We start from the raw sequence: 288,358 nt of genomic DNA, 5'->3' as shown, positions 1-288,358 counted from the left end.
GATGAATGTACTTGCATTTTATCTTGTAATATAAGGAACTATAATTATAAAAGTATATAAAACTTGTTTTTATTCTATTCCCTACACAAATAGGAATAAGTTTGGCTACTTTTTATCATGCTCTTAGTAAGTGGATTTCTATCTGACTAAATACTGTAGTTTTCACTATTTTGTACAATGCACAGGAAGTTTGGTGTTCAGGCACAAGCAGGCTTTGTATCAGTTTATGGCTTAATTGACAATTAGAGCTAGAACAAAGGGAAAGTTCTTCCTGCCAAACAACATGGGAGAGGTTGGAGGGAAGAAATTTTAGGAAGAGAGGAAACAGCATGAAAAGAAAACACAATTAGGCAGAAAAGAAGGCACTGAACAACAAAGGGTAGTCCTCAAGGGTTAGCATTTATAAAGAAAATTGTGCATGGAAGCACAAAGCATCACCACGATTGGTTCACCCAGGTGCCCTGGATGCATGGCGCTGGTACCTTTTCCCTATGCTGTCTCTACAGCTGAGCTCCAAACAACCATTCTTGCATCCATTTTTCTAGGCTGCTTGTCAATATATGGTAGAAGCTTGAGAAGGCAAGGCTCCCTTGTGTATCAGAACCTGCCAGTAGCTTTGTATTCCCTAGGAAATTTCAGTGTGACAGGCATGCTTTGCTATGATTTGCATCTCTTACGTCGAAATTATAACCTACTGATCATAGCAACTAACAACTGATGGCATAAATCAGTTCCTTCCAGATAAAAGGATCATGACAGCTGCTGATGTAATATATCTGAAACCTAACAAAGCTTATTCTAGGATTATTCCACAAGCATTAATGGGAAGACTTCTGAGACATCCTTTGGTTCAATATTTTGCAAGAATTTAAGGGTCTTCTTAATGGACTTAATACCACGGACTCTGAAGCAGCTTTGTACAAAAAGCTATTGCACACAATGAGAAATTGAGAAGTGGAATTTCTGGGTACAGTAAAGGTTGACAGAAAGAGCAGGTACAACCAAGAGAGGAGCAACATGTATCATGAAGAGCAGAGCCACTACCTGTCTGCACTATATGCCAAGGAACATCCACCAGTGCTCATATCTGCAGAAACATTCACGCCTTTTTAGTATGCTGATTTGTATTAGCATTGACTATGACTATGCACTGTTGGCTGCTGGGGACCACTCACAGCTGGGGCATCTTTTCACACCCCAGTGACTGCAGAATGTGGATCTGCCAGGGTGGAATGATATTTTCAGGGAAGACCATTGAGTCCCATCTCCTTGGAGCCAGAGAGGGTCACTGGCAGTCTGAGGGGTTTGTGGCAACTTTGTGTGACACCGTGTGCTTTGGGTCTGTGCCTGCTGTGGCCTGCTGGACAGCCCGGAGCAGTCAAGGCTCTGGTTGCTGCTCGGAGCCACTGCTCAGCCCGGGGGGTCCTGTTCTCCTCCTCCAAGGTAGCTCCTGAAAGGGCGGCGCTCAGAGTATCCGGTTGTTCAGTCTCGTTGCCTTTTATGAGTCTGTGTTTGGATTGTGCACAAATGCACAACACAGTTCTCTAGAATTTCATTTTTATGTCCCTGGATAAATGAAGCTTATATTGGTGACTTTTATCCCCCAGTATTTTGAATGCTTTTATAACCAGCACTTCTGTTCTTTCATTGCTTACTAGCATTTTCCATTGAAAAACAGTATCTGCGAATCTTCCACTCACTGAATTTTTGTGAAATCTACCTTTTACAGTAACCTTCCTTTGCTGGATGATTGGCTAGGTTGCAAAAAATGGAGTCACTAATCAGTGATAATTGTTGATGTTCCTGTAACTTAGTTTTATTACTCAAGTGTGCAGCCCCTGGTGAAGGTTTCAGCTAGGAGCTAGCTCTCTGAAAAGAGAAGGTGACTTCACCATTCCTGTCCTTAGATAATGCAGGGCTACTAGCAAGATAACAAGGTGAGGCCTTAAATTAGTCTTTGAAAGAATTATTCTTTAAAAAAGAAAAATCAGAAGCCTTTGCAATACTACCATTTTTCCATGACTTTCCTAGATAGGGGCCCTAGGTTCATTTCCTCCTTCCTGAATCACTGCAAATCTCCAAACCCCTGTTTTCAAATATGTTGCATTTTAACTTCCTAAAATAATAATCTGTAACATGAAATAACTTATTTAAAAGAGCTAAGCACATCAAAAAGTTATTCAAACAGTTGCAATAATATATTTTGAAAACATGGTGGTAAGATTGAAACATCAAGTGCTGAAAAATTTTGAAAGAGCCCAAAATTCAGGGTTTTCTGACAATGTTATCTGGGCAGCAGAGTATATCCTGTAGACCTTCTGATAAAAATATTTAATATTTACATTTGACATTGAAAAAGGGAATTAAAGCTTTGCTTTTGTCTTCTTCTTCCCAAATATTAGCAAGTTAACAATGGAGGTGCACAAATTATGACTGGAATATCTTTACTTCCAAAGGCTGTTTTTGTTTGTTTGTTTGTTTATATTATTTGTACTGATTTTTGTAGAAAATGGTTCTGGGGTAGTCTTTTTATTTCCTAGGAAAAAAATCACAGACATAAGAAATTTTTAGAGCTAGTCAGATTGGGGATTTTAGAAATATTGCCAATTTTGGCAGAAAAACATGTATTCCATGAATTGGAGCTATCTGTTAGGAGGAACATAAACACTTCACAGTTTCTAGTGGCATTTTATCAGAACTTTTGGGAAACCTTGAATAAGAGTTGAGTTAGTATTTAAACTAGGTACATCTCCTTTGAAACTATGTATTTTGAAAAAAAATTTTTGAGTGTTACTAATATGCAGATTGGTGGGAAAAGGTATATCTTATATTGTATATTGTGGGCCATCTATTGAGATCCTTTAAACTATCAGTTTCTTCATATATTTTAAGCTTTTTTTAGTGAGCTATTTTGCATGTTAGCTTCATAGTATGTATGATTTATTTCTCTGATGCAGTTATTAAGAGCAGAATTGTCTGGAATGACTCGGCGCATCTCATGAGTTATGTCGGAAAGGGACTGTAAATTCTTTCACAGTCCTTCACCCAACTCAAAAGATATATTTTTAAAACTTCTTTGAAGAATACTAAGTTGAAAATGAGCACAGAAATCACAAATATTTTTAGAAGTTAAATCAAACACAGATTTTTGGGTTAATGAAGATTAACGAAGAAGCACTAATGCCCACACAGAAAAGAGAATTCAAAGGGTACCTATCTTCCTTCCGATGAGTAATATTGCATGTGCCAGTTCACATTGTATCTATGAGCATATAATTAAAAAAATAGACTCTAAAAGAGTAAAAGATAATAAGTATGCAGGTGATCCAACCAAGGTAACCTGAGATGAGTAACTGATTTTCCATCTGTTAGTCTTACAAATGATAAAATTGTCCTTACAGATAAGTCTGAGGGTGCACGTGTGCAATCTGGCGTATTACTAACGGCACATAGCCCTCTGTTGTATCTTTGATGTTCAGTGACTGCAAGCAGTGATATTTGCCTTCTGACGAGTAGGGAGGGGTGTAACTTTGTGCAATTGCCATCGTGTGAGTCAAAGGTTTAAAGAAGCTGAGATATTGAACTTTGCACATGTTTACTGCTGTTTCCCAGCCTTGGAGTTGCAGTTTGGAAAGGGAATAATTGGAACATTGGCCTATTTTACAGAAGCAGCATGCCTCCATTGCAGTAAGTAATAACCACAGAAATAATCATTCCCCTACCAGGTTAGAATGGTTTTCTGCTAGGTTTGATGCCTCAGATTCTAAACTGATTCTGAATTCTAGATTGATTTAGACTGTGTTTATATTGCTAAATAAAACAGGGACAGAGAGCAGGAATGAGCACCGATCTGCACCACCGATGGTCCAGATTGCTTAGCTGATAGCAAGCACCGCAGTGTAGTTTTGGCCTGCGCCAGCTAGGCAGTTGGCACTCACGGCTTAACAGATAGCATGCACCAAGACCACTCTCAGTAGGTAGTACGGAAATGACTACACTGCGTTGCCCTCAACACTCTCCCAGCATCTTCAGACACTCCTGCATGCTCTCGTGCCATACCCATCCAGCACATCCCTTCCGCTTCCCGTTATGGAAACACCACTCTGACAAGCTGCAAAACAGCCCTTACATTACTTCAGGCACTTTGGCTTAAAAATAATAGTAATAATGCTTCAGGACACCATCATATAGGGCTTAGAAGGACCATTTGGGCTGGTATGTGCTCTTGTCTCAGTGCAGGGTATGATCCCTGGCCTTGTTTTGTTTGGTGATGTAGTAGTCTCTTAGTCTGGTTTCCCCTTGGACCAAAGATCCAGAATGTGATTCTGGATATGTCTGTGAGTTTGGCAGTTGTTGGCTTCTCTGACATATCCCTGTGTGCTGACCATCCAGGATCAGTACTGAGAGGTCACTTCTGCAACAGGGAACTGCACTGCTCTGCCAGGGCCACTACTACCTCCTGGGAATGTCTCCACCTGACCAGACCACGGCTGATCACTGTAATCATCCAGAATGTTCAATACATCACAATAAGTAAATAAAAGTACTTGCATTAAGAGTATTCACACCAGCTGACTTCTGTGCAATTTGTGGCACCTAACATTAGCAACCTTTATTTCCTATATATTTGCAATGGACAGAGGCACTGGTAGAAAGCAGTTTGGATAACATCTGCTAAAAGCTTAAATTAAGAGGATTTAGCTACCTGCTGTTGTTTGTAGGTGGTAAACACTGAAGAACATATTTTCAAGTGTGCCTGCTAAGGCTGAAATTAAATTGTTTACCTAGAAGTCAAAAATGGTAACATAGACATTTATGGGAAAGAGCCGATGTACTCCTCATTTTCTCATTAGCTATTGTCATAGATTTGCTGAGGAGAATTCACTTAGGGATGTCTCCATGCCAGTCAGTTGTAGTCTGTAGCTCATCATTTGGGATTTAACGCTTCTGTGAGCCTAACTGTCTCCCACTTTCTAAGACCTGCACTGCACTTTTCATGGCACAAGTTATCTCATTGTTATGTGGGTATGTACGACTAAAGGCATACAAATGATGGTTCCAGGAATCCAGATGGAATAGAGACTGGAATATGTATGAGGAATGGATTTTATCCTCACCTGCTAGACAATTCAGAAGTTAGACAGGCATCTTTCCCCATCTCAACAAGACTGCAGGAGGTCACTGTAATATTCCTCTTTCCTTCTAGGCTGGCCCTTCTGGCTCATTCTTTGCATGTGTGTGACTATTTATAGTTTTATCTGCAAGCCAAAATTGCCAAAATTATCTGTATTGCTATGAAAAAACTCTTTCCAGAATGAGATGAATCTAAGAGGAAGAAAAAAATTAGCAAGTCTGCAGTGTAAGAAATTCAAGTCTAGCACAAGGCCCAGTACAACTCAATGAAAAACATTTGTTTTATTCTCTTTAGACATTTTTAATGCTGTATGTAGTTTGATTCTCTAAGATTTTAATTAAAGATTCTTTAAATATTTGCACAATCTTGTAACTAGAGAACAACACATGAAGGATGATATAGGACACCTGGAAAGAAATAAAAATCCTGCAAACATTTAATTGCCATAACATTTATAAAAGGTTCACAATATCAGACTACTTTAACAAGAAGACTGAGCAAAATGGGTTCATAAAGTAGATAATTGCCCATGTGCCCAGTTGTAATACATTTACAAAATTAGTAGATGCAAGGTGCATGACCTTTTTCCTTAAGCAAGTCAATATATTTGTTATAGCTTAAAATTTTCAGAAGTGCTCAAGGGACAGATTTTTATAGAAATTTAATTGCTAAAGCTATAAATGTTTGTAAAGTATTTATTTATATCCTCAGGCAACTAAAAGAGTCTTACATTGATTGCCTTAGACTGATGAGATACACAGCTAACACGCTGCTGCAAATGTGACTTGGGTGGTGCAAGTCCTTTGCACATATGTTTGTAGGGGCTGTGGTGCAACTGTCCTCATGAAATCTGGCTGAAGATAAGTAAGCAAAAGATGGAGCTGAACGGCAGGCTAGAAAATGAGTGCAGCATGCCTGCAGCCTGCAGCGATGACACAAAGATCAGAAGGAAGGGTCTGTCTTAGTATCCATTTTCATTTATCATTTGAGCGTGGGTGTGCGGTGAGTCACTGAAATAGAGGGGAAGTAGTAATAACAGCTTATAGGTTTATAATTCTTTTGTTGGATCTAGTTCTGTGTTCAGGTGATTAGCACATCCTTGTCAAAACCTAAGGCACTTGCCAAGGTACATGCTTTCTTATTGATCAAGGGCATTATTGCAATTCACTTGGTACTGTTTTAAAAGCTTCCTGCTTTGCACCCTTTAAGGCTTTTACTAGTGAAGTATCAAAGAATACAGTGTTTTTATTTTGTTCTGCGAAGGTTCCCAGCAGAATATAAATTGCAAATGATCTTTTATGGCAACCAGAGTATCGCTCTCAAATGGATATCATTGCAGAATTGCTATAAGTCAAATTATACTGCATTTTTAATAGTAATTTTACTAGTTATTTTGATTTATTAAAACTCTTTGGAATTTAGTTCTGCAAACTGCAATGTTGTAAACTGTTTTTGTTTCTTTAAAGATTGCCATGTCAGATACAATAATCTATTCATGCAGAAGAGCATAAATCTCTCAGTAATAAGTGTTATGATAAGAGTTTGGGATAAGTAACAATTCTGAAATCTGCAGAAGACAGAGGAACTTTCTTGAGCATCCTACAGCTAGCCAAAATTTACAAGTCCAGCTATATAAAACCAGGTTAACACATTGTTAAAATTAGTTTTTTACTTCTAGAAGTTGTTGAAATCAAATCAGAGCTGTGATGAAACTACGTCTAATGAGCAGCTGGTCTGCACAAAACAGATGAGAAGAGTGTGTGGTCCATAGCACAGTTAGAACTGTAGAAATATGGAATAATTGAGGTTCAAAGGAACTGTCTAGTCTAGCTCCTGCTCACTTTGAAGTTAGGTCAGGACACTCAGGGCCTTGTCCAGGAGTGCTCCAGAAATCTAAGGTGGACAGTAGTCGTACAGCCTCCTGGGCACCTGTTCTGTGCTTAACTACCCTTACCATAAAAGGTTTTATTTCCTGATATCTAGTCAGAATTTCCTTTGCAGCAGTTTGTGCCCATTGCTTCTTGGCTTTCTGCTGTGTACGTCTGAGAGGAGCCTGGCTTTGTCTTGTTCAACCAAGTTCAACTTGTGCACTGGGACTCACAGGTCCTTTTCTGCATTGCTGCTTCCCAGCTAGTCAGTCCCCAGCCTGCATGAGTTATTCTGCCCCAGGCCAAGACTTTCCATTTGTCTATGTTGAACTTCATGAGGCTTCTGTTAGCCCACTCCTCCAGCCTGCCAAGATCCGTCTGAGTGGCAGTGCTGCTGTGCAGTGCATGGACCACTCCCCACAATTTGGCATTCTCCCCAAGCCTGACAAGGGTGCGTTTCATCCCATGCTCCAGGTTATTGATGACAATGTTAAACAGTATTGGGCCTAGTATCAGCCCCAGGGCAGCAGCACTCATGACCAGCTGCCAGTTAGACTACAAAGTGTTGAACACCACACTTTGAGCCCAAAAGTAGGTTTTTCACCCATGCAACCCCTGTCTCCTCAGTTAGGATACAAGGTTATTACAGGAGACGATGTTGCCTTGCTAAAGCCAAATGACATTACATCCACCGCTCTCCCCTCACCCCTAGGGCCAGTCATTTCATCCTAGAGGGCAATCAAGTTGGTCACGGGGGTTTTGCCTTTGGTAAATGCACGCCAGTGAACCAAGGACCATTTCCATATTTACGGTTTCAAAAGTAAAATGTTATTGTTTTTTATTGATGAAAAACAGACAGGATTTTGAATATGATTTTGATTTAATGCTCTTAAGGGTATAGTTTCACAAGTGGCTTAAGCTGAAGCTTAAGCTTTTTTAGCAGGATGAGTCCCCTGATGCAGCTGACTGTGGAGCCACCTGAGGATTGCTGCCAGCCCAAGGGAATGTAGAAACTCCCTTTTTGGTGGAAGTACACTCGGATCTGGTTAAACAAGGTTTGCACCACATCCTGAGTATTCATTTCTGCTCTGCTAGTTGTAGCTTTTGTAATTGTGTTTACTAGTGTACTGAGCAAACATAATTCAGATTTTGTTAATAAGATTTCTGAATAGGCTTTTGGAAGGCAGGCATTCAGTGTGGAAAAGAGTAAAGTTCCAAACCACATACTGTTAGAGTTATGCATGGATTTTTGTGGACTTTCTCACCTAGCCTCAGATGCTCTGTCACCTTCTCATACACTTCCAGTTACAATTTTTTCAAAGGTACCGGTTGTGATTCTGCCTGTGAAGTATGGGATGTATGGTAGCCCAAATGTTTGAACTTTCCCAAAGTTTTCTGTTTGTAACATTAAACAAACCTTTGAATTAAGTTATTACATGTTTGGAAAATCATGCCCTGTATTGAAATGAGCAGTCTTAAACACATGAGTAAGGCCTGAACAGGAACTCAAAAAAAGCAAGAGTTGCAATATGAAAGCCATGTTCATTTTTAATGTCTTTGAACTTTAGAACTCAAATATCTGATTTTTTCTTCAGACTGGGTCTTTCTAAACAAGCTGCTGGGAACAAAGGCAGGAACATCTCAGTAGCTACCTTTTTGTCTTCCATATGACCTACAGTTGAATTCCCTAGTTACTCTGTTTTAATTTGTGTTTTGAAAAAGCAAGAATCTGAGGGGAACAGAGAAGATACTTTTTCTGCAGCTTAATGTGCAACTTGAAAATAAACACAGCTATTCAATATTGTAAAGAGAGAAACAGCTCATTTGGCGAATAACAAAAAACCTTAGCCATTAGCTGACATCTCTGGATACTAGTAGTCTTCACAGATCTGTTAGTCCATTGTTTTCTTTGAAAGCATATAATGTAAAATATTGTATTTTTCTGGCTTTTAACTTTTTGAGAAAGCATTCCAAAAGTTTCTATAACATAATCACATACAGTGAAAGCATTCTCAATTCAAGACTGTTTGTGCCTCCTTCTCTTCCAGGAATAATTAAACAATACCTCTTTGGCAATCAATTTTACAGAGATCTAGTACAGCAGAGAAACACTATACTTTATGTCTTACTACAGTTCTAGAGGCAACTGGATGATATCAACTTCTACTTGATCCTAACTACTTTAACCATCAGGAGCTCCATGTGGTTAAAAATGTGGAAGCCACTGCATAGTGAACTCAAACAGTTTCTCTTCCTGCAGTTAAACTGTAAAAATAAAAATACCATCTTTGCATATTTCAGTTGGAATATGCTTCTGTAGTCAAGCTGTGGCCATTGCAAAATTAGGCTGGACCTTGGATCAGTCTCAAGAGGAAAGGTTATAGGGTTATGTAAGATATCAACTTCAGCAAAGCTAAGTGCAAAAAGGCAGCAGATTTTTTCATTGACTCCCTTTGTAGTATTTAATGAACTAACAGGATTTTCATTTTAATATGGAGTGGATTAGTTCCTGCTTTGCAGTTCTAAATCACCACCACTGAAAACAAACATTCATTTTTATTTTGTAGAAAGAAATTTGCCTGTCTTTTCTCACCCCAAGTCTGTGTATCGGCAAATGGCAATAAATCTCAAAAGGAAAGCCTCAAGAAAGCTGTTCTGCTGAATGGAAAGGGGAGCTGACGGTCGAATGTTTTGTTCTGCACTGGATTTTTGTTTTTGGTGTGCTCTCCCATTTAAAGTTTTCATACCTGTAACATTTCCTTTTCATACAGTTTAAGAACAGCTATACTGAATTGGACCAGGGTATCCTGGTCTCCAGGAGCGGTCAGTGGTAAATGCTTAGAGAGAGTGTAAGAAAAGTGCAGGTATAGACTGATCTTTCCACTGCTGTGTCTCCTGGCTTTCTGCAGTCAGTGGATTCAAGATGTACTGAGCTGGAGTCCACACCACCACTTTCAGTGATTAGGGGTAGATGTATATTCCTTGAATTGGTCCGATCCCTTTGGCCTCCTTAGCATGCTGTGGTAGTGATTTCCATCAGTTAATTTACTGTAGATCAAAATATATTTCCTCAGCCTGTCTCAGTCTTCCTTCAGAGAGAACCCTTAATAACTTCTATTTTAAGAAATATTCAATAGTCATTCTCCATTACACTCTACATACACTATACACTATTTTAACTGACCTCTGTCATGTTGTGACTCCCGTAAAAAATCTTCAAAGTTTTTGTGAGGGAAATAAGTGGCAGAAACAGGTCCTAATGATGTCTTGTTAACTACCAGGTAGCTAAGGCTTGAGTTAAGACAGGTCTTATTAAATATGCTTGTTATGGAGCTCAGTTCATGCTTCATGCCATGCCATCTTACCTAGCAGATAATCATTTAATCATTTAATGCCCTTTAGCCTTGGCTGTTGCAAAGGGATAATGCAACTGCAGTTCTGTCATTATCCAGGTAGCTGCAAATGTTTTAGTTACTCTTGTCCTTTCCCTTTTTAGAACAGATTTTAATTTTCAAAGCAAATTCTTGGTATTTTTCTTCTAGACTGTAACTGGTCACTCTGTTTCTGTGCCCCTGCTATTGTTTTGCATTTCCATGGCCAGCTGACTGTTCCAAATCTGCCATGTCCCATGCTCCTTCATTTCTGCCACTCCCAGCCCTGGTGGTACTACTGCCTTGAAGAACCTACGCAAATCCCATCCCCTATGTTTGCATGGCTACTGCGCAGACCATTCACCAATTTCTCTCTAGCTATTCCTCCCTTCCACTTTTCTTAATTGGGTGGCTCTCAGCTGCTCCTTTTGCTTAGTCCATTTTCATGCATTCAGTGTCATAAAATTCTCTATTTCATAAATATGCTGCAAAAAAGTTCTTTGAGAATATGAAGTTCTTTTTCCTTTGTTGTCCTGTATTGTCTTTTGTGGTATTGTGGTATTGAGAAAACTTGCCTACAAACAATCTGGTTTGTGGCTAATGATGACCTCTCTAATTGTATTTGTTCATGTGTGGGGGCATTTGTTTTCTTTGTGACTTCTGGAATTTGTCTGCAGACTGGTTTTGTATATTGGATAGACAGGGGAAGGAAGTGGGCCCATCCCCCAAAATACTTCTGAGAGTTCAATGCATGGTTTCCATTAACTTACATACATTCAGAAATATGGGATGAATAAAGAAAATGTTGAGCACAATACAGTGGTGCTGTTAAAGATCAGAAAGTAGGCCAACTTGTACCATGCAGGAGAAGAAAAAAGGTAAAACAAAGCAAATTGATACAGTAGGGAGGATGGCAGTGAAAAGAATGTTTAAACCATGTCTGTTCCAAAATGTATGCGCTCAGTAAAGCATTACCTGCTACTGTTTTGATTAGTAGTGAACAGACCTTGGGTATTCACATGCACAGAGCTTTTTCTCTGATGGCAGCGGGTAGGCTGTAGCTTTGAGCTGTACCACTTTGGCAGGCACAGCTATTGTGAACCCTTGAATCAAATCAAAACCAGTTGTATCACACCTCAAAGATAATGTAGTTGATGATAACTTCAGCACATTTTGTTATCCCTTGTGTTAAATTCCACTTCTTTCCATACAGTTGCCTGAGCCCCTTCACCATCCTCTTTCCAGGGCAGTGCCTACAATATGCTTAGATATGACCAGTGATCTGTGTTGCCTTGTCAAACAGTAGCCACATCTTATGTAATAAGAGAGCATTTTCTGAGGCCCTGGGGGACCTGCAGGCGCTGAGCTCTAGGGAGCACGTCTGGGGCATGGGGTAAGCTCGTTGTCTAGATTCCCATGTCTTTTAATGATCTGAACTTGGGACATTTGTGCCCCATGCTCAGTCTGTGGTAAGCTGGTGTTCTCAGTCCAGTGTCTGATGGATGCACTGTGTCAGTGGAGCAGGTCTTATTAAGGCAGAAGGTGGGTTATGCCTGCAGAGAACAACCGCGTTTTTCTGCTTTGGAAGGCAGGGCTCCTGCTTGCCGGGAACAGACAGTACTGTACGTGCTAGACTCTGCTTGCAGCTACATCACTTTTGCAACATATTAATCCTATGTGCGTGTGAAAATGCAATGTCTTTGTGCTTAATGAGGACAATGATAAATAAGTGCCTTAGCTGCTGGCCACTTCTGTCCCAAGAGGATAGAGTGTATTGTAGCCACCACATCTAATATGTATTGAGGAATTTTCTTTGGGGCTGTTTATTTTACAAACACAGTAAAACAAATTAGCAATACTGTATGTGTAAATCTGGGGATAGATCCCCCAAAAGAAGCTTAAGCACTGCAGTGCTTGACTTTACTACACTTCACATGGCTTGAGGAGTCCAGTATGATGGAGATCCATGCAAATTTTAGGATACATCTTTGTTCAGCCTTTTTTCATATGCTGTACTCAGATATCATTTTGCGATCTCCATTTAGGATGTGGAATTCAAAATCTTCTCCTGAAAACAGAAGTTTACAACTGTTCTTTCCAAGGGGAGCAAGGATTACTCTTTTCAAATGCAGGGGGCGATAGTTTTCCCTCTGCAAGAGGGCTGAGACCCTTCTCAGGCTTCTAGAGAAGTCTCTAGGTTCAGATCCCTTTTCCAAAAGACCAAAGCAAGTAACGGGAACTGAGAGCCTCTTCCTTCATATTCCTACAGAAGTCCAGTGTCTGTCGCATAAACCAAACTTCCCCAGTCATCTTTTAGAGGGCTGCCGATCCTTTATCTAAATTTGCTGGCCCTTATCCCCTGGATCTGAGAGTAGCACAGAGTGGGCTAATTGAAGGTTACCTGACTACTGAGGTGGTGGATCAGCATCTTCCAGCAAAGATATTCTTGTGTTTCTTGCCTGAAAAAAACAAATAGAAAAGGCTAATGTGGCAGCCTAATGACAGAGCTGTATTCAGGTCCTAGTGTAGCTGCTCACTGCCTGAGTTATGCAGGAAAGCCCATCTTCTACTAATGGTGCTGCATGTGCTGGGTCGATAAACAGAACTGTTAATCTATTTTGACAGAAAAGGGTATGAGTCATATGAGATTTAGCTTTCTCAAACACTTATATAAATGTGCCGTTTTAAAAAATTTTCTATTGGTAACAGAATTGGGTGCCTGAACTGAATTTTCAGCTCGCACAGGCAGGCAGCAGCAGTTATTGCTAATATCTGTTTTCTAGAAAACCTCATCTGAAGAATGACCCATTATGGCCAAAGTCAAGATTTCTGAAGAAATCTGCATTTACATCAGGCAGGAAGATGCTTTCTTCAGCATGTTTTTTTCAGAACTGTGGAAAAGACAACACAGGAAAACAATTGGAATAGATTTTCTGTTTCCTTCTGAATTGAAGTTTAACTCTTCCCCCAGTTGTTGCAGTGTGTATGTCCTTTTCATTGTAACCAAGAATAGTACAGTTAGAAGTGCTGTTTATGGATAGAATATGTATTCTTTTCCCCCATGTCAGAAGTGCTGAGCAGCTCTTGTCAGGATCTGAGCTAAATAAAAAAAATCTGTCTTAATGATGTTTCCTGCCCAGTGGCTTTCATAATCCTGTGTTATGTGGTACTGACTTCCCTTTCATCAGGCCTAGAAATGCTCTTTTCAGAGCTGCTCCAATTATTGTTCAGTCTTGTTAACACCAGTCTTGTGCTGCAGGGCTGTGGGCTAAAATTTATACACCATGTTGTTCTTAACTTTTGTTGGAAAGATTGAGAGAAGAGCTGAAAGGTTGAGAGAAAAGATGGCCAGTGTCTTGATTACACTGTAATTATGCCACAACACCTGTTCTTATACTTTCTTAATCTTGCTCTGAAATGAGTTTAGGGTATTTTGGTGTCTTTTTATTTCCTTTTTCCAGTTTTTTATATTGTGTTTCTCTTTAGATGTTTATCCACTTGCTTTACTCATCTATAGTTCTCTGTTGAGTCAGGTATTTATCTCATTTATGTATGTATAAATCATCAATAACTTTTTTAATCCATGGCAAACCCCTGCGGATTTATGCCAGTGTAACTGAAATTCGAATCTGAACCCGTGATCTCATTGGTGTTACTGCTTACTTAGTGCAAATGGAATCAAATTTCAGTTTGTTATTTGGTCACAATTCTGCACATTCATGTGTTGTACTTTAAATCTGTTATATTTGTACCTGTTGTGCTGATTCTTGCTTGTCTAGAGCACGCAGAAAGAGCATTAGGAAAAAGAAATGTTCCTGTTCCCTTCCCCGCATTCAAATGTCTATAAGAATCTATAAGTGTCTAAGCTGATCCTGGCTTAGGGCTAGGACAACGATGGCTAACCTGAGAGGTCTACACTGCAATGGGGAGGTGGCTACGATTTGTAGATAATATTGGCTACACCTTATGTCAATGCTTGTTCTCCTTACTCTTTGTTTCCGACTGGTCACCCTACTCAGCTTCCAAGCGTGCTGACCTTCCCCTCAGATAAAATTTTTCACTTATTGTTTGTTCTACAATAGTTCTGACCGTGTTGATCTCAGTTTCACAGCAAATATTTTTCAAGAGAAAATGGTCTAATGAAAATCAGAAAACATCTCCATATAATTTTTTAATGAAAGCTGGAGAGTCTTTTCCTTTTTTTTCTTTTAAACTATTTTTAAATCCAAAATATCACCCATCTTTTACCATTAAAAATGATTTTCAATTAGCATTTATTTTATTTATAATCAGAAGGAAGTTTGGGGTGGCTGTAATAATGAATGTTGCATGTTGCCAGTAAATACTTTGTTGGCTTTGTCTTTCACTTATAATGTGCCTTTGGAATTTCCTAACAAAAATGTTGTAATTCAACACAAAGTTCAGATTAAAAGTGAAACAATATTTAAATAGGGTTTGTAGTTATGTGAGTATCATAATTTCCTCTACTCTGGGTGGGAAAAGTTGGCTTGAGGAAACTGATTTAAATTAAGGGTAAAGATATCTTCCAAAATTCTTGTTTAATAACATGGCTGGATATTATGTCACATGTCTAAAAAAGTATCTCTGAAAAATCTAGAAGTGTTCACTTGCAGGGACATTGCTCTAAATTAGATGTTAAAGCATATTTAAGCATGATTCAGTTGAGACTATAAAAGATTTCATGGAACTGACATGGAATTTGAGAGAGTCATGCCCTTTCAGAGCAGCATCTGGAAGCTAGATGAGATACCCACGGTATCTAAAATCAACACTACAACCTATCCTGGGGAGTGATATCTCTCTCTTTGTCTGCAGTTAAAACAGATGGTGCATTTCATGTCTAGTAAATTTAGTGCAAAAGGATGTATGAAGTGGAATAATACAAATGTATGTCATAGCCCCCAGAATAAAATACCTGTGTTGATGTCACTAGAATTGAAGAAGTCATCGTTACCTACTGTAACATATTGTTCAGTAACAAATAGCTTTCTCTAAGGCCTTTGCGAAGGAGGAGCAATTATTTATGTAGTTAGTGTGCCTCAAATCACATGTTCAGGAGGTAGCTCTCTAAAGCTACCTATTGTAGAAACTTCACCAATACATGATAGTCTTTTCCCTTGGGTGCCTTAACCACAACTGTGGTGAGGTGCCTTTTTCTTCTGAGTGTCTACAGCCTGGCTCCTCTCCTAAAACTGGACTTCTGCAGGGTTTGCTCTTCTAACACACACCAACTATTTTAGACTCTAATCTAATCTCATGTAGTTTAGAGATTGTAATAATGTTGTTCATAAACTCAATTATTAATATATAATTCAGATATATTTTACAGATATCATAAAAGTTTAAAAACAATATTCTAATAGTTGAGATCCCTAGGGGAAAAATTAGTCTAATTTCAATTGATTTGCAGCATATACAGGTAAGTAGATTATACTTTTTTGCAGCAAAATATCTTCAAAATTTGAAGCAAAACCAGTTTAGGCTTGTCCGTGAGCATGTTGGTTTTGCTACTGTAACTTTGTTGGCTCATAGTCACTTGAACTTTACTGAAATCCACATTGTTATGCTACATTACCATAATTCACATCCAGTTGTAACGAATACTTCCTGCATATTCGGCAGTACCTCTAGCTATAGGAGCCACCTCTGTACTATATTAATTGAATCCACAACAGAAGTTTCTTTCCGAGTCGGATGGCAGGTGAGCAGAGCTCAAGATCACGGTTTGGGATGTAGACTCCTAATATCCACTTCTGTCCGTTTTGACACCCACATCCATTCAAACCACGGTCCCAGCCAAACAGAGCCGTGCAGAACCTGAAAAGGTGAGGATGGAAAAGATCAGCACCAGACCTTCCAGGGGGAAGCACGCAGCAACAGCTTTTGTTCTGCCTGGTAGGACTGACCTGACTTAACGATATGAAGGCAAAAACCTCTTTCTATCCAACTCTAATACATGTGAGGAGATGTGAGGGTAACTTCCCTGAAGAAATGAGCTGAAGTAATTGAAAGTCATTGAGAATTTTCATTTTGAATTTCACAGTCTATGAAAATCTTTATTATTGTGTTAAACTGTCATCACTTTTCTCTAAAGTACTTCATATACCCACCAGTTCTCTGTCATTTGTGACTGGCACAAATAAACCTGTTTCAATACAAAGAGATGAGCTTAATGTGTCTGGGCAGACAGAAAACATGAAAAAAGTGGAATCTGAATTACTTAATTTTCAACAGCACATTACCCTGCATTTTTCCATCCAGCCCCTAAGCTGAAATGGTTCCAAACTGTTAACTGAAAAATAGGCATAAAAAAAGGGATTGGCTTTGGTTTAGTTTTTATTCCTAATTTTGATTTTAGAGATAAGCGTAAATGGACTATTACCATTAAAAAAACTGAAAACTTCTGTCATTTTATATTCAGCTAAAAAATTTATTTTAAAATTATGATATGATATGATACATCATATCTGCACTTACAGTGCATTCTGGGTAGATGACAGTATCTTCTTAAACTGGAACCAGACATTTTTTTCTGATTAATTACTTTTTGGCCTTAACAGAAAAATCACTTAGAAAATTTTTTGAAAAGTAGGTTATTTTATAAATAATGGTCATATTTTTCAGAATATTATTCTGACTAATTTTTTTCCTGGCATCCAAGTAGGTATCAATGTATCCGCACTGACAAGCTTTGACTAAATGAGAATTTAAGAATTTTTATCCTATTCTTATTAGAGCAAATATATTAATCAATACCTTTGAAAATACCATGTGAGGGAACGGAATGGAGAGAAAGAGATGAATGCTACTAATATTCAGCAAATTCTAATCTGATATTTCAGAGCTAATTAACAGAGTCTGATTAATACTGGGTGGAGAATGACTCTCCCCCTGCACACCTGGTAAAGTAAGCTTTTTGTGCGTTTAAGGTCTTTGGATTGTGAGCCGTTATTTTACTAGAAGTGTAGATTGTCTACTCTGAAAAAGCTGGAATACACTCACCGGGAGTTCAGCTTCAGTAAACCATATCTCATGTCCTTGATGAATGTGACCACTTCTCTTAATTTACAGTAATTTTAAGAAGCCATTAAGATCCTTCATCTAACCAGCTAATTGAAACAGGAAGTGTCCATCATATAGAATCACATAACTGTGGAAAACAAAGACAGAAAGATTTTACTAAAGGCCTTTACTAAAGTTGGGTTTTTTTTAGAGGAATAAGCAGACAGATAAGAGACAACAATAAAGAGACACCAGATACAGTGTCACTACTACCTTAGACCTGAAGAAAAAAGACAGAAGAGAGAAAGCAGCTGGGTTGCAGCATGCTGTTTAAGCAAAGCATACCCGAGATCTTTTCCCTGGGCTGACGTTGGTTGTGTTCTGTTCAGGAACCAGGACTTTATGACAAAGGTGATTGCCACCAATTTCTCCTGCTAATAGTAATAAACAGCACTGAATAGTGTGTTAGAGCTAGGTTCAGAAGGGGTAACCATGCAATTTTACTTGTTCTATTTTCTGTCATAACAAATGAAAGCCAGGCAGATTTAGACAAAATAGCTGACAACCACGTCTAACACCAGTGAAGGATGAATGGCAAGTTTCCTATTGGCATTAGGGGAAATCTGCAGGATCTAATTCTGCAGCACGTTGCGCATCAAAGGGGGCAGAAGTAAAGGATGAGAAAGCTCCACACTCCAAGCAAATTGCTTTAAATCTTTCTGGATACAGACTCAAGAGCTTATACCTGTGTATTTAATTTACATTCAGCTCCCCTCTGATACTTACCAGCTCCTCTCTGGAAGGGAAGTGGGTGTGGAAGCAAGTGTCTCAGGGCACAGCTCCATTTCTGAATGCCGGAGTTACACCACGTGGATGCAATTATTTACCTTAAAATGTCAGGAAAAAGGTTCTTATGACAGTTAAAGACTTGGGTTTAATCATTTAAAAAACCTCCTGCAAACAGTTTGCTCAGTGTCAGGTTTGACTTTCTCATTTGGAGAATATTTTTCTTTAACTGTGCACAAAAATCTACACAAAAGCATTTGATATTTAAGTCAATGTCAAAAAACTTCAGATGAGATCTATAAAAGACAAGCAACCACAAGTCAATACAAATGAAGAATTTATGTATTTATGATATATGAACTGCTAATATCGGGAAGCAACAGTAATTTTGTCCGTGCGGCTGAAGATGCAATATTATGCTAACACCAGGAATGAGTCAGATAATTCTTGATCATTTGGTAATTTGTTCATATTGCTGGGAGACAAAGGTAGGGGTTCAGCTCTTATCAGGCAATATTCCATTTAAATGTGTTTCATCACACACAAGTCCTAGACTAATAAGGCTGACATTTTCCTTTATAGAGATCTATTTACTAGTATAGTCCTCAGCAATAATTTGTGCAACGAGATGATAACTACCCACTCCATGCTTTAAAAACTTCAAATAACAGAGAATCCACTACATATACAGGTTAATTATCACAGCACATGAGAAGGATCACCTCTTTTAGTTGAAATCCCTCTCTTTTAGACCCAGTCAGTCTTCTAATCGTTCAATTCTATTATAATTTTCTGTGCTTGATGAAGGAACTGTTTGGGATCAGAATCTCCTTATGTATGTCCTTGTAGACCACTTTGTCTTGTCTAGGTGAAATAAAGGAATGGATCTCAGGATTGTTTTTAGACTTTTTTTCTGAATGACTTTGAGTTCAGCATCTCTTTTTCAATTGTAGAGCAAAAATTACATGCAGTCTTGCAGGAAAAGACCCACTAGGTAATGCTATTAATACCTAGGTAACAGACCCAGCACAGGTAATATTATTGCTCTACTCTTACATGATTTCTGCCAGGAGTGGGGTAACTGGCAAGCATATAGGCAGTGTAGCCAAGTGTGTCTGGGGCCAGGGGAGACCTCCATGCCAACCTACAGCAATACATGGCAGGGTGAGTCCTGAGAGCTCACTGCGCAAAATATTTTCCTTACTTCTCTTAACCAGGGCCATGCCAATCATACTACAGTGCTCAGGGAGATAGAGGCGTAGAATAAATTGGATGCTGTTTTCAAATCGTTAGTATGCAGAAAGATTATACAAATAATCAAATTTCTTTTCTAACCGAATTATACAGTACAAAGAAAACACAATCATTTCTATCTCAAGCACAAATGTATTAGTGCTAATGAAAACTCCAGGGCAGCTTTTAACAATTTCATTATACACTACCTTGGAACATGGTAGTTCAATTAATCTCTGCAGTGCCGCATTGCATTCTTAACTTCTTCAGAAATAAGTTTCATTGAAAGAATTGTGTTTGATCTGTAGTCTTTAGGGACTTTAAACAGGAAAAGAACATTGTAAGACTCTAAATGGCTAAAAAAATAGATTTAAAATACCAATTTTCAAGGTCTGTTACAGTACATTTCTGAAAAAGATTCCAGTTATGAATTTGAATATGTCTAAAAGATCATGAAAATCATCAGGGGATTATTTTATACTTTTTTTTACTACAGTCCACTCAAAGAAATATTTAGCCTTGGCTTTGCATAAGAAATAAAACTTGTATAGGCCACACACATGCAGCATTTGAAGGACGGTACAAAAGGAGAAAACAGCTTAAAAGTAACAATAGAATTTTTTGTCAGTCATTATGTTTCCGATGAAGAAACATAGGGCTCATCATGTCCTATATGACCAAGGGCACATCGAATGCCATTCTTCACTATGAATTCCTAGTCTGATATTTCAAATCCCTTTTCTTGCTCTTTAGGGGTTTGCTTTTGTTTTCTCTACTAGCCAGTTTCTAATATATGTTTGGTGTGTGCTATCATCATTTTTATCCAGATACTTTACTACTGCCATCACCACTACCAGTTTTGGAAGAGTCTTTTGGGGAAACAATCTTATGCTTGTTATCCTGAGTAGCTATACTGGGAAGATTTTTTTTCCTGGTCTGATTGTGGGGTTTTTAATGATTTTTGCCGTTTAGTGGGACTTACCCATTTGTATTTACCTGCAGCTTCCCTGTTTTATCATTATAGCTGGAGAAAATAAATATTATTTTTAGCCGGTCAAGCTAGATTATTAAACTCTTTCAAGATTCTTCCGTACGGTTTTCTAGATAACACTGATTTGTTCTAGCCATTTCTTTTTCTGACATCACCATTTTGTAGCTGTTTTTGTTTGGAAGCTCTTTCACTACAGCTATCTTTCAGGTATGCTTTGTGATGAAAAATGCTGCAAACAAAATATTCTTAGGCTACTTATATAACTCCCTTTCCAGTGTGGTTTATTAGCTCAAGAGTCCCTCTGCAATGCTGGAGTGTGCTCCTGCCTATACAGTGAACACCAGGCAACCTGCAGGACTCTTGCCCTGTGTAATATTGCTGACCACCGAAAGGGATGCTGTGGCACTCTCACAGCCAAAATAAGACTCAGCAAACAAGGCACAGAGACATCGTATTCCTGCCATCCCTCCCTCCCTTCCGGCCCGTGGCATATCCTATTGCCGCTGTAGTGCCTTGTTTCTCGGTCTGCTGCTGTGTGTGTATGAAACTCATGAAGACATTTCCAGAGGGTCCATTTCTTTATTCTAATTAGCGTTGAGTTTCTGAGCAGTTTTTTCTTTTGTAAGTTGCCACAGGTCTGGAGGAAAAGTCCTTTTGAAGACCGAAGGCTGGTTAAAGGATAGGAAGTAAAGGATAGAGCTTAATGATCACTTTTCAGGGTGGAGAAGAATCAGCAGTGGGGTCCCGTAGGGATCAGTGCTGAGACAGGTTTTATTCAACATTTTTGTCGATGACCTGGAGAGGGGAGGGCACAGGGAAGTCTGAAATTGTCCTAAAATAGTCTGGATTTTATTCTTGCAGAGCCTTTTCAGATTTTTGTTTGAATTTAACTTAACAATAGTAGGTGTTCTGGCTTCTGTTTCTCTTCTCAAGAATATTGGTCAGGACCAAGTTGAATCTCCTCTGCTGCTGTGGTTCCCCAGCTGTCTGCACTGGGAGGTAGTGCTGGCCGTGAACATGTGTTTTCAGATGGACCGAGGGCAAAATATCATCACTGAAGTAAACTCATACCATGATCTTTGACTGACAGTTAAAGAATGAAAGTGAAAAACTTGAGGACACTTAACGTGGCTGCTGAAATGGCTCTGAGGTGGAAGTGTACCTTGTGGAAATCGTTGTCAGTACAGTTTGGTTGTGCTGCTAAGATCAGATTTAGTTATTGCTACGCAGAGACGAGGAAGATTTATCTCTCTGTGGTAAAGAAGCTGACAGCCTTCACACTGGATAGTTTGACAGTTACCCATCAGCAACAATTTCTGCTTATCATTTCTGATTGTTACTTAATGAGGGAGTTCTGAGCATAAAGAACAATCTTTTCTGCAGTAGAAATCTAAACATTTACAATTAATTTTTCTCTTTTGGATTATAATATTTAGTGTCATTCAGATCAGTTATTTACAGGAAAGGATAACACTGAGCTATGAAATACAGAATTATTCCAGTCCAGATGAATTACAAATAAAATAGGGTGGAATTATGTTTCAGTGTCAGGCAATTTCAACTATTTAAAGATAACTGCGTTCTATGCATCCTAAATAAATGAAATGAAGCTATGTAATTATCATCCTCAAAAAGCCAGAGACTGCTCTACTTTGGAAGCTGTCAGATACAATGCTGTAAAACTGTTTTAAGCCTCAGCTGACCCTTTCCATGCAAATGAGCTCACTGTCTCTCACCAGACAGTGAAAACTTTGTCCCTAGTGTTTATTTTGAAAGATTAACTTGAATCCTAAAACAGAGAGCTGACAACAGGGCATACCGATCGATCTTCAAGTGGAGATGGAATTTCTTGTCTTCTTGTTTTGTTGCAACACATTACATTGAATATTTGAGCCTAAATAGTTATCTAAGCTAAAAATATAGCAATTTCTCCTTTTCCCTTTCCCTTTTCCTTTCCCTTTTTCCTTTTTCCCTTTTCCCTTTCCTTTTTGTCTTTTCCTTTTTCCTTTTTCCTTTTCTGTTTTATAAGGTATTAATTTGTCTAGGAATGTTGTCATTCACATCACATAACAATGTTTCAGAGTGTACTCTGGCACAAAACGGATTAAGAAATAAATGTTCTAATGGTCTTCAGTTCTTTCAAATCTGAGTGAAGTGGTTAGACAGGGCTACCATCTTTGCACATGTTAAATATTACTGCTTTATGAATAGCTTTATTGATGTTATGGACAACTTGTACAAATTATCTCTGTTTTTTTTACAGCTTTATGCTTGCATCAGGCCTGACAAACATCTTAGCACATGAATGACCTCATGACAGCCTGTGTGATTTTGATGTACTTGATATTTTAAGTTTTGCTGGACTGGGACCATACATAAAAACTTTGTACCTCAGGGATTCTGTATCCTGTTGTTCACCACAACAAACGCAAACCAGAGTGCCAATGCTAATCTACTCCAGGCAGACACGTTCCTTTACTGAAGGTAGATTCCCAGTTCCACCCTATAAACAAATATAAAACAAACATAAAAACACAGTGGAAAAAAAAGTGAGGCTGAAAAACAAAATTAGAGCTCTAATGATCCCTTCTGAAAAATCATGCCTGCAAACTGTAAATTCAAGGGCCAGAACTCATTTGAAATAAATACGGAGGTTCTGTTGTTTAAAAAAGATGACTTTGCACCTGCTTGTTAATTTTATGATGTTATGGTTCTGTTCATAATTACATGGACATCTTTAAAGGGAGAAGAGCTGCTCACGAAAGGGCAGATTCTGGACTTCGTGAGCTCTAAAAAAAGGTAGGAAATAAATGCTGCATTTCTTGTTTGATTAGTTATAAAGTCTTCATTGGGATGGTGCTTCTGCATTTAGGCACCCAGTATATCTGTTTCAGACAATCAGCACAGAAGATGATTCTGAAAAATAAGAAGAATCACACTGTGTATAATAAATTCAAAATCAAAAACTATTTATGTAATTCAAGAAAATGCATATATTCAAGAAATAAAGAGCACTCTAAATCTTTGAGTGCATTAAAATTGATGATTTGGAATGTACTTTCATTTGTACAGGTCTGGGAAACACTGAGTCATTTATAGTAATTATTTGATATTCTTTATAAAGACATAATTAAACGGTATCAGTGTTCACAGACACAGGTCTGACTGGATAGTTTTGGAAAGAATTCCTATTCTTTCCTAAATTAGTCAACATAGTTTCTAAATATGAATTATGCCTACCAAAAGGAATCCAAACAATCTTTATTAAACTCTGTTTCAGAAACTAATCATTATGGGAAGAGCTGGCAGAAGAAAGGATATAGCTAACTATTCGGTTCTCCCTTTCAACCCAGTTGCTTATGAATGAAACAACTCAACCGACCTTTCTCGTTGGCAGCAGTTTCTGAACGGCCCGGCCAGACTGACAGCATCAGCAGGAGAGAGGGAGTGGAAACATCCAAGGAAATTCAGGCGATGGGATCATGTGTGCTGGTAAGGTTAGATTCTTTATGAAGACATGACATTTACATTCATGCATTCATGTATATATTTTTATATTTATGAATATAATTATATTTTTAAAATACAATTTCTTTCAGATCAGCCTGATTTTTAAAGTGCTTTGCTGAAGAGCCATTATATGTATAGTTTTATTTTGACAAAGCAAGGAACTTTATATATACTAGGCAAAATGTTAAATCTAACTTCCTGTTTGAAAATAAGTAAAAATCAGTCTTCCAAAATTTTGAGATTGGGTTTCTAATGGTACAGTTCATTATGAAATATTAAATACAACAGAGGAGGGAATCTAGCTGGCTGCCTGACAAGAGAATGCAAGTCTGCCTCAAAAGGACTAGAAGAGTTTGCAAAAATGACACAGTTGAAGATTTTCTTTCAGGGATCAAATTCAAAAATAAACACCTTATTGTGTGCTTATACTGACAGCAGGAGAGGTACACGGAGGAACAGAGTTCCTCACAGACAAATTCGGGGAACTCGCTGTTCTACATGTTGATGGCTTCTTTCTCACTAAATCTGGAAGATATAATCTTGCTGTTCCTAGCTTATAATTCTGCCATTCCATTTTTTGCCTCCATGTGATCCCTGCACCCACCAAGGCAACAAAGGGAGGGAGAGACTCTTTTTCCAGCATGTCTCAGTTTACAGTCTTTGCCAGAAGATGGATGAGAAGATCTGCTGGCCCAGTTAGAGTCTGGATATAATCATAGTTCACCTGTAACAAAGTATTATCAAGCATGACCAAGTGGGCCACTGAGGAGATCAACTGCCATCTCAATTGCAGCCTCCTTGCTTGAAAACACCGATGGTCTCACAAACACTTGACTGCAAAACTGCTAAATAAGCCTTCTCAGAGAATTCTTTCATTAAAGAACATTCCCCTTCACCCTTCAGCACAGTGAAATTAATCTCATTGCTATAGATAGAAATAATATAACCTGCTCTTTCAAGCCAGTAGAGATTTCTTTGATTTCAAATTCCTTTAGAGTTGCTGCTTCATTCCAGTGTGATTTTATAATGTCTGGAAGATATATGGAACAGACAGACAATGAAAAGGAGATGGAAATCCAGTGTCATGAAATAAAAAACACGGGTAGGAACTTCTCTGTAGTACTGAGAATTTTATGTGTCCATGGTAGTCAGGAATACTTTTTATTTTATTTTCTTGTTCCTTTCCTTATCTAATTTAAATTAAAGGACATTTGTTACTATTAAAAAAGTAGTTAGTAGTGATTTGGGGCTGTATTGCATATTAAGTATTGTGCTTTTATATCTGCAGTTACTATTTGTGAGGCTTATATTGTCAGTTTTTTCCACTGTAACTCTTAAATACATTATTTTTATTGCCAGTGTACTCAATCACAGAGTCTAATAAAGAGGCCTAATTCAAAACTCATTGAAGTTAATGGTAAAAACTCCTACTGACTTCAGTAGACTTTAGCCTGGAATACATTAGATGAAAGACAGAGTGCAGTCTGGATGCCTGACTTTAAGTATTTATATGATCGTCATCCCACTGCCCACGAACTGATCGGTATTCTATTTTTTTGGTTGTTTTGTCTCCCACGACTGTTAGAATCTCTCTTTGTTTCTGTTAGGAACTCTGAATGGTAGTCACCTTGCTGCCTAAGCAAAGCGTATGCTCGCAAGAGTTCTTCCATTAAATTTTATTCCAAAATGTTATTCTAGACTCACATCTCATGCATTCTTTTCTCTCAGACTTGTCTTACTTAATTTCAGCTGCGTCTCAAGTCTGAGGCCACAATTTATTTCCTTCTGTTTTGCTCTCTTCTGCTGTTGCTCATTTTAGGGCTCATTTTAGCTGGCTGTGGGTGAGTAAAGAAGATCAGATTAATCCCAGAGTATGTATACAAGTGTCCATGTTGCCTGTCTACCTTTCAAGGATCAGGCACTTCTTAAAAATCTCTTACTAAGAGTTGTATCTTTTTTTTGCGATCTTCAGTTTGACATTTGTGAATACATCTAATTTTCAGTCCTCCCAGCTGTCAACCTTGACTGTTGTGATGCAGCAAAACTATTGTTTTTTATATGAGCTGTATTAATTGAATGAGTATGAGAAAAAGGATGAGAGAGCAGAACCTCGATCAGCTTACTGAGATAAAAGGGCATTTTGCCTTAGTACAGAAAGGCAAAGGAAAATAACTAAAATTGATTACCCTGTTTATCACTGACTCAATTTGTTGGTTCCCTTGGCAACTGGCGTTGAAGTAGATGAAGTTACTAGTAGCCTGAAGGAGATCAACCCGTAACATTTCTATTCCTATCAGCTACATTAAGCATTTTTTGATTGTTGAAAGTATGGAGAGAAAAGTGCAGCTTTAGTGGAGGAATTAGACTGCTGTGACTCCAAAAGTAGCTAGTCTGGCCTAATTATTTTTTGAAATATTTGAATCATGAGCTGTCAAAAAAGGGGAGAATATTGCATTGCAGTACTGTATCATTTGCATTTACTTTTTTGTTGCCTGATCAAGAGGGTAAGCAAAGTGAAGCTTAATCAGTGTTTTGTGTGAGAAACCTCTAAGAAAAACCCCTCTCTCTAATGTTTCAGTGAGATGTGATAGTCTCTGTTTCTATGTGTTCTGCACTCTGCTAGACATTTGATCTGAAGCTCTTGCATTTGAGTTGTGCGATTCAATCTTCGTTGTGGAAAGTGCTCAGGAATCCTATGGAAATCAGAAATGCTGCTCTGCAAGAATAGCAATCTTTTTCTAGGCCAGGCAGTTCACAAATCTGTTGGACAGGAAGAAACACTGTACTTAATAGCTATAGGTTCCCAATGACAAAGATACCGATTTTCCACAGTCTTGGCAGCCTGTTTGGACGTAGTTATCTTTCTTCATTTTATTTGTATTTCTGAATGCTCTCTCCTCTTAGCTTACAGAAGGAATGGCTGGGAAATTATGTTGTTTCTTCTGCTTATAGGACAATGGATGTTGTTCAAGAGCTATACTGCAGGATTTCCTCAGAAATGTTTGTTCTCATGTGCTGTATTTCACTGTCAGAGGTTTTCTCTTCTACCTCAGTCCCACACCTCATTTAGGCCCTCATTTCTTTTAACAGATTGATCCATGAGGATATGAGGGCTGAGATCTGAAGCCTTTTCATGTCAGAATTCACATTTCTCTGTTCCTTGAAGACAGCTCTTAAGAAAAAGCAAATGATGGTGAAACCTTCTCGCCCTGTTTCCAGACTGTTTTGGACAACTGGAGCGTGAAAACCAGAGAACTGGGGAGCCAGGCCCTGGCTCCCTGTGGCTATGTCCGTACTGTGGGACCTGGGAAACCTTCCCAGTTTTCAGACCTGGGCGCATGCCCCGAGCACATGCTGGCACCCTTTAGGACAAAACCTGTTTGGGCACATTTCTGTCAATGCACACACATATGCTCTGGTTTCTATGGAGAAAATCTGGGCATGTAGGCCAGAGAGGAGACCTAGCATGTTCCCACAGTGTACCTGATCTGGATTGTCTGGGCCTGCCACAAAGTCCATTTAGGATGCACTCTAGACATATTTAAAATGACTCTTTTTTTGATTGTTTCCTCTGAGTTTTAAGTGAATGCATCTACCTCCTCATTGGTACCAATAACCAATATATACATGTCTAAAAAACTTCTGACGTTTTAAGGAAAAGGAAATAATTATTTCTGAGAGCTTTCTGTGCTGCTCTGATTTTTAAAGCATCTCCAGTTAATATATGTCAAGAGGACAGGGTTCTTAAACACTGAATGGACAGCATTTATTTGCCTGTAAAAAACATATGCACTGCTGGCAGCAATACAGCAGCAACTGTAGCCATCTTTGGCAGACTCAGAATTTCTTGTGTAGAAATATTTTCTCGTTAAAGAAATTTCCTCTTCTGTTTCCATCTGCTGTCAAATATGGGTCTGAGTTTGTAGACTTCATGGTTGGCTCTCCTGCCTACAGATTTTAAATGTGCTGCCTAAGGAGCTGCCTCCAAATAATAAAACTAGCAGAATAAAATCAAAGAATTAATACCAATTTTCTCTTTTGGTGCTTATTTGTTTTTTGATGTTTAAATGAATAAATTGCCTTGGAGCTTTTCTCTGCATTCAGTACTGAGTGCTTACATATTAACAGCTGCACACAGAGTAACCTTTTAAAATAGGGTTTTATTTAATTAAGCCATATGCTAGCAACAAATCCTAACCCGCCCAATTGTAAATTGTCACAGTTCTGCAGTGCACTTTCTCTTGCTGAAATCTTATTTGCTTGGTTTTCTGCCATAGGGCATATATCTGGAACAAACCAAATTCTCAAGGTTAATGAGAAAGAAACTAAAGGACTCTGAGTGCCTATTTTGTTTGCTAGTTTGAGCTAATCAGCAACATCAGGAGTTTGCCGAGAGAGCTCGGACAGAGAGCAGTCACAGAGGACCTTTAAAGCCTGCTGGGACGCAGGCGCTGGATCTGGCCCATAGGGGAGCGACGTCCCAACAAACAGTGCGAAAGACCAAAATGGGGGAAGCCTCTTTGGCACTGTGATATTAGGTCTGCCTACCTGTTTTTCTTCTCGACTTTCTTTTCAGGGTATAAAGAAAGGGAAATAAAGAAAGCAGAACATAGAAAAGGAATAACATAGTACTTTATAGAGTCTCTTTTCTCTGTGTTAAGAGTCCCTTTTTGTTTTACTTCAGAATTTTGTTTTTCCCTCCTCTGTTGCTGATAAAAGCAGAACAAGTGGTAGTCTGGATGAAATGTATATAGCCCCAGCACTGCTAATTGAGGTTTCCTCCAGTGCCATCAGCAAAGCAACAACAGAAGTTGATTCCTACCATAAAGGCAATGTTAGATTTGTGACAAGACATAGAAATAAGGTGAGGATGTAATGCTGCTGCCTTCTTGAATACCATGGAAAAATAGCTCACTTTACTGGGGAAAAGATTTCACTTTCCTTCCTAGAGTGACAATTTTAAAGGTTTTGCTTCTTGTCTACATCCTACTGTGAAATCTTATCACCACCACTTTCTCCCAGTGTCCCACACCACATATAGGATATTGAGCTTCCCAGCTACTGCTCCTTCTAGACCAGAAAAATAAAACATATTTGCCTGCAGGGATTCATTGTTTGTATTTAGCCTGATCCAAGCACAATGAAATCAACAATGAATCATTCTTCCTCTATTAGAAAAAGTTATTTCCTTTCATCTGAGAATGAGCTACATGTGAAAAGCCTCTGCTGAACAAGTAATGGCATTCTGTTTAGTCAAAAATGATTAATGGCATTCAAATGAATTCAGATATTTGTCTCTAAGGATATTTGTGTGATCCTCTAGCTGTAAGCTCTGAGAAAATATATGGTTAATACTGCAACCGACTAATCAGAAATTTAGCTTGATAAGTGTATTAATATTCCAGTATACCTTGGCCCACATTCATGGAGCTGCCTGAAGTTTATGTTATATCATTAACATTCCGCTTCCAGGAAGACGTCGTTGTGCAGCCACTGACTTTCACTGATTTTCTCAGCATTTGAATAACTCATTCCTTCTTCTACCCTTGTTTCATTAGCTAATTTGTAGAAGTTATTTCATTACTTACAGACCATTACATAGTTTTACTGTTTATTTGTTCTTTCTGTGGTCTCTATCTAGGCTGCTTAAGGCAAACCTGTTTAATGAGAAGTTCATTTGAAGTATCTTTTTTCAAATTTGTATAATTTGGCATTAGTTAAAATGAAGATGCTGGTATCTTTCTAGTTAGTTTCCTAGGACAAAGAAGTTTAGTCAGGAGATTTTTGTGAAGTGTATCAATTTTTAGGATTTCACTGCGCAAGACTTTAAAGACAGGGAAAAAATAATGTGATTGTCAATGCTATGGTTTTAATTGTGAATAAGCAGAGATTTGCTCTTACTGCTCAGCTAATAAAGTAGCTTCTCTAGATTTAAGAGCAAGTTACTGAACTATCAAGGTTTCTAGATAGAATAATCCTCTTTCTTTTCCTGTTTCTTCTCTATGCTTTTCATAGTGTAACTTTTGCTTCTGAAGATGTTTCCAGTGGAAAATAGTAAATTGAGAGAATTAAGTTTTTGCTTCAGATGCAAGCTGAAAAAAATGACAGTGACTGCTTTTCAGTGGATGCAGATTCAGAATATGCTTTTGTCTTTTGCAGCAGTGAGATAAAACTCAGCATTGTTTTTCTCTTTCACAAAACACCAATCAACAGGTATCATTAGTGCAGATAAACCAGACATTAATGATTGGAAGACCTCAGCTGCAGGTCTAAGTAAAACTTACCAGTTAAATAGAATAATTATATTATGTCCTATTGTGCCAAATACTGAAAGAGGAAAGTTGACTTTTCATCTGATCAGGCCGTAGTGATGTGTAAAGCTCAAGGTGTGTGTACTTGGGAGACTGCTCAGGAGACTGCTGGCACAAAGGTAGATCAAGGAATTTACATTCAATAAATTCAGCTAAAATTTAATCTAAACCTTAGCCAAAAAACAGTTCTAGAAGGATTATATGTAGTGTTAGCAGGATCCTTAGTTCACAACCTCCCTGGTAAAACAAGAGAGATGTAAACTGAGATTAGACATATCAATGACAAAAACCTTTCATGTTTTAAGAGGGTTTTTTCAGGGCTTTATCTGTTATTTTGGGCAATTTATCCAGGTCATGCTGTAGAAATACTAAGATATCTTGAACTTTATGAAGATTTACGGATTTGCTGTTCCACAGGTGCCGCTAGAATCTTGCTTGTCCTCATGAGGTTTCTTATGCACTTTTTAGATAAATGTTTGCTCTCAGAGGGCAGTAGGCTCCCCAGACATCAGTATCAGCACCTTCTGTATAGTGTGTTGTATGAAGGGGTCAGTTCCTGATAAAGCTGAGCCGTTGTTGACTGATAATTCATTTTTGCTAGAAGCAGATAGGCTTCAACAGCTTGTTATTTACAATCCCAGTTTTAAAGAGCATGAATTTCAAACAAAAAAGGCTGTAGACCAAGAGCACAAGTTTAAGGAGTGAGAGCAACAAGAAGGCGTTTGTAGCCGCTGACAATATCTGACAGAGTTAAATTTCATGCAGGCTAGCGGGAAGAAAGAAAAGAGGGTAAAAGTATTTCTTCACAAAACAGGTAGGAAACCTCTGCTTCAGGTAGGAAAGAGGTAGGAAACAGGCAGTTTGCCTTTGCTGGGGAACAGCTGAGAAAATAGGCACCTGTGTGCACCTCTGCAGGAGTTTATTGTGTTCTTTGGCCACTGAAGGGGCTTCTCATTCCTTTGCAAGAAAAGAGGTGTGTTCAGCAGGTGCCAGGGGTTTGCAGTGATCAGTTCAGAGCATTTCTGTAAAGAAACCACTGTGTTGGGGGGTTATCTGCTCTGTCAATCTGTTGGGAATCTTGTACAATCCATTAGAGAACCAGAGAAAGAACAAGCACGAGACAAAAATATTGGCACAAGCTATACATAAATAAATCTGCAGCCCTCATAAGATAAACAACAAGAAGAAAGAAATGGGATTTAAACTAAAAGGAAATACCAGTGAATATCAAAAGGGTATGCAGAGAGAGGGTATGAACATGAAATCAGAATGTTTTTAGCTAGGAGGGGAGAAGAGTCCAGACTGTACTTCAGATTAGTGGGAATGAGGAATTACAATTTTTTCAGCTTAAGAAAGCCCTCTGAATTCATGTAGTGATGTAGGACATGATAATAGCTGTACTGGGCTTAGAAATTAAAGTGTATAATCTAAGGTGCTGATGCCAATGCTGTTTACATTTTTTTAAACCAATAAATTATTGGGTGCAATTGTTCACTCGTATCAGCTCTTCAAAAGCCTTTCAATGAGGTTACGCTGGCTTTAGCTTACCTTTTAGCTTAAATCAGCACTTTACGGAGATCATAACGAACCTGCTGTAGTTGATTATACAGTCCTTTTGGTTCTGATGTGCATCAGGAGGAAATTCTCCTCAGTACTGAGGTGGGTTTCAGGGCTGGAAAATTGGGCTGTATCAGTTTTAATCCAGGACATCCCAAAATAAGAAGTGTACATCAGTACATTTCCCTTTTATTTTTTATTTTACAAAATAAAGGAAAAATCTCTGTCTCTGAGTATAAAATGTTACTTCTTTCTAAGAAATTAATTTGTTTTGTATTATCCATTCTGATTCTGCCCACTAAAACAATATGAAAAATGTTAAGTATATATAATAAAAAACATCAAAGGATAGGTGAACCTGACGAAAGAAGAATTCTTAGAAAATGGAAAATGCTTCATTCAGCTTGTGCTGAACTTCTGTAATTCATCTTTCCAGCTGTCATTTTGTCCTTTTCAGCTATCATTTCATTCTTTCCTGATATCGTTTTGTTGCTGTGATGGAACATTGCCACAAAGCAGCTGATGAAGTAGCTCATTTTACTAATTTTGAATAATGTCTTGTGTATTTTAGAATCAACTGCATCAACACTTCAAAATACATAGAGAGTTGTATCAGCTTAGATATTCTGTTGCTACTATTTCCCTATCTGGTCCCCTATTTTTAAAAAGGGTATGAGCCTGTTACCTGTAGTGTTTTGTAAAAAATCGAGGTTAAAAGTTTCAGTAGCATATAGATCTGCTATGTGTAGTCCCTTGCAAAGCAGGTGGGAAGGAAATCCACACCTTGAACTGACAGTGTAGCTTTACTGAGATTTCTCAAAAATATTTGAACTAGAAAAATTAATAGTTAGTCTTGAAAATAACTTTTTTATTCCAGCAACACTGAACAAGCCATGTCAGGTTAGCATTAAAGTCATTCTTAGATACCAGTGTAACTGTCTTACCAAATCTTTCAGAGTGGGACTTTACACATGCTGGTGCTCTGCAGTCCTACAAAGGCTTCCACACACTCTTTGTGTGGAATAAATTATTTGATTTCACTGGGATTATTTTGGTACATAACTTTAATCATGGGCATACACGAAAGCAGTGACTGGGTCTTGCTTTATGCAAAGCTGATGAACTATTAACGTTCCCTCTGTTAGCGTCACTCAGGAGAAATGTGTGAAGAATATCCGTGCTAGACTTTCTTTTTTTGAAGTCATTGAGAAATACGCTTCCTGAAGGAGACAGCATCTATATATTTGGGATTCTTGAGGAAGAGTCTGATAAAGGTCCTATCATATATTTTCATCACAGTCACAGCTATCAGCAGTGATTTGCATTTCAGATTGTTTTTCTATTCCATTTCATGTCTACAGGAGATGGTCTTTCCTGTTGCAGGCCCAGCACTCAGGGCAGCCCTCCCACCGTGCAGGTTCAACAGCCCATCTCAGGGCTCTTTTCAGAGGGATTCAAGATTCCTTCTTTGCCTCTTTAGCTCTCTTTTATTGAAGTATTGTTTTGTTTATTACTTCAGCTGCACGGAACTGAGACAATACCCGCAGAATTGATTTTTGAGACCATCATTCTTTGAAAGGCGAACTTGAGCCTTCCTGAGCATTTCTAAATGTTTGCTTTAGTGCTCTCTGAAGGTTAGTCATCTTCATGGTATTCCTTGCTGAATGCTCAGAAAGTGAGAGGCACATTAGAGTTAATTTTTAAAATGCAGGTCCATACCTATGTAACTCCTGGGGGAAGGATTGTTTCTGTTTTCCATTGGCTTCGTGAGCTTTGCTGCCTTCAGGTTATTAAAAGATTTTTATTTTCAAGTGTGTTTGTCTCCCACGGAAAAGACTTTAGGCTTGGCCTTATAAACATCTGAAATATTGCTTTGATGATAGGCATGCTTTCAAACAGGAAGAGCAAAACCTGTTACATTCTGTATCTGGCAACTTTCATGTGTTTTTTGGAGCATGCATGGACATGAATATACAACATGCATTAATAATATCCATCGATAATACTAACTGCCCAGGCCATTTATTTAAGAGATTCTGTCAAGTCACTTTAAAAAGGTGTTGTTCGTATTTTATATTGTCATTTTATTCTCCCCTAACATGTCTCTGTTTGTATTGCTGTTCATTACACGCAAAATTAGGCAGGTTTTTCAGGAAGCTCTTGACAAATTGTGGACCTTCTTAGCTTTCAGTCAGCAGTTCAAGTACTGTCTACAGCATCTTCACAGTTGTCTGTTGTTCTACAGGTGAGGTCCATGGCGTTTGGGCAGTTCAGGTCCCTCAAGCAGGAATGCAGGAATTGACTTTATTAGCCCTGCAACAGCTTCATTTTTCATAGGCAAGAATTACTTTTGCCTAGTACCTCTTCTTGCTGTGGTACAAAACTTTCTGTAGCTTTGTTTACTTTAGTATTTTACACCTCCAGGGGTAAGTCTTTGGCAGGAAATTAGGATTCCCTCATACAGGAAACTAAAGTGCCTGAATCTAAAATGAAACAAAATGTTAAGGTACGTCTTCACATCACAGTGCAATGCCGTGCACAGCAGACAATATTAGCTCAGGCGGAGAGCTCTGTTCCTGTTTCCATACTGTTTCCAGCTCATTCAGAGCTAGCTGAAGTATCTCCATGTTGTGCAGCAACCTTTTTCGAAGCCTTATTTTCTTATAAAACGTGCCATTGGTAATGAAAAGTGGGGTGTAGTGTTTGTGAAAACTCCCTCATTTATCCAAAAAATGGAAAGAGCTCTGGGAAACTAATAACACTGCAAGAGAAAATTGGTGGGGAGGAGAAGAAAAGGGAGAAAAACAATATTTGAGAACCTAGAACTAAATACATTCCTGTTTATGAGTAGAGCCTATTATTTCCATGTTATGTTCCCAAAGTACAAGCAAAAGAGCTTGGAAACTGATTTGTATTATTATTTGTATTGGTTTTTTAATCACATCAATCATAGTCTGAAATGCTGTTGTGTCTCTAGGAGACACAACAGGCCTGATGCGTCTCATCCGTGAATTGAAATGAGCTGATGAACAGATGAAGTATGGGTAAGCCACATCTTGGAGAGGATCAGCTGGTGGTCGTACAAAGACGTAGAGTGTACAAATACTTGCTGAGAAACTTCAGAAATAGCCTGAATAGTCAGATGAGCACATGGAGGATTATGTGAACTTCTGAAATATTATAGATTCCCCAATTATTAAGTAATGAATGCTAATCATTAATAAGTAGTGCCTGCACAACTACAGTGACAAGTCGGTATTTTTAGAATAACTTCCCAATTATCAAATAGTAAATATTAATCATTAAGAAATAGTTCTTCCATAACTGAAGTGATAAGTTGGTAGAAATATTTTTAGATTAATCTTCAGAAGTTTAATAGAACATAGAACTTGGATCTAAAAAATGTATGTCTATAGATCTGTTCACTTGCCATTCAGTTGTAAGCACCAAACTGGGTGCTGGGAAATCTGCACTTTTCCAAAAACACAGATGTATTTTAAGGTTAGGTTTAACCTACGGCTAAGCAGGCTCTACAAGCCCCTGTCATTTCTTTCTGCCATCCATTTTCAAATTGTATTTTAAATGCTAGTATAAATGTCTGGTATCCAAGATTCTAGCTGGCATCTAGAGATGAGGGAGTGCAGGTATTCTTTAGGGAATGAAGCATTTCACCCCCTTATTCTTAATTAATTGCATCAGAACCTCACAGCACTAGGGACACCATGAAGTCTTTTTCCATTGTACACCACATTTTCTGTTTTCCTTAGTTTTCTGTTATATACAGTTCTGCAACTCTGAACCATATGGTTATGGAAACAGCAATGCTAAAGGAAAAGTTAAGTAATACTTCAATATGTCAGTGCTAAGTGTCTGTTGTGATGCAGAATCTCATAAAATTAGTTGGACATCCTTCCCAAGCCCTGTGCAGTTCTGGATGAAGTATAAAATAGTCATTATTTCCAGTCTGACTTATCTTACAGATTTTATACATTAGAAAACAGTATCTGCCTGCAGCCCTCCCTGTGGCCCCACCAGTTAAATCTGTCCTTGGAAACTCAGGTTCAAGTCTGTGCTTTACTTGTTATGTGTAGAAACCTGGGTCTCCTTCCCCACCAGTGCTCCTGGGGAAGTGGAGGGGAACAAAGCAAACCTCTGGGTGTGACTAAGATTGTAAACGGAGCTTGTAGCCAGACATCTGATTACTGGAAACCTTTGCCCAGGTTTGCCAAGGGTGTAGCTGCCCACAATCTGTTATTGCGGCAACTGTGTAACCAGCTGGACATTGGTCAAGGAGACTGACCCGCACTTTGCTGCAAATGCAAGACACACGATGGGATTGTACTGCTTGCTTTTTCCTGCTCAGTGTGTCTTTGGATGGAGGCAAGCTCCACATTCTCTAGAGCCTGGTTTCTGCTCCGCTGTCTCAGTCACTCTTTTGATCACTCCTCTGTAGTCCTAATGCTGCTGCTGCCCCTTCTACCTCGACTCTGCTCCTCACTCCTGGGCTCTGACCCTGCCTCCTGCCTGCCTGGGACTCGGTTGCTCATTCTGTTCCTGTCACCTGTCTTGCTAAAATCTGGTTCATGACCCTGTTGGATCCTGCTGGATCTAGCCCTGATGCCTGTCAAGATGTCTGTCTTCCAAGACATCTTTCTCTTGATCTTGGTCTGGCTACCCATGTTGTTGTCTGAAGCTTCCCTTGGTGTTTTTCTGATTTCCACTTGGCCTGATGAAAGAACCTGGTTCTTGTCACCACCTGTGAGAACTGAGGAAACCCCCCCCCCCCTTCTGTTCATATGAACCGGCATTTCTCTCAGTATTTCACAGCAGAGAGATATTTCAGTTTAGAATCCTTGACTGACTCCACCTGGAGCACACAAGCCTTGATGAGGTGGATATTTTAGCATGCAAATTGATTTCATCAGGCCTGAAGTCAAGCGGTATGATTAATTGTGAGAGGAGACCCAAAGTCCCCTCTCATTATATTTCAGGGTGAAGCTATCTTAGACCAGCAGTAATTCTGTGCAGAAAGCAAGATGGGGCACTGACTCTGGGTCACTTGGATAGTGTCTGTGACTCATAAAGGTCAGCTGCTATTAAAAGCCTCTCTTTGCAGCTGTGGATCTCCTTGAGATTATTTTCATGTTTATTTTCATGGGGATGAAGTACCACAGTAGCTTTCATATAAAGAAAGAGTGGCCATGACAAATGATTTTTTTTTTTTAGTCTACTCTCAGTTTATGCTCCACTGACAGCTGAAGAATAAGTTGGTGAAGAAGTTTAAGATTAAATAGCATTCTATTGTAACATTATGGTTTTTCATAACTTTGATTAGATGGAAAACTATTGCTAATGAGATCTGTCCTGTCAGCACACAAGCTGGATTTGGAGCCTCAGCACAAGAAGTTCTCACATTGCATGAACAAGGTAACCTTAAATGAACCAGTATTTGCAAAATACCATAAAGGGCAGAGTCTGCTCTAACTGGCAGTCCTTTTATCGACTATTTGATTATTCTTTTACTCTTTTGTTTGCTAAGGCACCAAGTCAATGCTGTATACTTCTGCCACAGTAGATGAAGCAGAAGAACATACTGTACTAATAAGTAGTAATGTCTGAGCTGCAGACAAAGCCGTAATGTTTGAGGAGGAAAAAAAAAAAAGCTACAGACAGAAAAAATCTTCTGTGTAGTTTCAGGTAGGAATTAATAGCTACTCATATTTTTTCAGTTTCAGGAATCATCATTTATAACTGTGTATCTACTGTTGGCTACAGAAAAGAGAGGATAGTAAAGCTTAAGCTTATTTCTGCAGTTCTGAAAGGAGCTTAGTTTCAAAAACAAATCTGGCAGTTTCCTAGACACAGATAAAAGGTATTTCAATAATTTATTGAGTGATTTTTTTTTTTTATGACTGAGGCAGGTTTTGCAGAAATGTTGTTGTTGTTGTTGTTTCTGGTGGTAACTCAAAGCTATAATGCTGAATATAAGTCCACTGCTTCATCAAGTCACCTCTGCTGTCAGAGGCACTTTTTCTCTATGCTTTTTCTCTTCATCTCTTCATGGTCTTTGCTTTGTAGAATTAAGAGAGGCAGCAGTAGCAGCAACAGTAAATTATTTACAGGGGCTTTGTTTTGTCTGAGCAGCAGTGAGAACGAGAGGTAGTGTGGCAACAGCTGAAGAAAAGTGTCTGAATAAGCTGCTGTAAAGTCTCGCCAAGCCCTGCTTGCTCTGACATAGTTCAAAAGATACAAAAAATCATCATCCACTTTCCAAGTCTCAGGGTTTGGACTCAGGAATGTGTAATTGCATGATAAATTACTGTGTGACATCTCTTGCAAAGTAAATGTGCAGGTGTGTTCTCTAGCTTCTTGGCAACTTTTTTCATTGAGGGTAAGCTGCCTCTATGTACTTCATCTTTTTCGTAAGATAAACTGCTTTACTGTAAGGAATACTTTTATCATAGGTAATTTGCCTGTATGTTGAAACTTTCTGTGTAACATCTTAATGCTATTTCTGTCAGTATCGTGGTGAGAAACTAGGAATGATAATGGCCCTTTATGAAAAAGGGTATCCTCTGAATGAATTTGTTGTGGGATACAGATCGCAAGTGGAGAGTGAATTCAGAATGTCTTTAGAGGCAGTAGATAGAAAGCTCAAAAGAAAGACGAGCTGCCCCTTTTTAATTCATTCTTAGCCTCTATTTCACAAACTTATACTGATACTTCCCTTAAACTATTTGTTAACGCCTTTTTTAAAAGTCATAATGTAACCATGGTGTATCATGGCATGTATTTCGTACTTCTCTTCTTCCATATAAGATGCAATGCACTACTTTTGCACTCCTCAAGACTGTCATGAAAAGCTAATATTGCAGCTCCTTTAGATATAGACTATAAATGTGAGCGTAGAGTTGGAATTGCAAATCAGTTGTCAGTTGATTTCTAAACTGATTTAGAAATCAGTTACAGAAAAACACCCTGAAACTAGAGATAAAAGACTCCAGGAAGCTAGTAAAAACTACTATAAAGTCAGATTGTATAATTCAGAAATAGTTTTATACCATGAGAAACTAAATTGTGGCTTCAGTGTAAGCACATCCATTTTGCCTCTTAGCATGCTGCATTCATGTCGTTTTGCCCATCTCCTCCAAAGCAATGTGTAGATAGGTAGTATGCAGTTTGTGCACATAACAAATCTGGCAGACCAAACTCTCATCTCATTTGACCAGGCACAACACAGAATTTAAGCTCTCATTTGCTCTACTCCAAAACCATGAAATTGTACATGAAACCTATTGTTGTGTAGCTAATCATGTTTTAATTAACTCTTGGGAACCTAGAATATATCAAATAAAAGAACACATGGAGTAAAATATGAACTATACAAATAAAAGTGCAACACTTGAGATGCTGGAAGACTTTTACTACCAAAATTCAGGGAATCGCTCCTTCCATTCCAACGATTGTGCAGATGTGCTTTGTACATACAAATAAGTTTTGAGCACAAAATCTAGAAAGGAGAGCACTATTGCTGTTTTCTGTGGAGGTGAAGGAAATCTAAGTTACCACCCTTGATTTCATTTAGGCATCTTTGAAGCATTACTGATAAGTAGCTTTGATGGAGCAATCCACTCGAGATGAGAAACCCTGATAAGAGAGCAAGTTAACAAGACATTCTAGTATATTAAAACCAGCCTTTGAAATGCAACCCCAAGGCAAAGCCATTCTATTTTCCTGTCCAAATCTCCTACTTGATATTTCCGTAAAACTTACAAACGCTGAGAAGAACTCGTAGTGTGACCTTGCATCTCACTGTGTTTTCGTGTGCGCATTTGAGGTGGCGCTTTGTCATCCCTTCCTCCTCCAAAAGGTAACTGGGGCTCTGTCGCCAGAGTCCTTGTTCCCCGCTCCTCTACTGGGAAGCTCATCTCTTAAAAATATATATATAAAATAAAATAATACAGCTTCTAACAACTAGGAAATGCCCTAAAGTGGGTGGCAGAGAAAGCCAGCTTAGGTAATTTTCACTATTCCAAAATCATCTTATGTAAATGTTTCCAGGAAGGAGGGCTGGGGGGGAGGGAATTGCAGTGGTTTGTAGAGTGCTCTGTGGAAAGCTACCATGGCTGCTCGTGGCTCAAGTGTCATCTATTTTTTTCCTTTCACTCGGATTTTTTTTATGTGCTGCTGCAGATGTCTGCAAGTAGAAACAAAAACTTGTAGTGTGATTTCCAAAAGCTAAAGTTTTACTGCTTCCCAAATTCTTTCACAGTCTATTTTTGTCTTTGGCTGGCTTGCCACTTCTGTCATTTTACCTAGCAAAAAGCAAAGTTCAATAATGAAAATTTAGTTCTACTGTAGCTGCTGATATTCAAGGGCCAGCCTTTTAGAAAAGACTGGTTGTCTGTCACTCCCACATGTTTTTACCTCTCACTCACTGTTACACTTGCAGGAATGGGCTAGGTAATAGATTTCTGCTGTGGGAAACTGCCAACGTTTAAATAAGCAATATTACCCAACATAATACTCAGCTAATTTATGTATTTGAGTCTGTTTGGATTCCATATGTTGCAACAAATGGACATGCGCATTATAAAGAAAGATGTGCTACATTCTGTTATTTTATTAGAATGTATGAATTTCTCTGCTTGAGGTCACTTGGAGTTTTACCACTGAGTAAGAGTAACATTAGGGCTTCTACATTATAATGCTGTGTTTACAAGGTGAAAGAAACAGCAGTCAAGAGGCAAGAAATAGAAATTAAAGCAGAGAACTAGTTATGCCTCATCTCTAATACATTACTTCTAGAGAATTTTAAAATGCAGTCACATAATATCACCTCAATCCTATCTCCCCCACCCAAAAGAAAGCTCTTAATATCTCTGGGGTTTACATATAAGCATTTCCAAACTTTTCTCCTTTTGCTCCAGCTCTTCACTTTTTCAAACCTATGTTTGGAATATGATGCGAATTTCAAAGGGATAAAATTTCTCAAAATAAAAAGCACAAGAGTACTCTACTGAACAGGGGATTCCAAATCATCTAACCTGTTCCATTTTTCATCCAAAATATTTCTTTCTTTGTGTCATACTTCTGGGTCTCTTTCATTACTGCACTCAAAATGGGATTTTTACAGTTCCTGTGTGTGCAGGATTTCACCAAAAGTGTGAGTTGCTCAATACCTGATAAAATGAGAAATCCAGCTACTGAAATGGGATATGCTCTAGATGCCAGTAATCGCAGGGAATGAAGCTTTCTTATCCACCCCACCAGTCTGCGAGTTTTTGTTTCATTTTTAGCTCCTTGTAATTCCTTCTTAAACATGTCTTGTAAAAGTTTGGGGGGGAAATGATTGACTTCACTATTAGAGAATATTGGAAATGGCTTTCTTTTTTTCTGGCTGTCTCCTTAGAGATTCAGGAGCCTGCTTGTTTCATTTTTCCCCACACATCAGTATTTTAGGCACAGTACAAAATCTAGACTGGACCATAAATAGGCTGATGGCATCACCATCCACGCAGGGAAGTGAAATTTGATTACGAGGGAAATAATTTTTATATAGACCTTTTCTACAAATGAAAGTGGTACTTTCTAAGGAAGACCTGGACCTGTCTAACGAAGTGACAACGGAAAAATATAGTTTTAGTATGATACAGCTTTGTCAGTTAATCAGTTATGGTTTTCCCCCCACGCTGAAGCTACGCTTGTCAGTGTTCTGGGTCAGTTAATAAATGAAGGTCTGGCTTGATTTTCTTATACTGCTACGTGTTTTTTACTATTCCAAGGAGTTTTTGCCACTTGTACAGAATATTCTATATAGTTACATTGGGTCTCATATGGTGTAAACCCTTTAATCTTATTAAATTGCAATAAAATTTTGGAGAAAATATACAATACTTGATTAATTCTTACTACTCTGTTTCCTTACACTGAATAGAGACTCTTATTATCCTTCTTTATTAAAAAAAAAGTTTCTTTTTTTTCTGACTGTACATCAGCCTATTCAGTGTATTAGTTTCAATTTCTAACAGTAAAGTTTTTTGGATCAGAAAAGAAAATGAGCTTGAAAGTGTTAAGAAAAAATGTTTAAAAATGTTCAAGAAGTTTTTTGAATGTGGCCTTTTCCCACAGAATATTTTGGTTTAGATGAATCAACATTTCCAATGAAAACATGTTTCACAAAAAAAAAAAAAAAAAAATTCCAACTAGCCATATGTGTTCAGTACTGCCAATACTAAGCACTTAAAAAAACATCTATCGAACCTCAAAAAATCTTCAGAAATTTGGTACATCTGGGATTCATTTCATTTGCTTTCTGGTGTATATGGGTCAGACGGTTAAGCTTTCCTCCATTATCATAAGGATTATAAACTTCTGAAGAAACGCAAAAGCAAATCCTGAGATTCTTACCTTAAGAAATATAATATTGCAAGTCTTGTGATAACAGCTGCATAACTTGCTGCTAATGAAACATACCCAATGGATGAATTTATGAATAAATTAATGAGTCTTAATTTCCTAGCAACCAGTCAAGGCAGTAGGCAGAGGCAGACTGAAGTCTCTTCTAACAAGTTGTGAATTGTACCGGTTGGTAGCAAGCCTTGCCATACATACATACATACATACGCACACGCGCACACACACACACGCGCACCCCTGTATGCAGTTGTGAACTCCTGTTTGCACTGGAAGTCGCGATACAGGATGGTCTGGAGCTTATCTGCAGTGTTGCAAGAGGCCCCAGCTCCCTGCTGGGTTTCCGCTGGCCTTTTCCCGGCTCCGCGGGGCCGATCGCCTGCCCGTGCCGCAGCCGGGGCCGTGTGTGACGGCGGCAGCTCCGCAGCGGGTCCTCTCGGGGCTGGAGGAAGGAGGAACAGCGGGAGCTGCGCATCTTGGCGCCTCACGTGCCGGTCCGTGACCAACAGAGCTGCCCTCCTCTGCCGCGGCAGCGAGGAGCGGGGCCCCCAGGGCCGCCAGCGGCACCGGCGACACGGCGGGGTGGCCGGGTGCTGAAAGTCAGGCTTAATACCGAAAAAAAAAGAAATTGCTTGGCGGGCAGAGTTCATTATAAGCAGAAATAAAAACGTGAGGGTTGAGGGAAGAAAGGGAGTGCCTCAAGTGATTAGAATCACCTCTATTACTGTTACTAATATTGATATTAGTAATAGCTAAGAATAATATTGCAAATATTGGCAGAGTTACTCATCTGTTTGAGACAAAAATGGAGAGGAAAAAGATAAACTCTAGGGAAGTTTAAATTTGGAAAACAAACCAAAATGCTAAATGTAATCCCCAAGCCTCATGTTTTGGGGGGATGTGTCATGGTTCTGGGGGGCTTACGTGCTTTGTTTTCTTACATTTTGTTTGACCTGTGATTTTTAACTTTGGAAATGTGCAGCACAGCAGCTGTGCTAATGTTCTGCGGCAGAGAAATAGGTATAGTAATAAATTGGTTTAGCTCCCAAGTGTGACTAATGTTCTATGATTGCTTTTGAGATGTCTGTCCTGTAAGAAACTGATGAGGATATAGGCATAGCTAAATATATTTGCTATCAGTAAAATCGCTGACTACACTCATCTAAAAGGAAAAATAAAATGAAGCAGATTCAATATGTAACCTCTCAGTTTCTCTGTTCTAGCTGTGATATGGAGACCACATTGGCCTGTTGATTTATCATATTTGTCACGGAAGAATATTGCCATTACTATAAGGATTATTTTCAGAATGATAGAACTATGGAAATAAACTCTTCTCTCTATATTTTAAAAAGATTTTTAAGTATTTGGAGCTGTTAAGAGTATTGTTTGTTAAGAAATACATGCTTATTGCAAAGGCCTTGAACACTATATAGTGGCAAAAGGTAATAGCGTTTTGTCCCTGAATCCTGAATTAACAGAAAGCAAATTTTACCAGATAACAGCTGTTCTATAAGTTAGTAGCATATTCTGCCCTCTGAGGCAGTGGTATAACTGAGATCACTTGAACGTATCTGCAGACCCAACCTGACCTGCTGCCGCTCTTTAAGTTTGCACAAGTGGAACGTTGTGAGCTGCCTGCGCTCTGCCCGGCTTCCGCAAGGCGACGGGCGCCTTGTCCTGCCGGCCCCCGTGGGCGACGCCGCGCTTACAGGACGTGGCGTTCAGCCATGGCTTCTCCAGAGAAAACCGCCATTTTAAGACGCGGCCAAAAAATAGAATTCTGGCTCCCAAAACGCTTTGCCAGCTAAGAGAAAAGGATGCTAGTTGGTTTAGTATAAGAAAATTAATGATTCTTTTCTAAATCTCTTATTAATTGTAGACATATCAGACACATCAGCAGAGCTCTGGCCTTCATTTTGGTAAGTACTCTCCAAACACGTGCTGAGAGTGTTCCTGCTCCAAAGATCCTCAGTCAAAATAGGGAGAGAAGGGAAACTTGATCAAAGAGTTGTTGAAATCCGTGTTTGAACCAAGAATAAAACTTGTTACACTTTTGTGTACAGAAGGCAGCATGGGTTACCTTCTCTGTAATATAGACTCTACCGTAAAAAGTCCTTAGCTTTGTAATATTGTTAATAATTGTCGTAGTTGGTTTATTAAAAAAAAAATGATTTTTTTTGCATGAGATTTTTGAAGAACTGCGTGTTTTGCCTTTCAGTTGGATATAGAATTGCAATTTCTCAAAGGAAAATATGAAAAGGCTATTATGATAAGAATAATTGGACATTCTGTTCTGTAATATGCGTAATATGGGCTACAACTTAAATTTGTTTCATACCTTCATTAAAATACATTTCTAAGTTTGATCTAGACTTATAAAACAAAGACATTTGGCATTTAGACTTTCATTGAAACCGTGATGTTACATCTAACACAAGTCTCTCAAACTATTATTAAAGGAATGTAGGCTTTCAGCTGAATACTTTAAACAAGATCCTGAACATACCTGTATAGATCTGTCTTTTTAAAAAATGCAATGAGATCATCCGATTTTGTAATGAGAAAGCCTAAAATGGAATTGGAATTGATCAGTGGACAATATTTCATGGTGGAGAGGGCTCAGAAAGTCCAAAAGGAGATAAATTAGGCCCTAAATAAATACCTTGAACTAATCTTTTCTTAATGATAGAACAGACTTTGAAAGAAATAGCCTGAAGTAACATAAGCCATACGCCACACAAACTCCTTGCCACAGTCAAACACTGCTCAGTGAAAACACATCTACTTCTCTGTGATCAGTTCAGCCTGCAGAAACTCAAATTCACAGCTCTGGAAATTACTCTAGCTACTGAGCATGACAGGCTTGTGCATCATTCCTGTTAAAGCTGTTTCACTGTGCAAGAAAAGATCTAAAACAATTGGCAGGTGAAAGGAAAAGGCAGACAGGGTATGAAGATGACTTGCTTCCCCAATGGGTACATTTTTCAGCTGGCAGAGACACAGCCAGGTCCATTTCCCACTGAATAAGTGTATAGTTTTTATGAACAATGGCTGAATAAAACACATAAGCAGAGCTTGGAGCAAGTACCTGGACTGGATCCTTATACTGAGACTGGCCTAGGACCAGCTTGTCTGTGGACTCCAGCAAGGTTCAAGTGCCTAATAGTTAAGCGCTTCTTGAATTAGGAATGCATTTGGGTAAGCCTACAAGTGTACCTTAGACATATGGCATTTTTAAAGTCAAAGTTGTGCACCAAACGATTTTAGGTGCTTTCATGATTCAGTGGCAGGGGAATGGGAGTCTGAAGACATTTTGTATGCCCCAGATGTTCAGATGCCTTAGTCTTCAAGATAAGTTTTCAATTGAAAAAGGAGAGCATTCCTATTTAAATACTTAATTAGATGCTATCAGATTGTAGAATTTCATTTTGCAGTAGCATTACTCTATTCCATCTGATGGAAACATAATGGGAACTCAAAATGAACAACCTTTTTGTTTCTATTTTCATTATTTGCAATCTCTGCTACAAATGCTATGATGCTATACTCTCCTCTGACAGCACTGGGCACTAATATGCTTTCATGTGGCACTTTAACATTCCAAAACATTTAAATCCACTTAACTTGCTTTAAAATGTTGGAAATATCATATTAATCACAATACATTTTGCTGACTGTACCAAGGCTTTAAGGGTGGAATAAGAGCGAACTTATTCTTTTGTGACTTTTTAACCACAACAATGAGTAATTTCACAGTATGCTGCCAAAAGCACTATGGTATTTTAAGGGATTGTGACTCAGCTACTTCATTGTTGCTGTAGTTTTAGACTTCAAAACCGCTGATTTTGACTTTGTGGCTCTATGGCAAAACTTTGCACGATATTTCACCACCCACAAACACGGGCATATTTCCCTTGTGACATCTATGGCATTGAGTTCTCTTGCAACTTTCACTTTATGGAGTTGCTTGAACGGGAACTGAGCTCCTTTAGTGATCGGACCTATTTTTAAATAACAAATTCTTGAAAATGTGGGTTTCAGGGTATTTGAATGTCTGGCTGACATATCTGGTTCTCTCTCTGAACTACTTCTTTAACGTGGTATCAATCAAGGCACTGAAGAGCAGTAGGATCCTTGATAGGAAAGCAACAAAGTTCCTAGCAAGATATTCTCCATGAAAGATCCTTTCTTCTGGAATTAAAGAAATGGATTTTCATATCTTGGGCTGAAATATCAGAAATATATTGACTTCCAGGACATGCTGACAGGCACTTTGGGGGCTAGAACAGCTTCTTGTTCAAGGGGCAAGATCAGCTGGGAGAGAATGTGCTATTTTCCACCTTTTTTGTTGTTCTGTTTTGCTTAGATTCTAGTTAGAACTGCTTACAGTTTTACTGCATTGGATTTTTGTTGAAAGCTAACTGTCATACACTTAACACTCCATTAAAATCTAAATGATCTACTGATATGTCCCCTTTTTAATAACTTTTGCTGAGGTACAACCTGGGTTCCCAGGAAAACTCCTCTGTCAAATCTGCTAGTTGGTAGCTGGTGGCTCCTGAGGAGCCAGGGCTTCCATAACCCTTCATACTGAGCACCTCAAAGCCAAGGACAACAGTGTTTCCAGCTGCTTATGACACAGATGAGTCTGACAGCCCTAACTGGATTAGGAACACACCAGTGTCCTGCACTGGTCTCCTGTATTACTCAGCTCTGTATCAGACACATTTTAGAAACAGTTCAATTTGTCCAATTAAAAAAAAAAAGTCTTTCCTTTAATTGTCTTTTGTTCTTATGCCATTTTCACCATCAACTGGATATGATCATCTTCTACTAGCATATAAACAATGATTGTCACAGATGCCAAGTTCTCTTCTCCTCTTCCTGTCAAGCGAATTGAATGTATTACAGAACGCTATGTTTTAGAAGGGCTTCTAATATACTGTTGCACGCTTATGCTGGAGAAGGCAGATTGAAGAACTGTGCTTTGTGCTTAGGTATAGGGCATGGGAGCTGTAATGGTCTGGAGTTCATGGAAAAATCCCACCACCTGCCCTCGGGAAGACTGTCTCCCACACCAGCATGCTTGGCAGAAAATGCTGCTTTTATGCCTGAGAAGCAGCATGGTCAGTCACTGCCTTTTTCCAAAAGCTATAAGAAAAAAATTGTATTCTTGTATTTTCTTCTTTACCCTCTATTGTCATGGGATCCAGAAGAAAAGTGCCTGGAACCACAAAACTGTTGGGCTCCGGGTGGGATAACGCTGTTCACAAATGGAAGTGCGTGCCCAGAAACTCAGTCAAAGGGTTGTTGGATGGTATGATGCAATCTAGAGAGGGCAAAAAAGATGTAAAATCTGTCCACAAATCATCATTCAAGAGATAAAAACTGGTTCTGGTATTCAGCACTCTCTGTGACTATGTCAAACTACAGCTCTGAAGACAAGATCATCATTACTAGAGATGATGCAGTCTCTGATTTGCAAATAGTAACTTGTTAACTTTGCTGAAAGACTGAAAAAGCCCTTTTGACTAGGTGACTAAGACAAAGAAATAAAAATAATAAACAGGCACTGAAACCATTCAGAGTGCAAATAAATGGATGAGCACAAGGTATAAACTGGGGTTGATTAATTCATGCAAAACTAGGCATCCACAGACTGAATGATGAGGATGAAACTTCCACGCAATCAACAAAATGTTCCACATTATCCTAGCAACCCTAAGCAACTTTCTGAGTGTATTGTATCATCTCAGCAGGTCTGGCATCTGTTATGGTCGGCGTTGTTTTCATATGCAAATCATATGCATATGCAGGGTTTTTCAGCCTTTTTCTTTTGTATCCACAGACCATTTTGTGCAGGGTTCCTACCCTGCTTTTCCTTTATATCCAAATACATCCTAGGCAAAACTTTGAATGTTTGTTTATTCTTTGTATAATCCATTTTGTTTGCTTGCTTCCTTGTATTTGTAAATATTTTGGGCCTTTGATTTAAATCTTTGCCTTGTTTTGGCAAACAACCTTTGATGTTCTGCAGGCCAGAACTCAGCACGAAGAATGCTTTCTAAAGTATTTTCCTTCATGACTTATTTCTATCTTCTCTAGCATAGAGGAAGATGACCTATAGAAAGTAAAATATCAAATGTAGAGGAAAACAACAGTTACAGGGCTTATACCTGGGATTTTGTCAGTGACTAAGACCAGGGATGTTACTCTAGTCTGATACCCAATTAATACTAAAATTAACAAAACAATTTTGGCTTTTCTTTGCTTTTTGAACTCTGCCAACCTAACTCAAGTTCTAAAGAAAAAGTATTTCCTCAAAGATGTCCACCTTTCTCCTTTTGCCTCCAAGCTCTCCGGTTTTCATATCCTCTTCAAAATCTTTTTATTCCCACTAAAATGACCTGCTATTGATGATTAAAACAAAATTTTGAGATACTATGCTCAGGCTTTTTTACCTTTAAAAACTACAGCTCATTTTTCAGATTATTGTGATTTAGCTAAGGTCTATAGTTAAAAAAGGATCCAGTCATTATAATGCAGAACATTGCAATATCTGAATTTTAGATATCTGGTCACAGAAGTGAGCCCCACTTGTCTGTGTTTGACTTTTAGTCTCTGCAAACTACACATAAAAGTAATAAGATGCTTTTACGAAGGGATCCAAAAGATCCAGCACGCTGGGTGAGCAGTCACCCAGGAAAGTCTAAAAAAGCGAGAGTGTTAAGTTTCATCTTTTCTGGGACAGAGGCACTTTACTTGCATCTTCATGGAGGAGTTTCTGTCTGGTAAGAATTTGCAGCCTGAGCCCTCCTCTGCTGTTATGTCCTGTGACCAGCTCTCCCTGAGTAAGGGAGAGTCCTTTCTCCCAGAAATGGCAGATGATGACGTTTTCCTGATCCACATTGCAAGCAAACCACACGAACATTTCTGCTTCTGGACTTCAAGCTATTTTGGTATTGCATGGATGATGAATGAGAAAGATTTGGTTTCACCTCTTGAAGCTGGAGACCAGTCTCTCCTGTCTTTATTCCACTGAGCATTTAATACGGATAATGAAATATTAATTAGAATAAGAATAGAACTCCAGCGCTTCCTTCTCTCGGGAAAGTGCTCTAACCACTAAACGATCAAGTCACACACAGCCTTACCACTCCCAATTAATATTTAATAGTTCCATACAAAGTGAAATAACTCTGGGAGGACCAAATGGGCTTCCATTCCAGCACCTACAATCTTTCAGGAGGTAGAAAATGTGTGCTGGGACCCATCCTGAAAAAGAAGGAACTGAATCCATATCTCCTGCTTTCTGGATGTTGGTCTAACCATTGAGCCAGGGGAAAAGATCAAGCAAGAGTTTCTTTAGCCATGTTTCACCTGAAGCCTAATCTGACAGGCATGCATTATCGAACCTTGGAAAAAACCTAGGTGCAAAAACCTCTCTCCCACAAATCCTGGGATTTTAATTCTGGTATTTCAGCCAATAAACAGAAAATGAGGCACTTTCCGGCATGTTCTGAATAAAGTTTGAAGAAGCTTCATGTTAAACTGGGACATTTGCTAACACAACCAGTATCTTCTGATGGTGTTGTCTCTGAGGCTGTGCTGTGCAGAGGTTGCAAGGATTGCAATTTCTGTTGCCTCCAGACAGCAAAAGTAAATACCAGGAGATAAATGGGATGATTCCTGCCTCCCTTTTTATTTATTTTCATCTCCTTGCAAACTGCAAGATGGCACTGATTCAGGCCAATGGTAGATGATTAACATTAGGACCAAGAGAATCAAAATAAAAGTGTTTTTATGAATAAAATTTATGGAGCTAAAGCAAACCTTGATGAAATCACATTGCATTGTTCTAAAGATATCTGTTCCATGCTGTTTTAGCAGTTGATATCAAGCACCTTGCTAATGTTTCTCTCCATTACTACTCTGTGTTTTCACTTGTTGAAGATTTCTATGACTTACTTCCAGTTGACTTTTTAATCCTCTTTTAATGGAAACATTTTTGTTAGGTTGAGAAATACTTGACATTTAGTGCCAAGGACTCCTTATTTCTGATCTAAGGAGATGTTTCTTCTTGTTTATATTCTGCTGTGTAGTCATTTGCAAAAATCTGTTCTCTGAAACTAATAGGATAAAAGCGCTGTTTTTTTTTTCTTTTCACAAACACAAAAAATACTGAGATTTTAATTCCATATATAAACATTCAATAGCCTCAGAACATAGAATCCTAAAACAATGTTGAAGCATATCAGTAGGTAATCCTACTTTCCAAAATACCGAGCGTCTGTAGATTCATCAAGGGAAAATCCAGCAAGGATTGAGGAATGCATAGCAGAAGCTAACCTGCTCTGAAGCCTTTTTCTCTCTTTATAATTAGGTAACAACATCTGGCACCATAACAGCTGCCTATACATGTTTTAAAGCTGTGAAGAAATACATGTTTTAAAGCTGTGAAGAACAAGGGTAAAATTCATTGAAGTGATCAAAATTTTGTCATTGACTTGAAGGGTTTCTGGATTTCATCCCAAGGAAGGTTAATGATTAATTCCATATACTTGTTTTAACAAGAATAAATTAGGAAAGTAGAAAACAATGTAGACTATCAAAAAAAAAATTCAGATCCTCTAAGATCAGCTGTGGCAATGGATATGAAAACAAATAATGATATTCCCATTGCTGAGAGAGAAATAACCAATAAATATTCTTTGTAGGTAAGGAGACAACTGAAGAATATTATTTATTAGAAATGTGGTTAATGAGCTAGTCTTTTCAAACAAAAAGCACTAGTATATACACAAGGAATAATGAGTCTTTCACTCTACAAGGTATCTCTGGCAAATTATTCAGTGGTAATGTACAGACATACCTTCTTTCTGTCTCATCAGAAAATAAAATGAGGATTAACAAGCAGACATGTGGGATGAACTGCAACTAAATGATATAAATGATCAAGGCTGTTGTAGGAAAGAAACTTTCATGGCATGAAATACTGTTTTGTATGTATTAGAAACAAATCTATTGAAATATGAAACAATGAATCTGGAACAAAGTTGGCTATTCAGGACTGCTCAGGGTAGGTGAGAATGGGACAGGAATCTTCCTGTCCAGGCTCTGGAGCAATTGCAGATCTGTTTTGTAATTGCTAATATGCAATAGCTCACTTTAGTTGGGAGAGTGTGAAAATCCATCTGTGCCTTTATTACCCAACTAGGTGCCTGTAAGGAAGGGTCTACAGCCCAAATCTGGGGGCAAAGACCTTTTCTTAAAAAAAAAAAAGAAAAAAAAAGAGAGAGAGAGAGAAAGAAAAGCATTTCTGTGAAAAAGATCACAGCTTTCTTGTCTGCTACCAAAACCACCATACCGTCTAGCAGAAAGCAAAGCACATTCTGACATAACTGCAAGCAAGATAGAAATAAGTGCAAAAGACAAACTTGAACACTTTGGAAGGAAAGAGTAGATAACTTTGGACTTTTCATAAAACTCACCCATACTCTCAAAAACAGTATATCTGTTTTCGTAATATGTGTTTTCATAAGGCTTTGTTACAATGTGATCGGATAGATGACAATGGCCTAGGTGTGATTTTCATCATAGTTTTAATGAAAAAGAAAGAAAAATAAGATGGATTTCTGAAAAGACTCTGCATACATTGGTAAAAATAAACATACAAATAAAACATGAGACTTCAAGTAACAGTTGCAATATGTCTGAGGGTTTTTTCTCTAAGCATCTCAGACTTATCAGTTTCACATGAAGATATCTTTTATATAGAAAATACAGGCAAATATGAACAAGTTTGAAGGCAAACAGTACAAGAAGATACGGTGTTCATTAATCAGCAGAAAGTTAAAGTTATTTGGTAAGGCCTTCTCTAACAACACCAAATTTTTGCGTGAAAGAATGCAACTGCCCCAGTGCCTCTCATAGACCTATTTAGAAAATCAAGAAACTCAAAAGTGCAGTTTTTCCCAGCCAAAAAGCAACAATAAAAGCCATTCTGTACATTTTATTGTTGATGTGTATTTCAAATCTTAGACTCAAACTACTACAAAAAATTATATCCATGACAAATGAAATCCCAAGTCTAATAGTAAGATGTTCTAATAAATGTAGCAAAATCAGAGTATCACTGGTTGTCTGAAAAATATAGTGCTTACATCTGTGGATGGAGAAATACAACACAGGAAGCTATATACCTGTGAGACTGACTTTCTACTGTGCTCTAGAAAAAAAATTTAAGCAATAATAATCAAGTCAAAATTTAAGAAATAATAATCAAGTCAGGGAAGTAAGGATAATATGGGACAATATGCAGCAGGAGTATATCATTGCAGATTGTCCTGATAGCTTTCTTCAGTAACTTCCTAGACAAAATTAGTATAATACACCTCAGAAGGCTCTTACCTCCTAAATGGGTATCTGCCAATCACAATACAAGCAATTCCTTGCCAAAAGGCTTATGTGCATTAACTGATGATGTTGCAAGCTGAAAGACATGTATATTCTCGCAAGCTAGTCAGACAGTTGAGGGGAATGCAGGGTATTTCAGCCCATGAAGAAGGCTAAACAGTTTGTGCTGCCTTTCAACATTCAAGCCAAAGAAATGGGAGATAGCAAACATGGAAGGACATGGGGATGTCTGCAACATGAAGTGGAAGAAGGAAGGCCAATGTGCTTGCAAGAGGGAGGAGGCAAGGGACATCATGGATGATCTGGGAATGGAAATAGAGTGACATAATAGGTTGATGTCCAAAAGGTGGGCAGACGTACCACGGGATGTGGTATGTAATTTGATCCTGTCATATGCTACTGTGGGTATTTGGGGTTTTTAATGACCCACCCTTTCATTTCTTCTGAGTATTCCGGTTTTATTTGCTTTATGATTGTAAACACAATGAATCTATCTAGCTCTTAGTGTATACTTCTAGGAAACTTTCTAATAGGAAGTAACTGTAGAGGAGTTGGTTTCCTTTAGTTTTATTTTCTACTCTGCTAGATGCTTCCCTGTTCCCCAAAAGATATCCTGGAACTCTTGGGTTAGATCCTCTTCATGACACTTAAGCTGTAGTACATTTTTAACTGTAAATTTTTTATCATTATATTTCTGTTCTTTTCTCATGTCTTATTTAGGTATGTGTATTAGGGAGTTAAGCTTGTCACTGTATACTGCGTTCCTCTTGTTTCTGTTCCAGTTTCTATGACCTTTTTTCAAGCGTGTTTATAGCAAGATGCTCCTTTGTATTACTATCCAGTTTTCATCCTGATCTTCCGTTTGTGTTCCACTGCAGCGCTGTCCAATTTCCTCCTGCAGCTTTTGCTGAAGTGGGGGAGCAGTGTCCCCCTTCGGACCTTTGTAGCGCTGCTGAGGGCTGCCAGCGCAGGGTATTCCTTTGCATTTCTTGTGTCTTTTCCCAGACGCCGAACATCCTTCTGGCTTCTTTTTTTTTGGCCACCAATTATGTAGCTCCATTTACTGCGCTGATCTCTGATTTTGAGTTTTACTTGTGTCTCATCTTTTCTGTCTTATATATCATTTGATTTTCCAATATTTTAATGTGGTAACTTTGTTCCCCCCCATATATGTTAGTATGTAATATATGACTTAAATTGCTTTGCAAATTCTAAAAGCCTTATAGACACTGGGTTTTGATATCTTAATAGGCTCTCTCTGAGGCTTTTTTATTATTATTATGAATCTCAGTCATCTGGTATTTCACCAGAGCTTCTACCCCGAAGTTTTGTCTCCATTTCTGCAAATGGCCTGCTACAGAAATGATGGGCGAGGGCTTAAAGATTATATGTACAAAGATGTTTAAGATTCTGAGTCCTTTTGCAAAATGTTTATATATCTAGCCTTACTTGCTTGTCATTTATTCACTATTTGGAGTGTAAACTCCACAGGAAAAGAATCCTCTTTCCACATATATATTCCTAGAGTACCGACTGCATTAAAATCCCACTCTTGGCTATGGGGCTTCTGGGCACCAGTGCTATATAAAAGATAGCATAAGTGAACCATTTATATATAAAGTTACTTCTTCCCTAGCAGAAATCGCATGTATTTAACATACATCAATTATTGGATGAGTGATAATTTTGAAGAAAAATAATTTTAATTCATACAAAACAACAGGGGACCAAAAACAGATATTAAAGAAGATTTTTCTTTTTACCTTTCAACTGGTCTATTGGCTAGATCAAAACAAGTGAAATTTTAAGTGCCTCCAAAACCTTAGCTATGGATTTGAGTGCTTCTTACTTTATTAAGTGCAGATCAAAATAGGCTGTAATATTAAGGTGGAAAATAGAGAAATCCCTAACCCTGTTTGTCCTGTAATTTGGCACATGTTGAGTAAAAATTAAAGAAAACATTTGTACATTGTCAAGATGGCTGTGTAGGAGATAAAGGTTCAGGACATCAATAACGTACAGTATTATACCTTTTAACTGAAATACTGTAGAAATACTATAAGCATGTAGTAAAAAGATACAGACTTCAGTCTGTAACTAAAATACAAAAGCTACTGAATAGAGGCTGCTAGCTTTACTACCTTTATAACGTAGTTGGAGCTGTTTTCAAGCAAGCCATAACACGATAAGGAGTAAAAATTCAATGTCAGTAACATAATTGGGTATCATATATCAGTGTTTCTTAGCGACAAGCCAGTAATGTTCAGCGGAGGCTATGCTGAAAATGGAGTAATAAGTATCAGCAGAGAATATTTTCACTGAATGGTTGCACTCCAGATTTTTCCCTCTTTGAAAAAATGTAAATGTCAAAAAACTTGGCTTCCCTAGATTGAAAACATGAATCACTGGGTTGCTCTGTTTTGTTTTTAACAATCTGGGTATAATTCGGTTGTGACAGTGTTCATTAAAAAACAACAAACAAAACTTTCTTCAAAATACCTTTGTTCTCTTTGTTATATGGCTAGCTTGTCTGCCCTGTCAGGAAGGCTGGCTGTCAGCCTCTGAGACCTCTTCCAGGTAAAATCTTGTGATGCACTCACAGTGTCGAATGTGTGTAGTTATATGCATGCCATCGCTTGAAGGAGAAAAATGGGTTTCTCCCATGTTTGAGATATGTTGTCTGAGATACGTTCACAAACCTTCTCCCTCAAAGTTCAACTCTTTCCTGAAAGCAGGTAAACCTCTTGCATTTCAGCATCCTTAGGGGAATGAATTCAGTCAAATTATAAAAACAAAAAGAGCCAAGGAATATCAAAGATTACAGTATTAAGACTACTATTACCATGATATTCTACATTAACACTTCTGTAATCTTATAATTCTTTGTTCATTGCCCAAAAGACAAAAACTGTGTGTGAATTAACACTATTCTAACAGCAACTTGGAAATCTCAGGATTTAATTGTCACCTGCTATTCACAGAGGTGGTTTTATAATTGAAACTCTCGCCCCTGCGTGGTCAGAACTTCTGGGAAAATCCATCTTCTGGAATTTTTCATGCCCTATGTACTTTGCTTTCAAGGGAGATCACTTCAGCTTTTCTTTTTCCTTTATCATCCAAGTGTTAGGGAGATGCATGCTTTTGCTGCTTTTAAAATAGCAAACTTTTGTGATAGGGGAGCATAAGTATAAGATAATTGGACTTTGAAAGTTCAAAGATGAGTCTTGTCTTGTCAAAACAAATGCTTAATATATGTGCATACCATTTACTTCAATAGGTTTTTTCCAGTGTGTAAACATGCATCAAAGATCTGGCAGAAGAACTTAGCCTCCAAAAAAGCTGCATTTTGCATTAGTGACAAAGCTTATGACACTTGAAGATAATGTAGAGACAATTAATATATCTTAACAATAAAGCGAATAAGTATCCCTAGAACAGAAAATACGTATCCATGTTGATTCAATCATCAACCCATTTAATTCACTACCAAAGTCACAATATCTCCTCAGATTTCTCAAGGGTGTGGAATCATTAAACTTGGCAGGGCTACGTTTCTGTCTCAACAAACCACTGAAGGTTTTATCTGGAGTGGAAAAGTAACCAAAACAAACAGTTTCTTTCTATTGAGAGCCCTTCCCAAATAACGTATTTTTGGACTAAGCCTCTGGATCAGTCTCCTTGCATTAACAACACCTCCACTCACAAGAGAGGAAATTCTGATGTCATTCAGAGAGTATTCAAATACTGATTGAAAAGCTAACTAGATTTGTAGATTCTGGTAGAGAAATGGCTTCTTCTGACTCTTGAAAACAAAATAAAAACAATCCCATAAAGTACCATTAGAAGAAATGATAGCCCTGTATTACACCGTGGAACTGATGCCCACTCCAAGGCCAGGCTCAGGGTGTGCTGACATTGGTGGGTGCAGATAGTGCATATCTGTTTCACACCCCCACTCTGGGCATAAACCAACTCTCGTCAGGAAGACTTGAATTCACATAAACATGCCACCAAGCCCAAGGGTCACCAAAGGAGCCATGCACTTCACTTCTAAGAGGGAAGCAGCACTACATTTATTGCAGTAAGACAGCAACTTAACAAAGTTTACCATTGAATAAGAACGATTTAATGAGGTTCAATTGCCAAGGTTCACTCAGTTATTTACTGCATGAAGGACAGGGTCAGATGCATGTGCAAGGGAGACCCTCCCGTTGAGTCACGAGCTTCACACTGGACCCCCTTGCTTTCTAAACTCCTTCCGAGAGGAGCCTAGGTGCAGCTGGATCCAGTCCTACTCCCACACTTGGTCAACAGTTTATGTCTAAGGAATTATGCATGCAATTAGTCAGAGCTATAACTCAGGAAAGTTTCACAAAGTTCACAAAAGTTCAGCATGCTATTAATCACTTGCTGAGGATCTGTCGCAGGTAAGGAATCTCTCTCAACCTCGAGAAGTAACCTGGAGAGGCGTCCCTGCTCAAGAGGAGGTTCTGCAGTGCAGCCCGCTGCTGTGCAGGAGAGCTCAAGGGGCTCTGGGCTGCCCCCTATTTATGGGGGGGGGAGAGATGATTGGCTCATAGTCATATTTGCATGCTAGATGGGCTTTAGTTGGTGCATGCTCAATTAGCCCTTGCATACGTGCTGTTTACAGGGAGGTCAGGTTGAGGGGGAGAGAGCACATCAGTGGGGGGGAAAGGAGCACACCGTCACACCAAGGTAATATACCTTGTCTCCTACACGACTTTTTAGTTCAGGTTCAGCAGTGCCCTAAAACCACTGTACAGCTTCTGCGTAGGAGCCGGCTTCCACCTGTCCAGGCCAGCGCGGGTGCAGAATGGGCGCGTGGTGCCTGCAGCTGCTGCTGGAGGTACGCCATCGGGCTCGCCCGGCACCGCGTAGCTAAAGTAGGATGACAGAAATTTCTATGCAGGCCCCGGCGACAAAACCTGAATCTAGCAGTGGTCATCACTGGAGGCTTCAGGGGCAAGCACGAGAAATCTAAAGCCATTTTGATTTCCATTTAATTGTTAGAACGTCCTTTTTCTCTTTCTTCACTGAAAATTTCCTTTTGGGAAAATCATTTGTGATTTATTTTGGTGCATAACAGGTTACCTAGGGTCAGCAGCAAAAAATGCAAATATAAGTGTGATGTGGTATGTGTGGTGTCTACCTGGGAAGGAAAAATAAATGAAATGTATACCATTTAAAGTATACATTAAAGTGGCATTAGTCTGCTACATAAAAAGCACAAGCAAACTCTTTGTTATCTCATAAGAATTACACTCTGCCTTTCACAGAGTTAACTGTGGTTAAACAGATGATGTGATGATGTTGCACATGAGGTAATAAGTTTAGCATTTTACCTGCTAATCACATCCTGTTAAAATTATTTTCTCTAAATCTATTTCTGGAGATCCTACTAATGTTCTTTCCAAGATCTAACTAATTTTGAACTACCCAGTAACACACTGGAAATCTTGCTGCCTTTGAGCAAATCTTTGCTATCTGTGATGGGGCTGCGCAGGTGCGGTACGTTGACACATGGGTGTGCATGGCAGATCTAGTGCTTGCAGGAAGTCTCAGTATTTAAACGTCAGATATGCTCAGGAATGACAGGAATTTCTTTGCTCAGTCAAACCTACAGCTATGTGTAAAACCCTGGCTGCACTCCCTTATATCTAGAAATTTTTAAACTAACACTGATATAGTACTCAGAATTCATCTTAAGCTTACAGAAGCTGTAGTTTCACTACACACTGAAAAGTAGAGTACCTGCTTTTCATGACTGTGTTGTGTTGTGGCTACTCAATCTAGTATTTCAGGTATATTTTTTAAAAGTCCTAAACATCCCATTTTCATCATAAATTTCTAAGACATTTAGAATCTGTCTTGTCTAATCTGTTGGGGTTTCTTTCAGTGCCAAACAGAAAATTTGCAGGGAGAGGAAGGAGGAGGGGAGATTTGCCTGAGTGAAACTGAAAAAGAAATTTTCCTGATTTCTTACAAAATAGAACATTTCCAAACAGCATTTTCATTTTGAATCAATGTGCAATGCTTTTCACATCCACAACCTTAATGATTCATTTCATCTCCTGTCTACTTAGCCCTTTTTATAAAACATCATGTTTTTTCTTTTTTTTTAATTTGGATCAATTTGTAAATATATGATGTTACTTCAAACTAAAAAATTGAAAATGTTCTCTTAGAAGTGTTGAAAAGAGATATTTCATTTTCTCCATGTCTCCTTTTCTAATCAAAAAAAATTTTTTTAATTCATCTTGCTTTCATGAATAGTTTCAGTCCCATCAATACTATTTTTGATGAATTCATGGTCAAAAGTGAATTAAAAAGACTCATCTGTAGTTATGAATCCCGGTTTCTCTAGGAGATCAAGGTGTTCTTGGTGGGATGTCATACAAGGCACGTTTACCTCTGAGCCTGTTATTGAGAAGAGTTGATGAGAAGAGTTAAAAAGAGTTTGAAACATTTGAGATTATTCAGTCCTGAAGAGCTGCATTCTGTCAGACCTCTAATGTTAGCTCTATTTGTAGAGTGTCTTTGGTTATACATTTAAATCTCTTTGAAAGACATTTGTCATAAAAATAGAAGTGTAGCTTGGCAAATGGTATCTCTATAATTAATGTGTTGATGGTTGTTTACACATTGCACAATATACTAAAAATGATACAAGATCATGACCTGCCTTTGTAATTACCAAATCCTGTGAAAACTTAAAAACCTTGACCCTGATTAACCCTGACTTCAGTGGTGTATTTTAGAAAGAGATTGTTCTCATTTATGCTGCTGTCTACAATGAGGTTAAACTGGTGAAAAATCTGTGTGGTTTATATAGGCCCAGCTCCGCAGTTTGCAGGACTCCTAGTGGAATTCCTAAACAACTCTAGTCTGCGTTTTACTGGCCTTCAGGCATCTGGCCTTAAACTTTCGTTACGAAACTAGCAATTAAAATACACTTTCCATGTATCAGGATCTGAGAGAGGGTCAGCTATTAATCCTCATATTACACCCTAGTTTTTGCAAGCTGAGGTTTGGAACAATTAGATTTCACTAAGAACCTACTAACTACTTTAACAACAAGGCGGTTATATCAGATAATGGTATTCACATTATTTTGTGAAGCAATAATCGGATACTTGAGTGGCTAAAATAAGAGCTTAAACACCTACGCTTGATTTGTTTATTGCCTCATACAACAAAAATAGTAAGCAGGTTATTTTTCTATTTTTTCCAAATTATTTTGGATTAAAATGATAAATCCTGTTTTACCCTAACTAAAAGCCTAAGTACTGCTCTACTAATATGAGACTATTTGGGGTGTTCAGCAAGCTGATAACACATTTGTCATTGTTTAAGTGGTGACAAGATTATTACTTTTCTAATTAAAAATGATAAATCATTGGATGTCCTTGTTTCTGTTTCCTCAGTGGCTGTTAGCAAGTTGTACAAGTTGGAAAAATAGGTCTCTAGTAAATCATCGGTAGTTCTGTAGTGCTCACCATTTTTCTGCCTAAGTCTGGGCCTTGGTATTTCAGCATCTGATGCTATTCTCGTCTCTCTGTCCACATATGGAATGTCAGAACAAAGCATCGTCTCAATTTTTTTTTCCACCATATAGTTTTGTGCATCTGTGTGTGTCTCTTGCCTTCTGCTAGTATAAACTAGCCATTTATTATGTTGCTAAGAACAAGGAATTAAGAATAAAGCCTGATAAAGTGGACCCCAAGGATCTATAAAGTAAAAGCGTGTGACTCTTTTAGCAATGAATCAAGAGATAAGAAAAAAATCCAGAAAGAATAAAATGGGAGAAGTAGACAAAAGTCTGGAATAGATTGAATAGTAATCTCATTTGAGTGTCATTGGCCATTCCTAAACATACCGCATTGAAGTAAGTGATTCCCTGATACCCCTTGTGTGCCCATGTTATGCTGAACTGTATGAGTCACAAAGCAAGCATACCCAAGGTCCTAGACTTTTGATTAATTTACATGCAAGGCTAGCATTTTTACAGCCCTAATGTATTTTTCTACTGTTCTCAGATAGTTATTCCTTAAGCCAAACACTTTCCAGTTTTGAGTTTTTACAGTAGTATGTTGATTAGAGTTTATATGGCCATCTCTGTTGCTTGCAGAAAAATGCTTACAAAATACACTTGGAGGAATTTTGTGTTCCTCAGTTATGCCTCCCTAGCCTGCCTCCTCTTTTATTCCTGTTCAAGCACTTTCAGAGGCAGTTTGGACTGACCAAAGAATCGAGGTTGCTGCTCAGCCACGGCTCCCCCTCTCCAGCATCCCTGGGCTTGCTCCAGGCTGCCTCTGACACCGCAGGGAGGCACACGAAGATGCTTGAGGTTGCCACCCGAGGCTCCCCTCTGCTTACAGGGCCATGCAGGGTCACATCCAGAAAGTGCAGTGCTTCAGTTCCTCCTTTCTAGGTAATTAACCCTCCTTCTGCTACAGGAGGAATTGCTACTGTGAGAAATGCATTTTCCCCACTGAGGCATATTACCCTAATATTGAAAGGTCACGCTCTGGATATATGATAATAGTGATGTTGACAAAGCACACTACTAAGGTTGAGTTTTGAAAATCATTTCCCCAGTCCCCAGTAGCCTGTTTTGGGCACTTCAACATGTTGAGATACATGCTTGGGCACGTGGTCAGAATGAGATGAAGCGGTAATGTAGATTATTATATGGAGAAAGGTTTAGTATTATATTAGAGTTCAGATAAGGGATTTCAGACTAATGTGTGGATTAGTTTTACAAAGGGAGTTGTTGGCTTGCTACAGTTTTCATATTGCTGAAATGTGTTTTATTCTAGAGCAAATAGTCTTTTGGACTTTATAGCCAAAATGTGATTCATTCCAAGGTGAATCTTTAAATGCAAATTAAAAAAAAAAAAAAGCAAAGAGAGGGGTGTATCACATATCCACATACCTTCTACACCTTTAAACATAAGACAGATGTGTGCCAACAATGAAAATTAATGCTTTCTTGCTTATTTTTTCTGATGCAAAAGTCTCTCCAGCTACAATTGCAACTTTCAGTCAGAACAGTTGATTAGTTTATTTGTATTTGTGTACAATGTTGTCATCAGTTTAAGTGATACCTGTTCTCATAATAAGCGGCACTTGTCCTTCTGATCTCCCCTTCTTCCCAGGACTATGAATATGCAAACCCAATCTTGTTATCTTAGGTAACTGGAGTAATTTGCTCCAGTGTGGCTGAGAAGCGATACACAAGGACAAATAGATGTGAGGATCAGAACTACATATTCTATGTAAGCTATAGTGCAAAATAATATGAAAGATTCAAGCAGGATCCACAATGAAAGAAATTTATGCCCCTTGATATAACTTCAAAAATTTCTTAGAACTTTATTCCTAACATAAACGAGTGTGAACATAAATGTTCTAGAAACACAAATGTATATTAGTGATTCAAACTTCTGGAAAGAAAATATACAAGCTTGACAAGAGTTCGAGAGAGCTTCAAAACATTCAGACAATACATTATCTTAAGCACTTCAAAAAGAGACTTTTTCTGATGTGTAACATGGATTTTCAGGATCCGTGAAGGACCGTGAGATGAATTTTTTAAATAACACAGCAATAGAGAATTGCATTTCATTCTGCAGTTTCATTGCCATTTATTGTTCATAGAAGAGCTTTTAAGAAAATATGTTGGTGCTCATCTTGTAGTGCTGACTACATGATGGATAAGACACTTTGGGAGTCTGTGAGAGGGTTTACCCTCCCTGATAGCTAATAAGTGAAATTGGCCCAGTTCCATTTATACTGCTGCAGATGCAGCTCCCTCGAAAGGGAGTTTCACAGGCCATAACGAAGGGCAGCTATCAAAACATCACATGTGTTTTTGCAAGTCCATTAGCTACGTTAGCGTTTCACAGCAGTGATGGACTGTTGTGACGAACTCCTTAGGAGGACTCTGCCTCTCAGGGGAGTTGAACGCTCTCAGTCAGCGCCTTCACTCCTCTGCTCGCAGCCAGAGGCTGGCTGTATGACAGTGGAGCCAAAGGCAGTACCTGACATGCAGGGCCCAGACCCAGCTTTTATTCTGCCTTACTTCTTGTACCTGCTACTACTGACCAGTATTACCAAGAGAGCACAGCCTGACTCTTTAGTTTTCTCTGCTGAGACTGTAGAGCTTATAAAATTTCCCTCCAGGAAGAAAGCAAAATCTGGTGCTTAATCTTACTTGCACTCCTAATTGTCCGATGGGCAGCTATTCTGTCATCCCTGCAATGTCAGAGTCACACCCTGATACCTATTGCACAGCAGTGACCATATCACACATGACAGTGAGTCAAATGTATATAGCTCCCAAAGAATCACTGAATCATCATACACACATTGCAACAAATTCTGTCTTCCAAAGTTGTATGCAAATCCCACTGATTTTAGCATGAGAAAAAGAGATTTTGGAGTAGTCTCTGTTCATAAATATTTCTGTGTGCAAAAAATTACTTTGGCAATCTCTGTAGCATCTCTTGTGTCCAAAACGCACCAATTGTTTACTGCGTAAAGACATGCCATGTCCATTTAGGTTATGCAGTGAAGCTAGTGATAATCATTACCATCCATTTCCCAAGGGCTTGTTTTATTGTTGGTGGTCATCTGAGCTGCTGGAGGAGAAGACCCTTCTATAATATTGTTGTCATCAGGATGAAAGAGAGGAGAGATGCCAAACTGTGGGTTGTAATATATTCAAAAATTCTGGCAATGCATTGCTTAGCAATACCCTAAGTCCTTTGCTTAGCAATACCCTAAGTCCTTTGCCTTGCTACCAGCTTGAAAATTTCCTTCTTCCAGCAACATGTCAAAATATTAACTTCTCAGAATTCAGATATTTTGTCATGTAGCAGGAGTAAAGCCAAAGGATTGACAAATGTGAATTTAAATAACAGACTGTGTAAATCATTTCTATTGATTGCAAGAACCTTTCAGGAGCCCTCTTTTAATTAGTGCTGCAGTTGCTCCACTGCCCTGAGAATTGCTATGGCAATATTTACTGCTGCAACTGAATAGAAAACATTTGTAGTGGAGAAATACACACGCCAAGGCTGATCTTGCACTACCTTCATATGACTATAAGTATCACTTAAGCACGTGAAAACTCTCATGAAATAAATGTGTTCCTGAGTCAAAAAAACCCAGTCATCTGGAGGGTGCAATTCTGTGCCACTGATATTCTAGCATGTCGTTTCTGAAGTTGTTTCAAAATATTTTTTGGAAAAAAAGTAAAAGACTGTTCTGATATGCATAGTATTAAAAAACCAAAACAAACAACAAAAAAAATTCCACCATTCTCAATAATATTCCCCTGATAATTATAACACTAGTATAATTGGCATGCATAGGCTGAATTTCCCTCTAAATTTTCAATAACTGGAGAAGAGTTTAAAATTTAATCTTTGAAGCTGAAATGCTCTTTTTTATTCAGGTCTTCCTTGAAATTCTCTCTTCTGGTTTCACATTCACATTGTATTTTCTTTAGAAATATTATAAATTCAGAATTAGCTTGGGGCTAAATTTTCCCATGGCTACAGGCATATAGTTGTCTTATATTCAGGTAAAAACTAATTTGGACATTGCAAGGCCAGAATTTAGCTTTATCATCGGGATTGCAAAGTTTAGGCAAGATTTGTGTTTTAGGTGTAAATAAGGAGTAACTATTCAGATTAAAGGAGGTACTGGGTATGAAACTGCCACATAGATGATGGGAACTATTCCTTTAAATAGTTCCCATCACATATGTGAGTTACGGCCTTCTGATACTCTAGTTCAAATCTAAAATAATTATAATGACACCAATAACTCTGTTCTGGATTACGTCCATGGGAACATGGGAAACACCTCTGTTTTGTATTTTAAATGGTACCAGGAACTGAACTTTATTACAGTGAAAACTGATGTAAAATTCACTGTTTTGCAGTTTTTCAGTATGCGTGGAATGATGCATTTTTCCCTATCTTTATTTTTTTAAGAAAAATATTTTTTGGCATAACTTTTTTTGTAAAGAAATGTTTATCTTTAGTTTTATCTGCAGAAATGCAGATAAAAGCTACTTGACTGTCAGCTGTTGAAAAATAAAAAGTGATTGGTTTCATTTTTAATGAAAACCAAAGTTTTCCAAAAAATGCTTTTTTTTTCTGGAAGCCTGAGGAAAAGAAACATTTCCTAATACACTCCAGTTCTTATAATTGCTATCCTTTCCCTATACTACCACTGTTACTCACCCTTAAAAAACATCCATTGCTGTCATCAGGAACTAGAAGTTATTATAATAATAAAGCAATAATCCTTGTAATTAATCTCATCATTAGACTGTTGCTAATCTGCAACGCCAACTTCATCTCTTATTTCTGAGGTACACTTTATTCTGGATGGAAGGTTGTAATCTCTGCAGGTTAAGACAGATTTCTATTGTATAATGAAACAGTATAAGAACAATTAAAGGCAAGAGCTCACAGCATTCACAGTTAGGAAAGTAACACTGAACTTGGGTTAGGAAATATGAATATCTAAGTTGAACTGTCTTTAATGGATATCCAAGATCATATCTTCTATACAAGGTATACTGAATTAGTTTACTAGCCAGTGAAGAAGTTACTGTCACTGTTTTCCTGAAAGAAATAACTGGTTTAAAGAATGCATATATGGGAGCCAAAAGACTTGTTGTGAAACAGTAAGTCAAAGTTTAAATGCACCAAAGTTTTTGGTTAACCTACTAGAGGTGCTGGACATTTGAAAAGAAACTCTTTCTACTATTAAACAGTAGAAACAGATACTACAACAGTGTATTGCCTGTTATCCCAGCTCAAAGGATACAGAGGTGTGCATTGTCCCTCCATCCTCTTCCACTGACTATATCTTTCACCAGCTTTTTTTCAAAGTATGTATTTAGCATCTCTTTTAAGATATGTTGTCTTATTTCGCTGAAAAGTAATAGTTTATCTATCCAGTCAAGTGAGAAATTTTTCTTAACAGCTGAATTTTGTACGAGTTGTAATGAGGAATTATACAGATTTAGTTCCAAAAGGAAGCTACAGAGCAAGAAAGCTGTGCTAAACAATGATGTAAGAAAGAGGACTGTTTATTACTAAGCATCTACAAATATGCCAGATACTTCACAGAGATTGGGTGGAGAATGGTTCTTGGTCTTTTACCAGAATTTTATTGGCAAAAAATATTCTTTTATCAAAAGAGGAAGAAGGAGAAAAGGAAAATTTCTAAATTTCAGAAAAAAGGCTTTTAGTATCTTTTATTTTGTATTTTTAAAAATTCTGATTTTGTAGTACAAGATGTTTCATCTAATAAGGAAAACTTCATTTTCAAAAACTGCAAAATGTAACTGGCAATTTTAACTAAATCTGAATAAGACAATATCCTTTTAAAAGTAACAAGCAGTCCAAACTGAGATTCACAAAATAATTCATTAATAATTCAAATAATCAGAAGAGAATGAGATAATGTGCTAATATGTGTTTTCATTCTCCTCATGCAACATGTGACTTGTCTTGCTTATTGCATGCCATCTGAACCTTGCCTCCCTAATGAAACGAGTTACTTTATCTTAGATTTCTCTATGATGCTTGTTACCATACCATCTGAGTACCCTACAAACACAGATGAGTTTGCCTTCTCAGCTCCTTGGTACAGTATTTCTCCACAGTATTTTGTAAAATAAATATTTAGCCCAGAATTTACAGAAGCAGCCTCTAAACTGAGTGCCTCATTAAGTGTGTACCTCACCTGAGATGCTCAAGACCTCTCTTATAACTACCACTCACCCACAACTTCGCTGGCTTCAACTGTACTGAGTTGTCAGCCTCTATGAAAATCAGCCCAAGCTGATTCAAGCCGGGGATCCAGAGAACAAGGAACCTACAATTAGTGGTCCTGTGTGGTTGTTTTCTTAGCATAAAATGAAAATCCACAAAGTTGCAGCCTAGAAGCAACTTCCACCACAGTCTGCACTAATCCTGACTTTACGAAGCTTATGGCTATCTGTTTAAATTCTTATTGTTAACCTCATCCTTTTAAATTATGCATGTGGTTCTTTCTTTTATATATACACCAGCTTCACAGTGAAAACAGTACAATCTCTTCCAAAGGACAGGGTGTGCCAGTCAAGTTGAATTCTTTACATATGTGCCCTAGTAAATGTCAGTATGTGAGTCTTTTAACGTGTGACACTAGGATGATGCCAGGAAAACTCAGAGAGTTGCTGTGATTAACAGCTGTTTGCAACTGATTATATGAACAAAAATCAATGAATATATTTTAATAAAGATTTTTTCTGCACTAAACCAAGGCAAATAGTCGGAAAAGTTGCATTTTCTGTTAGAGGAATAATTAGATTGTATCTAGGCTGTGGAAGATATCACTTCCATAGCAAATGCACTTGAGTGTAAGAGATTATAAATGCTTGATTATAAATGAAAGCATTTTCTCATGGGACAGGTCTGGCTCTTGTAGAGAATTTTAACTTTCATGTCCTTTTTTTTTTGAAGATTAATTACACTATCCTACGTATTTTACCTGAGTCTTAGCACTTTTGGGCTTCCAGGAGCAAGTGATTGCTTGAACCAGACGGCCTGTGTTAGGTCCTGTGTTCACCCTATATATTGCTGTGCTGGAGGCAATGAGCCCACCCGGTGCCCTGCAGGTTAGTACAGAAAGGCACTACAGTGGCCCTGTGCAAGCCAGGCCAGGTCCAGGAGAATCATCATTAAACCAGGGCTAATAAAACCTGTTTGTTTCTTTGTGGAGACACTGAGGCTTCTTTGCATCACATTGTCCAAAAGTACCTATACTTCCTTCACGCAGAGCATTTCTGCACCCCTTTCTCTTTGATCAGTAGATTACTCCATGGAGGGAGTGACCACATAATCTGAATTCAGGTATCTAATTTAGGTGCTAGGAATCATCAAACAGAGATGCCTTCAAATCTCCACACACTATTATAGAGAATTTAGGCTCTTAACTGTAGGTGTTGTGAATCAAGTGATCAAAGTACTCAAAAGTAGGTGGTTTATGTGGTCTTCTGTGTCTAGTAGAAAAGCTTTGTCCTAGTATTCTATTACCCAGAAAATTATTTCAGAAATAGTTATCTGAAGGTTAATACTAGAAAAAGGTGAAACGTTGAAAGAAATGTGAACATTTCAACTCACTGTCCTCCTTTCTAGAGCTGTTAGTTCAAAGTAAACACGGGTCAACAGTACTTCAGAGCTACCTGAGGACCCCAAATGGGCAGGGACCTGTCTCACAGGAAGGAGTCCTCTGTTAATATCTGTAAACAAAGAAGGGAAGTGAAAGGCTGCACCAGACACCAATCCCATGCCACAGGTGTCATAACTTAGGATACATCTGTTAGAGAAAAAATAAGTTTTGAAGTTGAAGGGACTGTAAGACCACAATTTCACGCCTGGAAATTTACAGAAATGAAATCTTTGACAAATATGCCAATAGGTAAATGTTACCCTCACTGCGGCTGTGGCCAGCAATGGTAGGGTGAAAGAGCTTGGGACAAGAAAAAGCAATGGTCAGTACTGTCCCTTTTTGAGATAAGGACTAAGTTTGCATTCTGAATGCTAGTGAAACACTGAGGTGACCCCCTGGAGGGGCTGAACGAGCTCATGTGCTGAAGATTGACAACAGCTGGGAGCTACAGTCCTAATCGTGGAAGCCCTGGGTAGGGAGGTGGCAAGAGCAGTGGCAGATCTGAAGAGCAGTAGTATAAATAATGAAAGTTGCCTTTTACCCAGCAATTTATTTTCTAGAGCTTGATGTATTGCTGGGATTAGAGATTGATTATTTCAGATATTTGTTAGCTTGGGCAAAGAGGCTAGCTGTTTTCTTAGTCTCTCAGCCTACCTTTGACTGATTCTTGGACTGCTGCCCTGGATCTATGAGAAGGTTAGTAATCTTGTCTGCTGATGCCTTATTATGCAGCTTTTTTTCTGATTTATTGTCTTACTGTGTTTCTTTAATTAAACTTCTTTTTGTTTAAACATCTCTGACCTGTGGAGATACTTCTCATTGCTTTGTGCCTTTATTTCTTAGGTTTCTGAGAGGAAGGCTTAAAGCACAGGTTTTTTTTTGGGGGGGGGGGGGGTAAGCTTTCAGAAGAAACTGGTAGAACTTGTATTGGCTTCTTGTAATTGTTAAGGAATAGAATCAAGTTACGATTGCTACTGTCTGGGCAACCATAAACTTCTAACTCATCTTTATCTTTTCTAACAAGATCTAAAGTTGAGTTACTTCCTAAGCAGTGCAATACCTTCCATGCTGAATTTGCATTTTGCAAACTTTGCATTTTTAGGAAATTTCACAGCATAGGACTTGCATGGGATATTCCTCTTTCAGTATCCTTTCTTAGAGAAGATCTGCATGGTTACAGCACAGTATTAGTCTGAACTGTATTTGACTTTATAGTACTTTCTCCTGCATTTCTAAGTGCTTTCCTGGCTGCATGGTTTTGTGGCTGGATCCAACTCCACTGAAATCAGTGTAAAGGTTCTGTGACTGGTGGGAGTTGGTCTGGATCTTATCTTATAGCCTAGAAACTAGTTAGTAAAATACAGATAGCTCCACAATACCTACTAAATTAATCCATAGCTGAATTAATCTGACAGGGAGATGGATTCCCTTCTGATGAAAGGGTTAAGTAATCCTTTTGCAAAACTACTCTACTGCTTTTTACAGAGATGACTTCTGTCACCCTTATACAAGTTTTCCTGGATCACTTGATCATTACTTATATAAATTGAGCCTTAAAGTAGAGTTCTATGGAAGTGCAAATGTGTCTTGCTTGGATACCCAAGCTGAAAGTTTCAGCAGCATATTGGGTGGGGGGTGAATTAAATTATGAAATAAAATTAAGCCTTAATATGGTGACAGTAGTAATGTCAGACAATATTAAAAGCAAATAAAATGAACACCATGTTTAGCCAGCCCATACTGGAGAGTGTGTGTAAAGATACCAAAAGGCAGCATTGGGAATAACTATCCATTTGAGATAAATCCTTGCTATTAACATCCTTGTTGTGAGGTGTAGCTTATTTTTCCCTGCCCGCCCCCTCCCGGCCAAAACAGTGTTGACGAAGGCAATGGGTATTCCCATAGGATGAAATCTGCTTTAACTCAAGATCATGGAGGGGACTTCTTGCCCTACAGCATGTTATTCTGGTAGTAATTAATAGGTCTGTCTGTACATGCTTCTTGTAGCATCTGACTTCCACTGAAATATTTTCAGTAGCACCAGTATAAGAGGAGATATGTCACAGAGTGTAGTCATCAGTGAGTGCATATCTCGAACACATGCACTGTACTGCTTCTTGCATTGCTTTTTCAGTTTCAGAAGCAGATAATCTAGACTTGTGTGTGTATATGTGAGAGGACAAGAAAAGGCTCATTGTCTGTTATCTCCCAAGGCAGGAAGACTTTCCATTCTTGCAATGCTATGTTTGTCTTGGTAGGCAGAAGGCATATTCTAAAATTGAACCTGGGGCTACCAGGAACCCAGAGCCTGAAAAGGTAGCTTGAGCTGTGGATGTAGGGATTTCAGTGAATAAGGCTTCATGAAAAGAGGAGGTGGTTGAAGGCAGTGGGGACCAGACTGAAGGGGGATGGGAAGCCTGGAGGATATGGGGTGGGGAGAGGGACATGCACTGACAGCTGGGGATGAATGGTGACAATTGGTAAGATAAGCTGTAAGCCAACTGGAGCATGAATATTTAAAAGAAGATATAGTGGGAGGTGGTGAATAGACTGAGTGAGACTGGGATGAAATGAATGAATGATACAGGAATAAGTGTTTTCTTTCACCAGGCCTTTAATGACAAGGAACACTAACAGGATAAAGTGTTATATTCACAGAACAGTTGGGGTCAGCAGGGACCTCTGAAGATCATCTGGTCCAACTCCCTGCTCAAGCAGGGTCACCTACAGCAGGTTGCCAAGGACCTTGTCCAGTTGCGTTTTGAATATCTCCAAGGATGGAGACTCCACAACCTCTCTTGCCAACCTGTTCCAGTGTTCAACCATCCTCATAGTAAAGAGGTGTTTTCTTATGTTCAGACAGAATCTTCTATGTTTCAGTTTGTGCTTGTTGCCTTTCACCCTGTCACTGGATACCACTGAGGAGAGTCTGGACCTGTCTTCTTTAGTCCTTCCCATCCAATATTTATACACATAGATAAGATCCCCCTCAGCCTTCTCTTTTCCAGGCTAAACAGTCCCAGCTCTCTCAGCTGGCTTCTCTCCTTTCCTCACCAAATTTCCACCTTTCCTAGCAAAGCACTTCCCTTTGACCAGATTTTCCTACTAGGAAGATGTGCTGGGGAGGACTGCAGCTTTGTTGAATACATGCACTTGATTCCACCAGGCACATCAAAGATCAGCAGAGAGACCTTGCAATACAGCCTCTTCAGTTCAGTTTTATTTCACACTGTTGTGAGTGTTCAGACACTCTGCCAATGAGTGGCATAAGTAATTAGACAGATTAGAAGGTGGATGATAATGTGTAAAAGTAGACAGAAAATGAATTTCCTTGACACAGGCTGGAAGTCAGTCTTATTCAGAGTATTGCAAGGCTGTAGTTAAGTAGGAGAGATAGCACAAAGGAGACTGGGGCAGGCATACTCTTCACATTAGGAATAAGTCATCAGGAGGAAGTCTCTGCACTACTCCACAAGATCATCAGTCCCCATGCTAATACAGCCTTTGGGTTGATTTTTTTTTTTTTTTTTTGGGGGGGGGGGGGGAGGTGACCTGACGGTTGGAGAAGGTGTGTAGGCTTGGGCCCCATATAGATTATAATACCAAGCTGCAATTAGGGGTTCATGCAGTGCCATAACTAAGAAGATATCTTCTATCTTCCCTCACTCCCTGAGGTGGCTCAGGGTGAACTTACTTTCTTTCACTAGAGGCCAGGTAATCATTCTACCCTACCACAGGACTTCATGATTAAATAACAAAATTATCTTCAAGAAACATCTTTCTCAAAGGGCGTGTGGGTTTTGGGGGTTTTTCTTTTCTTTTTGGGGGGGGGGTCTTTTCAGTTAGATGAAGCAGGCATTAGATGGAAAAGAAGATCTTTGTTTCTTCAGGGCTCTTCTCTGATCCAATTTCCTATTTGCTCTTAATGGCTCTTTTGTACTTGAGATTGTCACAGAGAATTTTGTCTGCACAGGGCACTAAGTAGTGGGACCACAAGAATTTCTCACAGATGATAAACATTTAGTAAATATATTTAAGATAGCAAGGCTGATGTTCCTACTGCTGTTCCTCTCTTCCCCCCCCCCCCCCAAAAAAAAAGACCCCTTGAAATTTATATCAAGAATCACCTTCAAACAGAACCTCTCTTAGCAACTAGTTGCAACGAGACAAGTTTAATACTTTTTTTCCTCACAATTTGGAGGTCACTTCTGTTAAGTAATGAGAGTATTGCTATATTTATTCACTAGCTGACTAGTGAAAAGGCATTTTACTGCACTGTAATAAGACTAGGCATTCAAAACTTAGAAGCTTCAATTCACAGGATCAGGGGTTTTTTTGGTGTGTTTTCCCCCACCACCACCGCCATTGTCAATCCATGTGATATCTGAGTCTGACTTGGAGTGAACTCTTAATTTCTCCAGGGTGGATTTTTTTTTTTCTGTCCTGTCAAAGGCCCTTGGGATTGATATCTTAAAATAAACTAAACAATCTCTGTTTTGTTTTAACCAATTATAAAGACTTCATATAAATAACATCCAATAAAATCCCAAGTGCAAAACATTGCAACAATCAGAGTGCTTTCTTATGCATACAACTTTCTGTCTATTCCAGATGAGAACTTGCAGGTTTATTTACTGAATTTGTTGAATTAAAGGTAGTTGTACTTTGTGCTCTGACCTTTATTGTTTATCTGTATAGCAGTATTCAGTATAGGCACCTGTAAAGGAGAAATCCTAACTGTGCCACAGTATTTTTGATTGACAGTATTTGCAGTAGAAAAGGCCTAGAATCTCTGAAAATTGTCCAAAAAGAAAAAAAAAATCAGTTTGTCCAGTCTTAATCATATGATGAGAAACAAATCTCTCTCTCTCTCTCTCTCTCTCTCTCTCTCTCTCTCTAATCAGGAAAGACTACACTGATCTAGTTGTGAGAGACTGCTGCTATTGCTGAGTCTTGGAAATGACCACAGTGATAATAGTTTTTAACTGTGTTGCGGCATTTTGAGGCTCATGTCCCTGTGCTGAGCTCTCTGGCTGGAGCCCTGGAATCTCCATCTTGCCTCTGTTCCATGGAAATCCATCTCAGAATGGGGGGGAAATGGTTAAATCCTGAAAACTATTGCTGCATCCAGAAATGGTTTATTGCCCAGTTTCAGTTTACAATGTTGTACAGTTTAAATGGCAAATATTTTGTCTTGTTAATGATAAATGTTAAGTGATCAGTTTTCAAGGTGCTTTAGAAGTTGCCTATGACTTTACTCTGCAGCCCTCACTTGCTGTTTTAGGGTTTTGTCTTTAACATTGTCTATATTCTTATTGGTCCTTTTCCAGTTAGTCATTGATTTTTATAATGACAGCACAGTAAGAATAACTGCCCATCATTAGCAAGTGCTTCTTGCTTGGAACCTAAACAATTATCAAAGAAAACCACCTATCAAACTTACCATTCTCTTCTTTCTCCTTCCTCAGATAATATATTGACTGTAAGGAACTCCTCTTAAGAAAATAATTCACAAAGTCGCATCATCCTCTCAGCTGCATGGGTGCAGTTCTTTCTAACTCCTTTTGGAACTAGCTGTGTTTTCATGGCCTTTTACAAATACATGGAAGGGAAAGGAACAGTCTTCCTTCAGTCCACAAGATAAGTCAGCTGACTCTTGAAGACAAGTACTCCCCCCCCACCCACCCTGAAGGAAAAGGTGCAAACACTGTAGGAAAACGTATCCAACAGCTACGGTGATATCTTGAGCTTCAAAATACTCTTGTTCCACCTCCTGTATTGCTAACAGCTTCCTCTGTGACCTTCAGTGACAAACTCATGTTAGGGTCTAACTTGCTTACATTTAGATGTTCTAGTTTAAGCAGTCATCAAGGGCATCTGCATAGGCAGTGGGGACAGACAGACATGTCCAGAGGGTGTTTTAAAACTTGCTCTCTGAAAATCTGAATTCCCCAGGTACAAATGGGGATAAAGCACTCTGCTGCATCAGAAAGGTATCATGAGGATAAATGCATTGAAGAATGCAAGGCATGTGCACTTTGACATTACAGCTGTGTTAGTGTTGGACACAGATCACATTGTGGAGACTTCGCAATAAAAGTAGTCAGAAAACTTACTGTGTCAGGGTAGCTGTGTGATAGAAAATGGAGTTTGGATTGGCCTGTGACTCTGAAATTTCCTTAGGCATTTGTGATGATTGAAGATACAGAGGCTGTAAGAACAGTAATTACTGCCTTCAACTAGAGGACTGAAATATTTCTGTTCAGAGGTGAGCTGAACTCTAAAAGGGTAATGAATACATGCAGAACATTAAAAGGGAAAATGAATGGTAGCTCCAACTGATCATAAGCACTAATGAGGGTTTGCAACAATGAGCAATAAATGAGCAAGCTGAGTAGAAAGCAAGTATTACTGTAGAGAAAACAACAGGTCTTCACTACAAAGACACATATCTTGGTGTAACAGCCTGACAGCAAAGGGTACTCTTAGAGGAATCTGGAGGGAATGTAATCTTTGAAGATTGCCTAGAAGTAAGAGCTCAAAGCTCACAAGCTGACTTAATCAAAGCAAGTCACCCATTAACTTTTTTTTTTTTTCCTGGAGCTTTGTATGTCACAGGATCTTTCCTCTCTGGACAGAGAAGGGCTTTCTCTACACTTTGAGCGATCTTACAGCAAGAATACCGTCAAAAAGCCTTTTATGCCTTGTTTTTACACTAGTACAGGTTTTTGTTTGTTTGTTGTGGTTTGTTTGTTTGTTTCCCCCAATGTGAGAATGGAGTTTGTATTATAGACTCTTGTATTTATTACTATTGCCTTGTATCTTGTTTTAGTTCCTGAATCTTGATCCAGGATTTCCCCTCACTATGGGCACTCTGAAGACCTATTCTGTAATGGAGAAGCAGTGGGATACCAAACAGCAGCATCCTACCGTGAAACCCCATTATCTTTCCTGAAGCTCGGACACTGATCAAATATAACTGGCCATAGTGAAATGGTGTTAGTGGACATGGGGGGGGAAAACTGTGAGGGGGCAATCCTTCCTTTCTGGGAAAGGAGGAGCAGTGAACTGAATCACCAAAGCTGGAGAGCTGAATCCAAAGATGTTTGTAAAGGTTAAAAAGCCCTTCCTCTAAGGCCTTCTGCTTTAGCAGAGAAAAGCACTGCATACTTCATCATTCCCTCACTGTAACTGTCAAAGAGTTGCTATAGACCCATCATGTGGATTAGCTTTTGCAAGGGGGAAGAATATGGAGATAACGAGCAAGTGGCTGGGTTGGAGGGACAAGGCCCTCATTTGAATGCCCTGCAGTTGCCTTGGTCACAAGACAGAGTCTGGCAGAGCTGCTCTCCTTCTACTCCCAGTCTCTGCTGTGATCATAATCAGAGGTCACGCCATGAACTTTGCTAAATTTGGAGCTCTGTTGGTATTTATCATTCCAGCAAACAGTATACTTGCCAGCCCAATGAATTAAGTAGCTCACTGGGATGAAGTTGCAACACATACCACTCATTACTCTATTGTGAAATAAATAAAAGTATTATGGAATAGCATAGATTATCAGAAAAGGCTATAGAGGACCACCATCCTCTTTGTCCCTATGCACAGGATTATCAGGTCATAGCATAACTTTAGAAACAGGGAGTTGTGAAACTTGCTAAAAATTACAGGTACATAACAGCTATAAACTCCTTGTTATTTAACCAGTTTTGTGTTCTTGATTTGCTTGGCCCTAGCTACATGGTCAATTCTTCTTGCTTAGGAAACAGAGCAACTTAAAGAATGAGTACTATGATAGTTACGGCAGTATTTCATTTCAATACAAATCTCTCACAGCTCTGTCTCTGAAACAGAAGAGGGGAGCCCCATCCTTCTCAAGTACGCAGGCTTGATTGGTTTTTTTTTTAAGACATAAATAATTCTACATTCATAGAAGAAAGTAAGCTGTTCTGCTCTCTTTGCTGCTTACGTATGGCCAGTATGCTGTTAAACAAATAGCATGCATTTGCAGAAATAAGGGAAACATTTCTCCGAATAGCTCATGGCATTAAAAATGTGGTGTTAGGCTAGATTATGGGAACATTAAAGAAAAAAAATTTTAATAAGAAAATGAGAAGCAATTTAAGGATAGGGAGAAGAATAGCTGGACATTTTTAAAAGGAGCTGAAAAGCAGTAAGAGATATATCAGCATAGTAAAGGCAACTTTCAAGTCTGATGTCCTGAGGGACTTCCATTATATCGATAGATACCTAAGTATTTGGGGGAGGGGGAAAAGAGGTAGTAACAATGAACTCGTTTGGCTGCAGTCAGAGGCAGAAGGAACAAAAGACTCTTCTAGAGAAGATAAATGACACCTCAATATTAAAAACAGGAAGATAATTATTTTACCAAAATTTGTACTTTGAAAGGTAGTGATACAACACTTGCAGGATAAAGGGTGAGTGGCCCATATTTGAATGCTGCAAAGAGTCTAGGAAATATGTAGGGAGGAAAAGTGATCATCCTTGTTGAGGGGGAAAAATGACTCTTTACTCTTTGAGCAACATGATGGTGATCTAGGTTATTATAGCAGGAGAAAGGACTAAGTGATTCAGTGCAACTGCTCTACTGGTATCAGTAAGAATCAACTCATTCTCATCTGCTGTAATCACGTGTAATTAGGTTAATAATGAGCAAATGAGTATATTTCAGGCTTGGCCTGCCCACATTTGATTTTTGATTTAGACTTAGTTCTGCAGTTTTATTGGCTTCACATGCCTTGAAAGAGGCAGTTTCAGTTTGTGACCCAGGACACTCTGCAGCCATTTATTGTTCCCATCCTAGCAAAAATGCCAGGTCTATGAATAAAGCAGCAAGAGGAAATAAGCAGTAAAACTGTATCTAATAGCATTCATTAGCTCATTCTACTAATAACCAAAGCACTATTTAACAGCAATGTATATATATTATTTTCCTGTTTAGCTTAATGACAAATGCTCCCATTAGGCTTAACTTTTAATTTTGTAACAATAACCAAGGTCTTCACTTTACTGAAAAAAGAAAGTGATGATTGCGATCCAATGGGAACAGATGGGGATTAGACTCTATTATATATAATGTGTATATTTGTAAACCTAGTTGTTTTAATAACTCCTGGCCAAACTGGCTTTGAAACATGATAGATATTCCACAAATGAGACTGGCACAAAAGTTTTTGTTTCTTTTTCCTCTATTCCCATTGCCATGTGATTTCATTGTTCTCCACAGTTCTCAGCCCTGCTTTGATTATTAGACATTGAGTCCATTCTTGGACTTGCTATTCTCAAATCAGATCTGGTAAGTTGTAGAAAGTAAGCTCAAATGTTGCCAGGGAGCCATGTTGATTACTTATCTCAGTGCTCAGAGTTGCACTTTCATGTGAGCAGCCTTTCTGCTTGAATTCAGATGCTGAAATTCTTGCTGCAGCTTGCTTGGATAGCATAGCTCTCATAGGTATGTCAACAGGCCCTGTGGTGTGGCCATTATTTGAGTCAGGTGGTTAAAAAGCAGCAAATAGATTAAACAGCAGAGGTCAGAGCAGTGCCTCTCTGCTAGCATTAGAAGTTCACAGACTTTATTTTAACGATACAGGTGAACAAGACAATTCAGAATATCATCAAATATTTCTGACAAATATCTTCACTCTCTGCTTTCCTCTAACATACTTATTCAAATGGACCCTTCAAATCTGTATCTGTAAGAACTTGCAAAAAACAAAAAAATTTTTGCCCCCTCCCTATGCAATACAGAACAAGTTAACAGACTTCTGATAACAGAGGAACCAATGAGTCAAAGCACCGTTTAAAAGAATGGTACTTTATGGTGCAGAGACAAGTGATCAGACCAATGACCAGATAAGAGACTTTTTCTCCAGCAGGTCTTTGATGTTTACAGTTCCCAGCCCACTCTTGTATTTAAACTATCATAAGGAGCTTCAGCTTCCCTGAAAATATAAAGCTGATCTGGTGCAGAGCTGTGCAGTTAAAAGTGGGGAAAGAGAGAGGTGGGATCTGAGAATATTGGGAAGGGTTTGGAAGGAATATAATATCAATATAAATGTTAATGCTTTTATTTTACATGAAACGGGGTCCGGAAAGCCAGGCTTGATGTAGGATGCAGTAAATGAAAGGAGCAATTGAGACAATGAGAAGAGCTGCTCTAGTATTTTTAATTCCAATGGTATACTTTTGAAGTGTGATCTCCAAAGGCTGTGTCTTCATTGAGGGTGGAGGGTCTGTGGTTGGAGAACACCAGCTGGGAGGAAAACTGTCGGAAGCTTGCATAAAGCACCATTTAAAAGCTGAGTGCACTGGTTGAAAGCAGGCTTTTAGTGGGTTACACAGACAGAAAACTGGTAGACGTTTGGACAGAGTATAATAAAAAAAAACCCTTGTTTTCACTCTAGTGAGTTTTAAATTATGGAAATTAATTAGAGACAGTCCAAGGAGGCAGATGACCATGGGTACATTTATACTACTACATTAAACAGAGCTAGTCACAGATGGGCAATGCCCTAACTACATAGCTTTTGGCCATGGGTTTCCTCTGGGCCCCCATCCAGTCTTTGTATAGCATAATGATTATTTCTGTGTGGTGTCTAAAATCGTGTGAAGACTTGGGTTTCAGTCTGCCAAACCAGTGTTTTCATAGCTTGAAACTGAGGGCTTGGGTTGCATACCTTGACATGTAGCATGCTGACTACTTGGGGATCCAGAGTCTGCTGGGATAGTGTTGGAGGACTGTGTAAGAGGAAGGAGCCAGACCTGGTTTAGTCATCTCCATACTGTCTCCTGGGAGCAGTCTCTGGCAAGTGTTATCCCCTTGGCATTATTTGGGACTTGTTGACTCAGGCCAAATCTATGCCAAGGAGTGTGTTAAGCGGTGTGGGTGATTTAGGGCCCAGTGAGTGAGCTCACTGCCTGGTCCTGTTTTACTAAGCAGTACAGTGAAAGTATTTTCATTAAAACAGAGGGGATGGGAATTGGTACAAGATCAAAAAGGGAGTACAGAACTGGTGACTAAATATGGCTTTGCCAGTGACACTTGGGGAATCATGGCACTATGTGCATGTTATGCCTATTAGGCCCTCCAAATGCAATGACTGTCTTGTTTCTCATGTGGCACAGTTTCACTTTTCCCCAACAGCAGTGTCCTCTTCGCCTCAAAACCACCCAGCTCCATCCAGCATTATAGTGACTATGGCTTGCTCTAAAGGAGAGACTGTTGGAGCAAAGCTGAAAGATTTATTGAATAAAGGATTGCGTATGGAAGTAGGAAGTGCTAATATCCTTGTAGACAATGTCAGTGCACTGGTGGAATACCATAGACAACCTCAATGGGTGCAGGGAAGGATTAATAAAATAAAGCTGATAAGAGATTTTGGGGCAAAATTAGTTTAATTTAAAAAAAAAAAGACAAATCACTGAACCTGAAATGTGCAATCTGAAACGAAGCTCTGACAAGCTTCAGCAGAATCCAGGGCAGGGCTGGATTGCTGGGTGCCTACCAGAAGCCAGATCCTTTGCCCCCACTAAGCTCAGCAGACGGACTGCACCAGGGTCTGACGTTCTGAGACTGGGATTTCAGATGCTGTGACTCTAGGGCAGCCAGATTCAAAATGTAGGAGCAAAGCACCTGGGATCTCCACTCCAGCTTGAGCCATAGGCTTGGGATCTTGGGCAGCAAAACTGATGTGATAGTTGATGCTCACGTGGACAGTTTTGGAATGACATTCTCAAATTCAGTTCACCAGAAATTTTGAAATGTTTGGGTTCTGGTCCAAAATGGGGAAGCCCCCCCCCCCCTCCAAAAAAAAAAGGGGGGGGGGTAGGGTGAGGGGGAAGAGAAGTGTTTCCAGTGAGGTGGAAATTCTCCTTTTCGGTCAGATTCACAACAGGATGATTAGGGAAATGAAGTAGAAAACATAATTAGGGAAATATCCATTCCTACTACAATCAGCTGTTGTAGCTGTCCCAGATCTGTCTCTGGCAGATTTGGGGAAAAAATACATATGAGCTGGTCCCAAGATGTGAGTGGATTTACAGATACAACATACTTTACTGGAACCACTCAGACACATACATACCAAAACTCAATAATGCTACTGTTGTAATTCTTGTTCTGCCTGCTCCAACCCGTCCTGCCCAGCTGTACATTACTCTGACTTTCTCCATTACAAAGAAATGGATAGAACTTGGAGGTCCCAGTCCTTTAGGCAGCTATGAAATCTCAGGATTGATGTTCTCTTTCTCCTCTACAGTATCAGAAAAATGATCAGAGTTCTATAGATAAGAAGCCTTCTATCTATAGATAGAAGCTATGCTTTCTAATATTCTATGTTTCCAGAATAGCAATGTATAGTGACTTCCATTATATTTCCCTGCCTTCAGGAAAGTTAATGATTTATTTCATATTCTAAATTAAACTTCAGGAACTCAAAGTAAATATTCCAGTGGCACCTCTATACAGACACTTCAGCCAGGCATTGATTTATCTGGGAGCAGAGGTAGAGACAAACAGAACTTTAACCCAGTACCATGAGTCTGTGGCAGAGACATGGCCTCAGCCATGCTGACCTCCTCATCATGTCAGGACTACATCTGCCACAGACATATTAGCTGAAAACTACTTTGAAGCTATCAACTGAAAAGGTTAAATTTATGAAAACAGGAAACAGCACTTTTGTGACAGCTGTTTCTTACTAAGAGAAGTGCATGTAAACATAAAATATAATAACTGTATAATGTAGTACACAAGAAATCATGAAGGTGATCTCTGGGGTGAAAGTAGATGGTGTTCTTGCTAAACAGAGTGTATGCAAGTAGTACAAGTCTCTTAACATTACAGGGCCCTTCTCTTGGCTGTGTCAGATGACTTATGGGATTATTTCTGTACGAGCTATTTCTAGATGTGGCCTATGTCAGACGTTCTAGTTGGCTAGATGTCTAAGCATCAGTTTACAAGTGTCAGGATCAGTGGAATTTTATCAAGTACAGTTAAAGGGAACTGGACAGGACACATCTGCTGGCGCTTCACTTTGAGGTTATAACTGTTCTGTTAAAAAAAAAAAAAAAACTAGGTAAATGTCATTGCCATTGAGTGAAGCCGGTTAAAACATGACATTTGCAAATGCCTTCAGGGACAATATCTAAAGTATACTGGTCTCAAGTCAACAGTGATAAATAAATGCACAATTTGATTCCACCACAGGGAATAGAAACATGGGATTGGCATAGAAGTTTGAAAAAGACCTATTTGGTCTTTCTGTTCTGGGTTTCTGCTCACCTGGTTAATAATATTTAAAAAAAAAAAAAACTGTTTAAAAAAATAAATAAAAACTTGCTCAAAGAGAATATGAAATAAGTGACATGCTAAGATTTAATTTTAAACATAATGTCTCATTCAATATGTATTTGACTATTTCAAGTTCACAAAGCAGATTTGAACATTTCCTTTAAATAAAGGAATAACGACAAACCAAGTAAAAAAAAAAAAAAAAAGTATGAGGATATACAGGAAATCCACAAAAGGAGCATGAAAACTTAATACATGATGACAGTAATGACTTAATTGACAAAACATACACTTACTTAGTATGATAAATCACAGAATAGTACTATTTCGTATTAACAGTTATAGTCTTGTGCTGGTCCTGAATTCTAGAGTGGAGAGGAAGTCAGTCTTGCTAAAAGTTTCTGAGTATGAAAGAAGAAAAGAACACATCTGCTACCATTATTAGACCAAACCACCCAAGCAGAGAATGTCTGGTATGGAAGCCTTTGTCATGAACAACTTGCCAAATCATTCAATGCACAAGATTAGAGAGTCATGAGTGAGTTTAACTGCCCACAGAACCATTAGAAAAGGAATACATCAGGACAGAGATTGATTAGCAAGCTCTAAATTGAAAAGCATTAGTCATCATTTTTGGCGCAGTAGAAAAAACAAATAGAGGAGAGAGTCTCTTCTAGATGTGGTTCTAACCAGTGATGTGTAATTGTTTGAGAATATCATGACAAAAAGCAACTTGGAGATGGTAATCATGGAGCTATAGAATTCACAATCCTAAGAAAGAAAATAGGGAAAACAATAAACTAATGTAGCTGAAAGGAGACCTCAGTCAACTCAAGTCAAAGTTACATTTCCTTTGACTTTCTTTTCATGAATTTATGTGATTGTGGCACAAAACATAAGCTGTCCTATCAAAAGAGGCCAGGAAAACTAGTAAGAGATGAGTTCAGGTAAACCAGAAGCTTTTAATTGATCTCAAATTCATCAAGTTCAATGTGGAAATTAAGTCATTTTAAAACATATATAACAGCATGAGTATATAAAAACATTCGAAAACCATGACATAAAAATAATAGGCAGTTACAAAAGACTTTAAAAGGTAATGTGCATTAATAATAAGATGAAGAGCAAGGAAAATGCTGCTTGTTATTCCTGTCCATTCAATGGGGGAGGAGGGGGGAACAGGACAGGACTATCAACTGATGATTCCAAGAAAGTCAGCATATTTAAAACCTTTTTTTTTGTCAGCTCACAAAAATGACTAGCAAAATCAATTGCATGACAAAGGGTTACTAGTTCAGTCTAGAGCAGGGAAGGAACAGGGTAAGAGAGTGTTAAGAAATGTTCTCAAGTCAGCTGGACCAGATTGACTTTGGCCTGGGATATTTCAAGAATTAGGTGAAGTAGTCAAATTAGCTATTGCTTGAGAATTCATGAAAGATGGGTAAGATGTATAAGACTGGGAAAGGACAAAAATAACAGCTGACTTTAAAATAGAAGGGGAGAGGGCAGGGGAAGAGTAGCTAGGAAATAATAAACTAATCAATTTAACTTCAACTCATAGGAGAAAAAAAACCCTAGAAATAAATAATCAAACTATTTGCAAACACTTGAAAGATAGCAGAAAAATTAATAGCATGATAAATAATTTGTTAGTGCATATAATTTCAAACCAATTTTCTCTAATTCTGTGATAAGGTGGTGTTGCTGGTAGGGTTCTACTAGGACCTACCTTGGGTATGATTTTTATTCTGTGTTCTTATTAACAATCCAGATAACAATCTTATTAAACTTGCAGATGACACAAAGTTAAATAAATGTGTTGGAAGACCTCATTCAAATTGAGAATCATCTCAAAAAAATGCAGAATTAGATTGAAAAGTGACTGAAATGCAACAGTGATGATGTACTTCATTTAGGTGGGAATAATCAAATACAAAAATACAGGCTGGGGAACAACTATTTAAGAATTAATTTTTCAGAGAAGTAGCTGGAGATAATAGGTAACAAGCTGAATATGTGTCAAAAATAACATTCTACTGGAAATGAAAAAGGCAAGGAATATGTAATGACTTATAAATACTATAGCCCTCAGGCCTTAAAGACTCTCTTCCTTTACTCAGCACTAATAGGACCTCAAGTAGAGGACTGGTCCATTTTGGGCACTATACTTTGGGAAAGATGCGGGCCAGAGAGAGTCTAGAACAGTACAAGTTAAGGTCTAGAAAATGTGATCTATGAAGAAAGATTTTAAAAATAGAGATTGTTTGGCCTAAAAAAGAAAAAAGACCGAAAGGGATGTGGCAACACAATTCAAGTAGAGAAGAGAATAATCTGACTACTATTTCCACTGTGGATAAAAAAATTCAATAATTAAAATTGTAGCAAGAAGAATATAGGTTAGGCATTAAGGAAAACATTTTCTAATAAGAAGTTTGTCAAGCTCTCATATAGACGGCTTGGGTAGATAGTGGGACTCTTTACCACTGAGAATTGTTAGAAAAATTATCAAGCACGCATCAAGAATTAGGGATGGTTAAGCCTGCTGTGGGACATGTGAATGAACTACATCAGGAGTAGGCAACCTGTGGGTTTTAACCATGTTTGGCTTCGGAGTAATTTACGTGCGGTTACAATGTCAAGCTTACAGCACACAATGAGCAGGTTATGGGAGCTACTGCTTAATCTGAGTCTCTGCTGCTGGACCTCGTACTAACAAACAAAGAAGGACTGGTGGAAGATGTGAAGGTTGGGGGCTGCCTTGGCTGCAGTGACCATGAGATGGTGGAGTTCAGGATCCTGCGAGGAGGCAGCAGGGCACCAAGTAGGATCGCAACCCTGGACTTCAGGAGAGCAAACTTTGTCCTCTTCAGGGACCTACTTGGAGGAATCCCATGGGTGAGGGCCCTGGAAGGAAGGAGTGTTCGAGAGAGCTGGTTAATATTTAAACATCACCTCCTCCAGGCTCAAGAGCGGTGCATCCCTATGAGTAGGAAGTCAAGCAAAGGAGGTAGGAGACCTGCATGGATGAGCAAGGAGCTCCTGGCAAAACTCAACCAGAAGAAGGAAGTCTACAGAAAGTGGAAAGGGGGACAGGCCACTTGGGAGGAATATAGGAATGTTGTCAGAGTATGCAGGGATGCGACGAGGAAGGCTAAGGCCCGTTTGGAATTAAATCTGGCTAGAGATGTCAAGGACAACAAGAAGGGCTTCTTCAAATACATCAGCAGCAAGAGGAAGACTAGGGAAAATGTGGGCCCTTTGCTGAATGGAGTGGGTGCCCTGGTGACGAAGGATGCAGAGAAGGCAGAGTTACTGAATGCCTTCTTTGCCTCAGTCTTTACTGGTCAGGCCAGCCCTCAGGAACCCCAGACCCTGGAGGCAAGAGAGAAAGTCTGGAGAAAGGAAGACTTTCCCTTGGTCGAGGAGGATCGGGTTAGAGATCATTTAAGCAAACTTGACACCCACAAATCCATGGGCCCTGATGGGATGCACCCACGAGTGCTGAGGGAGCTGGCGGATGTCATTGCTAAGCCACTCTCCATCATCTTTGAAAGGTCATGGAGAACAGGAGAGGTGCCCGAGGACTGGAAGAAAGCCAATGTCACCCCAGTCTTCAAAAAGGGCAAGAAGGAGGACCCAGGGAACTACAGGCCAGTCAGCCTCACCTCCATCCCTGGAAAGGTGATGGAGCAGCTCATCCTGGAAGCCATCTCCACGCATGTGGAGGAAAAGAAGGTGATCAGGAGTAGTCAGCATGGCTTCACCAAGGGGAAATCATGCCTAACCAATCTGATAGCCTTCTATGATGGAATGACTGGCTGGGTAGATGAGGGGAGAGCAGTGGATGTTGTCTCCCTAGACTTCAGCAAGGCTTTTGACACTGTCTCCCATAGCATCCTCATAGACAAGCTCAGGAAGTGTGGGTTAGATGAGTGGACAGTGAGGTGGATTGAGAACTGGCTGAATGGCAGAGCTCAGAGGGTTGTGCTCAGCGGTGCAGAGTCTAGTTGGAGGCCTGTAGCTAGCGGTGTCCCCCAGGGGTCAGGACTGGGTCCAGTCTTGTTCAACTTCTTCATCAATGACCTGGATGAGGGACAGAGTGCACCCTCAGCAAGTTTGCCGAAGATACAAAACTGGGAGGAGTGGCCGATACACCAGAGGGCTGTGCTGCCATTCAGAGAGACCTGGACAGGCTGGAGAGCTGGGCGGAGAGGAACCTCATGAAATTCAACAAAGGGAAGTGCAGGGTCCTGCACCTGGGGAGGAATAACCCCATGCAGCAGTACAGGTTGGGGGTTGACCTGCTGGAAAGCAGCTCTGAAGAGAAGGACCTGGGAGTGCTGGTGGACACCAAGTCAACCATGAGGCAGCAATGTGCCCTGGTGGCCAAGAAGGCCAACGATATGCTGGGGTGCATCAGGAAGAGTGTTGCCAGCAGGTTGAGGGAGGTGATCCTCCCCCTCTACTCAGCCCTGGTGAGGCCACATCTGGAGTACTGCGTCCAGTTCTGGGCTCCCCAGTACAAGAGGGATGTGGCACTACTGGAGCAAGTCCAGCGAAGGGCCACAAAGACGATTAGGGGACTGGAGCATCTCTCTTATGAGGAAAGGCTGAGAGAGCTTGGCCTGTTTAGCCTGGAGAAGAGAAGGCTGAGAGGAGATCTTATCAATGTGTACAAGTATCTGAAGGGAGGGTGTCGAGAGGATGGAGCCAGACTCTTTTCAGTGGTGCCGAGCGACAGGACGCGAGGCAATGGGCACAAACTGAAACACAGACAGTTCCATCTTAACATGAGGAAAAACTTTTTCACTGTGAGGGTGACAGAGCACTGGAACAGGTTGCCCCAAGAGGTGGTGGAGTCCCCTTCTCTGGAGATATTCAAAATGCGCCTGGATGCAATCCTGTGCAATGTGCTCTAGGTGACCCTGCTTGAGCAGGGGGGTTGGACTAGATGATCTCCAGAGGTCCCTTCCAACCTCAGTGATTCTGTGATTCTGTGATTCTGCCTATGGAAAGAAGTAATCAGGTCTTGTTTAGACTGAAATCATGTGTTTTCCTGGAACCTAGCTTTATATTCAGCTCAGCCCCGTTCCATGATGGTGCTCCGGAGTCCCAAAATAGACATTGTTGTTCACAGGAATCCTACTCCTTGGCCTTTCCAAGGTATATGGTATGCATCACATGGCTTCTGGCCAAAAGAAAATATTGTTATGCAGCTCCCTGAATCAGGAAGGTTGGCCATCTTTGAACTGGATGATTCTTCAGGCCAGTTCTCTATCAGCTGATCTCTGCCCTCACTGCCTTTCAGTACCATGTTATGAATGCTGAGAATTGTCAAAGTACAAGCATGCAGGATGAAATGACTTTGAAATAACTCTGTGCAGCAATTTCACCCAGGCAGCAGTTGAGGGCCAAAGGACTCTCCATTGTGTGGATGGACAAACAAACCTTTTCCATGAGGTGGAATGGGAAGTCCATAGGAGACCCCTGAAGAGGGAGGAGAGAAGGATTTTTGAGCAAGAAGGGGCCAGAGATCTGCTTTTTGATTGCAAAGTAATGAAAGCTTAATTAAGATTTCTGAAGAGAGAAATGTCAGTGTTTTGAACTGGCCTTCTCTAAATTTGTAAATAGCTAAATTAACTGGAAAAGGCTCTTCCCTGCTAGCTATCAGCTTCTTATAAAGGAATGTAACCTAAAAAGCTGTATAATCTTCTACTTCTTAGGAAGAAGACCCCATAAAAATTCATCAAATTCATCAAATGGCATTGTGGATGGAGTTTTCTGTTCATTAGGTGTATGTCCCTCATAAATCACATTTAGACTTGTATCGTGCCATTGAACAATTATATTATTAAGAGAACTTAGGTATTTTTGGATGAGCCTTAATGCACACATAATGCAATAGAAGTCTAGGTAAACTCTGCCACAATTAAAAAAAATAAAAATTAAAAAAAAAAAGGCAGTTCAATAAAAACCCTGCATAGCTCAATAGAAAAGTCAGGGAGATGAACATAGGGAAAAAAGTTGAAAAAAAAAATTTTTTTTCCTCAATGAGGATAAGAGGAAAGCCCTTCAGATATCTTTGGTTGAACATAAGCAGGAAATTAAGAGAGCTAAAAGTGAACTTGAAGAGCACCTTGCTCAAACTGATGCTTTTCATGTTCAAACTGATAGTAAAGTGTTCTTTAAACTCTTCAAAAGAAGGAAGTCAGGGAGTTAGTGGGACTGCTTGATGACAAAGATATAACAGGGGTGCTCAGGGAAGATTAGGCCACAGCAGAGAAATTTAGTGAATCCTTTGTGTCAGTCTTTACTGCTGAAGATGCTGGAGATTCCTACACCCAGTGCATCCTTTGTAGCACACAGGTCAGAGAAGCAGTAATAAACATATACATAAAGTATACATATACACATATACATATAAAATGTATATAAAATTTTATTAGAATATAAATAACATGTAATTTCCTATATTTTATTATATAAAATATAGAAATATTTATGAAAAATAAGTAGCATAAGTCACAGGAAAACAATCATAAAATGTGGGAACAAAGGGTTTATGCTCTGGGAACTAAGATGTAAAATACTTTGAGAAGAAAACCACTCAGGCCTCTAACATGCCAGAACTTAGGAAGCTAAGTACAGGAAAGCAATCCAGGAAAACCCTATTTCGCTTTCTTACACCTTTGAGACACTTTAGACACTAGCATTTGAGGCAGAAACTTCACTGGACTCCTAAACTTGTGCTGTTGTCAGAAGGAAATGGAATGGAAGGCACGTAGGTGTAGGAAGTGGTTTCAGGCCCTGGATTCCAGTTTTGCAGACATGCATGGCCACAATCCTCAGATAAACACTGAAAAGACTAAAGGTGGGATTCAGTTACCTGCTATAGTCATCTAGCGCTATTTTGGATGCCATAGAGTATCTGAGATATACACAAGGTGGTGGCAGATATGAGATAGCACCTCTGGGCTCACATCACATTTAGTGCTTCGGTGAACATCTGTCCTGGGTGATCAGGGTGAGTGGGCACCAGAGTCAGGGCACCAGAACCTCTGCACAGTAAATTGGGACAAGTAGGCAGCTCCAAAATACATTCAGTGCTCACCAATGCCGAGCTAGCCAGCACTGCATGAAGTTGTCTCTCGGTGCTCTCTGGAGCTTGCAAATCTGCATATTTGGTATTTAGACCTTCTGAGAGGAAACATCTAGTAGAGGAGGTCTTATGCATCTATTGCAGAACAAAAGAATGCAAAAATAAAGCTATAGCACCCAGAAGTTCCCAGCAAATAAGGACCAGTACTCAGGTGTTCATATAGTATGCTGTTCTAGAGCCTGATCTAATATCACTGAAACCCTGAACATAAGATTATTTTCTGACATTTGCTCTAAGATACATCAGGACAACGCTTACACATTACTTATCTTACAGTTAGTTAATACTAACTTGCATACTTGCAGTAGATCTTCTGGCTAATGTACATGGAGGATGCAGGATAGCCTGTGCAGTGCTGGAAATAGGCTAAGACACAAGCCTTAATTTTTTGCATCAAAAAAAAGGACACTGAATATACAAGTGGCTGATGCTAAAATTTCACTCCTTCTCTCCTCCATCACACCTCTTCACAAAGAGGGCAAAATACTTACATTGTCACTTTTCTTCTCCCAGAAAACCAGAAAGTCAACATATTCATTACAGAGTCTGACAGGTCTTCATTTCATATTAGCTGTGGATAACAGGATAGATGCCTGAGAAACAAAAGAAAGAGAGCAACATACTGCAGGCTGTAGCAGGGTGTCTTCCTTCATTTTCCTTTCTCATTTTGCCTGTGCCTTCCTCTTCTGTAAGCATATTCATATTGATTCCTTGGAGATTATTTCCTTAAAGAAAATTCTCTGTCTCCATAGATATTTGTTGGTTACATAATTATTTTACTTTCATATGAAGTATTCAGGGAAGCTTTGTCTCTGCTCTGTAGCTTTAAAGGAAGTATCCCAGACAACCCGCAACCTAAGATTTTCCACATATTCAGAGGTTGAGAGCAGAGCTGCTATTAAATATTGTTTTTATTTTTGCATACAGCAAGCACTGTGCATTCCCAGCTCTTGGTACAAGTCCGATCGTGGTTGGAATATGCATTTTATTAGTGTGGCTTCTCCTCATGGCAAGTTATAGTGTGCCATAACAAAATAACCTAAATGGTATTTTTTTTCCTGCAATTTGATTTATGATGGAAATTAGATTAAGAGAATGCTTCTCTTCTTTTAGCTGTTCTTATATGTTAAATTAATAGAGAACATTACAGAGATGAAGTGAGGAAAAGGAGGAGGCACTAACCTAAACACTACACAGAATTTCTACTTGTTCCTACCCTATGAACAGAAATTTTAATGAAACACAATCTGTGCCTAAGAGATTGATGTATTCTCCATAAAGGTCATCACTTCCCCATTCCTGGTGGCCAGTAACAAGTGAGGTGCCACAGAATCTATACAGTTACCTGCCCTGTTTAACATCTCTATCTATGAGCTGGAGGAGGAAATGGAGTGCATTCTCACCAAGTCTGCAGATAATATCAAAGTGGGAAACCAGTCAGTACGCTCAAGGGCAGGGCTGTCTTCCAGAGGGATCTAGACAAGCTGGAATAATGGGCTGATGGGAACCCTGTGAAATTCTGCCAGGACAGATGCAGAGTCCTGCCCCTGGGAAGGAAGAAGCACATGCAGTTATGAAAGCTGGGGATTGACTGCATGGAGAGCAGCACTCCTGAAAAGAACCAGGTGGACTTGATAGACAGCAAGCTAAACAAGAGCCAGCCCTGTGCCCTGGCAGCATTGAAGGCCAACAGCCAGTAGATCAAGAGAAGAGATTATTCATTTTTACCTGACGCTCACAAGACTGCATCTAGAGTACTGCATCTAGTTTTGGCCGCCAGGTGCACTGTCAGGACACTGTCAAACTGGAGCGAATCCAGGGGGGCCACAAGGATGCGCAGGGCTGGCGCGCAGGGACTGGGGCTCCCTCATCCTGGAGAAAAGAAGGCTTTGAGGGGTCCCAGAGCAGCCTTCCTGCATCTACAGGGAAGGTATTGAGAAGACAGAGCCTGGCTCTTCACTGCAGGGCATGGCAGTAGGACAAGACATGAAGCATAAATTGAAACAAGAGAAGCTCAGATTGGATATAAGAAAACCCTTTTTCCCCCATGAGGACATTCAAGCAGTGGAACAGGCTGCCCCAAGGCATTGTGCAGTCTCCATCCTTGGAGGTTTTTGAGACCCAGCTGGGTAAAGCCCTGAGCAACCTGGTCTGACCTCTTAGCTGATCCTGCTTTGAGCAGGAGGCTGGACTAGAGATCTCTTCACTAGAGATCTCTTCCAAACCAATTTTTTCTATGATTTTGTGTTAAACATAAAGCAAAGAGAATAGATAAAACCATGATTTAAGCTGTAGGTAAGAATGTGGAATATGAACAATCCCCTGCATTTTTTCATGCAAATTTGGAAAATAAAAACTGCTTTTGTATTTTCATATAAGCAGCTCCTCAATCAAAAACATTCATACTCACTTAATCTGTACACAGTATGGAATTTTGAACTATTAAAACTAGCTCTCAAAGTCTAAGGCCTAGTCTAAAAAGCTCTGCAGCAAAAACAACAACAAAGTCACTTTGTTGTTTATTCCTTTCTGGTGTAAATGGCACCAGCCAAAAAAAACCTTTGTGTAGCATGGCCCTTCCATGGGGACTCCATTATATTGATCTAGAAATGCATACACTCATATAGCTTTGGTTGGCTGTAGGAAACTTGTCACCTGTTAAACCAAATAGCCAGAATTTTACCTGTGTAATAAGGTGTACAGTTATGATAGATTTTACTGATATAGCTTCCTTTATGCTGTACAAGGAGAGATGTAGGCCTGTGATTATGGTAGAAATTCACCGATAGTCCTGCTGAAAGAACTGACAATTATAATATAACGTGCACTAGATTGTGATGCCTGTAGCCAGTTTAAGGAGAATGAGGCCTCTTCCAGATAAAGGAGCTATTATGAATAGAGCTGCTTGAATCCTATTTGATATCATGTTGATATACATGCATTATACACCAAAATTATATTAAAAAAAAACAACACAGATTCAGTCAATTTGTCTACTGTGCCTGGCTCCACAGCATCACCCATATTGAAATATCTCCATTCTGAGTGTATGTTTTGAATGGATTGGAGTAGTAATGGAGTACCTAGAGAAGAGAATACTTACATTATCTAATGTTTGTATGACTGGACATTTTGCAGAAAAACAGTATGTCAGAAAAAGTAGTCAGAATTTAGTTAACTTTACTGAGTACATGTAAGTCAGACTTGCTTTTACAGGCTTTTAAAGGGGACCAGAGGGAATCTGGAAGAGTGATAATACAGTGTAAATGAAAAAATATGAAAGGTGAAATACATAAACATACATAAAATTATACGTGGTTGGAAAAGTAGATGTTTCCTAACAGATATTTAAAGAATATAATCAATTCCTCTGTTTTTGCTGAGCTAAAATTTAATAGATTTATACTTCACAGGATACCAAATTCAGATATTCTGAAGTTGACCTTCTGTTAATGATTAAAATGCTAGCACAGACTAGAAGCACAGAATGAGTGTATCACAAGATCCCCCCAAAAGCCATCCTCCAATGAAACTGAGGATATTAGTTATATAAAAAAAAAAAAAGACTTTTGTTGCATTTTTTAATAATAGAGAAACCAAGACATCACTGGCCATGTATTATGTTATTTGCTTGTACTGGAGTAATGAAGAAAATTCAAGATCTTTATCCTACAGACACATAACACACACATATCCTTGTGCTTTTGCAACTTCAGGGCTAGCCATATATAGTGTGGAGACTCTAAGCCTTATTTAGGGGCATAGTCCTAATTACTTAAAAAACAGAACAAATTACCATGTCTTCCACCTTCTGAGAATTTATTTCACAAACTTTTGAGTCCCTTCCACCTCTGCACTGATAACCATCACCACTCCAAAGCACCTTTGCCAACCCAAGCCAGCACCCCAGACCAGCACTTACCTACACTCCTACTTGTCTTCCAAAGCCTGTCCACATCCCCACAAGCTCATCAACTAAAAATTTGGGCTATTTTGCCTAAATCTTGTCTTGTTGGCTGTAAATGGTTTTTGACATTAATCCCAGTGAAGCTAAACCACCTGCAATAAGAAGAAATAAAAATTAGTATTTTTTATCATAGTAAACAGTAAGTGCAGGGAAGCATAAATCAGGAATATATAATAAATCTATTATTAATGTATTATCATCTACACTTATTCAAACATATAATAAGGGAGCAGTATTTTCCCTGATTTATCTAACTGGTATTTTAGATGTTCAATTGTCACTGCTACCAGACCAATATAAAACTATTTGAAATAATCTCAGATATATTCTTAATGTATCATGAGAATCTTATATTAAACAGCACTATAAACATCTCTAGAGCTGGAATACAAGTCTTCCTCTCCTAACAGAGTGCTCTAACCACAAAACTACAGGGTCAGGATCAAGTTTGTGGTTGCAATTTCTAGTCCTATGAGTTCCAGTTATGCTCTACCTTATAGCTTCATAGCACAAAGTAAGAATGAAAGGCCTCAGGAGCAGCTGCGAGTTTGGTAGCATAGGCATCTCCTGGGAGATGTGGATGTGAATCCCCTAACCGGTGGTAAGAACTGAAATTACATATACATTGCATGCGCATGCTACATCATTGCTCAAAACCGTTGAGAGAATATAGAACCCCATTTTCATGGTTTTTTTGAAATGACAAAAAGGCAAGAGAAGGTTCTGGTGTAGGAATGAGGAAAGATGTACCTGTGTGCTCTGAGCAGGGCTAACTTTAAAGCCTCGGTAATAGTTCTGGCAGATGGTTATTGACAAGCTCGATTCCAATTCCCTGGTAGCTTATGCCAAGCTAAAATGGATGAGGTCAAATCTCACTGCCCATCTTGCCCCCGCCGCGCATTTTTACCCCTTCATTTGGTCTGGCACTCGCATGACTGGGCAGAGAGCCGGGCGGGAGTGACAGCCCGGCTGAAGACCGCTGGCTTTGCCTGCAGGTTGGTTTTTCAGGCGTACCCGCTCCCTGCAGCCAGTCCCTGCCCAGCCGCGCGGCTGCAGCCCCACCCCCCCCCCCGAGCAGCGCGAGCTGCCAGGAGCTGCGCCGCCCCGGCCACCGCAACGCGGCGACCTCCCCGCGGGGGCACAGCCGCTCGTGCGCGCCGAACCGGAGCGGGAAACCGCGTGCGTTGCGGTTCTCTCTTCTCCTGGGTTAATTTCTGGAGCTAAATAAAGCAGAGCGGTGGAACTATGCTCATCTGGGCTGTCTTCGCTCCCAAGGTGTCTCCTAAGAGAGCAACCTGCGTCGTCGTAAGAAAAGCCCAAGAGCCGCTCTTCTTCTTCCTCGAGCTCGTTTCGGCGCTGGCACCGCGCCGCCCGGCACTGCGCCCCGCACCCGCCGCCCGGAGACAAGCCCCGTCGCGTTACTCGCTCCCCGCCAGCCGCCGCGCGGCCCCGCACCCGCCTCACGGCGGCCCCGCGGCCTCCCCGCTGGGGGGCGCCCTCCGCGGGGGGGAGGCCCCGAGCGGGGCGGCCCGGCCTCGCCTCGCCGCGGCCGGCGGCGGCCTGGGCGCGCGGAGCCGGCGCTGCCCCGCTCCGCGGCCGCCGGGAGCAGCTCGCCCGCCGGCGGGGCGATGCCGTGCAGTAGCCAGCGCCGTCCCCGAAACGGAGCCCCGCGGCGCGGCGCGCACCGGCCCCGCTGCCCGGCGGCCGAGCGGCGCTGCCAGGAATGCGCGGAGCCGCCACCCCCCTCCCCCCCCGGCGGCTCCTCGCGACGGACATGTCGCCCCCGCGCGCCGGGCCCGCGCCCTGACCCCGCGCCGCGCCGGGCGGCCCAGGGCCGGCGAGCCGCCGAGTGGGGCGCGGCCGCCACGGGAGGGGGAGGAGGCGGCGGCGGCGGCCGTTGAGCGCCCTGGCGGGCCGGGCCGAGGAGGGCTGCCGGCTCCCGGGGCGGCGGCTCGGCGAACAGAGTGAGTCCTCGCCCCCCGGCGGGCTCCGCCGCACCGCGCCGCCCGCCCGCCCGCGTAGGGGGCGTGCGCGAGGGGCGGCCGCTGGCCGCGCCCCGCCGTAACCCGACCCGCGCGGCGGCAGGGGGCGCGGAGGGGCGGGTTGGGGCCGGGGGGCAGCCGCGCCGCGGCGCGCCCGGGCGCCTGGATGCGCTCGCTATTTTTAGCGGTTGCCGCCGCAGAAGTTGCCACCGGCGCGGCCGAGGGAGCGCGGTGCCCGGCGGCGCCGCCGCGGCTGGCGGGGCGCGGGCGGCCGCTCGCGGAGGCGCTCCCATGGTCTCCGCGCCCGCGGGGCGCCCTGCCCGCCGCCGCCGCCGCCGCCGCAGCAGCCGCCGCCGCCGCCAAAACTCGGGGGAAAGTTTCCGCGCGAGGCGGTGAGTAGCGGGCGGCGGCTGCGGGCTCCTGCCGCGGGGCGGCCGTGCGGCGGGGGGGCCTCGCCCCGGGGCCGCAGCGGGGCTCCGCGCCGCGACCGAGGCCCCCGCTACCCGCCGCCGGCGCCCGCGGGGGCGAGGACGGGGCCCCGCGGAGCCCCCGGCTTTCCCCGGGGCGAGCGCCCTGCGCAGCGGCGCCGGCTGCGTCCCGCTGCCTCCCCGTGCGCCCGGTCTGTCCCGGCGGGGGGGGGCGGCCCCGTTTGCCCCCTGAAGCGGTGACTCCTGCGGGCGGCGGGGAGCGGGGCCGCCGCCCGGGCCGGGCACCGCGGGGCCCCGGGGCGGCCGAGGCGCCGGCCGCAGCGGCGGGGCGGGCTTGGGCGCTGCAAGTTTTGCGAGCCGCCGCGCGGCGGGTGGTGAAGGGAGGGCTGTGCAAAGGGGGAAGCTTGGGGCTCCTTAAATCGTATCCTTCAGAGAGACCGCATTCTCTGCACGGGCTTGCATCTCCAGAGGAGACCGGACCTGCAGCATCCTCAGTACTTCCTGCCGTTGCGGATCTGATCTGAGTATCTCTTGTGTGTGATTTATTCCAGTTTCTACGGTGCCCCCTCTTCCTTCTCTCTCTCTCTCTCTCTCTTTTTTTTTTTTTTTTTTAACTTTCCACGCTATGGATAAGTGATTGATTGCATATCTTAGTGTGTGGTCTACTGTAAGTATTGCTCAGGAAGCAAAACTGAGCAGAATGTCTTTAAAACAAATATTGCAAATCAAATATTCTGAACATATGAACACATGAAGTAGAAGGTGTTATTGTTAGAATAACGAGCGTTTTCTCACAAAAAAAATCATTGTGGTATCTGTGAATTGGCACAAGGTTAATTCTAGAGCTCAGGTGTGTGGAGGTACACTACAGTTGCTTATCTTTTCAGCGAATATCTTGTTCAGAACATAGTGTTCTATTAACTTAATCTATTCACTCATTGCTTCAATTTCTTCTTCGTGTAACTAGAAAATGGGCACATTTGATCATCTTTCTGTTTTTAGTTAAATCAGAAATAACAGTGAAATAATTCAAAAAATTTGGTTTGAATTTGGTCCCATTTTATACATCCTGTGAACCTTTAAGCGAGTATTTACTGATAGGAAAAACTGCAATTAGACACCAGGTAAATAGGTACTTGACTTAAATCTGAAAGACTGTTAACTATAGCATAGACTTGTTTAGTCACATCAATAGTGAAAATGCAGTTGGAAATAGAATCAGTAAGAGCAGATTTGTTAAGTTTTATGTGAGATACCAGTGTTTATTTAAAAGATGCTATTTTAAATACTGAGACTAGAGCAGATTGCAATTGAAATGTTTTGTGGTTCTCAATGATAAATATGAATATTACTGAAAGCTGTTAGAACAGCTTAAAATGTTTAAATAGGAATGCAGCGTCTCTCAGTCTTGCATTACTAGAATTGCAACTTCGTGTCTTAATACAGGACATTAGTATGCTTTAATTATAAAAGATGTACAAACGAGACAGTTCACAATAGTTTCCTGAGGCATTGCTTCTAAAAATGCCAGAAAATGGTGGCAGTAGTATGTCAAATTTATGAAAGTAACTTCTGAAACTCTAATGTATAGAAGGGTCGTAGATACCCCATAAGTAATTTGGAGCCTAGCTGGTCAAGTATTGTTTTGATTACTCTGAGCTGTTCCGTTGTCTCCCAGCATTGACCTGTCTGCACAGCACAATGCAGCGCCATGCAAATATATAAACTTGGAGGCTCTATAGATGCTTTTTCAGAGGTGTTATTCTGTAGGGCTCTGCAACATGGCAATACTGCTCCCAGAATACGCTTGGGTGTCTGCACAGTGCTGGTTGAGTGGCATAGATGTAGAGCTTGATTCTGCACATTTTTATTAACAGAGTAGTGTGCGTTACCCTATCTGGTCCCTTGTGTCCATTTCCAGTAGGGAAAATTAAAATCTTTCATGGTAATTCCCTTATTTCCAGGTTGGTACTTTTCTTTTTTGCAATCTAAGGGTGAGAAGGTATAATAGATACTGGTGCTTTATTGATTGTATAACTTTTACTGCTAGGGTTTTTTTCCCATGACTGTCTGTAAATTTTTGTGGCTATATATACTCATTAAAGATAGGTCTTGCACCTATCAAAGGAAGCTTCCTTTTGCTGCAGATTTCTTTTCTTTTTTTTTCTTTTTTTTTTAAACAAAGCAAATATTTATCTTAGACTGCTAATGGGAGCATCAAGCTGAATCATTACAACGTTGTATATCTTATTTGAAATATCAGATCTTGGAGAAAATAGCTGTGAATATTTGTCATTGAGGAAGTACAATGGGCAATGATGCTTTAATTTTTTTCTTTTTGGGGGGGAAAAACATTTTATCAGGCAAATGACAACACTTTCATTCAACTGAGTTGAAGCATTGGTAGTCTTAAGTTAGGTGTCTAAAAGTTTTCAAGGCATTGCACATGTAATATCAAGAAGAGAGAACGAAGGTAGTGGAGAACGGAAAGGCAATAGCAAGTCCACTCAGTCCACATGGGAGTCCCTGAATGGTGGGTTTGCTAAAAGGTTGGGTTCCTTTTGACTAAAAGGATCTTGCAACTTTTTTTCAGCACATATTGATCTCATGAAAAGAGCAGAATTGCGATGGTAATTCCAGGAAGAGACAGTGTGAGGAAAGCAGGCAGAGAGGCAGCGAGGCTGCCACTACAATCGTGGTGAAGGCGAAAGGCTGACGCAACAAGATACTAGCTTGGCAGGAACAGATTTATGTCAGGACTTGAAGGAACACTTTGTGCTTGGGTTGTTTACCACAAGGGGGATCTTTCTTTACTGTATATGAATCCCAAGTTAAGTTCTTTGTGTGAGGTAGGTGTTTATTTACACATCATTTTAATTTGTGAGAGATGTAACAAACATCATCCTAACAAAGAGCTGGTTCTCAATGTATGAGAAACAAATTTTCCTAGTAAATTGTAACGGCTGTCTCCTGACAGAGACAGATGTTTTCCATATCACATTTGCTGCAGATTATGAAATGAAAATGCATTTAAGCATGTTTTTTTTTATTGACCCTTAAAAAAACATTATTCTGTTGAAAGGAAAATTGTGGCCTGAAACTCTGTTTTTTATTGATCATCTCATAAGTTGATAGAAAATTTGAAAACACTTCAAAGTGCCGGAGTGTCCTGCAGTAGGATGGAACTTGCTGTCTTGCCTAAACCAGGTAGTGTTCCTGGGATACCTTACTGCTAGCTGAGCATTTCAGAGGTAGAATATCATGCAGGTGTGCATGGCATCTTAAATGCTTTCTATTGAAGAAAAAACTGCTAGAAAACGTCATTGACCGGTGCTCCAATTGGATCATTAATGATCACTGATGCGTGAGATGATAGTTGTATTGATAAGTGTGTGAGTATGCACACACATGCACACATACACACGAAAGCATGAAGTTCAAAGCAACTGTTTCAGGTATGAGGTTATCCTGCGTCGTTTGTTGTCAATGTAGTGGATAGCTATACAATCACAGCAGTAATTAAACACTCTTTGTTTATATGAGTTTTAAAACTCACTCCAGCCATCATGCTGTACATAGTCATCATGCTAATCACATTCATATTAGTCTTTTGCCTTGCCAAAAATCCACCAACCACAATGCAAACATCCATATCTTCTAAGTCATACCTGTTTTTATAACTTTAACACTGAGTTATTGAGATATATTACTTGTATTCATGTAATGATACAGACTGCAACTAGTCTATTATACTGCTACACAGCAGAAATAGTGATGTTTGGTGGAAGGGATCCACTGGGTAGAAAGAGAAGTAACAGGACTGTATGGAGAACTTTGGAGATGTGGTGGAGACAACAATTCTGCATTCTGTGTGGGGAATGTAGATGGGAGGAAATGGAGCTCTGATGAACTTAAGAGAAAATTTTAACCTCTCTAAATTTGAGGGTAAGCACAGCACCCCTTCTTTTGAGACAGACTAGGCATTAAAGGCATGGAAGGAATTATACTTTCCTGCCTCACCTTTTCTGTGGTTATTTACAGAAACACAAAATGTATGAAAAATACTGTTAGGGTATTGCAGTATTAGACCTGTTAGACCTTTGGATCAGCAGAGATCACTCTGTAGGATATATAATGTGGGATATTGGATTTAGAATGTGTGGAGAGGAGATACTACACCAGCTTTACACTCATTAAGATGAAAGGTTTGGGGCTGTGATTACCTAGTAAACTTGTGTTCATAATCCTAGAACAAAGATTATGTATGAAGACATATTATAAATAAGAATAAAGAGTTGCTTTTGGGTACCATGTAAATATTGGAGAATAGTAAAGATGGAGATGCTTAAAGTTTAGCATTTAAAAAGCTGTTTAAATACTATCGTAGGTCCATTGCAGTCTTCAAACTCCGTTTGTAAGTAGGCAGTCCAAATATAAGGTAATATTTTACATGCTCTAGAAGGTAATTTTATGCAGTAGTTTGTCAGCAGCTAAAAGTAGTAACTGTGTGGAGCAGTAGGACACAGTTTAGCTTATTAGTAACAGTTCTGTCTCCTTACCATCATGTTGCATTGTTCAAATGATCAAATTGAGTTTGAAGTTTACTGCCTCAGGAAAAGTGAGATTGGTAAAACTTGGCCCTTCAGTAGGAGAAAAATCTTATAATCAGAAGTTGTTCCAGCACAGTGCTAAATGTCTATTTGCTTACACCCCAGATTGTCCTGATATTGCTGTGCTGGACAGTCTATTAGTTCAGTATTCCAGCTTTTGCAACAGTGCTGGCTCAGGTCTGGCCAGCCTGGCATTTGAGCAGAACAGAAGTATATTTGCCTATTCTTGTCCAGGTCCAGGAAACATCCAAGGGCTGTTTCTAGTCTTGAAAATCTGCTGCACTTCTAAAACACTAGGTTCATTTAAATCCCAGCGAATTGGCTCCACTTTCCGGTAGATCTCTAGTATGCAGTGATGGTAATCTGTAAGTAGAAACCATACATATATTAGTCAGTCCTGTGAACAAATATTTGTGTGTCTGGGCAGTGTGCGGCAGTTTTGCTTTTTACTCTGTACTTGGTTCATCTCTACACCTTCTTGATACAGCTGAACAACAGCTTCTGTATCTAACGGAGCTTGGGGATTGGATATAGATGGTCCGACTGTGAGATACAGTCTATAGGCCAGGAGAAACAGACTGACAGAACTGACATTTTATTTCAACTGAGGTAAGGGAGCATGCTTGTCACTTTTTGCTTTGCTTCACAAACTGCATGCCTACTGGAATTCCCGGCTGCATTCAAATGCTCAGGTAGCAGCCAAATTTCTGATATTTCTCGTTTGGCTTTTTTCACCTGCCTCTTTCACACACACGTAGCAATTTATATCAGTGTTACCTTGAGAATAAGTTGGTTTAGTGGGCTTCCCATTATCACATGACTGCAAATATTGTTTGAATCTGGTACTGAGTGCTTATGAAATTGTGTCTGCTCGAGAAACACAGTTTGACCTTGCTTTAACTTAGAGTTGCTCTCTAAGAACGGTAAAAAGCCAGAACTGTTCATCCAGAAAAGCCTGAACTGTTTGGTGTTTTGACTGTTCATGGGATTGCTTGTCACTTTATGTGATGCTGTGAAGAGTGAGCGAGGAGGTCTAAGAAAGTGAGATTGATAGTGCGGTGTTCTCCATGAGGCCATTGTCACGCTGTCATGCTATGAAGGTTCGATAGCAACGACTGAGACAGTAATATAATAATAATAAAAAAGATGTTTATTTCCTCACACAAGTTCTTGGATTAGTAACATCCATTAAAATAATGCGATTATTAATTTAGAAAGGATAACCTGAAACCGTCGATTACTGCGTTATTAATTGGAAGGACTGCTTATCCCTACTTGAAAGCTTTCTTGTTCACTCTCCTAGTGAGAGGGCTCTCAACCTCGAGGAGTTACCTTAACCCAGCGTCCCAGGAAAAGGGGAGGGGGGGGAATACTCACGGTCCAGCCGGAGAGGATGGTCAGGTCACGTTCCCGTCCCTGCTCAAACTCTCCTAGCTCCCAAGTCTCTTTTTATACGGCTGGGGCTCTGGGCAAACACTGCTTTTGCTGACTTTTAGCAAGTTTCGCAATCACAGGACTGTTTGTTTGTCTGCTTGGGAGGACCCTGCTGGCGAGGCAAGACCCCAACACCTCCGTATTGCTTCTTCCCCCCCCGGGGGTCCGTGCAGAGCAGATTCCAGGTGGCAGACTTCACTTCTCCAGTCTTGTTAATGCTGCCATTCCGCAGCCTTGCGCATATCAGGCCTTGCGCATATCGGTTGGTAGACGACTTTAGTCCTGTTAAGTCCTCTGTTCGGCAGCTTTGTGCACGTCAGCTCTTGTGCTCTCAGTTCTTCTGCATATCAACTGACAAACTTCAGTCCTGTTAACTCTTCACTCGCCCGTCAGCCATTTTCCTTCCAGATTGTGGTTCTTGCCCTTTTCTTCATGCAAGTTGAAGAGGCCTGAGTGCAATTACATTTGAGACTAAACTATATCTATTCTGCCTAGAGTAAGGAAGGTCTGGGGTAAGGAAAGAGAAAAACAATTAGAAGTAATGAGCTGGCATATCTTTGGATTCGATTACTTTTTATGGTTGAGCCTACTAATGGGAAGAAGAATGTATAACTGTCTTTGTAAGAATAAGAAAAAAGTCCAGAGAATGCTATGGAACTTTTACTTACAAAGAAACCCTCAGGAAAGCTATTGTTTTTGAAATTACAGTTTGAACCGAAGCACAGAGCAGCTGTAAGGGCTAAGTCAAATGTTATGTAAACAGTGCAGAATATAGTGTGGTCAAGGCTCCTAGGCTGCCCCAGCCCATCTGTACTTAAGAGTGCCCACGGATAAAACCTGGTTAGCTGTGCTTAGCTTCTCTGAAAGACTAAAGCCCCAAGTTATCAGGAATGATTTGCAGCATGCTGTAGGAAATCCTGCCTTTTTTTCCTGAATTCCTGTGCAGAAGTTCTTGGCTCATCAACATGTGTATCTGAAGCACACACAGCCAAAAATTTCCAGACTTTTTGCTTGTGCTTGTTCCAGCCAGTGCTAAACTGGGTCCAGTATATATAGATGAACTGTTCTTGCTCATGGCTGCAAAATTACTGCAGTAAGATCAGAGAGGATGAGAGATGGCATTTGGGACATTTTAGGTGTGATTTCTGACCTTTGGAGAGCAGCAGTGAGTCTCAGGGAAGAGTTCATTCATGCTAGCTGGTAGCACTGCACAGCAGAGGTGCTTGTTACTTGATATGGTCACTGCTGGCCTCCTGAAAGCAGGCCAGTTCTTCTGGTGCAGGACAGCTTGTACTGCAGGGAGGAATTGTAACCTGGGATAAGGAGACCTCCCTGTGAGGAAGGCTATTTTTGTGGAACCGTGTGAAGGGCTCTGATATCTTCCAGCACTTAGATGCATTTAATGAGGGTGACCATATCACTTCAGAAGACAGTTCAGAAGCAGCACTCACTTTTGTAGAAACAGTCTGCACTTCTTCTTCTGCTGGTTCACCATTAAGGGTCTTGCTTGAATAACTAATGTTATTGAAACAGTAGATAGATTTGAAAAAATAAATTTATTTGACTTTATTGGGTTTAGACACTTCTTCAGCAGCATGTAATTATGCACCAAAAGGCATACACAAGTGTGTTAACTGCAGAGGAGACTGCTTGACTGTGCTGAAGGCTTTGGCTTCAGACCCACAGGAAGGCCAGCCAGTGACATTAAGGAAAGATGGCATTTACCTATTTAGTTATAACTGCTGTGGAGGACCTGCCTAACTGGCATCAGAGCAAGGATGAGAGCAAGAATTTTGATATGAATATGGTTCATACACCATTGACTTTTCAGGCTTTATGTTGAAATCTGTAAAGCCAGAACTCTCATGTACAAGGGAAATAAGCAATACGGATATCTCTGATCCACCTTGAGACATGGATGAATGCACATAATGCCATGATGGAAAAAGTAATGTTTTTTTACTGTTGTACCCAGGCCCATGCATTTGCTATAGCCCGTTCTATTCCTCTTTCCCAATTATAAAGAAGGTAATATTTTATTAAAGTAACAAAAAACATTCTGAAAAACACTGCAGGTGCCTTTTCCCATCTCATTCTGCAACTGCAGACTGAAGGTTCTTTCTGCAAAAGCCTCATGGACCTTTATGGATCCAGTGGAAATAAAAAGTCTTGCTATCCAAAAGAAAGAACACACTGTATTTTGGACTTAGGAAGAAAAAATATCTCCTCCCCACTTTTGTGCTGTGCATTAATTGTTCACATTGACCTTGAGCCACATAACCAAAACAGAAGCTCCTGTAGTCATACAAAAGCTTCTATAGTCATACCGCTATTTTGTACACCAAAGTATAAATTTCAGATCTAATTAATTTTTAAAGAGTTTTGGCCTACCATTTTGAACATTATTTCGGGCCTAAGGAAGCTGAGAGCATGGTTAACCACAGGACATCTCATAGTAGAAGAGGGAGTAAGTTTTCCACGGTGGGCTAACATGTTCTAAAGGTGTTTCAGTTTGCCAGATCATGCAGAAAAGGAGAAAAGGTAATGTGGAATGAAGGGTCAAAAGCCAGGGACTGCATATAGATTATGGATAATTTCAGAAGGAAAATAGAATATGTGCAGATAGAAAGACCAGGATACAAAAACCTGGGGAATTGTTGGATGGTATTGGAAAGACTGAAGTTACAGGCTCTTACCTATTCGTTGGCACTATCTTAAGGTGAAAGCCAGGCATTAATCGTGTGACCAGTGATCAAACGAGCATGTTTAAGACTAAGCATAAAGATTTGTATAAGGATGTTTGACGTGGTTGGACTACACAGGAAAAGAACTCAAGATGATTAAAAATTCAAGTATAACTTGAATCGCACCCAGAAGTGTAATGTCATATAGATTTTGCTGTAATAGTTATGCCACTTTCCAGGTGGATCTGTGGTAACAACAGAAATGTTTTTAGTAGTGTGGAAGTTGTTTTGCAAGGGGCTTGCACTGCTGTAACTTCCAAAAGGCATACTGGTTGCAGTGTATTTTAGGAGACTGTCAATGCAGCAGCCCCTAACAAAAGGCAGGGAACTAAAGATGGTATTTTTGCATCAGATAACTGATACCTTTCACCAACTCATTCTATATGTGAATGGTTAGTACACATATTATTTGTTTATACTGCAGTTTTCATTTTATTCCTGCTACTGAAGCATGAAATGCTTCAGACATCAATAAAAATGACTGGCACCATTTGTTCTTATGGCTGAAACAGAAGGGGTATCTCTTGCTAATTATTTATTTGTCTGGATTTTTTTAAACTGTATTTAAAAGGTTCTTGCCAAGGAGCCTGGCCTGACAGAGGCTGTAATATGATAATCCTGTTTCTATGATGTAGATGTGTATCCTTATGAATACAGTTATGGGGCACAAAAAATCCATTTTTTTTTTCTTCTTCCCTAGCTCTCTTCATTGATTAGGTGTCTTGAAATTAGCATGAAAAGTACATTCATTCCCTTTCAGATTGTCCAGTACTACAGAGTAGCAACTTCAGTTGTAACCTCTAGATCTGGAAGTCAAACAGCTGTCTGTTCTTACTATTTTTTGTTTGCTCCATTAGGGTGGCCGGACTCCTTTGCCTCTTGAGCCACATGCCAAAACCACCATACAACTGAAAGCGGGAGTTGAATATGCTTGGTCAAGCAATTATTTTTCATTTAAGTTGTAAACCATTAAAACACTTTTTAGTGGATGTACAGGCACTCTTAAAATGTCACATATTTACATTAAAGCAAGTATTAACTTCCTTTATGCTGTCATTTTTCATAGGTACTGCCGAAGTAGCCTACTAGCTTGAAAATCATTAGACCATCAAGGGTTTTTCTGTGGAAAAATTACATGAGCTGGCCTTAGAGAGAAGGAAAGTAGCAATAGACTGAGAAAGGAGGAAGGAATCATTTTAAACTCTGCTGTGTCAGTGTCAATATTGACCAGGAGGAAGAAGGCAGTTTACTTGCAAAGACTTCCAAATGAGGATTTCTTGTTTTCTTCTGACTGCTTGTAAGCAGCTGTATTAAATAATTGACAAAGCCAAATATCAGAATGGTGATCCACAACTTACTGAACTTATGTACTTAAAGTTGACTTTGAACATTCTTTAACAGAACAATCCATAAAGAAGAATTACGGTTCCAAACTGTTGAATCCTGTGCTGCTTTATTGTATATAATCCATGTTGAACTTCATGCATAGTTATATTTAACAGACCAAGCAAGGTTGTTTTGTTTTGTTTATTCCATCTTTTCTGACTGAAAGTTGGCTTGCAATTGTGGGTATGATTTTCTGGATTGCATGTTTTATAGAAGGTGTAGAAGGATCTACAGAAGGTTCTTTTACAGGACGAGTGAGCAATCTCTGGCTCTTGCCACATCATTGTACTTGGGCAGGGTAGCTCTGGTGAACAGTGGCAAAATGCTATGTTTGTGACATTCTTAATATCCTTATAGATTGCTGTGTTCCAAATGTTTTATGCTTTGCTTACTCCCCATCTTAACAATACAAATAGGTGCTTCTCAAAAGTGTTATTAAAAGTCCCTGACTGAAGTAGCACAGTTACTCACAAACTGTGGCTCATGGAGCACTTCCAGCTAATCCACAGAGAAGTCAATTTAAGTGCTGAGCTATGCGTGGCTGAAGGAAAAGACAGTCATAGCTTCAACTGCCCATTCAGCAGTCTTCAAGCATAGCTGCCTTGTATTCCGTTCACAGTTCCTTTTCTATTCCTCAGTGTTTGGATTACTGAGCAGAAGTTGAAGTCTCTTACTGAGTTTGTGCTAATGTATGTGAATTCAGCAATTGGTTTCCAGTGCAGAAGAAGCAGCAAATGATAAAACTTGTGCATTAGTGAAATTAAGAGAGTAGAGCTGCAGAAGCTGGTGTAGGTGGGCATTGGTGGATGTGGAAGCTGGCTAATACAGACCATCAGGAAGTCTGAACAAGCAGCCACATTCATTACCATAGTTACTGGGCAGAAATAAAGCATCTTCTGAGGAAAAATGAATTTTAATCTGTATTTTGTTCTATTTATGCAGTTTGCAGCACAGCTGGCAATCATTTGTAGGTGTTATAATAACACAAAGAGTTACGGAGGAAATGAAAAGCAACAATAAAAAGCACCAAGAGCATGTCAAATTGTAGTGCTGCTTCCAGGCTGTCATTGATTCTTTAAGTTGCATAAACTTCTTGGGATGCATTAAGGCACTGAGATATGAAAAGAGTAGAGCGTTCTTCTAACACAACAGGTCAAGGTTGAAGGGTATGTACATCTGAAGTGAACAAAACAGACTTTTTGGATGCTCTACATTATAAATAGTTACTTTTTGACAGCTTTGGCTTTTGGCCTTGACTTTTGACCTCTAACGCTCTTTGCATTCATTCCTTTGTCTTTTCCTTAGCAGAGCACTTCAGTTAGTACAGAAGATGACTAGTGCTGTTTATGATGTTGCTTTATCATTAAAAACAATAAAGATGAACAAACAAACCCCCTCATATTCTGTCTTCTTTTTCTTCCTAGACCTCTGTTTGTCTAGTGGGTGAGAAATGATGCTTTCAAAGCTATCCTGGTCACTGCTTTTATAAGAGTGGAACAGGACCTTGCTGTATGATATGTAGGGAACTTTCTGCAGATAGTGTTTTAAACTTAGGATGTATTTTATGTAGTGTCATTAGAATTTCTGGCCATTGCTTATCTCAAGGCCTATCTATGGACGTTGCTTTAAATGTTGGCTGCTCTCCTTCCCCTTATTACCAGACATGTCACTGTGTAGAAGACAGTTATTTAATTGTAATAAATTTAAGAAAATGCGAAGACAGAGTGCCATGAGGACCATTAGAAATAATTATCATAGGATCAGAACGACCCACAACAGTGTTGTTTCAAACTGAATTATTAATTCAGTCAGGCATTGAGAAGTTGTGAAGAAAATTCAAAACAGCCTCTCTGAGTCTTGCCAAGATTACTCAGTGGAATCCCTTGCTGCCAGATGCTGATGCTGAATGAGAGAGAACAGCAGCCACCACTGGGGGGATTAATTTTCAAAAATTGCTCAAAGTCAGTATCAGTCCAGTTCTTCTAAGAGTTTATTAATACTTTATTGACTACCTGAGAGTTTGAATGACAAGCAAGCTGGTAGAAATGATATTATGAGCAAAGTGTTTCTCATCTATCTTGTTAGCTCTAGGAATGCATACAGCACATTTCACGTTTGGGAATTTAATGTAGCTGTGAAAAAGGGGGTTATAGAATAGATTGTAGGACTGGAGTAAAAGATTTGATCTGAGCTTCCCAAGCAGTAGTTTCTGGAAGCATTGTGCTTCTTGTGGCCAGGAACATAGCCATGTTTCTGGCCATGACTGTGTTCTCTGCAGTGAGCTCAGAAAGACCTCAGCCAGAGGTGAACATTTAGATGATGTTCAGAGCACTGTGCTAATGGCATTAGCTTCAGCCATAGCAGAACCACTGCAGCAATTCTATTGTTTTTTATTTTCTTTAAAGCAGTGGAATATTTGGTGAGTGGTTGGGTATTGTTTTGAATGTATTGCGCTCTCAGTTTTTATGTGCTCTTGGAATTAGTAAAAAGCCAGGTTCTGCTTGTATTTCAGGGATAATATATCCAACCCAAGATTCACTGTAATCTGAAAACAGACTATTTCCTTTATTAAAGCCATTCTCTTTGGCAGAAGCATGAGCTGAAAGTTTTACATGAAGTAAAGATTCATGGTGGAATATGAAGTCAGGCTATTAAAGTTATCTTGCTGCTGATCAGATCACCTTGAGCAGTTTGTTAATAAAGAAGTGAAAATCCACCACTGCATTAACCAAGTATATTTAATTGCTTCAGTGGTAGGTGCTACTAGAAGGAATCCAGCATCCTTTCTGGAGTCAGGTTTGTTGATTATTGTATGACCCAGTTGGCAGCAAGCCTGTCGTGTGAGGCAAAGGGCAATAATATTCTTCACAGCTACTTTGTTAAGTAATTGAAAAACACAGCCAGCATTGTTTGGGACAGATACGTGTTGGATAACCTATTGCTGCCAAGTTGCGTGATATAAAGAAATTTTTCCATCATAAAACTTCCCTTCATTGTTCATCAGCAAGCTAAGCCTGAAGAGAGCTGCTCTTCTGGTAAGATTTAATGGAGAGTTCCTAATCAAGGAGTCAGTAGACATGTCCTGTTGCTCACTAACAAATCTGCTTATTCTGAGATTTATCATGCTGCACAAGAATTCTGGGCATTTCCTCAAAATTCAGCATACTTTCAGAAAATTCAGATTGTGACTTCAAATGTTTATTAAACAGTTATTTTCATAAATGCAGAGAAACTTAGCCAAGCAACACCAGTAAGCACATCCTCTTAGCTGGATAATCTGAGTTTCTAACTCTGGTCTCTGCCACGTGATGATGATCTGTCTGCAGGAAAAAATCATTTCTTCGCCATTCTCAGAATGTCTGTAAGCTTCCTCTTTAGCAGAACAGGGATCTGGCGGGCCCCAAGGGGAAAATGGTGTGCAAGAATGGAGATCGCTTCATAGAGAATTACCTGCTGCTCTTCTGGTATGGTGCTGTCTTTCAGTGGATATGATCATTCTCTTTCTGCAAAATTAATATAGGCACCTGGTGTGGTTAGTCTGGTTTTCTTTCTTCTCCTGTTTGAATTCTTCAGCCATCTGAACTCTTCCTGAAGAGTAGATTGGCACATGATCTCTTATTTTTCAAATTAGTCATGCCAGTTCTGAATAAAAGAGCTTGAGCAAAAGCATTCCATATCAGTTGTTAAGTGTTTTATTTTCCAGACTAAAAACTGAATACTTTCAGCTCACATGGCATTATATGCTTCTCATTCCTAATTAATTTTTGGCATGTTCTTGGCTGTTTTGTAGACAGAAAAAATAGATTTGATTTTTATTTTAAGCATACAGCTGAAATGCCTCCATAATTGTAGGCTAAAACAATTTTTCTGCAAGTTCCATAAGGTGAAAAACTGTTGGGGGAAGTAAATGTGTGGATATATTAATTTTTTCCTTTCTGAAGGAGTGATTTGCTTCATCCCTTTATCAGTAACCACTTTGTCATGAAGGAATGAGACTGTTACATTTCATAACTGGGAATTAGTCATCAAGCATATTTGGTTATTTGCAGAGCATTTAAGTGTGTGGTTTTCCCTGGAGGTATTCTGTGTACTGCAGCATATTTTACCAAAGGAAAATATGGTGTTTACGTACCTGATTTTATACACAGAAATTCATAAATGTACACGTACACAGAAGTGGATTTAGAGTTCTGACCTTTGATGCAGGGAGCTACAAAAACTCTCCTGAAGCCAGCTGTAAATATAGACCACATCAGTGAAAACCTGAGAATTTACCAGCTGGCACTCTCTACTTTATGGAATTTTATTCTAATTCTCTTTTGACTGTCAATGTCCTGACAATTTGCTATAGTATAAGAAGCCTGTTATTTCTCAAAGGAGCTGCAGTTTCTGAATCTGAAGTTAAATCTTCAGAGTCACTACAATTAAGAGTGACACAGCTTTGTTGAATATATTTAAGTATACAGTTTGGTTAGGAGAGTTTCGAACACAAAATCCTTTCAAAAGACTGTGGCCAAAAATTAAACATGAACATATTCTACTAAGATTCATTCATTCAAGAGACTCATTTCTGTGCCACAGAGGCTGTAATGTATGTCATCAGTAGGATGCCGGAGCAGCTTTCCTGATTCAGAGCACAGTTTCACACTCCGATCGTGCTGAGCTGAGATTCTTCCACCTCTGAAAAGGGTGGTTGTGCCCTCTCTCCCACACAGGCTTTGTGTTCCCACTCTTCGTCTGTGTCAGTGCAAATCATTTTGCCAGTCTAGGGCAAATCAGCTTGCATCTGAATCAACAAAATCATCTAACTGAGGAAAAAGGCAACAGCAAGGACTAGTTTCATCCTAATCAGTGAGCTGATGCAACTTGTCATGCAAGTGTTGGATAGCAGGAGAGGTGGGAAGTCCATGGTAGTGAGACACCTTGACATCAGAAAGAGCAGCCCACAGCCAAGTGGACTTTAATCAGACACGAGGCTGCTTTCTGACAGCCCCACATGACAGATACAGTCAGTCTTGTCTCAGGACTGGGGTTAGAGGCAGCGTTGGGGCAGCTGGTGCCCCATGCCTGTGCAGGGGACACTCTCCAGCATTGGGATCTACTTCCTTAACATTGACTGCAATACAACTGCTATGTGGCCCAAGTTCATGCTTGCAACCATCGGGTGGCACGAGGACTCCTGTATCCAGAGACAAGGGATTTGAGAGCTCTGCAAGTAGAGCATTACAATCCAATTTCAGTCAAGCAGAGATGGACAGGATTTAACCTTAGCAGCAAATGGGAAATGTGACCTAATGATGCCTGGTCTGTTTAGATGATACTATAGGGTTTAAATTATTATTTTTTATTTTGATTTATGTTTTTATTTAAAAGAAAATATATGATCTGTTAACCTAGAACCTTGTTATGCATTTACAGAATTTTTATACTGAAAAAAGTAGAACTTTACCTGAGAGTACAGGTTAATGCCAATTAGTTTATTTTGTCAGTGTAAATTGGTCTGGTCCCTCCTGTGATTGTGACCTGCTAAAGGCAACTCAGTTCGTAGCAGAAGAGAAAGAATGTTGAAGGATCTTTCACATTGCCTGTACTTCTGAGAGTGTTAGTCCTTCAAAGAAATAATGAAGGTGAGTTAATACAGTTAATCGTTTTGCATCTTGGTTTGTTTGAAGTTAGGCAAGTAAATGTGTGTTGGACACCTCATTGGTTTGATGTGAATAAATGTCTGCGGTTATCATAAGCTTTCTCAAAATACCAAGTATCATTAGGTCAAAACTTCAGTTGCTGGAGAATGTTTGTATGTTCTAATATTAAGTATCTGCATTAAATGCCTGAATTATTAGTCCTTTCTGAAGATTCTACTGACTGTAATGAGCTAATACCTAAGACTAAGATCTTAATTCAGCTACCTAAGTTTAATGCCTGATGTTCAATGGTACATGCAAAATTTTCATGGTATGCGCTATCTGCTGTGATAAACAGGAACAGAGACTCTTGCCCCAGGTGACATATTAGTTTATTACTAACACTGTGTCATAGATATAATTTGCAATTCCATAAATTATGCCAAGCAAATATGAAGATACCTGCCCTGGAGAACTGGTAGACTGCATTCTTGACTGCATTCAGGAATGGTAGGATATTTTACAGTGCAATATGAAACAGAGTTGCATGTGACTGCACTATATGTTGTCTACTTGTGCTTTTAATATGTTTTTTTTTGGCATGCTATAAACCTTCTGCAATCCGACACTCCCTGTTATTACCTGCTCCTTTATACCTTGCTAAAATGGCTGTAGGAAAATATTTTTCTGAAATCTCAGATTTTAAGGAAATTTTGAATGTAGCCTGATGAGATATTACAGTGCCTGAATTTCTAATTCAGAGTGAAAATATTTAGTCTGCTCTATGCTTTGATGTATAAGCTTTTCATTATAAACTTGACTCTGGATGCAATCAAGTAGTGAATTGCTGGAAAAATAGAGTTTTCAAGAAACCAAGCCACATTATAACTTTAGGTGTCTTAAAAGTAGCTGGGACTGTTTAACTTCATAAATGCTGGACTGCTCTAACACATTTTAACTAAAAAAAATCAAAAATTTCAGTCTGAAGCTTGATTTTAATGGAGCTGAAAGAAAAAAACAGCTAAATAAAAATAATATCAAATAAATGCAACTAATAAATGAAAAATATATATCACATTGAGTTGCGTAAAATATTATGGATTGACTAGAAATAAAAATTAATTGGTCCTCCCTTACAAATGGAGCCAACTTAATTTTTTTCCTCACACCAAAAGGATCTGTTTGTTGAACTTTGTCTTTTGCTCTTGTAGAGCAAAAGAGACTATTTCTATGATGTTTATGAAGATACTAGAAATGTCACCGAACAGATTAAAAAGATGACTGTATAAATATTTACTAATGCCAGATGTTGATTATGCAAGGTAATAATGTCAGATAAGGGTTACGATAGACAGGATACTACTGCTAATGATATTGTAGTAGATGTTAAATGGACGCATCTCCCTGTCCCTGAAGAGTTTGCAGTGTAAATAGGAAAACTGTTACTCCTTGTGTAGATGGGACAGCAGAGCCACAGAGCGTGGCTGCATGAGTTGTCACAGAGGCTGCGGAGGCTCCGCAACACTGTGGGTGGTTTCGCCATTCTTAATTACCAAGTTGGAAAGTTACTCAGAAAACCTGGTTGGAATTTGCTTCACCACAGTTGGTGCTTGTGTTAGCACCACGGACACAAAGAATTGTTGATTAGTGCTTTCTTTGCAACAACCTTTACAGACTGGAAGACTTACTATATTTCTCTTTATTCCTTCTTCATTCTGCTCTCCCATGTCTCACTTCTCTTTTGTAAGCCAAATACCATTCTTTAAACCTTTCTTCATAGGTCAGATTTTCTGAACTTCTTTATCTTTATTGCTGTCTTCTGCACACTCTTCAGTTTGTCAACAACTGTTTAAAGAATGAGCTGCCCAAAAGGGAACATAGTGTTCACTAGCACTGGAGAGTGGAGCAATACATCTCCTGGGTCACATGTGTGATGCTCCCATTAATGTATTATGGAATTACTGTTGCCTTTGAGACAATGATGTTGCGTTGTTGACTCACATTCAGTTTGCAGTTTACTCCAAACTTCTGGTCCATTATAGGGCTCTTCTTGAATTTTTTTTTTTCTTTTACAAAACTCACTCTAGCCAGTTACTCCTTACTTTATATTGGTTAATAGTAGTTACACTCTGACATTTAATTGTATAATAAAATATTGAGAAAACTTATCTTGACTTATGGGAATACCCTAGCCATAATCACTCATACTCCTGTGATTCTGAAGGTCTCCCTCCTTCCCTCCTTCCCTCCTTCCCTCCTTCCCTCCTTCCCTCCTTCCCTCCTTCCCTCCTTCCCTCCTTCCCTCCTTCCCTCCTTCCCTCCTTCCCTCCTTCCCTCCTTCCCTCCTTCCCTCCTTCCCTCCTTCCCTCCTTCCCTCCTTCCCTCCTTCCCTCCTTCCCCCTTTTTTTTATTACTGCCCAAAACAAATGTGTTTAGAAGAGTTGCGCAGATTGAAAAATGGTTTAGTGCAATAGACAAAATCCATCATTGTTTCCAGGTTAGGTGTGATCACAGAAGATTTGCTGAGGAATCTGGACAGGTTCCATCAGCTGCATTAGCATGATGTTGGAGTTCTGCCTCTGGCACTGTCCTGTTTCAGAGTAAACGTGCAAAGTCCTGTTTGGTTTGTGGACAGCAAAGATCCCAACAGTGCTTTTTCATGGATTGAGGTGATAACTGTGGTGGCCAAACTAAGCTTTTGACGGTATAGTTTCCCCTTTGGCCTTAACTGCTACTAATAAAACTTTGCAAATGTAACTACTAAACTGGCAGGCTAGTTTTTGTCAGCTGCAGGGAGGACCTTACTAAGAGCTTTTGCTCTCCCTGAGGTTTATTGCAAAATGAAAATGTTCTCTTTGTCTCTGGCATCAACTCAGGTTTGTAAACTTTGTTAACCAAAGAAATACTGAGTTCAGATTCCAAAATACTTGGAATCTAGTTGTTGACTTTTGGGTACATAGGGCCATTGCTCTCACTCAGTGCAGTTTTGTCCCGAAACTTCCGGATGATCCCTGTACACATATTCTTGTTTAATCCTTTTTCTGTCAGAGGGCTCTTTCCTGGAAAACCAAATGGGAGCACAGTTTCCAAATTGTGCTGAGGGTGATCATTCTCTTTTGCCATGAGAACAGTCAGCGGGACGGATTGTAGTTTTGCACGTTACTGGTTTTTAGCACTGGAGATGGAAATGTTTGAACTGCTGGAGGAGACGTGTGAAGGGGGTGCACACCTAGAGAGGGAGTTTGGCAAGTAGGAAGCGAGTGTGGGGTTTAGCTAGGAGTTCCTGCCTGTAGGGCAAATGGAAAGGGGTGGTGGCTGGGAGGGGCCGAGTCGGCAAATACTTGCCAGTAGTGTTCTTCTGACCTTCACCCATTCTCCTTGGCACGGCTTGCCCCACTGTCTGCCAGCCTGTCTCCTTTCCCTGGACATCACAGCTTCTTTCTTCCTTTAAAGATGACCTTGGCTGCGCAGGTACTGAAAATTGGAGCCACAGGTGAGCTCCCGTTGAACAGCCTAATTCTTTGTCTTGGCCAGTTTCCCAGTCCAGGTGCTGGGTTAATATCTTATCTTTTGTTTGTTATTTTCTTGTCTGTGTGGGGATGGGAAGGACAGAAGGCAGTGCCAAATTATAAGGGCTGGTCTACAGAGACTTTGAAGATGTGAACTGTTTTGTACGGAGAAATAATGTTTTGTTTGTGGAGCATTAATCAATTTGCATGCCATTTTCACTGTAACAGCTCTTATATAATTACTGTGCACCGTGGGCTACTTAAATGAGTTCTGTATGTTCAAGTGAACTTTTTAACCTGCTAAATGGATCATATGAACAAAGTTAATGCTATTTGTATTTAATTAAATATTAGCAAAGCGAAGAGGGTACACAAAACATGTTACCCTTTATGTTCAAGCTAATCAAGAGACACCTGGCATCTTCTTGAGGGATGATGAGCATGAGTTTCTGCTGCAGCCAATTGACTGTAATAAAAGGGTTGATTCCTAAAAAGGACACTGTCCGCTTGAATATTGTGAAATTCAGTAATGTTAAAAAATGCCTGATTGTGGGTACAGCCTCCCTTTTCTGACGGATCCTATTTATTTCTTGGTAATGTCATCTTCAGAGGGTTCAGGGAGAGGGTTGAAAAGAGGTGAACACATATGGTAAGGCTTATTCTGTCCATTTACCCCCCCCCCCATATGCCTCCATGTCTGCTTAGCACCTGCCTAAAGATTTTAATGCTAAACATAGTGCTGTAGAATGCTTGAAGGCATTTCATTTCTTGAGAATTGTGGCATGCCTTTGGCTTGGTTTTAATGAAAGTTTATAGCCTTCCTTGTTGCCTACAGAATTTTGCAAATGTGACTCCTAAAAGCTAATGCCCCAGAAAAAATAGAAAAGCTTGTTTTTAGCACAGTTTTAAGCCAACCACATGAATTTGAATGCCTGTAGTGAACTTGGCAATTTGAATAACTTCTTAATATGATCCTGTTCACTGTAGTTGGTGTATGAATGCCTCAGTTATTTAGATAACGAGAGTAGAAACAGAATTGTTCTGGACATCTTTTTTTCAACATGTGAGCAAACTGATTACTTTACAAGTTTTATATTAGCTGCGTGCGTGTTGCTCTCTCTGTGGACACTACTTAGGCCCCAATCCTAAAATGAGCTTTTTAAGCATAAACCACTGTTAAAAATCACTGGTGCTCTCTGAGAATGCATGCATTTATCTGAGAAAAGCTCATTCCATGACTGGGCAGTAAAGAGGGAAAGCCGCAAGGCATATTTTAGCATGGAAATGTTGTACAGAATCTTGTAAATGCACGGAAGGGACAGGAAGTTCTTAATAGTAAAACTGCTGTGTAGGACTGAGTCGTACTTTTTATATACAAAATTGAGCTTTCATGTTAAGGTAAACAAAATGAGCTTTCATGCTTGCAGGAATCTTCTCCATTAAATTTTCTATTCAGGAGGATGTCCTCCTGATTGATAGGACATTATCCCAACCTTCCTGAAGTACAGAAATTGCATTTCAAAGTTAAGCTGCTTTTAAAAAGTGAAGAAATCATCTTGTCCTCACTTTCCTACCGTTTCTTTAAACGGCAATTAAACCAGCAGACTCTCAAGGCCACTTACCATTGAGAAAGATGTGAATGCTGAGCTGGAAAGCAGTTTTGCCCTTTACAATTTATAGGCACCTTGACAGTGGCAGTAAATAGCCTCTATTAAAAAGAAAGACATGTTTAATTGATTGCAGTGGATGTTTTTTGCTTGTTTTTAATTGTAATAACTAAGTTTTTTTCCTCCCTAAGCAGACTGATACTTTCATTTGCAAGTTTTGTCATCTCTTTGTGCAAATGTTAACCACATTCCAGAGCCATTTCCTCTCCCAAGAGATGGGAACAGTGCCGTTTATTTCCTTGTTGCATATGGCTCATACTATGTTTTATTGGATGCCTGCACCTAAAAAAAAAAAAAAAAAACACCTTCCTGTACTGACTACCGAAAATACAGGTTTGGGTTCTTAATGTGCAGAACAGGTCATCGTTGGTAGCTAGCTGTTAGGCCCCTGTCTGACATACAGGTAGTCGCTCTCTTTCCCTCCTTTATGGATTTGAGTTGAGTTTAGCTACAGTGATATTTCTGTGTTTGTGTAAATTGCGTCCTTTATAATCATTGAAATATCACAAGAGCAACCTTTTGAAAAGTACAGTTGACTTAATAAATTATATTTCTGATGGCTGTGTCTATTGGAGGAGGCGTTTGGAGAAGGGAGGGGAAGGAATTACTGAGAAAGAGAAGAATGACTCATCAGAAATGCTCGTCCTCTTTTCTTTCCTGCATTTGATTATTTCCATCGCAAACTGGGGTGATCGATGCCAGTCCGAGTGGGACTGAGCATGTGAGATGAGCCTCAGAAGTTGAAATATTTTGCAGCTTTTAACCTCCTTCCTTTGCTACATTTAAAAAGTTTTCAGCTGTCAGTTTTAAACTTTGCCAGCCTGTAGCAGATTTAATAACTATGAAGGATGTTTGTCTAGTTTACACTAATTCTCCATTTTATGACATCCTGCCTTTTTTAAGGGAGGAAAAAAAAGAGAAGAGAAAATGAACAAATAGCTTTTTGTCTCATTTCTGAAATTGTTAACGTGAATGTGTACGTCCCACGCTAGATGATGATGATGAACTCCCTAAAAATATTAGAGGTGCTCTCCGTTAAGAAATGTGTTGCACTGCACTTAATGAAACAGCACTTAGTTTTGCTAACATCATATTGGAGCAATACAAAGGTTGTTTTAACACACAAATGAATTCCCAGAACTCTTACTTTGTAAATAAAATCTGTTTCCAATGAGCTCTAATTGATAATGGCAGTTAATGTAATACCTGCTGGCTAGGCCTGGACTTTGCTAAAAGAGTTCTTTGAGACTTTGTTATTGATTGCTACAATTAGTTCAGGAAAAAAAAACCACATTAATTTGGCTTTGGTTTTCTGTTTTTTATTTATTTTAGTTGATGGATTGAGTGAGCCTGAAGTCTCACAGACCTTGTCTACCTTTTTGTTTGTAAAACATTTCATAGTTTTTATTTTGTATGTGATTATGGCCCCAGAAATTGCCTTTATATGAATGTTAAATAATTGCAATTTTCTGTCCAGGTTGACTGTATAGAAAAATGGAGTTCAGTCACAAGGCTGAGATGTCTCATGGCTAATAACTTCATGCATTAGAAGGAAGCATTTCCCTTTGTGGTTTTAACAGTCCTCAGTACTTTATATTTGCCTGGTGCTGTACAGACATCAAGTAATGAAGCGCTGTCCTTTGAAACAGATCTTCACCAGCTCTGCTGTTGCCTGTGTAAGGGGTGGGAGCTCTGCTTTGATCCTTCCTGCCTTCAGGATTCCCTTAGAAGTCAGAGGTCTGATTTGATTGCCGTTGTCAGGGAATGGCTGATGTTAGACATAAATTCTCCACTCATAACACTCTTCTTCTTTTTCTGTTCTCTCTCTCTCTCTCTCTCTCCATATATATTTCAGTAGTTGGATTCTTAATACTGAGTTACTTCTGTTGAAAAGTAAAAAGCTCTAAAGGGAAACCTCTTTTTGTTTTACCTTCGTTGTGCATTTTTACTTGAAAAATGCCCAAATCATGAATTGATACACCTTGCATACACCTTGCACTAGTCAGTTGAAGATAAATTTTGTTACAAATAACCTGAAAAATGATAGTGCTTAGAAGAATTAGTGAAAAAAAAGAATTAATTGTTAATTATGATTTAATTATTATTCTCTTTACTGCCTGGTGTTGTTTGTTTTATGCTTCTGATTCCATTTTTGTGCCATTCTTCTCTGTATGGCACAGTTTTATCTGACAGTACATCAACAAGGGAAAGAAATACACTATGGAGAAATAGAAAAAAATTAGTCAGAAATAGAAAAAATAGCCAGAAAAGTTAACAGGAGATTTTTAGTTGGATGCAGCCATGAAACAAGTTTAAGTAGCAGTTTTTGCTGAACTGGATTCTGACTTTACTATGTCTCTTTGAAAAGAGCTTGTTTGTGCTCTGTTGGAGACTCTTTCTTACTCTCTGCATCCCTGCTTTACTTTGGCGTGACAGTCCTACTCTCAGTCTTCTGTTGCAAGTTTAGCAGTTAGTTGAAATAATTTTTCAGTCTTTGATCTGAATTAGACACAGGAGTAGAGTGGTTTAAAATTTATAGCTCAGCATACACTCAACTAGTGACTAATCCAAACAGTGGAGAGATGATGCAATTGTAAATGTTCTAAGGGACAAATAGCGCAATTAAACAACTCGGCCTGTAGCTGGTCCACTAAAAATTAAACATTTGCACAGTATAGTAAGGATACCTTATCCTGATGTATGTAGTCAAAAAACAGGCAAAATAAATTTTATAACCCATTTTTATTTTACTGACATCTGTTACTCTGTAAAAATAATCATTTTTAAGCACTTTTTTTCCCAGATATTGTTATAGACTAGTGTTTAATCCCAGCTTTTTGTGAGAAAAGTGATTAATAAAAAATCCCCTCCTTTATGGAAAGTACTTCAAATAGCAGCAAATGTAAATTATTTTGTAGCTCTTTTGAGCATTGTATAGCATACTGAAGAGAGTTATAAACTTAAGGATTTGTATGGAGTGTAAAAAGGCCTTGTTTTCATTCTCTGTTTAGTTCTGTAGATTCTCTGTTATTTTTAGGATAACCTATTATGCTTCTATAGACCTCTATATTTTTGATCTTTGTAAATAGTTTCTGTTTATTGATGAGACTGCATCTCTGCTGCAAATGGCTCGACTGCTATTGTGGTGGGTAGACAGTTTTCAAATCTGATACAGAAACATGCATTTTTCTCAAGGTGTTAAGAGTGATTTTGTCACCTCCGTACTGTCTTTCACCATCACTTCATTAGGAGCCCCTGTTGACAGCAGCATGTGATTGTGCTAATGTTAAGCAGAGCCAGGCAGTACTACTCACTCATGCACTCCCCTAGTGTAAATACGCATCCTGGCTAGTCAGGAATATTTTCAACGAGTACTTTTGCTGAACACTTGCTCTTGGTTTTCATCCTTTTATCCTTCCTCCCTGCACCCCCCACCCCCCTTCATTCTAAATAGTCCCTTTGATTCAGGAGGACAGACGAATCCGTTCATTTCACATATGTCATATATATATATATATATATATATATATATCCATCTCTATATATATATCTTATTTTCGTATTCTCTTTATTCAGCTTCTTCTGCAGCATTATTTAGTTGTTTTTCAGAGGACATTTTAGTAGAAACTCATTCTTCTGTAGTGTTTTCCCTCCACAGAGCTTATAGCACTTATAAAGAGGTCAGTATTATTGTTGTTGATATCATTATTAATGTCCTTTTACAGTCTTAAATAAAGTGACTTCCAAAGTAATCCTACAGGTCTCTGCTAATGATGGGAATGTCATACATAACTCATGCTTCCCAGTGTGGTGCCATATTTATGGAATTTCTTATATATATTTACTCTGTCTATTTGGTATATTAGTTTACTTTATGGTTTCAGCAGTGTTAGTGTGACCTGTTTTTAAAACATTTTTCAGTCTGCAGGGCAGGCAGTCTAATGCTGGCCAGATGAGTCTAGCCTAGGGCTAATTTTGTGCCACAGCAGCCTAGAACATTGGAGAACCAGAGCCTCATTTTGTGCTTGTGTTTTTACATTATTGTATGACTTCCGCTTAAAATTAGCCCTTCTGTGTTTGCTGAAAAGAAAGAAGAAACATGACGTGGAAGAGAAATGCCCCTTCTTTCGTGCCTTCTATCTTATGGTGAGTCAGCTTGGGGCCATGTTGTGCTACGTGCCTATGCGTGTAGGAAGCTATTATTGAGGAAGGTCTAGCTTGAAGGAAAAAAGACTTCCATTTAATTCCAAAAGTGTTTAGTTCTGCAGCCAGCTTAATAATCTTGATCCATTTCTGCCTGGGAGCGTCCTTGGACACTTTTGGAGAGCCACTGGATTATTGGGAGCAAGGGATGGGAGAGAGAAGGCATGGCAACAGCATTTTCCCGGTCACATCACAGCTCCCTAAGTATGCCATGAAGTCTGTCTCTGAAATTAGTGTCTCCAGCAGCTGGAAATGGCTGTCTTGTTGCTTGGACTGTAGAGCTAAATACTAGTAAATTAAGCCTGCCTGGGACTGTTCCCTGGCACTGAGACCAGCTGGTGCAGAATAGCCCACCTCCTTACTTTTGAACTGCCTTTGCTCATGTTGTGAAATTGTGCCTCAGAATTGTTTTAACTGAGCTGCTTGACTCAAGCCAATAGTCTGCCAGGGATCATGCTAACAGTTTAACTTCAGAGGTAATTGAATTTCAGGGGAACTGGAAAAATGCTATTCTAGGGGCAAAGTGCCTAGGAATGTTCCCATGCATTAATTTGCTAGTATAGACCCAGTCCAGATAGTGAGAGATGGTACTAGCCCTTCTGCTCCTCCTTTGCCTTTAAATACCAATATAAGTATGCCTTCAGCAAGTGGGCTGTCTAGACTTGGACAGGCCTCTGAAATTTTGAGTAAAAAGTGGCAATCATCATGAGTCTTAGTAGTGGAGGAAGGAATGTCCCCACTGACACTTCGGCCAATTTGGCTGAGGATTTTGAACAGGGGAGAAGTATTGATTCAGTGAAGGTCTGGTTTGAACAGCAGAGGATGGCATTTTAATTTCTGTTTCTTTTACTAAGCAAATGCTTTGCTACAGTTTTGTGGAGCTGTTTGAGGGTGCCTGACTCAATTCTTAAAGAAAATGAGTAACAGTGATCAAGTCTGGAGACATGGGCAGAACTTGGTGTTGCTGAGGTGCTGTTTGAGGGGTGCAATGCTTTCATACAACCAGCAAGAGATGGAAGTGAATATGGTTAGTCCCTGTGACAATGCTTACCATTTAATAGTGAGAAATTTTTCTCTAAATCTTTTCTGAACCATCACCTATGATTTAATCTATGGGGCACAGACCTGGAATGGAGTCATCTGTGTAGGTGGGGATGCTGATTTGTGTTGCTCCTCTCACCAGATTGGCACGGTCAGAGGGTACATAGAAGACATGTGAATTTATACTGAATTAGAAACTAAGTAATTGGAGTAATTTGCCTAATGTACTTATTCATTCTGCGTGTGACCCTCCCTTTTATTCAGATTTCTTTTACATTGTTTTTCATAGGCTCACTCTAAGAACTTTTTCTGTATGAAACCTAGATCCAGCTATCCTTGCTACATTTTTTTTGATAAAAGTAAAAAATCAGATTGGCTACCATGCCCTTTCATTTTGCAAATATTCAAGTTATGGAAATTAAATAGGAAAGTCTACAGATTTCCAGTGGCATCTTGTCAGCCAATAGTTGAACCTCAGGATAGGTCTGATTTCCTAGTATCTGTAAGAAGGCATCAAAAGAAAATTAACTTTCTGTATGTACTGCACATATTTATATCATATTTATTTAACTCATTGTTCAGTGAATCTACTGATTATCTGCAAGGAAAAAGCAAAGAAGTAAGAAAAAAGTAAGCTAGTTCAAGTGCTCATACTGAAGAGGTATACTTAAAGAACAATTCTCAGTTTAAATAGAATTTTTTTATCAACTGAGAATTGTTCTTTAAGTATACCTCTTCAGTATGAATACATTCAAAGCTTTCATGCCCTGTATTTATCTTTTGTAAAACTTGAACTTGCTTACTGAAAGCAGAAATGTATTATCATACTATACAGACTGGTCTTGGGGTAACTGAATAGCTCTAGCAAGAACTGCATGATGACAAGAACTGTATCAGCCAAGTTGGTTGAGCAGTAAATTAAAGTTTTTTTGATTTTCTTTTAGTAGTTCCTTTCTAAAGCTGGCAACAGCTAGTAATTAATTTTCAGAGTAGGATGGCCTGAGTGTAAAGGACTATCTAAATGAAAGAAACTGATTTACATTAATGTAATACTGAAATATCAGGATTTTTTGAGGGAGCACAATGTACCTGAAAATAATTATGGCTGATATAAACCAAAGGATAATCATTTGCATCGCTGTGGATCCTTTGGAAATACCTGAAATACATGATCTCAGTAGAGAATAAACAGCAGGAGGGTCTTCAAGATTTGGGCTGGAAGTAACAAGCTCCAGAATTTTAAGTATCTCTCCAGAAAGCCAGTTACAGTTCTGTGGAAATCAAACCTTTATCTCCAGAGTCCTTAAAAAAGGTCCTTTCTTTTTGGTCTACTCTATACACAACTTTGTGGAGACAGAAGTTTATTTGTTCTTTGTCAGGCACTTCAGAGATGCATCTGAGTTATATAATGCAGAGCTATCATGAGACATTCTCCTTGTTAATATTATATATTCTTACTTTTAGTTAAACACTGTCTTAGGAAATCATGGATCCCCGATATTCTCAATCAGAATAAAACAAGTGTCTTATATGAACAAGAAAAGACCAACTCAGTTCTCACATTTTATGGCCTGATCCCGTTCTTATTAAATGGAAATTCAGACCTTTGATTTATCTTATGCCCATATGTTTGTTAGCTTCAGCCTTCCACTGAAAATAAAATGTAGCAGTATTAAAAGACTCTATGAAAATTTAAATATGCTCCAAGATATTTTTTGTGAAAAGAAAGTGTCTTAATGAATAGGCGGCACTGAGCACCTTTTTAGAAATATTTTATTACATACCAATTCTGACTGTTTCCTAAGTTAGAATTTGTACTTTTGCCTGTGGTTTTAGTAGATTTTATGAGCAATTAAACTACTTAAACTACAAAAGTTATATGCACACCTGACCAAGTGATCACCTTGACGTTTTTTTCCTGGAGCAGAAGTGTAAGGAGTATGTTCATCTTTTATTAAGAAAAGTCAAGGCTTTTCTTCATCTTTAGATTTTGTAAGACCAAATTCTCCATCTATTGATGCTTTGAAAGACACCATTACATTTGTTTTTGGCAAATCCTAAGTGGTTTGTAATTTAGTATGATTAGTGTACTACCTCATTGTATTGTCAAAATTATTGGGTGTATACTTAAAAGTCCACACTTGGAGTTGGGATGATTTGGGGAAGCCATTTCCATAGACAGCTTTTGAAGTCTGAGGGGCCTCACTTGCCATCCAAGCAGGTCTTCTAAAGTAGGTTGACTTACTGTGGCCCGCGGGTGCTGTTTTTGGCTTTACAGGATGAGTGTGATCTGGTGCTATCCCTGGGTGCGTGGAACCTGCAATGCCACAGACACTGAGGCGCAGCCTCAGAGTATGATTTAGGGATGTTTCTATTAATCAAGCATAAAAAGTATGAGCATGAACAAACTGTAACATAGAGGTTGGGGTTTTTTTTTAATGATTGGCAAGCGTTATGTTGCACAAGGGTGAGATGATTGTCCCTTATGTGTAGTTGATGGTAAGAAAACTTTTCTCGTAACTTTACTGACTTGGTGGATTCCTATTTTGTAAGTACTGACAATGCTGTCGAGGTTCATGTTCCCTTTGGATTAACACGTGCTCTGACTGTAGGAAAATGTAGCTGTTCCTCAGTGGTTGTCGGTTCATAAGCGTTCCGTGTATTTGTACATCCAATAATGACTGTTAAACCACTGTGAACGAGCTGGGGGATTTTTTTTCTGTTAGTGTCCAACCAAAGCTAGTCAAAACCCTTGCAAGTCTTTCTGCTGGTACTGATGGTTTGGATGAAGCCATATGTTACCAGTGGGAAAGAAAAAGGAATAATTAGGAATAATCATTTATTTGAGAGGGGTAGGCCACCCAAACATGTATAGCTGGTAAGAGATGGCTCCAGACACACAGCCTGTTTACTTATGTAATAATAGCAGTGTAGTAAGTCATATATCTACATCAGATGACCACAGTCTTGTTAAGATTTATGCACCTGCTTTTATTTCTTTTCTGAGTGAAGACACTGATTTCACCACGACCGTTGAGTTAAGCAAGCTGTCCGGGCGCCGCGGCGGCTCCCGGGGCCGGTGTCGGGGGCCCTGGTGGGGCAGGGACAGGGAGGACTGGGGATGCCCGCAGGGCTGGACACTGCCTCACAGACAGGTCTTCGTAAGTTTGGCATGTAGATAGCTGTACTTCATAGTGGCTGAACTTTAAATTATTCAGAGGCTTTAATTTTTCCACGCTATGCTCTATCATTTTTCCAGTGTTGTTCTGGGCTTTTTTCTCCCGTCCTCTTAAGAACCTGGAAAAGAGACAGTGTTTGTTTCATTTAAATATCTCCTGTGTTAATAAATCACTGGTTCGTTGCTTAGAAATACCATTATTTCATTTTCCAACCTCTTTTTGCTGAGTGTATTTGAAATAGTTTTGTTACTTACTGTAACCTTATTTTCAGTCTGTTGAGTCCCTGCCTGTTATCTGTGTTTACTCTTACTCTGCGTATAATCTTGTTCCTGTTATTCAGCTAAAGGTGTTTTAGGCCCCACATGACCTCTGTGTTATACTTAATTATTTCATTTGTTCCTTAAATGAGTTACTTTTCTGTTCAGTTCCCTCTGTTTTTGTATGTGTCATACACAGCCACGAGGCAGGTAACAGATATTATTTAATACTGCTAACAAGCTGCTGCTCTTTCCATTCTATTTTTATGCAGTCGCTTAGGCTTCCCGCCGCTTCTCTGAGCGTGTGAGCTCTAACTCACTGACTGTGCACACCGTGGAAATTGGTTGCCTTCGTGTTGCCCCTCTGTCGGTGCCTGGACACTCTGTGGAGCGATGGGCCTGACCAGAGCCAGCCCACCCGGAGGTCCTGAGCTCTGCCCTGCCGCGGTCGAAGAGCGGAGGAGATGCTAGGAGGCCACACAAGAGCTTGGGGTGTAATCCCCGTTCAGAAGTTTTCCCTTGCCACTGTTTGTTTCTAACGCTGAATAAGCGACTCTGCTAAAGCCTGCCTCTCACTTGTAATTGTGCCGTGGTCCCCTGCCCGTTTCAGCGCAGAATTAAACAGGCACCTATCAGTGGTGGTTTAAACTAACCTGTTTGATTTTTGCATTAAAGCAAACTTCTTTGTTCATGCAGCCATTAGCATTGGGGAGGCAACTCAAGAGGTTACTACTACTCAGCTAGCTGTTGGTAACATCGCATTACTGTGAAATAACCCTTCTTGAGTGTTTGTAGTCTGTTTAATTGAAAGGCAGATTTTCAAGAATTACAGTTGCAGCTGCATTTAAGTGGTAGCTAATGGTGATACTGTTTCCAAAATCTTCATTTTTAGTACAAGACACACTTCTGCAGCTGCATAAGGGTTGGTGTGCTTGGGCAGCCCTCTTAATATTTAGGCAAAGACATGACTTCAGATACTAACTTGGGAGTAACAAGAGCAAGCCACAAGGATCATTGGATGAAAACTCAAGCTCAGAGTAAACATGTAACATAAATATACCTGCGAGGAGTTAGTATGTCCCCAAGGTCAGAACTGCAATAAAACAAACCTGTTTATGAAGGTAAGATCTGAGCAGTAAAGGAGGACCTAGATATAACATTGAGCTCATTTTCCATCCACAGCTGTGCAGAGCAGTATGTAAACACAGCTGATGTTTGCCATTGTTGTTATTGCAGTTTAGGGTTCCTCGCACAGGAGTAGCAAAGGGTCTGGTTCCTCAGAACTATGAACTCTGTTCACTGCCCATTTGAAATTCTTAAATCTTTGTTTTATTAAAAATCCAGATTCCATAGGAAAAGTGGACAGGAGACCCTACTTGGGGGGGGGGGGGGGGTTAGTTTTAGTGCTTTTGCCAAGCAAATACTGCTAGGCTGCCCACTTGGTGTGATTTGCCTTTTTTCCTCAAGGTGATATGTGAAGAAAGCTTTCTTCTGCATCCCTCTTGCTGTGTGTAACACCATGGTGCATAGGAGGGAAATGCTGTTTATCTTGATGTGCTGTATACTTCGCAGCCGTGTGTCAATGATGTGGAGTTAACTTAAAATGTTGCTGACAAATCTCTCTACAAAAGTGAATGTGAGATAAATATAGGACGAGGATGAGCTTTTAGAGTTCTAGCTGATTTGTCGCACGTGCTTACAGAGGATTAGTGTCAAGGCACATGAGCCTCACTTGGGAAACAAAAGAAACAGGTAGCTGGCTGGTATTAGCTTTGGCAATAGGAGTCTTTGTAGCTTAGAGTATCAATTAAAATTTTAAAGACCTCAAGGATTACTTAAACATCTGTGCAACAGTGATCTGGCAAGTGAAATACAGTATGTTGTCTTAGTGTTTGGGAATTTTATATGTTTATTTTTAAAGACCTTCTTTCCTTCATTTTTGTACCTGGACTGGAATGGGAAAGAACAGATTCCCATAAAAGTCTCTAAAATTATAATATTTCTGCATTAAATATGTATTATGATAAAGGACTTCTCACTGATGCTCAGATTAGGAATTATATTCAGAATATTGTTCCTGTTGCTATTCCCTGCTGACTTTCTCCATCTGGTAATATTACCATTTAGGAAGTGATAACATATGCAAGTAACAAGTAAATTGTAAAAGACAAAGTGGAGTAATTTGATTGTGCTACTAAAACAATACTAGTGAAGCACTCCAGTCTGTGGTTGCCAGCTTTGAATTACCATGATTGTTATAAATCATACAAGAGGATTGTGGGGGAAATAAAGCTTTCAGCCCTTCTTCACGAATCCACCATTTGCTATCCAGTAATCTAAAGAACAGCATGCAGCCATCTGTCTCGCAGACTGTGATGGTGCATTACAGACCATTACTCTTAGTGCTGTAGGGGAGGAAGAGTGGGAAGAAGGAGCGTGCATGAATAATGCAGCATCTTTGGGATCACAGTGCTTCTCACTGTACAGATTCATAGCAAAGCACTGAGTCCAGTCCTCTATATAAACTACTGCATAATGGGGCCCTGGCAAGTTTCCATATTAGGAACTGCGCATATGTTACACATATGCAATTCAGGAACTATGGAGAATGAATAGGAACGACTAGTGCATATATGCAAATGTGCATATGTTTCAAGTTACACATAGTAATATGCTTATTTTTCTCTTTAAACAGAGATTTTGAAAAATATGGCTGGTAAATGTAAATGCTAGCATGGGGAATTTCTGCAGCAGGCATATTTCTCAAAAGACTTTGTGTACAAGTCTAACAGGAAATAACTGAGTAACACAGTTCACATAAGTTACAAGTAGAAGTAGTTGTGCAAAGACCTATATAAAAGGTGGTTTTAGCTAGCAGAAGCACATCTCACTCTAATACTTAAAATTATTTCTGATAGCCTATACGCTTAAAGACAGGTGGAGCCCAGGCTGAAAGGGCCTAAGATACCTAAGGAGTGCACTGGGATCATCATGCCTCGTAAACAAGGTGAAGGACTTCATCAGGTTGATAAAAGGATTTGGACTGGGGGTTTTCTTGGTCTCTCATTTTAAACTGAAGCCAGCGGAAGAGAGAGACTAATATAAATGGGCTGCCATTCAATGTTTTTTCAGAGTACAATAAATTTTGATGTCATTCGACTTTTGTTTTACTAAACCTGAAAGATAATTTGACTGGACTGAGCCAGATGGTAGGTCCAAATTCCCATTATTAATGAGTACATGTTCAACTAAGGCTGCTATGTGAGATACGTTTCAGTCCTGTCTTTTCACTACTTAAGCCTTCTCCTTTGTTTTTTTTCCCCCTCTTTTTTCTTCTTTTTTTTTCTCCCCTTTAGCCTTCTTCTAACATTAATATAGATTTCCCAGGTCTTGGAGTTACATCTAGGCTAAAATAGCCCAGACGCAGTTCTCTGGCCTTGAGACCAAGTGGACTGGCGCAGCTCGTGTCCGTATGGCTGAGCTCCTCTACGTTCCTACCCCAACCTGGGCTGGTGGCATTCCCGCCCTCTCTGGAGAGCCGCTGTCCTGCTGCCTGGGAGAGAGCTAACTGCTTAGGGCCAGCACAGGCCGGGACTGTGCTGATAACTGAGCAGCAAGGGTGACGGGGCCAATAGTTGGGCCCATTCCCTGGTACTTTTTAGTTTACTAGTGTAAACGTAGTCAAAATGTTACAAAGACTGTGTGCTGGATCTGTCATTTTGTAGCATCAAATGAGCTAGTTGGCGCCAAAAGCAAGATGTATTTTATATGCAGGCTCTTATTTTCTCTAGGATGTTTCTCCTCCTTATCTTTAAAAATTAGAATCCAATTTCAGCATATTTCAACTAATGTTTTCTCTGTCCTTTTTAAGTATACATATCATCATCAGTGGTCATAATAGAAACCTAGAGCTATCTGTATAAACACAAGAATCAATAGTGGGAACTATCACATTCTAAACGCTTTAAAGCAGCAGGTTTTTTGTGTAAAAACTGCAGCTTAAGGAAAGGGAAGTAACAGTTAATTTAGAAATGAAGACTTAAAACTTTGCATTTCAAACTCTTCATTTTATGTCTTCAGAGTTTTAATTTGCTGTTATTCATGGGACTAAGACACGGGGCTCTTAACTCAAAACCCTTTCCCTTTTGTGTATATTGTACAGTAACTGTGGGGTGTCCACACTGCCTCGCAGGGCTCATTCTGTCCTCTGGCATTCAGCAAATTAGCACTAGAAGATAATTTGTTCTTGGTTAATGGGTTCTGAGTTGATGGATGGCTGCATTGCTGGCTCAATGCATAGCCCTCCTACATTGCTTTCCCTGTCTAAAAAATGAGGGAAGCTTGTAGGAGTATTGTCCAAATCAGGTGATGCACAGTGCTTCCACAGTGTAAGCTGTCCTTTAAGTGATTATTGCTGTTCCTGTGAGTGCAGTGCACAGCATTAGGGTTAGTGTCTCTTACCAGTTATAAGAGGTTCTTAATGCCTAACTCTGTCCTGTCTATTCCTGTGACATCTGTGCTATTTCACTATACAATATGATCATGATGTATGTATATGAAAATTGGTATTCTGACATGCCAGTGTCTACATCTGTCTCAAGTATGTGAAATTTTTTTTTTGAGTTCCTACTTTCCTGTTTCTGCCTGCCACACTTCACTGATTCTGCTTTGTGCCATGTCTGGTTTTTCCCTGCATTGACTCACAGCAAGGGCCGCTGTGTTTGGTTGTCCGCTGTTTCTGAAAAGTGCTGGCGCCTTAGAGAGCCCTTTTGGCTAATCAGCACATTAAGCACTTGTGCCATGGAGATAAAAGGAAGTCTCACAGTTGTGTTCTCTTCATTCGTGAATCAACAGTGCATTTCCATTAGTTTAAGTCCATCTAAGACTGTCCGGCAGGCCGTGTGTTCTTGCTGATTCAGTAGAAATTCGGCTAACAGAATTGCAAGTTTTCAACCAGCCCAGGTGGTGTCAACAGCAAGGAAGGGAGGGGAGAGGCAATTCCAGCTGAGAAGGTGAAGAAGGAAGGGAACATCTCCAGTGGCAGTTGAGTTGCATCAGCACACATGAAGCGTGAGAATATACTGTTAGGTAGAAAGAGGAAAGAAAAATTCTTCTAGGTATTACTCTAGCTTTCCTCCTGCCTCATGAAATGGTACTACACAATGAGAAGATGCACTGGTATGATTGTCAGCGTCAGGGAAACCGTTTTAAATATTTGTATGAAAATTATAGGCGTCTCAGACCTATATGGTAAGATGCATATTCAAGTATGTTATTGTGAGAAAAAGAAATGAAAGGGACAGGGTATGTCTGTGCTACAATCATAGAGGTAACTTTCAGTATCTGTTCTCTCTCCCCTCATTTACTCAATGTATTTGCAGCCCAGGATGAAGAAAACCAGTACATTAGACATGCATATGATTGTTCATTTATCTGTGAAATATTATGTTGAAATCACTAGTCCCAAGCACTCAAAATAAAGACATACTGTAAAAATAGTATTCTCAGATTATTTTTAATTGTCCTCTAGTGTGCAAGCCTGTAAAAACAAAACAAAGCAAAAAAAAAACAACCTTAAGCTTTCCTCTGTGAACATAAAGACTTACAATTTTATTATAGCATATAGAAGATGACATTTTCTCCTACTCACTTGAGGTAGTAGAAATCAGAGATTAAAATTGAGAAAATTGGCAACACGGCTACAAATGGTTCTACAATATAGAAGACTAATGCTATGATAGCTCTGTGATTGGGTGCCCAGCAGTGGAAATGAAAAATGGTGCGTTTTTAGCAGCCTAGTGTTAATTCATAGCAGCTTTGTATCAGTTAAGGATTGTCGCTGTTCAGTATAGAAATAATGCAGTAGAAACATTTGCTATTCTTGTTAATAAAGCAAAGTGCAAGCACTTTTTGTCCTTTTCCTTTTGCTCAAATATGCAGCTCAAGACTATGCTTAGTTATCCAAGGAGAGACTATTTGCATGGTCTGTATTTATAAACAAGATTTGTTCCAGACCTTTTTCCTTCCTTCTTGGAGCTGCAACTGAACATCTCCATTCATCTCTGTTATTTTCCTAGGGGAAAAGAAATTTTAAAGATCCAGTTCTTGAACAGTTAGCTTTAGATTAAAATGGTACTTTACAGAAATTTACATCTACTGAAGTATGTAGCATGGAAATATGTTTATCTCTATTAAAAAATATGACGATTATTCTTAGCGCAAATACAAATTATTACTAAAACAAGACAGAGTTGATAGATTATATTCATAAATACAAATCCAAATGAACGGCTTCCAAAGAAGCTGTAACTCAGTCCAGTAACTACAGTTACTGGTCTGCTTTAATTAATCAGAAGCCAGTGTAATTTTGTTCTTAGTGTGGACAAGGCTAATACTATTTAAAAGCATTAGCTGTTTGTACTTAATCACAGGATAAGCAGTGGTGCTGAAAGCCCTTCTAATTGCCTTTACTTACTGTTACATTGGCATCAAATAAAAGTAACTAAGGGTTCATTGGATTTAGAATTCTTTGTTTCAGACAGAGACATTTTAAACTGATAGTGTCTCTGAAATAATGTGATGCAAACCAAATTTGCCTTGGCATTCTTTTCTGTTGGCATGGTTAAAAAGTACAATTTGCTGTATGAAATCTGCTAAAATGAGATCAGTAGCTTGAACTCTCACTTGAAGGCATTCTGTTTTTTATAGTTTTAAGAGCTGTTCAAGTAGCTTATCAGTCTAGCAAGAAACTTTTTAATTCTGAATTGCCTGAAACAAATGAGGGGAAAAAAGAGGAGCTGATTAATATTTTCTTTGGCTTTAATGCTACCTTTCATTTCCAGGTTTCTTTTTACCTTCTGAAATTTGATTTAGGTTAAATTTTAAATATAAAGATTATCTTTAAACAAAACATTGACTTTTTTGTATAACACTGAAATGGATACTGACTTTAAAAAAAACTTTGAAACTTAAAAAAAACTTTTTGTATCTCCATTCTGTGAAATTCAGTCTGAATTTACAGTTATTTTTAAGCTATCCCAAATTCTTTTTTTCAGTGTGACAAAACAGAAATGGGTTTGGAGTAGGAGAGAGGGGGAGAATTCTCAGCCAGAAGATTTTAAGTATGAGTTAAGTTGGTGTTTTGGGGTGAGATTGCCTAAAGATAAAGGGGCAGGAGAGAGAGCACTCTGGATGCAGAATTGAGAAGCTCTTATGGAAGCGGTCACAGCAAACAAGACAGGAAAGATTTCAGGAAGAGCATAGTCAGTAGAGTAAGCGAAGGAGAATGACAATGGAATCCAGATCCCGAGTTTGTTCAAACACAGACCTTGAGAAACTTTGGTGAGGTGCATGATAGTTCTGGGCCAAGGGGGGGGAGGGAATTACATGATGAGAAAAATTGAACTTGTTTGTAGTGGGAAAGGAAAGAGGTTGAAGATAGTGACAGGTTAGAGAAAAGCCTGAAGGAGAGGACGCGAGAAGGGGTATGAGGGAGATGATAAGAGGGGAGGGAGCTAAAAAAGTTAGAATAGACAAGAAATGATTTGCCATCCACTTAATGCTTGAGAGTAATCTTGAGAGTATTTCAGCATTAATGCACTCCTTTCTTCCTCAAAAATAAAAGTAACCAAAGGGGAGAAGTCTCAGAAGGATTCTCTTGATTAGTGACCTTATACCTGCACTTGAAAGGTTTTCATTCTCGAGAAGTCAGTTAGGCAACTGTCTAATCTTTTATCTATACTGCTTTGCGATCTCTTGGCAAGCAGGAGATTGATGTGACTTGTAATTATCTTCTGTTTCCTGGACTGATGCCTTACAATAACTTGAATGTTTGGACCTCAAAGGTGAAAATGAGGTTCATTCAGTGATCTCGGTCTAACTTTTGTGCTCTGCCTAATGACCACGAAGCACATTTGGGTACTTGGGAGAGAAGCTGGGCACTGTTATGGGCTGGCCTGGCAAAGGAGGTGTCCTTACTTTCTGGCAAAGCAACGCTGTCTGTTCTGTCTGAATGACACTATCCTTTGGTCATTGCTTCCACTGGGAGAGCCAGCCTGTTGGAAGGTGTTCAGGCAGACTGGTATAGACTGCACTGTCTTGCTAATTTTGTTACTCCATTTTGGTTCTTTCTTGGTTACTTTGAAATCTTTACCTCAGACTATGTGCTAGCTGCCAGTGTGTGAGGTGTGGAGACATGGATACATGATTTTCAGCTCTTTCCCGCCTATGCAGTCATTCTTGTCCCTTTGAACTGAATGTGCATACTTACTCATGATTTGAGAGTCTTCTAATTTCTATCCATATGTTTCATTCCAGCCTCTTCCTGGACTGTTTTAGACTCCAATTTTATTTTTTCTAAAATATGTCTCATTGCAATTTCTTCCTCTTTATTTTACTCTTTTGGTACTCTATTTGGTCACAGTCCTTTCCCATAACTATTATCTATCTTGTCTTGTTTTCTCTCAATTCTGCCTGTACACACAATAGCGCTTTTCATCTGGAAGTGTCACAGCTATGAATTTTTTTTTGTTTCTTCTTGCATTTTACACTAGTAGAACCACAGCTGGTGAAGGTTGCTTCTTTTCTTCCCCCCAATAATTCTTTTTTCTAATGCCCACCGTAGTGAGTATCAGTTGAGCTCTTTCTTGCACTGGCATGACTGAAGATATCTGTGCTCATTCAAGTATGCCCTTTTTTATACAGTACTTTCTCAGCAACAGATGTAGTTCCTGGAAATACGATAGATCTCTATCTGCAAAGTCACATTCATCCACTGGCTGAAAGATGATTAGGAACCATTCATCAAGAGTATGAACTCCTTTTGAAAGATTGGCTTGAAGGGCATGACATTTAACTGTACCTGCCAATCTTAACATATCATATAATCATTGTGGCAGCTAGAACTTATTGCAGGACAGCATCTGTGGTATGCCTAGGAAAAAAGATGTGCTGTTAGCCAGCCACTTGCAAATTGCTTGTTTTTTTATATATATTTATATATATATATATATATATATATATATTCTAAAAGGAATTCAAGTCTTAGTTTAAATGAGAACAATGAGGCGAAATCAGGAGTTTCACCTTAACAATGATTACAGGAAGGGATGACTACTAACAGAAGAAATTAGCACAGGAAAAGTCTCATTCTCCTTGAATATTCTGTGATTTGATTTTCCACAGGTGGGCAGTAGGTATAGCTGATTTTGTCTCTCTACTGTTCTGTGTGTTTCAGACTAATGTTCAAAAACAATAGATTCATAAACAGTAACTACAGCCTGCTTTGTTCTTTCAGTCTGACTTTGTGTGGTAATTTTAATACAAAACTCGTGAGCCCTTTGGAGAAAAGTGCTCATTGCAGTGAGCAGCACTTGCCAGCTTCTCACATCACCATTGCAACTGGAATCGTTAACTAAGTGTTCCTTTCTTTTTTTAGATCTCTGAGTAATCAGCCACCAAAGTAAGAAATATTCCGTAAAAGGGTCAAATCACTGATCACTCAGAGAAGCTCAAAAGAAGTTACAGGTCATAAAATTATCAAACATTCTGAGATAATCATAGACTGAGGATTTAGTACTGCTTGGGTTTAGAAGGAAACAAAGCACTGTGTAGATTGCATACATCTTAGAGTATCTACGCAAGTTTGTTCAGATTTTTGGACCAGGTGTTGAAATGATATTTGTCTCTTATTTATGTAACCATTGTTGTTCATTTTCAGTCTGAAGGTGATATATTGTAGAATTCATTCTGCCCTGGCAAACTAACTGTTGTCCACTGTTCTGATTCATTATTTTTGGCAAGGCAAAGCAACATACGCCAGAGCTATGAAGAACAAGTTGAATTGAAATTTGCCTGAAATGTGCTATTTTAAAGCAATATTTCTTTTCAGTATGCCTATTTTTTGTTTATCTGTATAGATGATATATTTTCATTTTGAGTTTGTTATTTTATTTTAAAAAACCATGATCAGGCTTTATTTCCAGAAAACTAACTTTATTTTTCTTTATACCCAGTGCAGAACTGTTTATGGAAATAATTACTTGACAGTAATCTTTTCAAAGATTCACAGTATAACAAAATGAAAGCCTTGATCCCTTAGTCTAGATTCTTAAACACTGACAAGATAAATCAGAGCTTCATTAAATTAATGATTCAGTAATTAAAAAGAAGGATTCAGGGGAAAGGCTTAGAATAATAAATAAAGTATAAATGAAGTCTGCATTAAGTTACCATTAAATGGAAGAACAATGAATCATAAATTGCAATCGTATAAGTGCACATGCTTTCTGTGGGGAGACTAATGATTTATGCCCAGGAGCATTTAACGTCTCCCACTCAGTTTCTGTCAGCATCAATTATTTCATTATGATGAAAACTTCTGAAATATTCTGAGGTTGAAGAGAGATAAAAAATCAAAATCTCTTTGCTTTAGGTTTCTTCTCCTCTTGTTTGGGGACAAAGTTTGGGGATATTGATAACCTGGAGTGCCCCTTTACAGAGGCAATTATATTTAGATACATGTTAGTAAACATATTTTAGAGATGCAAAAAAAATTACAAGTCACATTCACTTTTTAATGATATCATTTTTCGTCAAATTATAAGTGTTTCATGAGGAAGTTATTAGAGATTATCTGATTTGGCATACGGTGATGTCTTCAGGGATGCCTTGTAATATCTACATACCGAAACAGGAAGAGGAAGCGCTCTCCATTTCTTTTCATTGAAAGTGTTAAGTGAATTCATTTGATTCTGTTTTGGCATTACTCAGCACTTCTGTCACGTATGCATATGTACATATATATGAACGAGAGAATTGCTGTGAAATATATATATTACATAAAAGTGTATGTAATACGTACTTACATTTATATACCTAAGATAGTCTAATACTGGCTACAACCTGGAAGCTGTCTGAGTACTGCCATCGGTGGTGCTCCTGCCAGCTGCTGAAAGTAGGCCTCTTTGAATTCCTGAGTCTGACTTAAAATTGTTGATTTAATATTTTTAGAAGAGAAAACAAGCCTAAATCAGTGGAGAAATAATTGGCTGAAAACATGAATTGCACAAGATTCATATTCTCACTTGGCGCCTCAGAGAAAACACACTGAAGGAATTCTCCATCCCAGTTTTCTGTGTTAACATTGACTCTCCTCCCCCCACACAAAAAAACTCCTGCCACAGATGTTTTCTGTTCCCTAGTTAGCCACATATAAAGAAAGCTTAATTTTTGATGTTGATGCTCTTATAGTTGGACTCTACTTTGCATCAGATGGGCAGCACATTGTCAGTGCCTTTCCTGTCACGGACCAAAAAGACCCTGAACAATAGAGGCAGTGTGCAGCTTTACTGCGGTGTCCGGTGAATCCACAGGGAATCTACACTAGTGAGCAAGAACGTCTCATTTGCACATTTGCTTTGTTGTGATTTTAACTAAATTACCCAAATTCTTTGAGAGAAATAAAATGGTAAAGTAGCTTAGTTCACGGGTAATGCTTCATTTGAATGTGAGCCATGTTGTGGAGCTTACAAAGCCAGTCATTTAAAAATGAAGATCTGTAAAAATGTTTAGGATAGTAGCTGCAGTGCTTAATGGCCAAATTAAACTCAAACATAACAGTGATGGAGATTTAGGTAATAACAGCAAACTTATCTAATCTCCCTGTTTTGTCCCCAAGAGCCATCTCCAAAGGTATGGATGACACCATTTTCAAAAGTGGGGAGAAAATGAGAGCCACAGAGGTTGTAACTTTGCCCAAGTCACGTACTAAGACACCAGTAAGCTTAAAATAAAATCTGTATCTCAACTTCCAGTCCTGTACTGTTCAGCACCAAAACGTTCACTTGCTGTGGTGATTAGTCGTTAGTTTTCTTTGATCCAGTAAATTTTGCTTGTATGTTTCTCTATTAACATTTTGCCAAATCTCTCCATATGCTGTTTTTTCTTAGAGTAGTGATTACTTTGGCAGCATGCATTTAATCGATGACTGTCTTAATATTCTTTATTTCCTTTGGGAAAAATGTTTTCTTCTACCTTCTTACGTTCCTGTATCCTTTTATCCTTACAGTAGTTTTAATTTTAGTTAAACAACTGCTTTCCTTGTTTTCCCATATCTTTTTTTGTTTTGTTTGCATATTTTAAAATATTTTATAAAAAAGGAGTGGGAGATGGTGAGAGGAAAGGGAATCATATTCAAAAGCCAGGCCTTCCAATTTTGCAGAAAATTATCTGGAGCTTTTAGAAGATCACTAGCTGATCATGAGTCAACAGTGTCATTTGGTTATGAAAAGACAAATATAGCAGAATGTATAAAGTTGTAAGATGACTATATGAGATAATCCTTTCAGCTTAGCATTCTATCTGAGGCTTTATCAAAGCTATTTCAGACTTGAGCTAACTGGAGAGAGTCCAGAGGAAATCTATGAGAATGATCAGTGGTCCAGAAAACTCAACTGAAAGAATTGGTATTATTTCATCTACAGAAGAACGGAAGTATAATACCCTTCAAATAGGCAAAGGACTATGATAAAAATGTAGGGAATAACCTATTTTTCATTCCCCTATCCAAAAAAAAAAAAAAAAAGTAAAAGGGTTAAATTGCATCAAGAGAGACTTGAGGTACGTATCAGAATAACCTGCTTAGAGGCAAGGATAGTCAAATATTGGGATAGATTGCTTGGGGAGGTTGTGAAATCTCCATCTTTGTAGCTCTTTTGAAAATCCAACAGACAGAGATCAGGAAAGAATTAGTTGATTTGGTTGTAAAGAATGGGAATAGACCAGATGATCTCTGGCAGTTCTTGCCAGCCATATTTTCTGTGGCTGTATTACACAGGTCAGAGAATTTCACCCAGTAATTCATGTTTTTAAAAGATATTCAGGCTTGAAAAGAAAGTTCAAGTGATGGAGATCTTGTTTGTTCAACCTCTAGTAAATTCCTGTTTGAATCTCATTTCAACCTTGTTGTAAAAAAAGTTATCCTTATTTCTATTCTTGATTCCTCCGTATCTCTCTTACTTCATTAAAGAGCAGTCTGATATCAGTAGCTTCTTCCACATGCAGGTTATTATTAACTACAGTTGAATAATCCTTTATCTTTTTCTTAATTAAATGGGAGAGATTATCTTAATTATAAAAAGATGTCCCAGACTTCAGGTAACATTCCTAGCTCTTTGCTATTTTGAAGTCTGTTAATCTCTTCAGTGCGGACTGGCTTCAATGAGAACTGGCTACAATAATTCAGTCATACAATTTTTTTTCTCAGCTTATACTTGATGTTTCCCTGTTAATTTATCAGGGAAATTTCCCTTTTAAGTTGTTGGTATGTGAGCAAGAGTTTCAACTAGTAATGTTCTGGATTTCCTGCCATCCAGATCTCTAAATACTTTACATAAACATTGACTAAACAGTTCTTCATGGATACCATAAGATCTCTCCTGTATGTCAGGTGCAATATTACTACCTACTTAGAAAGTTTGGACTTCTTGTCTGTTTACATCCTTTACAGTGCTGATGGTTTCTTTATAGTGCAAAGAAGTGTATTAATTCCTATATTTGGCCTTGGAGTGCGGTGCTGACCTCTTGAGCTGCCCTGTCCAAGATATATTTGTAAGCATAATGCAGCATAAAACATAAAACTACATGTGCCAAAACAAATATCAGTTGTTACTCAGCTTAGTGCTGCTAAGAAAGCGTTCCGGTTATTATTTTATCAAAGATGCAAAGATTGCCAAATCCATAAGAACAGAAATGTGCTTCAGTAAAGCATTTAAAACTTGAAGGACAAGTCTAGATTTATATTAAACTCCTAAGGATATGAAGGGATTGAGGAAAAGAAGGCTGATTTTGGAATGAAGATGTCATCCCCATGCACCAGTACAGGTTGGAGGTTGACCTGCTGGAAAGCAGCTCTGCGGAGAAGGACCTGGGAGTGCTGGTGGACACCAAGTTAAGCATGAGGCAGCAATGTGCCCTGGTGGCCAAGAAGGCCAATGGTATCCTGGGGTGCATCAGGAAGAGTGTTGCCAGCAGGTCGAGGGAGGTGATCCTGCCCCTCTACTCAGCCCTGGTGAGGCCACATCTGGAGTACTGCGTCCAGTTCTGGGCTCCCCAGTACAAGAGGGATGTGGCACTACTGGAGCAAGTCCAGCGAAGGGCTACTGAAATGATTCTCTTGCATGAGGAAAGGCTGAGAGAGCTGGGACTCTTCAGCCTGGAGAAGAGAAGACTGAGGGGGGATCTTGTCAATGGGTGTAAGTATCTGAAGGGAGGGTGTCGAGAGGATGGAGCCAGACTCTTTTCAGTGGTGCCGAGCGACAGGACACAAGGCAACGGGCACAAACTGAAACACAGACACTTCCATCTGAACATGAGGAAAAACTTTTTCACTGTGAGGGTGACAGAGCACTGGAACAGGTTGCCCAGAGAGGTTGTGGAGTCTCCTTCTCTGGAGATATTCAAAACCCGCCTGGATGCGATCCTGTGCAAGGTGCTCTAGGTCACCCTGCTTGAGCAGGAGGGTTGGACTAGATGATCTCCAGAGGTCCCTTCCAACCTCAACCATTCTGTGATTCTGTGATCCCTCAGCCAGCATATGCTGATGAGGCAAATGAAAGGGTTAAAGGAGGAAAACTTTTTTTTTTTTAAGGGGGGGGGGGACCATGCTAATTGAGGAAAAAATAAAAGGATGATGGAAAGTCCTGGTGATTTTTGTCAGTATTTCCTTGAAAGAATTTATGGAATTCCTGAGCAGAGAAAAAGTTGATGAGAGGGTTTGAGGAGTGAGTTCACAGTGGCAAAAAGGTAGGTCAGCTAAGGATGTGAAACCTCATTATATTAGAGAAGTAGAGCTTGAAGTAGTTAAGATGTTTGAACTTAAGGAGGATGGAATGATTTGATAGTGGATGCAAGTTTCTGGAAACGCAATTTATGCTGGAAATGGTCATAGCAAAGAACAGGAGCAAAGAAAGCAGATACTGAGGATGAATTAAAGCTGGGGGGGTAGGAGGATGGATTTATGAGGGGAGGAGAGTTAGGGAAGAGAGGAACTGAAAGAGGGAGATAATCAGCAACCATAAAGAAGAAAGGAGGAAAGGAAGTGGGGAGAGAGCTAAAGTCATCAGTGAGAGTGAGGGGAAAAAAATTGTGACAGCCTGTGACAGCTGATAAGTGATTCTGAAAAGAGCTCAGAGAAAATGCTTAGAAGGGCATCCTGCATCCGTCAAAACAAGAGAACGCTGCTCAATGGAAGTGGGATCAAGGTAATAACCCTTGGGGTGAATGGGAATGTTCAATTCGTGCTGCAGGTTGAACTGAGACATAAGAACAAGAGAATGTGTGATAATTAATGAGGCTACAGTAGATTAGAAGCACAAAACCCTACTCTTGATTGGGGAAACCATAAAAATACATGTGAAGAGCCCATTTTTCCTTTTGGTCATGACAAATATTTTCAAAACAGCTTCAGGAGGCAGTAGTTTGGGACCCTCTGCAAGTTCCACACATCACAGGATAGATGAATAAAACTCTCTCAGATACAATCAGAATAAAACTCTTGGGCAAATTACATTTTGTTTTGTTACTGCAAGTTAACCTTGAGCCCTCAAGCCACGGTAACTGTGTGTGTATTTGTAGCCCACAGCCACTGTAATGTCATTCATCTTAATTGTCGAACTCAAATTTGTGCATGTTCAAAGTGTTCGTGTAAATGGTGACCTTAATATGTTTGATATCAATTGAAATAAATGCTGTATCACAATGTCAGTATGTCTGTGTGCATATGCATGCATGTATGCACACATATCTGTAGAAAGATGTGCATTGCCTTGTAGTTAAAAACATGAGTAAATGAAGTGGCGATGCTTGGTATCCATCTGTCTGTTCTAGGCCACTGCCCCTCCTGTTTTCTCTGTTAGGAGACCACATGCAAATGTACAGAAAGGCAATTGCTGTCAACATAAAACTACATGCTAATATGTTCTTCTACCTACCTTACCTCTTTCTGAGAATAAAATGACCTTGATCACATTAACTAGTAACCAGTTTGAGCCTGCTGTGTTCTGGAATAACATACCAGAAAAGACACCGACATTTCTCTTAATTTTGATGACTTCCATGTCATAATGCAGGATTAACTCCATCTCAGTAGCATTGTATTGCAGCACTTTATTTGATTTAATGAGGGGAGCAATGAGTGCCTAGGGAGGCACACTGGAGCCTATGCAATTCCCAGACATTCCAGCTAAGCAGTGGTTTAATTTTGGTCAGCCCTCTCCCTGGGGAGCAGATGCCTGCACAGATACCCAGTGGAGTGTTGAATCCTGCTTGCCTTAAAACTGACTGCAGAACAGTATCTGAAAACAACATGTTTCAGATGGTTTCTTAAAAACAGAATTTACCAGTTTTGGGTCTTTCTTGGCTTAGATGCACTTTCAAAGAACAAAAGGTCTTTTGGCATGCTTGGGACCAGGTCATCTATTCCACTTTACCCTTTTCTAACAGGTTAGCTCATGAGGTGTTTAAGGAGATACAACGGGCACAGATCTCTGGTGGAATCCTGACATGCCGATGAGGAGCTGAGCCTGTTAATGAGTTTGGGAAGCAAACTAGTCCTGGTTGGTCCCTCTCTTAACTCAGTGCTGTAATCCTTTTGTTTGCCACATGGGTTCATTAGGATGATTAGAATTTAAAAAAAAAGTTATTAAAAAAAACAACTCACTTGTATAGTCTATTCATGCAAATCTATGTTCTTCTTTTGCTGAAGATGTAGTTCTTCCAAGATAACTGAAAGTGGCTGCTTTCCAAATAAACATATAGCTAGTTAGTTTATGTGCAGTACTGCCTCTTTTTCACACATATTGAAGTGGCAGAGCCAAGTACAAATATAACTGTCTCCATGTTTGTGTGTCTTGTTCTAAACTGCAACCTTGCAAATAAGCATTGTCATTGCATGCAGTCTGTGTGCTATCACCACTTGTTACTAAGAGTGAAACAAAATGTTCCGAGTATAATTAGGTAATCAGAAATTAGGGCTTTTCCCTTCTGTTGCCGTTAAAGTAGCTAAATCTTTTTGCTGTTGATCAGGATTTCAAAAATATCTTGGAAAAGCTACTGGAATAATTTTTCCCTTTGCTTTTGTAGTAGGAGTCCGACTTTGTCACATGAAGATCATTTCCACTTGCTAATACCGTAACAAGTGTTTTGAAACAGGAATTTGTCAGTAGTCCTTGTTAGCTGATTTCAGTCAACAGCTGTCTTAGATGTTGTTACTTCATTTCAGTCGAAGCTGTCCCTTTATTGTTGAAAAAGAGAATTGTGACTTATTGGTCAATCATTTTTCTCTGAGGTTAAGAGTTCTTCTGAAAATCACAAATGAAATCAGTGTTGAAAGCCTTACAGAATTATACATAAATGGAACAAACAGTCGAGATCCTCAACCTCATAAAAAGTGAGCAAGATCTTTCTGAAAAATGGGATGTTAGAACTTGTTTATGCATATTATGGTGTAAAATGTAAAGCCCTATCATGTAACGAATTATCCAGCCCTCTTATTTAATGATACTAATCAGGAGAGATCCCTGCTTACAGATTTCACTTTGACTAAGAACACATAGAATGACTTACTTTAACCTTGATTGATGTTGCATATTATTCTTGCTTGTGCCTGGAAAATTCCTTCTCTTATTTTCAAATGTATGTTTAGCTTTTCAAGGATTCAAGGTTCAAGGATTTTTGTTTAGATGATTGTTCGTTACTGTTGCTTGCTTTTTTTTTTTTTTTAAACAACACTATTAACAGAGGTGCCGTTTAGCCTTTTACCATTGCAATGAAGGAGGATTCCTGAAAAATATGATAAAATTTTCACTCACAATCTGTCACATTTTCCATTCAATTCTTTGTTGTTTAGAGATCTGTCTGTATATTAAAAAAAATATATGAAAGGCAGAAAATTGTATGGATATAAATCAAAAGTTCTGCTGCTCTTTCTTAAACCAGTTCTAGCACTCAGTCAAGGAAAAATCTTATTTAACATATTACCTTCTTCTTGTTAAGGCTAGTGTGATGTGGCCTTAGCATTCAGTGTGAATGTAGACAACATTTCTTTGGATGTTATTTGTGTTTTTCTGCAGACTGCTTCCTTTTTCTGGTTATTTAAGGAGCCTGATATTGCGAGATATGATCTTTTTTTCATAGTCCCACCCAATAGAAACCAAATTCCTGTGAATTACTCAATTATTGTCAGCACCATGGCTGACTTTTTAAAATACTTAACAAAGCTGACAACAAGGAGATCAGAGAAATTAATCCTAGCAGTACAAACCAGCACATTTCCTGAAAACTCTTGTCACAAAACAGTTGAGGTTGGGAGAGACCTCTGGAGATAGTCTAGTCCAACCCTCCTGCTCGAGCAGGGTAAATCACTGTTGCCTATGTTCATCAAAATTTCCGTTGCTTATGCTCTCAGAACCAACGAAGGCTTTTTTATTGGCTTTGCTTGGAAAAATACATTCCCTTTTTCCCTGGACCCGTCCTTTTTTTACAAACACTAATTGCTATTCTAGTCAGAAAAATGGGTTAAATCATCACTTCCATCCTTGGAAAGAAGTAACCTTCTATGTTGAATTATTATTATTATTATTTTTTTAAGTTTAAAAGTACTCCTAATTTAAGACCATTTTAGTCAGTGCTGCTCTGCCAAATATGGCAGTGATAAATATGCTTAGGAATTCTGAACATAACAAATGCTGTACTTTTTTTTTTTTTTTTTTAAACAGCATGCCATCTTCCCATAAGTTTTACATACTGTCTTTTCAGAGGAAAAGGAAGTGTTACTTTCTTGAAATTAGCAGTTTATAAGTTATTACACTACGATTTTGTTGTATAAAGTAGTAGGAGTAAAATACTATTCATCCAAACCCTCTCCTTGATAATTTGGAGTTTTCTTCCAGTCCAGCTGATGTATACCTTAGATGTACATAGAAAATTAGTCTTGATCAGTCTCTGTGACTTCTCTTGGTCATTTAAATCTATGTTTGTACATTTTAATGTCAAGGTTAGCATAGGATACTGCAGCCTGGCAGGCTACCAGTGCCTGGAGCCATTTCAGGCAGCCGCGGCTGTCTGAGTGAGAAGTGCAGGTGGACCTGCCGCGTCCATTGTTCAAGCACCCGGCTGGTGGCCTTTCCCGAGGTGGCCTTTCCTGACTGAGGACAGTGTCAGGATACCCATTAGTACTTTGATACGTCGTTTTGCCTCCATCGTGACCTTTGTCGTGCCTGAATTCATCTGTGTTCTGTTTCTGCTGATTTTGCGTAGGTGCTGGGATGGCTGGAGGTGGTCACGTTTTGCAGTTGATCTGAGGGAGGCGTGAAGCATTTCCCATACCCTGCTGGCACTTGAGGTACTGTGATAACCTTATTTTACCTGCAAGTAACTTTTATATAAATGTTGACTAAGCAGAGCTATCAGATTGAGTCCTGTGGTGCTCTGCAGATAATCCTCACAAATCCTGCGATCCATTCCTGCAGAAGGTGCTATTGGTAATAGGCAGTATACAGAATTCCCATCGGGATCCCAATCTTCACTTTTTCATATTCCCCCAAACAATAGAAATACTTGAATTAAGGCTTCAAACTTATTTCTACTGAGCATTAGTGGCTAGCATTTGAGATAAGGGACTCAGTAAGTGGTAGAAGTCCTGAAAATCCTTTTTTCTTTGTCTGAGAGAAATTAGTTTATTATATTTTATGAGACATTTCTCATTTGTAAAGTTACTTAAAGTATTAATTGCCTGATGTTTTCAATGCATAATATTGAAACAAATGGAAAAATATATATATGTTTTTCCAGGGAGAGAGAGCTTGAAAATGCTTATTGTGACATTATATATGACCAATATTGGTTTAAATGACACTTAAATGATGTCCTGTTTGAATATATGTATTTGGTCCGATTCATTGTTGGAGTGTATTTCTGCAAGCTTAATCCAATTACAGTAGGGGTGAATTTGAATCAAAAACAGTGCAGGAGTATTCTGTGGTATAAGGGATCTAGACTTGTGACTATTTATGCCATAGAACTGGAAAGCTATTATCTAGCATTAAACAATTACATAAGATTTTACAACCAGCTTCTGTGTACCATAACAGTTTTATGCAACTTTGCTGGCTATTTCTGTCTAAGCATATATAAATGTTATTTTATTAAACAGAAGAGAAATTCTAGAGTTTGTTTGCTTTGGTTGTGATAGAATATAGGTAAAACTTGCTACCCATTGTCTAGATTTTTAATGTTTCTAAAATCAGATGATTGAACTCTATGTACATTCATTGTACCGTAAATCTGTGCCTGAGAGAGTTGTCTAAGGATTAACTGATTCGTGTAAGAAAATTAAGTGGTCAGAATAGTGAAAACTTCCCTGTTAAATATGTATGTAAAGTAGGCTTAACTTATAGTCATTAGAGATCTCCTCAACCAAAACCACCTCTGTTGTGGTTACCTTGCCTTCTCATATAAAATTATTAAGCACACTTGAAAAACTTTATGAATGATTTCTCTAATTTTATAGCTGAAGCATGGTAACACAACCATACAGAAAGCTTATTTTATGTTCTGTTCTCATGGCTTTCTGTGGCCAGCATCCCTGTTGTTCCCCAACTAAGCTGCCTTTCTGTTATTCCTCTTCAAGCAGCAGCACAAGAAGCGTGTCTAGTACTTGAAACGCCCAACGTGGACTTGGGGTCTGGATTTGCTTCTTAGCACCGCTGCTGGCTCCCTCTACGATTCCGCCACCTTGTTCAACTTCGTGGCACTTCAGTTTCCTATTTGTGAATGAGGGCTGATAATACTTAACTTCCAGATAGGAAGAAAGGATTCTGATACACAAGAGATGCTGTCACTCGCATGGCGTGCCATACTTGATTCTAGACTAGTGCTGCATTACCGAGGGAGAGCTGTAACGTTCGCATTTGAGTGTGACCCCATGCTTGGAAATTGATGCTGGATCCCTGGATGGTAAAAATCATTTCTCTGGTGCTTTCTCTTGTGGTGTCTTCCCCTAACTAGACTAGACTAACTAGACTTAAAGAACATTTTGGCACAGGGAACAGGAACTAACTTTCTCCAAGGATGATCTGATCATAAGGGAAGGGATATTATGCTGACCAGGTATGCTGAAAATTATATACCTGTAACTTGCATTATCTATGCTAAATTAGTTTTAGATTTAGATAAGAATTGAAAACGTGATAACTGTTCCCAAGTAGATCCACTAATGGCTGGCCTTTATGTATTTACCTTTTAATACACCTTTGACAGTAGCAGTCCTAGATTCAGTTTTCTGGAAGCAGATTAACTACTCAGCTCTTCTATGAAATTGAGGCATTTAATGCATTAGGCACAGTGGGAATGTTCATCTGCATATTTTCTAAACTGAGATTAATAAAGTGTTCTACTCTGAATAAGTATTTCATTATCCTAAATCAATGTGTAGCATTCTTTCCTTAAAAATTAAACAGATACCTTGTTACTTCAAGTCTGGGATACTAAAAGTGGCCTATAGATGTGGCAAAAGTAATTTGTGTTTCATTGACATTTACAATCCAAATGGAAGATAACACATGAGGCACAGCTTTAAACAGATTTTGACAGTGTTGGTAGTTCTGCTGAATATGCTGGAAAAAATTTTAATATCTGGCTGAAGGTAGCAGGGGTGTTTGTGAAATAACTGCTGTAAAATATTCCAGTAACTGACGTTTCTTTAGCTGTTAACACTTACCCAGCTCCTGGGTCAGCACACTTCTCTTTTTTTCAGATGAAGATCTGCTAATTTTCTTCCTGTGGAATACAACATACAGAGTACAGAAACCATTTGTGGTGCTGTGTGTGCTTGAGGAAAGCTAAAGGGATGGAAATAAAGCTGACCGTGATCTCTTGCTCCACAGTTTGGAAAAACTTATAGGCTTACATGGCTTCTCTCCTTTGAATGACCTTTTAAACCCAGGGAATCAGAATCACAGAATCACTGAGGTTGGAAGGGACCTCTGGAGATCATCTAGTCCAACCCCCCTGCTCAAGCAGGGTCACCTAGAGCATATTGCACAGGATTGCATCCAGGCGCATTTTGAATATCTCCAGAGAAGGAGACTCCACCACCTCTCGGGGCAACCTGTTCCAGTGCTCTGTCACCCTCACAGTGAAAAAGTTTTTCCTCATGTTAAGATGGAAGTGTCTGTGTTTCAGTTTGTGCCCATTGCCTCGCGTCCTGTCGCTCGGCACCACTGAAAAGAGTCTGGCCCCATCCTCTCGACACCCTCCCTTCAGATACTTGTACACATTGATAAGATCTCCTCTCAGCCTTCTCTTCTCCAAGCTAAACAGGCCCAGCTCTCGCAGCCTTTCCTCATAAGAGAGATGCTCCAGTCCCCTAATCATCTTTGTGGCCCTTCGCTGGACTTGCTCCAGTAGTGCCACATCCCTCTTGTACTGGGGAGCCCAGAACTGGACGCAGTACTCTAGATGTGGCCTCACCAGGGCTGAGTAGAGGGGGAGAATCACCTCCCTCGACCTGCTGGCAACACTCTTTCTGATGCAGCCCAGGATACCATTGGCCTTCTTGGCCACAAGGGCACATTGCTGCCTCATACTTAACTTGGTGTCCACCAGCACTCCCAGGTCCTTCTCAGCAGAGCTGCTTTCCAGCAGGTCAACCCCCAACCTGTACTGCTGCATGGGGTTATTCCTCCCCAGGTGCAGGACCCTGCACTTCCCTTTGTTGAATTTCATGAGGTTCCTCTCTGCCCACCTCTCCAGCCTGTCCAAGTCTCTTTGAATGGCAGCACAGCCCTCTGGCGTATCGGCCACTCCTCCCAGTTTTGTATCGTCAGCAAACTTGCTGAGGGTGCACTCTGTCCCTTCATCCAGGTCATTGATGAAGAAGTTGAACAAGACTGGACCCAGGACTGACCCCTGGGGGACACCGCTAGCTACAGGCCTCCAACTAGACTCTGTGCCACTGAGCACAACTCTCTGAGCTCTGCCATTCAGCCAGTTCTCAATCCACCTCACTGTCCACTCATCTAACCCACACTTCCTGAGCTTGTCTATGAGGATGCTATGGGAGACAGTGTCAAAAGCCTTGCTGAAGTCTAGGTAGACAACATCCACTGCTCTCCCCTCATCTACCCAGCCAGTCATTCCATCATAGAAGGCTATCAGATTGGTTAGGCATGATTTCCCCTTGGTGAAGCCATGCTGACTACTCCTGATCACCTTCTTTTCCTCCACATGCGTGGAGATGGCTTCCAGGATGAGCTGCTCCATCACCTTTCCAGGGATGGAGGTGAGGCTGACTGGCCTGTAGTTCCCTGGGTCCTCCTTCTTGCCCTTTTTAAAGACTGGGGTGACATTGGCTTTCTTCCAGTCCTCGGGCACCTCTCCTGTTCTCCATGACCTTTCAAAGATGTAGTTTAGTCCACATGGCCAAGTATTGAGTAGGATGATATAAATATGCTGATTAGAGGGAAGAGAGCCAGTTGCTAAGAGTGTTTTGCTGACAAGTTCATGTGAAAGCAGCCTTGCTCCCTGTTTCAGTATGGAAGTGGATACTGAGGCAAGGCTGCTGTTCAAACTGCAGAATTAAGCTTTAAGAATTATATTTAGCTTCATATGGGATTTATTTTTGTGACCAGCCCTCACAAAATCAATATGAGTGTAAGCAATAATTCTGGTAGTAGTGGATGAAGGATCGGGCTCTCAGCTGTTCCTTAGGGCAGATGTCTTGTAAATTTTGTCTGGAAACATCTACTTATTCATGGTCCTCTGTAAAATAACAATAACAGAAATGGGGAAATGTGAACATACTGGTCCATTTTAATAAAAAGTAGTTGAATCTGCTCCAAAGTTTCACTTTCTTAATTGCAAAGTGTGCAACATGATGGACTTCCTGAGGGGGAGGGTGTCCTGAAGCAGACTTGCTCTCCCCCTGCCAGCCGGCCAGGCATGCATTGAGAAGCTCTTCTGTTTATAGTGCAAGCTGCAGAATATGTGTTTTTAAGCTGATCGTTCACCTGTTCACTAATGTTCTCTGGTAGGTGAAACACTGAAAGGGGATGCAGTCCACCCTTACCCTGCTCCTGGACTGTGGTGTAAATGCAGGCGAGCCGTTTCCTTTCCCAGTGTCTCCATTTCCTCACTGTAAAATGCATAATGACACTCACCCCCACTGAAGGCTGCTTCAGGATTTGCTGATGGAAAAGACTGTCTGAAAGCATTAAAAGATCTCTTTGGAAATAGATTTGGTACATTTCCTTTAGTATTAGCATCGCTGTTTCTGTTGCTTATTTTGCAGACAGGTTTTAGTTTCTTAGTTGGTGGGATTTTCTTTGAAGAAATGTTGGGCATTGGACCTGAGTAACCCCTTTCAATTTCAGTTAAAAATTTCTAATTGTAACCTGTCATCTCCCTTTACCTTTCTTATTCCAAAATATAGCCTTCCTTATAGTGCTATGCTAACTGCAAGTGCCTGCTTAGATTAATTGGGTGATTGTCATCTTCACTAACTCTTAATAGGTCACTAAATCTAGAGAGTACCATGCATGGCTGGTTTATTGCCCTTAAAAAAGTCAAGCTGGCTTCATCACCCACTGTGCAATCCACATCTCCACTTCCTTAATAAATGCTCTCTCATCAAAATATTTTCTCATCTCATCAAAATATAACATATTCATATGTGAGATGCTTCATAAAAATATACTTCAAACTTGTTATTTGGGTATTTTAATTTGCAGATCTTACCAATGCAAGTAGAGGGAAAAGTGAACTGACTTCTTAACATTTTATCAAAGGTCTGGACAGACATCAGCTCTTCTCCGGAAGTTGCTACTTACCTCATGTAAACTTGTTTTAGTGACACTGCATGTAAAAGTACTGAATAATGTTCTTCTCGTGCTGGTAACAATCAGTATCTCTCTCAGCTTTGTTAATTTATGCCAACTAAGGATCTAGCTCATAATCTTTTTATATGGCTGTTCCACATGTTTTATGCAATTGTTGAATGCACTAAGCTCCTTCTTGGTAGATGTGCACAGCTTATATATTCAGATTTATATGCACCTGAAGCAGCAAATCGGTGGGGAATAGTGCCAGGGAACAAGGCTGATATGATTTTACAGAAGAGGCATGGAAGGCAGTTCTGCATATTGGTTCTCATTATCTAATATGTGTCTGTTTATTTTTCACTATGGAACTTTTTAAACAGAGAATTTTACTTGAAATTATTTCGAAAAACAGTTTTGTTGAACAGATGCAAAATCATATACAAATTCCTACATCAGCTTAAACCAGACTTAGTTTCCATCCATAAATTACAGATGTAAATTAAATCAATATAAATCATTGCTTAAACTGATACAAACTTCCAGACACAAAAAATTGCATCAGTTTAAATGCACTATTTACAGTTGTACCTTTTGTCAAGCTGATTAATCTTTATATGTTGACCAAGCAGTAGAAGATGATGCAGGTAGCAGTAGGTGAAGGTTTTCCTGCCCCTTTTTGCAGATGACCAAGGTAAATGTGTGACTGCTTTGACTCATGAGTGGCCACCCTGAAATCCTGCCAAAATCCTTTGTCTGTCAGCTACCAGCTTTCATTTAATCCAGTAGTTAAGTCAATAACTTCCTTACTGCCACACAAGCCTTGTAATGTAGTCTTTAATCTGATTTGTAGCACATGAATAATTTAGCATGCATTAGACCACATAACTCATTTGTCTCGTAGTAATGAGCTGTCAAGTAGTTCCATTAGTCTAGGATAAGTACGAGGGTCTTGAACTTGAGTTTTACAGCTTCTTGAAGATGTTTTCCCTGGAGGAAAAAGATTTTGTGTAAATACTATCGAAAATGAAACCCCGTTGAGAGATTTTCTGGAATTATTCTTTGAAATCTGAAAGGCAGGTTTGTGTTCAAGGTTATTAAAAGAAATTGGGGGTGCTTTGTTCAAAAATACTTAGCTACAACCAAACCCTGTTTCGCCTGAGTTCAAAAGGGGCTTCATTTGTAGTATGAAATTTCTCTTGCAGGAGCTGTCCCTATCCATGATCAACTGATCATGTCACAGAATAGCTCACAAGAGCAGATGCAGACTTCTACACTGAAATTTAACTTATCATATTTGCCAGAGTGCTAGTTAGTATACTTATTAACTCCTGTGATACACGGATACTAGCATGCAAAAGAAGGCTTACAAGAAAAATACCAGCTGGAGCAATAGAATTGGCCTGCTATGTAAGTGCAATCTGGTAGCACGTGTAAGAAGGTTCTTTAATATTAAACATGTGAATTATCCTGTAGGTTGCACTCATGTTCCTGCCCAAACTCCCACTAATGTCACATAGGTTGCTTTCTACCAAGATTCCCATGTTCTTCATGTTAAATATTCATGTTCTTCACCTGCTCTGCTAGGTGAATTACTTAGCCATGTTCTCATGTTAAATATTCTCATGTTAAAATAGCCTTACCTGTTTAAAATCAGACGTCTTTATTGCTTTGCTAGATTAGGGGCTGAGTTCTGACAGGATTTAAACTTTAGCAGTAGCAAGATACAGAAAAGCTACTTTTTTTTTTTAAACACTGGCACAGAAATGTTTTACAACACCGTGAATATTGTTTAATTTCTTCTGTAATGTGTGAATAATTATCTTAATAAAATGTTTTTCTTTTGGCAATTTAGGTAAAACCATGTTTTTAAATACAGATTACTATGGGGGGGTTCTAGATATAAATTCAGACATTTCTTTTTCTTGTCTTGTCATAATATTTGACATTATGTTGATGCATTATATTTCTTTAAACAGAATGGAATATACTTTTGCTCATACAGAGAAATTCTCTCACTTTGCAATATATTATCCAAATAACAAAACAAAGAGCTGGATTTTGTCTTTTGGATGATTGTTTGTTAAATTAAAAAAAAAAAAAAAAAGCGTCTGGGAAAAATTACCACTATAGTTGAGAAAAATGTTTATAGCCTGAAAGAATTACCATTCCCATAAATAGGCCTGAATCCTCTTCCTTAGTCGTACAAGTACATGTAAAACTGAGTGTCAACTCAAAAATTCCTGTCTGCCTGGTAGCAGCTGGATGTTACAGTGACTTCAGCTGAGATGCATCTACTTTGCTGCTGTGATATCTTTTGGGGGTTGAAAAGCAAGCAAAACAATGAAGTGTTTTCCAAGTTGAAAACTTTTCTACCTGTGTGGTAGACAGAAACTTAAAATGTAACTTTAATTCTCTTTTAGCAATTGTCTTCTGAAAGAGATGATCAACTGATTTTACAGCTAAGGTCCTCCCTGCATGTATCTTGTCCGTCAGGTTACTGTTTTCAAAGCATAACAGATTTTACTGTAAATAAAGAATTGATATGGCATATGCCACAGCCATCCACCTTTGACTTCCTAGCCCAGTTTCTGGGAATATCCCTTTATAGCTGGATTGACTTAGCTTTCAGTACAAGTCCAGAACAATGTTCAAACTCTGGATTTGTTGAAAGGCTCCTTAACAGCATCTGATAACTGATAACCAATTGTTACCCTGTCTTCAGTTTAAATGGGCCCATCAGAGTAAAAAGTGCTGTTTCCAATTCTAATACTTTATTATAAATTCTTTAGGTTATGTAGCACTCTAATGATATGAAACTGCCTCTGTTCCATGCTTCTAGACTGTCATGAATATGAGCCTTTTAATAATCCTCAGATTGGTGTCAAGCTGTGCATAATAATTGCAGTTTTATGCCAGAGACCTTCATTCTTTAGCAGTGGTGCTTTTTTCTTTTTCTTTTTTTTTTTTTTTTACGGAAATGCACCCTTCATAAGAGTTTTTTATTTGCAGTGCATAATTTTTGTTTCAGTGACATTATTCCTGGTTCTTTTCATATCCTGGATTACCACACAGACTAGGTGAATGGTATGCTATTCATATCTATTGAGACAATTTGTTATTTCTGCTTCTTAACACAGCTGAGTATATAACACTGACAAGGATTCTATAAAAACAGGCGTTCATCCAAGTGCTGCTGATGACTCAATCAAGCTGTAATATCAGCTCACAAGGAAAGAAGTCTTTAGGTCCATGGCCCTTTTAAATTGTGTTGAGCTGAAGGGCTGTAACTCATTTCATCTGCAGAATGACTCTGTCTTATTGGCATTCAGTGGAATGAGGATAAGCAGACAAAGTGATTCCAGCTATGCATGTTGAGCCAAACCTGTCTGTATTACATTATGCAAGCACAGGAAGAAGATTTTCTGTGGGTAGCACAAATCTTGCCATGAGATCACTTGTGAGAAGCATGCACGCTGCAAAAATAAGTAAAGGCCTTTTCCCTGAACGCAGTTTGCAAGGATATGTGTGTACGTGTTTGATGTTTACATAAATGTATGGTTCAGTGCAGCACAGAACTTGAGAGCCTGGTTTAACATTCTGGTTTTTTTCAGCAATCGTACTTATTTGGTGATGGAAGTATTTTTGTGTATTCATATGTGTTGTAAGTTCTTGTGTCCTTGCCTATTTTTGATCTGATGGAATGATGAAATGTAGCAATATAAAAAATAAATTTCTTTTTCTCAGACTAATCCTTCGCACAGTAATTTTGTTGCTCAGTCTGCAGCAAAAAAGCCACCTTTGATTCTGGAATAGTCATACATGTGTTACTTTGGCAAGCAAAACTAAACTGAAGGAGGTTACAGGGGAAAGAATTTTCTCATGTTTGGAGTTCAGTGAGTTAATGAAGATGGCAAAAGCAGAAATCCTTTCTTAGGCACAGTTTAATGAACAAGAACAAAAAGGTTTTCTGTACTCTCCTATTGGTCCTCCCAGGTTCACGAGCTATCTAAACCTAAATATTTTACCTCAAATGGCAGTTTTGTTGTTAAGCAAAACTTGTTATGACTTACTCCGGGTTTAACGTTGTTATCTGACCAGAGTAGATGGAAACCATTCTGTAGGTTATAACTGTACAATTTCTCTTTTCAAAGATTTTCCTAGCCTGACTTCCCCCTGTCTATACTGACTATATTTATGTCCCACTGGAGAAGAGTTGTGTTTAAATTCACTTGTGATTGACCATACTCCAACATCACTATAGAAAAGGGCCAAGAAGTTTTTTTACCCTTTTTATAACTCCTGGCTCCCTTTCTATACTGAAGCAATTAGCCTGAGCTGACCTCTAGCCAAATGTTCCTGTGGTCAAGTTTCAGCTGCCTTGAGGACAGTCAGCTGTTGTAATTTTTTTCTGGTTTTAGCTCTCTTCCTTCTTGCAAGCTTTAAGAGTTGGATAAGATGTAGACTATTATTCCTTAGAATAACATGCATTACAGACACTGAAATTTTGTCCTGTTAAGTGACAGGGACTTTGTTAGTGGCATTTGTCTTTCATCACATACAGTAGTAGGTGCTGCAGGACAGATATTACTAGACCGTAAAAGATCACTTTTGTCCTAAAGCTGATGAGAAGTGAGAAGCTGTCTCTTGCTAGGTTAACATTGCAGCCTCTAAACAATGCCGTTCTTGTTGGCAGCGAGCTTGCAAGAGTGGTTTTAGAGGAACAGCAGTGGATTGTTACAAAACAGATATGTGAGAATTTTCTGTGAGGCAGTAGTTGTCTACTGATGGGGGAGATGGCTCTTCAGAGGAATCTTCTCAGAAATTTTCTTCCGTACCACTGAAAGCAGTATTGTGATGGGGCAGCTCCTGCTTTCGAGCAGGTTTTCTCCCATGAGACCTCTCTTTAGTTGCCTTTACCGGAGCCATGGCAGTACAGCACGCCTGTGGCCTCCGACACTCCTAGAAGCTGCCTTGCCTGCAGCTCTGCTGAGCTCTTGGTAGACACAGAGAGGCTGCAGAATCCCCAGTGCTTCACAGCTCTTGCAGATACTGCAACTGGGGAGGACCTTGGCTCTGGATTTGAGCTCTGACAAATGTAGCATAGGACCTCCCACTTTCTGCACAAAGGATGGTGCATGGCCCATCCATATTTTCCATATTTTAAAATGAGAATGGTCGTGGGTTTTGAGCTCAGTCCTGTCTGTGTATTGGTCATATTCAGTCACCTATTGAATTTTTCTCCTGCATGCCACTTGCCTGGATAGACACCTCGTTGGAGGACCCCATTTGGATTTGTACAGAGCAGCAACACACTACCGCTTTGCCTTGCCAAGATGGTGGCGTTTGTGGGCTTCCACAGAAGCAGCATTTATTTCTGTACAGCATTTACTGGAGAAAACTGAGGGATTAAGCAAGGATTTTGATTGCCTTTAGGGTTTAGGAACCTAAATTCATTCCATGCCCTATTTCAGACCACTAAATGTTTTGGTCAAGGTCTGTGATTAAGCAGGAAGCTGAAATGGTCAGTATAGTTCTACAATTGTTCTTAAATAAGTTGTAGCTGCTGTTGGAGGAGCAATCTGTCCTCTCCTCAACCCTGGCTGCTCATTCCCATGCCTGTGCTGGCCCCACTCTGTTCCCAGGATGCATCTTTGTGGAGTCACATGATAACCAGGTCAGCAAACAGATTTGTTACAATAAATGTTTATGGAAGTTTTTTGGCTGAATTAATTTTAACTTGAACAATTTCCTGATCGAGTTTACTGCATGTAGGTATGTAAACAAGTCTGTGAGCACGAGCAAAAGAGCAGTACTGGAATGGGATTGTTTTTGTCTGCAGCAACAAAACCTCATTCAAGCTTTAAATGATTGTTGAACTCTGGGATGTATTTCCAGGCTCCTGGTTTAGCACTCAAACCACTCTTCCCTGGTGGAAGCTGAGATGGCTTCCAGTCGCAGCAAGAGATAAAGGGGATATCCATGTTGTGGATGGCCATATGTTAGGATTGATAGCGTTCTAGTTACGGAGTTGTTCAGTGTGATGTGGAAGCTGAAACTGTGTTCACAGATGTGCTTTGAAGGACTGATTCTATTAATGATATTTGTGTGGAGAATTCCTATGAGGTTTTTTTTTTTTCTTTTTTCATGTAGCTGTTGTTAGGTGGGAAGAAATAGGAAAGCTTGGAGAAGACTGGTAGGAAACTCAGCAGAGGTTCATGGAGAGAAGAGAATGGGGAAGCGTGGTTAGAGGCAGCCTGGGATGCGTGGGTGTTGCGGGAGAGAGAGAGAGAGCGAGCGAGCAGAGGGGTTGTAGATGAAGTGTGGAAAAGGACATTGTGCTCAGGCCTGTGGGAAGAGCAAAACAAAACTTTAGGGAGAAATTTGGGCTGGGAAAATTGACGTTTGGGAATATCTGTACTGAGGAGCACAGTCTGTTGGAGAAGCACATTTTAAGAGAAATTTCTTTGTGCTGTGGAAAACCTCCAGTTGTTCGATACAAGACTGATAGTAGGATATTTACCAGAGCACAGCTCCTTCCTGTCCCCAAAAGCAGGCCATACTAATGTGGAAGGGCTGAAGGGGAGGGGGGACTGTTTGATAGGGTAGAAATAACATAAGAGGAGAGGAAGTGACAAATACAGAAAAGCATTTCTGTAAGAGATTTATGAATAGGGGACAGTAAGATTAAACAGGAATACAGATGCAGTGGGGTGGGGGGACAACTGAGTTAGCTAAAAAAAAAAAAAGTGCTGTGCTCGGATGCACCTTGGGGTTTGTCAGTGTAGCTTCTCTCTGGCCTGTCATTGCTTTAGGAACTGTTTTCCAGCCCTGTGCACTCCCACAGCTGCAGCCTTCCACTGTGCCTTGGTCCTGCTCCACAGGCTGCCTCACTCTCAGACCAATCTCCATCCTAAATCCTTGCTAACATGCATCCAGTCTCACCATACGTTTTCCTTCCTTTCTGTCCACCTGGGAATAAGGGAGTTGCCCTTGGACAGACCTGTGTCTAGTTGGACAGGGGTAAATCGTGCACAGCTCTTGCTAGGTACTCAGAGAATAGCTCCTCCAGTTCTTCTCTCCGTTCGGCCAGTCACACTGAGCAACCCTGCCTCCCTCTGCCATATGCCAACTAGATCTGGCCAAAGGGTGTGTGAGAGTAAGAGCTGGGAATCCCTGAGGCAGTCTAGGTGTCAAGGCAGGTGCGGTGGGGAGGGTCTCTTAGTTTGCCTTCGCAGAATCTAGGTTAAACTCTAAGAGTGGTCGAAATTAGTTCTTCTTGTATTGCATTTGAAACTTGAAAATTACTGAGCTGTTATGTTGAAGAAGATGTGAAAAATACCTTCTGATTTGTACTAGTTTTGTACTAAACAGCATGAATGAGAAGTTTAGAGTTTGTAATTATTACGTTCTTTCTGCGGTGTGAGTGAATATGTTCTCTTGGGATAATAAAATTTAGATGAGGGAATTATCTTTTACATTTAGTGTTAACATATTTTTAAATACTCAGTGTGTTTGTGTTTTACAGTTGTTGATGAAATTCAGACTTTGCTAACTGTACTGGGAGACTATTAATATTCAGATTTGACAGCATCAGTTGTATTAACGGCCATTTAACGACTGTTGCTCATTAGGGGGCTTGGTTGTTTGAACATTGCTGATTTAGTCTCCTGTTAGATGAAGAAAGAAAATGTCCAATTAAAAATACTTCAGAGTAGAAGCAAGGTTTGTCATACTTGCAGTCAGATCCAAAAGTGGAGTCACTATTATATCCCTCCACTGCCTCGCTGAGCTGGGATGCCAGTGTAGCTTGGCAATTTCGTGCCATGGAACAAGATGCTCAAGCATTGCTTCAGTGTTCATGTTCATTTGGGTGTTTTAACTTTGCTTTTGAAGGTCTCCTGTAATCTCTGCACTGTTGTAAACTGTCAGGTAGTAATCCATGTTATGTATATTTTGTTCCCTACTACAAATGGACACTTCACGAATTTATTTTTTATTGTACAATTTTGTGCAGCAGGCTGCACTGCCCACAAGTCCAACATAGCCCATTCTGCCCTTCTTTGTTATCAGAGGCCAGTGATAATGGCATGAGCAAAACAGCGTCCCTCATACACAGTGGGGTGATGGGGTGCAAATAAACTAGGCAGAAGAAGGAAGGTACTTTCCGGGGAGGTTGTAAAGACTTGTGGGATGGCTCTTGGGCCAAGGACTCTGTGTGGTGTGCTGCGTGAATATGCTTGGGTCCATCTGAAGGTGCCTGCTCAGAATTGACACCGATAGAAGTTTTCAGTGTGAGACACCCTCCGTGGCAGCCTCAAAGGACAGGCCAGCAGAGCAGAGGCCCTGAGACACGTGCTCACAGTTACGCAGGAAGCCGGCAGGGAGCAGAACAAAGAATTAGTCCAGGTTACTCAAATTCTTGCTGTCACCCCAGCTACTGCCTGCTCTCTTTGCTAATCGAGTGCTGCTCGCCTCTGGTGGTGACGGTAGGTATTAAGCTGGGTTGTTCTACTAGCAGCCTTTTGACTTTCTGGTGTGGGAGCTGCATTATACGACTGCATCACTCTCCTTTTCACTGCATGTAGTCCTAGATCTGGGAAGCATTATACATGGCCTGCAAAGACAAACACAGCTTTAGGAGCATGATCTAGAAAGGGGATCATATCTGTGTTCTCTGAAAGAGATATTATTGTTCTTTTCCCACTTTCACATTTAACCTAGGCTAGTCATTGGATTCCATTTTTGAAAGGTTGTTACGGGGAAAGTGTGTTTTTTTCCTAGAAGCAAGATAGACATTGAAAATACTGAATTTTTCCTCTATATTTAATGAGCTAGTGACCCATAAGCTAGTCCTGTTTAAAAAAAATTAGTATTTACTATCTGTCCTAGTCTGTAAGATAATATATGACTTTACAAGGCAATAAACCATAAACTAAATACACTTCTGGTTTACCTCCAGTCAGAAATTCAATAAAACTAAATGGTAGCTTAAATACCATGTAACCATAATAATATAAGTCTATAAAGAAACTCTCTGATTGTCTTTTATTATTGCAGAACTTAGAGGTATGGATCTTCGGCATCTGCTGTTTACTTTGGCACTGGTCTGTGCAAATGACTCTCTCTCTGCAAATGACGGTAAGTTTTATGATATCTTTCTGTCTCCTTATGTATATATAGACTTTATATAAAGAGTATTTTTATATTATATGCATCAGAACTATGCAAGTACCTTGACTGCAGTAATCTGAGTGCATCATGTGAAAAATATGTCGGCTGATCTTATTATGAAAATGGTGGATTAGACTAAGTGTTGCAGAGTAACGGTGAATTTAGTAGATGGCGAAGGTTTGTGGCATGTAAAGAGGTTGGGTGAATGTTGATGATAGATATCTAGGTTTTCTTTCCCTTGTTCTAGTCTGTCTAGTACTGAGGTTATGAAAGAATTGTATGGGGGTTAATTTTTTATAGAAAATTTTTGTTTTCCTTAAGTCTTTTTAGTATATTCCTATGTTAGACGTAAAACTATTTGGAAGTATGGAGGAAGCATTTTCAGGCTGTACATTTTGGGTCTAAGGCCAGTATAAGCAAGTTTCATAAGAAATGCACTTAAAAATTCTTGAGAATAGGTTAAATAAGGGATTTGAAAAGAACACGTAGCCTCAACCAGCCAGATTTCTGTGGGTAGCCAATAGAAAGCTTTTATCTAGTACAAACTCTGAATGCACATCCTGTGGTGGTTTTGATTCAACAGATCTGCTCAGTTTTTGCATCTACTGAATGTACCCCCTGGCTCTCCACAGTTCTTCCCCTTCTCATCCTTATACACCTCAGTTCTTCCATCTTCTAAATTAAATGCAGGCTGGAAAGTATTCCCTCCAGCTGAGCTTTCTCTGCTTCTTTTTCTTTTTGCAGTCAGCAATGGTTTAGGACAGTCTTTGTATGTTCTAGAGGCCTGACTTGAGTCTGCTTGATCCTTTGAAGCTGGTCTTTTACTGCTTTAGAACCAAGATTAGCTCTGGTGGGAGTTTTGCATTGTTTCAGACTCATCTGCTTATGCTGGTTATGACCTGCTCCTGCAAACAAAAACAGCTTACCTAGTCTGCTCTGTCTTGTTGGGGCCTTTGGAGAGAACAGTAACGGTTTTCTGTATGACTGATTTTATATGAACATGTCATTTCTTCTCCCAGAGCTACCGAACCAGCTGCCCTAGAGTGGTTCCTTGAGCAGGTGCCCCTCCTGACCAGCTAGCCAAGAATGGTGTTAGCAGAGAAAGCCAGAGGGGACAGTCTGACAAGTAATTTTGGAAAAAGAGGAGTGAAAACAGCTTCCACAACAAACTGTAAATAAACTGATAAAATCTTCAATGAAAATTTCTTCCATCTTTCAAAGATTCATTTCCTTTTTTCTTTAGCTCAGTAGTTCCACTCCTGCCTAAATGTTACTAAATGCAAATTAAATATGCATAGAGTTGCAAGCCATGTTTCACTAGCTGGTCTAGTGTTGGTTTTAGCATGTGATACTAAGCCAAAGGGCTATGGCTGAGTTCCTTGTAGTCATAACTGCCCTACATTTTAAAGATATAATCATCCTCCTTCTCCCTGATACAGTTCTGCATTTTTTTGGAGCTGCATTCTTACCATTTCTGGATATCCCTAATTGCAGAAGTAGTGAAGAAATATGATGGGTATTACCTTGTTTGTAATGGAGGCATTAAGCTGAAAATAAGATGTAATTAGAATTCAAAGAATCCATTTTCAGTGGTTTCTTCCACAAAGTTTATTTTCTTTATTAAAAAAAAGTTTTGGATAGGGGAAACATAGGTGTCTCTCTCCTTTTATTTGGGCGGCTCAGACTGTGCCATTTTTGTTGTTAGACACCAGATCATCTGCAAGATTCTCTTCTCCCTTGCAGGCTAAGACATTTTCTGTTACATTTACCAGATTTGTTTCGAGTTCCTTCATTGGTTGTTTTTGGTTTTGATTGCTAATTTGGCTACTCTGCTTTGCATTTCAGCAATTGAGGGGTGAGACCCAGCCACAGTAGTTACACTAACATTAGCTGTAATGTAGCTGACTGTAGAAGGCAATGAATGAATCAAGTTTGCACTTCTGTTCCCTGGCTTTCTTCTTTTCCTATTTGCGGGGATACTTTCAGTCGGCTACCTGCGTGTCCCATGGAAAATGGATGTACCTATTTAAGAAGTGTATAAAGAAGCATGGGATAGTGAAGTGCTTGTTTTCATAGTAAATTTGGACTGAAATAATGTGGGGGTTTTATTATTTTTTATTAATTTATTTTGCATCCTTTGTCTTCTGAGTTAGTTAAAAGAAGAGGAAGTTTCTGATAGGAATTGGCTGAATAAAGCTAGGTACTCTTTTCTTTTTTCTTTTTTTTTTTTCCATTTTGTGCACCACTCCCTTTATTTAGACCTACAGACTGAAATGAAATTTGCAAATTCCTCCTTGGTTCTGCTTAAATATGGAAAGTCAGTATTTCTCAGTGAAATATGATACATGTACCAGCTTCTTTTCTTTGCCTCTTACAGAATAGTCAGTAGAAAAAAACGAATGTGGCCTGACTTGATCTCCTCTCCCCCTCCATGTCTGTAATTTACAGTGCATTCATTAAATGGACAAAAATAATCCCTGCTCAGATGCAGTCTGCTGGACCAATTGATTTCTCTCTTGAGGTTTAGGAGCACAAGGCATAAGAGGATTCTTGGGTCTTTGGCAGATGAGTTGTGGTCCAGATCTCCTAAGTTCTGTGGAAATTTCATGCTAAATGTAAAAAATAACCACAAAGTCACCCTTTGCCTGGTTATATATGCACTGATCAGATAGTAACTTCCATGAGCTTACTTAAGAATCAAAGTACTGGAAGAACATTTAGATTGTGTTCTTGTACTTAAATCCAAGACACAATACTAAATATCTACATCTCAATCTGCTGTATTTTTACAGAATTGTGTATGTGAAGGGAACAGAGCTTTAATGTCTCAAGAATAAAATTCTAAACTTTAAACTGCATTTAAGGTTGTAACATTTTTATTTTGAGAGTGTGGGAGCTGGTCCGCTGGGAAGGTCAGACAAGGAGATGTAACTTGAATGGGAATATTTGAGATAACAGCATGGCAGAACAGCCATGTGTCATTCTTGCGTGATTTAGGACAAGTTATTAGATGAGATCTGTTTATTAGCTAGTATTGGTTTGTTCTTCTTTTCCGTGTGAGTGTGCCTATATACACAAACAGTTCTCGTGACCATCCAGCCCAACCCATTACTACGTCATGAATCCTGACAATCTTAGAGTTCTGCCCAGCACAATCTTGCTGAGACCTTCCTATATGCTTAAATTAAATGTGCACCAAAGGAACTGGGTCTGCAGTGCCACAGTTCCCTAACAAATCCACTTTGTTAAGGAGGGGTTTTTGTGACAGCACAATAAAAAATTACAGGTAGTTGCTAATCTTACACCAAAGCATGTTATTGACACAGTGCAATATTGACTTGTACATGGAGGGATCCATAGAAGAGCTGCACACTTTTATGTCCTGAAAGTAAAGCTTATGTGCAGCTTTACAAGTGCCTGTGCTTTGAGCTGGCTCTGTGCAGTGGGGTCAGATCCACCCTTGGAACACAGTTAAATCCCGTACGTGTTTCCTCCTGGCAGGAAAGAGAGTGTGAGGCCAGCAGTTGGCTGGAGAACTGCAAAACATTCAAGACCAGATATTGGACATTTAGTCACTCATTTGCTGTCTCCAGGCTGGTGCCAGTTCTGCTGGAGGCTTTCTGTTGATTTAGTTAGTTTTCGTACTCGCTTTTCCTAAGAGCCTGGGTTGCCAGCTCCTTAGACAAGGGCTATGGCTATAGTGAACTGACAGCGGTGCCTGCCATCTGAGAGATGATGCTAAATGTGGCCAAGTATGTCTGCTGCAGCAGTTCTCCATGCCTAATTCAGAGTGGAGCAGTCAACAAAATTCAGGCTCCTGAGAGTTTAGGTTGCTTTGAAGATGGGGAATTACATACTTCTGAAAATTCTATAGCTTTATTTTTAGTTAATGAGGTACATGAACAAGAGACATTACTGATTCATAAATAGATTAGCTACTTCTGTGCAATAACAATCATGGTTCAAGAAAACGTAAGAGTTTATATGCATGTAGACATACACAATTTCTGTTTGAGATACTTACAGAAACATAACTATGGTATTTCAAATACATATTCCAGCATATACCTTATAATTTTGGTTTAAGACACCTGCTAACATAGGGAGGGAAAGAGGGTGCTCCAGTCACAAGCTGCAGAAAGCTTAGGAAACAAATAAGTTTTGTCTGCTTGTTTCTTCTCTACAACTGACCAGCACAGGTCAGATGAGGACACAGAGGAGTAAACTGGGAATTAGTCCCAGTTAATAAAACAATACATAAGCTCAAGCAGTTCCAAAACTAATTTCTTCCCCAATGAAAAGAAGTGGGAAACATCTTTTATCATTTTTGATACTAGAACAAAGTTCATTCCGGAATATTAAAGCTTTGCTAATTCATCCTCTGAAACAGGTTTAGAGAGGCACTCATGTTTAATGATAGCACAATAAAAATACTCTTGAGTGAGCTGGTTTTGTACAATGATATTTCAGGAGAGAGAAGTCTGAATTTACATTTTATTTAATCTGATTTCAGAAATGTTTTTAATTTTTTGCATCACAGCTTTGTTTTGGAGGAATTTTGCTGTTTTTTTTTTAATTCTTCTATGAAGGTATTAAGCTCAAATGTTATACTTTCCTCATTTTTTATAAGAAATATGATTAATTTCTTCCCCTTATGAGACACACCAAATTTCATTTTTATTTCCAGCAAAACCTTCTTTTGTTATGCTGGTGTCTACTCACTTATTGTAATTGGACGCTTTGCATGCATTTCATTTCCAGATTAAACCATGTAAGTTTAGGTGTGTGCTGGGTGTCAAAGCTCCCAGCTGGGGCTGACGGAGATGGTGGAGGATCTATGGGAGATGTGTGTCCTTCTGGAATGGCAGCATAAAGCCAGGCATCTCAAAGGTTCCTGAACATCGTGTTTAGGCAACTAAATGAACTGCAGCAGCTGAACTGTTCTTTATGTTCCAGGAAATATATTGGCTAGATCTCTATTGACTTCATGGGAGCTTGGATACCTAAAGGTGAGATTCATCTGTCTGTGAATCCCATGAAGATGCTCCAGGTATCCAAAATATCTGCATGAGACCTGTACATAGGGCATACAACCTATAGCAGATCCATATCTTTTGAAGCAGCAGCTGAAGGGCAGGCAGACTACCCTAAGTAATCTGGCATAGTTATAGAAGTTTTGGCAGCTGAATTTTGCTCTAGATTGCATATAGAGAGAGCTAAGTGTAGGTCTCTTCATTTTGAACTGAGTCTCACCTTTATAGTCATCTGCATATATTATCATGCATAATTCTGCGTGCTTTCTGCTGGGTGATAATATAGCTGCTCGGCCATACACAGTCGGTCTTCTGTGGTCAGCCCGGGTGAGGGCTGTTGTTAGTGAATAGACAGGCTAATAGCTGTCAGCATGAAATTAAGTAGCAGGCTGATGTTGTCTAAAGGCATGGATTTGACTTTCCTGACGCTTGGAGGAATTCTTAGTCTGAGCAGTGAAGTACCTTTGAATTGCAGCCTATTCTCTGCTGAGAATCAAGTACCTAAGGAAAGTAAAGGAAACTGCTACATTGCATGCCTCCAAACTCATCGTGTCTCTGTCTCTCTGTCTCTCTCTCTCTCCCCCCCCCCTTTTTTTTTAACTGGTTGTACATTTTAAACAGTCATATTAAAAATCATATGTTTGATTATAACATACATGTGAACATTTATTTTTAAATATCCTCTGAAGTTAGATTAATGGAAACTCTTAAAAGGCAGAGGGAGTTTTTTGTGTTTCTCTATACAATCAGTTAAAAGAGACTAACCAGTTTCACTTTCAGTGATCCTGTAATACGCAGTTCTGCTCTAGACGGCAGTACTGACAGGTCTCTTAGGGTAAAGCTGTGCCTTAATGCTTGGTGTCAGCAAAGGAATGGTGCTACCTAGGATCTCTTTTTTCTTGGGATTTGAAAATCCATGGTCCTATATTCAGAATTTGTGTACAAAATATAAATTTGAAGTCAAACCAAAGAGTTCCTTTGAATATAAGATACACTGCAGTCCTCATGTTGAGCTGAAGTGTGGTGAAATAAAAAAACATTTATTACATTTAAGGCATGTTTTTAGTCAGTATCATCTTGATAAGAATTTGTCAGAATGACGATTCTCATTACCAGCAATTTTGCTGTATCTCCATATCTGTCTTGTAGTTTTATGGCATGGGTATATGATCTCAGTTGTAGGAACATGAGGGGAGCTGATTTTTCTGTGTTGGTTCTTTGAGATTTTTGGGTAGAAAACAATCCCAGATAGAATTAAACATTTAAGGTGTTTTCAGAGATCTGTCATACAATTTTTACAAGACTTTTTTCACCTACTATTCCATTAGGATCAAGATAATGAAAATATCGAGATAATGAGAGTTCCTCTGCCCACCAAATAAATGAGAATTTTGCAGGGTTAAGAGATATTTTGATTTGTTATGGTTTTTCTTAATTCAGAAGCCTTTTTGGATGTTTGAATCATAAATTTTATTACTCTCAATAACCTAACTATATAGTAAAGAGGAATACTTTTAAACTATGTACAAGGTGTTGTAACAGTTACAGTACTGCAAATGGAAGTTGTACAGTCTTAACTGTGAATCACAGGAGTTCTTAACTAGCTAGCTTGGTGCACACTATTGGAGGATCACAGGCTTCCCATAAACATTTTTTGCCACAACTAGATCATGGTTTTTGTGTTAAGATAAATACTGCATTACAGATGCCTAACACGTAAACAGGGATCCTTGCTGAGATATTAGTTGATATATTTGTATATTTTAGATGAGTACATGGGGGGAGGGGGCTAGTCAGAAGATTTATTGAATGTGGTATTGTTATTTGAGATTTTTTGTGACCTTCAAACCTTCTAGTCTTCACCTGAAACAAAGTCAGTAAGTGTCACAATTTAGTAACCTTTTGCGTGGGATAGTCCATTGACTTCAGTGAGACAAGCATAATTAGCATCTTGGATCTGGTATACCATGCAAGTGGAGGAGTTCTTAAAGGAGTGGTCCTTATAAAGAGGACTTTTGAGTTGAGAGAGTCATTTCTAAACTAAATTCTTGAAAGAGATCTGTTAGATTGTACAGATCATAGAACAATAGTTATTTTTATTTATGAAAATTTATTTTGAATTTTAAGAGGAGGAGCTAACTATACTTCAGTGTGAGCACTTTCTCATTATAAGATGTGGTGTTAGATGATATAAAGAAGTTTACATAGACAAAAGATACCTTGGGAATTATCCTGCAGACTCTCAGACAGGTAGCTGTCATAGTGCCATTCACATCAGTAGGACTGGTTGCATGGGTAGAACTAAGCATATAAATAAGTATTTATTGTTGACTCAAAGGTGAGGTTGTGTTTTGATTTCGTAGCAGGTTGGTCTCAGGACTGGCAAATTGTTCCTTGCCATGGGGTCTCACTTTCTGTGTGGGAGATGAACTTAGAAATGGGAGATTTGTCCATCTGTTCATAGAGTTGGAAGATAACGGGGACTTCTCAACCTGGCCTGAAATATTCAGAAAATTAAAGATCAGGAGCTGGGTGGCAATTCTGATTGAAGACATGTCTTGTGCTTTAGGCAAAATAGAATTTTATAAATTTAATTTATAAAGCAATATGATTTAATTGAATAATTTAATTTATAAAACAATTATAAATTCTAGCAGTCAGTACAGTGACAAGCCAATTTTCATACATGCAGAGTATTCCTTTATTTTTAATGACTTTTTTGATGATAAGACTTGATATTTTTGCATGTGTAACTATCCTAATGTTGTTAGGAAGTGCGAAAAGATGAATGAGAAAGGGCAGAATCTTTGCTTAGCTTAATCTGCAAACTCTTGCCTCCTTTTGGTAAATAATAGTAGCATAATATAGTTGGTAATTATCATAATATATCTGGTAGTTCATCTTGTTTGTTTTCTCTTCTTAATTCTTCTAACTGGAGTCTTTTTCCAGTTATGTGCTGCTATATTATCATGGAGTACAAGCCAAAGCAGAGTTGTCATTAAACCCTGAAAAGTACATAATTGATATCAGCTTAGTGCATCTTGTTTTACGTGGACAGTGGCAGAGTTGTTGAGAATACTGATTTAAAAGCTTTTATCTGCAGGCAAAGCCTTTAAAGCAGTGGCCTTATTTCCAGAAGTTTAAGTATCTCTGAGCAAGAAAAACGTTCCATTATGTAGAAGAAATTGCTGTAGAAGTCATTCCAGGAACCAGGATCAGAAAGTTTGGCACAGGGAAGTGTAAATTATACCACTCTGATCTGGTTAAGCCATTTCTGCTGGAGGGAAGATTCGTTCTGGCAGAGAGCACAACAGTATTTCCATCATCACTTTCCATTGTGATTAGGCATGGCTTTGATGGCTATCAGAAAATTTTGAGGGAAAGTCTTGAATCAGTGCACTTCTGAGTTGCTTTTACCACTGTTGCTTTCTAGCTGGTACTGTGTGTTTCAAATAAGCCACTTGTCTGGGCCAAAGTGACAATATCTATGATCTCACATGGAGAAGAAGTCAACATTGTATTTCTTCTGTGTTGGTAACATGCACAATACTTTAACGGGAAGAGATGTGGGATTTTTAAGAGTGGGAGGAACTTGCTGCATTTGAACTGTAGACAGACCTCTCTTTTGTAAGGAAAATAAAAGGAAAATAAAAGCATACTGCTGAAATTTTCAAATATAGTAGCCCCTAGAAACCCATATTCAGGCTTATAGGTGAGTAGATCCAGTGATTAAAATGCTAACTTGTGTTGTCAGAGACTTGTCTCCTATGTTCCTTCCTCCAAACCACATCTGACTCCAGCTTTTACTGATGAAAGCTTCAGGCCTTAGGATATCTTTGTTGGCAAGACTGCCAAACAGCACTTCATGAACGATCAGCTTCGGTCAGACACCCTGTGAAATGACATACATGCCACCGTTTTCCCATCCAACTATCTCTGTTATATCTCTGTCTCTGTAACATCACTGCCATTGCGTAGGTTTCAAAATCAGCCCCACCTCTGCATTCAGCATCCGCGATAGCCAGCAGCAGAAGTCAATCCTGCCTCTCGACTGCGAAGCTTGTAATCCCAGTATATGTCTTGCTCTCTCCCAAGCAGCCAAGCCACCAGCAGGCATCCTTGTCCTCCTGTGAACCAGAATTGCTCCTCCTTTACCAGCAATGAGCCGCACACACAACTGCTGGCTCCCACTGGTCACTTGTGGCTTGCTTTTGATGGAGAAGCAGTAAGGCTGTTGGGTACAGATGAGAACGGCTGGGTTACACCCCACGTCAAGTAAGAAGTAACTTCAACTCAAGTGCTTTAAAGTTGATCAAATGCTTAAGTTACCATCTGAAGAGGGACAGACTGTGTTTCTGTTAATGTGTTGAATGTTCTAGTGGCAGCGAGTGAGAGACTGTCTGACATTTTCTGTCTATAATCTTTATAATTGCTTCTGTCAAGGCAATGATCAAAGTACATGACCTTAATCCAGTCTAGTGAGGCGACTTCTATGCACCAAGAGTTCTGAATATCTAGCTGTCCTGCAGAACTAATTTTTGCCCTCAGAGATGTGCAGTTCCACTTGAACAGCTACACTTGTATCTCCAAGTCTAGAATTTGATCCAAAACTTCATTTACCAGAGTTATTCTTCTCACTAATTACAGCCATCAGAAGCGATCTGCTTCTGTTTACGGTTGTCACCACTTATGGTAAAATTCCAGTTTCTGTGCAGCTACACTAATTTCAAACAAAAACTTTTGCCCACACAGGCATTTAGGTCCATGTTTTTAAGAAGGAAGATTAGATGATGAACACAGCAAAAATGTGCCCAGCAGTTTGTTACAGCTATCTAGGAAGTTAACAAGTGAGAAAATTCCTGGTTACAGGGGTTTTTTTTTACTTCTGTTTTGGTATTTTAAATATAGTTGTATATTTCATATGAATTTTTTAAGCATTTTGTACAGTATTAGCCAAATGAACTCAGTTAATAAACTGACTGTGCAACAGGGGTAGGAAAAGTAGTTCAAGCAAATAAACACTAATTTGTATTATAAATGCATATTGCATGAGTTGTAACGGATCATTCTATGCAATGGAGTGCATGCATAGCAGATTGCTTTCAGTACTGTAACAGGAAATCTGTAACAGGAAAAAGCAAAAAAACCCCTGTTGTTATTGTACATTTCATGCATGCAATGAAATGGCCATGGGAAACAATAAAAATATTTAAACAGTGATATAGTTACTATGGGGTAACTTACACTGCCTGATTTAAAGTACAGCAGATTTTCAGAACCAAGAGACTGTCTAGAAAGTTGCAACTTTTCTTTCCGTGCTGTGCTCTTCAAAAGTCACAATCTGAATTACATTTGGAAAAGAAAAAAAAAAAGCAGGGAGAAGAAAACAGAGACCTGAATTTTTTCTTTTGTGCGACTGGGAATTGGAGAAGCATCATTGACCAGAAGGTGGTTCCTGCCACTGTAGATAAAGGAGCACCTGTTTGGCACCTCAGCATGATTTCAGCATTGTCAGTGCTCTCTTCAGGCACTCCAAAGGATCAGAAGCAGAGAGAAATACTTTAAAGCAGGAGTTCACAAAGGGTAGTCCTTGAATCACATGGAGTGACTCTGACAGCTTCGCACTGGTGACCACCGTCAACAGAACCAGATAATTTTCAGAGCTGCGGCCACAATTCCAGCACTGTTGGGTACTTGGGGAACTGGAGCCATCAGCCATTTGGAGGGTGGCTTGGTCCAGCCTTGCAGAATTTGTGGTCAAACAGGCTTCAGACAGCCCCTCATCTGGTTGTTTCAAACCTTGACTACCTCCCCTGCCTTCCCAGTTACTCTTTGTAGCAGCAAAAGTACAGTGTTACTGTTCCTAGGGTGATTATCTGATTCCAAGGATGACGGAAAGGGGAGATGGAATGACGAAGTGGTGGGAAGCTACTCCGTTGAGCGGCCCTCCGCAACCAAACTCTGGCACGGGGGTCTCTGTGCCCTTGGGGAATAAAAATACCCAGCCTAGGTTGTTTCTCTTCTCTGCTTCTGGGAAGGTGCTAAGAATGAACTACGGAAAAAGAATAGCCTAGGAATGACACTACGTGACAGGCAGAGCTGCATACTACGGGTAAGGATTCTTTAACTTTCGAATCTGGAAAAAGTCCTGGTATTTAACAAGACAGAGGTTTTTACTTTGCTTTCTCCCTCATACAGAAACAAGCTGTAATATTAAGTAGTAACAGCAATGGTTAGATTTCAGCAGAACTTCTAGGAAACTGTCACCCTGTTAGGGATTTTAAATTCTCCTTTCCTAATGTGACAAAGACTTTTTTTTTTCTTCTCCCCCTGAAGTACAGGATTTTTTTAAAGATAATTAGAAATCTTATAGAAAATAGATAATTCCATGCTAGGGGCTACAGAATAGCCATAAGATAGGCTAATAGTGTTAATATATCATGTAGAGAACCATGTGCAGTTTCTGTTAGAACCTGTATTTCATTCTCATTAAGCTAGTCAAATTTACCTAGGAGTTTCAAAAAATGCAGTAGGAAACTTAGGTGTAGATGGGAATTTATCACTTAAATCAGCCTTGGCACTGGAGAAATGGGATGTAACAAGCATGACTCCAATTTTAAAAAGGATTCAAAGAAACTGCACAGCAGAAAGTTTGTCTTTTGGGCAAGGTAAGTTGGAAGAAAATTTAAAAGAGCATAGGTTGGTAAATGCATGGATAAATACGATGTATTTGGGAGTCTGTATAAATCATGTTCCTTTTGAAAATGTTTGTCACCAGTGCCTCCTGTCTCAAAAAAAGGTATCAACAAACACATGGAAAATGGTTGTTCAGTCTCTAGAGCGTGGATTTGCAGAGAGCCTTTGATATGACACCGTAGCAAAGGTTCTTTAAAAAGTGTCAGGGGGTAAAATGGAGGGGTTTTCATGGATTAAAAATTGATTAAAAGGGGACATAAAGGAATAAATGGTCAGCTCCCACAGCAAAAACATCTCCTAAGGATGTTTCCATCCTTCAGTCAGTACAAAGAGAAATTAAACAGACAAGAACTTTTCAGCTTGGAAAGCTCAGTGGTGGGACGTGACAGAAATCTGTGCAGCCTTGCACGGTGCCAAGACCGTGAAAGAGGAGGATCTGAGTGTGCAGCAGCCGTTTGGGGCCTGCTTGGATGCCTGTATGTGCATGTACAAAGGCTCCACAATGTCACTGCTAAAATGATGGAGGGCAGTTTGATTGGAGAAATGCAAAAGATCTACCCTGCTGGAAAAGTTTCTCTGTTGTGGGCTATCCCTAACTATTACCCAGAAGGTATCATGGAAACTTACTGAAAGGAAATATATTTATCCTTTATTTGGTCTGGGATTTTGTTTGTTTATTATTCCCCTAGCAATGTGTGCTTGGCTTTAGAGACGGGGCTGACACAGAAAATTTACAGGCAAGTCTGAAAACTCTCTTGGATCAAGAGTTTACATTTGAATCCGTATATGCCAGAAGCCCATGGGTTTTTTCCCTCGGTGCGGAGCGAGTAGCCAGAACAATAGCAGCCCTGGCTTGCGAGCACCATTTGCGTCATGTTTCTTCCGAGAGGCACCGAGTGTTTGCCACCCAGACCTACTGTAAAACAGCAAAAACTGTAGTAACATTTAAAAGCTACAAAAACAGTAACATGTACAAAGTAAAATAATGTCATTATATCCTTTGAATTTGTGTTCTTCCTCTTCATAACTGAAACTCAAAATGAATACTAATTTGACTTTGAACAGGTAATTGCAAGTGTTAGGGAAGTGAATGTAGGTAATAACTATAAATGTTAACATTGTTTATTATTTGCTGTTAATGAGTAAATAATAATAATTATAACTATTTCAATGAAAATGCTGATGACAACTATAGTTACTGTTGTATAGGATTTAATTCAAACCATCTGTTTTAATCTGTTTGTATATATCCTGGGTTCATCTTTGCTTGCAGTGAAATGTTTTTCTGGAAGTTATAAGTAATTATTACAGAAATGGAAATTATTAGTGGTTCATGGTTTGGCAAGGAAAATAAACGTCTTTTTAAGTTCTTAGCATCTATTTTAGAAGGCTTCTACAAGAGAAGTGGTTGAGGGTAGAAAATAATTCAGAAGAGTTTTCTGTCATAGACTATGTGTTGAATATTTGGGGTCAATCCGAGTGGGGTGTTTGGAAATATAAGTCTCTGGTCTCATTGTTCTACACCACTTAAGTCCGTTTATATTCGTAGGGCAAAGGAAAATATTCTTGAATAATGTATAAAGGAGGTATATAACATTGGTGAACAATGAGGAAAAATGCTGCTGTATATTTAGACAAGATTATTTTCCAGTGAACTGTTTCATTCTTGGATCTATTCTTCAGTGGATTTGTGGGGGGATGTTCCGTCTAGCTAACTAATCTAGTTAGCTTTGAATGTAATTGCCTCATCTGTTCTTAATCAGAAATTGCCCTGTTATCCAAGGATGCCTCCTCTTGACTCCAGAGCCAACTGCATTAGCAGTTCTTGCTGTGAAGATCTGACAAGCCACTTCCTAGGAAAAGCATCTAGGACAACTCTACAAGTAATGAAGATGTGGGATCAGTAACTTACAATCTTTTCTTTCTGAATCCGTGCCATTTGCGCAATAGGAGGCTGTAGAAGTTGAGCAGAAAAACACAAGATATCTCCTGTAACTCTTGGCACATACCTCTCAGCACCTAGGGCCTTTCAGGATTGAATTTAAGTCCTGGCTGGACTGTGTCATGCTTTGCCAGAGATACAAGGCAAGGCTTCGCTCTCGAAAGCTTGCAGTGGCAGCTATTTGGGACAACCAGCTGTCACAGCTGTGATTGTGTTTAACCTCCCATTCCTGAACAAGCTAGTTGCATAGGGTTACATCCATTTTTACAAAGATACTTGCAATACTGCAGAACCCTTCTGAATAAGATTTCAAGTTAAGGTAGGTAGCAAAGACAAAGCTGGTGGAGTTTAGTATGTTTGCCCATAATATCCAACTGCTACTGTCTACTTTCCCCAGGCTCTGAACACTGAGTAATTGTTCGAAGTAGGTTTTTCTCTGAGTTGGAGTTTCTTTGCTCCACAAGTCAAGGAACATTTGTTTTTTTTACCAGGAGGAACGGACTTTACAGATTCTGGCCTTCTGGGCACGTTTGCATGTGGTGAAATCTTGTGAATGTTTTGTTGAGATAAGTGAGTGACAGCTTCCCATTGGTGTTCTGTCAGGTGGTGCGGGGTTTTTTCCACAAGTGCTGACCATCTGAAAATATCTATATCCTCCTTGCAGAGTTCCCAATCTGATATGTTATCTTATCCCCCCTCTACAGCAGGCTTGATATTCTGCTACACCAGTTTATCTAGCTAATAGACTTAAGTAGCAGTTCTAGTTACAGGAAAAACTGCAAGGATTTCATCTATCGGCATTACTGTTAGGTCCATGTTGTCCAACTTTGTAACAGTAGGCTTGATTGTGAATTATTGTTAAATGCTGTTTTTCAGTTATGAGATCTTGTTACTGTTGGAATTCAGCATGTTTTTTTCTTCCCACTTGTTAAGCCAAAAGTGCAGTTTTTCTTCAGAGAGTGAGGCTGTTTTCTTCTTGCTTTACAGAAGTGTCAATAGTTAATGTCTTGCTATTTAATTTCATTATGTCCCTTTGAAATCCCTTTAGAAATATGAGAATTATGACCATGGCAATACTTCTCATTTCCACGGGCTTTATATTTGAGGAATTTGCAGAGGTGTGCGAAATACAATTAAGATCTTCAGTAATCCCAAGATACCTGTATATATGCAGCGACTTTCTAACTTGAGAAACAGCATTATTTTTCCCAAAGTCCTAGATAGACCTAGAAAAAGTAGATTTTAGACTTGGGATGTGGCTCTTAACACCCTTTAAGAAAAAAAGCGTGGACTAATCAAAAAAAAAAAAGGCTTACATCAGTAGAGCTTCTGGATTTAAACAGAGATGCCCTCTGTCTGCTGTTCTAGTTGCCTGAGGAAATCCCATCATTCAGTCAATTACAGGTTATGAAAAGTCACTATAATCTTCTAACAAATTACTTCTGGTAAAGCACTGGATCTCTTGTATCCCTCCTCTACTAAAGATAACCCACCCTGCCTTTTTATATGGGTGCTTTCTTATACCCTGCAGCATTTCCTGATTGTTAGCATAATATAGCGTAGCTTTTAAATGCAGAATGTTAAAGAGACACATGAATTTTAGAAAAATGCATAAGATGAAATCCTCCTTCTTTTAGATCAGGGCAAGGCTTAGATTATAGATAAGGGGAAAAAAATAGTTTTTAACTGTATTTGGTATGATTACAGCATGGACCTGTCCCTAGGAGGAACAGAGCTGGCATAATCAAATCTTTACAGCCCAACATACTGGACATTTCAAGGAAACTGCTGTGCAGAGCACTCAGTCTATTCTGAGTTCTCAAGTGGAGTTTATTTCAATGCTAAGATATGAGACTGGTTTTACTGATTATGTCTGGCTTTTGTTTTTATTAGCAGGTGGCTCCCACATGGTCTGTGTGAAATTCCCTTTTCCATTTTTTATTGTTTCCTGGAGGAAACACGCCCCAGTTACCTGAGCTGACACTAGCAGTCACTTGTGTCACCAGTCTCAGCAGAAAGACAAAAGGGGTCACAGTAACCTGAGCCAGTGAGATGAGGTTGAGGCTCACTGACAGGAATTGAGTGAGAAGCTTCCAAAGCCACTTATTTGTCCTATGGTAGACAAAATCCCTACAACTCCAGAAAGGATAGTAGAACTGTAATAAAGACATTGTCTGAAGCAAGCTTTCAACATCTGACTGTGCTGCAGAAAATCCTTTGTGTCCTTGGCAAATCAGCTATCTGTGTCCCAGCTCCCTAGCTGTAAGTAAGAAGGCATTTTGAGGATAAACTCCGTAATTGCTTTGAGTTGATCAGATATTATGGTGATGAAGTTGTTGAAGTTATGCAATATTCTCTGTCAGCAGTGTTGCATTTATTGTGCAGGGCAAAATGATTAAAAATAAATTAATTTTTTTTTTCCAACACTCAAAACTGGCAGGCTGCCGCCTCTGCCAAGGCAGCTGTGTGTTTGTCAGTAAGTAGGTGACAGCACCAGCAAGCAGAGAAAACCCTGAACAGTTTCCCCCAGTGCATATTTGATTTCTGCATAAATCCTGTACTTGCAGAAACTTTGCTTTTCTTCCAACAGGCAAGGGCTTGCACTAATACGAGTCCATAACTAATTGTTACTATGGGAAACTATGAAATGGCCACCCACATTTTAATTTCAGAACAGGGCTTTTGTTCAGACATATTCTTCGATCAGTCCATGAACGTATGCACACAGTGCATAGAAGCTTCTTCCCCAGTGTAGCATGGTGAAGATGAAATACAAAAGCTTCCTAAAAGGAAGCAGCACTGGCAGCACCTGAAGCACGTTCTGTGTGGGGCTCCTCAGGGATACCCAGAGTGCCGCTTTCTGTTGCTTCCTACAGAAGGGCACAGCCAGTCAGATGAAATTTTCACTGTTCTTACTCTAGTTATTGCTCACTGTGACCCTTCAGCCCTTTCCCTGCTGAATATTATGGTCCAAAAATAAAAATGGGAGTACTGGAGCTTTTCAAAGAAGAAGAAGAAGAAAGTATTTTGTTTCAGATTATGAACCTCTTTTTCTCATTTTCTTGTTCTCAGAAAAGGCTGAATTAGCCCACGTGAAATTTTCTAAAATACTTTTGGCATGAGACATACACCTGATTTAGAAAATCTCTGACCAGATGATTAAGGTTGGAGACGTTATCAGTGCCCGAAACACCCTTGTTTGCAAATAGTGATGGAAGAATGTGCCTAAGCCCAGTCTCCACTGGGACATGACAAAGGGGGTGACTTTCCACAGTTTCTGCTAACCAGCAGGTGCTTATGGAAATCTAGAAGAAAAGCCAGATTTCTTTAAGGATGCAGTTATATACAGAAACGTAGACAGGAGACTTTCTTCATGTCTACCCTGTCTTTGGCACAGATTTCTATATCCTTTCCTATTCTTCAACACTGTCACCTGTTCAGTGAAGCCAATAGAGCTACTTGCTTTTGCCACACCAGTTCCTGTGCACTTACCAGTCCTGTAGCCTCACCTGCTTTGAAGATACACTGGCTCAGGGGAACTGTAAAATGATGCTGAAACTTCTAGTTAGACTCTTTGACAGATTAAATTTGACTTTTTCAGCTACTTAATTTCTGAAATCTTTAGATATGCTATTGAAGCCAGGCTGCTTGCTAGCAAACTGCATCAGAAGATCACCAGGGTCAAGAAATGTAATTGTTTCTTTGTGTGTGCATCAGCAGAGCAGACCAAGGACTTCTGTAAATGTAAGTAAGTGCACTACAGTCCTTTTAGACAGAGTCTCTGGGAAGCAGGTTGAAACATACTGATGAAATATTGTGGAAAAAGACCACCTTGTCACTGGCTTTGCTGCGAATTTGCTTTGGATTGTGAATTTGGCGCTATTTTTTGAGATGAAAGAAACCCCAGCACTAGAGTATAATTCTTGGCTCCCTCTCTGTCTTTAAAACAGTCTAATCTGCCAATTCCTTGTGTGTATCCAAATAGCGACTAGATTAATATGAATGTCAATTACAGCATAGTTTAGGACAGCAAGCAAATACTTGTTGCTGTCTGTCTGATGTTTCTGTGGTGTGCAAACCTTTAGCACCAGCACGTTCTCTCTTAAATAAAGGACTGGGGTGCAGGTGCCATAGGAGAGGGGCTTCAAGGGTCCCTCAGCTGTGGCTTTGTGTCTTTTAATCACACTTGGTCTGGGCAGCGTAAGAAGCGTTTCCATACTCCCATTCTCTTTTTTTTTTTTTTTTTTTTTTTTGAGTCCAAAGAGCTGGAGACTGTACATGCTATTAATTTAATTAGATTTGGATGGATGAACTAATGTAGATGCAGAATTTCAAGGATGAGAAGATGACTGCAGATACCTAGATACTTGGTGGGGTTTTGAAAAGTGATAGACCTCTAACTGCCATACTTTTTGTTTGCTTGTATTTACTTAAATTACAATTTTAATTTAAACCAGAAGATCTCTCATCCAACTAAAATCCTTTATCTAGTATTGTGAAAGTAACAATTAACAATATTGAAAGTGAAAGTAGCAAAATTAAACGTCTTAATTTGGGGGTTTCCCCAAGAAGCTGTCTGCTGTGCATTACCTAGCTTTCCTAGTCTGAGTAATTTGCAAAGGGAGAAAAGACATATTAGTAAAAGCATATGAGTATAAAACTTATTTTATAAAAGTTTGGCTCTTTTTGAATGATCTTAAAGAATTTTAAGAATGAATTAAACCAAATTGCTTACGGGCAGACAGAAAGTGGTTTGAGCTATGAAAAATTTTAGTGGTCCTAGAAAGTATCTTTCTCACTGAAATGTCAATATTGAAAATTTAAAAGAAGAATAATGTTAATTGTTTTTTCCCCCTACGGTAGCTTGTCTAGCTATATTTTTCCTGAGTTACCTTAATATATTGTATGTGCTATGCAGACCACATAAAACTTGTTCCTCTTCTTAGATCTCTAAGTAGCTCAAATGCTGGTTTCAATTCCTTGAAATTATATAAAATCCAGATATTTGCCATATTATAGTTGTGACTGTAGAACTGTGGGCACAATGGGAGCTTGTAATTGACTGCATTTTTCTTTTACTTTGTAAAATACCTTATTGAATAAGATGGATTACTAGGAGAATAATTTCCTTTAAAGCATAAAATGTAGTACCTAAGAACATATTCTAGATGTCATATTTAATCTTTTTGCCGAGCTGATCTGTTGAAACGTGAAGAAAAATTCATAATAAAACAAGCAGTCTCTTCTAGATAACGCAGAGAAAATTGCACTTAGTTGTGTTTTCAACAACAAAATTCTGCTATTTAAAGTGGTTGCAAAGCAGTTGTTCTGAAAGTTTTTATTGTATTTTGTTATGATTTTTTTGATCCATTACTATGAACTTTAATCACGCTTAGCTTAGCCCAAAGGTTTCCTGTGTTGTTCCAGCTTTTTAAGCTAGTTGACCTGTGTAAATACATTAGCACAGTTCTAAACCATTAAAAAGAAGTGGAGATGGATCTGTTCAAAGTCCAAATGTGTTCTGCTGTCTTTTATCATCAATGTGAATCATGTGGCAATTTAGATGCTTAAAATAGTTGGTTCATAAAACACAGCAAAAAACAGCAAATGAAATCTGTCTAGAGGAAACAGAAATATATACTGGGCTTTTCAGTTTGGGGTTGTGGGAGGATTTTTGCAGGAAGAGGCCAGGCATTTTCCATTTGTGTGTTTTCATTTTTATTTTAAATTATTTTGGTGCACTTGAAATGTTGTGTGTTGAAAACTGTGGAAACTGAAATCCTTTGTTTGTCCCCCAAAATGATATAGTATGGGAAATTAAAATACATGCTTCCAGAACAGGGTTAGATCACAGTGATTTCAACAGACAGAATTCAGGCTTCACACTAAATCAGCATTTCACCCCTTTGCTGGTATTTGCAGAAGAGGGATGGGATAACCCACAGGTTAGGTCACTGGCAGATCTGGAGGCAGGTCTATTGTGTTTGGAGACCTCCAGCCTCATTCCACACTGCACGCAAAATCAGTGAATAAAAAGTGTTTAAAAAAAAATAAAAAAGCCCCAAAGATGACATTCCTTGGGCCAGGTATGGAGTGCCGCTCCTTCCTCCGGAGCGAGGCTGACAACGCTCCCCCAAAACTAGCAGGCACAGTTTGCCAAAGCAGCAAAGCTGTTCGGGAGAGTAAAACTGTTGAGGCAAGTATATAAAATCTAGTTGTCAGGTGGGGTTGTTTGGAATTTTTTTCATCTTGAATTATCACTAGCGTGCGAACATAAAAGAGTAGGCATTTTAGAAATAAGTATAGTAGGAGGGAGTAGGGTCCATCCAAAACTGTGTAAGGACAAGTCAATCCCTTACAGGTAAAAGAGAGGGGTCCCTTGTGTGGCTAAGCAGGATAGGGAACAGAGTAGAGCAAAGTCAGTGAAGGGAGGTAGCTAGTGAAGCTGCACAGGTGTCTGTGCTGGCGCCTGTTCTGTTCTACATATTCATAAACAGCTTAGAAAAGGAGGGAAATACTGAGGTTACAAAGTTTGCTGGTGCTATATTAAGTTATTTAGAACTGGAAAGAGAAGGGGGCCAACTGAAGAGCTGCAGAAACACCTTACAAGACAAGTGTAATAAATCAGCAAATGAAATTCAGTGTAGATGAATGTAAAATATAAAATTTTGCATGTAAACAAAATACAATCCTAACTTCGCATATAAAATCTTGGTCCAAACTGACCATTGGGACTCAGAAATGCAATTTTGCAGTTACAATAGATTGTTCCATGAAAATGTCAGCTGAATGCGCATTGCAAAGGTAGCGTGCATTTCCAGTCTTCCCACCCCTCCAAATTTACAGTAGAAGTGTAAATTCAGAGAAGGGCAACACAGATGAGCAAAGGCAGGGAACGGATTCTGTACTAAAAACAACTATAGTCACTCTTCAGTCTGGAAAAGGTGACGGGGAGGAAGAAACATAATAAATGTCTGTAAAAATGATAAAAGGCATAGGAGGTGCATGAGGATTATTGTCTCCCCTAATAGAAGAACCAGGAATTTTTAGGCTTGTAGAAGGGACAAGCAGAACAAACACAAGGTGATTCTTCGTGAAATCCACGATTAGGCTATGAAACAGACTCACTGCTGAAGTCGCGGACCCTTAAGTTTACATAAGTTGAAAGAGGTACTGAACCAAGGACACCAGTTCCACACCAGTTTGCAACTTGTGGAAATCAGTCCCAACTCAGGAAGTGTCTGAAGAAGCGTGTTACCCATTCCTCTTGTTTATGTACTCTTCCCTGGGGATCTGCTTTTGATCACTCTTGGAGCCAGGATACTGAGCTAGAGCAACTGGCGGTCTTCATCAGTGTGGCCTTTGCGAAGTTGTAATTTCTCAGATTCACCTGAAATCTATATCCTGAAGTGAAGAATCAATAAGAAAGGTGTCACTCACGTGGACTGCAACTAGGATATTGGGTGCAGATGCTATCTGATGTCAGGATGCTGGTTTCATCATATCTGTGCACTAAAAGGGAGAAGTCAGTTGGTGTAGCTGATTTTATACAGCAGGGTCCTGTTCCAGTGCATGCAGAACGCTGAGAATAATTCTGGCTGTGTCCTCTTGGACCTCCCAATACAGACTTCGCCCATCTCTGTTCTTCTGGCCTAAGCACAACGTCACATGCAAGTTTTCTGCTACTAGTGTAATGGCCGTTGTCATTTTTTCTCTGCGAGTATCTAGTCTCTTAGGAAAAAAAAATTGTGACATATGTAATGTTCAAGACAGTGCAATCCAAGAGAAACGATGCAGTCAAAAAAGAATTGCCACATGGACTGGTTCAAATAATTCTTAAATATGGTTTGATAGTTCTAGTCCATTTTACACTAATTATTGCACTTGTTACAAAGTTTTTGAAATAACATGGTCAAAAATCATGTTAACTAAGACAAAATACTACACAGCCAATATTTAAGGGAAAGTAATAAAAAGGTAAGGATCTCAAAAGTCCATGGAAAACTTCCATTCCATGGAAGCTTTTTTTTATTTCTGCCAACTTTTTGCTAGAGTTCAAAGACATTATGCTTGTGTGAGAATTCTGTTACTGAGCAGGAGTAATAGAAGCATACTGCAGAATCAGTGCAGTGCCTGTGTTGGTGTGTCAAACTTTGTTCTGGTATTTGTGCTATTTTCACAGAAAATACTAGAAATAGTCAAGTCTCTAGTCAACTTCAGGGGGTCCTTGGCTCCTTTTTCCCCTTTTGGTATGTAATGAATATCATTCCAATTATATTTAAAAAAAAAAGAAACACTTTCAGAACACTTCGGCACAAGGATGGGCAACAATTAGTCTTTTAGTAGTTCCCTTTGTAGCCAGATTTTCTCAGCTGAGAAGGCCTTATCCCTCCTCAGGAGCTGCAGTTATGTCCAAGAGCACATGCTCTTGGCAGCTAGCCGGTGCGGGTTCTGATGTAGCTGCAGAACTGGAAATAACCATTCTAAAGTAAAAACTTCAGATGGAAAATGCTTTAGACATAGTTACCTAATGTTGTTGGGTTTTACTCTATTGTGTGTGATTAGAGAATTGGAGGGTGCTTTTTTTCTCATTTTGCTTTCCTCTCAAAAATAAGCAGCTAGACAGTTTGCCCATAAAGATAACACGGCACATAGTGAATTGTATTAAGCCTGGTGCCAGAGGTATAGTGTCTGCTGTCACTTGTGAAACCTGAACTCTTTCTTCCTCTTTGAATTATGTGGGGTAAAAGATTTAGTCATTGAAACCAGTGTTCAGTCTTTGTTTTAGAGTTATATTCCCTCCTAAAGGCAGTTAGTTTATTTTCCAGTTACTTTATTTATGTTAAAGACAAAGTTGTTCAGCAAGCCATAATTTTGGATAAATAGTTATCAATAAAACCTCAGCACATTTGGTGAAAATAAACGTGGTGTTTGGATCAACACATTGTTTTAACAAGATGAGCTGCTTTCATATAATTATTTCCAGTGCCCATTAATTTAAAACAATCTTACCAGCAACAGCTGTGGGAGAATTATGACCTGTTCACCAGTCAAAGGGAAGATGTAATGTAATTTAAAAACAAAATATCCATAGCCTACACTAGTGTTACAATTCTGTTTAAAATAAGTGAAATATTTTATTAGTATAAGTACTGTTGCATGTTATGATAAGTGATACTTAAAAAGCACTTGGTGCTTTTATATAAAATGCAGGCTCTACAGCAGACAGTGCAGACTTTCTGTATCATTATAAACAACAAGGACCACAATTTACACTTCTTATAGAGGACCTTGTATTTGAGAATATCAAAATACTTAATAGTTTAATATAAATTTAATGTGCAATCACAGCAGCATGTTTCACGGGTATTATTTTTGCCTAATAAATGAGGGAAACAGAGATACAGAGAAACACAGTGATTTTTCAGAAATGGTAAGGAGATTGTGATGGTTGAGAGTGTGGTGGCTTAGCAGAGAAAAAACTTGTATCATGGCCCCTACAGGGTCCATCGGGCTCAAGATGCATTGACAGAATCTTATGCATAGGCACAACTGGACTCTACATACAGACTGTCATGGAAATTGGAGGCATTTGTTTCTTTGTCGGAGTAGTGACCCCCAAGTCTCTGCCTGCTGTAACCAGTTGTTGACTTATGACATTCATCCTGGACTTGATAAACTGTTCTGTTTGTTAACAGGGCTTAGAGTTCTTGTGATTATGGCCTTTGCTTCTTAATGAATGATGCCCTTTTTTATGACAGAGGCACAAGTATTTAAAAAAAATACTTTTAAGATTTCTTTTCCTTTGTGAAGAACAGTAAGAGATTCCATAGAGATAATAAGAGTTATTGTTGGAAATGCTCTTGATGGGTTGAGAGAGGTGCAACTATCATTTTCCTAGTCTTGCTGCCAAATGTCCAAGAAGCCTGTTTCCAAAAATTATGGTGATGAACCTGAAGTGAATCAGCAGAATTTTATACATTGTCCTACAAGCATTCATCTTCTAGGTCTATTTTGAACTCTGTGATACTTTTTGGAATAAGACAAAAAGAAGACTTCAGTGTATGGAAGAAGTGAGAATATTAGGAAAAAGAAACTGAACATCATTTGGCCACTAGATGGAAACAGAAGCAGCAAGTGTGCATATATCTCTATAAACTTTATGTATTTGCATATTCATCTGAATATTTTAATCTCTTATCTATGCATGAAAATATAGAGAGTAAATAAAATAGTTATTATTAGAATTGAAGTCAAGAATAAACTGGTCAGTAGAGTGTAGTGGGAACAGACTAAGGACACAAAAAGAGAGTTCAAATAAAAAGGGGAAGGGTGAGAATACCAAAAAGAGGGCAACTGAACTTGTGGAAGCTCTAAAAAAAGCTGAAAACCACGAAAGCAGCATAATTCTGTCACATCAAGAGGGGCAGAACCTGTAAAAATGTCTTTCCAGGTTTTTTCTGTGTTTTTAGACATTACCAATTTTTTGTTCCATGGCAGCAACAGGGAAGAAATTACCTTGGGTCTTTGAATGTGTCTGGAGTGATTTTCTGTGAGGAAATCTTGCTTTTGAAAAGCCTTGGAAGTTGTAATCACATCTCCAAATTTTACTGTTTTCATCCAAAGTTGAATCTCCAAATCCTATATCATTAAAGTGAAGAATCACAGCCTGCTTACAAAAGAAATTGTATGTTTTCTAAGTTAAGCAACCGTTCTGCATGCCCCTTATTGAATCATGGGCTCATACAATCATGGAATAATTTAGATCAGAAGAAACTTCTTTAGGTCTCTAGTCCAACCTCCTGCTGAAAGCAGATCCAATTTTGAAGTTGGATCGGGTCACTCAGGGCTTTGTGCCTAGATTGCTTGTGCCCCACCATGTTGTCTCTTCAGAGGATGTCAGGGTGGTTAAAGTCCCCATGGAGAACTAGGGTCTGAAGCTGTGAGACTTCTTCCCGTTGTTTAAAGAAGTCTTTGTCCACTTCCTCTTCTTGTCAGGGCAGTCTGACGCAGATGCACACCAGAGCATCCCCTGGATGGCCTTCCCTCTGATCCTGTCTGATAAGTGCTCACCTGCCTTCTGCTCCACAACAAAGCTCCATGTATTTGAGATGCTCCACAGAGCACAACCCACCTCCTCATTCTCCTGCCTGTCCTTCCTTCAGAGCCTCTGTCCATCCACTTCTGCATTACAGTCATGCGAGCTGTCCCACCACTGCTCAGTGCTCCCAGTCATGTCACAGCTCTGTGAATGCATGCAGACTTCTAATTTCTCCTATTTGTTTCCCATGCTATGTGCATTTATGTTCAGATGCTTGCCAGTCACACTGCTTTCTCAGGGGATTATTATTAATAAACCATCAACTGAGATGAAGTGCAACAAAACTTCGTGCAACTTAAATTCTTTAAAAATACTTTACTCCTGAGCTACTTCTGTTTTCTTTAGTTTAAAAGGTATTTGAATTTTCCAAAGTAGTACAGGGTTCAGGCAAAGATGATTTCCTGTTTTTTAAAGCAAAAGTTTAGCCTGCACCATTCTTTTTAACAGAATTTTTCCAAAATATACCTGCCTTTTATTTTTCAAAGAAAATAACTTTGGCAATAGGTTCCAGGGAGTCAACCTGACCTGCCCACAGTACACACAGAGAGGTTGCAAAGATGGCTTCTGAATAGGGATATACCTTGACTCTGAAAAATGAAGGACAAGAATTTTTAGGGGTCTACCACGTTGCTTCCAGTAGAGCCAAGCCCGTAGCCCAGGCATGGCTTAGTGAAAGGAGCAGTCATGGCCATGAGCCTCGAGTGTTCGGCGGAGTAGCTGACCATCCACGTCCTCCTTCCTGCTGCCATGACTGCAAGGTTCCCTACCTAGCAACGTCTTGCTGTTCTGCCTCTGAAAATAGTTCACTGTCATAATTTAAAAATATATTTTGAAAATAGATCTTCCTCACTCGATGGTTTTGGGGGAATTTCAGAAGTTTGTAGCAGGAGATGCTTTGGAAGAGACAGTCTAACAGCATGACAGTAGCACAAGTGTGACAGGCACTCCTCAGCCGTGATTCAGCTCATCCTAAAGCAGATGTCCTTAAAATGTTGTATGAATTGCACCTATTCCTCTCCACTGAACATAAAGACTGCTCACTGTACTGTGTACCATATTGATATCTAAAATTGAGTGAAACGAATCTCACCTTTGCTGAGTCTTACATGTGCGACCACATGTTTCTATTGCTCGTGGATATTGAAATCCGTTCTGTGAGTCAGAGTACAAACTTACTGAATACAATAGATGCTATATTTTAAAGTACTTATCCTTTAGGAATATTGTTGCAGAGTCAACAGCAGCAGATTGTGCTGTGATTTAACATTCACAAGAGGAATGTACCTTAGTTTAGTGCACAACTTCTATTGGTGCTAAATATCCTGTTTCTTTGCTCTGAAATGTTTGCAATGCTTTTTAAATTAGCGTGGGTTATAAGGGCTTTCTTGTTTGCTGTGCATGTTTGCTGATATGTTGATAATCTTGTCTGCTGTTTGTGTTCTACAGTGACATGTTATAATGCTTGGCTATGTTAAACACTACAAAGTTGTTGTTCAGTCTGTGCAAGCCTAGACATAATTTTAACAACTGTTGATAGAAAACAAGGTCTGTCATGAACAGGTATGTGGAAAAATGCCAATCTGACTGGGAGTTCAAAGGAAAGCAAAAGAAAACACTTTCTGGCATCTTGGAAAGAGACCTGAATATGTTTTCACAGATGTGCTGGTGTTCTGGAGAAGGTTCAGAGAGTTTTTTTCTCTTTGTTTCTGTGTGTATAAAAATTAATCAAAATGGAGTGAAAAGGTATTTTTAACTTGCAGCCTTTCTTTCTCTGCTGAATAGCCTCATTTTCAAACCAGGCTAAATATCCATCCCTAATTAGTAGCAGATGCAGCAGTACGTGCACAGGCGTGTGTCAAGAGGACATTTGGAAATCATACTAGAAGGTACAGTGCCAGATAGGAAAGAAATATGTGAAGCTGAAGCAGGGATTCGTTTGGAGAGTTCAGCAGTTCTATAAAGATAGGGAGGCAAGGGGATAGCTGTTACAGGCTTTTAGGTAACATTGCAACGCAAGCATGTGACCCCAGCTTCTCCTCGGTGGAGGTCTTCCATCCATTATCTAGATGGGTCAGAACTGCACAGGAGTTAAAAGAGGCACCTCCATAACTGATCTTTCAAAATCTGTTTAAAACATTTCCAAATTTTTCCTCCTGTCTCCAAGTTCATAAGCATTTTTACTAGTGTGATGTGCACATATTCATTTTCCATTTTTTTCTCTTGCTATCACATTGCTGTGTGAATGAGGCAGACCAACTGTGGAGAAACTAATTGACTGTATACCAAGAAAGACAATAAACATGTCAGTAAAAAGAACATGAAGAACAGAGGGAATTAAAAAGAAAATTTCTTTCAGCAGTGCTGTTGTTATACTGTTATTGTTTTTTAATACTTGGATATAAAAAATACAGTAATAATATCTGTTTAAATATGAAACTGTTATTGGGTACTTAAATGTACTTGCACCAGCCTTGAGTGATTTTTATCCCTTTAATTTAGAATGCCTGATAATGTTGAATCTCAAAAGCATTTTTGTTTTTTATTTTACAGTAGTACATTTGATAAATATTTGGAATTAAATTGCAAGGTTTCTGTCAGTCTCAATGCCATGACTGCAGACAGTCCTTCACATACTGGATAGACTGTGATTTACAAATACAAAAGGCCACAGCATGTTTCCTACCAGCCTTTGTAGCCCAATCCAAAATGGTTTAATTTTATGTCTGGGAAAAAAAAAAGATTAAAAATGTATTTTTAAATGTAGTTGGAGAAGTAGAATCAATCTTATGGATAATGAATGAACTTATGAGTGCAGAGCCTTGGGTGGGCACTTGACCCTGGGACTATCTGTATGGGGAAGTCAGTAGGGTTTATCTTAAAGCTTTGATTTAAGATTAGATTAAATTTATCATCCTATTTACATAGACGCCCAAGAGTATACACTTCCTAAACTGATCTAGAAATAATAGAACTGTGACTTTCTCTGCTTAAACAAGGCTGAAAAATGAAACTTTCTGAGTCCAATCCAAACTGGGATGAAATCAAAGCTTGTACTTTTTTTTTTTGTACTACCAAAATGCTTCAAAGCATTCTATGTCTGTGTTGTCAAAATAGATTACTCCAACCCTTTTCAGCCCAGGCAGGGAGTTAATTGATTTCACTGCAGTATAGCAAAGATAGTAGGACCAGCTCTGGTTTCATCTGGGAAAATAAAAAAGGAGGATCACTTGGAAGTGAGGAAACTACACAGTATGAGCCTGATGATGGTGTGACCAAGGGGACAGAGTGGGACCTATTGTGTCATATGACTGGGTAACATCAAGCAGGATTGAAGAGGTATGAAAAATCCTGCATTAACTTCTTTTTCACCCTCGTCTCTGTTTTCACTGCTTCCTACATGTAGCGTGGTTAGTTTCTGTTGTCAAGGTTATTTGAAGGAACCATTTGCTCCTGGTAAAGTGATGCCTCCTGGTTTTTGTACTTTCATTTAGTGAAGGTGGCAGTGCGGACCTCTAAGCAACGTTTCTCTGTGTTCGGCAGCCTTCCCGATGTGGTGGTTCTTTCCATTTCCTGTTCTAAGGCATTCTGTGGGAGAGGGATGCTTCCAGGAAACCTTGTGTTGAGTTTCCCCAAACCCACTAACACAGTTTTCGGTGTTGGGCTTGTGGGAATGAGGTTGGGCAGCACTGCTACATGCAATGACAAGCACTGTCAGAAACGGATCATTTTTGTTTTCTTTGGGGAATAACATAACTGCTGACATATGGTCGCAGCTTTCCCCATTGTGTTTTTTTTGTGTGGGGGGGGGGGGGTTGCATACTGAAAAAGGAGGAGGCAGACTTCATGAGAGCAACTGTAGCCTAACAAATCCATAAAACCATCATCTGTTTTCTGTATCTGTGCTATCTGTATTTTGTAAGATACAAAATAAGGCTATGGGATAAATTAACTGCCCTCCCTCTGCTGGAACAGTTCTCTTCAGTAGCTGTTTCCCAAGAGATTTTTTTGATAATTTGGAGAGCTTCTCTGTAGACACAAGTTCAAACAAACTGACCAGCACTCAGTCATAAGGAGCATTTCCAATTCTTAAGTGTGGAAGATGATTAACCAGTTTTTTTTTCTGAAATGTTTTTCAGAAGCTCATCAAAATCATGTCAGTTCACAAAAATATGTGGCTTTGATTTACTGATATGTTTTAATAGAAAGGAATTTCAACTGAAATTTTCTAACCTGTGCTTATGACAAACATGCTTTCAGTTATTTCTTTTCAGAATTATCAAGATCCTCAGGACATTTTGTGCCTAATACTTATGTTCTTATTATAAGCTTTATTTTTTAACTTTATTGTGGAATATTCCTGCAGAAATTGTCCTGTACTCTGCAATAATTACTGCCCAGATCTTCTAATCTGCTAGTCATCATTTTCTTTAAGGAATCATGAAGGTTCAGTAATATGCATTCATAATATTTATTTTTCTGTTGTCAAGTCAGTGTGTTCTTGCAGAATTGTGCACTCTACAGAGCTTTATAAATACTTACAGATACTGTTGACAAGCTGGAGAGAGTCCCTCGGAGGGCCACTAAGATGGTTAGAGGGCTGGAGCACGTGACATACAAGGAGAAGCTAAAGAAACTGGCTTTGTTTTACATTACCTACAGGAGGTTTTATAGAGAAGCCAGTTTCTTCTCAGAGGTAGATGCAAAGGGACAAGGGGCAGTGGTGACAAGTTGCAACAAAAGACGTCCCAGTTGGACATACAGAAAAGCTCTTCCCCTGAGCGTGGTTGAGCACTGGAGCGGGCTGCCCGCAGAGGCTGCAGAATCCCACCTGCGGAGATACTCAGAATAGGACTAGGCAAGGCCAGAGCAGCCTCATCCAGCTTTGAAGTTGGCTCTACTTTGAATATGAGATTGTACAAGACAACCCCCTGAGATTCCTCCTAACCTAAATTATTCTGTCATTTTCATAAATCAATGCATCTGTGTTAGTTTCTGGATTTCAGAACCTTTTTATAGGTCTTCCTGGATAAATCCTTGGTTTTGCTTGGGAACCGTAAGAAATAGACAATTGGCTAATATTTTTCTTTACAAAGATTGTCAGATTCGGAAAATAATAGTTTATATAATGACATGACATTTGAGCACCCCTGGTAAGAATGGTCAGTTCAATTCTGTTATCTCATGATCTTGGGCTTTCACTGTTCATAACAAAATTTATTATCAATTCATTATGTTCATTATCAATTTAAAGTAATGGGCAGATGCATAGATATTGCATATTTTCTGTAGCACAGACTTGGAATTCCCATGTGTGATACAGTTTCTGTGCAGAATACAGGGTGGAGCTTGCAGAGTGAGAGAACTTTGCTCTTGTTTTGGTGCTATTCCTAGATTAACTTTGCTTGCTGCTCTGCACTTCCAAATTAACTGATAATAAAATGACTTAGGAAGTGCTGCTAACACTGTATGTGATTAAGGTTGCCTAACTCTTCCTACTGAAATGTTCCCAGAAGCTTCTAACTCACCAGAGAATTGTCTTTTATCTTGTCTGTGAAAATGTACTCAGATTTTGATAATCCCATAAGAATTCTCAAATTTTTGTTTGTGTTTTCAGTAAAAACTTCCTTACATTTAGTAGATAAAATATCCAAAGACTCTGACATCACAGTTTGCTTAGGCTTCTCCTAGCAATTAGTACTAATGAGCCTGCGTGCGCTGCCCACGGAGGGTGTCTGAGCATGCTCTGTCCCAGAGACAAAGCAGAATTTCTCTTAGCAGCTCCAGCCAGCTGCTGTGGGCTGGGATGTGGCCAAGTCCTGGAAACGAGAGCAGGAAGCCTGTCTCTGGTGTGCATTCAGTGACCCTCTCGTTGGTGCCAAGACTGTGCGGGGAAGGGAATAGATTCAAATTTAGTGGGGACAAGAACTAAGCTGGGGGAAAGGGAAATAGGCAAGGGTTGAATTTATACTGTTTTGTAGAGCAGAACTAAAGGAGTCTCAGTGGTCCAGATAGATGTCCATCTTTATTGCTTACCTATTTGAATGCTTTGGGGACTGCTTTCTGGAGTGACCCTCTTCATATTCCAGGAGAAACTTCCAATGTATCTTGTGTTTAGATGTGGAATGAACTTAGCTGCAGTGTGATTGGATGCAGTCCTTTGTACAGCCTCTACCTGTGTTATCTGCTGCTGTTTTGGTAACATCATGCGGATGCTACCTAAGTTGGTCTGGCAGATGAGATACAAAGCAGCCAGAGTTCATGTTAGGCTGACTACAAGAGACATGCAGTCCTGCATCCAGGGGCATGCTGCAGTTCAGAACACCCGTCTGCCAGATGTCCGCCAAGGAGCTAGGTGAGGCTCATTGAGACTGGACAGAAGAGAAGAAACTGTGCAACAGCACAGTGAGGACCCCCGAGGAACTAGAAGGTGATTGCTGTGAACAGGAAAGGGGAAGCTAGGCAAGGACAACTGCAGGAGGCCTTGACTTCTCCTGGGAAAAGCTCCTGGGAGAAGCTCTAGCTAGGAGTGGCTGCTGCTAACGAGCTCTCTTGGTTGCCCCTGGCCAGAGGGAGTTGGGGCCTTTGATCCCAGTGGCCCTTGATTAGGGCGGGTCAAGCACCCTCTTAGCCAGTGCTAGGGAGAGGCCTATATAAGAGCCAGGCCCAGAGCGCAGCTAACAGAGGCAGCAGTTTGCGCAGCAGTGTTTGGGCTCTGACTAGAGCTTGAGGATCTTGTTGGAAGTTGTGGGCTTTCTGAGGACCCCCGAGGACCTAGCAGGTGATTGCTGTGAACAGGAAAGGGGAAGCTAGGCAAGGACACCTGCAGGAGGCCTTGACTTCTCCTGGGAAAAGCTCTAGCTAGGAGTGGCTGCTGCTAACGAGCTCTCTTGGTTGCCCCTGGCCAGAGGGAGTTGGGGCCTTTGATCCCAGTGGCCCTTGATTAGGGCGGGTCAAGCACCCTCTTAGCCAGTGCTAGGGAGAGGCCTATATAAGAGCCAGGCCCAGAGCGCAGCTAACAGAGGCAGCAGTTTGCGCAGCAGTGTTTGGGCTCTGACTAGAGCTTGAGGATCTTGTTGGAAGTTGTGGGCTTTCTGAGGACCCCCGAGGACCTAGCAGGTGATTGCTGTGAACAGGAAAGGGGAAGCTAGGCAAGGACACCTGCAGGAGGCCTTGACTTCTCCTGGGAAAAGCTCTAGCTAGGAGTGGCTGCTGCTAACGAGCTCTCTTGGTTGCCCCTGGCCAGAGGGAGTTGGGGCCTTTGATCCCAGTGGCCCTTGATTAGGGCGGGTCAAGCACCCTCTTAGCCAGTGCTAGGGAGAGGCCTATATAAGAGCCAGGCCCAGAGCGCAGCTAACAGAGGCAGCAGTTTGTGCAGCAGTGTTTGGGCTCTGACTAGAGCTTGAGGATCTTGTTGGAAGTTGTGGGCTTTCTGAGGACCCCCGAGGACCTAGCAGGTGATTGCTGTGAACAGGAAAGGGGAAGCTAGGCAAGGACACCTGCAGGAGGCCTTGACTTCTCCTGGGAAAAGCTCTAGCTAGGAGTGGCTGCTGCTAACGAGCTCTCTTGGTTGCCCCTGACCAGAGGGAGTTGGGGCCTTTGATCCTGGTGGCCCTTGATTAGGGCGGGTCAAGCACCCTCTTAGCCAGTGCTAGGGAGAGGCCTATGTAAGAGCCAGGCCCAGAGTGCAGTGAACAGAGGCAGTAGTTTGCGCAGAAGGGACCTTCATTTCTGTTCCCTGTGGTGTATGTTTCCTTCAAGTATGGTTGTGACACGCTGCACAGCGCGTTCCCCAGTGGCTGTTGGAGTTGCTGTGTCAGAGGCTGGGACCCAGACTGACCCTCTGACAGTAGATGCAGCCCTACAGGTCTCGGGCTGCAGGGAGTGCTTGGGGCCTCTCCGGGAGGCCTGGGCTGGCAGCCAGCTCTCCTGCAGGAGGTGTGCTGCTGTTGACGAGTTGTGTCGTCAGGTAAGGGAGTTACGGGAGGAGGTCAGTAGGCTGCGCAGCATCTGGGAAGCGGAGCAAGAGATAGACAGGGTATTCTCGGAGACTGTGCAGCTTTGGGAGTCCCAACCCCCCGCAGCAGTGGAGTTGCCGGAGGGCTCTGTACCGTGTGACACGGTACATCATAACATCGTAGAAGGTGGCTGGAAGCTGGTCACTGCTCGTGGGAGGAGAAAGGCTCCTACTCCTCCCAAGGACTTGCAGCTGAAGAACAGGTTTAGTGCCCTCCAGGATGAGGAGGAGATGGGCATGGCTGCAAGGGAAGTACCTGGGACAACAGACCCTGTGCCTTGCCGGAACACCCGGAAGAAGCGGCGGGTGATTGTTGTGGGGGACTCCCTGCTGCAGGGGACAGAGGCACCTATCTGCCGACCTGACCTCTTGTCTAGAGAGGTTTGTGGCCTGCCAGGGGCTCGTGTGAGAGATGTCGTGGAAAGACTGCCAAGGCTTGTCCACGCTTCGGACTATTACCCACTGCTGCTCTTCCCTGTGGGTGCCAATGACACCAAGGGCAAATTGGAGACCATCAAGCAGGATTTCAGAGCTCTGGGGATGGTGGTCAAGGGTCTGGGAGCCCAGGTCATCTTCTCCTCAATCCTGCCAGTGAGGGGGATGGATGAGAGGAGGAGGAGACGGACTTTCCAAGTTAACGACTGGCTGCGCTGCTGGTGTTGGCAACAGGGTTTTCGTTTCTATGACCATGGGACCCTGTTTGAAGATCGACAACTTCTGGGGAGAGATGGGATCCGCCTCACTAAGCGGGGCATGCGGGTCTTTGCCAACAGGTTGGCCAACCTGGTAAGGAGGACTTTAAACTAGGAAAGATGGGGGAAGGGGAGAGTTATAGTGACAGGGTAGCTGGCAAAAGACTGCTCAAGTCGGGATGCCTCCAGCAGGTGAATGCAGCCAGGGAAGTGCACATGGGATGTGGCTATGGAGGATCCTCTTTTACCCCTCCTGGGAAACCTGCATGCTCGATCACCTCTCTGAAATGCCTGTACACCAATGCACACAGCATGGGGAACAAACAGGAAGAACTAGAGATCTGTGTGCAGTCGCAGGGCCATGATCTCATTGCCATTACAGAGACATGGTGGGATAGCTCGCATGACTGGAGTGCTGTCATGGATGGCTATGTGCTTTTTAGGAAAGACAGGCCAGGAAAGCGAGGTGGTGGAGTTGCTCTTTATGTGAGAGAGCAACTGGAATGTATGGAGCTGTGCCTAGGGGTGGATGAAGAGCGAGTCGAGAGCTTATGGGTAAGGATTAAAGGGCAGGCTAGCATGGGTGACACTGTGGTGGGTGTTTACTACAGGCCACCTGATCAGGATGAGGAAGTCAACGAGGCCTTCTACAGACAGCTGGAAGTAGCCTCACAATCCCAGGCCCTGGTTCTCATGGGGGACTTCAACCACCCTGATATCTGCTGGAAAGACAACACAGCTAGGCACAAACAGTCCTGGAGGTTCCTGCAGAGCATTGGTGACAACTTCTTGACACAGGTGGTGGAGGAGCCAACAAGGAGAGGTGTGCTGCTGGACCTCGTACTAACAAACAAAGAAGGACTGGTGGAAGATGTGAAGGTCGGGGGCTGCCTTGGCTGCAGTGACTATGAGATGGTGGAGTTCAGGATCCTGTGAGGAGGCAGCAGGGCACCAAGTAGGATCGCAACCCTGGACTTGAGGAGAGCAAACTTTGGCCTCTTCAGGGACCTACTTGGAGGAATCCCATGGGTTAGGGCCCTAGAAGGAAGGGGTGTTCAAGAGAGCTGGTTAGTATTCAAACATCACCTCCTCCAGGCTCAAGAGCGGTGCATCCCTATGAGTCGGAAGTCAAGCAAAGGAGGTAGGAGACCTGCATGGATGAGCAAGGAGCTCCTGGCAAAACTCAACCAGAAGAAGGAAGTATACAGAAAGTGGAAAGGGGGACAGGCCACTTGGGAAGAATATAGGAACGTTGTCAGAGTATGCAGGGATGTGATGAGGAAGGCCAAGGCCCATTTGGAATTAAATCTGGCAAGGGATGTCAAGGACAGCAAGAAGGGCTTCTTCAAATACATCAGTAGCAAGAGGAAGACTAGGGAAAATGTGGGCCCTTTGCTGAATGGGGTGGGTGCCCTGGTGACGAAGGATGCAGAGAAGGCAGAGTTACTGAATGCCTTCTTTGCTTCAGTCTTTACTGCTCAGGCCAGCCCTCAGGAACCCCAGACCCTGGAGGCAAGAGAGAAAGCCTGGAAAAAGGAGGACTTTCCCTTGGTGGAGGAGGAGTGGGTTAGAGATCATTTAAGCAAACTTGACACCCACAAATCCGTGGGCCCTGATGGGATGCACCCACAAGTGCTGAGGGAGCTGGCGGATGTCATTGCTAAGCCACTCTCCATCATCTTTGAAAGGTCATGGAGGACAGGAGAGGTGCCTGAAGACTGCAAGAAAGCCAATGTCACCCCAGTCTTCAAAAAGGGCAAGAAGGAGGACCCAGGGAACTACAGGCCAGTCAGCCTCACCTGCATCCCTGGAAAGGTGATGGAGCAGCTCACCCTGGAGGCCATCTCCAAGCATGTGGAGGACAAGAAAGTGATCAGGAGTAGTCAGCATGGCTTCACCAAGGGGAAATCATGCCTAACCAATCTGATAGCCTTCTGTGATGGAATGACTGGCTGGGTAGATGAGGGGAGAGCAGTGGATGTTGTCTACCTAGACTTCAGCAAGGCTTTTGACACTGTCTCCCATAGCATCCTCATAGACAAGCTCAGGAAGTGTGGGCTAGATGAGTGGACAGTGAGGTGGATTGAGAACTGGCTGAATGGCAGAGCTCGGAGGGTTGTGATCAGCGGTGCAGAGTCTAGTTGGAGGCCTGTAGCCAGCGGTGTCCCCCAGGGGTCAGTACTGGGTCCAGTCTTGTTCAACTTCTTCATCAGTGACCTGGATGAGGGACAGAGTGCACCCTTAGCTAGTTTGCTGACGATACAAAACTGGGAGGAGTGGCGGATACACCAGAGGGCTGTGCTGCCATTCAGAGAGACCTGGACAGGCTGGAGAGGTGGGCGGAGAGGAACCTCATGAAGTTCAACAAAGGCAAGTGCAGGGTCCTGCACCTGGGGAGGAATGACCCCATGCACCAGTACAGGTTGGGGGCTGACCTGCTGGAAAGCAGCTCTGCGGAGAAGGACCTGGGAGTGCTGGTGGACACCAAGTTAAGCATGAGGCAGCAATGTGCCCTTGTGGCCAAGAAGGCCAACGATATGCTGGGGTGCATCAGGAAGAGTGTTGCCAGCAGGTCGAGGGAGGTGATTCTCCCCCTCTACTCAGCCCTGGTGAGGCCACATCTGGAGTACTGCGTCCAGTTCTGGGCTCCCCAGTACAAGAGGGATGTGGCACTACTGGAGCAAGTCCAGCGAAGGGCCACAAAGATGATTAGGGGACTGGAGCATCTCTCTTATGAGGCAAGGCTGAGAGAGCTGGGCCTGTTTAGCCTGGAGAAGAGAAGGCTGAGAGGAGATCTTATCAATGTGTACAAGTATCTGAAGGGAGGGTGTCGAGAGGATGGGACCAGACTCTTTTCAGTGGTGCCCAGCGACAGGACGCGAGGCAACGGGCACAAACTGAAACACAGGCAGTTCCATCTGAACATGAGGAAAAACTTTTTCACTGTGAGGGTGACAGAGCACTGGAACAGGTTGCCCAGAGAGGTTGTGAATATCTCCTTCTCTGGAGATATTCAAAACCCGCCTGGATGCAATGCTGTGCAATGTGCTCTAGGTGACCCTGCTTGAGCATGGTGGTTGGACTAGATGATCTCCAGAGGTCCCTTCCAACCTCAGCGATTCTGTGATTCTGTGTATTTGAGGACCACTGAGGCAAAGTAAAGATTAGGATTGTCTGAACAGAAAAGTGGAACTGAGCACAGAAGCTTGAAGTTTAGATCCTGTGATAAGGACAAGAAGTCAGAAGCAGTTAAGAACAGGTTTGTGATACCGAGACAGAAGGGGTCACACTGGCAGAGAAATGCAAGGAGAAGCTCTGTATAAGCTCTACAACCTACTTGCTTCCTGAGACCGAATTAGAACTAAAGATTCCTTAGTCTCACCAGTCTGCTGCTTTGTACTGAATAGGTGTGAATCTCACTGTCAAAGTGCATATCTGAACCAGCTCTAGAGAGCCAGCAATGAGGCCTTTCACATCCAGGCTATCAGTGTTGTTGGAGCCGGCATTCAGAAAGATTGGCTCTTATTTATTATATATTTTCTTCCTATATACATACGTCTTTTTTTCCATTCCACAGTAGAGCTGCAGAAAGCAGAAAACATAAATTTGCTGGTGACTGAGATTCATCAAGGCAGTGTGCCAGAAGTGCACCAAACTTTGGTGTCATTAGGCACAGCAGATCTGCATATGAAGGTGTTAGAATGTGAATGTTTGGTTATGTCTTTTCTCCTATTTTAATCTGAAAGACCTGTTCTACAATTTGCAGAATGGCCCTATGGGTGATTTATCTAGGTACATGCTGTTCAGCATGAGTAAGCGTGGTAGAATCAGTCCCATCCTGTGTTCATTTCATAATGAATGTGTATTTTTAGTGCAAGTGATAGGAATTAAATTGATCAGGAGTCACTGTAATCTTGACATTTTTAATTTATAGCCTAGCTTTCTAAAAGCAGTAGAAATGTTAATGTCTGTTCAGTGTATCTTTGATGTGAACATAAAAGATGGTTTCCCTAGAAGAAATTGCCATTGTCTATGTCAACAACAGGTTTTTTTCCAGGATGCCTGTGACAAAAAGTAAATACATTTATAAACTGCGTAACAAATAGCTAAATGCTGCAACTGCTTCATTATACAAGGCTTTTAGAAAGGATGGCAAGGATTCTGTGACAACAGTTTTGAGGGAGTTTTGTAGTATTTTAGGGATTTAATGCCTTCTCCTTTGTAAGATTTGTGCAGTTCATTTGATGTGTTATTTTTGCAGTCTTTAAAGACACTTCAATAAGTGCTCAGGGTCCCATAACAGATCTGTAGTTCTCATGGTCCCTTTTCAAACTGCAAAACAAAATTTGCACAAATATTGGCCAAATTGTATTTTCTTACTTTATAGGTAGTTAAAGTTCTGTGCTGTTGTCTCAATAGCAAAAACTTTGTGTTCCCTGTGGAATATGTAGCACAATTGTTGAATGAGCCCTAATTGCACTACTTAGAGATGGTAAGGTAGATCCCTTAGTAAATCTTGTTTTCTGGATTGAACTGACCTAGCCAGTTTCCACTCTCCCACTTCACAAAGTTAGCTGGGAACTTCTGGCCCTAAACAGAAAATAGAGAACTGTCTTGGGACTGCATTTGGATTTTTGTCATTCTGCAGCAGTCTGCTGTACACAGCAGCGTCCTCTTATGGGCATCCAATGACAGTGTATCACACACTCGCAGATTCATCCATCAGGGAGAATGCTGAAAATTAACTCAGAATTGCAGAACTATCAGTAAAGAAGGTTGGATATCAAAGAGGGAAGGAAGGAAAATAAGGATAGAAGGAAAAGGTCTTGAGAAAACAGAAAGGAAGGAATTAATCAGTGGAAGTAAAGAGCTCGGTGAGGGAAAGAGAGGAAGTGAAAGGAGAAAAAGTGTAAAATGGAAAGTGCTGAGGGACGTTCATCACTAAGTTAAGGGACAAAAGCTGAACTCCTCAGTGCTCTGAAACATGAAAGGGATTTTAGTTCTCTGATCTTCCAGTCACATGTATATTCTTCCTTGAATGAAGCTGTTCTCTTTGAAAACTGGACTTAAATCCCAACATTGCCTTTTATTTGACTCTCACCCTTCTAGGAGCCTGGCCCCAAGGGTGCTCAGTTCCCGCTGAAAGGTATGAAAGTTGATCATGCTTTGGGATTATTCCACTAATCACTTTTTCTTACCAGTGTGTCACTGAGGGCTGTGAACCAGCCTGGCCCTGCTGCACTATCACAAATCCCTCACAAAAGATACAGTGCATTTGATTCTTCAGAGCTTTAAAACATTTTAGGCTCTTTTGATGGTTTATAGAGTTACAAGCTACTATGGCCCCTTCCCTTTGCTGGTCCCTGCTATTTTGCTTGAATACTGATCTTGGTATGTCATCAGTGACTACTCCCCATAGCCATGCATGCTTTGCCTTATCTTCATATGTGGTGTGGAAGTCATGGAGAGAATTAATGCTGCATGAACTGCTCCACAAGATTTACGGGGGGGGGGTGGTTCATAACCTGGTAGTGTCTGTAAGAGACCTTTCAACAAAATCTTTTTCTATCTGTCCCCTGTTAAGATCTCAGCAGTAAAATAATCACATGGCAAAAGTTCAAGAAATAATCTGTTCTTTTGGTTGTTCTAGTCACTGTTGCATTTCAGAGCTATGCCTGGGAAGCAAGCTAAAAACCACCATGAATGTTGCATTCTGATAACTTGAGAAATTAGCATGAGTCTTATGTGCAAGATAGGCATATCGGTTTTATTGGTGCTAAATTACTGGATGTTGAAGGGATTTATTAAGCTACCTCTTCTTACAGCTTGATGTTTCCTCCCTTATGACATTCTGCCTTCTTTTCAAAAAAAAGAAAAAAAAGAAAAAAAGAAATTACTTTGTCTGTGGACCAAACAGGTGATATAGCTTAGACCCCCTCGTGTTTGGTTACACTCCCAGCATTGTGTTTATATAGTAATGTGGACAGAAGCTTGAGACAGTGTCATTTACAGACAGAAGACTTGGGATAGAGTTCAAGAGAACAAGACAGAACTTTACACCTTTCAAAACCATGAATTTAATGCTATTCTTGCCATACTGTTCTTTCTGAGCTTTCAGAATACAAGTTACATGTAGCTTAGGTTCCTTTGCAGAGATAAAATGGTATAGCAGAACTAAGCAGAACTTATTGGCACAGAGCTGTGAACTGACATGAATTTAACTCAGTCTCTTTTGACTAAGATGAGGAAAGATAAGAAAGTTTGTATCACAGCTCATTATATAGCAAATCTCCTTAAGTCTGAGTATTTCATTCATTGACAGGGCTAAACAAAGCTAGGCTGATTGATTAAATAATGTTTAAATGATTTTTCAGTAGGAAAATTATCTTAAAATGCCATCAGTTTATATCCATCTTAATTTCAGGCTTCTCCTTTCAAAACAGTTGTAAAAACAGTAATAGCTATACCAAAAAGACCTAAAATCCCTTTAGCGTTGTATCCTACCACCTATATTCTAAATGATTGCTTACCAAACCCAAGGAGAAGAGCAGAACAGAGCAAGCACATACTCAGACTTCCTCTGAATATTCTGCATTCCTCCAATGATGCAAGTCTTGAGGGGTTTTGGAGTCAGAGATGGTACCTTGGCATTAATTACCTTTGAATTATTTTTTTCCTGTAAAGTTGATGATTCTCCTCTTGGAAATATTTACCTAAAATTTTACGATCCTAAGTGTCCTATAATAAGGAGTTTCACAACTTAACTAGAAATTGTGTGAAGAAACAGTTCCTTTTGTTCCTTCTGACCCTGCTCCTTGCATTAGCTGCCCCCTTGTTTTTGTATTGCAAGAGACAGTGACTAATCAATTCCAGTTCATCTTTTCTATGTCCTTTTTGATTTGGTAGCTCTCTGTGTACTAAGCTGTCTCTTTTCCATGCTGGAATGTCCTAGATTATTTAATTGTAAAAAAAATCTGATCTTCAGCTTTCTTGATAGCCTTGTCTGAAAACAATTTATGATGGGAAGTCAGCTCTGCTGAAGGGGGAGGAGGTGCATAGGTGTGTACATGCACGCGTACACACCACACCGCTCTGCCCTCCACACCACTGGTGTTTTCACCCTTGGAGCTTAACTCAGTTCTGGGAATCACGTAGTGCAACGGGGCAAGGGCAGACGGGAGCATGGAGAGCCCCATCAGGCTGCTGAATGTGGTGGCAGCTCTTTGGGAAATTTTACAGGCTTTCGGCAGTGATAATAGGTAGTAGGTAATGACTCCGTGACTTACCTTCTGCAAAGCAGCGTCAGAGAGATTCTTTCTTTGTAGTGCTGCTCCTCCAGATGCTTTAAAGTTTGTGTTTTTCAGAAGCAACTGACACTTGAATCAGCTCCTCCATTAACACTGGCTTTAAAAGGACTTGGCACTTCTGTGAGAAAAAGGATCCTGCTTGATTTTTAGCTCAAAATATTTGCTGGGTGATTTCTAAAAGAAGAAAGCTTGTAAAAACATGTTTGATTTATAGTTTGGTGAGACATGCCAGGACTTTTTGAGGCCAGGTGAAGATTAATCTGTCAGCATTTTGCCACTGTCCTAGGAATTCACAACATGTGCCACCATGTTGTGTGCCTGCAGGATGCTCCTGGGTTAGGTTTCCCGGCTCAGATAACAGCGTGAACATCTTGCCAATAGGCTGAGACCTACACTGACCTACAATAGCGTTATATAAGCAGTCACTTTAATAAATGTAGAAGGTCTATTTGAGCATCATGAGATAAAATTATGCCCCGTGCAGAGTGCCACTGCAAATCTGGCACGACGTTAAGCCCTCAGTATGTTGCATAATGGAATTGGGGCAGATTTCTACAGGAAGATGACATACTCCTAATCTAAAAGCTATTTTCAAAATGAAGTACACCAGAATTACTTAGCATGAGCAAACTGTTTTCTCCAGCCTTCTGCTCAGAACTAGCTGAACTGCTTTAGCTGGTGTTTTCCATAAAAGGCGGGCACCTGAGATTAAGATTTTGAGCCCAAAGAAATAAATTACAGCAACATGTCAAGCAAATGAATACCAGATTTTATAGTGGGATATGTGAGGAAGCCGTAGCAGATGGCACTGATAACCCTACTGCTGATACATACTTTATTTTGATGTGTTTCTGGCATCTTATGTCTGTTCTGTCTTGTGAACACTGTTGCTACCCATTCTACTCTCCCTACTCCTTCCACCTTCCAGCAATTTTTCTCTCTGTAATTAATGCTAAGATAAGGTCCCAAGAACTACCTAGATTTTTGTGTTTTGGTTTACGGTTTTAACTTGAATCTCTTGACTACCGTAATTTTCTTTCTCTCTCTCTTAAATGTTGTGATTGAATTTGGATGCTTAGCTCATGCTTTAATGGTCTACAAATGAGCCTGGAAATCTTAAAAGAACAGGTGTGCATAAGTATTTCCTTTATTCCTTGGTTCCTGCTTTTGTTGGAACAATTTATGCTTTGAAACTCATCTTTTTCATGTTAATTTGACATTTCCATTTCCATTTCTGCTAACTAAAAAGGTTAGAGGAAGAATAAATAAAATATGAAAGGGTGAAAAAAATAGCTTCAGTTTTTCAAATTTCAAACAAAGCAAAGTAATAAGCTTGTGTAAAATATGCTATTCTTATTTCATAAACTGGCTTACTTATGACTCTTTAACATATGCATATCTCAGAATCGTTGGAGCCAGACATACTGTCAACACAGAGATGTTATTCAAAATTTCAGAATCATTCAACCAGTATAAATTTCTCTCCATAAGTCCATGCGTGGGAGTTGCAAATCATAGAAACTAAGTTCTCAGAGAGAGGTTTTGTCTTTTATCCTCGTTCCTGCTGCTAGAGTCACATAGCAAGTTATGACAAGGGGCTGAATCTGGATTTTATTTGAACCTCTTACTGATGATATATGTCCTCGCATCATTTTTATGCTGTGCAGAAACACTGGTACTCACCTTTAGACACCAAATAAGGAGAAAAGTTTTTTCTGAAATAAGCACTTTATTGCCACTAAAAGAAGTAGGCTCATCTGTTCCCTGGCTGCTGATTCCCAAACCTTCACTGCTTCCTTGTACTTGCTGGCAAAAGCTTTTTTGCAGTCGCACAGGAAGCTGGTTTGAGGAAATGATTTGGCTGGAAAATAGTCCCCCCCCCCCCCCCCCGTGTTAGTTTTCAGCTGTTTCCCCTCCCCAGCCCAGTGTACCACATGGTCCTGCAGGCTCGTGGAATGGGGCAGGAGGGAGCAAATGGCCTCCGAGCTTGCTTCTCTCAGTGGCCTGCCGGTTAGGGCTGCTAAAAGAGTTCAGTGAACTGCAGTCAGTATCTCCACGTGGCAATTCAGAACACCTAAGCTCTTTCCTTAGGGACATCGATTAAGTTCTTTAACATGGAAGGCAAGAACCCGTATCTTAGCACCCAGGCAGCATGCCAGGGAGCCCAGGGAAAAGAAAGTACTAGAGCCCCCCCCCCAGAACAAGGAAGACTTCGGGGCAGCACTAGTGGCAGTGTCCGTTGTAGTCTGGGAAATGTTCAGTTGGCAGAGTTTTGACAACACTGTGTTGGGACTGTTGAAAAACAGACACCAGGCTTGTTGATAGAGATTAGACAGAACAGGCCGCAGCAAGGAAACATTTGCTGCACTTCCTTGTTTTAATATTAGAAAAGAACCCACAAAGAGATTATCCAACCTGCATCCTTTGTACATGCTATACCTTCCAATTAATGCAAATGTTATTTTAATATATGATTTGATTTACTGTTTAGGGTCCTTAGCTGTGTTTTGATATGTTTTAAGGAAATCCGTGACAGCATTGGATCCTTTACTGGTAACAAGGTACCAAAACTCTGAGTAAGGTCAATATAAATGAGGCACTTGGAAGCCTGGCATAATGATAAAAGTGCACCAGACGATTGTTACCAAAACTCATTGCTGGTCATGTTAGTGTCACCAAGGGCTTTGTATGTTGTGGATTGCACTTGCCTTGCATGTCTTAGGTTTGCGTTGCTTGAAGGCAGCAGCACGTGCTCAGAATTCCCAGTCACAGTGAGCTGCATCACGAAAAATAGATTTTTTGAATATTATTGTCAGAATCAAGATACTTCACAGCATGACTCTGTTGGCTGTCCTCTCTCCTCACAGTTATTCCTACTTATCTTTCTTTGTAACACCAGTTGTTCATTGTAACCAAGACAAAGCATATGAGTGTGTCTTCCTCACTTCTCTTTTCTCTAAGCTCTAAAGTCATAGCATTTTTTGCCCGACTGGGAAGATGGGAAGCATGGAAATAATCTAAAAAATACAGAGGGTATTTTCTGCATCAACTTTGGGACCTCTGTCTTCATGGCAGTCACTCTTATTTATTATACTACTCTTCTGTTTTCCGGAAGAAAAGCTGATCTTAAATAATATAACTTAGAAGGCCATTACTGGATATATCTATGCTGAGATTTTTTTTAACCAAGCTGATATATATTTCAACTCTTTGTTGTTTCTATAAAGATTAATTTGTTAAAGAGTGTTGTGTGATTGCCTGGACACTATCAGATGCAATACATGTGTTGCTTCCCTTTTCAGAAGAAACAGGAGCAGTTGGAGAGACAGAGGATTTCAGTGCTTCTTAAATTAGTGACGTTTTCCTATTTTTAAATTATCTGCTAGCTAACAGAAGCTGCTAAAGCACATTAAAATAATCAGTATTATTTGAATTTCTGTTGTCTTGGACCTGACTTGGTGCTGTGCTAGGTATGCACTTATTAGCTAGTCATACATCCTAATAACCATATCCTGTTCAGACATAGCAGAAGGTGGTTTGCATGCTATTTCTGGAGTAACCATGAGAACGTGATGGCTCACACTGTTCACTATAGTGTTGTCTCGGTTCTGACATAAACAAGGTTAAAAGAAACACTGAAGTTCTCCATAAACTGAAATCTTTGGGGAAGATTTGAATGCTGATTTGAGCATTAAACGGCCCCTATTTAGTTTGAATATTCCCTTGGTAGCTTGGTCTTTTTATGCTTGGTACTGCAACACAGTAGTCTTGCAGAGTAGACAGATCCAAGCTAGATAGCCTCTCTAGGCATAATTATTTTCTCCTAAGCATAACAAAAGTGCAGTTAATAATTATAAGTGCATTTCTTGGACTTTGCAATTGCGAGCAATGCCTGAACCACTCATTCTCTCTCAGCCTTCCTGCTTTCAGCCAGATATGCCTTACTATCCAAGTTAATCAAATTGTTGATCACTTAGGTGAGACAGCTTATGTGCTAAAAGAACCATGAGAATGGTTATAACCTGTGAAGCCGAATCTAAACAGTTCCGACAGGATAGCCTACAAATAAATAGGAAATGCTGGAAGGTGGTGACCATTAAAGTTCCACCAGTTGAAAAGCAGATCTTTGTTAGTTGCTTGAAGTTATAAACCATGGCACTCGCATACAGGAGATTTCTTTATGGTACCTTGGGATCAATCAGTCCTTGCTTAATAAAGAATCATTGAGAAATAGTGGAATGCTGGGAGAACTTTACCTTTTAATTTGCAGTTTAAGCAAAAACTTTAGATAGAGAAGGTGAAAAACCATTATGAGACTGTTCTAGTGTTACTTTTGGTTGGCTATAAAAGGAGGATACTGAAGATCACGTGAGAGGTCTTGCTCAGAGACTTCCTACTCAGATTTGCAGACCATAGGTCATGTTCTGTTCTTAATAATATAATATTTGCCTTGCTAAAGCCAGCAGGATTGCAAGTTCAGAAAAATTTGCCTCTAGAGATGCAAATAAGCATCCAAGCTTGAAGTGCTGAACTAAGCTTTCAGATAGTCTGAGGTTAGTCCAACACTGTTATCCATGTTCAGCACTAATGAACATCTCCTGAGGAGGTGCTTTTTAGTAGAAATAGTGTCGTTCTTGTGGTAGATTCTTTACTGCAAATGTTTTAGGAGATAATGGAGGTTTTTACTGTCTACAAAGTTAAACATTAGCTGCCGATGTAAACCCATCAGACTGTTTAGGGTAGTTCTGATCTCAAAGTTAATGATGAAATGCAAATACTACAGGCTCTTACTGACGAATTGCCTTCTCAGACATTCCAGCAGGTGCAAATAAGTCTCAACATACTCTATTTGTTTAGGGTTTTTTTACCATCTACTCTTTTTCCTCTGTCGGGAGCCTTTTGAGATCTTCTGGTCTTTTGCTTTAGCTTTTGCTTATCCCTTGTGTTTCTTGAATGTCAAGCTTCCACAGAAAAGGTTTTGCTCTTTCATTTTATCTATTTTCACTAAAAAATTATTTTATAGATACATGGAATCACAAAGATTGGATCTATTGAAAGAACCAGTATTTGTTCCAGATTAATTTTTTATCTGTTACTATACAGCTTATGTATAAGCCTAGGCTGATTCTGAAGACAAATGCCAGTTTGAGTAGTTTTTACTTTCTGACTTCTTTGAAACCCAGTATAAATATTACATATGGCTGTAATACAAAAGAATTGGTGTAAAATAATTCAGCTGAATAACCACATGTGTATATCTGTGCCTGTAGCGTGGACTTTTCTGTTCACAGACCAGGTATATACTGCTGAAATCTTATTTTCTTTCGTAGAAATACTCAATTTATCTCCTGCTGTAGCTTCTGTCCTCTCTCATGATCAGTCAAATACTCGGTCAAGTGTTTATTTCACCAAGTAAGGTAGTGGGAACAGCTGGCCTCCACAGTCCGGTTTATTTTGTATGTACGCTCTGGTGTGTGCTGTGAAGTTGTCTCTCGCTGTCCAGACTTGGAAACAACTTTGAATCTCCTACGCTTGACATCAGCTTAGCACCAAGCAGTGATTCCTTACTGGCTTGGAAATTGCTCCTAATCACGCTACGCTGCTTTGTTTGCTATGAGACAACAGCAACCGCTGTGCCAAGCTGCTGTAGCGCGCCTCTCGCCTCTTCAGCTGAAGCAGAGAGCGCGGGGTAGGCAGGGTCTGTCTGAAGGAGAGCAGGGAGGAAGGCAGCACTCCTCCACGTTCGTCCAAAACTGAACGTGCTGCTATTTCAGACGCACGCAACACCGGATCACCGGCCAGCCAAAAGTAAGTAGGGGAGGCATTCAAATATAGAGCCGATGTATTTACCCCGGCAAAAATCAAAATATTTTTTCTCACTAAAAAGTGTGACAAAAAATGAGGCAAGTTTTTAAAGCAGAAATGTTGAGCAGGGAAAAAAGCAATTTTGGGCTAAATTTTATACAAACTTTATGTAAGTTGCCAGTCTAGCATTTCAGTTTGCTGGTAACTCTCCAATCTCACTGTTGCTGACTAGCAAACACATAGCGCACAGTTCTCAGTACCAGTGTAAATACATCTGCCAGCTCTTGTGTCCCCAGGAAATCACTGGTGTCCCTTGTCCGCCTGCCATCTACAGCCAGGTCTGCCAGCACCTCCCATAAAGAAATCTTTCTGGTATATAAACAAGCAAACAATTTGGCTTCGTTTTTAGTATCTTTTCCGCAGTTGCTTTCTGTAATATGAGTTTAAAAACAAGCAGCTTTCGGGTATAGGTATCTTTATGGTTTACAGTTCATAGCTTTGTTTTCTTTCTGGCTGCTTTTTTTGTTGTTCTTCTTTTTCCTTTTTTTTCCTGCCTGTTTCTGCCCACTTATTCTCGGCTGCTTCTAGCTCACATAACATCTTTAGTGACTGAAAATACAGGTGTATTTAAAGGTTAGATTAGGGGTTCAGCACTATAAATCTCAAGGTAAAGATTCTGAAATTGTCTCTGACAAATCCTGTTGAAACACAGGCCACTGTGTAATCATCTCACTTTTCCAAATTTGTGATGGCTCTGGAGGGCCATCACAATTTAGCATTTACTTAAATAAACTGAGACAGTAGGATAATCAAGGATTAGAGCTAAATAAAAGGGTGCCATTTTCACAAGTTCACTCTTGTTGCTGAAACAAAAGCATTTAGCTGCTTAAAATCAGGTGTTTGCATCTGGTTTTTGGCCTAATACTTTCTAATTCTAGTCTTACCATACAGCCTCTCTGTTTTCTTAAATTATATCAATAAATCCATAGACATTTCTTAATTTTCATGGCTAAGAAAAATCACAACTGGCAAAATCTCCCAAGCTATTTCTATGTATTGCAGCTGAGACTGTCTTGGGCTTCTGTGAGCAATAAAAAAAATTACAGTTGATAAAAATCAGTAGGGATTAGGACCTGACAGTTTGTACTATGGCAAACTCCGCATTTAGTATTATGAGGAAAACGTGGACTTCGTACATACAGGAGTTTAAATTTACAAATAAACTTACTGTTCTAGAAACAAAAATGGATGTTTATATACACAGATAGTATGTCTGAAGACACTGTTCGTGTGTCTGTGCTATAAGTATGCAGAAATTAAATGTACAGTCTAGTAGTGCTATGATTGTTCCTTTTCTTATCATAAAGCTACCTAAATGTAATTCTTAAAAAATCCAAAGATCCTTCAGAAATGGCATAATAAAAATGAAAATGTGAATAATTTTTAAGAGCTCTTTAAATATTACATACTTCTTAATCATAAAATTATCAACCTGCAAACCAATGGGAATGTGGAACAAACCTGCCAAAAATAAGTGTATGTAGGAAATTATAGAATAATTTTCTATTCAAAATTAAATTGGACCTGGGCTTGGTTTCATTTCTCTCTTACACTTGGGTAAATCCAATTCACCTGTTGATGTTGATTGAACAGCATCAATTAGGGAGTTTTTCACTGAAACAACCATTTGCTGAAATAAAACTGTGTCATCATATGACTCAGTGATGCTTTCACTTTAATTTTCATCCTCCTTACTATTTCTACTTATTGTTAAGAAAGTACATTTAAAAATAAAGCCTCCTTCATTCACATGTTTTTCTGATTCCCTGTAGAGGCACTGAATGAATCACTTAATCGCATGTGCTTTATTTATGTCATAAATGTAGTTTTGTTCCTTTTGTATAATTACAGCTTGTGGTTGTAGCTGAGAAAATGGTGCAATTATAACATTATTCTTAAGACCTGAGTAGAAACCTCTCTCTGCTACTGTGCAGGAATGTAGATGGGATCATAGTTGCTGAAACCATAGTCAAGATGCATAAATTTGGCTAAATGCTACCAAGTGGTCCATGGGCTGTTGTAAGCTGTGTTTTCCATTACAAAGGCATTGGAGCAAAGTCAACAGAGCAACCGCTGGCTTAAATGTTGCATTTGTTGATACCTACAAAATACGCAGAGAGATAATGAGACAAAAATGAAGAGAACCAGACAAGCTGGGTCAGAAGCAAGGTGACACGTGATCTCTGTCAGACGAAGGATTCTGCAGTATCTGCTTAAGGCTTTCCAGAGTTACAGGGGCTGAAGGCAGGAAACATATATATAGTAGTAATACCTGGTGTCAGTCTATAGCAGATATATTAATGATTAATAATAATACATGCATTTAGAAATCTGAATGTAAATGGAGTTTCCTAACTGACTGGCAACGCAGTGTCTGAGACATTAGAGCAAGTTGGTGATGCTAGGAGTTTCTGCGTAATCACTTTGACTTTGATGACTGTTCTTCCTTCCCACTTTTCAAGCTCAGCTGGGGTTCACCTAATGAACCTCTTTTCCCCTGTTTTCCTGCTGCAAAACGCAGAAAAATGCATATGTCATAATAATTTGGGGGGAATTATGTGCTATCATTTGAATGACAGCTTGAATGAGGCAACATACAAAGCACTTAATTATTGTGTGTTAAATGACCAGAATCTGCTGACCTTAAGTGTGTTTTGGAAAGCTAATAGAGAAGAGAAGCAAGTACTATTATAGATAATATGTAAGAGCATTTTTTGACAGACTTGGGTTTCTTTGATTGTTTCAAAGAATCTTTGGGTGTATGTTTATTGACAGCGCCTATTAATCTTTTGTTAATCTAAATAAATAATGAGCGCTGTATTGCTTCTGTATCAATGTCACTCAGTCACTGGGAATGAGTCCTTCCTTGGCACAGTATCATTAAAGTCCATGCTTTTGTTGGAAGCGGAGTCATCTTAGGCATGCTGAGGACTAATGTGGTACCAGTAATTCTAGATACGTAGGTTGGTCTTTAGGTAACTTAAATGTTTGCGCTCTGTTTTGACCAGTGAGGAAATGGCTGTGTTTTCAAAAGAAAAAAATGAGGGCTACCCTCTACACTCCTCCTATGTTTATCTGAAAAGACTAGTTTGTGAAAAGACGTTGGAGGAAGGCAGGAAACAAGCCAAGTGAGAAAACCCATTTTTTGTAGTGATCGAACTTGACCTCTTATAACCCCACTGGTTTTTAATTACATGAGTTCAAGTGTATTTCAAGTGCTGAGAAGAGCAGACCCTCACCACCTTTCTCTGCAATTCCTACTTAACTCAGCTCAGAAACACCAGACTGACACCGCTCAATTCTCACAAAAAGGGAGTGCATGTTAGAGAAAGTTAAGTTCAGCAGAGGATACGTAAAACTTAAATCATTTTTGGCAGTCTGTCAGAAAAAAATGAGATTTCCTTCATCAGTCTGCCCACTGTGCTTTTGAATGTGATTGTTTTGTTCAGTTTTCTTGTGCATGCGAATCACTAAATGCAGGATGAATCTGGAAGCATACTTCAGGCAACTTGCTATGCAGATGATCAGAAAATTCTTTCAGGCTCACAGCCAGACTGCAGAAATAAAAACTGAAGGAAAATATGTTGTATTCTGTTAAGTTCAGCTCCCCTCTGAGTCATGAATACTCCCTGTTTGTGTGTTCTCTAGTGCTTTGTTCATCCTAGTGTTAAATCTCCATTACTTCTCTGGGGTTTGTTTTTCTACTCTTAATGTAATTCCATCTGCCTAATGTCATCGTCATGATTTCTCTCTCTTTTGGTATTTACATCATCCTGAATTTCACAGTAAGTTAAAATGTGTCCAGCTCAGCAATTTTCCTATTTTGGGCAGAACATCAGATACTCCATGTTTGTAAATTTAGATGTGTCGCATATATTTTCTTTCTTGTGCAAGAGTCCAGCTGGAATCCAAAGCATATATGATTAGTCATGTTCTTGAGAACTGCTTGATGCTCTGGTTGTTGTTGGTTTTTTTTAAGGAAAACTTGGTTGTTAATTTAGCAGGGTTTTTTTACATGATATATCATACTATTGGCTTCATTTCAGACCATTAAAAGTGAGAGAAAAAAAGAGATCATTGCTTTAGAAATACTATTAAAGGAAAAAATTCTAATAAGTCTATAATAACTCTACATCAGTGGGGGGACAAAATTTGTCACAGTCATTTTCCTTTTGAAAACCATTTAAAAAAGGATGTTCTTACAGTAAAAATGCAAAACTACAAAGTTTCAGGTTCTTGCTAAGTCTGAGGATAAACTGAGCAGAAAACAATACTTTATTCTTCTCTCTGATTTGTTTTTTAAATTTCACTGGATCTTCCTTGAAGTTGGTAACTCATAGCTCATGATTCATTGCAATAATAAAGCTCTGAATTACTGAACAAATAAACATCCTGGCTGCAGCAATAAATCAGACAATCTAAAAAGCACAGGAGAAATACTCTATGCCAGAAAGCTCTAAAATACTCAAATTGATGCAGTCTTCTCTCTGACCCAAGGGAAGTTATTATGGCCCAGATATGGAAAAAAAGTGAAAATATCATGTAAGCCACTGTCTTTTTCTCAGTCTCTGTGCAAAGATGAATTTGGGCATTTTTCACCATGAAATAAAAAATATTTGAAGAATCTGTCTTCAGATATTCAAAGCATATATAGGTTTCAGTTCTTATTATAGTTGATCAGAGTACGGCAACTAAATACCCAGACTGCTCTGAAAACTCAGCATCTTTTTCTCTGTAAATGGCCCCTTGTTGTGAGAGGTGAATCTTGTAGCAGGACTCGTCAGAGGAGTCTCTAAATGTCAGATCAGCAACGCCCTTTGGAGTTGCACTCCAGATGTGGAAGGTTATGAATGATCCTCCTAATAACAACCTCTGGAAGTTTTTTCTCTCCCTAGTTTTTGCATTGATATGTTGATCATAATAAGGAATATCTCTCTGGACTGAAGAAGATTGCTCCTGGGAATTTCCTCCAAATACATTCAGATAGACAGTCAAAACTGACATTTTTTCCTTCTCTGATGACTAAAAGCAGCACCAAATTCCAACACTTCAAATTTTGTGAAATGGAGATTGTAGAGATTGCATCTCATTAAAATCTCTGTAGAGTTCAGAATAGGATTTTTCTAACTATTATATGCAACCGTTATTCCCCACAAAACAGGCAGTCATTATTTTGAAGAGAGGTTAAAATCTGCAGAAGCCAGAAGTAGCTTGAAGCAGCAACAACAGATTCAAGAATTTACATTTAATTCTGGTCTCACAACAGCAGTGTGAATTAAAAGGAACAAAGGTCAAGAACAAGCACAGACTCAGGGCCAGTATCTTCATGAGTTACTTCATTCGAATGTAACGAGGGTGTGGAGTGGGAATAAATAACCAGAAACATCAGGATGGATTTGTGCATAACAAGCACTGTTTTGATGATGAAATATGGAGTTTGGGACATAGTGTCATCGGTGATTGATAATACACAGCTGTGTCTCTCTAATGGAACCTGGCAAATCCATGGCCCTGCTTTTATGGAGCATTGATTCTACTGAACCTCTTGATTGAAATCTTGTTAGATTTGTAAGGAAGACTCCAATATTTCTATCAAGTTTTCATTATTCTGCAGACGTCCTTAAATAGAGGTGTATTGTAATATTTTCTTTAATTACTGTTTCCTCTGCCTTGCCACTTGAACTGTCCTCGTCACTGCCTGCTTCCTCCCCCAGTCTCTCACTCCCTGTCTTTTGGTGATCCCTGAAATATGCAATTTCTTTTCTACGTATCAGGATATTTACATACCAGATCAAGTAATTGTCATCTTTACTGTTTAAACTGAGTGACAGTGTGATTGCATCTTTATGTCACCTTAACATTTCATTTACGAATTGTCAGTGTTATGTTTCTTCTTCCTTCACCTCAAGTCTTTTGCTGCCCTTTTCTGTCTTCCTCTTATACACATCCCATTTGTGTTCTCTCATGCTTTTCTTTCCAATTATATCAACTTCTTTTTCATCTTTTTTCCTGTTTCTTTGTCCTTCTTTATCTTGTATTCCATGCTTTTGCTCCCCTCTACCCACTTCCACTGCGTATGTTAGCTGTGCTTTAACTTTTGTTTTGTAAAAACACTCTCCATGTTGTTCTCACATTGGCACTTGTTTGCTCTTCTGACCCCGCCGTGTAACTATTTGCTGCCACCTCACGCAGCTTTCGTAGTATTGCATCTGTCATGCTCATCTGGTGTGGGCATGCTGGATCCTCAGCGGGCTGCTTCTCTGATTCACTGAATGTCTCCTGGAGCTCAAGACTGGATCACCTCTTTTCCTAAAGTCAAACCAAAACATCGATATTCTCTGTGAATGCTCGTTCTAAAACTGTCAAACTGCCCCTCTACACAGCTTCTCTTTTGGAGGAAACAGGCTAATGTTAAAACAAGGAAAATAAGTAGTCAGATTTAGCCAAGACTGTCATGATGTGCCCTTTTGTGACTTTTACATGAAGGTAGTTGTAAAATTGCAGTTCACAAAATAGGATTCATAACCTGACAGTCTTACCCCCAGACTCTCCAACTATCTTCCTCTTGGAGTTTGGGGAGCTATGCCTGTCAACTTGGAATTGGATTTGTGAGTGCCAGATTATACTTCAGCTTGTATTGTGGGAGAAACCTCAGTTCTGGTTTTGAGCGCTCCGTTTTCAGCAGGAAGGTGACAGCTTCTGCAAGGCTGTGTGTGAGAACCTCTGGTGGGACAGCCCAGTTCTCTCACAAATGAGTGGCTTTATTGTGCTTCATTATGATGAAGCAATGGATTTGCAATCAAACGGCTCTTACCTTTGAACTGTGCTTCAGACTGGAAATCACTACTAGAGGTACAGGAGAAAGCAGACTGTTGGGGGTTATGTCAGTACTGTAGAAGTTGCTTTCTCTAAGAAGGGCATGGAAAACCTTTCGCGATGTTCGTTTGCTGCACATACTGTTTTCTGACATGACCTCGTTTGGGCTTCCAGTAAGAATGCAGCTTTCCTTGTATGCCTTACCAACTAATGTTAGGCAATATTGAACATCTACAGCCATGACAGTAAGAGATAAAAGCATTACTCATTATTATTTTTATATACTCTTTCTTGAAAATGTAATTGCATTTTGAGCTAGAAGTATGTGATCAATTAAGAAGTAATTGGAATTGTGTTTGTTACATTAACTGCCTTTCATTTACCGATATGGTGTCCTCCATCTGCACTTGCCTTTACATGTAGGCAGGCTAGTTTTTGTGGCCTGCATATAACAGAATTATGTGATTCCACCACAGTATATAGGAGGATATGAAAGCATATGCCAAAAAAGCTTGGGACATAGCGCATATCCACATCCTTGCTAATCCCTGTACTGTCTCATAGGCAATAGTACTAAGTAATGCTGCAGGCAACATCATTGTTTTTCCCACAATTCTGAGCTTTAATTGGTTATTTTTCTTGTGTACCTGAGCAGCATCATGTGTCTTATCGACATCATTTCTGCAAGCCACGGCAACTTCTGTTTTTATGGACATTTAGTAGCACAGAGCACATGGGAAAACAGAACAGCTGTTGGATTGTGGTGCTGTGGAATAGATCTGCTCCTGCAAGGCTTTTATTCTTTTCACTATAGCAACCTCACAAAGACAAAAAGAAGAAGTTTGTTCTGAAAGAGAAAAACTGTCCATTGCCTCTCTGTTGTTCAGTGTTATCAACCTCCAGAATGGGATTTTAATTTTTTTGTTCATGAACTATGTTGCAACGTTGTTAAAAATTACTTCTGGCATTCCCCAAAACTCTGTGCCCATCCCCTATCTGTTATGCAGGGAGGCCGATGTATCATTGCTCTAAGTAGTAGTCACTAAAATAGTCTTAATGCGGTGGTTAAAACATATCACTACCATTGTAGGCAAGCCTTAGGAAAGCATCAGTATTTATCAAGAACCATTACAATATTTAGACTGATTCCACAGGCAAAATACTGTCTTACACGGAACTTCCCTTCAGTTCGCATAGCAGTATAGTATCCATTTTAGAGTTGCTCAGCTTTACTTTCTTTCTGTAGAGTACATCATGTAAAAGGATCTCACTCATTACTGATATGAAAGAAATTCTTCTTTTTTCCCCAAAAGTTGTTCCAGAGCTTTGCTACTGCCCATTCATGGCAAGGGTGTACCTAGGTCAAAAGGCAGATTAGGAAGCAACCTGATTAGGAAATGATCTTGTTGTTGTTGTTGTCTCTGCCTACTGCATCCCATTTCCCATATGTGTGATTTCTGTTAATATATTAGTACTAGACTGTACCTAAAAATGTCATCCACTGACAGCAAATGCTGTCCATTTTGCTGTGCAATTTGAAAGAATCAGAACTTCCTGGTACCAGTAATAGAAATTATTCTGCTCTTATTAAAGTAAATTGCCCAACATTTGTTGAGCTTAGTGGATTCAGGAGCAGATCCTAATTGACAGAGCATTCAGTTTCAATGTACAAATTTGAGCTACAGCAAATAACACTCCAGTTTTTCATAACTGTTTCCAATTTTAGATGTAGTTCTGCTACTTTTCCATCTTTCTCTATTATGGTCTGCCAATGACGCATTGTGTATGCTTTGAGAGTTGATCATATGAAGATATATACTGTTACATAAGGTTTCCCCTATCATTGATTTTCATATTGGAGCATGTTATTGTAAGTATGAGTTTGTTCTAAGTTTGATAGGTATCATAAGTTCTGATAACTGACAATTTTACATAAACCTTTTAAAACGACCACAATCAGAAATACTTCACTGTGTTCAGCAAAAAAATTTCTCTTTCTTCATTTACTGATTAAGTTAGCTTAGTGATCAAGTTACCTTGATTTTTTCTATCATCATTATGAATTTACCTACACCATACTAGTAGGAGACGTTTCTTTACAGCTCTTGTAATGCTCTGCCGTTGTTCTCGCAGAACTATTAGCACTCTGGTGGCAGTAGGACTTTCGCCAAGGTGAGAATAACCTACTTGGTTACACCCTGGTTATAAAGTTCAGTTCCTGTTGGTATTTAACAATTGCTGTTCTACACTCGCGGCCAGCTCCCTTTGAAGTTAGATTTTATTAGTGGGACTTTTAAACAAAACAGTACCTAAGACAGACTATAACTCAAGGAAAATTAATCTGTAAAAGAGTTAGCCTTCTGAGAACTCTAGCTTGTCTTTAAGACTTTTTTGTTTTACAGTCCATCTAAATATTAATTTCTGAAAACTACAGTTACAGTATTCTGTTTTTAATGATTATATATAGCATTGAAACTACACTAAATGGAAAACTGCAGGCTGATGTCCTACAGACAAATGTAAGAAGAAGAGATGGTACATCTGCATTCCTGATTCTTTCCGTAAACCACACTATTGTTTTAGCTACTGTGTTGGCACAGTTTATTCAAGCTGAGCCAGAGTTTAGACCATAGCTAATCTGTGGTCATAGCAAAATGAAAGCAGAATGGGAAGAGATTTAACTCCTTTGCAACAAGGTTGTGGTAGCGTAGCATTTTACCTTCCTCTGAACCCTAAGGCAGGACTCACTTTCCTTTCAAACTTTTCTACCAAACTTTCTTAGCAGTCAAAGTGGAAGCCACAGATTTTCTAGTCCTTTTCCATATTTTCTGCCATTGAATCTGAATATTTAGCCAAGTGTAAGAGATTGCAAACTACTCCCATATGCAGTGTCTTGAATGCAGTGATTGTTTATGTTCATGACAATCTGACCAGAATTTGTTTGATCAAGTAGGAAAAGAGCAAGTATGTATTCATGTTTGGCTTGCTTTTCTGGTCTATTTTAAATCTCAGTTTGACAGCCCTTACTTCAGTAGCCTGCTGCTTTTATGTCTAAATGCATTCCCCTGAGCTATTGTGTTCATTTATTCATTCTAGTACAGTTTGTTCAGGAGATGGAGCTCACACAGGGTCCTGTAAAATGTTGATAATTGATTTTGAGGGGAAAGTAAGGAATTCAGGAGATCTACCCCAAGAGTGCCAAGCATTAAACAAGTCAATTTGACAAAAATTTCCTCCAGTCCATCACAAAGACCTGCTGTTTTGAAAGCTGAAAATTTGGCACGCAGACTAGAAACGATCAATCGGAAGGTGATTTTCCTTACAAATGGAAATAGTCATAAAATACAAAAATACAAATTATAAACCACTAAACTAGGAGTATTTGAATCTTAGACGAATCTGTTCCCTGCTGAAAAATTCTTGGGCCCATTGAAGGAACATCTGTCCAGACAGAGGAATAAGAGTCTTGTCATGAGAAAGTAGGCAAAGAAGTGGGACCTTAGGAATACATTCCTCTAAAGTTAGGGTGGAAGGGACCACATCTTAACCTGTATTCTGTGTGAATTGCTAATCCTGTCCATTGCAACTGATGCTAATTCTGGCTACATTATAATCCATTTTTCTAGAAGAGTTAATATATTTTATAGTCCTTAATTTAGCTCATATATAAAGCTGGTGAGTTCATCTGAGTTCATTATTAAGGTATAATAGAGCCTAAATCTAAACTCCTGCTCAATCTCCCAAACTGTAAGTGAAGTTTGATTCCAGCTGTTATTTGATCATGTTAAGAAGTGATTGTGTGACTTTATTTGTACCTGGAGATGAGGACATGATCTGCATGGACTTTAAATATTTTGTGTCCTAGTTACAAATACAGTGCAAGCATCAATAGAAATATTCTAATTTAGGAGGGTTTTTTCAGTATATCATTTTCTGAAGTTCTTACCTGTTTCAGTGAAATTGTCTATATTTGTTCTTGGTTCACATAGCTGAGGATAGAAACAGGAAAAAACATAACATATACTTCTGTGCACATTGTCTGTTTATAGAAGAAGGGAGAGACTCGTCTTCTTGATTATAGGTATTATGCAATTGAGGCAATTTTACTCATGTCTCTGAAGTAGGTGCACAAAATTTAATTTGTTTTTCTTTGTTTTGTTTTTAAACAAGGGTTTGATTTTGCATTACATAGAAAAGAAAGGTAAAGTTTGAAAGTTGGAACATTCATGAATTTTAAAAATGATAAATATAATAGTGTTCTTGAATCTTTTATTCTGTTTTCTTGTGGTTGTATATTATAGTAGTTTGTAATTTCATGATCATGTGTTTTTTACCATAGGATTTTTACCAGGTAAAAATATATTTGAAGAATGATGTAAAAATACATAAAAACTCAGATCAAGGTCAGCCAAAAGTATTTGGGGATTTTAGGCCTAAGCTGTCAAACACTGAATACCATACCAAACAAAACAATGCGCAATAGTCAAAATGTTTTATTTCAGTGTTTCCTGAAAAAGAACAATTTGATCTTTCCATTTGCTGCAACATTTCAGTTCAAATTTTTTTTCCATTTAAAAAAGAAATTTCTTTAAAGTTCAGTAAAGGGGAACTTGCTGGCTAAGGAATAGTAAAAATATTGTTTGTTTAAATATTTTAATCAAACATCAGTTATTTTAGGTTGACAAGAAAAAATTATATGCTTTTTTGGTGTAGCCGTCAAACTTGCAAAATCTCTTATTTACACACTTCTGTTCAGGCCTTGTTCAATGTCCAAAGTGTTAAATGAGGCAATGATATGGAGCGAGCAAATCAGAAGTTCATGGTATTCATATATTAGTTACTATTAGTTACCGGGGATGGCTGGCAGTGTAGAATGTAGAGGGGACAGTTTGAACCATTAAGCTAAAGAAATACAAATTGCTCTGTTATTCAGTGTCTGTAGTCTATATAAGCCTTAAATAAAGAGTCAATGTGCCATAAGACTCCACATGCAGGAATCCTCATAAATAGGAGGAAGCATCTGTATTGTGTGGATACTTTCTTCAATTTTGAGTGTCTGATATTTTGGACCAAATATTTACTGTTGTGATATTGCAAAAATATTTGCAAAGAACTTCACGTGCACAGAACAGTAGCATTGTGTTCCTCACTGGCCAGGGATCATTCCACCTGTCATAAACACCCAACTCGTATCTAAATTTTAGGTGCCTAATGGAGACATGTTCATAGTAAATGAACATGTTTCCCAGCTAGTCAGTGAAAGGAGGTAGCCGCCTCCATGTGCGTGTGGTGTCCCTCTGGAAATCTTTACAGGCTAAATAGGAAACATTGGTATTTTAGGATGACTGCTTCATTAAACCACTAGACCATTAAGAATCAGGAAGAAGTTGGGTACCTACTTTGGAAGCAATGAATCATACCCGCAGCTTTTGTTTTTATTTTTTTCACAAGGATTGACAAGGTTGACTAGTTGTACCTGCCATTTCATGGTCCTACGTCATTTCAGTTTTGACAAAGAATAGAAATTATGAACATATAAGCAACATGTGGCACCATAGGCACGTGCTTAGAGCTGCCCTTATCTCTCTTAGAGCAAGGTTATATCTACACAATGTAGGGTAGTCAAACCTGAACTCAGTTCAAGGTAGCTACACTGAGTTAGCCCTGCAGCGCCTGATACATTGCAAAACTGCTCAGCTGGGTAAATACTTAAGCTGTGGTTAGACCAATGGTGAGCTCTGGAGTACCACAGTTTCTTAAAGCAAGTGCTGGGCTAATTCAGGTATGTCTGTACTGAACTACAGCCACAGTGTTGACGTATCCCCGCTCTGTGTATGAGGCTGTGATACTAAAATTTCCTCACTGCACAATAGTTTTTTCTGTCTTGCTAATTTGACTTTTACAGGTATAGTCACCTAGATATATGTATGTAAGAGGATTTTAAATCTTGCCTCATTGTACATAAGTGATTGAAAGAAAAAGATAATTGCTTGTAAAAATGCCAAGTTTCATTTTAACTGCGTGTTAGTCTGGTTTATGTTTTTAAGTCTCATTCTGTCTCCTGCCATTTTTCATGACAGAACTTCTGCGGTGGCCACAAATCAGCAAGTGCAGATCACCTGAACTGGAGACATTTTCATGTTATTGGACTGATGGAAATTTTTATAACCTAACTGCTCCAGGAACAATACAACTGTTGTACATGAAAAGGTACTAAAATGAAAAGAACCAAAGAATGAAAGAACAGAAGAAAGAAAGAAAGAGAAAGAAAGAAAGAAAGTCATATATTTAGATATGCCTGTTATCTCATTGCTTTCTTGCTATGATATGAACCATACTGTGTTTTAAGGGCATAAAATTGTGTTTTAAATGCATATTTTTCAATGTTAGAATTCTTTATTAATTATAAAGCCTTTTGCAGTGACCAGTGTTACTTGGGAGATAATTAAGAAAACATTCTTAATAAATATAGGTCCATGTTGCAGAATCCAAATTTGAACACTGTATGGCTTGGGAAGGGAGATTTAATATGGAACTTCAGTTTATTTCTTATCAACATAACATGCAGCTGTGAGATTCTTTATGTCCCTGCATTATGTATGTGGATTTTGGATCCAAGTCCCTCTCAGATTTTTATTAAAGTTTTATAAAAGCTTCATTGATCAAATGCTAGTTTAAATTCTGAATGTGTATGTCCAGGAGGTCTGCTCTGAGACTGGGCATTATGTTTTATTGAGTCCTGTTGAATTAAATGGCTTAGATTCGCATTTTACTTAAGCATCTGTAATTTTCAGGTGTTAAAGTGAGTAGCCTGAAAGAGGACATGCACATTGCCAGTACTGGCTGTTAAGGACAAAACTCTTGTTCACGTGAACTAGAGGGGGATGTGAATTTATGTTCCAGCTAACATACTGGTTCTCATACTTTTTTTAGACTTTCTACTATGATGATACATTTACTTAGCAAACTTAAGCTTAATGGCATTTCTTAGTTGCTTTTCCTGGACCTCTCAGAAATATAGGGATTCAAGATAAAAACCACTGTTTATGTGTAAATGATTAGCTGACAGTTGTCAGTGGCAAGCACCGAGAGAGTACAAACTTCAAAAATTAATGAAACTGCGATAAAACAGTGCCACATAAGTTAACCAAATCAGGTGTTTCATCTTTGCCCCAGAACTAAGTATACTGTGATAAAAGTTGTGAACTAAACATCCACTTCGAAAATATTTCTGTTTTAATGTGCAAACAACATTTAAGGCTCAGGACACAGCTGTACCACCTAACCCAGTCTCATCCATAACACAGGCCATATTATCTCATAACACCTTCATCAAGTCCTGACTTTGGCAGAGCTACAGCATTTCTTTTAGAAAAGTGTCTAGTCTCACCAGATAACTGCAAGACCTGTGCCTAGTGGCATGAATGCTCTTTTCTTAGTTTATGTAGCATCTACATTTCAAATTTTAGTTCTTAAACAGCCACTCAAGTATTGAAGGCTGCACTTGGCATAACTCTGTTTCCACCTAATCCTCCTGTGCAGCTTCAATGGCTCTTAGTAAGAAGAGATGTTTTTGTTATACTTTTTAAAAAGCAAGACTGTTATTTCTCCAACAAACATCTAACAGTATGTTTGTAAAGATCCCTATTCAGTCTACATTTGGTCTGAGAGTAGTGTTAGAGATAAACAACAGCAACAGCAGATCTATTCACTGTGAGATTTGTTTTTCTAAAGTGATTTTAGAAGCACTGAGTAAACATCTGTCACTTTTCCTGTAGAATATTTCTAACAATCTGGTCCTTCCCATTTTGCTTTAATTGAAGACATTTTGGGGTTTGGACCTGCTAGATAATTTCAGCTCAGCCATCTGAAAATGGCAGTATGTAGTAGCAGTATTTCTCAGTCTGAGTATTCAAGCCACTCTTTATGACTTCGCTAGGTTCTCTCTTTTAAGAGGTGAAATGATCTATATGAATATGATATTCCTGCTGCAATTCTTTAATCTATAAATAACATGAATATCTGAACAAAGTCAGAATGGAAAAACGTAAGTAGTTTCTTTGCTAGTAGTTCCAAGCCTGTGTCTTAGAAGTCCTGTATCCCGAGGAGCTGGGCCCTTCCTCACTCGCAGCGCTGTATTTCTCTTCCCCGGCACAGTGCACAGTTCTCCACTGGTTTGTGCCATGTCCCTTGCAGCATTCACCCTTGGGCGCTTCCAGTGCGAGCCATCAATACCCCAGTGCCTGCATTCGCATTCAGTTCCTCAGGGAAACTCACTCCCCTGGGTTTAGCTTTGCAGGCTGCAGTACTGATCGGCCTTATGGACTGCCTTGCAGTGTTTCAGATCTCATTACGTAGATGAGCATCTTGTTGCAATTTAATTTAGCCTGAACAGCAGTTGCTTAAAATATTACCTCTGACTGTTCCTTCAGCAGTGCCGTCCAAACCACGGAAATGCCACTAACAGTACATGAGAACCTAGACACATCTATGCAGGTAGCTTGGATAATGGTTTGGCTTCATTGTAAATCACAATAAATATTGACATGTATTTCTCACTTCCATACAACTTATGACTTAGCAATAATGTGTTTTGTAACATCTATAATTTGTATCTTATGAAATCTATAAATCTCTCTCACATTTATATTATGTTTCTATTGTCTTTGTAGGAATGATGAAGACTGGAAAGAATGTCCTGATTATATCACTGCAGGAGAAAATAGCTGTTATTTCAACACGTCTTACACCTCTATTTGGATACCATATTGTGTTAAGCTTGCCAATAAAGATGAAGTATTTGATGAAAAATGTTTCAGCGTTGATGAAATAGGTATGCTTCCATTTTGCATTTTAACGCTATATTTTTATACCACAGTAGGTATGGTTCTATAAGCTTTCTTATTATTCATACTGTATTTAAATTCTCCCTCTTGAGAGAGGTTGAAGGTTAGTTTTAAAAAATACAACGTATAGAAAAGGGTTTGGTTTTGTAACATATGTAATGTGATCTGCACCAGAACGTATTGCCCAGGATGAAAGAATGCTAAAAGGATAAAAGTAAATGTGTGGTTTCTCTTTATGAATACCAGGGTTGCTCAAATGTGTGCAGATGAGTTTGTTTTTGCCGTCACTCCAGGCCCTTTCTAATGGACGCTACACACCCTGTTCTTTATGAGCAAGGACGGTGTCCCAAAATCTTGATTCTGCAAAGTTCTGGAACCAAATAAGTTTTTGTTCCTGAATCAGCACTAGTCTGCAGAATCAGCATGTCTAGCATTTCTAAGCTAGAGCTTATATTTATTGCCATACGAATTGTGACTGTCCTTCAACTTTCTGGATGTTACTGTTTGCTCAGATCAGTGATATACGGACCGGCAATTAACACTTTAGTCCTGCAAGTGACTAGAACTCCCCCTGTTCCCTTTCCTTCAGCTCAACAAAAGTGCAGTCATTTTTCAGATACTGTACTTTATCAATGAGCTTCTACATTATTTCTGAAGTAGTTACAAAATATGTAACAGCAATTATTGTTTTTATTCATAATCAGAACTCTAAATTTAAATTTAAAAATTTAAATTTTGATGGACAATTGTTTACATCTCAGTGTTTTATAAGCTGCTATTGGAAAATACAGTGTAACAGGTAATACATTCTTAGTCTTTATTAGTCACTCGGATAAGATTTACACAGAGCATGTCTGCCTCCAGTGGCAGGATGCCTTCTTATTACCAAACCTTTAGTGACTTTGTCATTAATTCATAGAATTAGAGGCTAATCAGCAAATGTGTGGTTAATATGCTTTTTAAGTCCTGAAATCATTTAGCAGTGTGTAGCAAGAATGGTCATTTCACATTGAAAACTGGCTGTTTTATTCCAAATACTCTGTTTAAACAGTACTACCTGATCCCCCTGTCCACCTTAACTGGACTCTGCTAAATACTAGTCAGACTGGGATCCATGGGGATATCCAAGTAAGATGGGATCCACCACCAACAGCAGATGTTCAGAAGGGATGGATTACTCTGGAGTATGAATTGCAGTACAAAGAAGTTAATGAGACAAAATGGAAGGAGGTACGAAGCAAATACTTGTTATGTAAAAGTAGTACAGTGCAGGCTTGTTCTGTCCCTAACACTTTTGTACTATTATGAAAAGTAACAGGTTTGTAATTGCTAATTAGATGATACCTTAAGTCTTAAACAATCTACCTGTGTTCTTCTGAAGTTTTCTGACAAATATCATAACTTTTCATGTCCAGATAGTTGGCACACAGGTTAATAGTAAAAGACCCTGAGATCCCTGTGTTAGATTAGAAAGTATAGTAAGTCAGATATATACAAGTTTTTCAAGGATAAAATATTTCTCTATTGGTTTCCTGAATCTCAGCTATTTGAAACAGTGTGTGCTATTTTTAATAGTTGGAATAGGTATTTTATTCTTGGAAAATGTCACAGTGTCAGTCCAGATTTTCCAGGGCATCTGTAAAATTCTGGTATTTATGGATATGGTTTCAAAAGATTTAAAAAAAAAATTACTTATAATTTAAAATTTGATATAGTAAGCAAATGCAAACAATGCAACATAGATAAGACATACAGGTTTCATACGAGAAAGCAATGTGAAAAATGTGTCTATAAAGATAGGACATGAAGAAATAAAATGTTTATACTCCAAATCTTTAAGTTTTCTTTTGAAGATCACTAACTTCTCATGAAGTTAGTTTTCCTGTTATGGGGAAGAAGTTGTACCCAGCTTACCTGAACGTCTAGGCTAAGTGTCAGAGTGTTGCAGAATATTTGGATATGGGGACTTCTTCCTAAACATCAGTTCAATGAAATAAGAAAATCATTTCAGAGTAGAACCCTTCTTTTATCATCTTATTAAGAGGAACTGAGTTAACTGACAGAAGGAAAGCAGATAACACTGTTAAGAATTTGTCTTAATTTATAAAACGCAAATTTACCAACTGAAACATTTATAGTCAAGTTGATTTGTTGGCCTTCATCTGTGGAAGACCTTCGACCCCTTCTCACCTCTGATCCTTTTCAATGCTAACATTTTCTGTTTGTTTTATTTCTCATTAGTAAGTCTATAGTCAGGCAGGACCTATAATGTCTATAACTTTTTCCTTGTCTGAATTTCTTTCTATACTGAGTTAGGTTGTATTTATTTACTGTATACCTTCTATATTTTAAAGCCTACTAATGGGTTAAGTTTAGGCAATAAATCAATGCTCCTTAAGAACAACTTGAAAGCCTGCAGGGGTTTTGTATGAGACTTACAAAAGAAGATGGCAATACAGGTACCTCTTTAAAAATGCCCAGTCTTGATTTTTTATAAGCCTTTAGCTATCAATCATATAAATACCCTAATAAATCTCTTTGCTTGTTCCATTACCATCAGTAATTCCAGTATGCCTTGAGAATAGTTCTTCTCAGGAGGGCAAAGACTTGAAGTTCACTCTTTCTTCTGTCAGAAAACCATTAAGGAATTGCTGAATGCTGTACTTGCCTCAAGAAAATAGTATCACAGATTATGTTGTATTGGGGCTGTATTGTATATTATCATGCCTTTCAGCTTACACAGCATGGCATAATTCCTTGCAAAACTATCAATTAGAACACAAAACTGAAATTTCTAGACAAAATTTTGGTCTGGACTAAGACAATAGCAAAATTCCTAATGGCAACAGTAGATTGACGTGATTTCACTCTTTGCGTTACTTTCTGCAGATATCTTCTAAAATGAATGTTGAAGCAGTAAAGAGGTACTATTGATGGATGTCCAGTGGAAAGTTATATTTTCCATTATGAAATTACTAGTTTTATACACAAAGGATGATCTCTGGCTACTTAACTATGTCATAGTGCTTTCTACATATAACTGATACAAAAATGAATTTATGGTACTTATCAAATCAGACTTGTTTGTAATTTTATTTTAGATGCTTTGGGATGAACCTGTTTGGTTTTTCATGTACATCATACCTGTTTCCCTCAATCCATTTGATAATTGAAAGTAGATAACTTACATATTGATAGAGGGATAAAACATTATTTAATTAATAAAGTACTGCAACAGTAAGTCATAGTGCTAAAAGAATCAAAATTATTTCCTGAGCAACTTCCTAAAACAGTAAAATCCCCATCCTTGTTTAGCCGCTGTTCATGAGACAGAGCCACATTTAGTCTAGTTTACACTTTGGAAAGCTTTTGCTATTGTTACTAGCTCTTTGTTAAGTAACTTTTTAAAATTCTGCTGTTATCTTGAAGTGTCGCCCGTTTCATTCACTGGACTGAAAGTCTGTCCCCGCTTATGTCAGTGCAAGTTTGCCAGTTATGAGCAGCAGCAGTTGTACAGTCTCTGTGAGGCTGTTGTGTTCTTCTAAGAAGGTGTGAAAACTCGCTTGTCATGTGAACAGTAGTGGAGTGATGATCTAGAAGGGAAGTGGCTAACTGTGAAGTGCCTAAAAATGTATGCAAAACAGGAAATCTTGAAAGTCTAATTTTCCTCTAGGATTTATCATATTTTAGATTGGATTGATCTTTTGATTTATTTACAAAAAAATACAGGCCCAAATCTACCTGCCGTGGGATGACATCGATGATCACAAGTCAGTCCTCAGTGAAGAGGACTGGATGAGGGAGGACTCACTGCTGGCTCTCATATCTTGTTGAATTTTTGCTGGAAAAGGTCAATTTTACATCGCAGTGCAGTATTCTTAGGGCCGCGAAGCACGAAGGCCATAGCTACGTCCGCAGAGCACTGTGACTGAGCCGATGGGCCTTCCTGAGAGGCAGGCGGGCCGTTTGGGGGTGCCGGTGTCGTCTCCCCGCCCTGCGCTAGGCAGACAGCCTGCTCTCCCCGGGAGCTCTGTGCTGCAGGGGCGCCGCACCTTGCGCTGCGCCTGCCCCGTGCGCTCTGAACGTGTGGGGTTTCGCTCTTCTTCCCGCCGGGGCAGTTAAAGCCAGTGGTTCAGTTGCTGCGCTGGCTGCGGCGCCCGGGCCAGGCTCTGCCCCGGGTGCTGCTGTCCCGGTGGGCACCCTCAGCGCCCCGGGGGCTCTGGCCCGCTGCTGACAAGCAGTTGCTCGGTTTTCCCCCCCTCTCGCAGGGGCTGGGCAGTTGCACAGCTCAGCGTGACGCCAGATTTGTCACACGTGTCCGTAGTCAGAACAGTGTGGTAGTCACGGGCATAACAGCGTGCGCTAAGTAAACCACGTGCAGTAGGGTCCAGCAACCCAGAGTTTGATTCCAAGCTCCCTTTCAGATACTTTAAATGAGTTTCCTATGCGCTGCCATTCGTTTTTATTGGTTATCTTTTATCATGTGTCTCTCCTACAGTTTTTAATTGATTTGATCCATATGACACAGGCTATTCCTTAGTAGCACGTTCTATTCAGTTCATGCTGTACCTTCTTCAGTCTATACATCTTGCACCATCCAGGTGTCTTATGTAAACCTTTGTTAGTCCATTGAAGAACTAGAGATATCCTGCCTATTAATCAATTACCTGTTTTTTTAGCAACTCTAGCAAGTTCAGTTCATTTCAATTACACAGCTGCAGTAATTATACTTCCTATTTTCCAGGTCTCCATTTTGGCCTGTATACTGCCCTTTCCAAGTGCTTTGGCCACCATTATCTGGGGTACATAAGATTTTATGTGGCCTAGCATCCCTGTCATAAGAATCTCCTTTAATTGTCTCAGTAAAAACACCTAGTGTAAAAACTTAGTGTACTATTTCTTTGTGGCTTCATAGCATGAAATAAGTAACATGGGCTAGTGTAGATTGTATTCCCTCCCTGCCACTTTCCAACTGGATTGGCTTCACACTATAATAACTTCCGTGACGCAGAGCAATGCTTCTCCAATGTCCAGCTCTGAACTACTGGCAGAGAAAAGGATCAGTCCGTGATCACTGCCTCTTGCCAAATCTGACTGATTAGCGCTCAAAACACTTCAATCTAGAGATGTTAAGGATCACAAGTACTTCACAGATCATAGCTACCTACAGAATGTGTTTCAAGTTGTAGTTTATGCAGGTACAGTAATAGTAGGATTGCATTGCTGAAGCTTCTTTTAAATCCCCAATGGCTATTGTTTTCCGGCTGTTTTAACTCCTAGCTCATGATCATTTTTGCCAGTATTGTCCTTGATTCTGAAATAAAAGTAGAATATAACACCTGCCAGATGTGTTTATATTTTGTGCACATTTTCCTTATTTTTTGTATACTTGTGCTGGTCTGTTGGAGTGAGAAAATATATTCTGTAGAGGAGGAATATAAGGAGAGATTTCACATATTAAGACCTCCAGTGTGACTTCCCATGTAGTTTGGTATGCAGCAATATCCAAGTATGCTGCAGTTAATACTTAATTGTAAAAATCTTTAGAACTACAGTCTGATCCCAGCTCTACCGGTGTCTCTATGCATTATCTCATTTATATATAGTTGAAGATTTTGGAAGCTATGCAGTCTTCCCAAAAAAAGCAGATTTGTAAGACATGTAATAAATTTGGCTAGAAGGCCTTTAAATCACTTTCCTTCTTAAGATAGATTCTGTAGTGGGGACTGCAGTAGTTTTAGGACTTTCATGTTATTTTAACAAGGTTTTTGGCATTGTGAAGTTGGTAATGGTGTGTTATAACAGCAAAAAAGATTTACAACTTGATAAGAGCATTGGGAGATATTCACACCACCTACTTACAGCATATAACTGGGGGCAGCTGCCTTTCTTCATTGAGTGGACTTACAGAGAACTTGGATTCTCCACCTTGGTGTCCTGAATCACAGCAGAGTCTGATGGCTAGTAAGTCCAAAGTAAATGGTGTGAATTTTCTCTGAACTCTTCTTGTGGTGCCCTTAAAGGTTCCAAGTAGCAAAAATGCCTTTAAATGCTTATTTTTGAAATCAAGAAGCAGTATAATTTTGCAAGTACAACTCAAACAAATAAATCACAGTCATTCTGTCTTTACAGTTAGAACCCAGGCTCTCAACAATGGTTCCACTGTACTCTCTGAAGATGGGAAGAGATTATGAGATAAGAGTTCGATCAAGACAACGTACTTCTGAAAAATTTGGGGAGTTCAGTGAAATCCTTTATGTATCTTTTTCTCAAACTGGCGTTGAATTTGTTCATTGTGCTGAAGGTAAATAAGAAAAATGTAGCAAAGTTTTTATAAGCGTTGCTGTGGTTTTTGTCTTTTTTTTTTGATTTCTCCTTTCCTTTTATGTTTTATACCTGAATAGATTGGTAATTCAATCTAATATGTGAAACTCATTTGATGAGATTGAGAGTATACAAGTTTCATATACAGGTTCACAAGTAAACCGAGCAAAACTCCCAGCTCTTCAAAGAGCAAAAATATGGATAGCTTCAAGAATCAGAAATAATAACTGCTGTTGCCCACACTATAGAGCCTAAAAGAAAGAAAGTCAAATCTCATACTTCATTGTGTAAACTGATCACTCCAAAAGTGAAGAAGAGAATTGTCACTTCCATACAACTGGCTAAGTCTGTTATCAGAACTGTGGTGTGCTTTCCTGATCTGCCTGAAACTGTCAAGGATAGTGTTTTCCTGATTCTTGCTTCTGTGCTTGTACTTGTTTTTAAAATGCTATTAAATAAGATAGAAGGAGAAACAACTGCTGGGCACCACCTTTTCTCTATTAAAAGAATGAGGTAGTGCCTTATTCTAAAGCATTTTCAGGTCTGAGCTGCTAAACTAACTCTTCAAAATATGATCTCTTCAGCAAATCCTTTTAACAGGCTGTTTCATTTTGTTTTCTAGAATATAAGTGGAGGTGTTAAATAAAACCAGACATAACTCTTATCTTTCAAAATCTTGCTAGATTCCCCCTTTTTAAATTTTTTATATTAATAGTTTTCTTTTCTAGTTCATATGAACACTTGGCATTATTTATGTTACTCCGAATCAATTTGAATTAAGTTGTCACAGTTTTCATATGAACAAAATGAAAATACTATGAAAATCTAAGTTGTCATACTTGTACAGTTTTCCTCAGTCACTACAACCCAGCTATCTATATGTCTCACACAGCAGCAGTGATCTGATTTGGTGGATGATTTCCCCTCCATGTATTGAGTTGCTGGATTAGGACTAGGTTGGAAATTCTGCACAAGAAAATTGAGACAGCATACTGTGGTGTGGCAAAATTTATTTTTGCTTGTTTGGTACTTCACCTTTAGGAACATAGAATTAAACTTGAAATTTTCAGTGTTAAAAGTTAAGCATTTAAATTTTAATGTACTCTTCCAATTTTTCAAAGCAGCAGGGTATTCACAGCTCTCACTGACATGAAAAGGAGTTACTGCTTCTCCTCGATCAAAATAGGGACCTGTCTAACATAGGCCTATCCATGTAAAACTTTAAATACTCATGCTTCAAAACATGTCCAGTCAAAATCTAAGCTGTGAACAGAGGGCTAAAACCAGCGCCTGAAAATATTTTTTTTTTCCGAAAGGCCACATATTTATATTCATATATAGAACTCTAAAGCTCCCTGTCCAGTATTTCTTGGCCACAAAAATAAGTGAAGTTTGTTTGGAAAACTTAACATTGGCAACAAATGAGAAGAATCTAAGGCTACAGCCAGAAGAAATTTTAGTATACTTTGTATTTTCTACAGTGCCATCTTGAGTATGATGGAATTGCCAGTATTTAAGAGAGAAAATATTTCATTTATCAGCATTGTTCTTTATTCCTACCAAACCACTTTTATCAGTCAGCTAAGTTCTCTCCTTGTAACGATCTGCAATGTAAATACAAAGAGGAAAAGAAATCTTTTTTTTTTTGCATTTGACACTGCTCATAACATAATTAATATTCCACCATTTAAAGAGTAGTGTTATGACACAGCCATGTTTTAGTTTCTGTGACAGAGGGATGGTTTGCCTATGATTTAGTAGAGTTACACACGATAAATAGTGTTCACTGAGTTTTGGCTGACAGAAGCAGCAACATGGTCTGCAGCATTATATGCTGTCACGACTACTGGCATGTTCCAAGCAGGCAGGATGTTCCTCTCATGACTGTTTTTGCTTCTTATGTTGTCTCTGCTAGGATTTTGTTTATATTAAAAAGCTCAGTCTGTTTTTGCAAGGAGTCTAAGTAGACTCACAAATGCAATATGGAAACTATTGAGACTAAAAGGGTATTTTTGTTTGTTTAATACAAAATTTTCACATTTAAGTAACCAGAAATTCCCATATCAGTTTTTATGGCTTTGGAATCCTTGGGCAGCAGAAGAGAAGGTTGAAATTAAAGATGCAACAGAGATGCAGATTCCTGCTAATAAGTTTTTGTTCTGTTGTTTCAGAAATTGAGTTTCCCTGGTTCTTAGTTGTCATCTTTGGAGCATGTGGGCTGGCTGTAACAGTGATCTTAGTCCTGTTGTCCAAACAACCAAGGTAGGGAGTTTTTATCTGTCAGGTTTTCTTTACTTGTAGTTTAAAAAATAGGGTGCTTCAATTTTTTTAAATTTGGGGGACTAGAAACTATTTTGGGGATTGTTTCCCATCCTCTTAAGCTACATGGATGCTGGCATTTATAAGCACTGGGCCTTGAGCAGTGGGAGTCTGATCGACAGCTCCTGTTCCTTTTGGATTGCAGAGCATTTCATAGCACAGTATTTATTTGGCTAATTTACTTAGGCTTTGAATGGGGTTGGGTTTTTAGTCTGTTCAAATTTTGTGAATACTATTTTACACACTTATTGTTCAAAAATTTCACACAAACATATGTCAGTATATTTGTTGTTCTTAGACTATTCAGCCGATCACTGACTATTTCTTCACTGAGCCAAGGGAAAGAGCTTGAGTCATAAGGCAGTATTTGGTCGCTATGGACAGATTGCTGCTCCTATAAATAACATGACTAAAACAAAACAAAGCTCAGGATTGTGTCATTTATAAAAATGACATAATGGTTTCAAAGTGAATTTGTTGCCTAAAATGTGTGTTCAAGGATGGGTTTTGGCAGAATTAATTCAGTTTGGATGTCATGGCAGTACCGTCCTAGATTATGGAGCAATATCATGGTCAATCCCCCATGCATGTCAGTGGTCTTATATATACACTCTGAAAATGAACATTGAGGTGTTTTTCACATACCAGCGTGACAGCAAATCATTGAAATGAAAGCAAGATGGAGCAATGGGTGCAGTTTGAGCTAGCTCTAAAAAAATAATTTAGGCAGGCAGCTCTAAGCTTTGGCATTGCTTAACTTTTAGGCAGCCACTCCCTGTAATAGCATCCCGATCTGGAGCTAACATCAAGACTCCTGACACAATGCATGAGAAAATCTAGATGTGTCAGAATGGGGAGAGAGCAACTCACGTGTAGGACCTGGAGCTAACTAAAGTCAGTACACTGAGCAAGTAGTGGTCACAGAAAATGGTCTTGGTCACAGAAAATCCTGAGGGCTGAAGCATATCTGATCACAGCTGCTTCATATCTTAGATGTTAATCATGATTATTGGAGGAAGCTTTCCTCCACTGAGGGCCCTTTATCTGGAAAGTTTTTCTGGCCTTTTAGCCTTTACCCTCTCCTTGTGGTGGTGTGAGTAGGAACTTCTGTAGAGGAGCAGACTGCATAGATTTCCCATAATGCAAAATATCAAGGTTCAGTTTCCTCCTGTAGCTGCAGGATGCCAAATACCAATTCATATTTGCCTCCACTCTGACCTCACAAGATCCAAACGAGGCTCCCTAGGACAGATGCCCTATCCTTAGTGGTTAGCTCATTCTCTTTAGAGTTGAGAGATGCAGGTTTGAACTATCTGAGGATAAGAAAGGAACTGAGCCTAGTTCTCCCTCCTGAATGATCTCTCTAGGCAGTGAGTGGTAGAAATTTTCAGCTGTTTTATTAGATGCAGTGCTCAGTGCTGTAGCTGCTCTGAGAGCATGGCCAGTGCACAGCAAGCACAACCCCTCCAGGGATTAGGCAGAAAGTTACGGGGTTTTTGGCTGTCATTCTAACTTACTGGGCAGTGCCTGCCAAAAAAACAAAACACCTGGGGAATTTGGGCCTTCCATAGTTAAGCAGAAGGTGCTAAATCTCTCTCTAGCACTTCTTAAGACTCCTCAGATCCTTCCTGGGCCTCGCCAAGGTCACTAAAAATACAGCAAAACTAATATTTGGATTTGGATCTTCTATTCTCATAGTTTACTCACCTTCTCAAATAGGCAAGCGATGCAGTGTAAAGAGAATGCGGGATTTGCCTTTTGGGAAGTACAGTTCATCCATTTGCAAAAGAAGCAAGGAGGTAAAATGGAGGAGATAGGCATGACCCACTATTATTGGATTATTATTAATGGAAAATCATCTTTCTATTTGGATTTTTTGTCCTCAAATAATTTGAATTTACTTGCTTTATGAAGGACTAGAATAATACCTATTTCTGTAGTAAGTAATCATGCATTAGAAAGTGACTAGTTCTTTCTCTACAAGGATAAAACCCAGACTGCTGTTATTATAAATTACTTATTACATTAATAATTGGGAAGACAGAAGGATCACAGAGATGGCAAAACATTAGCCTAAATTTTTGCAGTTGTGTTTCAGTTGTTTTGTTTATTAGTTCTAAAGTAATTCACTGCCTTTCACCAAGTCCCCCTTTTTCTGTTCCCTTACTTGCATTTATTGCCCTTCTGCAAGACTACTTTGTCCCTAAAAAAAACTTTAGGAAAGTCATGCTGAACACTTAGAATTGTATTAGGTTCCTTTGCAAATTATGTAAAAATGAAAACTATTGACAATGCTCTAGGAATTTACTCTCCTTTTATAGAGCATTAAATTATCAAAGACTGGAGTCCAGAATGGAGTCCACCATAAATGTGTGTGATTTCAACAAGGACGACTGCAAAAAGCTTGTTTTTTATTTGGAATGAAAGAAAACAATCCTTCTCCTTATCATTATTTTAAACTGAATCCTAAAGCATTTCAGTTTTGAAGTAAATAAGTATAAAATGCAATGTAAAACTCCCGTATTTCTGAACTCCTCAAAAAGGACCATTTCAAATTAAAAACCATCTTTTTTTTCCCAGGTTAAAAATGCTGATTTTTCCTCCTGTGCCAGTTCCAAAGATTAAAGGGATTGACCCCGATCTCCTAAAGGTAATGTTATGCTCTGAAATCTTCAGAGTGGCAATCGTTGCAGTAGTACCAGGTGACAATTGTTCTCCCAGGCAGAACAGTTTTGTAGAAAGAAATTATGAAATGAGGCGAGTTGCCATAAAATTGTTTTTCATAAAGTACAGAAGAACACACCTTGAAATTATTACATCAGCTACAGTTATCTTTCCTTAAGTTAACATCTTAAAAAGCACAAACATTTTCGCTTGTTCCTTTATAACCTTCATTTTTTCTTGCTTTATAGAAAGGAAAGTTAGATGAAGTGAACTCCATCTTAGCCAGCCACGACAGCTACAAGACACAGCTATACAATGACGACTTGTGGGTTGAGTTTATTGAGCTGGACATAGAGGACCCTGATGAAAAGAACAGAGGTTCGGATACCGACAGGCTCCTAACTGATGATCATCTGAAATCACACAGTTGCCTGGGGGCGAAGGATGATGATTCTGGACGGGCCAGTTGTTGTGAACCAGATATTCCAGAGACAGACTTCAGTGCTAGTGACACGTGTGATGCCATCTCTGATACTGACCAGTTCAAAAAGATAACTGAGAAAGAAGAGGATCTCTTGTGCCTTGATAGGAAAGATAACAAGTTACTTCCCAGTCTAATCCTAGACACAGATACCCAAGAGCCTAATACTAAAAATGCTAAAGTTCAGTGTGAAAATAATGAGTCGTGGCCACCTTTTGCTGACAGCGTTAAATCAGCTAGTCCGTCGGTCCATACCCAGCTAAGTAACCAGAACTGTACGACAAATACTGACTTTTATGCGCAAGTGAGTGATATTACTCCAGCAGGCAGTGTTGTACTCTCACCCGGGCAGAAATCCAAGGTGGGGAGAGCGGAGTGTGAAGGCTGCGCAGAACAAAACTTCACCGTGGACAGTGCCTACTTCTGTGAGGCAGATGTGAAAAAATGTATTGCTGTGACTTCACACGAAGAGGATGAGCCACATGTTCAGGAGCAAAGCTGTAACGAGGACGCTTACTTCACCACAGAGAGCCTTACCACTACTGGTGTCAATCTTGGAGGTGCGGCAATAGAAACCCCCATTTCGGAGATGCCTGTCCCAGACTATACTTCTATTCATATAGTTCACTCTCCCCAAGGCCTTGTGCTCAATGCAACTGCGCTGCCTGTGCCAGACAAAGAATTTAACATATCTTGTGGCTATGTGAGCACAGACCAACTGAACAAAATCATGCCATAGCTCTTCTTTGACTAGGTGTATGCAGTATTTCATGGCAGAGAGTCAGCTTGAGCTTGTATGCTGAAACCAAAATGAAGTTTAAAAGTTTCTTGTGGTTGTTATAATTTTATCTGAAATGTTGAAACATAAAATATTCATCAAAATATTCCTATTGTGTTCTGTAAATATTATCTATGAATTTGTCTTGAGACTGTTTTACTAGCAGTGACTGTCTTGTTATTGTGGGTGTTGATTTTTGTGATACTAAGCATTGAAATTACTATGTTTAATGTACAGTAAAACATGTTTTTTGATAAAGCTAAAAATCAGGCGGTTTAAAGTCTAAGAATTTAATAAAAATCATTCTGTTGGCAGAGATCTTTATATCAGTAATTGGGAACTGAACATACAGGTGAAAAAACAAAAGCAGTTTGAATAAAGAACACATTTATTTTGATTTATATAAATTAATAAAATATATTTTAATATTTTAGTCATAAAAACATAAATGTTTTATATTACACTACACTCTGTAGTTTAATTATGATGACCCATCTAAACAATGCAATTGCTGCAATCTTAGAAAAGTATTTTCTGTTTTATAAAAGTTTTGTTTGCAGCAAAAAGAAAAAAGAATAGATTTTTTTACAGAGCCATTTTGTACCTCCAAAGAAACCTAGAGAAATTTTGAAATATTGTAGGAACTTACAGTGACTGATCCTATTACTTTCTTACAGTAACTAATATAGAAATATACATTAAATTCAAAGTTTTGTAGAAAACTTTAAAATATACAGAATATTTGGGCAAATGATATTTTCTGCTTCATCAGATCCTGGTTAATACTAATAATATACTTTTTTATAAGCAAGTTTTTGTTGACCACAATATTTAACAGTGTAGAACTACACTTTCATTGAACAATTTTGAAACACACATGAATAAGCTCTAGTGATTTAGCAGCATAATCTTTTCACATTTGACCAAGTTCTGAAGCCCTCTTACAGCCAAAGCTATCACTACAGTCATTAATTTGTGCCACATAAAGTATTGATTAAACAGATAAAATAAGGACTTCAGGATCTGGCCAGCAGTTCATTTTTGAAGCTATACTGGGATTAAATAACTTCAATGGAACAAGGGAATTGAATACAGTATTGTTCAAAAGTTTCTCTCTTTTGCAGCCTGGCAGCATCTCTCCTCTGACTGCATTTAGGCAGGCTTTCAGACGGAAAGGAGAGAAAAACAAAACTCAGTGGGGAAGCTTTTTGTTCTTAAGTATATTAGGAACTTTACAGAGCTTTGCAAAGAACTGTTAGTGCTTCAGAGGTTAACTTAGCAGGCCATAGTTCCATCGTAGCGGAAGTACTACTTAGAAAGCAAATAGGGATGTTCATTTCCTTTCTCTTAACCTGAACAGAAGTTTATGAAGTGCAGCGAATGCAGCTGTTGCTCATGATGTCTCCCACTGAATTCACTGATGCTCTCTGTGACCAAGGGCTACAGGACCGGGCCCAACTATTGGGAGGGATTTTTAGTTTAGCACGGACTTTATGGTAAATGTGCATTAGATATTCTGCTAATTTGCTGCTATATTTTTCTAACAGCTACATTATTTAGTTTCATATAAAATTTCATAGATGATAGACACTAATACAATTAATGCCTATGTGTGTGTTTGGAAGAAATTTCTTACTCTGTTTCTATTGCCAAAAATAGATAAATACCTCAATCAAACTCAGAATGTCATTTTGGTACTTTACTGGTCACACAAGCCATTATACGCTGGTCAGAAGATTTGTGTCTTTCAGTTTGTATTTAACTTTCCTTATGTCAGTGTTTTGTTTGTTTTTCTCAGTTTAATAAATGTATTGTCTTTGATCTGTCCTGGTACAATGTGTTTTATTGCAGATAATTAAATTTTTATGGACTGCAGAGATTTTATCAGGAGAAATCAAGTATTTCTCATTGAATAAAGTAGATTGTAGCTTGCTTTGTATAGAAGCAAGGCCAACTGGGATCCATATTTTCACTGACTGAGATGTATATAGCTAAAAATAGAAGCACAGACCTAAATTTACAGACAGAGATAGGGCATGCTATACCCAGAACTGCCCAAGATGTGTTACTGATTTAGCAGCCCAGTTTACCTTTTGTGGGAACAGCCTGTGGTTGCAAATAAGTAAGCTGTACTAGTTCAAAATTTGCACCTACAGCTGAATCCACAAATCAGATATTCTGACAAATCTCATTAGTTACTTACAGCAATAAAGGGAATCTGTCCTAGCAGTATATGAACTCTGAAAATGAGTGTCTCTATGAAAACTGCTGTATGTTGAATGTCTCTTAGCATGTAACTCAGTAATGCACTACTGCCCATCTTCTTTATTGACTGAAATCAAGGGAGCTGTTGGAAGAATCCAACCAGATAAGGGTAAACCCTTCCCTCCCAAGGGAATCAGGATATGATTCAGTTGCCTACACACACAAGTCCAGTATCATTTAGGGTATGCAGCCTGGCTTCCAGCTGCTGGTCCAGAACAGCACAGGTCTCTTGTAGATTCTGTCTTATCTGTCAGCCTAAATCTTGGCAGAGGCCCATGTTTTGGCAACTGCATGAATCCCCCATGGAAGGATACAGCTCCAGGAATGTAAATGTCTTTGTGTCAGGTAGGTCTAAGTTACCATTATAGTTAGTGGAGCCTAAAGAGCTATTTAGCTGACTAAATACAGGTGTCTGCTTTAGATGGGCTGACTTGTGTTCTTGACTCTTCAGACTATAATGGGAGCTTGGACATCTTGCTCACATTCAGACACCAAAATATGTGTCTTAATTAAGGTGTCTTAATGTTGAGCTGAATTTCACCTTAGCTGACCCCTGTGGACAAGCTAAGCCAGAGAGAGTTACTGTGTAAAAACAACTTTAGCTTTAGAACTCAATGTAAATGAACTAACATGATGAGTAAATACACTGCTTACACCTGTCACATGAAGAATTAAGCTTCAAGAGGCTTATGCCTTTCATAAGGCTCTAAAAACGCTTGGGCTTCAGTGGGAATCTGAGGATTCCCAGATGGGCTGAAGGAAGGTAAGAGATGTCAAAGAATGAACACAGTGACTCACCACTGCCATGGGGGGGGACTCCTGCTCCCCCTGTTTATCTGTGCAAGTTCTTGTGCTCTCCAGACTTCTCCATGAGCTGATCCAACTCTCTAAAACCTGAAATAATTATGAGAGCAAACTATCAGAAGTCATTTTCTGTTGATTAATGAATTCAAGTGATTCAGCAAAGTCCCTGATGAGCAGCAGGGAAGAGAGGCAGGACCACATGGACAAGAGAAAGGAGGAGCTAGAGGGTCTTCCCAGGAATATCTTTTTAGCCAAAACAGTTCTCATGCAGCTCAGTCGCACCAGTGGAAGAGGCAGGAGGAATATACAACATAAGTAAGGTGTGTGTTTGCAGGAAGGTAGTGTGATGACCTCTTTTGGTGGCAGCTATCACCTAGGTCATCTTAAAAGGATTGTGGAAAGGCAGCCTGGGCCCCCTGTGGCAGTAACACAGCTCAAGTAATCCTGTGCCTACTGACTGCAGTCTGTGTGCACTGTTCACATGTAGGTACTTAGAAGAGATATCTGAGTGTCAGACTTGCAGTTGTCTCTGGCCATTTCCTTTTCTTATTCTGGCAATTCACTGTTTTTCTACTGAACACAGCTACGTGTTATTTCAGCATATGCTTGTCAGATACAGAAAAGCTTATATTACACTGTTGCAAAGCAACATGCTTATTTACTTTCACCTTTTCTTTGAGGTGGAGAAAAAACACACCTCATGTCTATAGAAAGAGCCTTTGGACCAGTAATTTTTTTATCATCTCCTCTCTTACTCATATAGAGAAATAATGGGATATACTGTCCTAATGTTAGTCATATAACTCAAAGAAAAAGTGACAGAATTCATTCTTTTAGAAAAACTTCTAATCGTAACATGGCAAAATGCTAGCTAAATTTTTATTTTTTAAGTTTAATCAATAGCTAAACTATTGAAGGAGAAAAGACACAAACATTGCAGAGGGACCCTATAAGCAAGGAGTATTTTGGTGGAAAACACAATAATGCACAATGGCTCAATGTGCATTTACAAGATATGGGAGGAGAGATCAGCAGGCTATGAGAGCTGTTCAACTTTTATGAATGAAAATTAACATTGTCAAAGACGTGCTCTGTTTTTCAAAATAGTAAGAGTATTAAAGAGAATGGGAGGTGTTCTTGCACTGTTTTTAGAAATGCTTCAAGTTTAGGATGGCAATCCAAGTTGGGAGCACTCTGCTGTCATTTGTAGCTTAGTATACACAAATTTCTATGCATCAGCAAGGTCTTAAGAAATGGAAATGATGCTCTGGTTCAAAGCAAAACTGAAAGCCATATGAAGTGTAGCCACAGACGACCTTCTTTGCTGGCACTGAGATATGGTATCTCAGGGGCTATTACCACAGAGCCCTGTAAAAAAAGAGAGTGCCTGATTCAGGGTGACAGGTTGACTTATTTGCCAAGAAAAGAGAGAAAGAAAGTTAAAAACATTTATTAAAGAAGCAATGCAAACTTTGTTTGGGAGAATGGGGAGACAAAGAGAAAAATACTACAGAGGATTACTTTTCATTAGATATTTTTTAGTGCCAATTCTGAAGAATATCCTAATTCACCCAGAGAATGAAATTGGCAAGAACTTAACCAGCTTTTATAGCTGATTGACTTTGAAGAGATACCACTAGATGTATTTCTCTGTTGGAACTCCCTCTGTTTAAATCTAATTTTATTGCACAAACTTTGCCTTCTGACTAATCTTTATTAATTACACACACAGCCAATGCTTTAACTGCCATAGAAACCATGCCCTTAGACCAAACAAAAGCAAGATGTAGCCGAAGTCCATTTCCATGATTTGTGTATTACTTAAGCACTCTGGCATTTCCTCACCTTCACTAATCAGTGCTATTAGAGGGAGTAGGCAACATTCAAAAACAGATGGAAGGGGAGGAAGACAATAGCAGTGGTGTTAGGGAATTAGGCGAAGTGGGGTGGCTGCCAAAAGGAGTCAGCAATGCACACAGTAATTAATTGTAGGTGGAGCTGCAGGAGTGGTGTGCGGGGATGACATTTGTAGCCAGTAGTTGTAATGAAAAGCAGATGCAGCTATTTAAATCAATGCATCCAGTCAATTGACATAAATGTTTGACAGGTTTAATTTTTTTCCTACAGGCTTTAACATTCCTTTTGTATAATGTGAGCTTCTTTCTCCTAATATATGAAATTTAGCAGATTAATGATACATTGGCTTCCTGAAACTAGTCAGAGAAGGCATAGGATCCTTCCATGTCATGCTGCAAATTGGGAGAGAACATAGCTGAATTCCTCTCTTACAGCCTGGAAGGAATAAGAGGCTGCAGAAGCCTTGTCCTCAAGGAGTGGAAGTAAAGGCGAAGTTGAAGAGCTGTCAGCTTTCTGTAGCCTCCAATCACAGATGCTAAGGAGGCAGAAATAACGCATGCTTCTACTACCATCCTTAGTTTGCTTTTGAGCTCACGTGGAAGGAAATAAATCTGTTTCCTAAGAGACACTTGAGTCTTATGTATGCCAGGAAACTGATTCCTCTTTTTTTTAATAGTAAAATTAACAGAACATTAATTTTACATTTTTTCATTTGTATTTCAAATGAAATGTTACGACATTATACCAGAAAGACATTAGCTATAGAACCATATAGTTTTTGTATAGCTTTCACAGGCTAAGAAAGAAATTAATTTTTCTGACCTATTTCACAACAGCTATCAGCGCAGCTACGATCTCTAGTTGCAAACTAAGGAAATAGCAATCTTGCCCTTCTGAATGGAAAACCTCTTCAGGAACTAGTTCTGTGAGCCAACTAAATGTACTTTCCTTGCAAGAGGAAGGCACAAGCTTGGAAAGTTACCAAGGGCAACACGATTCCTAGCAAAACTGTGCTACCAAATGAGTGGGTCCAGTGCTGCTTCGGTGATAGTCTGGGCTCCATGCTTGTTACGCAGACATGCCGAGATCTTTATGAGCACCTTGTCCTCCATCTGTGGCCTAGCTCTGTGGGATTCTTTAGACTCACTGAGTTTTTACCTATGCATTGGAATTCTTTCTTTAAGTCATGGCATATTTTTTATGATGGAATCAGGACAATTTGCCAGTGCACTGAAATGCCATGAAATCTTTTAAGTTAAATTCCCTGAGCCAAACTGCTGATGGAAGAACCTGCAATTCTGGACAAAGGTCTGTGTTATCTACAGTTAGGTTTGCAATCCCTCAGTATTTAAAAAGGTAAAATTTTGCCCATTTGTAGTTTATACATCTTATAATAGTAGTCAGACTACAACAGCAGACTGGCCAAAGAATGACCTATTTTATGAAAAGCTCTAGGGATAAAAAGTCTTTTGCTTCTATAGTATAAATAATTGCAAAGTGGTGTCACTTGCTTCCTGGAATGTGATCACTATTAATCAGCTGATTTCAAACAATCACCAATTAATCAATGTTAACAACCTCCTGAATTTACTTGATTGGGTAATGTATAAATTGATTATTTAGAGGCAAAATGCATGTTTCTAGCTTGGCACTGATGGTTGGGCACTACCACAAACAGAAGTACAAGAAAATACAAGCATATGTGTCTTCACAAGTTGCCTTCCTACTTCCATAGTGCAGTAAACGATGCTTTTGACACAAGCTTTCCTTTCTCACAAGACTATCCCATTGCCTAACTTCCGTAGAAGAAGTGCTAATAGGCAATGGTTGGAGCCAGGGCAAGGGAGAGAAACAAAGAAAATAAACCAGGACAAAGAAAAAAAAATGCTATCCAAATGGGTTGCTTTGGATGGGATCAATTAGACAAGACAATACTCTTGCAAAAATGTGGTTGCTATCAAAGCAGCATGTTCCTAGAGTGTTTTAGACATATTTAAGAAAATTTGTTCCTGACACACACAAATATATATTTTGCTGTGGGGTTCAAACACTCACTAGCATCCTGGTTTTGAGGGGTTTTTTTTTTAGAAATGTAAGAAAACTCAGTCAAGAGAACTTTAGCATTATTTTAGGATTATGACAGAACCAGAATCACAAATAAATTATAAAAACAGCGTAATTATTGTAAATCTAATTAAAATTAAAATTATTACAGTTTGACTCATCAATATGCCAACAGATCAATATTATGTAAATGGGAAAGCAAAGGCATGCACACTTGGTTGCTTAGGAATTCAGTGAAAGCAATACAATTACTTCTGTTGACTTTTATTATGTTGATTTTGTCCTTCTTTACTGCTTCTTCATCCCTATTGTTCATCTGTCTTCTTTGTCATATCCTGTTTAAACTGCCTATGACATCTGTCTGGTACATGCTTCTAAGCAGACTGCCTTTTAATATGCTTGCACAGTCAGAGCAACATGGTTGGCTGCAATGCCAACACAGCTGCAGTACAAACAGTTACTGGTAATTCATGAAGTGAAAATCTTTCAAGGAGGAAAAATAATTATTTATTGCCTTGAGGTTTTATGGATGCGTATCTTCAAAGTCAACAATATATTTTTGCACAGTTAGGTTCTCCCAAAATCTGACACAAAGTAAATTATATTGACACACTTTAATGAAAAATACTTGACTACTGAAGACATCTAAGTTACACTCAAGGCATAAGGATATCTGAATCTGTCTGTGTGTAGATAGACTCTTTCTTCCTTGTAGTATACAGGCATGCCTCAGAGATATTGCGGGTTTGGTTCCAGACCACCACAATAAAGCAAATATTGCAATAAAGCGAGTCACATGAATTTTTCGGTTTTCCAGTGCATATAAAAGTTATGTTTACACTATACTGTAGTCTATCAAGTGTGCAATAGCATTGTCTAAAAAAACAATACACATACCTTAACTAAAAAATACTTTATTGCTAAAAAATGCTAACCATCATCTGAGCCTTCAGCGAGTCATAATCTTTTTGCTGGTGAAGGGTCTTGCCTCGATGTTGATGGCTGCTGACTGATCAGGGTGGTGTTTGCTGAAGGCTGGGGTGGCTGTGGCAATTTCTTAAAATAAGACAGCAAGGAAGTTTGCCGCATCGATTGACTCCTCCTTTCACGAAGGATTTCTCTGTAGCATGAGATGCTGTTTGAGAGCATTTTACCCAAAATAGAACTTTCAAAATTGGAGTCAATCTTCTCAAACCCTGCCACTGCTCAATCAGCTAAGTTTATGTGATATTCTAAATCCTTTGCTGTCATTTCCACAATGTTCACAGCATCTTCACCAGGAGCAGATTCCATCTCAAGAAACCACTTTCTTTGCTCATCCATAAGAAGCAACTCCTCATCCATTAAAGTTTTATCATGAGATTGCAGCAATTCAGTCACATCTTTAGGCTCCTCTTCTAATTCAAGTTCTCTTGCTATTTCCACCACATCTGCAGTTACCTCCTCCACTGAAGTCTTGAACCCCTCAAAGTCATCCATGAGGGTTGGAATCAACTTCTTCCAAACTCCTGTTAATGTTGATATTTTGACCTCCTCCCAAGAATCACCAATGTTCTTAATGGCATCTAGAATGGTGAATACTTTCCCGAAGGTTTTCAATTTACTTTGCCCAGATCCATCAGAGGAATCACGATCTAGGGCAGCTATAGCCTTACAAAATGGATTTCTTAAATAAGAAGACTTGAAAGTCGAAATTACTCCTTGATCCTTGGGCTGCAGAATGGATGTTGTGTTAGCAGGCATGAAAACAACATGAATCTCATTGTACATCTCCATCAGAGTTCTTGGGTGACCATTGTCAATGAGCAGTAATATTTTGAAAGGAATCTTTTTTTCTGAGCAATAGGTCTCAACAGTGGGCTTAAAATATTCAGTAAACCATGTTGTAAACAGATGTGCTGTCATCCAGGCTTTCTTGTTCCATTTATAGAGCACAGGCAGAGTAGGTTTAGCATAATTCTTAAGGACCCTCAGATTTTCGGAATGGTAAATGAGCATTGGCTTCAATTTCAAGTCACCAGCTGCATTAGCCCCTAACAAGAGGGTCAACCTGTCCTTAGAAGCTTTGAAGCCAGGCATTGACTTCTCCTCTCTAGCTATGGAAGTCCTAGATGGCATCTTCTTTCAGTAGAAGGCTATTTCGTCTACACTGAAGATCTGTTGTTTAGTGTAGCCACCTTCATCAATTCTCTTAGCTAGATCTTCTGGATAACTTGCTGCAGCTTCTACATCAGCACTTGCTGCTTCACCTTGCACTTTTATGTTATGGAGACAGCTTCTTTCCTTAAACCTCATGAACTGATCTCTGCTGGCTTCCAACTTTTATTCTGCAGCTTCCTCACCTCTCTCAGCCTTCACAGAATTGAAGAGAGTTCGGGCCTTGCTCTGGATTAGGCTTTGGGTTAAGGGAATGTTGTGGCTGGCTGGATCTTCTATCCAGACCGCTAAAACTTTCTCCATATCAGCAATAAGGCTGTTTTGCTTTCTTATCATTAAGGTGTTCACTGGAGTAGCACTTTGAATTTCCTTCAAGACCTTTTCCTTTGCATTCACAACTTGGCTAACTGCTTGGCGCAAGAGGCCGAGCTTTCAGCCTGTCTTGGCTTTCAACATGCCTTCCTCACTAAGCTTCATCATTTCTAGCTTTTGATTTAAGCGAGAGACGTGCGACTCTTCCTTCCACTTGAACACTGAGAGGCCATTGTAAGGTTGTCAATTGCCCTAATTTCAATATTGTTGTGTCTCAGGGAATAGGGAGGCCCGAGGAGAGGGAGAGAGATGGGGGAAGGGCTCGTCAGTGGAGCAATCAGAACACACACAACATTTATCAATTAACTTCACCATCTTGTATGGGTGCGGTTTGTGTCACCCCAAAACAATTACAATAGTAACATCAAAGATCACTGATCACAGATCACCATAACAGATATAATAATCACGGAAAAGTTTGAAATATTGCAAGAATTCCCCCAATGGGACAGAGAGACACAAAGTGAGCACATGCTGTTGGAAAAATGGCGCTGATAGACTTGCTCGACACAGGGTTGCCACAAACCTTCAATTTGTAAAAAACACAATATCTGCAAAGTGCAATAAAGCGAGGCGCAATAAAATGAGGTATGCCTGTAGATTAAAATTTGGTAATACTGTATTATAATGATTTAATCCAGGTACGTGCTTTCTCTTTGGGCATCAGTATGTATGTATTTATGTATATACACAAGAGAATTTGATCTAAACTGAGTCAACATAAATGAGCATCTGTGTCAGACAAAAAACAAATAAGCTGTGCTACAAATTAATGTTTTCACTCCTGCTTGGGTGATGGTTGAGACTTTTAAAATGAAAAATATTGCTCTGACAAGCTAAATGATTGTAAAGATCTCTTAGGCTCCAGTTAAATACGAGGGGCTTTTTTTCCCCTTGGAAACAGCACGTACCAGTCTGCCTATGCAGCAAACTGCTGGAACACGCTGTCTACCTTCAACAACATATGGCCAAATATTTTAATAAAAGTTATGCTGCAGACAAACACAGGCTATTCCAGACAAAGTCTTGTAGACAACATGATGTAGCGAGTTATTTTTCATCCAGTTCATCCAAGCACTTACAAGGTTTTTTCAGAAGGCAGACCAAAGCCATTTTAAGTCAAGCATGTGGTACAGCTAACACAAAAGACTCTGTGATTTTATATCTGACCCTGATAACCCCTTCTGGAGACTACAAAATCAAGTTTATCGCAGAGGCACAGAATGATATACATTTTAGTAGGTTTCATTTCCATTTTACTTAGTGTTTACCTTCCCCTTTTTTTTTTTTTTTAGTTCATCCTGCATCACAGACCACTACTGTTAGGTTTACAAGAATAAGGAATTTATATAAGCAATATCAGAAATTTACTGCCCACCACTGCCCTGTTAAAAATAATGAGACTTGTATTTTGATAGATACTGTAAAAACTAAAAAACACTAAAGCTAAGCTATTATTTCTTCAATTACTGTAGCTATAAAGGAAGGATTAGGTCATCTTTTGCCTGGTAAAAAGACACAAGTATGGAGGAAAAAAAAAATGCTTCACAGAAAAAAAAAATCCTTATTTCTCTGTTTCTGAACAAAACAACAACTCAAGCACATGCTGAAACTAAGTGACCTTTTGTGTTGTTTGATGGCTCCAGCTATAAGGATAAGGTACCTATATATATATATGTATATTTATACATTTAAATATCTATATTTAAATGTATTCTAGCATATTAAAATACTTAATAAACATGTTTTTGTATATTTTGATATGTTTTTCTCTTTTGGACAAATATAGAGAATTTTGGAGAACACAACACAAGCGGATGCCTCTGTACCAAAGCCCATAATCGACACCTTTCATTTCCTAAACTAAAAAAATAAACTCCCTTATCAATAGGACTATAACAACAGCAAAAACAATGCTGATGCACAAGATGCACAGTAGTATAATTTCTTCCTCTGTTTTATTAAACTACTCTGCAGTCTGACACAGTAGCGAGTTAACTACTTTGATGAGTCTGACACTAACCGTCTAGAGCAGGTTGAAACCTATGCACATCCTCCCATGTGCTCTTTAGAGTAATAGGAAAAGAATCATTTTGTAAATTGAGTTGAATTTTGCAAACCTTAATTCTAGTAAATGTTATCACTGTTGGTATTTTAACTGCAGATGCTACATTCCTCTGATATGACTGGGCTTATAGGGATGAACGTGAAAAATGCAATAATAACAAAAAGATCAATAAAAAATTACTCAAGTCTCAGCCTAACAATGACATTTTCAATGTATACAGCTGATGCTGTTTGTGAGAACAGGAGATTAGGTTGGGACTACCATCTCATAGTTCTCTGGCACAGAGAAGTTTCTCTTACAAGGATGCTCATTATTGCAATAAAATGCATTTGTGTTTCCCACTGTTAGAAGCCCTCTATAGGCTGCACTGTATTTATATGGCATCACTCAGCTACTGACTGATTTCTGCCACAAAATACCACCCTACGTGCCTAATACACTGTGGATGTAATATATTTTCCAGTGACCACCAGACTCCTTGAGTGTCTTGCCAGAGAAGTTACTACCCTATAAAAAGGCAAAAAATTAGAATAAACTCTAAATGAACTATAGCAAAACTTTCATATTTTGGATTTTAGCACTACCAGATTGCTTACTAGTTTAGCAGCAGTATTTTAGAAGCTAAAACAAAAGAATATTTGCTGACTGCTAAACCTGTTATAAGTTTAAAGCTCTGTCCCCCCAAGTCTTGTCTTTTATTATGCTATGTATTTCTGTGTCAAAGTCTGTCATAACATTTTTGCCTAACCACGACTGTTGGATCTCAGTCTTCATTCTCTGTCTTCCTATGAATGCAATCTATAAAATAAAACCACCACTAAACAATCACAAAAGCCAGACTGTGCAATACACTGTGGTTTACTGTGCTTTAAACTCCTCACCACTCAGGGTTTTTTAAAAAAAAATCTTTATAGCAATCAAGAGTGATTGTGCACCTTTTTCCAGGCCTGAGAAGAGCACTCATTACTGTGATGTTTGACTAAAGCACTGATCTAATCTTCTCCACAAATAATTCTATTAGAGTTGGAATTTTTTATTTAAGTACTTAACCTTTAAAGCAGGGTTTCAGGGGTGGTACAGTTTTCAAGGACAGCTAAAAAGTTGTAAGATGTTTTGTAAAAATTGGCCAGTGAAGCAGGATAGGTGTGCTAGAAATCACAAAGAGCGTGCACTGAGTTCATGGGGGGATGACAAGAGGATGCCTTTCCTTCTTAGTGGCAGCCATTGCAACACACTTGGACTGCCAAGTCTAGTGCTACGGTTATGATGGCATAGTCCTCCTTTTCCCACTTGCATCTCAGCTGCAGATCCTCTATGAACAAAAATGATTTTAATTACTTTGGCTGTGCCTATATCCCAGTGGACAACAATCCTCTGACCTTCTAATCATACAGTTGCCTGCAAACAGCATTTGTGACTGTGCCTGGTAGGTTTTTGCTTCTCTGGACATGTTCAGACAAAGTCCTGCATGCTCCTATGGCTTGTAATCTGCATTCAACATTCAACTGATCAGCATCAACAAGCACTGAAACTATACCATTTTTCCTCTCTATTACAAACAAAAATGCACCAGCTGGGAACGCCATGGCATATTTTAGCATTTCTGAGAGCAAGGACACTTTTTCTAGCATGCAGATGTGGCTCTAGGAACACAATACTACTGCCTCTTTCTGAAAAATCTACATTCATGAAGTAATTAACAATGTTTTCTCTGTCCAAGTCCTAACCTAAAACAATTCATTTTCAGATTATGTCATAAAACAATCTCCTCCTTGGAGGTACTCTAAACTCAACTTGACCAGGCCATCAGCAACCCAGTCTAGCTTTGAGGCTGACCCTGCTTGGTGAAGGGGTTTGAACTAGGTGACCTCCAGAGGTCCCTTCCAACCTAAATTATTCTGTGATTCTCTTATTCATCCAGTGCTACTAACCTTGAAACCTAATGATGATCATTTAAATGTTAAAATATTTAATTTTTTCTGTGAACCTCTCAGCAGGACCATCTAGCTGATGAGTTGTTTTCTACAGCTACATTTAACTGCTATGAACCCACCTGCAGAAGAGCCCCCAATGCCCTAGGACAGTTTGTTTCCATGGTCAGGGAGGATATTAAGCAGCATATGCAGATGTTCCTAGCAGGATTGTCATATGACAGGTTGATATGTCTTGATCATGGGCTCAATGTTAACCTGGAAAAGAAGCAATCTACATGTAGTAAAGTGGCAAGAAGCTGGGGGAGGGGAGGTTATTTTGTTTTTGTGTATAACCACAGGGCTTGGTTGCCTACAATTTCACAGGGATGTTATTCAGTGATGCAAATGGTCCCTTCCAGTCCTATGTGCCTACTTTTAACAAAGTCTGGCAAGACATAAAAGATATCAGGCCAGAGTAATCTTAACTGGATTTGCTATCAAATTTCAGTAACAGAACAATTAATGGAGAAACGTGCTCCTTTTCATATTTAAGCAGAACCATCAATTTCCCAGGCTACCCAAAGCAGCTGCAGGCTCTTCAGTCACTAGCGCAGTGGCAGCATCTGAGCACTTTGCCCCAAAATAGCAACCTTCCTACAGAGGAGAAAAGGTCTTGATTGTAGTAACAAATCATAGCTGATCAGTCTCAGGCCTTCTGGCATGCTCCCACACTAGCATGGATATCTTGGAAACTTTTCTCAAAAGCTCTTTGTGGTAATTTCCCTCAGAAAAGGAGTAATAGGCAGGGAGAGTATCACTGCTTGGTAACCATAGTTACAAGCACAGTATAAATGCTGAGAAACTAAAGATAAAGGGAATCAATCGGCCTCTGTCACTAACAGAAGTGCTCCCATCCGAAGTCTATTCACTGCTCTTAAAAGGAACACATTAAATCCTCCCTCAGCTCACGTTGTCGATGTGAGGAGCCATTTGATAAAATAATTCACAGACTGCACAGCGGAGTGAAATCAGGACCTCCACGGATGCTCCTCTGAGGTGGCTTTTGTTTTGTTTTGTTTTGTTGTTTTGGTTTGGTTTTTTTTGAGCGAGGGACCCGTCGAAGCACTTGGGTTATGTCAAGACAGCACGAGGGTGCCCAGCACAGTACCCTTGTGTCCCCAGTTCCCCCAAAGAGACAGTTATCCTCCACAACGGAGACCGGTACGAGAGGCCTGCCACTGCCCCGCGGCACCACCACTGCCCTCGGCCCTCGCTGCCTTGCGCACCCCGCCGTCGCTCCCTCCCCCCGCGGCAGCGCCCCCTCCCCGCAGGGCGCGGCAACGGCAGCGCCCGCCGCGCCTCGCGCGCCAGTCTCCAACGCCTGGCACGCGCCTGCCGGTCGAGTCCAACAGCGGATCGGCGCGGGGGGGGGGAGGGAGAGAGGAAGGAAGCTAGTGGTACGCTCCGCTGGCGGAGCTGGTTTCCCGCCTTTCGGGAGCGCGTGGCGGTTTCCTCGCCTCGCCGCGGCGGACGGAGCGGAGCGGAGCGGAGACGCGGCGCGGCAGGGGTAGGGAGCGCCCTCATCTGCCATCTTCCCTCGGTTGTGACCGTGCCCGGCTGAGCAAAAGGCGGTGCCACGGGTGCCCGGCGCACCTGAGGGGCTGTGAGAGGATCTTGCTTCGCACTGGGGCACATTTTCGTGTAGTGTCGCTGCAGAAATGGGGGGGTTTGGGGGGGAGTAGGGGCGCCGTGACCCGGTGGGTGTCGGCTGGGTTTGCGGCGGAGCGTCTGGTGCGTCCGTCCCGTTGCAATCGTCGTGAGGCCTCTGTAAGATCGGATGAGGCGATGGGATTCACCCCGCGTCGGGGTGCTACTTGGGTGCTGATCATTTTGATCTGCAAACTGTGTTTTTCAATATCCTCGGGGTCTTCAAAGACTGAGTGATTAAAGTGAGGTTAGATTCAATGCAAGTGTTAGTTGCCTGCCTTTAAAAAGGTTGAAGTGCAGGAAAAGGGTGAGGCTATTTAAAGTTCCTATAACTGGATAATTAATATTCAATTGAGATATGCAGTTAGTAATCCAAGAAGAAATTATTGTGTTATTTTGATTATAAATGCGAGTTTCACTGTTACATGAAAGAAAAATGAAACCTCGGTTTCCAAAATTGAAGAATCGGCTACAATACTAAAAAAGAATACTGAGGGAGAATCATTGCAGGAGGGTTATGGAAAGATTAAATAAAGTTTTATGAGAGTTGAAAATACCTGTTAGATCTTTCTCTTTTTTTTTTAGTTAAATATTGTTCAAAATAGGGGTGGGAGTCTTAGCAAAAATGTCTTTGGAAGATCTAGCATATATAATAATCTAATACACAAAAATAAAAACGATGAGTTTTCCTGCTGGAAAAATACATTAGTAATACAACATATTATTTTGAATGTACTGTTTTAGTTCAATAAGAGTTTTATTCCCTGTGGTACTATTGGCTAGTGCTGCCAAGTGCTGAGCACATCCTGTCCTGTAAAAGAACAAATGATGCCATGCAGTGGGCAAATACATAAACAAAACAGTGTACAACATGACAGCTCCCTCGGCTTCCATCCTCAGTCAAAATTTAGAGGATAAAATACAAAAAATTATAACAACAAATAAACGGTTATAAAAGCATGCTGAAAAGGGTGATAGACAAATGGAAAAGATACTGACCATGATAAAAACTGAAAGATCAGGGCTTGGCAGTCATACTGTACATTTAGATTATTAACCAATAGCATATTAAAATCCATAATTTTTTTACAGAATTGATGTCCTAAATACGTATTTCAAAATCCATTGTAAAAAATATTGCATTGTAATAACAGTTACAGATTATTAAAATTACTGATTTGGCTTACAGAGAGGAAAACACCTACAGAGAAAAGTATTAACTCTTAATGTTACATATATTCTTAAAATTGTTGTTAAATAAAAGTTAATTAGCTATTTCATTAGTTCCTTGGAGGAAACAGTGGATACAAGCGACAATTGTGCATTAAGTGCAGAGAACTATCTTTATCTACTGCTTTGCTAATAAAGTTACATAAACGCTTGTAAATATCGAATGACTAAGAATGTAACCAGAGTGAACATGTAAGGGACTTGTAGCCTGAGTAGCAGCTAAGTATCACAGCATGTACATGGTTAAAGGTATACATTAATACAGGATCTAGTCCTGGTAAAGTTTCATTTACTTCAGTAACATTTTTCAAGTTATCAAATTTAACAAAAATTGATCTGTTGCTTCTAATATATACACAGAGGAGAATGAATAATTGTTCATTGAAACACAAAAATTGCTATGGTCTTGGGTTACTCGCTGGATCGCTTCCCTGATTCAGTTTCCTAGCCTTTAAAACGAGTATAGGAAGACCAGTCTGTCTTAGCAGCATATAAAGAGGAGTCATTCATATAATTTTTTACAAGCATCTTACATGTAGAGCACTATTTTTTAGGTAAAATTATGGTGTAGTGTCTAAGGAAGTGGATTCAGGTTTGTTTTTGAACAGCAACAAAAATTCCAAATTCAGCAATACCATCTAACAGTTTGATAGGTTTGGCTCGAGCCTTCTGACATTTCCTAGAAATGCTGGAACTTAGGTTGTTTGAAATTTAGTTTAACATGCAAAAATAGTTTTAAGTTTAAAAAAAGGTGTTCTGTGTTCTGCTTATATTTGCATCTATGGAATTGTTTTGAAATAGTGTGAATGGGGAAGATAAAAATTCTTGGATTTTTTTTATATATATACAATGAACATCAGATGAAATGTTCTAGAAATAAGTGAATCACAGCTGTGAAGAAACTATGAAGAATATCAGTTTGGTCAATCTTGGTAAACTTCTAGATGACTTCTCAGTGATAGAAAAGGTAAGTGAAGAAGGTAAAAAAACATTGAAATTACTATCTGTGAATACTTTGGCATGTTTTAATATGCTTTTCAGGTGAAAGTTTCTTCTAAGTGGTGTCTGTTTATTCTTATTGTGTCTTACAATACCAACTTTGTTTGGAAAGTAAGTGTCTGTACTGTCTGCTGGTGCTCAGAATGATTTAAGATGAGTGGTTATCCAAATGTCCTTGATTTTTATTGCTGCTTTGTGAAATAGCAAGTGAAAAATTATGCTGTTGTGCATTTAATGTTTGTGTGAAGGAGGATCTTGGATCATTTTTCATAGGTGAATGACAAGAGATTCCAGAAAACTACCATTTACATGTGGTCCATTAAAATGTGTTCTGTCTGCAGGAAAGATGTGTATTTCTTTTGTTATTCCTAATGAATACGTATTCCGCATGTGCCTGTTCAGTTTGATAAGCTTCAGACTTCCGTGTCCATAAATAGACAAAGATGTTTTATCTTTAGGCACTTAAAATTTCTAATAGTGAATCAGAATCTCTGTATGTATAGATGGAGTGGGTTAAAAGAAGCTAGGAGTAGCTCTGAATTCAGAAAGGTTAGTGCTGACATCTCAGAACTTGTGGATGTAAAATCAGATTTATAAAGACATCTAAGTTGCATAAGCATGCAAACTGACACTTTTTTTTGTTCAGAACCTTTAGATTCCCAGATTAAAATTTGTCTTAGAATGCCTGACTTGTTGAAATCTGTGGAGTCTGCTCAATAAGTGTTCTGTGGTAGAATTCTGATTTTTCAGGAAATATGTGCAAGTGTTTGCATCAGAAGCTGCTATTGGAGATACCAGTATTATGCAGCTTTGTTGTACTGTCCCTGCAGAAATTGTTCCTTATTCTAAAAAAAAAAAAAAAAAAAAAAAAAAAAAGTCATTACCATAGCAGGAGCATCTATTCTGATATTCCGTATGCATTGAGCTCCCTTTATTTTAAGAATATGTCAGTTCTTTAAAGATAGTTCCACTAAGAAAATCAGTGCTGTATTTCTTGTTTGATTAGACCTATTTTGGTTAGCTCTCTGGTGATTGATCCTGATCAGTAAATCCTTACCAGAGATAATACAGAAGGAGCACCTGAAAGAAATTTTGTGATTCTCATGGAAAAAATTATTACACCAGTCACTATTTACACACATTACTCAGTGCTCAACGAGGGCATTAATAACCTCTTATGCAAAGCAACAGAAAGAACTTTGCTGAGGATCGATCTAGACTGTGGACTTAAGAATTCAGAGGAAGCAACTGAATTAAAATGGGTTTAAGCAGTTTTGCAGATATATCTTCTACTTTGTGCCCTTCTGTAACATTTATTTAGTATATTTAATTTTGCAAGAGGAAGCCCAAAATTATATTATAGTCAATGTTGTATGTTCTGGATGGTAAATGTTTAATTATATATAGCACAGACTTTCAAGTCTAACTTTGTTCTTCTCTTCAGTGGAATTCCCAGAGTAGCAAGTAAAATAGGCTTGCAACTGTAGTGTTGTGTAAGTGTTTATATCAATTTAAAACTCAAGATTTAAAACTTATATAAAAAATTCTTAGTATAACATTAGTCTCTTACCAATTTTCTAGAAAATATCAGAAATTAATGAAGCAAATAACCTACTAGTTCTTCAGCTGGAAAAATCTAACATGTTGGTAAAATTAAGCCAATCAAAAGAGGATTCAGTAAAAGAAGGTAATTATTATTTTGAAAAATAGTCTGTTCTTTTCTTGTATTTAGGAAGTTCTGAGAAATATTTCCTTTATCTTTGGTAATCTGAAATACAAAAATAAAATAGCAAGGATCTAAGACACTTTGAAAAATAGTAATGCTTAGTTTTGGATAATGCAATGGAATCCACCTCATTTGCATAAAACATAAATTTAATCCACAAATAAATTTTGGGAGCAGAGTTAAAATAATTATTTTCTAGTCAAGGTTAGTGTCTCTCCACATTAATAGATTTTTTTATTTCATGTGGTATCTATGAAAGAAAAGCTTCCCTTCTGTATTTTCTTTCTGCTTTTTCCCTCTTAAATTGTTTTTGTTTGTGTTCTCTCCTTCTCCTGCTCCAAAGAAACAATCTTTTGGCAGGGGAGGAGGGAAAGGATCAGCTCAGCTTAGGACACCTAATGATGTTACTGTTCCCCAAAGTACACCCTTCCCGTCCATACAGGCATCTTGAGCATCGAGTGAACCACCACAGTTTGATGCAAGCATTTCTAGGCAGGCTAGTATCAGTAGTGTTTTAGCTTAAAATTCAAGCCTTTAACTTGTGGTTAACATTCGCAAGCAACTCAGATGTCTGTATAGGATGATAGAACCAACATTTGGGAACCATAAGGCCATCAGTGACATCGTCACATCCCAAGCTGAGCTGTTCTATTGCTATGAATATGACAAAATCTAATGTTATGTTTCATGTGGTTGCCAGAAGTGTTTTCTTCACTGAAAAAAAGGGCCAGGTGCATTCTTGGATGTGTGTTTTGCTGTCCTCTGAAAACATCAAAGTTTGAAAATGTCAAAGTTCCAAAACATCAAAGTTTGCCTGTAATTGGAGATGGGATGTCAGGCTTGTGGGACTGGTGCTCTGAGATGGTGTAAAAAAGTGTTTTCTTTTAGCTGCTTGTGTGATTTGGTTTATTTAAGGTCAATTTGATAGCCCAGTTTGGGGTTTGGAATACATTTTTCCCTGTACCATGCTGACAGGTGTATTGAAGTTCTAGTATTCCTCTTTTAATATAGGTCACTGAAATAATTTAACCTAAATCAATTCCGTGCCATTGTATTGGACTTTTGGTACTGGTGGAACCTGAGTCTTGTGTTCTCCCTAAGCATTTCTTTAACTTCTTGATGACTGAACAGCTGTAGTCTCTCCAAAGTGATTAGACTTTATATCTGTGTGAGATTCATCCCCTGTGATGCTAAGAGGTCAGATTAAACAATGTGACAGCCTGTTTGACTTTATATCATCATCAAGATTTTATCACAGTGGCACTTCCAATTCAGTTATACATAACACATATACATCACACAGTTCCTTCAAGCTTGAGTTCAATTAAACTGATATTGATCATTGTCGTAAGTTTATTCTATAGGATGTATTTCTCTTACTGTTAGTTTTAATGTGATCAGGGTTTTGGTCATACTTCTTTTACTTTGCATAACGGATGTCATTATGGTGCTAAAAAGTTATGGATGATATTAATAGCTTATCTAAATGTTAAGAGTATTCAAACTGTTTAATAGCAACTAAAGTTAAATAATGAAATGGCATTTGACTGTTTTTAATAGCTGGGGAATTTTAAGCCTCTAACTTGTAATAAAAAAATTGCCATGTAAGTGAGGAATTAAAGAGAAAACAGATTAAATGAACTTTTTTTTTTCTTTTTTAATATTTCTGTTCTGGAAATGTATCTTTTCAGATGACTGTTTAAAAAAAGAGGGAAATAATATATGGTACTTTACATAGATTATATGCTGTATATGTATATATGTATAAATATGTATATATAGTTCTGTGGTTTCTTATTCTTCTGTAGTTCGCAAGGTCACTGAAAAGTGTATCTTCTTACAAAACTTCAGTCTCAGACAAGTCAAACTGCTAAAGTTAGGAAACAGGGTAGGAATAAATTTAGTTTCACACGGAGTAAAGTTGCCAATGGCTTTCACTTACATCTTTGCTGGTACTTAAATTATTTAACATACTCGGAAATGAACTGGAAAAGCTATTGAAAAAATGAGTAAAGTTTGCTAGTGGTACTAATCTATTCAGTTATACCAAGAATCTCATGATACAGAATGACAGGGTGATAAAAAGATGAAATTCAGTAGAATGCATATAGGAGACATTGTATATGAACAGCAGCAGGCTCTAATTGGCAACTACTACCTAGGAAAGAGGTCTTCATGTCATTGTGGACAGTTCTCCAAAAATAACAGTGGTCAAAAAAGAAACAGGGAAACAAATATTATGTCCTTGTAGAAATCTGTGATGGGGATGGTTGCAAGGGTCAGCCAAGAGTCCCCGTTACCGAACAAGTCTATAGTGATGAGGCAGGTTGGAGGTCAAGACAGGAAGGTGAGTCAGGGTCAGAATCAGGTCCAGAAACAGTAACAGGGTCAGACATGGTCCAGTGATCACCAGCATGTCCATAGTGATGAGGCAGGTCTGAAATGAAGCCAGGAAGTCAGTCCATAGGTCACGATCGGGGTCTGGATCGACAGGGTACGTGGCCAGGCACAAGACATGGCTGCAACACAGCTGCAACATAGCTCAGTCCAGGCCAAGGGCAAGAGTCTCAACTTAAAAACATCTCCCAAGGGAAAGAGGGGCAGCCGTTTCTGAGTTGTCTTCCAGCTTTGTTGAAACAGCTTGTTTCAAGGTCGCCATCTGTACTCTTTCTAAGCTGGCCCTGAGCCCAGGCAGCCAAACCCTCAGGAAGGGGGTGGGGGAGGAAGCACTTAGCACCCTGGCAGGTATGGTAACAATTATGGAATATCTGAGGAAAGACATAGGTTGACTGATATTTTTCAGCTTAAACAGAAACAACAGAGTTGGGATATAACTGATAGCTGTAAAATTATGAGTGGTGTAGGGAAAGTGACTAAGGCATGATTATTCACTGTTCATTGTAATAAAATAAATAGATGGAAATCAAACTTCTTGATGGATAATCTTCTTTAAAGCAAACAAAAGGAGGAACTTTTTCCACACATTATAAAATGAAGTTTTTGAATCAATTGCCACAGGAGTTTGTGGATATCAAAAGTATAGATGAGTCCAAAAAGATGAGACAAATTCATGAAAAAAAACTTTATCAAGCTTGTTAAACACAAAGACAGTACCTCTCGCTCAGGTATTCCTTACTTGTGGTAATTGGAAGCTGAGAGGATATGTTAAGAGTAGCGTTTGTCCAGGTTTTTTTATTCCTTCCTGAGGCACCTACTGCTGGGTATTATGAAATGTGGTAGTGAACTGGATGGAAATCTGGACTGACCCATTAGAACCATTTGTTTTTCAGTCAAGCACAGAACACAATGCAGGACAGTTATTCAGAAACAGATCAAGATGTTTTATTATTGATGAAAACAAGAGGGGGGTTTTTGTACAAAATAGACTTAAAAGAGGGAAAGGAAAAGGTGGACAAAAAGAAGAAATTATTTCTAGCATAAAACCAATGGGGAAAAAAAGACATAGAGCAGCAAATGTGAAAGTGAGAAGGCAGGAAGTCAGAGCAGCTGGGAAGACTGCAGAAAGGAGTGTGGAAGCAGAATGGACTAAAAACAGATGGAAGTCAGATGGGAGATTTGGGCTTTGTAAATGGAAAGTGGTGCCTCAGTTTGAGATAAGAACAAAATGATTTGAAGAGATAGTTATGTTGATATCATAACTGAGGAGAATGACCTCTGGAGCTGTTTTGAAACACATGATGGGGAAAAAAATGTGGAAGGCAGAGGGCCAAGCAGAAATACCACAGCAATCAGCATGAAATAGGAACCAGAGTTTTAGCAGCAGGGTTAGTCAGGAAAGAACAGATCTCAATAATATTCAAGTTGTAGTAGTTGTACAAGTTATTAAGAGTGTGGCTAGGGAGGCAGAACTGTTGGAAAGCAAGGATTCCGATCTAAGAAGTAAGAGAGATTGCAGAGCCGTTAATAGCAATAAAGAAAAAAAGGGAAAAGCAGAAACTTAGAACAATATGGTGTATCCAGCAGGTGATTCCGAAAGCCATTCGGTGTTAAGGAAGAAGAAGGTAAATGAGAGATGCCAAGGAAGCAGAATGTATTTAGAAATTAGTACAATTAATGGGGCTATTTTATTAGACTAATGTACCAATAAGGTATTCCAATAGAAGTCTAATATGCCAGAATACTTGAAGTGTTTATATAAGTAATCTTTTGAACTGCACTCATTTAATGGCAATCAGAGCATAGTTTCACAAACTGTCTTGGGCAGCAAATTGCTGTAATGTGCAGTAGATGCTGTCAGAGGAATCTTCAGATAAACAGTTACAGTGTTACTGGACATCACCAACATCTTTAATGTTAAAAATAGCTCATAAGGGCATTACAGTTTAAGTTATTATAAAATGGTACTACAGCATTTTGATTTTTCTTTCTAAAGTGGATAATGTTCTTCACACCTTCATCAAATTCACCTACATCATCTTTATTATTAAATCTATTGTGTTGTAGTAGTATACTCTTTTTCAGAATCAAAACACTAAAAGCGTTGTGTCAAGTAGTTTGATTCCTGCTTTGTAAAACATTTTTGAAAGTCAAAGCACTGTGGGTTAAAAAAGCTCTCCTTCTTTGATTGGGGAAATAGATCCTCAGGACTGGAGATGAAGTATGGGATCAAATATAGCATTGATACTTCCATTCTTTTTCTGACAACATTATCTTTCGGGACTCTTGTTATAAGAATGGCTTTATACAGTGATCCTGCCAACTTGGAAAAGAAGATATCTCCTAGCCTCATGTTCCAAACCACTTCCCAGAATCCAATCCAGCCACACTTCTCAAGCATATCGTTTGAAGAGTCAGTACAAAGGCAGCTGAAATTGCTAGGTTTGGACAATTGCATCAACGTCATGATCACCAATATCAACATGCATTCTTAATATTCAGTTCATCATATTACAAATTTGAAACAAGAGCAAATGTATTTGTAGGGTAAGTAAACAATTCAGTCTTAGAATGTAAGGCTTAATAGTAGACCACAAAGAGACTCATAGAACGACTAAGGAAAAAGCACAAGAGACCACCTACTGGTGAATGGTTCACATATGATTCCAAACATGCTGCTTACAGCAGAGGAGCAAAGAGAAGGAGCATTAGGGAAGGGAGGTTCTTGTTCCATCTGCCCTAAAGGATTCGTGGCTGCTAGTGGTGGTGGTGTGGAGCAAGTGTAACTTTATTCCAGCTAAAGAACTTCTAGTAGGAGAAACAGCAACAGGGATAGCATTTCATGCCCCAAGAAATCTCTGTCAAGTATCAGTGAGAATCTGAGGGCTCCTTGATATCCTTCAGTTGCCAGAAGTTTATCTCAAGAACTGTTTAAGGTAACATAAAAGAAGAGTGGGAACTCTGAAGGAAATGCAAAGGAAAGAAAATGTATAAAACTCAAGGGAGAGAGGAGAGTGATACCCTTTAAACAAAACTAAAGGTAGAAAAGGTGAGAAAGCTGGGCAAGCGTATTCTGAAAGGTCGTGAATAAGCCTTGTTTTATCCTAATACATTCTTTGCTAAACAAAGGTCAGCTTCAGGACCACAGTTCTAGTTTGATGAAAAATCACTGCAGATCCACGTAAGACAGACAAAACTCTGGCATTCTTGTTCCTCCCCCGCCCCATCCCTGAACTTCTGTGGTGACCAAGTGAACTTTCCTGTTGCAGTAGACTCTTGTATCTGCTGTAATCTTTGAAAAGAAAGCAGTTGAATTACCCACAAAACACCTTATGGCTTTATTTTGACTAAATTAACACTTTGTTAGAATATGTTTGCTAATAGTTGATTCCTTCACTTTCTTGAAATATTTCTCATGGGAATTACTCTGTAGCAGTAGATCATGCTTCTAAGTAACCAAGATAGGGCAGACATATTGAATGTCACATTTTCATAGTATCTTCAGGATCATGTATTTGTAGAGGATGTTGACTTAGTGTGTTGAGTGTGTTTAAAAAATGGTTGATGTAATTTGCCCTATTTAAAAAGCCAATAGCTTCAAGTGTAAATGCAGATGGAAGAAACTGCAGTTAAGTTAGAAACATTAAACATGGAAAAAGATCAATTAGGCTGTTCAGTCTTTCTGCATGTAAGGGAGTATTCTTTACAGAAGAAGAACCACGCAGAATTCCTAACATGCTAATGCCATGTGATCTAGCAAAGCTGCAACAGTTTAGCACAGTTCTGCTTTTTCTTCCTTAATGTAGGCAAGTAAAACTCACTGTGGGTTCCCAGTAAATTTTACAGTCACGCCACTGTAGTAACGTAAGGAATTTGTCAAGATATATCCTTTAAAGATAATAAAAATAAGGAAATATTCTTGGGACTGGATATGTTTTGTCTGAAATGGCTTGCACTTAAAATGGCTGTGGTTCACTGTAAGACTAGCTGCTATTTCCATGTTTACCCAGATGCATTTCCAATTTCTGCTTAAATTTCAAGCATTTGAATTGATATCCATATGTTCTGAAAGGATAGAAAATTTGTAGTAGAACTAGTCAGTACAAACACTGTAAACTGTTTGGAAGAGTCACATTTTAAGAAAGTAGTCTTGATTTAGCTTCTGACCATAAATGGAAATGTGAAAATTTTTTCCAGCACAAACAGACCTACAGGAGAAAAAATCTGTATGGCACCCAAATAATGCACTGTTGAATGCATTGTGATTATTAGTAGAAGTGATAATAAAGAATAATCACTCTTTGGTGGCTTAATAGAGTGAGCCATTAAGTTCTTTAAATTACAGGGAGAGCTACTACTGCTGCCTGTGGTAAAGATTAACAGGTTTTCAGTTGATTATATCTCTGTCAAACTGTTTACAGTGCGAATTTCTATACCAGGTGTCTGTCTTGCACTGAATGCATGTAGTTTACACTTCAGCACAAACATGTCAGTGTTTTTTCCAAACCAGAGTAGAAAAAAAATCAGAAAAATTTTATTTTGATAGAACATCGTAAAGCTTCTTTTCAGAGAAGCTCTTGCCTCTCCATATTTTAGAGCAGACACGTAATATTTTTAGACATTTCTTGGTGTAAAGGATGTCTTTTGTGTTTTTTTTCATGGAAAACATTTCCTATTTGCCCAATTTTTCAATCCCCAGAATTATCTCTATTGTAAATTAAGATTTATCTCCGCATAATTAACATTCTCTGTGTACTGGGCATGCTAACTTGGAGCTTCAGCTTTTGAGCAGGATTTTTCTGCAAATTCTTTCGAGCTGGTGTGGTATCCAGTATAGAAACTGAGGGCAGGTAATGTTTCTGTGCTGTTAGTGCTCCCTCTACTGCTTCTTTGAAAGCATGGAACAGGAGAATGTGGCAGGCTGACAAATTCAGATGCATGAAAAGCGGGCTTGATGGAAAAACAGATTAAAGATCAAAAAAAAAAACAACTGGAAAACTTAATCTTGGGGCTGGGTTCTTAATTATTCTTGACTGCCTTATTTGTGATGTAGTCTTTAATTATATGATCTGCTGTTTTCAATAGAGCTTTGGTGTTAAGGGATGAGAAATTGTTATTTTGTGTACTTTATTTATTTTAGAAATTAAAAGCCATTTCAGAAATGCAGCGGTACTCCAGAAATTAAAAGGAAGGTTTTAAGAGCAGGCAACCTCAATTTTAGTGTTCTCAGTCTTTGAATGATTTGTAACTTAACTGGTAAGGTTACAAGGAACATAAGGCATATAAATACTATTTAATGAAAAGCAGATCTTACATTATTTCAGTTTTACAGATGGATTCTTACTGACATATGAATGTCAAAAAAGTCCCTCAATTGTAGATGTCCACTTTGAGACATAAAAGGTCTGATTTTTCAGGGTCAGTTATACTTTATACCATTTCATAGGTTTGGCATGCTTCTTGATTAGTAGTGACACATTTGCAGTATCTGGAAGCTCAGATCTTAAGGTGAGTATCCATAAAATGAGGAATAAGTGGTCAAGGACACTTTATTCTCGTCTTAATATGCCTTTAAGGATGTAATATCTTAAATATTCAGTGGCTTGCAGGACACTTAGTGGCACAGAATATGGACAGTGGCACACTGACACCATCTGCTGACGTGTAAGGTGGCCTGCAAGCATGAAAGTATTTACTGTTGGTTTAAGTGGCTTAGCAGTACCACAAAGAAATTGTTTGAGGGAGGCAGGGATAGAATCTGTTGCGCTGTGGTGTCAAACCCTTCCCTGTCCTACAACATCCTGTCTCACTCAAAATAAAATTCTGACTTTCTATAACTGAAATGACAGTGGTACTGATTTATCCCCAGATCACTGTCTTTATCCCTCCCCATTCTCTTCTTCTAGTTCATTCTGGGGAAGAATGGTGTATAACTATATGTAAAACTGAAACTAATTTGCAGCAGTCTTAAAATCAGTATTTAGCCAGCTTCTGCAAGATGTCCAAACAGATATACAAAAGGAAAATGTTTTCCTTGCTGTATTAAAAGTAGGGAAAGAATCTAATAAATTGCACAAATATTAAGAAATCGAACATTACATCTATCCCTAACATAATAGTTCTGAAATATGTATACATACTTTATTGAATCCTCACAGAAAAAATACACGTATAGCTTACAGTAATATTCAACCTTATAGTAATGGTTATGGTTTCTTGAAAAATCAGCATATTTTCGGAGGAAGTTGCTAAAGCAAGTTTTGTTGATGTTGCTTGCAGACATCAAAATACAAAGCCTGTTAGCTGAAACTTCATGTATAACAAATAATCTCAGGGTTTTTTTCTGCTTTGTTATATGTTTTTAGATGAGTTAAATCAGATTGATCAATTTTTCATCAATTTTTATTGTAATTAACTAATTAACGCATTATGTCATAGGTCACATATAGGATTAGAGTATTCTAATTTTACAGCTATTCACAAAAATGCTTAGCACTTTCTGAAAGAAAGCAAGCTAATATCCAACCACTGAAAATGTGTCTTCATCACTGATATTTTCAGCAACCTTGAATGACTAAAACATTGCTGTGGGCAATCCTCATTTAATGTAGGAAAGTAATGTCTATTGCCTTTAAATTTCCTTTACTAAAACATTTAGTTGTAGATAGCATTGTACAGCAAAGACCCCAGTGCTGCAATCTTCCTCCCTTCATAGATTGCTGAATTTAATGCGGATTTACAGAGCACTTTGATACACTGTCTGGAAACTCCCAAATCCATCTAGTAATATCTGACTTGTTACCATTTTTCAAGTCCCTATCCTATACACCATGTTCACAGAATCTTTAAAATAAACTATACTAATGCCTATACATGCCAAACATTTCCTGTTCGTATGGCCATTAACAAAATGTTCAGCAGCCTTTTCTCTTGCATACTATTGTCTTACCTGAAGTATATCTGCAAAAGGAGAGGCTTGGGATAATAACATTGTTAAATAAGCTAAATCTCAACTATGAAGTAACTTAAATGTTCTTTGTTTTATATGTACAATCTTAGGACAACACAACATATGGGGTTTTTATTTTTTTTCTAAAGTTTTGTGGTCTGTTAATAAAAGACTAGGAATCTTTAAGCTGAATTATGGAAGTGAGGTTTAAATCAGTATAGTCCATAATTTGTTCTTGCAAAAGATGGCCTTCTGCAAAGTTGTATGATAAATGAAATAAGGAGAGTGTCTTAGAAAAAAAAGAGAGAGCTGGTCATACTTGTGCAGAGATTCTTGAAGAAAGAATTTCAGTTATTTTTACAGTTGGCAAAGGAGTATATTGTTCCTACTATTCAAAGTATTGAAAATTCTTGGAAGACCAAGAAGATGGGTGTTTAAACTTCCGTTATAAAAAATGTATGTTATTCTCTTACGTTTTTTATTAGTTTTAAAAAACACTTAAACGTGGTGTTTATTATTTGTTTTTGATAGTTATAATGAATTCCAAAATGAAAATAATGAAATTATTCAAAAATACTGGATTTGTCATTTCTTTTAGAATGTACTGCTCTACAGAATGTGATAAATGGTCTAACACAAACTATTGAAAACCAATGTAACGTGAAAGGTAAAAACAAAAATCTTACATATACTGTACTGTAACTTAGAATGAGCAGGCATTTAAAAGTTTAATTTATATTTAATGCTTTTTTCAGAGAGGAAAACTCAGTGGCAGCCAATGAGAAAGGAAACAAATTGTATCTAAAATCAATCCTGCACATGTTTTAGTGGTCTATGTGTGTAATAAATGTCTGTTGCTATTATCCTTAGAATCCACTAGTAAAAGAGGTTCTAGCTCAGTGAGATTTTTAGTCAATAGCTGGGTTTTAATTTTAGTTCAATGTTGCACAGGAAATCTTATAAAAAGTGAGAAAGTTTTATTCGTTCTTTGGACTGTGGTCTAGTAAAGCATTTACTCATAGTTTTTACATGTTTAACTGCTTTATTAAATCAAAGTCTTAATCCTCAGCTGCTGTTGTAAAATTTTGTTATACATGAATACTTGACAAAGTCTCATTGCTATTTTAAAATAAAAATATATAAATATAATATAAATAATAAATAATATATATAATATATAAACATGTATTACATTTTTATACATAACATGAACCAAAGTATCTTCACCTTTAAAATGGGAAGTATGTGGCTGTTTTTAATAATCAGAATGATTTTTAATAATAAAAGCATTATCTGCTTTTTCTAAGTTCTGTCTTTGCAATGCTACTTTCCATTTAATAGCATATTTACCAATAATAGCATATTTACTATGACTATAGTCAGGCTGTGTAGGAGCCTACATGCATTTCCTGAGTTCATTTTTTGGGAAACAGGTACTTAAAAAGAAAGGGTTGCATCTCCTATTTGCAGGTGCCATAGACGTGATAATAATCTCTTAATTTCTGAACTAAAGAACTTTGCATCTAAGTTTTATTGACTGAATCAGTTATCAGAAGGCTAAAAATCAATCAAAGTAGTAATATTGGGCAAATATTATGATTAAACTATAAATTTTCTGTTTAAAAAAATGGCGACTAAAATTACATAACTGTAAATGAAGATTATCATGTCTTCAAAATGTTAACAGTTTCTCAAAGTTTAGACAAGTCAAATGGAAGGGTTTTTTTTACTCATGTTAATAATACTGCTGAAATGTACTTTTTAGTGTCTCATACAGTTTGTTTTATTATTACATAGATGAAAATGAGAGACTGAAGGATAACATTCACATCTTGGAAGAGAAATTAAAGGCTCGTGAACAGGTCCGTCACAAATGGTCTTTCTTTAGGCAGAGGAATAAGGTGTCTCTTTCTCTATTGTAACAGTTCATATATTTTTAAACTCTTTGCTACTGATCACATTATTGTTGCACTTTTCCTGGAGTTCATCATGTGTACAAAGAGAAGTTGTTCTCACCAGTATCGATATGAGAATGTGTTGCAAGACTAAGAGGTCAGTTCCACTAGGTGCTGAGAACTCTGGCTCAATCCAAGTTGCACTTACTTTTAGCTGTATTAGCTTTAAATTCAGCTTCATAGGCTAGAAGCTAATCATTTGTCCAAAAGTGCAAATATATTTTTGATGTTCAAGATAACTGCTTTACTGCCAGAGAATCAAGAACCATTCTGAATTTTGTCTGTGGTTTCCTTGGGAGTGAATGCTATGAAAAGGATAGGCTGCTTGACTCATAACAAATTCCATCTAGCATCTCTCTCCTTTTCATCTGTTTCACTCCTTTTCGGAAGACAGATAACACCAGCGATGCTAGTCAGGAGTCACGTCAGTGCTCTGTGCTAAGATCGCACATTTGTTATCTATATAGAATTTGGAACACTCTTAATACTGATTTTCTTTGTCTGCATTAACACTAACTGTGAGTTGTTTATATTAAACTCATATACCGATAGAGCTGTTATCTTGACAGTTTGAGGATTAAATAAGTAAAGCCTTCAAAAGGATGAGAAAACCTACATTGTTAATCCTCAAATTGTGGTATACAAACTATGATTATATACGCGGTGGAGCCTCCCAGTGTTCTGAAGGCACTTACCTGATATATATACTATTACCACCAATCAGTAATTGCCTTTTTAAGTGCCTCTGAACTTTGCTCTGGTCAGTGACTGCCTACAGCAGAGGGCTTGGACAGGAGCTTTGGAGTAAGCACCTCTACACTGGCTACTACAGCCAGTAATTACTGCTTGGTAATTCTGGAGTATTTCTTAATGTATTATAGCAAGCTTATAATAGGTATGCTCAAACTCCCTTTTCTTGGATATCAGTGCCACCAGCATCACTACTGCTAATACCACTACCATTTCCATTGCTGCCAGTGAGAAGCTGTGAAATCCTTGATATAAGCAATAGTAACAAAATTACGTATTTTAAATGCAATTCACTGTTATACAGACTTTAGTCAAAATCTATGAAAGTGTAACTGTAGTCATTAACTAACTACAGCACTGGTTTGGGGAAAGGGCTATCACCTCTCCATTCACCCCTTTTTCCTAATAAGAGCAATTTCTAATTTTATTTTAACAGTACCGATAGCTGTAATACAATTTGTATCTGCTACTTTTTTCCATCTGTGGACTTCAGTCAGGTTGTGGAAGTAGTAACTGGACATTCTGAATTTACTAGAGCCAGAAAAAACAAATACTGAATTATAGAGAGTATTGTACGTTTTGACCAGAATGTTGTAGTTCACAGAAGACTTTCTAAGTAAGCACAGAAACCTGAAGATTTTTTATGAAGCTTTTTACATTCACAGGAATATAAACTTCAGATTGAGAAGCTTTTGATAGAAATTAAAAACAAAGAGGAAGACCACAAATTAGAAATCACACGATTGAATTGCGACATGGAAAAAAAAAGTAAGTTCTCTAAAGACTAAATGCTATGGAGCTGGGTAAATCATGTTGAAACCTATTCTAGGATAAATACAAGATATAGTTCAACTTCTTAATGGAAACATATGAGTGGAAAACATTTTCTACTTAAAGTACAAATGTAGTACTGACAAAACAAAGACCCATGAAAACTGTAAGTGAATAGAGTGTTTAACTGAATTTTATCGTAGCTCAAGAGTAGCCAGTTGCAGTGAGGAAATAGTACAGAAGGTGATCAGAAATTCCAAAACAGGTGGAACAATCCCAGGAACTGGGAACATGGGCCTAATAAAAATCTGGAGGAATGAAATTTTGAGTTAAGTGCTGGCTGGAAAATTGCATTTGAACTGTGAGATAGATTGTTTTTACGGGGTTCCAGCTATGCTCAGAAGAACAGGACTTCATATATTTTTGTAAATAAATAATACTGCAACAAGAAACACCTGATTCCAATATTAATTTTTTTCATTACTAATGTAACTTTCAAAAGTAGGAGTTTTTGGTTATCCACTTAACTCAAATAAAGGCTAACAAAGTCTTTGTTGAATGCGATGCCTCTTTAAAGAGACTCCATCATACTGTGATGGGACAGGGTCATTTCCATGTAGTTTTAAAACATGTTTTTTGTTTGACTGAAATTGTTTTCCTGTGAAGTACTCAAAGGCTGTTCAAGAAAGTCTTAATATTTGTGAAATGCTATTATTTTTTTTCCATCTAAGCCTGTTTATATTTTAATGATAATATTTTGTGTTATTATTACTGTTATTAGTTGAATTAATAGAAGTGGAATATAAAGAACAAATAGAGAAAAAAGAACTGGAAATAATAGAGTTAACTAGACAGCTGAAAACTCAAGATGAAGAGAAGCAAAATGAAATAATTAAACTGCAGATAGAGGTATGCATTATGAAGCTGAGTTAAAGATAATTGGACACTGGTAGACTTGGAATAAGATTTTGTGTAGTGAAGAATGGTGTAAATGGTACTTAATAGAGTAATTTGATGGAACCTAGGAAAACTTAAAAGCGATTGTCTGTACAAATGGCAGTGGCATGAACTCCCTTCCATAACCATATCTGAATAGCTTCTGCTCAGAAATAAGTTTTACCTGCTATATAGGGACACTGAAGTTTGCTGTATTCTTAAGTTAAATTATTTTGGAAATTTTGCCATCTATTTTTTAAGCTATAATGAAATGAAAGAAAATGTTTTCTACTTACTTCTTTTTAATTTCGTTAATGCTTGGAAGATACGGTTATTTATAAGCTTCAAGAGCTTAAAGACTTCTAATCCTGCAGAGCTTTGAGAGTCACAGAATTCAATGCGTGTTTCATGGCTTAGGTTTTAAGGCCACTCTCCTAATTACTGAAAAATTAAGGAAATACTTCAAACCTTTCACATTAAAAAAGAAATAAGGTGTGAAACTGTTTGGGCTGAGTTCCCCTTGGAACATGAAGGAAGGGTAATGGTTTCAAGGTTTTTTAGCATCCTCCCCATTCTCTCTTCCCACATATGTGGGACTGAGGAACCATCTTTGTTTTTTCAACATTGTTTAGCAGAGTTTTTGTTCATTTAACATTTCAGAAATACTTACGTATGGTAAATTGGCGTTATAATATTTTACATCAATTTTCTTTCTTTTTGAAATAATTTGAAGCATTGTTTTTAAAAATTTAACATGTAATTGCATTCTTCTTTTAAATAAACTTTCATAGTTTCATTGTCCTAGGATTAAATAGTAGATAAGCTTGCTATTACTATTTTTAGGTGCAAAAACATGGATAAAATATGAAAATTATGCTTGTGTTATTTAATATACTTTTTTTCCCCTTATTGGCTTATTAATGTTTTATCTTTTTCTGATTCTTTCAGTTCAATGCTAAATTAGCAAGAGTTCAGAATAAAACAGCAAAATCATTTTCAGATGTGTCTGTCTTGCCACAAAGTATCTATCGAAGGGTATGTGATTGAATAGCCTACAGTCTGCAACTATATTGTTACAATCTCTTTCAAATAGCAGTTCCCTAGGTTTTTATTGTTTGATTTGCTCTGCAACAAAAATTTGGAAGAAAAAAGTGTTCCATGTCTGACGGGGTCCATATCATTTACTTTTCCAACACTTCCCTCCCACCTCTTGACAACTAATTTAATGTCTTTTCACGCTGTTCTTCATATAGATGCAGTTCAGCTTAATAACTTTGACATCAGCAACAACAAAAGCCCACGTCAAGTGGTTCTTGTATAGAATTGTTAACTTGTGAACTTGAGATACAACTGACATCAGTGACTGTGATATAAATTATGTATGTGCACTATTTTTTGGTAGGCTGGGGACTTTGGGATGTCACACAAATAGGATTCTGGGGAAGTCATCTTTGTAATACTGTGAAAAATATTGTTAGAATATTTTCATTAGCAACAGTGTATTGTATCAGTACATAATTCTACAAGATATTTAATAAGGAAGCATTTACTTGCATCTTTACAGAAGCTGCAGCATCTCCAGGAGGAAAAAAACAAGGAAATTGAAATTCTGCGTAACACCATAAGAGACTTGGAGCAACGTCTTAATAAAGGCCAGGACTCACACTTCAAACGGAAGCGTTTTTGAGAATATGTACTGCTGAAATACTTTGTCGTACAGTGAGAACTAGAAATAGTGTATCTCAAACTGTGCACTTCAAAAGTAAAAGCAAATACAAAGAAGTACTGAATCTATTTTTATTGAAAAACTCTCTTGTCAAATATTCCTTAAACGTACATTCTGTTCAGTATTACTTTCTTGCTATCCTCCATAAGAAGCTTCAGGTTTTGTAGGAGTAACAATTTCCCTGTCAAACCATCATTAATTATGGTGTATGCTCTCAAAGTGGTTTTCCTTTCTTGAACGTTCTCTTCTTTATCCAAGAATCTTTCAAACAACTTTATTTTCACTTCAACTTGGTTAATCAAAGTTAAAGAATGCTAAGTTACAACAGAAGTTATACAAATTTCAGTGGTATATTGCATTACTAATCAATACAGATCATCAAATTCAGCACTGTTATAAACAAAGATAAACGTTACATCAAGACTGAATATGGTCCCTACCCCACCACTTTTTTGGTACAGATACTGATCTGCATCAAGAGCTGTTAACACTGCTTCTCATTTTAGGCACAATCCTATTCATTTAGTGAGATTTTTACAAGCTGCAGCAGTGTGTATTATTGGACCCTGATACAGTATATAGCAATAGAAGATAAACATATAAAACTGTTAATTTAAAATAATGCAATTACTGCTTACATTTAAGATAAAAAGGTATTTTGGTATGTTGCTTAGGAATAAGCTTTTATTGTACCCAATTTGTATCCATAGGTTAGAAAAAAAACTTTTGAATATATTCCATGTTCTTTCTTAATAATAAAGTATGAATAAAATATCTTTTTTGGTCATCTTCTATTCTTGTTTGCTAGCATCAAACAGAAGCCCCTAGGTCATAGTTTATGCTCCTGTCCTCACAAATGCAAGCAGAATGTTAGAAGAAAAACAAGAAGGACAAATTATTCAAGAATGCAGACACCTTTCAACTACAACTGAAAAACAAACTATGGGTCATTAAATTGCTTTAAAATACGAAGTTTTTCATTGATGGGACTTGACAGGTTTTGTGTACGTCCAAGAACTCTGCTGTAAAACTCCAGTTGTTTGCAGTATTTACATATTAACTCCACACTCCTGTCACCTGTTGTAAGATAATTTTTTTTATTGTGGGGCAATAAAAACACTCGATCTGTTAATTTTTCCACTCTTACAATTAAATGAATTTAGACAGTGTTTTATGTTTAGTTTGTTTCTCAGGCTCAGTTTCCTGCCTTTTCCTGTCACTGTCAGGTGTCGGTAGCTTCACTTGCTCTTGCTGCTGATGACTGTCAGGCAGCTGAGAGCAGACGTCACTGTCAAGATTCAGTAACGTCCTCTGCTAACAGCTGGCCATGTCACCTGCAAGAATTCGGAAGTGCTCCGTGACACTGTCAAGTGACAGAATTCCCTAGCTCTTCAAACAAAAGGTGTCGACAATGTCAGCATCAGCTACTAGAAGTTGAGTCTGATGCTTTCTGCCAGTTTCAAGTTAACTGGTTTTTACAGTTGGTTTTTCCCTTTTTTCATAGCTTTTTATCTTGTGTAAGAAATTCTGCACCTTCTCCCTGAGGAAGAGTTTCTGCCTGTTCTTGACTACCTCTCTGATCATGTCTGTTACGGCCAAAAACTCTATGATGCCAACCGCTCTGAGAAGGACGTCGTCTTGGAGTTTCAGCAGGAGCTTGCTGGTTTGCGTTTTCAGAATGATGATTCCCCCCACGGTGATGGTGTCTGTGTCTGTGCAGGTGGTGTTGATGTGACTGTTGGCCAGTTGGTTTTGGTTCTACCTCTGCTAGCTTTTCATCTGCCTTTTTAGTGATGTTTTCACATATATCATCAATATCAGGTTCCTAGAAAATAAAAAGTTCAAATAAGGCATTGTACCTAATTAAACTAGTTGTAAATTTTATCATCTTTTTGATATTTTGGCAGTACCTGAAATCTAAGCAATGGATTATTTTAAATTATTTTTATAAATATTTTTGAAAGACTGATGCTATAATATGAAAGGTAGACAACAGCCTATACTTCCTTACAGAAAATATTTCAATTAGCTTTTCGGCTTCCAACAAGATCAAGAAAATACAAGGATGATGCAAAAAAGTTCTGTCTTTTGGAGCTCTTTAAGTCCACTCCAAAAGTATGTGGGTAGGGGGAAAGCAGAACAAATTGGTGCCAAGCAGGGAATCTTCAGCACCTTGTGAAGGGTCTTGCAGGAAAAAGGAAAACTAAGAAGAAAGATCTGCCTCCAAGATTTGTCTGTGAGGCTCGAGCTTTTGTATACCGCAGGTTATTGGGCTTAACTGCTGCTTTTTTCCTAGTTGTGCTCTTCAGGCACTTGAAGTATGTTGGTGGAGTAGCTATGAAAACAAGGCCATATTGATGAGAGATGGGGTTTTGGAGATTTTTCAGTAAAACTAGATAAAATATTTTACTTTACATACTAAATATTATTTCAAAAACATGAAGGACACCAAATTTGAGAAGGAAATTCTTCTCTTATCCAGCTACTGCATGTCATAGGTTCTTAATTCAAGGGAAGCACAGTAATTGAGCTGTAAAGGAAAAAAACGTGGGGAAAGTGAATGTGATTAATCAAGCTAGATGATTTCAACTATGAGTACCTGTATAAGCACTACAGACTGAATGTGAAATAGGCACACAGGCACTCTGAAATTCTTTCTAAATATCATATACGGTGTTTGACATCTGAATTCCTCTGAATCATCCCCTTTAAGACTGTCTCAGAAGTTTCTTTCTGCAAGTGCTACTTCACTGAAGAAAGGTAGGACTCTCAAAAGGTACCTTGTTTTATGGCATTACTGATAACTGCGCAGGGCTCCTAATGTAAACTCTTGGGGAATTAAAATTCAAATAATTTCTAATAAAAAGTTTTTTTATGCTAGGATCCCACATTTGACCCGCCTGTGGCCTACGTTCAGCTGGAAAACCGTATGATGGAAACTGAAACCATGGTGCTTCTGGCTGAACTTTCACAACTAGGTATGTACATTTTCTGATAACCTTCAAAGTAGTCCTGATGTTTAGTTATATTTTTAAAAGAGCTGCCCTTTTTTTATATAATGGAAACAATACTTTGTCATCTTGTATTACCACTTTTTTAAAGCAAGTATTGAATATTGTGTTTAAATATAAACTAAAAAGAATAGTAACTCAAACCAGCTCAGATTTGACTCCCAGGTCTTCTACAACTATACTAGTTGTTTAAGTACCTACCTGGCCCCCAAGTCTGGAATACTAAATGGTCGCTAAGTGTATGTAACTCCAGAAACTGAATAGCATCCAAGATTGGACTTAGATTTCTGAAAATTATTCACATTTCTATCAAGGGCAGGAATTTAGATAATCAGTCTGTTCTAAATAATCAGTTGATTCTAAATTAGATCTGCTTCATTTTGAAAAATACTTAAAAATTCTCTAGGAAGAGGCATGAAATGTTAGATTCTAAGTCATGTATTTTGGGATTAATCACATTGAAGTAATTCTTTTTAAATACTAGTCAAGTCCACTTTCCCTTCCTAGTGTGTACAGAATGAAATAAGAAAATACCGTATAAGAGCAATTTCCACACTTGTTTTCACAGTATGCAATCTTTATAGATTCTTCTACGTATTGGAAAGACAGGAAGGAGTAGGGCAGACCCAGATGATACACTAGACGGCCGCATCTAAGGAGAGAAAGAACTTCGTAGTTACGTATACATGCACATATATGTATAATTAAATCTCTTTTCTTCTCATCATATCTTATTTTATTCACCTTAATCCTCCCATACTATTACAGTCTTACAGAGACTGTTTCTGTCCAAGGAGTAAAAAGCAGTAAAAATCAGTATCTGCATTACACACTTCTGCCTGCTCAACTACATCAGTCAATAGGGTGAGGCCTGATTTCTTACTGACGTAATTCTCTTGACAGAAGCCTCCCATTTAGCAGCATTTAGACTACCAAAGGTACACTCTTTACATAGCTATTCTGCTAATGAGGACTGTTGTTTGCATAGTGGTACAAATAGCAGTATGGTTGCTGCATTAATGCAAGGAATATTTTAATGCAGCATAACACGTTTCTTGTTTGGGAGTGTGCATTGCGATGCATATTTATTAGCGATCTAATGTGCATGAGGGGATTTCAATGGTGCATCTTTGCCCTGTGTCTGTTCTGGAGTGTTCGGGTGTGCAGTGGAGTACACCACTGGTGCACTCAGAGCAGCTGAACAAAGGCGGCAGTTGTACACCAGGCACCACGTTAAGTACCCTACTTGCAATGTGGACAACAAGGTTCTCCAGCCATAGCTCTCTACATGGGTGCAGTGCGTGTCAAGGACCAGCAACTGGCACAAACTTCATTGCCAGTAAAGACACAGTAAGGACATATATTCCTTGAACTATAATGGATCGCAGCCAAACCAGCTGGTAGTGACACCCTATATGTCAATGTCACAGATTGGTTCAACCTTTTAAATTTTGTGGGCTAGTTGTCAGCTTTGAGGTCCCTTCGTGGGCTACATACAGCCTTGTTCCATTCATCTATCATGTGACAACAACTTTCCTCCCACATACTCAGGCATATTTGCTGCAGAAATATCCATTCCCACTCTAAAGATCATTGAAGTGTTAGCTGCAGCCCACAAGCCTAATTTATCTAATTTGTGCAATTTCTTCATAGTAGAAGAAAAAAAATTTTTTCTAATTCTTTATGAAACTTAATTATGCTTCAGTATGAACTGAGAATGTTCTTTACAGTAATATAATAATAATTAAGATGGACATGTTAGAAATGTAGGACTTGCTTATAAAATAATTTCCATCAAACCTGAAAAATTAGGACTTCAATTAAGCAATTGTTACTAGTTGTCCCAAAAGATAACGTCCCAGAATCTTATGATCAAAAAGCTAGGTTTTCTTCAAAGTTTTAAGTCTCACCTAAAAACTGTTTTTTCTATATGGAGACAGGAATGTTACATGACATTTTCAACCAGTTCTGGTTAAAATGTTTTCCTGAAAACTTAGGTAGCTTTTCTGGCTTGATTCTGTTTTCACATGCATCCATGTCATGAAGTTTTCAAAGAATAAAAACAGTGTAAGAATCACACTATCAAATTCTACTCTCAGTTTTATTAATATAAATCCATAGTAACTAAAAAGAAAATGTATTCATCCCAAACTTATCTAAACAAAAGCAGACTTTTGTTTTGTAGCTTCCTTCTTCCTGTAAAAGTGGAAGTTCTTTACACAGTGCAACTCAGAAGCTGATTATCATGTCTATGTTGTGCGGTAATTAGGTTATTTGCAAATTGATGAATTATAGTGAATTACAAAGCACTATTGTAAGTACATGCAAATATTTTCCCATTTTTATACACAGACCTGTCATAGATGAAAAAATCATCTTTGTTTCCATTTAAGGTAGTCCAGACATCAGCTTGCTGTTCGTCCTGCTGGTAGACAGTGATATAGTCTGAAACACTTTCTTTCAGTAGGTGAAATTTCCTGTGTGACTGAGTTCCCTGATGGTTGACAACCACATATGAAATATTGACCAGTCCTTCATTCTCTAACTTCACTCGCAGGTCCTCCAGTCTAACAGAGAATGTAAAGAAAGAAGATCATCAATCAACAGGGAATCATAAGATTCTTTTCCTTTGCAATATAAAAATGTTATTTTTGAATATATGCAGGCTTCCAGAGATCAATGATTTGCCTTATTCATCAAAAGCTAGTAAGTTCCATCCTGCTTTCATTAAAGTTGTTTCCTCCAAGTTTTAATGGATGCAAGTCTAAAACTATTAAAACAGATTCTTGCTGTTTGCTGTCACCATCAACTACATCGTCACTGAATCAGATCATACAATAGCTAGCAGTGCAGTGACATGTCATGGTTCCTGTCCTTTTAAGTAGAATACAGTATTAAATAAAGCAGACACATTTGTTTTCAGACTGATATTGGTGATATTTTTATTTCATTTTTTCTCTCCCCATATTTCTAACAGTTTATCTGATGTCTTTACTTAAATGTTCAGTTTTGGGTCATATAACTGGTAAAAGTATGCACAGAGTGAATACAGCAGGGAAGTGGATAACCAAGAAAGCAGACCTGCAGTTAAAAGGCTGATAATTCTCCCACTCTTCTTGACATGGCTATTTTCCATAATAACCAGAAAAGGGATATTATGGCCACTGGAACAAAAGGATGGCTATGGAATTTATGCATGAGCCAGCTGTTATTAATGTTCCCTAATACTAGAGTATGTACATCACAAAATCTTTTTCTTTGCTATGTAATACAGAAAGCTGCTTTCTTACTGTATAATGCTTTTCACTCATTTCATTTGTATCAGGGTCATTCTTTCCTACTGAATGGCTCTAGAAAACTTATTTTTTCAGTTTCAGAAAAACTAAAATTTCTTAATGATCTTGAATTTGAAAGATTCTTTCAAGTCTTTCTAAAATGCATGGAATCAAATCCAACTACCTTGAAGACCAACCACAAAACCCACTTTTGACTTGGAAGGAGACAGAGATTTACCACCAGTTTTTCAAAATCCAGTTCTGGAAAAACTTGCAAGGACTATTATAAAGTTATGCATCCTGTGGGGGGAGGAGGGTACTAAGATCTCATTACACTGATCAAAATCAAGCTGTATAACCAGCACTATCAATTTTTAAACCAAAGTTAATTTACAACCACTATATGAATCCAAGATAAAGGCTGTGAGCACCAATGTCTCAGGTCTTTTATAAAAATATCTCACTAATAGTTCCCTTGAACGCCTCATATATTTTCTGCAAGGCCACTCTTTACCATATCTTCTGGAGTTTTCTTCTTTGAACAGGGGCTAGGAAAGTACATTAAAAATGCGTATTTGATTTGCCTTTTCCCCTACAGATCTTATATAAAGATTATGTGATTTAAGGTATGTGTTTATATGAAGCATTAGTAAAATGTAAGGATCTCTGTTTCAGAAGTTTCTGTTCATGTCAGAGAATTATGATGTTTCCTGGCTTCAGCATCTTTGCTACATTAATAATCTATTGTTACCTGAAGTATAGCTCTTGAGGAACTGTTTCTGTTGGACTTTTGTGTGTTTTGGTTTTCATTAATATCAAGTTGATAGTATTTTTACATAGTAACTACAATCTGGAAAAGATAATCTGTCAGTGAGTCCTAAGCCAACAGCTGAAGAATCTGAACCACTGGCACAAAATGTTCCCGCTGGTAATTAACCTGGTCACCAGGGCCAGGTCACACGTTCTAGCAGGTACGTTGGCATTTGAGGAAGCTATAGTTCATTGAGTTTATCTGCAGCTGGATGCGTACGTTATCCTCACATGGCTTAAAAATTGACCAGTCATGTTTTCAGTGACAAAAACTGGGAAAGAGATTTATGCTTACCTGGAGGCCTGCAGCAGGCACAAGTATCAGCTAGCTTGGAGGAGAGCTACCACTGTCACTGACCCCCTAGAGTCCAGCATTGGATTCTCCTCCCCAATATGCCATTCTGGGGGCTCTTTGCAGTTCTGGATCTCTGCCCCTCCTCCTGGGAGGAGGCAGAGACTCAGAACTAGCCCCAGCCCTGCCCACATGGCTGGGCTTTATCTGAAAAGAGAGAAAATAAAGAGAGATCAATGCTTAAGGAAAGTTTAGATGCTGAAATTCCCATAACAAAACACAGCAGGATATTGGATCCATTCAGTTTAAATATACAGTAAGGATACATTTGAGCAATACGTTTACTGCTTGGTCATATTTCTTAGATTTTTCAATGGAGTTTCCCTATAATAAATAAATTAAATTTTTGTTATGTGTAAACAGCTGAAGAAGTACAAAATAAGGGGATTTTCTTTTAATGCAACTAAAAAAACTAGGTTGTTCCTTGCTTTTTGTAATATTTCAGTTTTTAACATTTCAGTGTTTTTAAAGTGACCTCATTTCTTGTGCTTTTAAGTCAGTGGTGCTGAGACAGTTTACACCAGTAACAATCTAGACCAGTCCAGTCCAGATTCTAGGCTGATTCCAGTCCAGTGCAGCACAATTCCACTGACTTTAAAGTAGCTACACCAACAGTATGTTTTGGTACATAGAAAATGTTATATAACCTGGCAAGAAAAAAAAAAAAGACAAAGATTTTTACAAGCCAGTTTGTAGCATTTTGGTGCCATTCAGAAAAATCTCTTAAGAATGCAGACACTAGATACAATTCTGCAAAAACAGGAAATCAAAACTCAGTTTCAGGATTTCCCAGATTTTACAAAATCTTCTGCCCACACTGAGTCCTTTTGATGTTTATGAGAATCAAAAAATACAAAAAATTCTGTAATTATCCTTTTATTCCAATTACATAATAATTTTGGCTTAGTATGTTCAGAAAATGCCTATTATTGAGAAATGAAACTTAAAAACTGCTCTCCAACCTGCCCTAGGTTGTGGGATTCTACAGTTCCACCATTCACATCAGATTCTGGCAGTAAACACAGAATATTTTGGAAACACTAAGTTCTGATAAATAATATGTTTTTCATCAATCTTGTCATATTCCAATAAAATAAAACATGTTAATTACTGATCTTTTAAAGCAAGAGCCAGCTGCTACAAATCCAACCTAATTTGTAAAATCCTGCTTTCCCTAATGTTTCTTTCCTGCAGTTCTACCAAAAGCATTTTAGGTACAGTACTTTGAGGATGAAATTATGGCCCAACTGGTATCTGTAGGGCCATTTTTTTACTCTTTCTGTACCCCTGGAAAACTGCCTGCCCTTCCTCCATTGCAAAGGCACAAAGTGCCTAAGCCACGCTGAGATTCTTCCATACTTTTATAGCCTTCTGCAGCACTGACGGACAAAGGCCAGCAACAGCTGTCTGGCTCTGCGAACAGCATGAGAGTTATGTTCGGAGTTGCACTTCCCTCAGCATCGCAACTTTTTACTTGGTTTCCAATGGAAATTTCCACAGTCTGTCTTTACAGCCAAAGAAACAAGCACAGTCTGCCAAATCTTAAGTCGTGAAGCTCTTTCACAGCAAGAACACCACACTTACTTACCCTTTCCTCCCCCCTCTCCTTGGCGGCTCTGTTTGGCTGTGCGCTGCAGAAGAAAACAGCGCGGGGAGAAGGGCTGTGGTATTTATACGGCTCTTGTTTATCTCACTTTGCAGATACAGTTCAAAGTTCAGGGAGCTCATTGGAAACGACCTTGCAAGCGAAGCAAACCCCGTTAGCGAAAGCAGCCAAAATGTTTCTTGGTTAACTAATTCCAACTGGCAACCATTTATCATGCAGCGTGGCAAGATATTTTTGATATAATGACTTAGAATATTGGGCTATGCAGTTTGCCAGTCACCCCAGTAAGCTGGAGGTAGTGGTACAGCCAGAGGAGGGGGGTGGGCCAAACTGTCATTCTTGTCTGAACACGGTGGTAACCACAGCGCGAGGGGGAAGGTTCTTCTGTATTTATAAACATGCTGAGCTAGCAGTTTCTTTCTCCTTTCTCTGATATTTGCCTGGAGAAGAGAATGGCATACCCTGTCCGGGAGCATGTGCAGAGCGAAACTCCTTTTGCACAGCTGTTCCTGATTATGTCAGCTGGCTTTAAAACTTTTGGGAGAGCCTGCCAGTTTGTCAGCTTATGTTGAAGGTTAAAGTCCAGATTTCCAGCTATTTAAATCAATGTAGCTACATGAAAGCCATGAAGCTCTACCAACTGGCAACAACCATTTAACTCTTTATACTATTCTACTAGGTTTTCTTACCCCCGTCATCACAGAAGTATCTGAGAACATTCTCGTCAAACTATTCTCTGATTCTCTCTCCTCAGTGGGACAGTTGTTTATGCATAGAGTGTTTCATTTTGATAGTAGTTTGCCTGAGCTTGATTTTCTTTAATGTGAATGTTTATGTATGTTTATGGAGAAAGAAATGTTTAAAAACTTGGTGTGCCCTCAGAGTTTAAGGTGATGAAATCTATGTTGCTTAGCTCTGTGGCCTGAGTTTGAGAAATGGAACTGCTGACCTTGAGGTTTGTCCTGCAGAAGTCCTATGCTCAAGCTGATGGAAAGAAGGACGAAGAGCTGAAGCTTTATTCAGTAGTCTCTTAGGATGTAACACAGAAAGCAGAAACAGATGTTTGATTGGGACTAATGTTTTAAAAGGTATGATGTGCTCACAGTTGCTTATATTGTTAGGGAAACACTCTTGTATTCTCTGCCCTGTTGGGACCAAGCCCTCATATCTGTGATTATGTCCCTTACTGTTCCAAATGATAGATTTTTTGCTTGGCCTCATCCCTCAGGATAGGATATTGATTTTCAGTGCTAATAATGAGCTTTGCTGGAAATAATTGATATACATCGTGCCTATCAATTCCTAAATGACCACTGAAGCAGCCAAAAAGAGATTACGCAGGTACAGTTCTATTAAAAGGGAGAGGAATCAAATGCTGCTCAGTAGTGACTAGTCTGTTGCCAATATTGCAACACAGGTGGAGATAACATCAAATAAAGAGCAATATTTCAGTGACGTTTCTTTTGCTGCTGTGTATGGGGACGTGCACAAGGGTTGGTTAGCAAGTGCTGAGTCTATGAGCTCTCTGTATTACCACTGGGTGCTGCTGAGGCTGGCAGCTCCAAAGTACTGGAGAATGAAGGGCCCAAACAAAGTAAACTGAAGCAACTAACTTATGAAACAGCTACTTTGCTGTGAAAAGCACACTGAGGATAAAACTGCAGTTGTCACTACGAAAAAGTTAGTGTTTGCTTCCAGGTAGTATGCAGAGACACCTCCATACCCCCCTTATAGAGAGATGAGAAACAGCTGTTCTGTCTGTTAGCAACTATCAGTGTGCTAATAACTGTTGTTGTGCCTTTATAATATTAAAAATGAGACTTTGACCACATTTGTAGTGAAAACCACAGGCATCTTGCTTTATAACATTTACCCTACCTGAGATCATTATTCTGCCTCAAAATTTACTCAGGAAGAAAGTTCCTTGATCTCAAAGCAAGTGGTAAAGAATATTGTAATGTTGTCTCTGGGAGTAGATAGATCTAATTTAGTTGTTTTAGATATGTATGATGCCAAAATATGTTTAAACATCAGTCTGAAGCTTTACCCTTTTTGAGTGGGAAAAACTGCACTTCCACATTTTTTATGAACAGTAGAATAAAGAAATTAATAATTGTTAAATTACAATATAAAAGTCAGACCACTCCGTTTCTCATATTCATTCCCCTTGAACTAGTAGACTCATATAGCCCTTTCTCCTTAGCTTCTAAGAAGTAATTATCTTAAATCTTAATTTTGCTTCCCAGTGCGAGTATTTTATTAGTTGCTGAGTATGTTCCAATCTCACTGCAGGAGGAAGTTATCAACTCTAATTTGGGCAAGTCTTCAGTTTCAAACAATAATTTTTATAATTATAATCCTATTTCTACTCACTCTCTTTCTTAGTTAGGGGGAGTAATGGTGTTGGTGGAGATAATAGCACCCTTCCCTTCTTGTTGAACATAAACTAACCCCTTTTTTGACATGTTTCAATCAAACTTTCAAAGCATCGCAGCACAGAAATACCACTGCCCAGGAACTTTGGAAATTAACTGACGTTCAGTATTCCTGTAATCTTAATTGACAACACAGTGTTAACACAATTGGTAACACAAACGTACACATTTCTGAAAAACCTGAAATGGACTGGGAATTATGAGGCAATTCTACTCTGGTGAAGTCTGCTGTGGTGATCTGGAATGTGCAAATAATGAGAGGACAGAAGCAGAACAAGGATCCAGCCTTATTCAGGCATGAGACCTTAGGACTTCGATAGCTGTTTCGCTCTTGTGCATGACAGATGTCACAAACGGGGAATTCAAAGTCCATTGGCCAGATCGTAAGTCTCTTCTTCTTACATATCCTCTGATTTTATAGCAGTATGTCTGTGTCAACTTAGTGAAGTAACTCATACTTTACACTGGAATGAATTACAGTAGAAACAGGCTGCCAGGGTTTATCAGTGCTTACATAGACAAGTTTCCATTTGTTTATGAGGCCTCAAACTCTTGGTTAAGTGCTGTAACTAAAGGGTAATTTAAGTGAAGTCTGAAGAGTTACATTAAGGTAAAGTATATTCAGCAAGATAATTGGAACCACAAGTTCATTAGTTAAAGTAACTCCAGAAAGAAGGATAGTGGTGCAATATTTGGTCTCGTGCTCCTATCATGTGAGATCCAGAGCAGCATGTGATAACCACCTGCTACTTCTCAGAACTCAGAGAAAGCTGACATCCTCTTATACAGGCCCGGAGGTTGTTTCAGTGAACTCAGGAATGGCTGATACATGCAAATGCCTATTTAAATACAAAATGAGACTCTGATCTTTTAGATAAATTTTGTTTTGTTTTTCTGCTTGAAAATTCCATTATAATAATGAAATACCTTTCCCTACTTTAACCTACCTGTAGTACACTGTAATTACCAAGGGAAGTATTCTTTTCATCAGATATGTCCCGAGTCATAATCATTGCACAGATTACAAATGCAAACTGACCCTAGTTGCTGAAGACCTACATGTATTCTGGGTACCTTATTGGTTCTGTTTACTTTCAGCATTTACCCTGCAATATTTGTATCAACCTGCAAGTTGCACGTGTCACCTCAGTGGGGCCTGAGACCAATGGGTCATCTCATTATTTGAAGGAAGGACAAATTACTTCACTTTACACGGCAGGTGGTTAAAAAGAGGGTCATTAAGATGATAGTTATAGGAAATGTTTTGTACTTTTGTGTACTTTAGTGTAGTTAGCAACACTTCCTAGTCCTGTGGTCTACAGAAAAAAGCTGCAAATTCCTTCAGTTTGGTCTGACTCTGCTTAGGCTCCTGGTGTTGTAGATAACAAGCCAGGAAGAAGCAAATGTAATAATGCAATGACCACAAAGCAAGGTATCTGTATAGATCTTCTTTATGGATCTCATATCCCACACAGTGATCAGTGATGCCTCTTTCTACAGGGATGATGCAATTGCACCTGGAATTCAGCAGGCAGCTTTAGGCTTTCCAGTGCCATACGCTGATCCAATGCATAACTAAAGCAATTAAAGATCTGACAAATAAATACAAAGAGAAAAGTAAGAGAAAAAAATCATAACTGCAATCCTGATTCTGCTGTATTCAGACAGTTCTCTTCACATTAACAGATCAGGTCTAAATAGAACCTAACTGTGACTGTAGCTTTAGAACTATAATCAGCAATGCATACAGTTCCCATCAAAGCCATTATGCCCAATAATTCTCCATGGGAAATGTGGAGGAGAGTGATTAATCAGCTAAATCCACAGCAGTTCGTTCCAGGTGACCTTAAAGGTCTCTTGCCAGAAGTACTTGTAAAGGCAAGTTCTTGTTAATGATTTATAACAGGTCATCCAAGCATAGTTCACTGCACTGAACTCCAGACAAAGAATGGAAACTATGAGAGAAGCATAGCACAAGGGACTCTGACAATCCGCAGTGAACCTTGCACAAAATTCAAGTGTGTTCTTGGTTATCTGTTGTAAAATACATGAAAACTAAAGTACAGACTGGATCCAGCTAATGAATAAGAGGGATTTGGTATGAAAAAGTTCTCTTGCAAGAACTGCTGAATTGTGATGAAAAACAGATGACATATTTTTAGTTACATTTCTTTTTGCAGTTCTATGTTGCTTGGTTTTCCTGAGAGTACAGTGGTGGCTGCAAACATCATGGTCTGCAACAGATGCTAAGAGAGCTTAGGGATAGATTCAGATAGCTGAGTGCAAGATGGAGCTTGTTTTACCTTAAATGGAGTTCCACAAACTAACTTCTCTTAAAACTGTGGCTTCAAATACATGACGTTGGAGGTTGATTGTCAAAGACACTTTTTTTTTTCCAGACAACACAGACCTGGGATGCTGAACTGTGAAAAAAATCTTGAGTGCCCTTCTTAAAACAAGAGTATACGAATACACCACCACCACCGTTAATGAAGGTATAACTGGCTGCTTCAGCCATTTTGACTGCTCTGTCTGTCTTGGAAATCCAAAAGCAGCTGTCATTTTAGCATCAAAGCATTCTCAGTAGCAAATTACTTGCAAACTGCTTGAAACAATTTGCAGATGAAACACAAAAATAAATAGGTGTAAGTGACAGTTTTTACTCAACAAAGTATATATTACTACTGCAGGACACAGTCCACAAGCTGAGATTGATAGCCACCTACTCCCACCACAATGAAGTAAAAATTATTTTCACAAAAAAAAAGAGACCTCCTAGTACCATGACAAACTCTGAAAGTAAATGGCACAACCTTTCTCTGTAGATAAAGAAATACTGCAAAGCAATACTGACCTTCTGAGGACTGGGGGAAGAACTGAACTCTTTAATAAATATATTCTCTATAAAAGAAGAGGGAGAGCTGTGGTTATACATCCTGTTTGCAAAGATCAAAACATGAACAGACTTATCACCTCCTTCTGTTTTTTGAAGGGTTTGGGGAGTCTAGAAGAGCCAGATCTTCACCTGATTTAAATCAGAAAACATAATGTGAAATGAGAGGAGGATTTGCATCAGCTGTCTTACAGTAACACCTTTCCTATTGTCATCAGTGTCATTATTTAAAGAGTCAGCAATAGTGACTAGTGTTCAGGCTTTGTCTAGATTTGACTTCTGTTAACAAAGCTGTACAAGTTTTGCCTTCAGTAGGCAGTACTTTGTAAAAAGCTACAGTACCAGGTGTTGATATATAGCTACTTGGTATCTGCAACCTAAACTCAGAACGTAATGGGTATGCCAACTGGATAACTGCATACCTTCTAAAAGCGTTAAATATTTGTTGATTGAGTAGACTGGACTAGCTTTAATACCAGAGTGCATAATGTATCTTCTATTAATTCACCCAGTGGTGAAAAAATCTGATAGGAAGACAATCACTAGCTTCAGATTTCAAAGTTTTTGCTGTTCTTCTGAAGAGTTCACATTTTGCTGAAAGTGATAATTATTAAGTAACATACATTTCTTTGTGGACATGTTGAATATATGGAATATATATAACAGAAGTTCCCAAATCTATGATATTATAGTCCTATATTTTACTTTCCACTGATACAGTTCTTCAACATAACAATGAGAGTAAAGTAAAATTTTGACTATAGAATGTTATTTCTGTAATAGGTTGGCAATGGGCCAGCAAAGATGGGAGACCATTGTATGTGACAAACATATTATCTCTACCTTAACCATGACAGTCCTCCTATTTTTCCTATGTCTTTGGTCTCCTAGATTTTGGGTGGTCAAGGGGAAAAGCCAAAATAATAGCAGTAGAACTGTAAATGACATTCCAGAAGAAAGGCCACTGTTTGCAACATAGAGGAAATAACACAGTGTTTGAAGAGAAGAGGGGAAGAAAGAATAGAGAAGGAGATATGATGACTCTTTCCTGAGGACATCTTTGGAAGTCACCTGCACAAGCCATCACACTTCCTCACATCTCTCCACTCCAGATAACAAAGGCATGAAAAAAATTCCCTATGAAACTCACCTGCAGCCATTACTGGTTGCATCTGTGAAATTGCCTTTATTTTAAGTGGTTACCTGTGCTTGGCTGAACACATTGACTTGTCTGAGAATTCTTACATCAAAATGTCTTCATATCATCTTCTTCCAGTTCCAAAAGTATTGGCTCAACTTGTGGAACTTGAAAAGTGACTGAGTCGTAGTCCTGAGAAGAAATAGTCATCATGGCATGCCTGAACTTCTTTCCAGTCAACAGATGTTTGCATGGCTGCTCATTCATCTGTCCAGATCCATGAGGACTCTTGTAGCACTACAGGAAAGATGGATCCCAGTTTGGCATTCCACTACGGTAAGTCCTCATCTCTAGCTGACCTCCATTTTCTTTTTATTTTTCTGTCTGTCTCTTGGCAGAGAGACATGTTCAAAACATTTATTACTTACATATCAGGCATATAGCAGTCTTAAGTGTAGTTTTACTGGAATAGGATTTAAGGAGGCTGTAGCACTCCTAGTAGAGCCTGCAGTCAGCGTCTCGTAGTGGAACAGATGAGCAGCTCCTACACCCATCTTTAACCACCAGAGTTTTATGCAGCTGACCAAACTGTAAGCTGTATTTCCTCTGAACTTTGCTTGTCAGCAAAAATAAATAAATAAATAAATAAACAGAAGAAAAGAAGACAAACAAAATAGGGAGTTCTGCTGATCCTGCATCACGATCTTTGCCAGCTTTCCTGTGAGAGCTCAGGAAGAGGAAACAAAATATGAATGTGAAGTGAAAAAACTTGTAGCACTTTAAAAACCATGACAATAAAGCTGCAGAACATTCTCTCAATACTGCGAGCAGGTATTCTGATGGAGAGACAGATCAGAAAACTAAATGCATAAGTAATCCTGTGACTGCAATAATAGCAGTATTTAACAAGAAGTACTTCTAAATTATATTTCCCCTTTCTTCACAACACATTGCTTGTAAATATTTTAATGATAAAATTGCTGATTATTTTTTAACACAGAGATGTGCCTAAAGTAAGTAAGTTACTAAATATATAATAAATGGGTCATGAAGGATTAAAGACACCAAGTTCTCCTGCAGCCAAATCTAGGGCTGTCTTCTGCATCTTTTGTTCAGGCAAATCATTGTGCCCTCAGTGGCTCAGGCTAAGGCTCTTTTTAGCACCTGTTTGAGGTTTACAGTGTGGATAGCAGGTGAGGATGATCTTAAAAACCTAAATGACAGGAGGGACAGAGGCCAGGGGTTCTTTCAAGAGCACATGTGCTGTGGTGGCCACTCCATCTGTGTAACTGCAAAGGGAGATGCCTTTGTAATCAGCACAAGTACAGTTAGCCACATAGCACACACAGGGTCTTGCACGGATGGAAGGCTGGGCTAGAAGGTAAAAAGTTCTTGAAGGAAAAAATCTTCCCCTTTATATTGGGAATGATTATTTCTAGTTTGCTTGCTTTCCCAGTTTTTATAGCTCTTAGTATTATCTTGTGTGTGGAACATTTCTGATTATGGTCTCTAGGTTCCAAAGTAAACTTTCATCTGTGATGAACATTTTAAGAATGTATCAGTCAGACATTATGTCTTCTCAGTGATAATATAGGCCATAGATCTACAGCTTTCTAATAAAATGATATGGTCTGAAAGAAGAAGGAATTTAAAATTAACTGTTAATGTTTCTACATGTATAATACATGGAACAGCAGAACTGATAGTGGAATAGGCCAAAACCTTTTCTGCCATTTTAGCTTTAAGCCTTTTCAGATCCTACAGATTTCCATGGATTATTAAAGAGACCTAGAAAAATCATCACATTTCATGTCCTGACACACTGTGTTAACCTTTGTGTATCAAAAACACAAAACACTTTTGCAAATCAGGGTACAGATGATTTCCTTGTGAAAATCTGGGTTACTGTTGAAGATGTGTATCTATATGTAGAATACCTTTATATACAATGTGTGTGTATGTTACTTCTACCTACAATGAACAATGCACACCCATACAAAAAATAGCATGGTATTTATTTACTGAAACAGTAGACCCATGTAACCTTTCTACATAAATATTCCTTAAGAGGGTTCCCAGACAAATACTGACCTAGCCAGGTCTGCTGGATTTACATTCTATGATAAAAGGAAAAACTACCAAAGTACTTAACACTTGCTTAAGCACTAAGTCATTATACAATTATTTTAGGCATGCTTCTCATGACTCTACAGAATCCAAATCAACAGAGTTTTTGAAACTTATAAGCACTTAAGTTTTTAGACTTGTTTCTTCTTCCAGAAAATTAGAATAATTTAAAAGAAAATACTTGGATAAAAAGGCTAGATTTTAATACTCCTCTCTTGCAGCATTCAACAAACACTGATCCCACTGATTTCACTAGTCAGCTGATTTTTGTGAGGTTATGCCACAGCAGATCAGATTTGGCCTGGAGTTTGTAAGGCAGCAGAAAATACTGAGCAAAAAAATGCACATCCTGTACTAGCTGTGCATTTCCTCCAAAAACTTAAAGATAACCAAGGAACAAGCTGATATCTTTGTCTCACAGATGTACCATTTAAGGATTTTTAACATCAAACAATTCAGAGTTCAGCACATGACAGTTTTTAAGCGTTGCATTTTATAATTATCACTATCATCTTCACTATCATTAACTTATATCTTTCCTTCTCTCCTGAAATAGTTCACAGGATGAGGAGAATTAATAGAATGGTTCTCTATCACACTGGCTGAGGCACAACCACCTTAATTTTTCTTTAAAAAAAGTTGAACAGTCACTGGTACTGTTTCACTCTGTATGCTCATCAAAGGGGCTCTGTAGAAATGTTTTTCTCTTGCATAATAGCAGACATCTGGCTTGCTCTAGGCTTGACTGTACGAGCCACTGCACAATGGAGACGTGTTGAGTCTTCTGATACAGAAAAGATTTCCTACAAATGATTGATATCACTACACGGATGAGCAGTTGATTTTGTAAGACTTTTTTTATAAAAGAAGCCCGAAAAGACCCCATTATAGTTACCGGGATTCTGCACCTCTTTGGGTCAATCGCTCAGTCATAATGAGGGACAGTGTGCTGGTGACATACATCTGGGCATGCACAAGTGCACTAAAAAGCTTTCAAAACCATTTGGGTAGGCAGACAGGAACCTCCAGCAAGCTGGGTCTAGGTCACAGGCTGGTTGGTGGATAGCCTTCGGCTAGATAATCCAATGGTCCCTTTTGGCCTTCACTTAAAATCTGAATCGGCTGCTTTTGGAAAATGGTTTCTACTCAATGCTGCACATAAGCAGGTCTTCTTAATATTTGGTTTCACATCTGCATTTTATTAATTCCTTCATTTCTTCAGACAAGAGGGTTTTTTAGTAAAGAAGGGAAATGCGTAATTGACACTTTTCTGTGATTACTTTAGTATTCATGTTGCTCTCTGCTGCTCTATGCCACTCCCTGGGGGAGCCTGCACACACTCAGTCTGGCTGAACGGTCTCTGCCTTCTTCACCACTGCAGTAGCTGGAAGGAAACACCTATTCTTCCTATGCTTGCTATTATTCTCAGCTGAATGTTGTGTCCAGAAGTTTTATCAGGTTACCTTAATGAATACAGATTTCTCCAGAGTGCAGCTGAGGTGACTGTGGAAAAGGCAAGTGACATTTTATTAGGCAAAAAGCCGAGGGAGTTATTAGTCATAGAAATGGCTAATATGGATTGAATAGAAAGGATATGGATAAAGATCATTTGGATGCTACAAGTGGTTTGCTTAACAGTTTTTTCCTCACATAAATAAATGAACTATAGACCAGGTTATTTTGAGACTTAAAAATAAATTGTATTGGTTTGTAACACAACTCCCACAAATCCCAGAGGTAGTTCTGGGCAAACACTGCACCCATCTCTAAGAGAAGAAAAGCAGAATCTGAAAAGTTATAGATCAGCCAGTCTAATTTTATCATTGAAAAGCTTTCGGACAAATTATGAGTTGTCTGCTCCCATCTGACCTGCAACAGAACAATTAGAAGAGTAAAGCCATAGGCAAAAAGTAAAGAAATAAACACTATGAAAGATGTTGGGGGTGTCAGGGAAAAAAAGCAAATGGTCAGAAAAAAACATAAATTGATGAAAAATAAGCAAACCACCAACCTTGACTAGATAATGAGAAGGTGTTGGAATGGAAAGACTGAAAGACTGTTAATTGTTGTACAGTGTTTTGGTCCTACAGTGGTAACTTCAGCATTATTTCAATTTGAATTACAAGCTATTCAAGATACAGTACTGCAACTAAAAATTAGAGTCATGATGGTTTAAAGTGAACCTTTATACTTATTAAATGCACAAGGCATCAACATTCCTAATGTACTCCCACATACTAGAAAGCAAGAATGGGTGTGGCAGACAACTCCTAGACCAAAAAGAATAGTCTAAACAGACCTGCTAATACAAAAAATAACTTTATTGCATTAGCAAATCCATTGAGCAATAACATGAGGAAATAAGAGGGACTTTAATCTTCTTTATGTTATATTACAAACCATCAGCATTGATAAAACTGGCAATCTTTCTGTATTACTGTATGATAAAACACTGAACAAACACTTAGGAATTTATGTATTAACAAAGACTATATAAAAACATTAAAATGAACTTGACTGAATCTTTATTTTATTTGTTATTGTAGGATTTCTGTGCTGACTGCTGCATCAACTTCACAGGCATTTGCCCTTTTAATGGAGGAGGAACAGGGTGAAGAAAATCATGTAGATCTGGTGCTAGGGATAAAAGTGCTCAGAAAGTTCATAAAACAAGTTCATTAACAGCAATTATGTGGGTAAGCTCATAAGAACATGTAGCCATTGCATGTGGCAGCTCTTTTGTTGTTATGACTGAC

General features: G+C 39.1%; 3 protein-coding genes and 1 long non-coding RNA gene across 7 annotated transcripts; 2 read left to right on the top strand and 2 right to left on the bottom strand.

Moving 5' to 3' along the window:
* Positions 1-87,616: 87,616 nt before the first annotated feature.
* LOC106499513 (uncharacterized) lies at positions 87,617-93,329 on the bottom strand. 3 transcript variants are annotated; one of them, XR_001295197.2, is made up of 5 exons: positions 93,072-93,329; positions 92,277-92,413; positions 89,700-89,901; positions 88,846-88,925; positions 87,617-88,429 (listed from the first exon to the last, which is right to left on the bottom strand). It is a non-coding gene; the product is annotated as an uncharacterized lncRNA (long non-coding RNA). The 3 variants fall into 3 exon arrangements; XR_001295196.2 differs by lacking the exon at positions 89,700-89,901 and having other exon boundaries at positions 88,846-88,947; XR_001295198.2 differs by lacking the exons at positions 92,277-92,413; positions 93,072-93,329 and adding an exon at positions 90,083-90,272.
* Positions 93,330-94,212: 883 nt separating this feature from the next.
* GHR (growth hormone receptor) lies at positions 94,213-235,130 on the top strand. Of its 2 annotated transcripts, none has more exons than XM_067316739.1 (10): positions 94,213-94,285; positions 143,700-143,784; positions 158,318-158,398; positions 217,978-218,107; positions 220,570-220,730; positions 221,795-221,973; positions 226,876-227,047; positions 229,239-229,329; positions 231,967-232,036; positions 232,299-235,130. In XM_067316739.1, exons 3-10 carry the CDS (start codon positions 158,329-158,331, stop codon positions 233,268-233,270), a joined length of 1,845 nt encoding a protein of 614 aa, XP_067172840.1. In that variant the 5' UTR covers positions 94,213-94,285; positions 143,700-143,784; positions 158,318-158,328; the 3' UTR covers positions 233,271-235,130. The 2 variants fall into 2 exon arrangements, with proteins under 2 accessions (XP_067172840.1, XP_067172839.1); XM_067316738.1 differs by lacking the exon at positions 94,213-94,285 and adding an exon at positions 94,630-94,695.
* A 15,502-nt stretch (positions 235,131-250,632) lies between these two features.
* CCDC152 (coiled-coil domain containing 152) lies at positions 250,633-267,931 on the top strand. Its single transcript, XM_067315802.1, has 8 exons — positions 250,633-250,713; positions 252,327-252,432; positions 262,416-262,484; positions 263,615-263,679; positions 265,188-265,290; positions 266,075-266,202; positions 267,178-267,264; positions 267,794-267,931. The coding sequence occupies exons 1-8, from the start codon at positions 250,651-250,653 to the stop codon at positions 267,914-267,916; spliced, it is 744 nt and encodes a 247-aa protein (XP_067171903.1). The 5' UTR covers positions 250,633-250,650; the 3' UTR covers positions 267,917-267,931.
* Positions 267,932-268,012: 81 nt separating this feature from the next.
* SELENOP (selenoprotein P) lies at positions 268,013-277,080 on the bottom strand. The gene is given in 5 exon segments (XM_013961087.2): positions 268,013-269,780; positions 271,501-271,618; positions 273,321-273,533; positions 275,347-275,550; positions 276,992-277,080. Coding segments are annotated over 4 exon segments (933 nt in total). The 5' UTR covers positions 275,538-275,550; positions 276,992-277,080; the 3' UTR covers positions 268,013-269,369.
* Positions 277,081-288,358: the final 11,278 nt, after the last annotated feature.

The sequence above is a fragment of the Apteryx mantelli genome, chromosome Z (genome assembly GCF_036417845.1).
Source record: "Apteryx mantelli isolate bAptMan1 chromosome Z, bAptMan1.hap1, whole genome shotgun sequence".
NCBI classification, from domain to species: domain Eukaryota; kingdom Metazoa; phylum Chordata; class Aves; order Apterygiformes; family Apterygidae; genus Apteryx; species Apteryx mantelli.
Note: the sequence above shows the minus strand (reverse complement) of the source record. Positions and strands in the feature narration are given on the sequence as shown.

Bases quoted from the DNA above. Each gene is read 5' to 3' on its own strand.
- GHR (XM_067316739.1), top strand. From the start codon at position 158,329: ATGGATCTTCGGCATCTGCTGTTTACTTTGGCACTGGTCTGTGCAAAT. The intron at 158,399-217,977 runs GTAAGTTTTATG...TTTTCATGACAG, and splicing joins CTCTCTCTCTGCAAATGACG to AACTTCTGCGGTGGCCACAA. The intron at 229,330-231,966 runs GTAGGGAGTTTT...TTTTTTTCCCAG, and splicing joins CTGTTGTCCAAACAACCAAG to GTTAAAAATGCTGATTTTTC.
- CCDC152 (XM_067315802.1), top strand. From the start codon at position 250,651: ATGAAGAATATCAGTTTGGTCAATCTTGGTAAACTTCTAGATGACTTC. The intron at 250,714-252,326 runs GTAAGTGAAGAA...CCAATTTTCTAG, and splicing joins ACTTCTCAGTGATAGAAAAG to AAAATATCAGAAATTAATGA. The intron at 252,433-262,415 runs GTAATTATTATT...CATTTCTTTTAG, and splicing joins AGAGGATTCAGTAAAAGAAG to AATGTACTGCTCTACAGAAT.